This window comes from Siphateles boraxobius, unplaced genomic scaffold (genome assembly GCF_051911475.1).
Source record: "Siphateles boraxobius isolate OS27281-9 unplaced genomic scaffold, OSU_SipBor_1 16, whole genome shotgun sequence".
Taxonomy (NCBI): Eukaryota; Metazoa; Chordata; class Actinopteri; order Cypriniformes; family Leuciscidae; genus Siphateles; species Siphateles boraxobius.
Window position 1 is genome coordinate 4117097 of NW_027508766.1, and position 288358 is coordinate 4405454.

Consider the following 288358-nt stretch of genomic DNA (forward strand, 5'->3'; position numbering starts at 1 on the left):
TAATCACCCAACAGTCATATTTTTATGAATTAGAATTTATTAAAAATAAACATAAAATATAAACATTAAATACAAAACAGGTTGAAAACTGTCAAAGAAACAGTGTCCAGTGTTCACTTGCAAAAAAGCAGTTCCTTTCCTCTAAAAAGCAGAGACGGAGAGTGCACTTCCCGCAGAGCGTATTCGAATATCCTAGTGTCTGCAGCGTCCTCTCATTCTGAAATTAAATTAATAGTTGTAAGAGTTAGAGTATGTCCAAGTATAAATAATTTAAATGTGAATGAATCCTATGTGATACATTCCACTGAAGTCACACAATTCTAAAAGGAATATTCAAACCCCTAAACCTCTTACATCCCCACATTCCAGAATATTAACACCTGTCCCTGAACAATGAACCATGCAGCCCCCTATATGTCTGAACATCCACACCTGTCCTTGAATAACTATCCTCCAAAGCATTCTACAAACAGTGTCCGTCTTGCAACAAGCAGATATTTGGGCAAACAAACAAACAAACAAAAGTTAACTATATTCTGCTAACATACAGGAACAATTTCAAATACTGCTACTGAAAGGACTTAAAACACTGCGACCAGAAATAATTTATTCATTTAAATGATTAAAATCTGATCTAAACTGAAAATTACAACCAATAACAGATTTAGATATTGTGAATCATCAAATACATTATATTTCTGTAACTATTTCTACTATATGTGAAAATTTGAGAAGTGCAATGCCTCCATGTAATGTGCAAGGTGCACATGCTATTTTACCATTCTCTCCCAACGTTGTAAAATTACAACAAAGACAAGCTAAAAATCTAATTTGATGCATTCCACAATAACCAAGTATTTACATGAACTAGACATTCTAACAATCAAGAAAAAAAAATTATTTCTGGGGTTTTACTTATACTTCAATGTTGAGATATCCAGTCCAATGAAACAAGGAAATGCGCTTCCAGGAAAGTTTGCAGGTTGTATGAGTTCATGACCTTATGGCAAGACCTATATAGACATTTACTATCCAATGGCATTGCGAGGCTAAACAATAGGACCCACTGGCTATGTAAATGTGGTCTTAAAAAAAAAAAATTGAAATGTGTTTTTGGAAGAGCTAAAAGTGATGTTGTAATTTTACAACCACGGGTCTAACAAGGTTAAAGTCCACATGAATTAAAAAATGGAAGTTTTTGGCTTGTAGTATGAATATGTTAGTCTTACTTTTATAAGTTTGTGTGCTCCAAAACAATGTCAAAATGCGCATTTAGAAGATAAAAGCATTTAACGCGTAGACTAGTGTCTATATGTAGACTAGACTAGACTACACATCTCTGTATTTATTGTCTACAGACTGTATTTATGTATTTATGTTTTATTTTTGATTATTCATACCCCCTGAATGTAATGGTCATTCTTTTAGAACAAAAAATCGCAAATGAGTGACAGGTTGTTTCGCCTAGTAACAGCATCATCAGAGATGTTGCTGTAAGAGAGGGGTTATTTTGATGAAAGATTACGAGCACACATGAATTTAAATAATAATGATATTATAAAATGATTTATAGCCTACTATTTATAAGCCTAAAGAAAAAAGTCACTTTACAATTTAGCCTATAACAAAATTATGATAGGCTATAGTATCAAGTGTTTATAATAATAGCCCTACTAATGTATGGTGTTTAAATAGCCTACTGAGGGGAAACAACTGTTGTTTTATTTAGAAGGGGAAATAAAATAAAAAAAGTGCAACTCCTTAAAACATCTTTTGTCTGTGATAACGTGATAAACATAACAATGGAGGGGGGATTCCTGCTGCTAGTTGCGTTGCAAAGCACCTTAGAAAGACCTGCCTACCAGGGGGGGATTTTAACATGATCCTGGATCACAATATTGACTGTTGGCTTCCTCGTGTTTCCACTGCAGTAAATGTTAATTTAACATTATTTATGCAAAAGTTTAACCTGGTAGATGTGTGGAGATTTAACAATCCTAACATAAATGCTTTTACTTGGAGTAATAGAAATGCCACCAGAGGTTCACGATTGGACTACTGGTTAGTTTCTGATCATTTGAATATTGTTAAAATGTCAGTTAATATAATCACAACCCCATTAACAGATCATAATGCAGTCTCCATCTTTATCCCTTTGCACTCCTGCCCCTCCACAAGATGTAGGAATGCTTACTAGAAACTAAACAGTTCGCTTCTAGAATGCGATGAGGTTAAATCAGACATAAAAAAATTAATATTGAAATTTTGGAATAAGGCGAAGTCCGAGGATGCTTTTTGATAGCAATTGGGAACTTCTGAAGTTTAAAACTGGTCAATATTTGAGGAATTATGGTAGTATCTTATCCAAAAGTCGTAAATAGGAGGAAGAAAGAGTGGTCTCTAAAATAATTCTCTTATACCAGAAGGACACTGCAGAAATATCAGAAGAGGAACGACTAACTTTGATTTCAGAACAACTTAAATTAAATGAGATTTACGCTAACAAAGCAAAAGGTGCCTTTATAAGGTCAAGGAAAAGGTGGATTGAAGAAGGGGAGCAGAACTCTGCCTATTTTTTCGGCTTAGAAAGATATCATGGGAAAGTTAATTTAATCCAGCAACTTAATATTAATGATACTGTAACTTATAATCCGAAGAGTATAGCTGTTTTCTGTGCGGACTTTTATAGAAATTTATATACAAATCCAAATATTGCCATCAATCAACCACTACATTCTTAAACTCTCTTAGCGTCACTCCAATCTCTCATGATGATAGGAAACTATGTGATGACCCTATAACCTTGCAGGAATTACATTTGCAATTGAACATTGTAAAACTAACAAATCTCCTGGAGTCGATGGCCTCTCTGCAGAATTTTATCAGGATTTAGCTCCCTTTCTGCTTGAAGTAATATTAGAAAGTGTTGAAAAAGGTTCTCTACCCCCTTCGCTGACCCAAGGCTTAATTACGTTAATCCCCAACCCTAAAAATAATCCACTGTTTATAGATAATTGGCGACCTATTTCATTACTTAACACTGACTACAAAATTTTCGCCTCAATTATTGCAAAACGTTTAAAAAATGTTTTAGACCCTATTATTGATGAAGGCCAGAAAAAGACACAACTCAAACAATATTCGGCTTGTATTAGATATAATTGATTATTCATTTTTATGTCCTGATGATAGTTTTATTTTTTTCTTGGACTTCTATAAAGCCTTTGACACAATAGAACATAATTTTATATTTCAAACTATTGAGAAATTTGGTTTTGGTGAGTTCTTATTTAAAGCTGTTAGAACAATGTATTGCAAAGGCAATAGCTCTATCAGACTAAACAATGGGACTTCGCCAAGATTTGAGCTGCAAAGAGGCATCCGATAGGGCTGCCTTGCCTCTCCTACCTATTTATTTTATGTACTCAACTTCTTTCCACCCTTATTAAAAATAGAGCTTTAAAAGGAATTTCAATTGCAGAAAGAGAAGTTATGCTCACCCAACTTGCTACATTATTTTAAAAAAATGCCAGTCAAGTGCCAATTGCTATCAAAACAATAGAATTATTTTCTGCAGCTTCTGGACTCTGGAGTACCTGTTAAGCTGCAACACAACTTTTGAAAAATCCCCAGAAATGGCATACCCAAACTAAAAAAGATACAGTTCATGAACCCTTTGTACTAAAAGCACAAGTATGATCTCATTTGAAAGCTGACACCTGGTAGTTTATTGTAAATGTAGAATTAATTATTGTCATAATGGAAAAAAAGTTATAAATAGCTTCAAAGTTTTGTAAAGTTATTAGAAAATTTGTTTTTTATGAAATATCTTCATAAAAATAATATTGAAGTTGGCATTGTATCAATCTATGAATGCACTGCAGCTGAAGCCACATGTCTGACCATGTTACAGGTCCTTCTAAAAAAATTTGCATATTGCACAGGCTAATTTTATGAGATAGGAATTTGGGGTTTTCATGAGCTGTATGCTAAAATCATCAGTATTAAAACAATAAAAGACCTGAAATATTTCAGTTGGTGTGCAATGAATCTAAAATATATGAAAGTTTAATTTTTATCATTACATTATGGAAAATAATTAACTTTATCACAATATGCTAATTTTTTTGGGAAGGACCTGTATATTTAAAATCTGAAGATGACAAGTCTAAAACTCTGTATTTAGTTAAATGTTTTTCAAGATCATGTCATTTGACTTTATTTTGATTAGACTCTAAAATGCAAACTGATGTTTATTGTCATGTTCTAAGCATATATTCAGTCTATTGTCTCTATTGTTTTGTGGTGCAAACGAGACCGATTCAGTCTCAGTCTCCCCTGCACACATTCACACCTCTCCGGCCTGTTAATGGCTCTAAATATGTTTTTCTTTTGTCTGCATTATAATTACTAACGACTGGCTACTCACACTGTTTCAATCCCTAATTTATTTTCTCAAAGTTCTTAGTTCACATTTGAAACTGTATGACCTTCTTGAAAAAAGAAACATTTCAGATAGCATTCCTATTTAGAAAAATTCATAAAAACAACAGCTAGGTGGCAGGTGCATCTGAGGGCTAGCTAGCATGTTAGCTTATCACACCATCAATACACGACAATTTATGAGATTAAAACCATGTTTGTTCTCCAAACTTACTTTATAGGGCAAGTCGAGTGTTTTAAATAACCTTCTGTGATCTGATTTGGCCTCAGATAAAAAAAAAAATCAGACAGTAAATATATTATTTTATAGTATTCTGCACAATGATAAAGTCTATATCGATTAGCATTCCATTATAAATATAATCTATTATTATGAAAATACCTGACATGGCTCGAAGAACACAGGTAAATCAAATACCATTGCAATCATGTTTATAGTCTTCAAAACGTCTTTATCTGCATGTTACAGCGATCTCTGGAAGCTTTGTATGTGTCAGAGGGAGTTGCTGGGATGTCACATGATTATGGCACTTCTTCATGTGTTCCATATGGACTGCATGTGCACACGGCGCCCTCAGGCTGCCAGTTGGATTGAAAACAGTACATCAGAGTATTCAGCGCTCACAATGATTACATCGGCCAATTTGGGTATAAATTCAATAAATATTATTCCTGTCTATATAAATCTGATGTAAAACTATGAGAATCTATCAATATTTCTCCAAATCTGCACATTTTTGAGCTAAAAGCCTCGAGAGATGTGGTTTTGTGAAGCGCTGTCATGACGACCTCACAGGAGTCTTTTTCTGAATGAGAGCGGCTGACGCGCATAATTCATATCAAAGGTATCGACTATTTTTTTGATTACATAACTCCTGACACAAATTAAGACATAACTGTCACTATATGTTTCTCAGAATACAATAGTGGTCATATACTGAAACTTAAGTCTTTTATATTTTTAATAATGTATCAAGGTAATAACCAGAGCCGATCCGCCCTATACGCTCACTACGCAAGCTGCGTAGGGCCCCGCAAATTACTCAAGGCCCCGCCTCCCCCTCGTGCCATAGCGCGTCAATTAATGTTTACAACATCCATGACAAAATTAAGTGAAACTATTCTTCTGGTCCCGAAAAGAGGGGGGGGAAACATGAGAGTGAATTGCGGGAAAAACAATCAGGTAAACTTGTGTTCTCTCCTCTCCAAGTTTGATGTCAGCAAAGTTAAGTTTATGTGCATTTCTACTGTGTTTTTTCGGTCTTGCTAACCTAGCTGGGCAGGCAGTCAGTGCATCTCTTGCATCACTTTGTGCCTGACAAAAGTGAGAGTAAAATACAATTATTTATTACGTTTGTTTTTGATGAACGACAAAGTGCAACGGTGTTTGTTTACTGCAGCTCGGAAAAGATAACCGCGTCGCGTGTGTTCCCTTTCGAACGGTCACTTCGTATTGCGTAGCTATACGCAGTGGGGGAAACTCCTTTTCCTCGATTTACTGAAGCCTTTATGTAAAGCGCATTTGCAGCTGCACAGCTAGAACATGAGCGTCTGGCTCGCTCATAGGCTGCGCTGCGGCAACTGCACATCCAATGGCGCGGGCGCCTCTGACGTGCAACCAATGAGATCACTCTGCGTCATACACGTCAGAGCCCGCCAAGGGGGCGTGACCTCAGTCTATAATAGTCCCCGAATTCGCCATTATAGCAGATTTTACTCCTTCAGCGACAAACTTCACGTCTCTGACCATTTATTGAGCCTTCGCCGTCGAACAAGCCTTCAGCCTGAGCGAGCTACAGTTCAGCAGACTACACATCTCAACCGTGTTTCTCCTGACGCCGTCTCTCCTGTGGCTATCCGGCGATATCCTTTTCAATATCTGTTTATTATGTGTTTATATCTGTATCAGCGTTGTTCCATATGCCTCGTGTTATGCGAGGTCTACGAACACGCGAGCTGCATTTCATGCCTGGGACTCTACCACGCAGAGAATGCACTCTCTGTCGGCGGATGTGCGGCCTGCGCGTGCATGCCTATCTCCGTGCTGCGAACTCGGCTAACGTTAGCTCTCTCTCGAGACGGCGGCGCCGCGTCACCCGCGCTCCCTTCTCCGGCCCTACTTCAGCCGAGGAAGAAGAAGCGCCGCAGCCAACGGCATCCAGAGAGCACGGACGTTTGTGAATGCACGCCGGCCACGTCCCCGCGTGCTTCACTCACTCCAGCTCAGTCATCTCCGGTCCCGTTCGAGGGAGATCAGCGCCCCCCCCACCACCACGTGGCGGGCCTCGTCTCTTTCGGCGGACCCAGCGAGGCAGGACTAACTCCGACGCTGAAATGCTTCGGATCCTAACACAGGCCGTCGCGGACCTCGAGCTCGAGTGGAACTAACCGTGCTAGCTGGCGCCGACCAGCAAAGCCGGCGAAACAGGCCTCTCAGCCCCGCCCTGCGGCTGATGCCGAACGCTTCCCGCCAAAGCCGTCCTAGCACGCAAAGGAAAGAGAGGGCACGTGTCCCGCGCTTGCCGGACCACCCTCAAAGAAGCCAGCAAAACTTCCCACAGCCCCCTGTACAGTTCAGGCGGCTGGGGATTTTATTATTGTAAACAGGCCCGCAGCAGTGAGCGCGTCTTTGCAAACAAACGCCGTTTTCACGGCGACCCAAATAAAGCACACGAGCACAACACATGGGTTCACGGTCCCCCTTCACTAGGCGGCCCCTCCCTTGTTGTAACACTGACTTCCCCACACGCAAATGCTTGTGCAGTCAGTCCAACATTCAATGTGTGCACAAATCACAATATATGGGTTCACGGTCCCCCTTCACTAGGCGGCCCCTCCCCTGTTTTAACACTGACTTCCCCACACGCAAATGCTTGTGCAGTCAGTCCAACATTCAATGTGTGCACAAATCACAATATATGGGTTCACGGTCCCCCTTCACTAGGCGGCCCCTCCCCTGTTTTAACACTGACTTCCCCACACGCAAATGCTTGTGCAGTCAGTCCAACATTCAATTTGTGCACAAATCACAATATATGGGTTCACGGTCCCCCTTCACTAGGCGGCCCCTCCCCTGTTGTAACACTGACTTCCCCACGCGCAAATGCTTGTACAGTCAGTCCAACACTCAATGTGTGCAAAAATCACAATATAAGGGCATCAGGTCCCCCTATGTTAGGCGGCCCGTCCCAATCAGTGTGTCAAGCCCTAGCCACACGGGTTATAGCCTGGCAAGCTATCCCCGATGTGTCGAGTTGAGTTATAAACGCTATAAAGCGAGGCAACTCGCTCCAATTCGCTCGCAGACCCCCAAAGTTTCAGGCGGTTCTCGAGACTTCGGTGAGAAGCAACGTGGGTCACATGCTTCGCACCGATGTACAGAATTCATTAGCAAAAGGGGTGATAGAATTAGTCCCCCCTGTGCTAAAACATACGGGTTTTTACAGCCGCTATTTTCTAATTCCGAAAAATGACGGCGGCCTCAGACCCACTCTAGATCTGAGACATTTGAACAAAGCTCTCATGAGACGGCCGTTCAAAATGTTAGCTATCAGTTTCACAAGCACAACACATGGGTTCACGGTTCCCCTTCACTAGGTGGTCCCTCCCCTGTTGTAACACTGACTTCCCCACACGCAAATGCTTGTGCAGTCAGTCCAACATTCAATGTGTGCACAAATCACAATATATGGGTTCACGGTCCCCCTTCACTAGGTGGCCCCTCCCCCGTTGTAACACTGACTTCCCCACACGCAAATGCTTGTACAGTCAGTCCAATACTCAATGTGTGCACAAATCACAATATAAGGGTATCAGGTCCCCCTACGTTAGGCGACCAGCCCCAATCAGTGTGTCAAGCCCTAGCCACACGGGTTCTAGCCTGGCAAGCTATCCCCGATGTGTCGAGTTGGGTCATAAACACTATAAAGCGAGGTTACTCGCTCCAATTCGCTCGCAGACCCCCGGAATTTCAGGCGGTTCTCGAGACTTCGGTGAGAAGCAACGTGGGTCACGTGCTTCGCACCGAAGTACAAAATCTATTAGCAAAAGGGGCGATAGAATTAGTCCCCCCCGCGCTAAAAAATATGGGTTTTTACAGCCGCTATTTTCTGATTCCGAAAAAAGACGGCGGTCTCAGACCCATTCTAGATTTAAGACATTTGAACAAAGCTCTCATGAGACGGCCGTTCAAATTGTTAACTATCAAACATATCCTCGCGCAAGTGCGCCCGGGGGATTGGTTTGTCACAATGGATCTGAAAGATGCTTACTTTCACATTCAAATAAATCCTCGTCACAGGCCATTCTTGAGATTCGCCTTCGAGGGCCGGGCTTATCAATACACCGTTCTGCCGATCGGTCTATCGTTGGCACCCCGTACATTCACGAAGTGTGTGGATGCAGCGCTTTCTCCTCTGAAATTTCAGGGAGTGCGCATGTTAAATTATCTCGACGACTGGCTGGTGCGGGCACAGTCGAGAATCGAGCTATTAGCTCACAGGGATTTGATTCTCGGCCATCTAAAATGCCTGGGTTTCACAATCAATGTTTCAAAAAGCAAACTAACCCCCAGCCAGAGCATGATCTTTCTGGGCACAGTTTTAGACTCGAGAGCTATGACAGCGTGACTCACACAGAGCGCGCGCTCTCGGTGCGAGCGCTTGCAGGCACTTTCAGATTGCGCGAGCGCGCGACACTGAAGAAATTTCAGAAACTGCTTGGTCTCATGGCAGCAGCATCGCCAGTACTCCGCATGGGATTACTGCGCATGCGCCCGATGCAGCATTGGCTGAAACGCTGTGGGCCAACTCATGCATGGCAGTCAGGCAGCTTGCGCGTTATGGTGAATCACGGTTGTTTAAGAACCCTGATTCCCTGGCGGGCTCAGAACTGGCACCACGAGGGGGTGACAATGGGAACAATTTCCAGGAGGAAAGTGGTTCTTACAGATGCGTCCAACCTGGGTTGGGGAGCGCTGCACGAGGGCATGCCTGCATCCGGCCTCTGGTCGAGCACGGAGCAGAGCTTACATATCAACTGTCTGGAGATGAAAGCAGTTGGGTTGGCCCTGAAGGCATTTCTGTCGAACCTCAGAGGTCACTACGTCTTAGTCCGCACAGACAATACGTCAGTGGTGGCCTACATGAATCGCCAGGGGGGCATCAGGTCAGGGAACCTGCATGCGATGGCGAGAGACCTCCTCTATATGGGCACAAACCAACCTGAGCTCTCTGAGAGCAGCGCATATCCCGGGCGTCCAGAATGTGGGCGCGAATATGCTTTCATGGGACAACACTCCCCTCGGCGAGTGGTCCCTGAACCCACAGACGGTCAGTCTAATATGGAAGGTGTTTGGCGAGGCCGAAATCGACCTTTTCGCCTCGAGAATCAACACCCACTGCAAATTGTTCTTCTCGAAGAACAGGGACGCGCTGGCCCATGTCTGGCCCAACCGTCCCTTTTATGCCTTTCCCCCCCCCGTCTCGATGATTCCACAAGTCATCAAACGGGTCAGAGAGAGCGGGTGCCCAGTCCTTCTGGTGGCCCCTCTCTGGAAAACCAGATCGTGGTTCCCGGAACTGGTTCAGTTATCGGACACAATCCCCGTCGACTCGGCGCCTGTATGCTTCAAAATGGTCAGGTTTTTCCAGCTGGTGCTCGAAAAATCAGGCTGACCCAGAGTCATATGTGATATCAGTGGTTCGCTCATTCTTACAGGAGCTGCTGGACGCGGGTTGCTCCCCGTCCACGCTCAAAGTGTATGTGGCAGCCATAGCAGCACATCATGTTCTGACGGCTGGCCAGTCACTGGGAAGAAACGACCTGGTCGTAAGATTCCTGAAAGGTGCGAGGAGAATGAACCCCTCCAGGCCTCCGTCTGTGCCGCCTCTGGACCTCTCCATGGTCCTGGGGGCTCTGAAAGGTCCGCCTTTCGAACCGCTCCAATCGGTTGATCTAAAAACCCTCTCGCTGAAGACCGCTCTCCTTATGGCGTTGGCATCTGTCAAGCGAGTGGGAGATCTGCAGGCGCTCTCTGTGAGCCCTGCATGTTTGGAGTTGGGTCCAGATGACTCCAGAGTCATCCTCAAGCCCAGACATGGTTACGTTCCTAAAGTGCTCTCAACACTGTTCAGAGCACAGGTGGTGACATTATCAGCCCTCCCTCCTTCTGCAGAGGATGGAGAGGTTAATCTTCTCTGCCCTGTCTGAGCACTGAGAATCTATCGGGAGCTTTCTGCGTCTTTTAGACAATCAGAACAGCTTTTTGTCTGCTTTGGTGGTAGATCCAAGGGGGATCCAGTCACTAAGCAAAGACTGTCTAGATGGATAGTGGATGCTATTTCTATGGCTTATACCGCAGCGGGTCAAGTTTGCCCTATAGGTATCAAGGCCCATACGACCAGAGGTATGTCTCGTCATGGGCTTGGTCATCTGGCATTCCCATTAGTGATATTTGTGATGCGGCCGGCTGGTCCTCGCCTTCCACATTTATGAGTTTCTATAATAGGGAAGTGCCTTCCCTGCAGGCGAAGGTGCTTTCGGTATGATTAAGACCCGTCGGTGGCTGGTCTTGTCATATATTACTGTGCACTATCACATTCACATATATATATAAAACCCGCTGCTGGCTGGTTGTATTCATGCATAAACCCGCTGTTGCCGGTTATATTTACATATATATAAAACCCGCTTTGGCCGGTTATATGACATATATAAAACCCGCTTTTGCCGGTTATATTCCATACATATATAAAACCTGCTTTGGCCGGTTATAATTTCATATATAAACCCACTTGACTGGTTATATGTTCATATACCAATAACCCCGACAGTGTCTGGGTTCATTGGTGTAGTATGTTGGGTTATTTCTAACTGATGTGTACTATTTTAGACCTGACGGTGTCTGGTCTATTTATACATAATTATGCGGTTATGGCTTGTTCTGTATGCTCAGGGGCCTGAGTTGCAGTGGCAGCCAGTTACTCAGTGCGGCGTTTTGCATGGCGTCCCCACTGCGTATAGCTACGCAATACGAAGTGACCGTTCGAAAGGGAACTACTCGGTTACTCACGTAACCTCAGTTCCCTGAGTTAGGGAACGAGTATTGCGTAGCCAGCCGCACTATAGTAACATGGCAAGTTGTCGCTTCAGTCGTTAAACCTGCTATAATGGCAAATTCGGGGACTCTTATAGACTGAGGTCACGCCCCCTTGGCGGGCTCTGACGTGTATGACGCAGAGTGATCTCATTGGTTGCACGTCAGAGGCGCCCGCGCCATTGGATGTGCAGTTGCCGCAGCGCAGCCTATGAGCGAGCCAGACGCTCATGTTCTAGCTGTGCAGCTGCAAATGCGTTTTACATAAAGGCTTCAGTAAATCGAGGAAAAGGAGTTTCCCCCACTGCGTATAGCTACGCAATACTCGTTCCCTAACTCAGGGAACTGAGGTTACGTGAGTAACCGAGTAGTTATCATGCGTTCATATGCGCGCGCACGAAATGAAACGCGCATTTTTCAAGCAGAAATATATGTGGAGACCACGACCAGACATACTGTAAAATATATGGGCGTGAATGATGGCACTCCTCATCAAAGTACACATTATACAGTAAATATACTTTTAAAACAAGACACTGATTATCTAGTCTCAGTCAATGTGTAGTTAAAAACTCTAAACAACTGCACTAATTATACAAGATGGAAAGCAATGTATTGACAATTTGACTACTGATTTATTGGCTATATTGAATTTTAAATGTTGAATAGCTAGCTGGACATACTGGTCAATATGGATGGACATCCCTCAGTAAATATTAATCATAAATCAAAAATTGCTTCAACATGCATAATAAAAAAAACCTTTAACATGCTATGGCAAGCCATTTTAGATTTTATTCATTTACAGTTCATGCATTTTTGATATCAAGAATTTTTTTTTTTACTATTTGCAATGTGAATTCTTGATTATTTTTACTATAGGGCCCCTTAGTTACATTTTTATTACCCAATGTCTATTTTTGATATCAGGAATTACATGTTCACTTGTACAAAAGTTAATTTTTTATATCAATGATGTCATCACTAACAGGGATTATTGATATCTGCATCACTAGTTCACTAGTTAAATATTACAAGAGCCAAGTCATAGTATTAATAGTATTTTATATTTGAAAATGAATAAAAGGAAATTGGGAGCCAGTTTGAATGGGTCTGATGCAGCTTATAAAATGAGTTATCTATAATTTGCAGGTGCTATGCTTAAGTTTGTCAGTAGAGGAGATGCTGGATCATCAGCCAATATTCTATAGAAATACTCTATTCAATAAATATTGTTTGTTTGAACCTCATTCTGTTCTATATTTTTGTACTTATTCTTTGACTGTTTTGTTTAAAGGAGGGAGGATTGTATTGGGAGCACTGAAGTGTCAGGTGTGACTGTGTGTAAATGGCAATCGGTTTACATAGCTTTTGCCAAGTAAGACATGGTCCTGGATCAACATATTTTGTTGATCCTGGATCAACATTCCTGTCCCAAAATGTAGTCCTTACCCAATCCCTACCCTTAAACATAACCCTACCCATAAGTTTTCCCTAAATCAGAGGGTAATGATCAGTGAATAACACTGATGTTTAAGGACTTCAAGTCAAGTCAAGTCAAGTCACCTTTATTTATATAGCATTTTTTACAATACAGATTGTATCAAAGCAGCTTCACAGTGATAACATGAAAATAATATAACAGAGTTTGTTTCTAAAAGAAAATTGAGTCAACGTCCACCTTAAGCAAGGCAGATCAATAATATTATTGAATATTAAATGTCCCCAACTAAGCAAGCCAAAAGCCAAGGCAACAGTGGCAAGGAACCAAAACTCCCATCAGGTGACAGAATGGAGAAAAAAACCTTGGGAGAAACCAGACTCAGTCGGAGGGCCAGTTCTCCTCTGGCCAACGGAGGAACAGTGCATGATTTATGATTCGGGCAGCATTAGCATTACTTCACCCTGATTCTAAGCCTAAACTTGACATAAACTGTAAACTTGTCCCTCAAATCTGATTGGTTGATTGGAAAGTTGATCCAGGATCAACAAAGATGTTGATCCAGGAACATGTGGTACTTGGTGAAATCACGTTCACCCACGGGGTCAGGTAGAGGGCCCCTTAGCAGAATTTTGCTTAGGGCCCCAGGGAGGTCAGGATCGGCACTGGTAATAACTTCTGATAGTAACTTTGGACTATTTAAACAAAAAAACGCTTCAGTGCGCCGGCGCTCTGCCAACGGTTAACAGGTTGTTAAAGAAGTGTGAACTTTTTTCCCTTAAAGAAAGCGACACCTCCCAGGTCTGTATACCAATCAAAGATAAGATCACTTATCAAGGGATTACTATAATGAAAAATGAGGAGGAAGATGCTCTGTAAACTTTAATTTAATTAATGATAAGACTAAGAAAAAGCTAAATCAATGGCTGCAGAGGGATTTATCTTTGAAAGGACGAGTTTTGTTGACAAAGGCAGAAGGTTTATCTGGTCTTACATATGCTGCTATCCCCTTATTTGTCAACAAAAAGCTCTGTAATTCCATTGATGTCACTTTTTAATTTTATTTGGAAAAACAAGATGCATTTTGTGAAAAAAAACTGTTATTATGAATACATTTGAACGTGGTGGTCTAAACTTTCTTGATTTTACAACCCTCAATAATTCTTTTAAAATAAATTGGATATTGGAAGAAATTGGAAGCATTTTCTAAAAAAAAATCCACATCTATATGGAATTTTATTCCTAACTACTTTATATTTTCTCCAAGGTTGGTTGTCTAGATTTTTTACTGTTATGTGATTATAAAATTGAAAAAAATCCTTTAATTTTATCTAAATTCCCTAAACCAATGCTCTTAGCATGGTCCTTAATCTACAAACATAATTTCTCCCCACATAGGTGCTTCATCTGGAATAATCGGGTTATTAAATTCAAGAATAAATCTGTATTTTATAAAACTTGGTTCAATAATAACATAATTCTGGTATCCCAACTATTATACGATAACGGTTTATTGATGAATTACTCTGAATTCCTTCACACTTTTGGCATTCCAATCACTCCATGAGAGTTTGCAATTGTTATGGATGCCATCCCATCTGGTATTTTACCTCTATTAAAAGGGACTGGAAAACCTGATTGCCTACCTGTTTTGGACCCTAGGTTGACCTCTATTGGTAATATATGTTTCACAACCATAACAAGGAATAATAATCGTAATATTCGCTAATTATTCCAGAGAGATGTCACCAGCATCCCTAATGTTGTTCCCTATTGGTCTAACTTTCTTGAAAACCCGAATTGGGGGAATATATGGAACCTTCCTTACAAATACGTTCTTACAAATAAAGTAAGAGAAGTCTCTTTCAAGATTATACAGAGGTATGATCCTGCTAAGCAATATCTCCTTAGGTTTAAACTTGACATATGTGTTAACTGTTCTTTATGTGGGGTATTTCCAGAAACTTTGGTACACCTGTTCTGGAAATACCATACCTTTATGTTCTGGAAAGATCTGTCCCAATACATTACTGTTAAACTTATTGCTGTTTTTTCTTTGTTATGGAAGGATGTGCTGTTTGGTCTCCACGTTAACAAGGGTAAAAAACAGGAAGTATACCTAATTAATTTGTTGATCATTTTAGGGAAATATCACATTCACAAAGCTAAATTTAGTAATTCTAAACCTTCCTTTATTGCTTTTGGTAAGGAGGTGGAACAGTAGGCCTACATCAAATCCATCTATGATTAAAAAAATAAGAAGGCTGCTAAAACCATTCAGTTATGCTCTATCTTTAATATATTTATTTGAACCTCCCCCCTGGCTCTGTTCTTGTCTGATATTTTGTTTTCTGTATTAATGACTTTTTTTCTATGTTCTAACTATTTGTATCCTTAAGATTTAATAAAGATTAAAAAAAAAAAAGAAAGAAAGAAAGACCTGCCTACCAGGATTAGACATTGCGCTATTTTTAGGGCTCTTGTCACATTGGTTGTCACTATTCAAAGCGCTGCTGTGCTGGGCTCCGGCTCTCTCTCAACCGATCGAGGATCGACACAAATAAACACAAGGAAAACGCCTTGAAACCGGGTTGATTTGAAAAGTTTCATAGTCCGTCTCGTCATTGGCGTTTCTGTGTTTTGGCATACGTTTGGAAGTTACCGAGTATAAATATTTTGGTGTTTTCGATCCGTCAGAAACACGGACACGCGACGCTTCTGAAACTTTTGCGTGCGCAACGACACACTGGAAGACGAAATGGGGGAGAATGAGTTACAGATGGAGAATACAGAGCAAACGCAGGAGTCTCACGCTTCAAGCTCGGACAAAATCGACTTGTCATTAGGTTAGTAGCTAATTGCGAGGCGAGACATTGTTTGTGATTTGGATGAGTTGGCAGCAGGATCCGTCGGTTTCACTTCTGTGTGGACGTGTTGTAGAGGAACAGTGGTCAGCTGTCGCATACATTCAACAGCTGTCAAACCAAAGTGCTCCTGCTCAAATAATTTGCATTGACTTCAGTATTATAATAAATGTCTGTAATGATATGTGAAGGACTAAAAAGAAGTAACATTTAAAGTAGGCTGTAAGTAAAATAAAACGTGCATCCAGCCACAGTAGCACAGACAGTAGCACCAGTCAGTCAACCATTTTAATACAGACCCTTATTGTTTACTCAACGAACCTAAAGAAATGATCCTTTTAAATCTTTTGTCGTTGCATTGGTAAGTGTAAAACCAGCGTTATTGAGTAGACTATTTTCTATTCAAGGGCTCTAGGTAAAACCAAATTCAGTTATCAAATTATAATACATTGATACCAAGGCAATATCTGCAAAACACCAAGGCACCTAATAGTGTATTATAATTAGTTGAAAGTAGTTGCTGTGCTGTTAGAAGATTTATCCTTCATATCGGCCATAGCGAAATTCACCCACTCATGAGATAAACAAGTAAATAAAAACATACGGTGCCTATATACATATATATTGCATGCTGCATTTACCTAATTCTTTTCATATTTATTTCAAACAAGAATTATAATCCAAATTGTATCTAATTTTATTTAATCATTCATCTTTATGTTTGCTTTTTTAGTAAACCAGATGCGAAACACTTTGTTCCTTTTGTTTTCACAGATGACATTATAAGGTTGAATAAGAAAGAGCTGAAGGCGAACAGAGCTAAAAGTAAGCGTGCTTCTAACAGGAACAACGTCTTGAAGAAACTCAACCAGGTTCCACAGCAGCAGCAGAGGGGACTCAGGCGAGGAGAGCAGCACTACCGAGGCAAGCATTTGATACTTGACTGTCTTACACGTCAATTAGTGACAGCTGACACATTTGGACAATTGGCATATGACTTCTGCCTGGCCAGATCTGTAAAAAATGCTTCAAATGAACTGTATAAATGTTTCTAATAGAGGTTTGTCCCACAGGTCCTGGCGGGTCGAGAGGTTTGAGGAGACAAAGGGGATCTGGCAGGGGAATGTCGAGAGGGGGTTCACTAAACACAGCCGCTGCCGCTACCACGGTCTGAACGGTCTTATTGTTTTTATGGCTAAAATAGATATTGAAACTAGTGGTTGAATAACCCTGTGTCCTATCTTGATAAGATTTATTTCAAAGATTATTACTGTGATTACTCTCTCTGTGCCATAGGCCGATGGACAGTTTGATCAGACCACATTCACATCGAGGGGGACATTCAGAGGGCGAGGAAGAGGTAGAGGAAGAGGAGGCGGACTGAGCAGGTTCTACACTCTATTCTCTGTTACAACTTTATCATCTTAAAGGCACAATATGTACGATTTTTGGATAAAATATCCAAAAACAACTAGAACAAAGTTATATATTTTGTTGACTTGTTTACTTTGACTACTCTGACTATGTTTAAATCCCTAGTGTAATGGCCTGTGTCATTGTGTGGGCTGTCAATGACGTCATATACACGTTAACCTCGATTTACGGTTTTACTTTCGTAGAAAACGTGAGAACACAAAAGAAGCTTCAATATATTATGTGTTTTATTAGACACGAAAGCAACTGGTTAGGCTTATTGTTTGAATCTCTTGTTTTCTTGATTTACCGAGAGTAACATGTTTGTACCCAAAAAGTAAATCAGACAACATTATTTTGTCAAGTGGCATAATCAGAAAGAGCTTTATTTGTAGTTACAGGAATACAGCATTTTATCTACCTCACAATGTTTTAAAATTAATTGCATGTAATTTAGCAACTCAAGTCATCCAGCTTTTATTAATATGATATTCTATTATCGATCTAGCTTACTGCAATGTGCAACAAGTGTCTCATAGCTGCCACTGAACGAACAGAGAGAGTAACATTATAACATAACTTTCAACTCACTCAAATGTATTTTTAGTATGATTGTTTTGACCAAGTAAAACAGCGCTGTATTACCTCACAATTTTAATTTGTCATATAAAGTAACCTGAATGAGTAGTAATTCAGCACTTAAGGATTGTTCATTAGAATGAAATAAGATAATGTGAATTTAAGTGATCAAGAATTACTGTTAGAAAGTTAAGGGAAGAAGGAGACGAACATTAAACATAAGTTTAATTGTAAAATATGCAAAAATAACTAAACGAAAGGAGTGGAAGTGGACAACTGCAGCATATAAGCATAATAAAAACAGCAACATAAATGTCCCTGGTTTGTTGGCGCCGATGGCCTCGTGGGCAGCCTGCCGACATGTACCGTACCACCGTTGCGACCTGAGTATGAGTCCTGGCTCGTGGACCTTTCCAGATCCCATCCCCCTCCGCATCTCCCACCTCGCTTCCTGTCCACTTTACTGTCCTATCATAGTAAAGAAAAAAATGTCCAGGTGCTTTCGGCCCTGCCTAGCTTCATACTATAGTAACGTTAATAAAACATTAAATACATTAGCCCACCCACAAACACCATTTCTGCCTGATTCCCGTCAGATTGCTTTGTTATTGTTTTGAATAAGCAATCTCTAGCAGTGAAACTTACATACTGTGCCTTTAAAATCTGAATTTAATATTTTTGCTTCATTATCAAAAGAAAATATCAATAATAGAGTTTCATTCCATAATAATAATACGGTATCATACATATTTACTAATGATGGGGCACTTAATGGGGTATATCCAAGCTTATTCATACCAATAAAATGCAAGAATCTCAGTCTGAGTAGTAATAAATATATGCACTGAAAGCCAGAGATGCTGAAGAGAGAAGTAATAGAAAATGTATTCCATGCAGCCTAGGCTGAAATGGTCAGTGTTGCTTCTCTGTCCTCAAAGAGAAGCTCAGATGATACAGCTGTAGCTAATCATCTCTAAAAAATTCAGACCTTGAAGAGGGTGTAGTAGAGACTTTCTATTCATCAGAGAATCCTGAAAAATATAGCACTCTTTCCACATAAATATTAAGCAGCACAACTGTTTTCAACATTGATAATAATATAATGTTTTTGAGCTCCAAATCAGCATATTAGAATGATTTCTGAATGATCATTTGACACTGAAGATTGGAGTAATGATGCTGAAAATTCAGATTTTCCATCACAGGAATAAGCATAAAATCTGCTGATCTGATAAACTACAGACAACAGACTCCCATTAACCCATTAAAGGGATAGTTCACCCAAAAATGAAAATTCTGTCAATATTTACTTACCCTCATGTCGTTCCAACCCCGTAAAAAATCTTCGGAACACGAATTAAGATATGTTTGATGAAATCTGAGAGCTGGATCACTTAAAAAATCATTAAAATAGTCCAAGTGACTACAGTGGCTCAATCTTAAGTTTATCAAGCGACGAGAATACTTTTTATGCGCAAAAACAAACAAAAATAACGACTTTATATCAACTATTCATTTACTTCTCAGAGGGCCTCGAGTCAGTTCACTTGTATAATAAGTTAACGTAAGCTTATGTTGTTGTACGTCACACGCATCACCCACAAGACCGGCGTCGGCCAATAGTGAGCCTACACGTGACGTAGCTCTATGCTATCACCCTACATGAACTGACTAGAGGCCAACAGAGAAGGAAATGAATAGTTGAAATAAAGTCGTTATCTTTGTTTGTTTTTGCACACAAAAAGTATTCTCATCACTTGATAAACTTAAGATTGAGCCACTGTATCAGAATCAGAAAGAGCTTTATTGCCAAGTGTGCTTCCACACACAAGGAATTTTCCTTGGTACTGAAGCTTCCAGTGCACATATACAAATACAGATACAACAAGAAACATAGTAATACAAATTCTACAAATAAAATTCTAAAAAAAAAACAATGACAAAACTATAAAAATATATGGTCACAGTTGGGTTTTGTCAGAATAAACAGAAAAAACTGTAGGCACTATTTTAACGATGTCTTTAATAACTTTTCGGGGCTGGCAGTGATCCAGCTCTCAGATTTAATCAAAAATATCTTAATTCGTGTTCCGAAGATGAACGAAGGTCTTATGGGGTTGGAACAACATGAGGGTGAGTAAATACTGACAGAATTTTCATTTTTGGGTGAACAATCCCTTTAAGTTATGCATTGCGAGTGACACAAAATATTGAAATCATCTTATAAATAACATCAAACTTATAGAAACAGAGCTGTACACTTACAATAGCAGAGATAGTAGTTTAATGTAATTGTTAAATAGTTTTTGTCATAGTCATGTTTTTGTTGTTCTAGGGGTGCAATGTCAGCTAGAGGACAAAGGGGTGGAAGACCATTTGTATTAGACAGAGGGGTAAGAAGGGCAATCTTTACTTACAAAAAAATACATTATACACGACATACACATGGATTGACCTTCCTGTTACAATGTTTTAAACCGCATCCCTTTTGAGAGCGGTAACTCTACATTGCGCTGCTACGCTCCATGAACTCCTCCCTTCTCCACTTTTGTTGAAATCCTATGGGCTAACACCAGCTTGGAACAGCTGGCCAATTGTCATGAAGTATGCAAATACTGACAGGCTCGCGGGCAGTATAAAATGCATGGGCACGAAAATTGCCTCAGAATCTCTTTCTTCACGCTGTCATTGTTGAAGTTGCACCTGAGGACTAGTTGCCTTTTCTTCCTCGCATCCGATGGCTAACCTTTGCAGGATTTGTGCGGGCCCCATTGACCCGCCCCACACCGCGGACGCACTGGACTCGACGTGAAATGCGCCAGTGAAAAGGAAGAAAGTCTGGTATCTCCAGTCGAGCCGCCGCCAGGCTGCTTCGAGGAGGAGGACTCCGTTTTTCCACGACGTCCACAAGCACATGGTAAAGTTGTGGTCTACACCACATCTGTGCCCGCCCGTTCGTCTCTGGGTGCTTATCCCAGCTTGCAGTCTAAGCCGTGCAAGTTCACGGCTCATCTGACTGAAAAAAGAAAGGCTCCAATCACTCCCTCCGGCCTCCTTGCTGACGCTGTGGAGTCAGTTACTGAGATTTCTCTGAGGCGCCGAAGTGCGAAGGCTATGAGTCACAAATATTGCCCCGTCGCTCGTTCCAGCCCTCTTCGAGGTCTCTCTCTTCGTCAGCACCTCGTCCCCCCTAAGATCAGCTGCGGGACTGGGAATGTAGCGTCACGGACCACGGAAAGCGCAGTCCTCGGCTGCCAAGCCTTCGTCCTACGGACCATCCGAAAGGAGGAGAGAGTTCTTTGGAGGCCCCGCCCCCAAGCGCCGTGTTCTGCATCATGTCCCCTCTGTTCCTGTAGGCAACATTTGAAATGTTTGTGTGCTGTTTGTGTGAACTCCACAATAAGAGCACATACCCCTTCACACAAAGGGCCGTTTCCTCCTCATACACTCAACACTGTGTCACTCGCCCTGCGCCGAGCAGCACAGAGTCACAGTCCATGCCTATATTGACCTCCAGATGGAAAAACGCTAGAGTACCAATGTTCCCCCGCCGTGCACAACACCGATCGTGCCCGATCAGCAGCCAGCCTGGCTGGGGCAGGGCTCCAATCTACAAACTGGCAACAGCGGCCATAGAACTAATATGGCCGGTGTCATTTTCTAGACGCGTGGACGGTTATTTCAGGCGTTTCACCTTGGCTACTGGGGATAATTCAAAACAGGTATTCTCTTCAGTCCAGACGCAGACCACCCCACGTCAGACATGGGTCCGTCACTCACTTTGCCTCAAAATGTTTGAGCGCTTCCTGCAGCATAGACCGTAAAATAATGTGAGTGCAGCCACTCTGAAGGAATACGTGGCCGCTACTGCTTCGTTTCATTCCCCGGTTACTGGCAATCGATCAGAAGGCATGGTCTGGTGGTCAGATTCTCTGGGGAGCTAGGAGATTATGTCCTTCACGATCACCTTCAGTGTCGCCGTGGGATCTAGCTCTAGTTTTGAGGGCTAATTTTCTACCGCCTTTCGAGCTCTTGGTTTCGGTTGCTATTAAGGAGCTTCAGCTTAGCGCATTGGAGACTTAAAAGTGTTCTCGTGGATGGTGATATTATCTGTTTCAAACCCGGTGACTGCAGTGTTACTCTCTGGCCGAAACAGGGCTACGTGCCTAAAGCACAGGATGTTTCTCTGCCCGTTTCTCTGCTGAACTGTGATCCTCGCATGACGTTGACGCTCAGAGTGCTATTTGCCCTATCAGGGTTTTGCGGATGTATGTGAATCGTGCAGCCACCTTCCTTCAGTTGGGCCAGCTTTTCGCATCCTTTAGTTGCTGTACTAAGGGAAAGACGTCAACTGTCAGAAAACAGAGACTTTCTCACTGGATTCCCGAAGCGTAGCTACGCAATGTAGAGTTACCGCTCTTGAAAGGGAACGTCTCCGGTTACTATTGTAACCTCGGTTCCCTGAGAGGTGGCAACGAGACATTACATTAGCTGCCATGTTTGCTGTTCGATCAGCTGTGCAGCGTTCAGTCATGATTCTGATGCAATTGTCGCGTCCATGCATACTATACTGCCCGCGAGCCTGTCAGTATTTGCATACTTCGCGACAATTGGCCAGCTGTTCCAAGCTGGCGTTAGCCCATAAGATTTCAACAAAAGTGGAGAAGGGAGGAGTTCCCACAGCATAGCTATGCAATGTCTTTTTCCCGCCTCTTCTTCCCGGAACCAAGTGCTTTGTCTTTGTTTTTTCAGTTTTCTGCCACAAAAATGGCTGAGAAATTGCAAAAGTATCAGAAAATAAGAAGGTGAGTTTCTTTACGTGTAAATATGACATATTCTAAAAAGTACTTTCAAGGTATGTCAACAAATTGTCCTTTTCTCTGTGTGTCTGTCACATCCACATTCAAACACACACTAAAGTCAAAGAACAGCACCATCTGGCTCAACGCTGACAGTTTCCCTGCCAAATGCTAAATCTGCACCTGTCGCTGTGTGAGTGATTGAACTTTCTAGCTGGCTTCTAATTCACTGGTTGTATGACATTCTTTGTTTAGCTATTCTTTTTGCCTCTCTTGCTTTTTTCACTCCTTCAGGAATACACCTATTCAGGCTAGGAGAGGTGGGGTAGTGTTAAGGGGCAGATCTTCTAGAGGAGCCGGTACTTCTTTACCTAAAGGGATTCCTCTGCAATTCAACTACAAAGCAACGACTAACCAGGTGAGTTGAGCCATCCAGCAAACCCTGTACACCCGGTAAAGTGGGAGAGTCAGAGATGTATTACATTTTATTGGCATTGTGTGTGTAGAGACAGTTAAGTTTTATTCTTTTTGTATAAACTTACACAATTAAATTGTTCATCAGTTTTTAGGGCCTCTGTTTTTACTTTGTTTCGCAGACTGCAGTATCCCTCAATGACCGATTCACTGGCCTGAGTTTCAGTGGGCGAGGATGGGGAAGGGGCGGTGGAAGAGGAAGAGGAAGAGGAGCTGTTGGAGGAGGCGGAGGAAGAGGAAACATTATAGTTGCTGAAAGAGGCAGAGGAAACATTGTGGGGGGTGGAAGAGGCAGAGGAAAAGGAAACATTATAGGTGCTGGAAGAGGCAGAGGAAGAGGAAACATTATAGGTGCTGGAAGAGGCAGAGGAAGAGGAAACATTATAGGTGCTGGAAGAGGCAGAGGAAGAGGAAACATTGTGGGGGGTGGAAGAGGCAGAGGAAGAGGAAACATTGTGGGGGGTGGAAGAGGAAGAGGAAACATTGTGGGGGTTGGAAGAGGCAGAGGAAGAGGAGGGGTTGGTGTGACAAGAGGAGGACGAGGCTTGACAAGAGGGAGGGGAGAATCAAGAGGAGCTGGTCGAACAGTAATTCTTCAGTGATTCGAATAACAATCGGTCATTTTAATGAATTAGTGGTGTTTACTGTTAGTGATGCATTTTTCGGAAACCAAAATTATTTTAAAATTATTTGAATTTGAAACAGCCCAAACATTAAAAAACAAAATCAGTTTTGACCAGAATAGTATTGGAGAGCTTTGCTATCACAGGGCTAAATTAGAGTTTAAAATATATTAAAATAGAAAAAATATTACAATTAAAAAATAACAATTTACTGTATTTTTCATTAAATAAATGCAGCCTTGGTGGGCATGAGAGAATTCTTTTAAAAACATGAAAAAATCTTACAGACCCCAAACTTTTAAACAATAGTGTATATCATAGAGAAAAATATAAAATATATTTGAATACATCAGGTATAATCATAAGCTGAAACAGTGAATTTTAATTGCGTTTCTTCAACGATGCGTTTGACTGTGTCAGTGTCTACTTCCTACGAGCAACATCGATAAGCTACAACAGCTACAACACTGCTGCAAAAGGGCTTGCTCTCATCATGAACAAAAATAATGCTAGCGTAACAACATGTAAAAATTTTAGACTGATATATCAATAGTTGGCGACAAAGAAAAGAGAAGTTTATGACGAATGGTTTAATTTATCGCCTAACCATGACACCATGAGCAGCATAAGGAATTTACCAATATTTAATTAAACAAAACTTTATTTTCGATTTCAGTTTTGGTTTTCAGCTAAATTAAAACTTTAATTACAGTTTTGGTAATAAACACAGAAGTAGCAGAGCAGAGTAAAACTAAACACTTCATTCAAAACTTTACAATAATTTAACAGAACCCAATTTTTACAGCGTAAGGCACACTCATTATTCATACAATCTGATTTTATTTTAACCACTTACACACTGCTGTGCTAAATTTTAAACACTTGTGACATTTAGATTTTTAGAGATATTGTTAAGGAACATGAATATATTGACCTAACACAACACCAATACTGCACATATAGTACATAAAGAACAAAAACATTTGTGGAGACAAAAAGAAAGCGTGAATTAAAAAAAAAAAACCTAAGCATCATCTCTTTGCCTAGCTGGATCTGGCCATAGCACTTTGTTCACATTACAGGCTACAGTATGTCCTCTCTCGCAAGACTTGAAGACTTGTTGAATGATGTTGCATCCCTGCATCAATGCATCAATTTGGTCAATGGTGTTAAGGAAGGGAGAGAATGGTGGGAGGTCTTGGAGTAAAAATTGTGGATGCTCATGAAACCAGTTTTGGACCAAAGCAGATCGGTGGAAAAATGAATTGTCTGAAATGAAAATGTATCTCACCTGCAATTCATTCATTTGGTCTTCTGCTGTGACAATGTTGTGTAGTCTGTCTAAAAATGTGAGTATGTGGGCTGTGTTGTAAGGACCTAAAGTTGGCATGCAGTTGGAGGATCCCTTATGATGTTACCACCACATTGGCCCGGGACATTCAAAATTGCTCTGTGGTCAATGATGTTTCTCTCTTCTTACTTTTGTCAGGTTAAACCAAGCCTAATTTATTAAGATCAATTCATGTGGGATTTGATTAGCGTCAATTAACAAAACTCTGAAAAAAAGACAACATTGTGTAGTTCAATATAGGCCTACTGTAACTTTACATGTAAAAAGCTTCTATGTGCAGTGAACTATACTGAGGTGTACATTACTTACCTCCACATATTCATGCCGCAAGTCTTTTACCCTTTCAGAATTTCTTTCAAATGCCATTAGGTACAGTTTTTACAGATAAAACGTTGTCGGGATAATTCCTTTTCACGTGGCTACGCGGAAGCACTAAGAAATTCTGTATTATAAATTTTTCAAGGCTTGTACCTGGAACCTATTTCATGGTTTGCGTTCTCGAGCCACCATGTTTTGTGCAAATGAGCGGCAGGATCGCATTAAGGGTTTTCTGTTAGAACGGTGTCGTGTTAGCGGCCCCTAAGTTAAAAACTAATGATCGTTGCGACGGAAGTGAATCAATCAAAACTAACTTTAGCTAGACAATAACTTTATTCTAGAGCTGCTGTAAAGCCAAAACAATCTTTGTTACTTTAATTTCCTATTATCTCTGTAAAGCTGCTCTGAAACAATCTATACTGTTAAAAGCGCTATATAAATGAAGATGACTTGACTTGTGTCCTCTGTATGTTATGTTTTTTTAAGAATTCACCCCAGGTTTGATAGAGACCTGATGGACATTATTGAAAACTGTGTGGACAATGAAGATGTTTGTTTTATTTTCTCTGAGCCATATTGCATTATTGTCCAAAACAATTCTCTTTTTCCTCTGAATATGGGGCCCCTTCCTCCTTCACGTTCTCGACCCTCAATTCTATGTAGACCAATCAAAATAGATTTAAAATTGTCACAGGACAGAGCACAAATATGGAATACAGTGAATGGGTGATAGAAAGTACTGATGAAGGTCATAAAGTAGGCTACATTGTACTGATTGGACTGTAGACAGTAGAGAAAAGTTGTTGTTGTTTTTAACCTGGCTCTTGTCAAAATATTAGATTTATTGTTGCAACATTGTATCTACTGAGGTTGGACTGAACTCTCTGTCCAGCCTCTCTTAGTGTCAACCAATGGTTTACCACATGCTCAACCAAGGTTGCTTGAATTGCATCTGGTAAATGTAATCCTCGTCTTTTTTGTCCACATCCTCCTCCAGGTGACCAGGTTTATCTCTTCCTCTCATCCTCCCTCTCTTTCTTCCTCTTACTGCAACGTTGACACTTCCATTTTGTTGAAGACAGTTAAACTCACCTTTTTATAATGCTTACCTGATGGTTGAATTTACAATTAAGCACCTAAGTGTCTGCACATTTGATGGCCGTGTTTGAACAATTGGTTCTTAAGTATGTTATTTTGGAAATTTTGAAAAAGTGACATCATGTTGGAGTTCTGTCTGATGTAGAGAAGTGTGTGTGTATTAATTTGCAAAACGTGTGAGGCTTGTGCAGATCTGGGCTGAGGATTTGCTCCTTGAATGTCAGGTTTCATTAACTGTTATTTTTAATTTTAGTGTGTAATTAATCGTAATAAATATATATTTTAAAGATTTCTTATAGTAGGATAAGGAGGTTTTATTGCAGTGTACAAACAAAAGACTGTCCTTTTTTAAAAGAAAATGTAAATTTTTATATGATGAAGACTTTTACATTTTTAAGAAGGGGAAATACACTTTTGAAGGTAGGCTACCTCAGAAGATAATGAAGTGCCACTTTTTATACCGTGTAAATACGGTTTTGCGTTCTGACACTAGAGTTCATCTCAGTAATACAAATGTAAATATGAAAATAAGTTGTTTACATTTGATATAATCATAACCCCAAACAATGGAATTTTTTTTTTTCAAAGTATTATTTCATGTTTTCTGTGTGGTCGGTCTTTCAGTTTATTTGTACATGTTACTTAAAGGGAAAGTTCACAAATTAAAATCCTGTCATAATTTACTGTTGTTTCATGTTCTTCCAAACCTGCACGACTTTCTTCTTCTTTCTTTTCTTCTGTGGAACACAAAATAATATATTTTGAACACTGGAAACATTCATCACATCAGTTAATAATAAATATCAGTTCGAGTTTTGGTCTTTCAGGAGGGCCTACTTAATTATTGCGCAATTTTTATGCTATGGTCCATTGCTTTTTGTAAACTAAATTTGAACATATAAACTGACAATTTACTAAGACAGATGTTTCTTATTGTTTTCCTTCTCTAATTATTTTTCATCCACCCTATTTTGTTGGGAAAACAATAAGAACAAGTGTTAACAATGGATGCATTATGATGTTCTGTCATATTAGATCTCACTAGATGTTATCAAAATTAACTTGAGGCTGACAGTCTCATACTCTGTTTGTCCTTCACTGAGCAATGATGACTAACCTCAGGTCATTACTTCAGCCTGTTCATGTTCTTGCCATCTATAAATCACATTTCAATTAATAAGAACGTATTTGTAACGTTATTATAGTACAGCCTTGCATAGAAATTATTTCTTATATTACATGGGCATATTGGTTTTTTAAACTTTCAGAAGTGACAGGACATCCACTGCAGTCGCAGAATGAGGCGTTTTGAGCTCTGATTGGTGCTTGTACGCGACGTCACTTTTCCGCTATTTCCATTTCTAGTAGAATTCAAAATGGCGGATTAACAACAAACGAACGGTTTCGTTTTTGCAACGCAAGAGCTGTGTAAGTCGCTATATAGACTGTTTACAGATGTGTACCTGGTTGCAGCATCAGCAACATTTTCATTACATCCTCCAGCAGCGTTAAAGCAGTTGACAGCAAAAGGTTGTCTGAGGTTTAAAGGAGGCCCGGAGGACTAGAGGTGTTAGCCATAACGCTAACTTACACAAACAGGCTGTCTACTCCAACCTGGTGAGCTTTCCACCCAGACAGCTTTTTGGGAGACTGCCGGCGTCTGTGATGCCCATAAATCCTGTCTAGGTAAGCAGCTCGCTAGGTTAGGAAACAGTCGCAGATTGAGTTCTGGAGATAACGTTACCACCAACAGCAGGTCTATGACTATTGAAAGATAATGTAATAACTTATAGAACTAAATAATTCCATTATGAATCATACACAAACAATGTGTTTTAGTGTGTCTTAGTGTGCAGTGATATTGTCTTATAAAAAGGCAGGGTTTATAATCCAGCATCTTTTAAAGCTGCATTGCATCTTCACCAGTTCTACATCCTGCTGTCCTCAGTTCAGATCAAGAGGACATATTGATGGAGTAAAAACAATTTCATTCATATTTTCATTAATCTTGTCATTGGGTCACATACTTTGTGATATTTGTCAGGTATGCAGGGTCTTCACCACCAACATTCAGACTAGTATAACCACTAGAATAGTTTTTTTCTTGTTATATGTGGTCCCCCAATCCTGAATAAATGGTTGCATGATACACCTTTACAGTGATCTGAGTTACAGTACATTTCTGTTGTGTTTTAGAGAGTTGACATGGCAGACAAAAAAGGGAAATCAGTGGGGGTGAAGAGGACACTAACAAAAAGAGAACAAGAGGAAATGAAGAAAAAGGTAAGTTTTTGTCAGCAAAATGTGTTTGATTGAGTCAATAAAACACTCAGCACTTGGATGGTCAGTGCGGACTGTGGAGCCCTGCACATGACATGCAGAAGGAAAAATGGATATCAAATTAGTGGCAATGTTTTATTAATTAGTTCCCTTGCTTTGGTTTAATTGTGACTGGGATTTACAGTGCAGTAAGCCATTTCTGAGAAACACGGTTGATATTTGAAATCAACCCCAACAAACACACTCCTCCCTTCATTGCTCCGCCCCCAAAATGCACGAACACACAATGCAAGAGTGGACGTCTCTTTATCATAGCTGAAGTGAAGCAAAATAATGTTTTGTGAAAAAAAAGCAAAGATGACGAACAGCAAGGAAGAACAAAAAATGAACATACAGTACACAAGAGTGGGCTTTACAAGCTAGAATTCATTGTTAGTCACCAGTAGCACACCAGCTCCAGACCAACACTGTCCTGTTACTATAGCTAACATTACAACAACAGCATATCTTAGTTCTGTACTCACCAATGTTACTCATTTATGGAGCAGAAAAAAACGCAGCCTCTGCGTCCGTTTACAGACCTTCCTGAACGTCTCTCCAGCGCTGTAAAGCTTTGCTAATATTAACATGGGTCCTAAAGCGCTTACCTACATTTAAATTTTTATTCATTTAGCTGACGCTTTTTTCCAAAGCGACTTACAATTGCTATATTTCAGAGGTTTCAACCCTCTGGAGCAACTAGGGGTTAAGTGTCTTGCTCAGGGACACATAGGTGTCTCACAGTGGATTCGAACCCGGGTCTCTCACACCAAAGGCATGTGTCTTATCCACTGTTTACTTGATCATAACCCTTCATTTTCTAGTGATATTCCTCTGACCTTTTCTCTTTTGTAATGTCTCTCAGCCATCTCCCTTTTTACAGTCTTCATATCTCCCTCTTGCTCTTTCTCTCTACTCCACCGTCATGAGTGTATACGTCCTACTGCTGATTAGTATTGTGGTGCTCGGTCCGATCCGCGTTCAACAGCGTTTCCAGGAAATCAATAACTATACCTTTAACTAAATTAAAACAAGGAAATTGATTAGTACAACGTGACCATGATTTAACCAAAACAAGGGAGCAAATGTGGGAATTAATTCTTAATTTTGGGCAACATTATCTTGTCCCCCCAAAAACACTGCATGTCATGTGCGGCTCTGTAGACCAGGTTAGTAGAGCTTAGTTAAAAAAAAAAAAAAGATTATTGATAGGAAATACGGTATTTTTATTTAATAATATACCCTGCATCTGTTTTTCTCACTGTTTCCAGGAGGAGGAGAAAGCTGCTGAAGTCTTTGAGGAATTTTTGGCTTCTTTTGACACTAATGACAAAAGTGGAGTGAAGACATTTGTACGAGGAGGCATTGTCAATGCAACTAAAGGTGAGCTGTTGTGCATTTCTGCCAGTGTCTGATCCGTATTCATTATTATACTAGTATCTATTAATATTTTGTATTAGCCTTTATTATATTCAGTTTTCATTTCATTTTAACTTTAAGTAATTGTAAGTGCTTTTGCCATATTTGTTACATTTATTTTTAGCTTTAATTTATTTTTATTTCAGTTTTTAGTAATTTTAGTACTTTAACTTCAGCTTATTTTGATTCAGTTAGGCAACAAATCTAAATTTCATTTAAGTTCTTTTACTCTTTAAGTTTTTATCTAATACTTATGTTAGGTTAAAGGGATAGTTCACCCAAAAATGAAAATTCTGTCAGTATTTACTCACCCTCATGTTGTTCCAACCCCATAAGACCTTCGTTCATCTTCGAATTAAGATATTTTGGATGAAATCTGAGAGCTGGATCACTCCTCCATACTAGTCCATAGGCTTCTTGAGGGATTGAACTTGCCGACCTCGAAAACTTATTAAAGACATCGTTAAAATAGTCCAAGTGACTACAGTGGCTCAATCTTAAGTTTATCAAACGACGAGAAGACTTTTTGTACGCAAAAAAACCCAGAAATAACGACTTTATTTCAACTATTCATTTTCTTCTCTCTGGGCCTCGAGTCAGGTTACTAGTTTAACAGCGTATGATCTGTTGTTGTACGTCACACGCATCACACACATGACCAGCGTCGGCCAATAGTGAGCCTACGTGTGACGTAGCTCTACGCTATAACACTAAGTTAACTGACTAGAGGCCCACAGAGAAGGAAATGAATAGTTGAAATAAAGTCGTTATTTATTTTGTTTTTGCGCACAAAAAGTATTCTTGTCGCTTGAACTTAAGATTGAGCCACTGTAGTCACTTGGACTATTTTAACGATGTCTTTAATAAGTTTTCGAGGCCGGCAAGTTCAAACCCTCAATAAGCCTATGGACTAGTATGGAGGAGTGATCCAGCTCTCAGATTTCATCAAAAATATCTTAATTCGTGTTCCGAAGATGAACGAAGGTCTTAGGGGGTTGGAACAACATGAGGGTGAGTAAATACTGACAGAATTTTCATTTTTGGGGGACTATCCCTTTAATTTCAATTACCGGAAGATATTTTTAATAGTTTTAGTTGTAGGTTTAGTTAACAATAGCAACACTGCTCAGATTTCTGAAATATAAAATATGTCCTCTACTATTACTGTAAGTCTCTTCATTTGGTGTTCTAGCATGTGTTTCTCTAGATATCAGTAGTTTGAAACGGTAAACCAGTGTAACCATAGTTACTGACTCCTTAGACATTTAAACGGTTAGTTCACTCAAAAATTAAAATTCTGTCAGTATTTACTCACCCTCATGTTGTTTCAACCCCGTAAGACTTTCGTTCATCTTCGGAACACAAATCAAGATATTTTTTATGAAATCTGACAGCTGGCTCACTCCTAGCCTAGAAAAGTTAGTAAAGACATCATTAAAATAGTCCAAGTGACTACAGTGGCTCAACCTTAAGTTTAACATTAAACTTATAAGTTTATTGGGTTGGAACAACATGAGGGTGAGTACTGACAGAATTTTCATAATTGGGTGAACTAACCCTTTAAAGCTGACTTTGTGTTTTAGTATGATGCTTATATGTTGCTTGCAGTAAAAAGCTAAGAGTTGTGGGCAAAAAATATAGATCCGAGCTGTTAGTTAAAATGGAAGAAGGAGAGAGTTACTATTGTATGTGTTTGTTGCTCACCTCTCAGAGGAAGAAGCCGCAGAGGTGAAGAAGAGCAAACTCTACAGACCTGCCTCTAAATTCAATTCTCCACCTCAGAATGCCTCACCTGTTCAACCTTCAGAAGTTAAAAAAGCTGTAAGTGAGCTTCTGTCTACTGTAATCAGATGAGCTTAATATCCTCCGTATTGAGAGGTAAGATTTAGTCAGAGGGAACAAGATGAGAAGATCATCATAATCAGTATAGATTACAAGATCCATTTTGCTGTAAATTACAAAAATACAATACATAGCATGACATTGTTGTTTCTCCATTCTAGGCAGCTAAAAAGAAAACAGAGGAGAAGAAGAAGAGTAATCTGGAGCTTTTTAAAGAGGAATTAAAACAGTCAGTGTTTCTTTCATGGTTTTACTTCCTTTTTTCTGTCTTGGTCATCTCAAACAAAAAGCCAATGAAATGTATATCTGTCTCCATTAACTAAAATTTCACTTTATCTGTTTTCTAAATGCATGATCTTATTGTGAACAATTAATCTATGTTTCATTCATTACTGGAACATTGGTGAAAACGACTTCTCTCTGGTGACAGACTTCAATCATTTAGTCCACTTAAACCCTGCCCCTCCACTAGCTCACATTAATTTTTTTAGCTCAACGCCCATATCTCAAAATCCAATCAACAACTGATGCATACAACCAAGTCCCCACCCTACTTTTTTTCTTTTTTCAATAATCCGTGTCACTCGAATGCGTCACAATCCATTAGAAAAGATCTGTCGCTACTTCCATTCCATTGTGACTTTAAAGAGTGTTATAAAATTGTAGCTAAAAAGCGTTCTGTCTTTATTCAATCTGCCATTCAGAATACAGGAGGAAAGAGAGGAGCGATACAAAAGAAAGAAAGGGGACTCTGGAGGAGTGTACCCAGATCTGGATTTACCTCTGACACGAAGATCAAGTAATTCTGACAAACTTATACCACATTTTTCACTTTAAAAACCAAGTGGAAGCTTAAAACCTTTTTATGTATTGTATTTGCAGTATTTGATGATGATCCTGCAGTGCCAAACACAACAAACCTGTACATCGGCTGCATCAACCCCAAGGTGAGAAGAGCACAGCATTTTGTCTGCTGACTGGTCACATGCTTTTGCTTTAACAGACTGCATAACAGTGATCATATGGCACTCTTGTAATTACACAGGTGTGTTATACTTATGTACTAAGATTTGACTCTCATTAGATGACAGAGGAGATGCTCTGTAAGGAGTTTGGAAAATATGGTCCTCTGGCCAGTGTAAAGATCATGTGGCCTCGCACTGATGAGGAGAGAACGAGAGTCACAAACCGTGGTTTTGTTGCTTTCATGACACGGAAAGATGCAGAGCGTGCTCTGGCTGCGCTGGACGGTGAGACATCTTCAATCCTCAAACCAGTGTAAATGAAACATCAGGCTGCCACCTGCAAAAGAGGTACTTGGACCGTTTTGAGCTCTGGTGTCTGTGTATTGCAGGTAAAACAGTAATGGGTTTTGAAATGAAACTGGGTTGGGGGAAGGCAGTACGTATTCCTCCGCAACCTCTTTACACCCCAATCGGGGTGCTGAAGACCACTGCCCCCCCGCCACCCTCTGGACTGCCATTCAACGCCCAACCCAGAGACCGCTTCAGAAATGACTTCACCAAACCACGCAGTCGCTCACAGGAAGACTTTTACAAGGTAACCATGCACACTGTCTCCTGGTGTAGTAGAGTTTGGTATGCTGAAGTCAAGTTCTTTATTAAAGGTTTTTTTCTGCTGGTAAAGTATTCTGGGAGCATGAATCATTACTGAGTAAACAAAAGTTTTATCATTAAATGATAAAAAGTAGACAAAGATAAATTAGATTCCTGTCCAGTGGTTTTAGGTTGATACAAAAGATCATGGCTGAGTATTAAGATAGATAGATAGATAGATAGATAGATAGATAGATAGATTGATAGATAGATTGATAGATTGATAGATTGATAGATTGATAGATAGATAGATAGATAGATAGATAGATAGATTGATAGATAGATGGATAAAGAGACTAGTCACATTTTGGAATCTAAATGGAATCAAAGCGTTTAATTTTAATCAAATATTTTGGGTTATTTTTCTTAAAACATCATACAATTACACTGCCGTTCAAAAGTTTGCGTGTGGTACAATTTAAAAAAAAAAGTATCTTATGTTTATTAAGGCTGCATTCATTTGGTCAAAAATACAGTAAAAAAACTAATATTTTAAAATATTATTACACTTTGAAATGACGGATTTCTATTTTGATATATTTTGAAATGTAATTTATATCTGTGATGGCAAAGCTGAATTTTCAGCATCATTACTGTCACATGATACTCCAGAAATCATTCTAATATGCTGACTTGCAGCTCAAACATTTCTTATTATTATCCATGTTGAAAACAGTTGTGCTGCTTAATATTTTTGTGCAAACCATCATACAATATTTTTCAGCATTTATTTGAAATAGAGACCTTGTATAATATTATAAACCACTTTACTGTCACTTTAGATAAAAAAAATTAAAATTTGTGGCCTTGCTGAATAAAATAATTTCTAAAAAGAATTGAAGTGACCGCAAACTTTTGAACGACAGTATATATTATATATACAGAAATGTGATGGAATCATCATTTAGCTGCACTGTCAGAGAAACTTATTTTTTTGTTTGAGGAAAGTTACAAAATCAACTCACAGTGTCAATTCACACTGTTGGTGGGAACAATTTAGACTAATTTAAGTTGCTTGATTTGACTCGTATACATTACTGTGCAAAAGTCTTAGGCATGTTAGTATTTTCACCAGAAAAAAAAGGTTTTAAGACAGTTATTTATATCTTTTGGTGTAATGTGTTAGTGGGAAATATCAGTTTACATTTCCAGACATTCCTTTTGCAAAAACATCTCACTGGATTATTACAGTTAATGGCAAAAGGAATGTCTGGAAATGTGAACTGATATTTCCTACTGACACACTACAGCAAAAGATATAAATAACTGGCTTAAAATACTAATGTGTCTAAGACTTTTGCACAGTAATGTATGTTTATTGTACCAGACAAAAAATCACAAGAAGATTTAACCAGGAATCTGTAGAGAAATAATGTTGGTCAGTTGTAAATTCATTGATGTTCATTAGCCTGTGGGACATCCTGTGTAACAAGAGACACTTCATTCCTACCAACCTGTCTGGCTTCTTAGACTTACAGATTCTGTTGAAGCTGATTGGCTGGTCTCTACAGGTCACATTTCTATTGGTATGTCAGAGATGAGTCATCAATTATGTAAAATCCAAACCCTCCAAGTCTTGTATAGCATCATTGGCGGCAACATGGCAAAAAAAAAATTTAACAAAAATTTAAGTTTGGGGAACAATATTCAAATCTCTTAAGTTCATTTAGGTTTAGATAATTTGCAATAGTATCTTTGTGATGGCTATTTTTTTTATTAATTTTTCTGTGGGGATTTTAAATCTATAAGCTTTAAACTGGAATAATAATAAAAAGCCAATAACCTTAGTGAAGCCATACAGGTTGGAGGAAGCAAAGTGTAAAATACACAGAATGTCCCCCAGACAGAGCCAGAAACAGCGGTGAGATGAACTCGTCTGTTTGCGGAGCATGTTTCCAGAGGTTTAGCTGCTGCTGCTGATATTAATCATGAATATTCTGCAGTTTGTTTAAATATAAACTCACTGTATTTTTGTATCTTCATCATTTGGTTTGACGTCATGAACAGACTCTGTCCGAGGCCGTAGTGACAGTGGTAATCCCCCCAGAAAGGTACACATTCTCTGTCAATTTATTAAAACACCATTGCCACTAAAGCACACACAAAGACACTCACCTGTAGACTGACGCCTACATCACAGTGGTTAGATCATCGGATAGATACTGTTATACATCACTGATCTTAGATCGTAACCAAGGCAATCACTCATACGCTTCCAGATACATATACATGCTTAGAGGTTACCCATCTTAAGCAACATCAGGAACTTCACCATGCTGTTAACACAGTTGCGGTTTCAACAGCATAAATAATTGTATACCCAGTAATTGCTACAGTGGAAATGTGTAGAATGTCACAAAGTGGCCTTTCTGTGAACCTCAGGAGCTAACATTATACCAAAACACACTCCCTAAACGGTCTCATAGGGCCATGCTAACATCAGAAAGCAATCTGATTTGGAGTGGACAGAAAATTCAGAGCAAAATACAAGTTTCAAACTGCCAGACAGTGAAAATGAAAGAAGAAAAAGATAGAACTGACATGGTAAGGCTGTAAGGACTATATGGAGTGATTGAGAAAGGTGGGGAAGGGAAGAGAGTGCCCTTGTTCATTCTCTCATCCATCTCTTTTGTGGCTGATAGGAACCTGCTGGGCTTGATACACAGAATGATTGAGTTTGTGGTAAGAGAGGGTCCCATGTTTGAAGCCATCATCATGAACCGGGAAAAGAACAACCCTGAATTCAGGTACATGAGGAGCATTCTGCTTGTTATAGAATATTTGATATTTTATATACTTGGATAGCTTGACTTGTTTTGTATCCGTTTATCATCTTCACCTTTCACACAAAGTCATTTACTCGCCCTCATTTCTTCTGAACAAGTATGACTTTCTTTTTACCCTAAATCACAAAAACAGGCATTAGGCAGGATGTTCATGCTTCTCTTTTTCATTCAGTGTGAATGGTAACAGGATGACACGAAGCAGTCTAAATGACTGTGCTTTATTCAAGTCTTCCAAAGCCACATGATATTGAAGTTCAGAAGTGTTTACTGTCTCATTAGTGCAGTTTGAATATGCACATATTTCAATTTTATGTGAACCATTTGGCATTATTGGTGTCACCCACCATTCACCTTTTTTGGAAAAGAGCAGCATTGACATTATGCTAAATATCTCTTTTTGTGCTCCATGGATGAAAGACAGTTATTCAGGTTTAGAACATGAGGGTGAGTAAATGATGACAGAACTTTTAGAAATTTTATTTTATTCTAATTTTTGGTAAAATAGTTTCTAAAGTCCTCTGAATGCCATATCCAACCAAGGTCTGGTTAATGTTGCAGGTTTTTGTTTGATAATAAGACTCAGGAGCATGTGTACTACAGATGGAAGCTCTACTCCATTCTACAGGTAAATGAGCTACTGCCTTTCATGACCAGACACAGTTTTACTCTCAAAGATAAATTATTCCATGTTTGCATATCTATATGAAAACTGTTATACACTGTTTCCCTGTGTCTCTGTCCTTCTCTAAGGGAGAAAACCCAAATAAATGGAGAACGTCCCCTTTCAGAATGTTTAGGGGCGGCTCTCTTTGGAAGCCCCCTCTCCTTAACCCATATCTCCATGGCGATGAGGAAATAGAAGAGATCTCCTTCCCTGCTCAAGAGGAAGAGCCAAAGAAAGGGCAACTGAAGGCAGAGTAAGGATGTGTTCCAAAAATAGATGTAGTTGGCCGTCTCTCTTTTCTTTTGCACTTTGAAATAATTTTCCTTTGAAATAAAATGCACATAGGCCTGTGGCCTCATTCTTTTGGCCCTGTAATGCATGTACATGTTGAATGTGTGTGTTATGTCTCAGGCACAGAGAGCGGTTGGAAGTCCTGCTGAGAGGACTGACTCCTCGCAGAGATGAAATCGGTGATGCAATGCTGTTCTGCCTAGAGAGAGCGGAGGCTGCTGAGGAGGTCGTCTCCTGCATCACTGAATCTCTGTCTATAGTGCACACACCACTGCAGAAGAAGGTACACACACATTTAAAGTAGTACACAGTTGGAGTTCACAGATCACAACTGAAGTTTGTGGCATAGCTAGGGCTGGGTATTGAGTTCGATACATTTTTGGCACCGACCAAATTGCCTCGAGACCATCGAGCATCAAAAAAAAATCTCTTGTCGTTCGGTACCAAATTTTGATACCTAAGGGGTTAATCTCGTCAATGTCAGTGAGCCAATAAGCATGCAGCATAATTGGCTGTGGCGAGGCATCAAGGAAAAACACTAGTTTAAGCCAGTTACGCCCAGAGAAGTGGCTCAAACGTGAGGCTGTAGTGTGTAAGCGTCCCAACCCCCATAGATGTAAAAGATGTGGAAATGATGTGTGGCAACATTTCACCAAACTCAATGCTAATGCTGCGTTCCGGGCAGGTTTTTGAGCGCGTAAATCACGACTTCAAACCATGACTCACGACTTTGTAGCTTTCTAGGCCAGTCACGCCAAACTACCTGAGCGCAATATATACTTATTGTTTCAGAGACACATAAAATTGTAATACATAATCGTGTGTGTATTATTATCATTATTATATTATTATTAATTTGACTGAAACGTTATATTGTCCTAAAGTGTATTCTCACTGTGTGGGGGGGGGGGCTGCCATTGTTGTCTTGTATGGTTTCGCGGGCTATGTGACGTCAGAGGTCGTAACTGGGAGTACATCGATCTAGTACGATCTAGTACGAGTTCACGGGTGGAAAGTCACGGGTTTGACTGCCGTTCCAGTGCACTTTCACGGGTATAAGGTTGGAAAAACACGGGTTACAGGTTGCCTGGAACGCGGCATTACAACGCGCAATTCAATATTTGCATTAAAATAATTTCTGCCAAGACCAGCAACATGACAAATCTGATGAAGCACTTGACAGTGCACAGAATAAACTTAAGAGCAGAAAGTTGCTCTGTCTTCGACTGCAAGAAAGACCTGGAGCATTTCACAAATTAAACGAAACTCGGGGGAAGTTTTCGGAAGTCAAACCAAAATGTCTACTTTTAAATGAACCAATTCGAATCGAAAAAAATTTTTTTCTTTGATTATGTAACCCAAATGAAAGGTGCATTTCTCTCTATAGGCGCGCGCATTCACTATACTGCAGAGATGACATACATATATACTGGAGTCAGCAACATCAACTTCATCTTTGCAGCCAACACTCAGAAAACACTAGTTTATTAATAAACAATTAAAATGTCTCCATGCTATTTTTTCCTGACACATTTATAATCATTAGGTTACTTTTGACAGTGCTTTGCGGCAAGCTTTATGCGTGCGTACGCTTGAGCGCGAAGCATATATTCCACCTCGCAGTGGCCTATGTGAGTCTTTGAGTCTGTAAAAAAAGTCAACAAACTGAAATAATAAACCAATTTTTTTATTAGGCAATATGTAATTTCTTAAAATTGGTATCGAAAAAAGTATCGTTCAGGAACCGGTATCGAAGTCAAGGTATCGGTATTGATATAGAAAAAATTTGAACGATACCCAGGCCTAGGCATAGCCCTTGTTCACATTTTTGAACATTTTGTCTGATGTCTTGTGTATTGCAGATTGCCAGACTTTACCTGATATCCGACATCCTCTACAACTCCTGTGCCAAAGTGGCCAATGCATCATATTACCGCAAATTGTGAGTCAGTGGTGGAAAATGATTGATCTGTTTTGTTTTCTTGATTGTTTTTGTGCTTTTTTTGCGTGTTTGAAGTTGCTTTGGACCTACAACATTGACACGATTATGTTTTTTTGTGTCCTAAAGTTGGCATTAAATGGAAAATCAAACTATTTTTTGAATGCATGTAATTGATCTTATTGCGAACCATTCATCCATGCATGATTCTTTTTTTTTACCATGTAATTTTTAATCAAAATATCATATTTTCCGGTGAAACAACAAACTTCTCTCTAATCACATCTAACGAACTTCTCCAATCATTTAGTCAACTTAGGCTGCCTCTTTCTTGTGATAAACAGCAAACTTGCATTCAGATCTCCCTCCATCCAATCATCATTTCACTTGAATGTACGTCACAATATGGATAAAAGGTCTGTCGCTACTTCAGTTACATCGCAACTCGAATGTTGTCTCTAATGAAAAGCGTTTTCTTTTTACTGTGTAACAGTTTTGAGACAAACCTGCCTCAGATATTTGGAGACATCAGTGAAGCGTATCGTAACATCCAGGCTCGACTCCAGGCAGAGCAGTTTAAGGTGGGAACAGTCTGTTCTTGCACATCATCTGTCTTGAGCTCTTCCCCTGCAGAGATCTGTGATCCTACTCCCCAACTATAATTTTCTCTTACATCTCTCTCTTTCTGCAGCAAAGGATCATGGGATGTTTTCGTGCGTGGGAGGACTGGGCAGTTTATCCAGACTCCTTCCTGATCCAACTGCAGAATATATTCCTGGGGCTCATTAAACCTGGAGAGGAAGTCATTGAAAGAGCAGAGGTGATCTATGGCGAATAGATTAAAAAAATCTATAATTAAACCGTATATGATCTGTATAGTGAACTATGTGTGATATGTTCTGTTCACTAGCCCGAATCTCCTGATCTGGATGGAGCGCCGTTGGATGGTATTCCTCTAGACAAAGTTGAAATTGATGGTACTCCCCTTGATGACCTCGATGGGTCACCTATGACTTGGGATCCATCCTCTATAGATGGTGTACCAGTTGATGACATTGACGGTGTTCCCCTAGGAAACTCAATAGATGATATTGATGGTGTGCCATGTAGGTAGTCAGGCGCTGTGGTCTTTAGATGTTTATCTTGTTCATTACAATATTGTGAGTGTGTATAACTATTTTATTATTATAATTTATGTTATTGATGGCCTACTTCCTCATCTAAACATTCGTATTGCTTTTATTGTATCATTGATTTTTATTTAAAATACCTACATTTTCTTAGTGCTTGTTTTTTGTGTGTCTGATCCAGTTGATGAGGGCTCAGATAAGACTTTACCCACTGTCGCACTATCCAAATGGGAGAAGGTGGATTCAGAATCCTCAGGTAGACTCACAACACGAAGAGTAATACATGATAATTTTCCTCCCTTTATATTAACTGCTTTTCCCAGACTATCCAGGCTAATATATTGGTTCATATCAACTGCTGCACCCTTTTAAACTGTTCTTATCATTCTTTCAGCCAAGAATGACTCAGACACTGAGATGAATTCAAGGTAAGAGCCTGTCGGAGGATATTTCTTTTACTTATTCTCTGTGATTTGTGGATGAATCTTTTTTTTTTTCACATGATTGATCATTTTGAACAGTCTCATGCTTTTTTTATTACCTTATTTGTGTGAACTATCCATTAAACATTTCCTAAATTGTTTACTTATGGATGTACGTTTGCAAAGTTGTTTAGTAAATCTAGGCTATATACATTGATTTATGAAGAGGAAATATTTGAAAATACGCCACTCTTTTCAGTTTTGGTGACCTCATTGTTTCCTGCCCTCTCTTTCCCATGTAGTGGCCTAAAGGAGAAAAATGGTGAATCTGATATCAGCAGTGATGAAGCTGACAGCCCCAGCAGGTACGAGGGGGCAGAGTTTAAGAGTTCTCTGAAAAACTTTGAACTGTCTGAAAGCAAAAGGACACGTCTCCGAGAACTGGAGGTTAGTCAGTCACTCACTCAGTATTTCATGTCTCGCTCTCTCCCTCCCACACACTCACAGACGGACGTAGCTCTAAAGCCAACTGTGTTTGCAGACACTATAAAAGTGTGTGTGTGCATATTGCAGGTGAAGGTGATGAATTTCCAGGATGAGTTGGAGTCGGGTAAGCGACAGAGGAAGTCCAGTATTAATCTCCAACAGCAAGTTCAACACTACAGAAACAGACTGCTACAGAAGGTACACATAACTTTCAAACATAATCAACTGCAACAAAGGAATATAGGGTTTAAAAAAACAGATAATTGACCCTTCGCTAAGCCACGCCTGAAAACCGCAACTGGCCAATCGTGTCGTAGCAACCGTAACTAGGCGCGGGAGGTCTGGCAAGCTTTCGAGCGAGTGAAACATGCCGAAGCGTTGTGCGTATGGATTGTGCTAATCTGATACCCGGTATCTTAAAAGTTTGGACGGGGGAGTGGAATTTTTTTCCTTCCCGAAAATCTAAAAGCCAAGAGGAGAAATGATGTGCATGGATCAGCAGTGTGGGAGACCACATTCACAACTACATGTCCACAGGATTAACAAAAACACATATTGCTTGGAAGTTGGAAATAATGACTGTTCTTTGTTCATAATGCATATATTTTAACGTAAAATAAGACGATTAAAGACAAGACGGAGGCTCACTGACATACTTTAAAATATATTTCAGCATTTCGTTAATCGACGGCCTACTAACCTTACCCCTGACTGAGTAACTTTAACCCAATCTGATCGCGGCTCACCCGGTGTTAGTGTTATTCCACAAAATGTATGGATAAACTGTTTGATATATAATTATTAGATTATTTTCACATTTCACTTACCCTGCTGTGCATGAAAATAGCTGTGTGTTTCCCATTTGAATGGTCAGCGTATGAGGCGGCGGCTGCTTGCGCTGGGACTATAGGCTTTAGCTTCAATTTGAATGAAATTATTTGCTAATCGGTTGCATATTATTTCGTGGATATATCGCTCGAATGCATACTGCAGTCCCCTTTGTCTTGCTCTCTCAGATATTTCAAATGTTCGCCAAAAATTACTAATTATCTCATTGGGAATGTCTGACACCGGTGCATACACACTGTAATAGACGTGCCAGACACGAAAGCTTGACAGGCGTAGCAACAGTAACTAGGGAGGGCGGGGTTTAGCGAAGGGTCAATTGTGGTGCTGATGCTGATTTTTTAATACAGTGTTCCAGTTGTACTATAATGATACAAAACATGGAATTGGAATACACTACTTGTTTTTTTACAATTAGAACAAATTATCATTAACAAATAAAAACAATGTGTGTTCTAAAAGTGGCTCAAAATATATCAAGCATGTTTGTGTGATATCATCTAACTGGATGTATTCCGAACTCTGAAGCGAAGTCTGTGCCCATCATACACTATACAGTTTTTTGCTAAATCTGTTAAGTCAAATGTGAAGACTGGCTCTGGCATTCAGAAACTAGTGTCAGTTCCTCCAGACCTCCAGAATAGGGGCACAAATCTGGGCAAATGTCGTTTAGTGCATTCCCGCCTTGAGACATTTTTTGATGGTAAATTTTCTCATCTGACCTTGGTTTCAGCCAGGTTTACATGTATTATAGATGCCAAAGCTCAGAATTCTGGTACGATGATTGAACTTAAAGCAACCGTATGTAGTTTTGTGTATTTTTGTGACTAACCCTCGCCCCATACAGTTAAGTGGAATTCACTATCGTAAATATATCACTGTCTGAATAACAATGGATAGAAGTGCATGTGCATTTGTTTAATAGCTAAATAATTTGAAAAGCCAAGAACCATGCTGACTGATAAAATGAGCAATATTACAACCGTAACAAAAGGAATAACATAGGAATGACAGAATTGTTTCGTTTTTCTGAAATACTACTCACATTTTCACATATACATAGTGAGCTAAGCGTTTGAATGTGTATGTGGATTTAAATGTTGGCGACACAATAGGCCACATTGCACATAATATACATTTGAAATTGACAGTATGGACTATTACAATCCAACAGAGATAGGTTTGCAAAGTTGCAAAATTTCAAAGCTTGCATGTTATCCTATTAGATGACTACACAAAACTTTGGGATAAAGACGACACTGATAAAGTTATAGCTTATGTCCTTCATTAGTGTTAATTTTTGTCAGCTATTTTTTAATATAGTCTAAGTCTTAGTCCTTTGAAATGTACTTTTTCATTTTTTATCTTATTTGGTCAACCTTGTCCTGTTATGGTTTAAGTTTTAGTCTAAATGTCTGGACATTTCAGTCTAGTTTTAGTCAATGAAAATGTGGTCACATTTTCGTCATGCTGTATAATGGTTAAATTGAAAATCATGATTTTATTCAAATAATATAATTATAATTATAACATTGTTGTACTTTTACATATTAGAATGATTGCACTTTCACATATAAGCACGAATCAAGTTATTATAGGCTATTTATCATATAAATCACCACACTCTCTACATTATGAAAACTGGTAAAACAAGAAACTTCTCACAACATGAAAACAGTGAAATTCCTTAGTAATTTCAATAATTACAAATTACATTCATGTCTTTCAATTAAAACAACAGCAAAGAAGACTGCCACACAGAGGTTGTGTAAGTGCATTTATTCCGCAACCACAATCGCAATCCATGTTTGGATTTATTACAGTTCATCACTGAGGAGGTTTTGATAGCAGATTTAGTCGCTACAAACAGCGCACGCGGCTCGTGACAACACAGACTGACTCAATGACACTTTTAAGCAGAATATCTTAAGTAGAGATCACTTAACTCCAGCTTACATGTTTATCTGTGTTTTCAGTTCATCTGTGCTGCTTCTGCAGTGTAGAGAGAGTGTGTGTACATGGTTTCCAGATTGCAAAGATTAAGTAAAACACCGGGCACATTTTTTTTCTTTTTTAAGAGAAGAGCTCTGATTGAAAGCATGAAAGCTTGTTAAAAACAGTCTGTAACATTTTGTATCCTCTTTTTTTGGTAAAGTTTTTTTTTTAACTACATTTTTGTCTTGTCTTGTCTTTTTTTTGTCAACCATATAGTCACAGTTATTGTTTAATAACGTCCATATTATCTTGTCATTATCTCGTCTCAGTTATGGAAAAAAGATAGTCAAACATTTTTCGTTCATGAAATTAACACTATCTTTCATAAATAAAACTGGCGGTGAAATCTACTCTGCTGTCAGATTTACGTTGTTTTTTCTCCTGTCAGTCATAAGACAGACAATTACAACTTATTTTACTACGTCAGGACAGTATAAACCCTGAATAAGCTCAACATTGAAAATGGTGAATGAGTTTAAGATGTCTATACTGTTTTGCTAAAGCTATGTTGATGTGGTGTATTGTGTGATGTACTGCTCTAAAGCAATCTGCCCGTTTCGTGGAATTTTGTACCCGCTGATCAAACTGGCATACTCCCAGAACAGACATTTGGAGAGCGTGGTAAACAAGTCATTTGCTTTATTAGAAGTCAGTGTACCATCAGAATGATTTTGAAACTGATATTTCAAGCCAAGGTAAAAAACTTGAAACTCTTTTGCTTTAACAGATAAATCGGTAAACTCAATATTTCTTTCCTTTTTTTTGTCCCTCCTTCTTTAGGAGTTTGACAAGGACGACCAGGAAAAAAAAGACAAATATTCACAGAAACAGAAAGATCGGTCCAAAAAAGATGAGCGGAGAGATAAAGAAGACAGAAGTAAACCACGGGATAAAGAGAAAAGTAGAAAGAGTGAGGACAGAGAAAGGAGTAGAGGAAGGAGTCGAGACAAAGAAGAGAGAAGAGAGAGGTATGCATTCATTTTACACACACACACACTTAGTGTCTAATTGTTAATTATGATTATCGAAGTCCCCTTATTATTTAAAAAAACAAGCATGATGCATCAAGTTTCCAACTACAAGTAATTTGTCTGTCCACTCTAAGATCGAGTGTTTTTCACTCTAAGAAAAAACATATACTGCCAATCAGAACATACACTACCATTCAAAAGTTTGGGGTTGGTATGATGTTTTTAAATGTTTTTGAAAGACGTTGTAAAGACTCATGCTCACCAAGGCTGCATTTATTTAATCAAAGATATATTAAAAACAGTAATATTGTTGTGAAATATTATTACATTTTAAAACAACTGTTTACTATTTATCGCTATGATGCCAAAGCTGTATTTTCAGCATCAGTGTCACATGATCATTCTTAAATCATTCTAATATGCAGATTTGGTGCTCAAAACATTATCAACGTTGAAAACAGTTGTGCTCAATGTTGTTTTGTTGAAACTGTGATACTTTTTCAGGATTATTTGATGAAAATGCTGAATAAAAGTATTTATTTCTTTAGAACCCCAAACTTTGAACAGTAGTGCATTTCATTTCTGTGAAGTGGGATTTTGAAGCAGAAATGTCCTGATTCTCACAGCTAGTGAGAATACAAACAATAATTTAATTGTTTGTCACTTTGTGTCGTGCATTTAACTTAGCACTTGCCCCTTAATTTATCCTCACTCTTTGTCTTTCACGAAGAACAAAATCACGATCACCACGGAAGTCGAAACGCTCTCAATCACCATCACCACAGCACAAATCCTGGAGGTCTTCGTCCCGATCACCACATCGCTCGCACAAAAAGACCAAGAAGAGCAAACACTGAACTCTGATCCTTTGAACCCTGTGACCTCTGCAGTCATCTCTTAACACAGCCTGACGGAGCCTATGAATGGACTGCTCTCGTCACGCACATCAACGTGTTTCTATTCCACAATGCTTTGATTACAGACTGGCTGATTTACAGCTGTTCATTTGTTTCCAGAACGGTCCTCTGTGTGCCTGCTGCAATCACAACCCTGGGCTTGGCTGAATTTTTCTAAGATGAAGTGTGAACTTGTACAGATCTTATTTTTGTTTTGTAAACTGTTTTATTTGTGTTTTGTTTTAAATCCAGTGTTTAGAAAATGCTGCAAGATGGACCCCTCCGCCTCTAATCTTTACAATAAAAACAATTGTGGAAGGACAGATGTTGGTGTGAACATTATATAAGAAGTTTTCATAAAGCAATTGTTTATAAACATTGTTAAATATATTTAAATGCTTTATTGTAATTCTATAAATGGTGATAGTAGGAAGCTCAGAATATAAAACTAGCTGCCAGAACAATATTTCTAAAATTCGTAAAATCTAAAAGAGTGTGTATCATTGGCGAAATAAATTATTATGAGAGCCTTGGTCAGACCCAAATAGTTTTGAGATCTAAAAAATAAATAAATAAATGTGTTAATGATCTGCAAAAAGAACAGAAACTGTCAATGTCCTTGTGCTTATAAACAAGAGAATTTAGAATACAACTCGTACTTGTGTTACGTTGAAATTGAATGCGCAACAAATTCAAACTTGTGTAGTTGATAACTTTGGTGTTCACATAGTTGAATAGAGCAGGGTTTCTAAATGTTATACCAAAGAGCAGCAAATATATTCTTAAAATATAAAGGAGGCTTGAAATATTTATAAAGATCTAATAATACTGTGTGAGAAAAATAGTAAGAGAAATATTAACATCCAATGTACACACACACCTATATAATATATGTATATAAATATAATAATATATATACACACCCATATTTTATATAAACAAAACCTTTGTTAGAGTAATCTCGATTAATCTATTTGACAGAACTTATATACACACAATGTTGGGGTAAAGCATGACAAGTAACTGGTTACGTAATCAGAAAACTTTTTTCAAGTAACTAGTAACGTATCGCATTACTTTTAAATTTAAAATAAAATATGAGTTAATCTTTTTCAAAAGTAGTTTGTTTTGCCATTTGACTGACAGGTCTCTTGTCCCGATGTTGAGAGAAATCGTGAGTAAGTGCAGAGGCGTTGTGTGCGCTGGGTAAACGTAGTTCTAGACTAAATGTGAGCATGCATTTACTCATTTCACTGGCACTAAAACAGATTCAATATTCCTCAAAATCAATAAAATCAGTAAAATGTAAAAATTCTACGCAAACCTCCAATAATTAAATGTTAAATAAAACAAATATTTTTATGCATTTAATCTCACTTTATTGACCAATGTACTTGCGGCTGACCTTTGATGAATCAGTTAAACCATAAGCAAATATGTCTTTAGATTTTTTTTTTGGGAAGCAAATGTCAAACTTTCTTTTCTTGCACCATAATCTTCTGCAATCCAGAATGAAAGCACAGCTCAAAGGTTTGAGCTGCGCCCTCTACTGTACACGCGTGAATATGCATTTCCAAAAATTGAATATGCATTTCAATTTTATTGTGAAAGGGCTTTTACATTTGCAAAAAAATAGAACTTTTTTGTTTAAAAAACTCAAAATAATCAAGCCCAGCCCAGGTGAGTAAACGTAACGTAAATGTAATATAACGCTTTACGTTTATTAAAAAGTAACTAAGTAACAGTTACTTTTTAAGGGAGTAACAATATTGTTATGCATTATTTTTCAAAGTAACTTTCCCCAACACTGCACGCACGCATGCGCACACACACGCGCACACACACACAATTGGCTTATTGGCTTTGCTCTAAACATGTGACCAAAATAAATATTTTACAGGGTTTGTTGTGTATCTCAGTGAAAAACCTTTTTACTGCATAGAGAGATTAAAACACAAGGGAATATCTTCATACATATTTTTTTATTTATTTCTGGAGTCATACATAAAAAAAAAATCAAGTTCAATTATTTTTACAACAAAATAACACTGACCAAGATTTTTAATTTGAAACGAGTTTAGTTAGTGCTCATGATGTTTTCCAGAAACCTTGAGTTTGGGGTTAAAGTGTGGAGGAGGAAATTAGTTTGTGTGTGTGTGTGTGTGTGTGTGTGTGTGTGTGTGTGTGTGTGTGTGTGTGTGTGTGTGTGTGTGTGTGTGTGTGTGTGTGTGAGAAGGGCTGACCACCTGTGTCTCTCATATCCATTCAGTCTCCATACAGGCTTGCAGTTTCACTCATCCATTAAAAATGGCATCACTGATCTGTGCAATTTAAAGCCCTTTTGTGCATGTACAGTAACAATACAACAATATCTCTCCAAACAAAAATCAAATTAAAAAGAAAGGAAGGTAAAGAAAGATGCGTTGAGCTGTAACGTCTGTCCCTGCTCCTCAACTGTCCCCACCTTCCAACTTCCTGGGTCCCTGTTCTCTGTGAATAAGGCGGGGCTTATAATCTCCGCCTCTCAGAGCACTCTCCAGCAGCTGATTGGTCAATGAAGGGGTCTCAGTTAGATGTAAAGTGGTACTGATTTTGCTTTAGCTCTGTCCGACAGCTGAGAGGAGCTTTTAAATTATTACATATACTTGTTGGGTGTCATATTCAGCACAAGCACTCAGTATTTCTTAACATTGACAAAAACTTTAATGGCTCCGGTGAAATCAGCAGAGAGCAAAACTTCAGTGTGATCTGTTTTCAATGCCCCTGAGGACAAGAAAAGAAAGAGTGGGTTACTTTTGTTCAATACTACCACATACAGTGTACTGCTGTGATTTCACAATGCTAGTTGCCATAGTTACAGTCAGTACCTGAAGGGATGGTCTCAGAGTCATCTGTGCTGTCACTCTTACAGTCGGAGTCTGCCTTCTCTGTCCCTGCCTCCTGAGGCACGATGAGATCCGGATGCGGAGCAAAAATGGCCGAAGTCACCACGGCATTATGAGCTACAAATCATAAGGCAGAAGTAAATTTAAAAAAAATGACAGACAATAATGCTTGTTATGGGTGCACATTTGGGGGGAAAATCCCGCAAGGTTTGATGTGCTTGTTTTTAGGGCTGCACAATTTGGCCAAAATATTTGTGATGATATATCAATACGATAATAATAATAATAATAATTATTATTATTATTATTATTATTACTACTACTACTACTACTAAATTAAAATAATAAATTAAGAAATATTACTTATTTCACTGTAAAAAAAAAGAAAAAAGTTACATTTACATTTATTCATTTAGCTGACGCTTTTATCCAAAGCGACTTACAATTGCTATATTTCAGAGGACGCATGCCTCTGGAGCAACTAGGGGTTAAGTGTCTTGCTCAGGGACACATTGGTGTCTCACAGTGGATTCGAACCCGGGTCTCTCACACCAGAGGCATGTGTTTTATCCACTGCGCCACCACCACCAAAATGTAAAATGTAAATGTAATAATTATTTTATTTTACATTACAAATGTAAAATTATAATACTAACATTTATGACGGTCTTAATTTCTTCATTTTTAAACGTTGAGTCCGTGCCGACGACTTTACTTCAGTATTGTGAAATGGAATATATATACGTCATCAGACAAGGACCACCATTTCAGAGTGTCAGCAAATGTTCTAATTTTGACTAAACAGATCGTGCGCTAACACAGTAAATGTGGTCAAATTTAATTTCATACAGACGGCGGAAAACCACATGGAGCCCTTAAAGGGATAGTTCACCTCGAAATAAAAATTCTGTCATCCTTTACTCGCCCTCAAGTTGTTGAATTTCTGTTGATGATCCCCATTGACTTCAATCGGGGGTTGTTTTCATTTCATATTATGGCAGTCAATTCTTCAAAATAGCTTCTTTTGTGTTCAGCAGAAGAAAGAAATTCATACAGGTTTGGAACAACTTGAGGGTAAGTAAATGATGACAGCATTTTCATTTTTGGCTGAACTATCCCTTTAAAGCTTCTCTTTTGTTGACAACAGCTGGTTTATAGGTGTTTATTTTAAGTTTGGGAATATGGTTGGAATGCGTTGCATTCTCAAATGCACGTTATAAGAGACCAACACTGAGCAAATGCAGAGATGAGTTCAGGTGGAGCAGCATTTACTGCAAACTGAGTCGCAAAGAGACTGAAAACACTGGATCATGAGCTGCTCGCGTGTAAAAGACGTGCTTTGCTCTGAAACTCAGTGCGCATATATTTATTGGATTGAATCGCAATCTTTTCGATTTGATAATCACACTGATCCATATCACATTTTTTGGTTGTATTTCCATTAATCATGCAGCCCTAACTATCATTCTTAATAGTTCTGAACGCGGCGGCTGTGTAACCTTCAGTCAGTCAAGCATTCCAGATATTAACTATTATTTGACAGATTACCAAATATCTGTGTAACTGCTGCTCTCAGTACGTGATTCATAATATGATTCCATCATATTACCTTTGATCCCTTCCCAGAAGTCATTGCGGTCTCTCCGCACAGAAGTGAACTTGCTTAGGTCGTGGTATGTGCTCCAGATGTACACATACTTGTCCTCTGAGCCGCTCACAATGAAAGAGTAGTCGTGACTACAAGAACAAGAGCACATTCTTGAGATTTGAGAACTTTCAGGAGAAGTGTAAGATCAGAGATGGACATATAGTCTAACAGGGTTGCTACTCTCACCTGAAGCTGGCTTTGATCTGACTGCTGCTGTTCACATAGCCTTTGTACTTCATAGACAGAGACAAATCTCTGAGGTCATACAGGCGAATGCGAGAGTCGTTTGACGTCACCAAGATCTGCAGACGAGAAAAGGAGATTGGCATTAACTGAGACTGAATGATGGAACGTTACCTTGAATGACAAATGTTTTAGTGAAGTAAAGAAGTAAAGTTTCAGATCTAACTGCAGCCTTTTTGTATTTTCAGTCTTTCCTCTTTCATGAACAACTCTGTGTCTTGCCTTGTTCTCTCCTGGCAGCGGCTCAATACCGGTGATTTTGCGGCCCACGCGATTCCTGCCTCTCGTGGAGCGAACATGGATTTGGGTGTGATACTTAAGACGCTGAGCCGAACATGATGAAAGAAGAAATTAGTGATTTATAATCCACTAGTTATAGTTTGATTTATAAATCAATGCAGTGTGCATGGTGTTCCTCCATTTTAAGTGAAAATCGTTGTTCCCATCTTAAAGCTCACAAGAACAAACACTCACCTCTGTGTCATAGAAAATGCAGCGCCCATCGTAGGTGCCGATAACCGCATATTTTCCATTCTGGCAGAAGTTAGCTGCTGTTATCAGACGCGTCTGTCCGTCTACCTCATTCCACAGTGCCACTTTCTTATCTGGAATATTCCATAACCGCAACTTTCCATCCAAAGAACCGCTCAAAAAATACCTGTCATCCTGAGAGAAAAATACAGGCATTAAAACCAGTGGTATTTTAGTATCACATAAAAAAACATTTTCTTCATTTTGGTCTTTTTAAAATGTCTATATAGTTTTTATTGAGCTTTAGTTTTTAATTTTAGTTTATTTGGTTTTAGTATTTTACTTAAAGGGCTAGTTCACCCCAAAATAAAATTTCAACATGAGGGTGAGTAATTAATGAATTGTTGACTTAATGAAGCTTCAGTTTTTTTTATTCAGCTAATATTCATTTTATTTCGAAAAATAAAGTTTGGCATTAGTTTGGGGTCAGTAAGTTTTTTTTATTAATAGTCTTGTTCAAAAAATTGCCAGTTTACTATTTCAAATAAATGCTGTTCTTTTGAACTTCATATTCATGAAAGAATCCTGAAAAAATGTATCACATTTTACAGATATATATTAAGCAGCACAACTGTTTTCAACATTGATAATAATTAGAATTATTATAATGATTTCTGAAGAATCATGTGACACTGAAGACTAACAATATTGAAAATGCAGCATTGCATCACAGGAATAAATTACCACATTTTAAAATTAAATAAAACCTTTTGTAATAATATTTCACAATATTTCTAATTTTGATCTAATAAATGCAGTCGGGTGGGCGTAAGAAATTTCTTTCAAAAACATCTTACCAACCCAAAATTTAAAAAGTAGTGTATACCAGAGTACACAAGCAGCACACTCACCCTGGGATGAAATGCAATGGCTGTAACAAAGTCTATATGCTGAAAACAGCAGAGACACTCTCTCCTGGAGATGTGCCACAAACGAACCGTCTTATCCATTGATGATGACAGCAGGAAGTAGTTCTATTCAGAAAAGAACACCATTACAGTATGTCAGATTGCGATTCATTAAATTGAGAATTTCAAAACGTTTTCCACACTCAATTCTTTATTAGTGTTTTCGTTCAGTGGAGCACTGATGACCATAACCTCTCACCTTCGACCAGGACAGATCCAGCAGGTCAGCCGTATGACCCTTGTACTTGCAGAACGGAACCTGCCGGAATGGTAGATTTCTGTCCTCAGTGTCTGCATCTTCCACTGCAGCACCAAACTGAGCAACAGAAAGCAAGAGACACATTTTAGTGTTTTAAATAGTCATTAATCAGTATGAACTCCAAAACCTGAAAAAATACCTTACCCCTCCTTCAGTGTCTGATTTAGAGGAACACAGACTCTCCTGAGAGGGAGACGGCGACACACGTCCTGAGAGAGAAAGAGAGAAATCAGAGACTCTTTTAAAAAAAGGAAACCACAAAAAATAGTAAAAAAAAATTTTATTTAATTAAAGTAGTTCACTTTTTAAAAAAACTTTTGCTGATAATTTACTCACCCCCATGTCATCCATGATGTCCGTGTCTTTCTTTCTTCAGTCGAAAAGAAATGAAGGTTTTTGATGAAAGCATTCTAGGATTTTTCTCCATATAATGGACTTCATTGGGTACCAAACGGTCCAAGGTCCAAATGACAGTTTCAGTGCAGCTTCAAATGGCTTTAAACGACACCAGACGATGCATAAGGGTCTTATCTTGCGAAACAATCTGTCATTTCAAAAATAAATAATAAAAGTTTAAGTTTTATAAGCACAAAAGCTTGCCTTGCTCTGTTCTGTGATGCACGTTCGTGACTCTCCTGTTCGAACTCGTTCATCAAAATGAACGAATCTTTTTTTGATTCATTTTGTTCATTTAACAAACAAAATGACTCGAAAAAGATTCACGAAGGAGAGTCACGAACGTGATTACAGAACAGAGCAAGGCGAGCATTTGTGCTTATAAAACTTAAACTTTTTTTATTTATTTTTGAAATGGCCGATCGTTTCGTAAAATAAGACCCTTATGCATCGTCTGGTGTCGTTTAAAGCCATTTGAAGCTGCACTGAAACTGTCATTTGGACCTTGGACATTTGGTACCAATTGAAGTCCATTATATGGAGAAAAATCCTAGAATGTTTTCATCAAAAACCTTAATTTCTTTTCGACTGAAGAAAGAAAGACACGGACATCTTGGATGACATGGGGGTGAGTAAATAATCAGCAAAAGTTTTTTAAAAAGTGAACTACTCCTTTAAAGTTATTTGACACAATAATTGTGTGTGCCATGTATATGTATGATTATTAGAGAATTGTGCCATTAGCTTAGCAACATGCCAAAACCAAACTCTTCTGAAATTTCTTGTGAGAGTCGCCTCCCATGCAGAATGCTACTTCTGCGGCAAGTTGCATGCCTACGTAGAGCAAACCAAATCAGTCACTTGAGAGGTTTCAAGAGGGTTAAGATGCTTTAGAAGGCAGTAAACAGCTCACAAAGTTTTGCATACGCTCTACAAAAGCAGCAACACAATAGTGCTGTGATTTAAAAGCCAGCTGCTTTCATTGATTTTCAGATGAAGCGTTTACTTCCTAGACAAAGATTAAGTTTAACCTTGGGCTAAACTACACAGAGGCGATTCATCTTTTAAATGTAATTTTAGCTCTAGTTACGTTTCATACTTTTTCTCTCTCTTTAACGCCATTCCAGCTTCTATGGATATGTTCATGGCGAGAGCATGGCGGGTTTAGTTATTCAAAAATAAAACTAAATAAGATGTTTAATAATATACATATTTTTATATACAAGTCTAAATTTGGAATTACTGCTTCAAAAAACTTTTCAAAAGTATCAACAGAATAAACAAGTTTCTCAAAAGGGGTAGAAGTATTACAGTCCAGCAAAATATGTTTAATGGACAGTGGATTCTGATAAGATGAACACTTTGGTGAATTTTCTCCTGATAGTAAAAAATTATGTGCGAGTCTTGAGTGTCCCATGTGGCATTGTGTGTAAATGACTTGATCCCAGCGATTAATAAACTGGAATATATGTTTTTTCCCAACATCAAGATTAATTTCATGTAGTTTGTTGTTTAAGCACTGATAATACATTTCATTTGAAACAGGTCATTTCAACACATCTGACGACCAGAATGTGTCTAAATACGTTTTTGGGGCCACAGTATATACTGTAAATTAAAGGGAAGGTACAGCATGTTTTGAATACAATAAAAAATCTTTACATAGGAGTCTTCATATACAATATTGTGCACGTGTGCATGTTTACCATCTGTGTTGTATTTTATTCTCATGTTGTTGAAATAGTCATAGGCATTTTTTAGGACCCATATCCGAACCACATTATCCTGCCCTGCTGTAGCCAACAGCCGCCCGCAATGAGAGAATTTCATTGTCCAGACGGCACCCTGAGAGAGGAAGAGAGGGGACGAGGGAGTGGTCAAATCACTAAATAATTAACTAACTACATCACAAATCACAAAATAGGTCAAAGTTCACATGAAAGGTCGCACACGCTCTCCTCACCATGTGTTCTCCACTCAGGTCCTGCACTACTTTGATTTGGTCAAAGTCAAAGGGCCCTTTGAAGCTGTGAGCCGCTTTAAACTTGACCGGTCGGGTGTACGGCATCCCCTCGTCATCACTGGATGATGGGTCGTCCTGGTCCGTGTGGAATACTTCATCTCGAACACTCTTGACTTTATTCACGGCTTTCTCTCCATATTCCTCCGCCAAGTGCTTCGCTCTCTTCACCGATTTGCCTAGAAACTTCTTAAGCTGTGTACTGAGTGAAGGACGAAGAACAAACAGGTGTCTAAAATCATTATCACTGGACCCTCTAGCTATATACAGTATATTTGAATGGTAATGTAATTATAATCAGATAAAAAGTTTGGGGTCAGTAATTTATAGGGCTGGACCCGAATATTCGAATATTCGTTCGGTGGGTTGGTATTCGATTTGAAAATGTGACATTCGAATATTCGTTTTTTGTGCACACCTGGTATCCCCCTTTGAAACGGTTCTCATTCGCTCTTGATTATTTTTTACACTATAAAATCTGGTGAAATATAATACTTAATATAACTTTGTTATAGGTACTTAATAAATATAAATTTTTTTTCTTCTTGGACTACTAAAAGTGTTCCTACAACGGGAGTATTATCTGGCTAAAGCACAGAAAAGCGGAGTTTGTATGGACAGGACAGAAGTGCATGCCTGAGCTTGTATTTTGGGTTAAGCTGCGTTGATTTGACATTGTGGAAAATAGAATAATAGAAACAAAATGTTTTATCCTTTTTACCCGTTATTATCAATCTTAATTAATCTACTGCGAAATATAGGAGATATATTTAGTTTTTCTATATTTAAATTTCGGTTTTACTTATCTAAACCTACCCTACTTTGTCAGTGAGAAAAATATTATAAGACTACCTTATTAAAAATATTGCTTAAGTTAACAGACCTGTCCTGTCTGTATGTGTGTGTGTGTGTGTGTGTGTGTGTGTGTGTGTGTGTGTGTGTGTGTGTGTGTGTGTGATTCTCTATTATTCTCACTAGTGCAGTGTCCGTTCTCGGAGCATATAAGCTCTGCTCTCGTGAGACGCGCTGCTTCCTGCTCGCGCTGTTCTGTAGTTTATTAAAAGTTTATTAATTCTGAACGTGTCGCGTCACGCCAGTCTATCTATATTGCACCAAGTACGACACTGCACTCCCTTGTGAAGTCGTTTGGATGAACGGTTCTCGAAATAATCAAAATGCAAACGGACAGACAGACATCAGACATCCCAACTTGCAAGAAGACTGTTCGGTTTTGTTGACGGGGGGGGGGGGGGGGGGGGGGTTGATCGTTCGGTTTTGTCTGTCTTACATGCGCTTCAAGAGGCACACACGCACATTTGCACACACACGCAAGGTCTCTCGCTCTCTCCCTCTCTGTCGTGCGGGCGCTACACGGTTTGGAGCTCGCAAGCTCTAGATTCCGGGAGATTGGAACTGATTTGCGGGCATCAGGGAGCCGCTATCATTATGCGGGAGACTCCGGGAACTTCCGAGAGACTTGAGATGTCTGAGACGTATAGAGATTCCGAAACTTTGAATATTCGATGTTCATTACTACCGAAGCTTCGAAGCTCAAAAAATGGTTTTCGGACCAGCCCTAGTAATTTATAAAGAAAATACTGCATTTATTCAGGAAGAATGCATTAAATTGATCAAAATTTACAGTAAAGACAATTATAAAGGTATAAAAGATTCCAATCTCAAATAAATGCTGTTCATTTGAACTTTCTATATTTATAAAAAGTGCATCCCGGTTTCCACAGAAATATTAAGCAGCACAACTGTTTCAACAAAACCAAATCAGCATTGAATGATTTAGATGATTTAGCAGTAGAGTACATTTTTATTTCAAACAAATGCAAATGTTGTTCTTTTGAACTTTCGATTTATCTAAGAATCCTAAAGAAATAATGTATCACTGTTTCAAAAAAATTAGTAGAAAATCAGCATATTAGATTGATTTCTGAAGGATCATGTGACACTGAAGACTGCAGTAATTTACTCCAGTCTTCAGTGTCACATGATCCTTCAGAAATAATGATGCTGAAAATACAGCTTTCACAGGGATAAATTAAATTTAAAATATATTAAAATAGAAAAACATTATTTTAAATTGTAATAATATTTCACTATAATAATAATTTACTGTATTTTAATCAAATAAATACAGCTTTGATGAGCACTTTCAAGCACTTAGAAAAATCTACAAAAAAAATCTACCAACCCCAAACTTTTGAGCAGTTGAGCACCATTTATTTTCTCAAACTATAATTTTTTTTACAGTTATAAATAAACATCTCTCTTACGTTCTCTGTTTCAGTTTCCCTCCATCTGTGTCTGTGAGGGCAGGCTGGGACTTATCATCATCATCCGACTGTGCTGCATCATTTCTGCCAAGAAAAAAGAACGTGTGAGATCCCACCCTAAAGCGTACAGAGCTGCTGACTTTAAAACAGGAGTTCTCTTTAAACCCCTTTTAAAATTAGGTTGCATTTAATCCTGATGTAAAATGAGAAATACTGATCCAGGACCAGATCCAGCAACCCAACTGTTTCAGAATAACCACACTATCAGAAACTACAAAACTGTTATCAGCTCAGCATTATGAAGCACTTCCTGCCAAAATGTTCGACTCATGTTTGAGGGGTTTCAAATCAGAAGAGAGCGGGAGTGGAGAAGAGATTACATGCCTTCTTCCTTCAAAAGAGGAAAAACAGTCTGTAGGTTTCATTCTGACTGATAAAACGAGGGCAGATGAAAGTGTGGCGAATCGGATTACTGGTAGGATTCAATCCTGTTGCCTAAGGGCCCCATCGCATCAGCACAAGCAGAGTGTCATATAAGGAAAATGATCCTTGATATCACACATAAAATGTAAAATCAGCTCAGAAGAGTTCCACAACTCTGTGATGGATTGTGGATTATATGGTACAGCAGGACATCTCAGGCCTCATGACATCTTGGATTCATCATATTTTTCAAAGTCCCCAATCAGATAACTTGTGTTTCTATGTTTCAGGTTGAAGTGAAGAAATGCTGGTGCATAATGGAAAAAGCAGTTCTCTTACGAGATATACTCCTTGGTTCTCCTCATGATGTGCAGTGTGAGTGGGTTGATTCCAGTGGGGAGTTTCTCTTCTGCCTGGATCAAAGGGATCTCCTCACCAGTATCCAGATTCTTGATCATCACACTTGCAAGAATCTCCTGCACAACAAAAACACACGGATTACTGCCTTGAGTAATAACCATTATACTATAAGTGCATAGCAGCACAAAGAAAACTGCAGGAGGCCATATAAAACAACCAGTCAAAAGCCTGTTGAATGAAAAGCCTGAATGAATGAACTATCGGTCATCCTCCTAATATTATTTATCAACTTAACTACTTTTCAGATAATCAGTAACAAGTGCTGGCACTAGAGACGTTTAAAAACAGCCGATGATCCGTGCCGATTATATCGGTAAAACATGACCGACAGCAACTCACACTGGCCCTCATTTATCATTCTTGCGTAGAAACGGGCGTATATGTAGGCGTAAGATTATGCTTACACTCCTCTCACCGCCTGATTTATGAAGCTGTGCGTACCTTTGAAATCCAGGTGTACGCAATACCTGCCCTTGATAAATGCCGCGGCTGAAAACGATCGTCATTAGAATAACACGCCCCTATATATTCAAGTATCCGCTTCCCCCACACCCTCATTTTACGCCATGGACACACGAAAGACGGCAAAGAGGAGACACTTCTCTAGAGATCGATACCATCACCATCATGAAAAATTATTATTAAATCAAACAACAAGAGAACATGCAACATATAATCAGGGACTCATACTATAAATTAATATAAATTAAATAAGTGCAACTGCATGAAATAAATAAAAGCCAAACAAAATAAATAGTACAATAAATTAAATAGTAAAAATAAAATAAATATTTCCAATGTCACGTTCCAATATTGTCCACCACATAAAACAAATAATTTAAAAATAACACACAAATACAGTCCTTAAATACAACAATGTTAAAAATACATTCAAATCATTTAGTAACACAATTAGGCCAATAGTAATTCGTGCCGAACTTGAAAAAAGTAATGATAAAAATATTCAGGCCTACTATTAGGCGTGTTGTAGCCATTAACTAAGTGCATTTAGTTTCATATTTGTTAAAAAATAATAATGTTATTTTTTCCCCATCTATGTTGATTATGAAAAGTGAACATAGGCTAAGATAGGATGCGCAATATATTGGGAGACATGCTCAGACATGATTTTGGCCACTTAATTAAGTTTTGTTTTGTAGAAAGCCTTTCTTTAAAGTGAATTTCGTTTTGTATAAATTGTATCTTAATTTTAATATTTTTTTCATCAACCAATTGCCTGGATTTAATAAATAAGAAGCAAATAGCAGACAATATAATCATGAGTTATGACATGGAGGCGCGGGCGCGGTCCCTTGCACTGCACGTGAACTGGAGCGCATCTCATCACAAATCAACCGAAACTCAGTATATGCCTCACAGACATGAGAAATATATCTATAAAGAAAGCTTGAAATGTCTTTAAACGAAACAATTATAAACGAAAAGAAATAGGTTACTCTCTCTATAGGCGCGTTCACTACGGAGATGGTGATCATCAATTTCATCTTTGCAGACACAACACTAGTTTATTAATAGAAATAAAATACAAATTTATTTTTAAAAATGGTGTTGATCGCGTTTTGGAAAAGAGCTTCTCATATCTTTTAGTTTGTCAGTGCGTTTTGTGGTGTTAGGAATTGTTTTTCTGCGCATTTCCGCACTAACTCAAAACGTGCGTACATGTACACCACCTCCTGACCTGGCGTAGGATTTGAGCGTGCCGTACGCCAACGTCCATATTGATAAATATCAAAGTCACCGTGGTTTTGGGTGTACGCTGGAAATTTGGTGTACGCACTTTTGATAAATGAGGGCCACTGTGTGTGAAGAAAATCTCTTGTGTTGAGTTAGTTAGGGCAAGTTAATGCGACAATAAAGCATTAACAGCTAAAAACAGCTACACAAAAGCAGGCTCTATTTGACCCTATGAATCACCCGTAGTTCAAACCAGGGTTGCCAGATCTCTAGATTTTCCCTATACTAAACATTATTTGTAGCATGCCACTCATCCAATAATCGAAAATAGCTCTGTGCTTTGTTACTTCTAAAAAGAAACAAAGTGTCATCTTTCAAATTCTGTCCATTTCATCACGAAAAGCAGCAGCACGGAGCTCGAGTCTATTCTTCCACTTTAATACAAATTATAACTAGAAAAACATGCATGAATATCAGAAGGTAAGTTGAAAGATACAGTACAACTTACCGAAACCCATATCAAATCTCATGTAATCACTCAATCAGTGTTTCATTTAGCTCAGTAAAGTCATCTGTCTGTTAGTTAGCTTTTTTTTTAAACTAGAGGTTTACTGTTAATGTTACTGTTAATTATATATGCATGTTTGAATAAATTTGCCACGAAGACAAGTGCTTATGAAAACTAACTTACATGTGTAACTGAGTTGAATACAAACATTTCAGCTTTTATTTGAGTGTAAATATTATATCTGGAAATAAATAGCAGTTGAATATAATAGCTCTGTAGTTAATTTCAACCTCTATTATAGTGTACCAAATGAGAGGGTTCTCTTTATAGTTTGCAGCATTATTTGGCAGAGATTTTTTTTCCATAAGAAAAACCAAACTATCGGTATCATACTATCATTCTGAATAATCGGCTATCGGTATGGGCTGAGAAATTTCATTGTGGTGTATCTCTAGCTGGCATCATATTAATATTCATAAGCCATGGTAATAAAGTTTAGAATGTGTCCCTCCCACTTTCCAGATTATAGAATGTTACAAGAATAAGTCCTAAAACCAGGAAATCAGTTCCGGTTCCATCATCCCCAAGTCAGTGAGTTTTTTGACAGGTTTTCTGGTTAAATGCCTGAAAAATGTCTGTGATATATATATATATATGACATTACCTCATCCGTAAGCTCTCTGCCTGAGTTAGATCTTGGTCTTTGAGGTCCAACGGTCTCGTTGCCATTAGAATTTGATGCCTGCTCGTCGTTTTCCTATTCATACAAAATTACAGACAACTGTATGGTTTAAAATATTCAGTGTGAAATCTACATATTTATATTATCTGAAATCTCTATATTTAAATTCAAACCTGTGCAGTGACTACTTTATCGCCACTAGTGGCGCTAGCAAGGTCCAGGGAGTGCTGGAATTCTTTAGTAATACACCGTACTGTGGCATTTGGACTGACCAATCCACACAGCTCGTCCGCTGGCTCTACAGAGACTGAAATTAAAGAGCACGATATTGCTTTAGTCATTATATAAAATTTCACATTTCATTTTATAACAAAAAGAAGTGGTAATCACTATAGGACGGCACAAAAATATGGTCATCAAAAAAAGTAACAGAGCAACATTTTTACTTGTTAAACCAGTGACATCATTGAAGAAACTTCAAAACTCTAACTATATACCTTCTAGCCCTGTTGGTCGCATCACTTCCTGGGATTTTTTACTAGCTGAAAAGCTGGGCCGTGAGGGGGGAGGCGGCCTAGGAGGTGGAGCCCCGGTGGGTGGAGGTGGCCTTGAGGGCGGTTGCTTCTTGGTGCTAGCTACAATGTCTGGCTCCACTGTAAACTGTCTGGGAGGTTTGGAAGGTCCAGGGTCATCTGCATCAGACATAGGGACTAGCTCTAGAATATCAGCAGTTTCCGCACAAGGCAGGGAGGCGGGTTGCGACGGTTGACCCAAAGCACTTGTAATGTCAGGAGGGGGTGGCATAGCCTGGTCCTGACTCGCTTGGGCGGGACCAGCCACATCTGGTGCTCTGTCCTCAATGCCCTGTGACCTCACTTCCTTTGGTCTTACATCAGGCAGCTGCCCAGTGCGACCAGAGTCATGTGGTGTCACATCAGGATTTTCTGGAGGCACTTCGGCTACCTCGGGAACCAGGTTTTCTTCAACACTGTAGCCTTCTGCTTCTGCCTTCAACCCTTCAGCGGCTGCACAGGTCTCCTCTCCTCTCAACAACTGATCTTCCACTCCACTCTTCTGACTCTCCTCTATAATACTGTCAATGATCTGGAAAGAGGGCCAGTCAGAAAATTGTGTTTTAGCATTCATGTAGAACGCATCTGTACATCAAAACAAAAGCTTTGTTTACACTGGGCATCTAATCTTATAGTGTTTCCCTACTACATCAATAATGATGTATGCTTACAGAGGTCACAGGGTCCACGTTTATTGATCAAGAAGAGTTTGGCATCCAGCCAACTTGCAATACAATATACAATACTCAGGAGCAGCAAATTATCAGGAGCTTTCGAACAAATATATGCATTTTAGTTTACTGGCACAAAACACCGAGTTTGTTTTGATGTGCAGCCTTTAACCTTGTCAACAGAACATACATTTTCTCTTTACATTTATTTAACATGCTATTTATTTTGCTATGCAGCAAGTTGTGTTTTAATATTTGCATTAAGCATTTTTCCTGCTGGGTTGTTACTGACCTATTGACATGGACCACTTAAGAGAAATGGCAATTTTTTTGGGCAGACATCCAACAGCAAACATACACTAGAGAGCACAGCATGCTTCTTTTATAAATTGCCAATAAGTGAAACAGAGAGGCACTGGAAAGAGAGAGAGTAGATAAAGAATAAAAAGGGACAAGTAAGATCTGTACAGCTTTATCATGGCCAAACCCACCTGAAGAGAATCGTCATGGCGGGGTTCTGGCTGAGCCAATCCAGCAGTGACTTCCTCTACCACATTCTCTCCAGGACCCTACAGCCAATCAAAAGCAACAGATGAAAAACCAACCAATTCTCAAATTCAAACCCTTTATGTAGCTCATTTATAGGCCTAGAAATCTAGACGCACCTTAGCGGCAGCAAAATTTATTTTGCAGCCAGTGTAGTTTAGCAACTCTCCGGTAGCTATCGAGCTGGAAAAACTAAACTCTAGTCAGGCCAATCACATCGTGTATAGAGTTTGTGGGCAGGCTTAACATAATGACTGCAGATTTGTGACGTTTGCGCGTGAATTCCCTGCTACTTGAAAACAAAGAAGATGACCGCTGCTGCTGGTGAACTGCGGTTTTTAGAATAGGCTTTGGCTGCGAGTCTGGAGGACTTGGAGTTAAGCTTTTCTTTGAGAAAAGAACAAAGAAAGGCACTTAGGTCATTCTTAAAAAAGGAAGATGTGTTCGGAGTTTTGCCGACCGGATACGGCAAAAGTTTAATATATCAACTAGCTCCGCTGGTGGGAAAACGCATGGGACTCACTCAGCCACAACCGTTCGTTGCTCTGGTTGGTTGTAGCGCTATCCTATTGCGTGCAGAGGGAATTTGAAAGACAACCGTTTATCCCGCTCCTCGGATTGGGGCATGCCAATGGTGAGTTCCCAGACCAAAAATCTTGATGTGGGTCTGGCTTGCCAGGCTAGCTCATTTACAGATTTTAAACACACACGAAAAATGTCAATTCAAATAAGAAAACATTTTTTTCGCCCATTTCAAATATTATTTAAATGTATATTTATTATTATTTAAATGCATCATTTCAAAGGTTTTGCGGCAGTAAGCGTTTTTTTTTATTTTAAAATACTTTTTTATTTTGTATTCAGCAACTAAATTAAATTGATCAAAATATATTTTGATAAATCTTGATAAAGAATTTAAATAAAAATTACAAAAGTATTTCACAAAAATATTAAGCAGTAAAAACTGTTTTCAACATTGATAATAATAGGAAATGTTTCTTGAGCACCAAATCAGCATATTAGTATGATTTCTGAGGATCATGTCAAGACTAATGATGCTGAAAATAAAGCTGACATCACTACAATAATAAACATTTTAAAATAGACAATTTTATATTGAAATAATATTTCACAATATTATTGTTTATTCTGTATTTGAGATCAAATAAATGCAGCCTTCCTGAGCATGAAAACTTTTGTTCACCCCAAAGTTTTGAACAGTAGTGCATTGTATATTATATTTTAAATGCATAATAATAATTAAAAAAAATTTAACCATGTATTGTTTATATTTATTCTGTTTTCCTAAAGAAGTCCTTCCCCAAACAACATTATTTGGTAACATTTTAGAGATTATTCATGTGATTCATGTCCTCACAAAGGCTAACAGAGTTCCAGAATTTTCAAAAAGGTAATTGAAAATACTATAACCGCAGTTGAGCTCTGGTTTGTTGGCCAGGATCAGTTTTCTTTAAATGATTAAACAGAGCTAGAGCAGAACCTCAGACCTTTGGTATCAACCTCAGATCATCTTTCCATTCTGCACTCATGTGACTGAAGCACTTCACCAAAAGGTTATAACCATCACCCTACTAAGACTTATGACTCAAACAAGACCAATGCACTGGCCAACACAGAATCTGATTCTACGAATCACCTGCACTTTGCGTGTTCATTTATTACATAATTTGCTCATGTTATTATTCTTTCAGCTACTAAAGGGTGGTGCATTCAATTCTGCTTACGTTCACCCAAAAAGTTTTGTTTTTCACCCAAAAATGAAATGTCTGTCATTAATCACCCTCATGTTCTAAACCCGTAAGACGTTTGTTCATCTTCGGAACACAAATAAGGATATTTTTGATGCAATTCAAGAGGTTTCTGACCCCCCTTAATGTTATTAAGCGACAGGAATACTTTTTGTGCACAAAAAAAAACAAAAATAACAACTTTATTCAACAGTTTCTTCCAGGGCTCTCAAGTGTCACGCATTGAGTATGACAGTCACTCATTTCGGTCTTTTCTCACGCTCTCCCGCCACACATTGTATTACTCACGCTGATAAACTATTTGTAATATATTCAATATGCCGCAGCACCCAAAACTCTGGCCGCACCGCTCTCACTGTGGAACCGGCAGGAATCAAGCGCATCTCCTCTGGTGTTGTTCGTGGAGCTACACAATAGCCAATCAGAAAATAGCACTATTGTATCTGGGTAAGATTTAACACAACAACCAATGAAAAAAAATTATCGGCCAATAAGTGCGGCAAATACTGAGCCGGCTTTCTGGCGTAGAACCTGGAAGCCCTGCATTGTGTTTACAATGTGAACTGCGTCAAAGACTGACACAGAAGAGAGAAATTGTTTAATAAAGTCGTTTCTTTTTGGGGGTGGGTGGGGTGGGGGGTCAATGGAATGTTTGCCCACAAATTTTTTTCCTTTCGCTTCATAATATTAAGGTTGAACCACTGTAGTCATATGGACTAGTATTTAACAATGACTTTACTACCTTTCTGGGCCTTGAAAGTGGTAATAACGTCACAGTCTAAGAAAGCTCTCAGATTTCATAAAAATATCTTCATTTGTGTTCCAAAGATGAACAAAGGTCATACGGGTTTGGAACGACATGATGAGGGTGAGTAATTAATGACAGAAATTTATTTTTTGGGTGAACAAACCCTTTAACACAATTTACCAATGCAATCAAATTGGCAGACTCTGTCTGGACCTACACATGGGCAAATGTTGCTAAATTACTCACAGTACATTCTCACAAAATTCTCTTTAATAATGTTTCCACTAAAAAAAAAGACATTGTACACAGGTAGATTCAAGTGTAAGTGAAAACAGGAAACTCTTACCCCTGGCTGAGGAAGTTCAAACTTTGCAGGTGACCTACAAGGAATATACAAACAAAGAATCAAGAACACTGGTCACCAGGGTCAAGATTCATACTCATACCACTCATATCATACATAACACAGAGCTCCATTTTGACATATATGCTCACATACTTCACTTGTGCAAAACATATGGAATTTCAGTCATCATTATGCTTAAGCACTGTATGAAGTCTAGTTTAGACTAATTAGTGAACATCAATAAAGTTGTGTAGAAAAAACACAGTCAGTGGAAGTGAGGGAGGACTCCTCCCAGCACTGAGTTAGCCTGATGCAGCATTCATGAACAGACAAGCCCCTCAATCACATTCATAACACACTCTTTAACCAGTAACCCTAAACATAAGCACTCTGTGACCCAACATACATTTTTTAAACCAGCCCTCAGCCACCACGGAAGACACTGTCAAAACACTCCTCCAACACTGTCACTGCTCTTCTCACACACACCTTAACCCACCCATGCTATGATAACAAGAGTAGGCGGATTTTCCTAAACTTGATAAAATGGAGACTCCTTCACAAAAGAGCATTTATTTTTGAACCTTCAGTCTTCAAATCTTTGTTCACATTGAGTCACTGGGTTTCTGAGTCATTCAGGCTCTTTTTTTTCTGAAAAGAGCTGTCATGTTTGTGACTAAAAATAAAACTGCCTATCAAACTAGCCTGAGTCTAAATACATGTAAGACTGCCACTTAAGAAATGGCTAAATTATTAGAAATATTAAGTTTAGTACAGTGGGAAAAATGCAAACTGGACGACATTTCTTGAAGGGATAGTCACAGTTCCCACAAAGTGCAGTTGTCATTATGTGAATATCCTCATGTTGTTTCAAACCTGTATGACTTCATTTCCGCATAGGAACACAATAGGAAAGGTTAGGGAGTGTGAACTATTCTTTAAAGCATTTAAAACCTTTTGGTAGAAGTGACAACACCAAAACAACATGACAGCAACATCCTCTGAAAGCTACGTGTCACAACGATATCGTGGATGTGTTTCAAAACTCTTAGCTGACTCGACTGTTCACTTGTGTAAGTCATATGACTTTATATATCCACATAATAAACGTTACGTTGAAGCAGTAAATCTATAAACAAGCAATGGGGCAACTGTTGACAGTTTTGACAACTTCATTCTTAATCGCGTAACAGACATCAGACATTTAACTAACGTAATATAACTAATAGTTTATAAAATGAATATAAGACTCACGCATGAGGTGAGGGAGTGAAGTTGACATCCTCCGCCGCATCGTAAAACTCCTCCGTGTCGCTGGTGTCCGACGCCATCGAGCCCGGGCTGCATACAGAGGCCGCCGCCACTGTTGCGATTGTAGCAAAAGGGGGGAAACTCCCAGAGCTTGTGAAGCAGGAGGCGAGAAAACAGACGTCTGATAAGTTACTGGATTTGAACCAGGCGTGCGTCTATGGCATGAGTGCTGGGAGAGGCCGCTCCGCTCACCTGAATGCACGATAACGCAAGCAGACACACGGCCTAGATTACAGGATCTCAGACGGCGGGGTTGAGTATAAGCAAAATCAGCCGCTTATGTCGATCTGATCAGAGGTAATGCAATGTTAAGGTCCGGCCAAGGCTGTCCATGCGCACTGTCAGTGATCCTGGCATATCAGGAAGATCCCCTAGCAGGATTTACGATCGAAAACAAACCGAGAGGAGAAACGGCGACAGGTCTTCTCGCGTCCACCGAAATCACGCAGGAACATCTCGCGGGGTTTGGACTCGGGGGCATGTTTCTGTTGAACAGCTGATCTGTTCTGCACTTTAGTCTTTGTTATTGTGAAGCATCAAGGACTGAGTTTGCTCCGACAGACAGACAGACAGACAGACAGCTAGCTTTTGTGATTGCTCTTTTTATCCACTGGAGAGTGCAGTAGGCTTGGGTCAGTAAAATTCTGTCTCACAGATCCGTGTTACTGTTTGTTGGTTGTTTAAAGACACAACATGTTAATATATATACAAATTTAAAACGAACAGTAAAGTATATTCAACAGATATTGTGGACCTCATTCCTCTTTAATGCTTATGGCGTTGATAATTCATTAACATTCAATACATAATTCAATACATTAACTGAAAACAGTTTTATATATATTGAGGAATGAGGTTTATGAGCATTAAAGACGAATATATATATATATATATATATATATATATATATATTACAGTTGACGAATTTGATATAGAGGTGCCATGTTACATAATATTATCTTGAATTGCTAGTATGATAAACAATACAGTGATGTCATGACTCATGCTGAACAGTTCTCATTTATATTTATACTGCACCGTCCAATTACATCCCAAATGTGGACGAATCGACCAATCGCTACGCGTATCCCTGCGCCATGAACTTCTTTTGGTAACGGAAGTTTTTAGTGTCAAGACTTGATTGACATGGATATAGACCAATCAGCTACGAGTACGGCACGTATTCCCTTGAGTCTTCAGCCAATGAAAAACAGGAGAGGATGGGCTTTGTGAGGTCCATGAGTAGAGTGGATTTGGGGGTTTAAGAAGAAAACAAGGGTAAATTCCAGAGGTTGTGGTAAGTCGAAATGGCTTTTAAAAGTTTATTTGTTTAGTATTCTATTTGGCAAGCTGTCATATCAGTGGCATATGCGTAAAGATACACAACATTCAATACGAAAAGTAGCTTGTTGTCAGCTGAAGCTAAATGTAGCTGAGGCAGAGCCTCGAATAGGGAGCCATGCTTCAGGTTTGGTCCTTTCTTCAAAAGAATTGAGCTATGCTTTCAAGAACGGACAAAACCAGAGGCACGGCTACAGTCACAGCTCCGGTTCTGCCGCTGTACTGGTGTCAGCACGGAAATATGGCTTGTTCTGTGTGCGGTCGGTGTGTTGGTTAGTTCCCACATAAACGTGAGCCGACATGTCGCCAAGACTCTCTTCCACAACCCCAAACTCTGTGTCTGAACTAACAAACAAGTACTAAAAACACAACGCACTGACTAAACGAAGTGTTTCTAACAAATAGTTGTCTACTTTCTGTTCATTTATTGCCACTACGATGATCTAGTTGCTGCTTTGGCAGAACCCCTGCTGTTCTGTCGGAGACGGACAGAGACTGAGAGCTGTTTTCCTTTTGTTTGTGTTGGGCTTCACTTTCTAACACACATTTCCATTTTCTTTGTGCTGTTGCTTTAAACCGACTCACTAAAAGAAAAAGCCCTCTTTGGAAGTTCAGAAATATCAATTAATATCAATTAAAGAGTGTGTATATGATTCAGTATATTATAGCTCAAGTTTATTTTTTATTTTTTTGGTTGTCTACACCAGACCCGAGTCAATATAGCAAACAAACTGAGAAAATAAGGACAATCTAACCAGCAGCTTTTGACTAATTTTAAGAGCTCTAGATACTCAGTCCGGCTGTCAGAGTGTGACTAAAGTTGAGCTCAATTATTAAGAGTGTGATTCAGAGCAGCTGGGGGCTGAAAGGGCCACCATGTGCTCATATGCCATGACAACAGTAACATAATACTAATGGCTAAAAACAAGCCCTTCTACCAGGGGCCTCGGCTGAAACCTTATTTTAGCACATGTCCTGTTGTGTATTGTCCTGGCAGTGTCATTTGTTGCTTTATTTTTTTATTTTTTGCTGTGAGGAAGCACATGGTTTGACATGACTAAAGGACTTAGGTTGTTTTTTTTAACTAAAGCTGTTCAATAGTGTGTATTGTTTATATTTGCCTCCGATGCAAACATATAGCCAGTAATAGAACTATGAATACACATTTATGGGTCCTGTGACTACAGTTCCACTCTGCTTGATGGAGGGAGAGGCACGCTTGTTTTTAAGATCTAGTTACAACCCAAATTCCTTAATGTACTTCCCCTTTTTAAATTTTTTTTTTCTAAATTTAACCTCAATTTCAGCTTTTGAGTCACGCTATCTTTTGTTTCTGAAATAATATGTGGACAGCTATTTTCATCAAGAAGATTATATTATAATCAAGCCTGTGGCTTTTATAAACAGTACTTTACCTATTTAAACACTTCATCGTGTGTTTGTGGAAATGGGCAGCTTCTCTTGTTGGGATCCCAAAAGATAAGAGGGATCATTTAGATTAGAAAGGTGGTGAAAAGACAATGTGAGATGAAGCGTGGAGTTCAACCTGAAATCTCTCTTCTTTCTTAAGATGAGGCTGATGGTGGGTTGTGGTTGTGGGCTGTGATTTAGCACATAGTGTAGTACTGTGTCAGAAACACACATTTTGGTGAGACACACTCTTATAGTGCTTTACATGATTTAGTGCACGTTTTAATAGTTGTATGACCTATTTAAGGATGTATGCTTCATTTATGAAGATAGATCGGCCATGGAAAAGTTTAAAATGGCAGCTTGCTATGCACCAGTATTGATTTTTCATATTGAATTTGACAAGGGTTATAAGGGGTCTGAATCCATGTTTAATCCAGCATTGATTTCCAACCTTACGTTCAATTCTGAATAATGTAACAAACAACACCGTATGAAATAACGTCTAATCAGAGAGAACAGGAGTTGGTCTGGGTGATAATATGCAATGCATAGTTTTTTTCATTTTCCAAGCCGTCAAAAGAGTCATAAATAATCTTATGCCTTTTCCTTTTGACAGTCTAGACAGATTGTTTCAGAGATCAGATGACCTGCAGATTTTAATATTTTAGAAAAGGGTGATTTGATTAATTAAATACTAGTGACTGTGTACTCAATTTACACCAGAGGTTATTTTATCCAGCTTCGAAAGCCTGACACAGTTTTAAATAGCATATTAAAGTGAATGTGACAGAGTCAAACTGTTCTTTCGGGAGCAGTTTCCCGGACAAAGATTAAGCCTAGTCCGACCTAGACTAAAATGACCCTTTAAACCAGATTAACAGAAATCTGCTTTCTCTCTTTTCTGTCATGGTTTTAAATAGTCCTAGACTTAATCTACTCCAGAGTTTAATAAGATGATTTCCTAGAGGAAGACTAGAAGCTCCAGGAGCTTTCCTGGTCCATTCCATGTTTTATACATAAATATCAGATGATGTCACCAACGTCTCCTCACTGACGTCACTCAATTCTAAAACTTAAGGCTTGTTCGACTTGAACCGGCGCTGCACAGACCGATCGGTTGATGACATCAAAGTACCGCGAGAGCGATTAGAGAGCAGACGGCTCCTTATGCTTTTGAATAGCTCTCGCGGTACTTTGATGTCATCAACCGATCGGTCTGTGCAGCGCCGGTTCAAGTCGAACAAGCCTCTTGTCTTCCGCCATCTTGAGTACCTGATTCGGCAAGATCGATACGTCAGTCGCAAAGGAAGTAGAGCTTATTCTGTGGCCGAGCCCGAACTTGTGGGCCGATATTTCCCGTCACTATCCTCGGGCCGGGCCCTTGATCTAGAGATGTGCTCTCCCAATGCAAAAGAGTGCGGCGCGGGACTAGATTTGATGGCGCGGGACTAGATTTGATGGCGAGTGCGAGTGGCAATGCACTCTCTGTGTGTGTGCGCGTTGCAGGGAGAATAAAACGATTCGCGGGACTCCCGCAAACTAGAAATATCTATGAATAAAACATTTAAAAACTAATACATTTTTGCAGGGAAGCAACAAGAACTAAAACAAAATAGAAACGATTTACAGGCCAGAGTTTCCTTTTAAAACACGTTTGCAGCGTTGAGCAATGTAGCCCAAAACAGACATACGTGTTGATTTCTTCAACGCAAAGGCAGTGGCGGATCTTGAAAATTTTACATGGGGGGGCAAAGGGGTGGCAAGAGGTCTTGGCAGGGTGGCAGGGGCAGACGGTGGGAATCCCTATGTGAATTGCTTTAACAAAACAAACACAAAGTATTATTGTTTAATCATGCCCTTACACACTACAAAGGTTTTTAATTCACAACAGGAATAAGCCCAGTGCAGTGTTCAAACAAAACAGAACCGTGCATCTTTTAAAAAGTAAAATTATAACAAGCAAAATGAAAATATAAAAAAACAAAGTACAATAATTGTGTCCAATGACTTTTAGCCTTAATGGTTAGGCTCCAGCTACTTTCTTCAACTACTCTTGCCTGCAAAAGTCAATATGTGAAAACCTCTGGTTATCCTTGTATTAGGGGTGGAACGGTACACAGAAGTCACGGTTCGGTTCATACCTCGGTTCAGACATCACGGTTCGGTACGATTTCGGTACAATGGAGTGAAAAGCAAAACAAAAATGCAGAAGGCATTTTTATAAATGTCTTAAGCCTTGTATTTTTTAAATAAGTTTTATTAATAAAGGCATAGAACCAGTTTATTTGTAGTGCACTGACAATAGTTTTATATAATTTAATTAGTTTATTAATTAAATTAATAAAAAGACAAAGACCTTGCGATATGTTTGGTATATTTGAATGAATTTAAAATTACTTTGCCATATTTCAGATCAATATATTTGTTTTTCTTAATTTTAATTAACCCTAACTTTATTCTCATCTGAATTATAAATAATTGATTTCCGTATAAAATAATACTAGGCTACCATTTGAGTTTCTTTTTTTAATCAATGCAGAATTTGTAATTTAAAAGTACAAGTGTGTGTGTGTGTGTGTGTGTGTGTGTGTGTGTGTGTGTGTGTGTCTGTTCGTCCGTGCGTGCGATTTTGGTTGGGTGATAGTTGTAGGTTAGTTTGACAAGAGAGTGTGACAAAAGCACAATGTTGTGTTTTATTGCGAGTGTACACAAATGTAAACACTTTGCAGTTTGAATTATATGTTTACGGAGTATGTTTTTGTTTCCACTGTTCGATCTCGCTCGCGCCTCTCTCTCTCTCTCTCTCTCTCTCTCACTCACACACACACACACACACACACAATTCGATCGCGCCCGCGCCTCTCCCTCTCTCGCGCACGTACACACAGCATTGTGTTCAGCATTGCAATATTGACATCGCAGTCTGTTCAATATGCTGCGTTCAGACCAAACACGAATTGAGCGAATTTTATCGCTATTTAGAGTTTTATTTATTTTTATACCGTGTATTCTACGTGTAAATTCGAGCACCGAACAATTGGATTTGCTTAGCTAATCAAATGATCGATCTCCTCCTAACTGCACTGTATTGTGTGTTGTAACGTAGGCTAACGGCGACCATCAGTAAACGTTATTGATACAAACAATTTATATTTTTTATTAAGCTGTTCTTGTCTTTACAAAAATCAAAATTAGGCTAATCAAAGGGAAGAGTGCTCTTAGGGAGCGATTTGACCGCTGATTTTGGCTAACGTAAATAATAGACTCGCCTGTTTTTGCTGATGCTGGATCGTCTTTAGCATACACTGCATTCATTAAAAATGAAACTAAGTTAAACGTGTGTTTGACTACACCTGGGAAACTCACTTCACCTTCAGAGGCTCTGGGGCAGCTCAGTCTCTCCAGTCGGGTTGCAGGGCCACCGCACCGCAGCAGACTCGCTGTGTGTGTGTGTGAGTGTGAGAGCCAGACTGAGCGAACGCCGCTCTGCACGTTTGAATCAGGGACATACTAAGTATTTGAGGGATAGGGGGAGGGGCTTTAATAAAAATTAAATTGTTCAATTTTGGTAAATTTATGTTTAGTTCACTGTTTTGAGAAGCTTGCGAGTTGTTTTTACAAGTACATTTTTTGGATCATCAAAGTTAGGGGGGCAGCTGGGGGGGGCAAGGCTCTAGAGTGGGGGGGCACCTGCCCCCCCTTGCCCCCCTGTAGATCCGCCCCTGCGCAAAGGCCAATCAGAAGCATTTAAGATAAACTCCCCTCACTGCTCAAAACCTCTATGCTCAAAACTGACTTTTTGTTTAAAGCTCTGTATGCTGACAAATCCTCTAATTGTAACAAACAAAGTGTATATATTATGAAAGATTCATTTTGCCGTCAGCTTAATTGATATTAACAGAGATGTGAGATCGCGATTAACTGATGTCAGGTTTTTAGGAATTATTAAGGGAGCGCACTATGCGCGCATTCAGTCAAAATCCTGGATTAAAATATATCCACCATCTGCTTTTGAAGAAATGTCGTATCGTGCATTCTATCAGTTGCAGTTCTGGCGCCTCCGTCTCAGCATAGGCTACAACGCGACGTATATTCACATCAAATGTTAACGCAAAGGAACGGGACAATGCAGTTCAAATAAGTTCATTATTTGCATGTGCTAACAAGTCATTCACGTGTTGATGCGCGGTTCTAACGAGCGCTTTTCTGAGCGCGTACACCCGAAGCGCACGCGCACTAAGCCTGTCTAACAACAGCGACAGGTTACTGAACGAAGTTATTTTTCTAGTCTTATTGCGCGAATACTGTCAAATACACACAGGGTTTACATAAACAAAGTTGGTTATGTATAAAGTGAAACAAACAGAGAAAATCTGCTTCCTAGCTAATGCCGTCAGTATTGTAGACAGTACCCGGCAGGTACTCAAGATGGCGGCAGTCAACTGGAAAAAGAGCGGATGACGTAAGAGATCATGTGACTGATATCCATGTATAGGCATCCTCTGTCATTCCAAATTAATACAGTTGGTTATAAATGAATCTTGTTTATTTTAGTTCAGGACTCCATAGTCCAGGGGCCTGTACCATGATGGTAGTTGAACAAACTCAGGGTTACAGGATTAGTTAGAGTTGACAAAACCAAACCAATCCAACCAGGCTTTGTTGGTACCATGATGCTGATCATCAACTTTGTCTGTCAACTCAGGCTTTGATCCTGAGTTTAGGAGTTTAAGTGTGACATCAGTAGCGAACAGCCAATCACATGTTGAGAAAAAGTGAAACTGAGATTAATTTCTCGCGAGAGAAGCAGCGCAATTCACTTATTAAATAAAAGTATGAAAATAGTAAGAATTTAAACAAATTTACACAGCAAGAAGAAAACAGCTGTCTATGAAAGAGGACAACTAAAAGAAAAAGTCTTGCTACTGTATATCAGTGCAAGTAAAAGTTGTGAAGTTATTTTATACAGCTGATAAAGGTATAGAGAGAATGGAACATTTAAGCTCACATGTAGTCATTTTATAGCTTCATCTATTGATGCTAAAGCGTATTTATATTACCTTTTATATATTTATTAATTTAAACTGCCTAATAATAATTGATGAACTAAAATTGTACCTGTGTGATTGATAAAGGGTATAATAATTACATAAATAATATCTAAATCATACACATTTATTATTCTAAATAATCATCACTAAAAACCAGACGATTTTGTCTTTAAAAATCATTTGCTAAGTAGTGACCTTTAATTTGGATTAGAAACAGGTGGAGTCACTTTATCGCATCAGACATGTGTCACTTTGCTCACAGCTGATTGGTCAAAGTTCAGTTTGCAACCTCTTACCTAGAACACAACCTGCCCCGGACCAGGTTAGCCGTGGAGCGTAAGTTACTATGGCGATGAACACTGCTAAAAGCCAAACCACTTTCATGGTCCCTAAAACCCAGGGTTGACGCAAACTGAACTGAAACATAGCTGGCTAGCCACCTAAACCGGCTTCATGGTATAGGCCCCAGGTTTTAGTAATCTGTACTTAATCGGTGTTTCAGAAATACTTTTTTTTAAACAATGATTATCTATTCTAAAGCCTACTCCTGTTTTACTTTAAACCCTGTCCTGGGGGAACCGTCCAGTCTATAAGGAGACATACTAAACTCAAACATCTCGTAGTGTAGTAAGGTGCAGATTGTTTGGCACAGCTTTTCCTTGTTCTTCTTTGACCTGTGTCTGTTGCTAAGACACAGTGGTTGCCACGGCAATGAACAGAACTGAAGTGCTGAAATTCTTTCCATGGTGCGGTGCCTTCAAAAGTGTTCATCCTTGTGGCCCGGACAGGGTGACTTATTTACTCTAACATGCTTCAGGGAATCTGGAACACCAAATGTGAATTGAACAGATGCCACTAGTGTTCAGTGATAGAAGGAAGATGGTGTTTTGCTGCTTTTTTTCATGTATAAGTGTCTATTTTGCAAGCTCATAAATCATTGAGGTTTCTAGAGCAGGTCTGACATGTGGAAAATGTTCAGTTCCTTTACACACCTTTGAGTTGTGTAGTACAGATTCCAGGTAGGCTACAGGTTGCCGTAGATTTTTCAACTTGAATAGCGTTCCTTGTTAAAAAAATGTTTGTGATTTGGTTTGACTCAACTGCTATTGATGGATCTCAGTGACGGACATGCACAAACACAGCAAGGAACTAATTTAGCAGGGTTTTATGAGCCCACAAAAGATCCTCTTCTGCTGCCTTTAGTCTGACCACACATGTTTTCTTACAGCGGTTTGCTTCTTGGCCCTTGAGCTTCACCTTCTCGTTGAGTAAAGCTGTTAAACAACACTCCAGCTGGTCACTGATGGTGTCGGAGGATGAGATGCTCACAGCTGTAGTGAGTGTGTCTGCACAGAGGTTGCATTCAGCATCTGCTGCTCAGCTTTGTTTCTTTATCTGTGAGTTGAGAGAGGACTGTGTGAAGTGGCTGATGTTGATGATGATGTTATTATGTGATGATTTTCTTTTCTTTCTCCTGATCAGATGGGAGGGGGGAGACAACGCCCCAAAATATGAGCAGCTTAATATTAATAGAAATGCCATTTGCTGTTCTGCCATAAATACTCACAGAGACAGAGGCAATAATGGGAATGGGGAATGGCTAAAATGGAAAAATGGATTATTCATTTTAAAATTGGCTAAGGATTGCATTTAATAGTGTTTAATTATTAGGGCTGCCCCTGACTGAAGATTTTTCTAGTCCACTAGTAGTTGTTCATTTAAGCCATTAGTCGACTAGTCGCACATTTAGGCCTACATAAATTTAATTTATATACATTTTCAGTATTACTTAAATATATACTGAGGAGAATACTAAACCATAATGAGCGTTTAATAGACTATATATAGGCGTAATGCTCAAGCACACGCATATAAAGCTTGCCGCAAAGCATTGGCAAAAGTAATGATTATGAATGTGTTGGAAAAAATTGCATGGAGACATTTTAATTATTTATTAATAAGCTACTGTTTTCTGAGTTGGTGTCGGCTGCAAAGTTGATGATGTGGATTCGCCGATAAGCAGAGAGTATTTCTTTTCGATTTGAATTGGTTAATTTAAAATACATTTCAAGCTTTCTATAGATATATTTCTCATGTCTGAGGCAAGTAGCCTGTATGCTGAGTTTCGGTTAATTTGTCTATTACAAATTCTATTAAACTAGATTTTGTCCTTGTCTTGGTTATTTCCATAACTCATGATGTTCTTGTCATTCTGCTGATGTTTCAAAGGTGTTCCGGGGTTTTGTGCCTGGGCATGGACCACCCTGTGCATAGAGGAGACACCATGTCCATCGGACTACACGACAGGTACTGTGCAATGTATGTCATTTTTTTTTCTTCTACACACACACACACACACACACACACACACACACACACACACACACACACACACACACACACACACACACACACACACACACACACACACACACACACACACACTCCCTCCCTCAGTCTCCCCTGTACAGAGACACATGAGTTCTCTCCTGCCTGGAGAGAGAGTAAATCTGTAGATCTGTTTCTGTTATGAACACATTATACACACGTTCTGAAGTGTCTCAATTCTCTCTCGCTCTCACACACACCTCCACCAGTCTAATGTGAGCTGTCATCATGGAGGACATTGCTAAAACTGTGACATCCGTCCTGCTGTGTGTGTGTGTTATACAGTCGTCTCAGGGGGTTCAGACTGAACTTTTTCTTTTTGTTTAAGATTCTATAATATAGACTAGTTCTGTGTTGTTGACGTCACGTTCCGGTACTAAGCTACCTGATTCCTCACCTTAACTGTGCCCTTCAGTCAGCTTTAAATGCTGTGTGTTCACGCACTAGGGGTGCAGTGGTTCAAGTTTGTCTTTGTATCTCTATTCTGTCGTGACAGTTTCAGTTCACACTATTAGGGAGGCACGATTTGGAATCAGTTGAAGCCAATACCAACAACTGTTATTTTAATATGATCTGGTTACTGACATACATTTTCAAAAAGACGTCGCTTTTTTCCAGAGTGGTTCAAGTGTTTTTTTCTTCTAAATCCAATCAGTGTGGAAGCCCATTTTTCCTTAGTAAATACAAATAAAATGTAATTGTGATTTATATATTTGACTATTGCAATTTTCTAATTATTTTCTAATTTCTAATAATTGCAACTTTATTATATCTTGCATTATGACTTTACTCGCAATGTGATTTTATTTCTTAGTATAAAGTTTCTATTTCAATATTTTAATGTTGAGGCTGCCTAAAACGGGCTTCCATAAATCAGAAATACTCTCTGCCCGTTAATCATTTTGCACGGTCACGTTTGATGACATCCAATAGAGTGCTGCAGCAATGAGTCCTAAAACCTGGAAATGAGTTTGCATTTTTCACTTCCACTTCCATTGTCCCGAAGTCAATGAGTTTTTTGAATGGATATTTGGTTAAATCCCTGAAATAAGGTCTGTGGTTAACACAAGCTCAAGATATTTTTAGTTTTATTCTATAATATAAAATAAATAATTCACTACTCATGAGTCGTGGTTCTTTTACATGTCTTTAAAAAGAAGGTAGCTAAATGAGGCTGTAGTTGCTGTCGGGAACATTAAATGTCATCACACCAAACAGAAAAACTCTCTCACTAGTCAGCTTTTACAGCCTTGTTGTGTTTATATTTGCATTCTTGCAACTCAAATTTTCAAAATTTTCTGCTCTAATCCAAAAACGATTGGAAAAATCCTATTTTTATCAAAGGAACAAGGGTGATGCTTACTTCCGAGTTGACTTATAAACAAACTCTATTTTCTGACGTGCATTTGAAATTTTGAAGCTGTAAGAGCTGTCTGTAAGCAATATGCTCTTGTTTTTGGATTTATCTTTAGAGTGTGTGATGCTGCACCTCCAAAACTGCTATTTATTCTGTTATTAATCTTATCGTGAGTGACAAATATATCAAATAGGTTTGTCACAGACTAGTGCTGAGAAAGGGCATATGTGCACAATTGTTTCTATCACACTCTTCTGTTACATTAAGGAGACTATTTAGATTTGTATTTGTATCTTTGTTGTTTAATTCATTCTTACATCCATTTACAATCTAGTTGGCTCAGCTATACTAGGGGTGGGTGATATGACCAACATCTAATATCATGATATGAGTAGTTTTATTTCAAGATAACAATATATATATCATGACACGATATAGATATAATGAAATAGACCTACCTGAAAAACTTAAAGGTGGGTTTTCAAAGTAATGCCATAGAAGAACCATTTCTTAATACCCTTAGAACCTTTCAATGAACAGTTCTTAAAAGATTCGTGTTTTTGTAATGTGAAAAACATTTATAATAATCTAAAGAACCTTTTTTCATTATTAAGAACCTTTTGTTCAATGGAATACGGGCAATTTAAACCCATGGCACCCAAAAGAATTTAGTTCAAAGAACTCCATACTCACACTCTTTATAAGCAGCGGCTTTATGTGCGTGCGTTTTGAAACCATCTCTTAGTGTGCACCGCACATATACTGAAATGAGTTTGCTTTCGCTGCTTATTGCTCTTGAGCTGTTTAAAATCACTTTTTTTTTTTAAAACAGCAAGGCTTAATAATGCATTCAAATGATAAGCTTTCGTGATGGCGCAGCACGGCCTCAAAATCTCTTCCGGTTTATCGTGACTACTGGTATATCGCCTACCCATAAGCTTTACAGATAAATGCTTTTGAAAATAGGCATTTTAGGACATGAGGTCAATTCAGGTATAAAAGCATATCAGTCGAGGGTTTTTTTTCACTCCAGATATACACAAATGACATTTTTAAACTCTCACTAACTAACTATGTGGTGAGTGTGTTATACTAACTCACTGGCTAGTTCTCACTCACAGAGATGATTGTGTGTCAAGGCGGCAGATGACTGAGATTTGTGTTCTCTACAGTCATGCCTGATTGTTTGCTGTCTGTGATGTGTAAATCACAGCAGAATTACACCATGAGTTCAGATCACTATAAACACTAAACACTCAATTAAACAGCACAGCTCCTGAAGTGAGCGCAGCATGTTGGCTGGATTCTTCTATATTGTACAGGACAACAAAGGCAACTGTGAATTTCATCAATCTGAGCCGACCTGCCGCCTGCTGAAATGTTACACGCACTGGCTTCGTTTTGTGTCTTTAGATGTCTAGTTGGCACTTAAGGGCCGAGCGTGTGGGCATAGGATTTGTGATGACTCAGACCCTTGAGATCATCGGACTAAGATTCAGTCAGCTGGTGTGTAGGACAGTATTGACAGGGCTATTTCTGTGTCTGTTGGAGGGATGATTTATTTTTTTAAGACATGTACAGTGGCCCCAAAACGATTTGGTTGCTTAAGCTACATTTTAACGCATGTCTTTGCATTCTATAACAAAATAGTATTGACGTTTATTGTAAAGAATTTTTAATTTTTTTTATTCAGCTAGGACACATTAAATTGATCAAAATTAAATTTTCAACATTGCTGATAATAAATGTTTCTTAACCCCTTAAGCCCTGAGGGCATTTTTAGAGTTGTTTTTTTCTGAGTGACACTAAAAACTAAAGACGCATAACTCCAAAACTATAGCAAGGAGAGTCAAAGGGTGGGTATCATTTGATAGAACACTTTTTAAAGTTTTAGAAAATATACATTGCATTACATTTGGACATTGTAATGCTGAGAAACTGCTTATAAAAGACAATATATAAATTTATATATTTTTAATTTTGCATATTTTTTTCTTATTTGACATGGAATAACTCAGGAAGGAAATAAGGTATTTTTTGGTGTCCCTCTACACGTGAGCTGCATCTGGATCAAATTTTGTAGTGATTGCATAAAGTTATCAAAAGTTACAGCATTTCGAACCAATATTACCGTAACCTTTTTGTTCAATCCTTGACACCCCCTAATGGGCACTTTTAAAATTGTTCCCCCATGAGAAATATCTATTGTTCAACACAATAGATTTGTTCATTTTGGGCTCATTTAATTGTAATAATATGCTGTATAAAATGATGTGCCATTTTCAACGAATTGTGAATGTTTCATGATCTGTATGATGTTTTTCCCGGTGGCGGTACATTTCAGGTTGAAGGGGTTAAGCACCAAATCAGCATATCAGAATGATTTCTGAAGGACCATGTGACACTGAAGACTGGAGTATTGATGCTGAAAATACAGCTTTGCCAAAAATAGAAAACTAAATTAGCTCAATAATTAGAGTAGGTAAATTACTTGAGTAGGGTCGAACACAGCACAATATAGTGGTGCAGGTATGACTTTACTTTGTGACCAATCAGCAATTAGCATCACACTGGTTCCCTCACAAAGTAAAGTCATACCTGTACCACTATATTGTGCTGGGTTCGACCCTACTCTAAAGTAATTTAGCTACACTAATTATTGAGCTAATTTAGTTCCCCCAAAAGGCATTCCTAGAACTTAAATCGCTCACAGTTCCTCTGGTGCGAACACGCTAAAAAGCGGCTACTTGCGTGGCATGAACTCAAAATCATGAACATAGACGTGATTCTTACCAACCGTGGTTACAGTGAAACAAAACTTGACCAAGACACATGGCAAACATGAGGGCTTAAATACACACAAGACTAATGACAAGACAAGGGACACCTGTAAATAATGAACCAATGACAACATGACACATCAGACAAGGGAACACATGGCAGGATCACATGACTTGAACAGGGTATTACATGACAGACATGAAACAGGAACATGAAACATAACCAAATCGTGACACACCATCACTAAGCAATTTAAACAACTTTTTCAGTTTTTACCCAAAGACATTTTCCCAGAAAGATTAAGTTAAAATAGTTTGTAAGAGCACAATTATAAGCATAATGAGGCTTTAAAAGCGGACTGAGTTTACCTGTTCGGTTTGATGACGTTTAATCTCCTCGACAGCCTCTGGTGTCACATTTAGCCTTATTTGCAACTGCCTTTTTCAAGACGCATAACCGATTCAAAAAATCACGAGAGGGCTAATATTGATGTTTTTTATGTCATAAATTAAAACGTGAATGTGTCTTGAGCTTGTGTTCACCACAAACTTTATTTCAGCTATTTAACCAAAACCTATTAAAAAAAACCATTGACTTCGTGGCGATGGAACCGGAAGTGCTAAAATGGTAACTCACTTCTGCGTTTTGGCCTACAAATTGATGTCATACCTGCACCACTCTATAGGACCAACTAGTGGCGTAAACGTACGCTGATTGGCCGAACGCATGCTAAACACCAGCACCTGCCATTTAAAAATAAAAGCTGTGTACACACACAGATTATAGCCTTTATATTTACTCCACAAACTAACTCTACAAACATGGAAAAAAGTGATAGATGGACCTCTCAACCTAAGTGACTTTGACTTTGAAGGGACCTTGCCAAACATGATTATGCATTTCTGCTCAGCATGCGACACTGGACATCAACCACACGGCAAATCGCTTTTTTTCATATACTGTCTACTTTCCTTAACAGTACTATTTCTAATAACTTATTTGAGAGGACACAGATCATAAACTAATGGCGGTGCGGATGCAACCAGGAAAATCTAGGGGAACATTTAGTTATCTGGGAACCACCCTGGTGGCTAGTTCCTATAAGTTCCTAGAATTACCCGTTGCGAAAGGGGCTACTTTCCCCCTCTATAGCCATTGCCATCGCTTGCTGTGGCTCTTTTCATCCACTCACTTATTTCACTCATACTTAATTTCTTCCTAGCCTTTCATTTAATCTATAGTTGTCCCTTCCTGCCTTGTCATCTATTTTTTCTGCGCTTCCTTATGTGCTTAATCAAGTGAGTGTCTCTCTCTCTCTCCCTCTCTCTCTCTCTCACTCTCTCTCACTCTCTCTCACTCTCTCTCTCTCTCTCTCTCTCGCTCTCTCGCTCTCTCTGCTACTCTTACTGAAATGCTTTGAAAATTAAAAATTAAAAATGCGGATTATTTGTGGATTTCTTTAAGCTTTTCCAAAAATACTTTGCTAGATCATACAGCCTCCAAACGCTCTTCAGATCAAAACCTTCATGACGTGCTGATCGTCTAGTGGCCATTATTCCCGCTTCTCTCCCTTCATCCCTTTTTGTACATAAAGACCAGGCTTGTTTCAGATGTAAGTCTTGTTATATGAGGTTTTGTGTAATTTCTGCATATCATAACTAAATGTATGAAGTCAGTAAGATTCAACAATTTCCATTTAAAAAAATGACAGTTATCATGGTAAATACACAATACTAACAAGAACTGTTAATGAAACAGCTCCTGGTGAATAGAATGAAAATCATACCTGCATGTAAATCCTTCTCAGCTAACACGTGATTTATTGGTATTTTACTTTTATTTCGTGACTTATTAATTTACATTGTAACGACGTTGCATGCTCGTAGTTTCTTTTGCATTTTATACAGTGAAGCGATACACAGCGCGCGCCCGCGCATTTGCGCGTGCAATTGAAGAGTGCGCGCTACGAGCACAGTATTACGGCTGACAGGACAGTAAAGTCCGTTTCCCTTTCGAGAGGTCTCTCCTATTGCGTAAGTAGCTTACGCTTTGGGAAAACTCCTTTTCTCGAGAATATTGAAGTCTTTATGTAAAACGCATTGCAGCTGCACAGCAGACAGCAATGAGCGAAGGAGCTCGGTCATTGGCTGTGCTGCGGCAACTTTCTCCAACCAATGACGGGGCGACTCTGAATGCGCGACCAATGAGCGCGCCTCGCGCCCGCGCGCGTCAGAGCACGCCAAGGCAGGCGTGGCCAAGAGCTATATATTGGGCGCCCCGTCATGAGAGTTCTTTAGATTTAATCTCCTTCAGCGAACACCTTCTTCGCTGAATCCTCCGGATTATTGAAAGCCTTCGCCGCCGTGGAAAAGCATACCAGCGGGATTGCTACGAGGACGTCGGCATCTTCAGCCGCCTTCGAACGCCATCCTACTGAGCCATCCGACACGCTACACGCAAGTATTTACATCTGTTCGCCCCGCGACATTTGTAAAAGAGCAAATTTCTGAGGCGTTGTTTCAAATGCTTTCCTGCGCGTCGTGCAGAGACCTTCTTCCGGACGGGGATCGTCACATCATCTGCGCTCGCTGCCTGGGCCGGGACCACGCAGAAGCTGCTTTGACCAAGGGCGGATGCCCGGAATGTGACGACCTGGGTCTCTCTGCACTGCGGGCTCGCTTCGCCACTTTCGCCGCGAGCTAGCCCATCGCCGACACCCCTCTGTTTGAGCAGCGTGTTAAGAAAAAGCGCCGCTCACAGAGGCTTCCTGAACCTCAGCTCAGTGACGTCACGCCGAGCCAGTCTCCGCGTGCTTCACCGCCGCTCTTGTCTTCCCCACCGCCGGTTCAGTTCACTCAGCCCGCCCCTCGAGGAGGACGTGGCCAATCATCTCTGCCCGCCCTCCACCACAGGGTGGAAAGCCAAGGCTTCCCACCCCTCGAAGCCCTGCCCAACTACTTCGGCTCTCGCTGGTCCCGCCACGCCGCCGCCGGCCAAGCTGCGTCAGTGCTTCACTCAATGGCGGTACTTCAAGTGTTCCAAGCCAAGCTTCTCCGCTCCCTGGACGAGTCTGGCCCCGAACCCGGAGCCTTCAAGGACCTACGCAGCGCGACTGACATAGCCCTGCGAGCCACGAAGGCCACCGCCGAGTCTATTGGCCGCGCCATGGCTAATTTGACTGTTCTCGAAGCGCCATTTGTGGCTGACTCTGACGGAGATGAAGGACGCGGATAAGGCCCCGTTTCTCGACGCGCCTATCTCCACCAGCGGGCTGTTTGGACCGGCAGTTAAAGGTTTCGCCGAACGCTTCACTGAGGCCCAGAATGCTTCACAAGCTATGCGCCATTTCCTGCCTAAACGCTCCAGCTCATCACAGAGCAGACAGAGGCCGCCACCGCCGCAGCGGGCTAGAGCAGCCCCCACCGCCTCTCAGCCGCGCCTCAGACTGACGCTCGACGCCGCTCGCGCTCCCACAACCGCAAGCCGCCTCCTGAGCGACGGGGTCCTCGGCCCAAGATTGTGCTGAACCCTGAGCCTCGAAAGCCTTTCTAGCCACAGGAATGAGAAGAGAGAGTGCGTGTCTCGCAAAAGCCGGACCACTCTCTCTGCAAAATCTCAAACATTACCCAGTCCCCGTACAGGCGGCTGGAAATGTCTATACAGCAGTCAATGGGCCAGTCACAGAGCTCGCTCGCCTGCAAACAAACGCCGTTTTTACGGCGACACACAGAAAACACAAAAAGGATCTTTTTTTGTGACTCTTTTTGTGACTCTTTTTTTTTTTTCTCCGCCCCATCCTAGATCTCAGACACCTGAACAAAGCACTAATGATTCGCTTGTTCAGAATGTTAACAACCAAACATATCCTTGCGCAAATACGCCCAGGAGATTGGTTTCTCTCAGTGGATCTGAAAGATGCTTACTTTCACATTCCAATAGCGCCTCATCACAGGCCTTTTCTGAGATTCGCTTTCGAGGGACAGTCTTACCAGTACACAGTACTTCCGTTCGGCCTGTCCCTGGCTCCCCGTACATTCACGAAATGTATGGATGCAGCACTTTCCCCCTTGAGACGAAGGGGAGTGCGAATACTGAATTATCTCGACGATTGGCTGGTCCTAGCACAATCAGAGAGTCAGTTAATAACACACAGATCTTGGATTATCAGCCATCTAGAATGCCTGGGTCTAAGAATCAATTTTACAAAAAGTATACTATCTCCCAGCCAGAAGATTTCTTTCCTGGGAATAGTTCTAGACTAGATGTAAATGACAGCTCGTCTCTCATCAGAGCGCGCGCTCACCATCCGGCGCCTTGCAACATCATTCAGGGCGGGCGCGCGCGCCCCCGTCAAGCGGTTTCAGAGGATGCTGGGTCTCATGGCCTCAGCATCGGCCGTACTCCAGCTAGGATTGTTGCATATGCGTCCTCTCCAACGCTGGCTCAAGAGCCGCGTCCCTGCTCACGCGTGGCGTTCGGGCCACCTTTTAATCAGAGCGAACCACGGCTGTATAAAAGCCCTGACGCACTGGAAAGCCGCCGACTGGTACCAGTCAGTGTTAATTTTGTCAGCAAATTTTGATTTAGTTTTAGTCTTAGTCTTTTGACTAAAATGCCATTTAGTTTTAGTCATATTTTAGTCATCTGAATTGTTTTAGTTTTAGTCTAGTTTTAGTCGACGAAATACAATAACATTTTAGTCGACTAAATCTACAGTAGATTTAGTCGACTAAAATATAATGGGTTTAGTTCAATTGTAATGCATTAATTTAGAATTTCTCTAAAATTTCCAAACCCATATACTCCCGGAGAAAACATCTATTAACCTATTAATATGAATGATTTTTAAGTTTGAACATGCAATACAGATACAGATTTAACTGCTGTTACTTAAAAAATATCTTAAAATGAAATAAAACCACTTTTCCTAAAGTACAACACAGTCTTCTTTACAATGAATGATATATTCATTCCTTATAACTACTTACACATCATTCTTTATTCTTTCAAGCAGACATATTTATTTGTATGAATTAAATATAATTAATCCTTATTAAAGCTATTAACAAACAGTGAATGCTTTTCTCTTTTTCTTTTGTTGCTTGATCAAAATTAAGGACACGGACCGCATTAGGTTTATTGCCACTGTCACTTTAAGACGTCGGATCATGTCCAATGACATGCGGATACAATTTGCACTGATGCACATCCGACACACTCACAGTTTAAGACATAACCAGCATAGTTTACATGAATACTCTCCAAAAAGGACATTTAGACATACTGTTGTGTATTCTACTCATTCTCCCAGACGTTCACATTTTTTAACGTTTTATGACCGCGGGGTAGATCACGTTACAGTAGCCTACAAATGTGCGCATCTACCACACACGCAGGACATCAGTTCTGACGGATCGCTTCCCAAATCGTCACTATCTAACATTTTCGTCTAGTTTTTATTCGTTGACGAAAATGTCAATAGATTTTCGTCATAGTCTTTGTCATTCAAAACTAGGTTTTATTTAGTTATCGTCTCGTTTTCGTCTGTGAAAAAATGTCGTTGACGAATAATTTTCGTCGTTATTTTCGTCAACGAAATTAACACTGGTACCAGTCAGGCGTGAGTCTGGGTGTGAACACAAGGAGAAAGATGATCACAACAGATGCCTCCAAAATAGGTTTGGGGGGCCCTTTACGAGGGCAGGCCTGTCTCCGGCTTTTGGTCAAACCCGGAGAAGCGCCTACACATAAACTGTCTGGAGATGAAAGCGGTCGCTTTGGCTCTCAGAGCCCTGCTTCCACATCTAAAAAACGAACACGTCCTGGTCCGAACGGACAACATGACGGTAGTGTCGTACATAAATCGCCAGGGTGGACTCAGGTCGAGCTCCATGCATTCAATGGCCAGGAGACTCATCTTATAGTCCCAGCACAACTTGCGCTCGCTGAGAGCAGCGCATGTGCCAGGCGCGCTGAACCAAGGGGCAGACATGCTATCCAGAGACAAGATTCTCCCAGGAGAATGGGCTCTCAACCCGCTGACGATTCAGTGGTTATGGAAAATCTTTGGCGAGGCGGAGGTCGACCTCTTCGCCTCCAAGGAGAATGCACACTGCTCTCTTTTCTTCACGAAAAGCACGGACGCGCTCGCCCAGAGCTGGCCGAGCCGCCCCTTATATGCTTTTCCCCCGATCGAGATGCTGCCACAGGTCATCAGTCGGGTCAGAGAGGAGAAAAACGCAGTGCTCCTGATAGCCCCACTCTGGAAGAACCAAACATGGTTTCCAGAATTGATGCAAATGCAATCTGCACCACGGCCGATTCCACTGAGGCCAGACCTCCTCAGTCAGGCCAGCGGGATGATATTTCATCCCCGCCCCGATCTGTGGGCCCTTCATGCATGGCCCCTCAACGGGTTCCCAGGAACCTCACGAGTGGAGCGCTAAGAACCATCGCTGAGGCGCGGGCGCCCTCCACGAGACGCTTATATGCCCAGAAATGGAAAGTGTTCAGTGACTGGTGTAACGCCTAGGGCCTGAACCCTGAAACATGCGAGATTACGAACGTACTCGCTTTTCTACAAGGGCTTCTGGAGGCGGGCCGCTCCCCCTCCACGCTCAAAGTATATGTGGCGGCCATCACAGCGTCACACGACCCTGTGATGGAACGTCCATTGGGACGAAACGACCTAATTACTCGGTTACTAACGTAACCTCGGTTCCCTGAGAGGAGGGAACGAGTATTGCGTAAGCTGCCGTGCTTGTGCTTGGTTAGTTCGCTTCAGTCGTTTTAACCTAAAGAACTCTCATGACAGGGTGCCCAATATATAGCTCTTGGCCACGCCCGTCTTGGCGGGCTCTGACACGCGCGGGCGCGAGGCGCGCTCATTGGTCGCGCATTCAGAGTCGCCCCGTCATTGGTTCGAGCAAGTTGCCGCAGCACAGCCAATGACCGAGCTCCTTCGCTCATTGCTGTCTGCTGTGCAGCTGCAATGCGTTTTACATAAAGACTTCAGTATTCTCAAGAAAAGGAGTTTTCCCATAGCGTAAGCTACTTACGCAATACTCGTTCCCTCCTCTCAGTGAACCTAGGTTACGTTAGTAACCGAGTCGTTTTCTGAGGTGAAAGACTTTTTATTTCAGCATACACCTACGTCACTGCCTGGTATGTCATATTGTGCTGGGTTTTCTGAAGTAGTCGTGATTCGCCTCTCATAACATAAATGCTCTAAACACACACGCAGAGTGGATTTTCTTTTGTAATCGCGGCATTGAACGATTACGTAATCGTGGCATCCGTAATCGTAATCGCAATTAGAAATTCAATTAATTTTGCAGCCCTAATATAATGAATCTTTTCTAAACCAGTTTGAAACTTTTCAAGAAAAACCTTTTACGTAGGATATGAAATGCTTCATAAAATTAGTATATGTACACTACAGTATTGTGGACGGGGAGACTGTTCTGTGCCTCTTAAAAAGAAAATGTTTTTTTTGTTATTTTGGCAAGTTGTAGTTTGGTTTTGATCCAATAAATTTCTTGTCTTTATTTGTCTTCATTCTGGTTTTGAGGACGGTTGTTTTCAGTGTCTTGCTCATTAATTTATAGTACCTTCTCAGAGGGGAACAGAATATGACGCAGTTTACACATATGACTGTATTAGCTCTGAACCAACGTGTTTGATAACAAAAATGATTACATAAACACATCACCATCTTAAATGCTATTCTTTTGGATTTTGAATATTGAAAGAAACACATCACCATCTTAAATGCTATTCCTTGTGGATTTTGAATATTGAAATAAGTCTATCATGGTTTCAACATAAATATTAAGCAGCACAACTGTTTTCAACATTGATAATAATGAGATTAAATGTTTCTTGAGCATCAAATCAGCATATTAGAATGATTTCTGAAGGATCATGTTGTTGTTGTATGTTTAAGTTAATATTTTAAATTGTAATATTTCACATTATTACTGTTATGCTGTATTTTTGAAAACTTCAGTAGAGATGTTTCTCTTGTTTTTATTCCGCCTTTTGTTCTCGCTGAGCAGCGTGTTCTTTGAAATGTTCTCCGCTTGAGCCCACACAGTTATTGAAACTCACTGTTTGAGTATGTAGCACAGATGCTTTCACTGTGATGAGTGATTTTACATTTAAAAGCATTTTTATGCCAATTATCTCTGCTGTGCCATTTATTATTTCTATTTTTCAGTCAAGGAAACCCTGCTCTTTTTTTCTAGGAAATATGTTTGTATGAGACAAGTCTCTAGTTAAGGAAACTCTAGCTAGTCAAAAAAATAAAATTATATGAATATATGGGATTTTACATTTGCCAGTAAATATATATTACTTTTTTATTATTGTTGTTGTCCTTATAATAATAATTAGTAGTAGTTATTTCCATCACAGTTGCCCGAATTAGTTGTACCTTTAACTTTCCTACATAGTGGAAAAGATTCCTCTATCAGTATCCAAGCCAGAGTCCTGCACGTGGTCATGGGTGAACCGCTAATATTTGATGAAATGGGTGGAATAACATTTACGCTGTCATTTGCGGTGCGGGTCGAGAATCAATAGGCACGGGGGGACTTGCGGGTCCAATAGCCAAGACTATTTCGACTCAGTTCGGTATCCACTGATAGGCAGCTGCTTTCAATGGGTCAGTGCTTATTTGTGTTCACCCTCTGTAGTCTGAAGACTGTCAAAGGTTTGCAGCATTGAGCACAGCGTTTGTGCACTGCAACTGAAGTGATTGACAGCTTCAGTCATTAAAGAAGCTCACTTTCTGTATATAATTTCTGTAAAATATATTTCTATTTGCAAATTGAATAGAAGTGAAATTTGTCATGCTGCTAAGAGGACCTCGTATAACCTACACTGCAGAGTTGCAGGAGAGACAACCGCATTTAAAGGGTAACTAAACACTAAAACAACTTTTTTTAGTTAATTATCTGTAAGAATAGAGCTTCATAAATGCTGTTCATTGATTCGAGTACATTTTTTGACATTTGGGTATGAAGTGTTTTAATTTTCAAATATATGGTGTAAAAACGTCTGAGTGCTGCCCTCTTCAGGTTAAACGGAAAGCTCCTGCAGTAGGGTTTTTTTTTTTTTTTTTTATCAACAAAAAGTTTGTACAAACATTTGTGTATACATTGACATACAACATATATATAACAAGGATTTTCATACTAGGGGGCTATTGTTGATTTACATGAAGATATTAAAGCAATTACAAATTTTCAATGTTTTAATTGCTTTTTGCTTCATAGAAAATCGGAGTGAATCAATATAAAGCTCAATTTCTTTTCTGAATGAAATACAATAAGGTCTTTTACAGGAGAATTTACATTTATGAACATAAAATTTTGCCATTAAAAGAATAAAATTAATTATATAAATCTGATTATGCTTGATTCTACTGTTCTCCCAAATACCAAATAGAATATGTTTCCAAAACAACATAAATTGGTCATCAATGTTTCTTGTTGTAAAATCACAGACATTTTGCCAAAATGGTCTTACATATGGGCAATGCCAAAACAAATGAACCACAGTTTCAGGGCAACTGTCACAAAAGGTGCAATTAACATCAATATCACTTTTAAATTTTATAAAGTAATGTTTTACACGGTATATTCTATGTATCAATTTGAATGATACCTCCTTAACTTTGTTTGTAATTAAATATTGATTAGGTATAAGCCAAACCTTTTTCCAAACAATATCTTCTGTAAAACGATTCCGATATGAGTAAATATAAGGCAAAGACACATCATTTCTTTGAAATAACTCTCTTATAGATCTGTTCTTTGCGTTGAAGGAAAAACAGATATTACCTACATAAGTACTTACTATAGTTGGGGACAATTGTTGAGTATTAATTCTTTTTTGATGTCTAAACAGCATGCAGATTTCAGGAGAAATTGCTCCAAAAACTTTTGCATATTCCCCTGGTGTTACAGGAATCTTATATTGCGCCAAAAATTCATTACAAGTGAAAAGAAAACCCCTTGAATTAAATAACTGATCCACCAATATGATGCCATTATCAAACCAATGTTTCAAGAACAATGATTTGCGCTTATATAATATATCCCTATTGTTCCATATATAATATTTATGTGGTGAAAAATTATGCTTGAAAATCAATGACCATGATAAAAAGGCCTGGCGATGAAATTCTGAGAGTTTCACTGGTACTTTATCAATATTATAATTACAACTAAGAAGAAAATGTATATTACCAAGGTTAGAAAGAATATGGGAGGGTATAAAGTTCCAGATTGAGTAAGGATTTCTGACAATCTGACGAAGCCAATTAACTTTAAATGTATTATTTAACATTTCAAAATCCAAAACATTTAGGCCACCATTTTCATATGAATTAGTTATAACTGTTTTCTTTATGTAATGTATTTTGTTTTTCCAGATAAAGTCAAACAGTATTTTATCTATTTCTTTGCATATTTTCTTATTAAGATGTAAAGCCATTGCTGCATAAGTCTGTCTAGAAATTCCCTCTGCCTTTGTAAGTAAAACTCTGCCCCTTAAAGAAAGATCTCTCATAAGCCAATGATTTAATTTCCTTTTAGTTTTTTCAACAATTGGATTAAAATTTAATAAACACCTTCTGTGCTGATCTTTAGTAATGCTTATTCCCAAATACTGAACCTCAGATTTTAAGGGAATACCATTATAAGATGCTTCAGAGCATTCCTTGATGGCCATAAGCTCACATTTAGCCAAATTTAAGTGAACACCAGATGCCCTTGAAAATTCACAGATTAATTCAGTAGCCATTTAACTCTCTATCAAAGATAGGTGCCTTTCATTGGACTTGATTTAATATGAGAAGAAAGAAGTTGACTCACTAATAGAAAGAGGTATGGAGAGACAGGGCACCCTTGCCTAATTCCTCTAGTAATATCGAATCTAGGGGAAGTACCATTTAATAATTTGATAGAACAGTTGCCTTTTCTATAAAGGGTTTTAATTGCTGCAGAAAAAAAAACCCAAAATCAAATTTTTTAAGCGTATCAAAGATGAACTGATGCTCTACCGAGTCGAATGCTTTATAAAAATCTAAGAATAATATAAACCCATTATCCTCAATCAATTCTGAATAGTCCAGGACATCCAACACTAATCTTATATTATTCGTTATATGTCGATTTTTCATGAATCCGGATTGTGAGTCATCAATTACTGAATCCATAACTTTTTTCAATCTTCTAGCTAAAATTAGGGCCAACAATTTATAATCATTGTTTAATAAACAGAACCTGCAGTATGGGTACTCTTTGAAGTAGAATACTCTCTGACGTCACTCGGTCACGCCCTTGGTGCGAGCTCGCCACGCCCTTGGCAGCCCCTGGTATAAAAGCATCTGGTTCCGTCAAAACTACTGTAGCGAGTCAGGAGTTGGAATTACAAGTATTGAAAACGATCAGGATAGATGCTGTATACAGGTCCTTCTCAAAAAATTAGCATATTGTGATAAAGTTCATTATTTTCCATAATGTAATGATAAAAATTAAACTTTCATATATTTTAGATTCATTGCACACCAACTGAAATATTTCAGGTCTTTTATTGTTTTAATACTGATGATTTTGGCATACAGCTCATGAAAACCCCAAATTCCTGTCTCAAAAAATTATCATATCATGAAAAGGGTCTCTAAACAAGCTATTAACCTTATCATCTGAATCAACTAATTAACTCTAAATACCTGCAAAAGATTCTTGAGGCTTTTAAAAACTCCCAGCCTGTTTCATTACTCAAAACCGCAATCATGGGTAAGACAGCCGACCTGACTGCTGTCCAGAAGGCCATCATTGACACCCTCAAGCAAGAGGGTAAGACACAGAAAGAAATTTCTGAACAAATAGGCTGTTCCCAGAGTGCTGTATCAAGGCACCTCAGTGGGAAGTCTGTGGGAAGGAAAAAGTGTGGCAAAAAAACGCTGCCCAACGAGAAGAGGTGACCGGACCCTGAGGAAGATTGTGGAGAAGGACCGATTCCAGACCTTGGGGGACCTGCGGAAACAGTGGACTGAGTCTGGAGTAGAAACATCCAGAGCCACAGTGCACAGGCGTGTGCAGGAAATGTGCTACAGGTGCCGCATTCCCCAGATCAAGCCACTTTTGAACCAGAAACAGCGGCAGAAGCGCCTGACCTGGGCTACAGAGAAGCAGCACTGGACTGTTGCTCAGTGGTCCAAAGTACTTTTTTCAGATGAAAGCAAATCTTGCATGTCATTCGGAAATCAAGGTGCCAGAGTCTGGAGGAAGACTGGGGAGAAGGAAATGCCAAAATGCCTGAAGTCCAGTGTCAAGTACCCACAATCAGTGATGGTCTGGGGTGCCATGTCAGCTGCTGGTGTTGGTCCACTGTGTTTTATCAAGGGCAGGGTCAATGCAGCTAGCCAGCAGGAGATTTTGGAGCACTTCATGCTTCCATCTGCTGAAAAGCTTTATGGAGATGAAGATTTCATTTTTCAGCACCACCTGCCACCTGCTCACAGTGCCAAAACCATTGGTAAATGGTTTACTGACCATGGTATTACTGTGCTCAATTGGCCTGCCAACTCTCCTGACCTGAACCCCATAGAGAATCTGTGGGATATTGTAAAGAGAAAGTTGAGAGACGCAAGACCCAACACTCTGGATGAGTTTAAGGCCGCTATCGAAGCATCCTGGGCCTCCATAACACCTCAGCAGTGCCACAGGCTGATTGCCTCCATGCCAAGCCGCATTGAAGCAGTCATTTCTGCAAAAGGATTCCCGACCAAGTATTGACTATTGAGTGCATAACTGAACATAATTATTTGAAGGTTGACTTTTTTTTGTATTAAAAACACTTCTTTTATTGGTCGGATGAAATATGCTAATTTTTTGAGACAGGAGTTTTGGGTTTTCATGAGCTGTATGCCAAAATCATCAGTATTAAAACAATAAAAGACCTGAAATATTTCAGTTGGTGTGCAATGAATCTAAAATATATGAAATTTTAATTTTTATCATTACATTATGGAAAATAATGAACTTTATCACAATATGCTAATTTTTTGAGAAGGACCTGTATATTAGCATCTAGTTAGCATAGCATTTATATAGTTATTTAGATTATTTCGTGTAGCCTAGGTAGTTAATCTCGCCTATCGCTCCAGTGTGCAACCTGCATTTTACGTGGGATTGCTTCTCCAACGCAATGGAGGTGGAAAAGGGCTTCTCCACACAGCTCGCGCTGCCAAACGCTGCTCTTCATACCTCTTCCTGCATGAACTCCACCACCGCAGCGGCGATGTGCCGCTGATGATGTGAGTGAGCATATATTTTTAATCACAATTTATGTTCCTTCTTATTAGGCTAAAGTTAATCCTCTGGTGTCGACAAACGCGCCGGCGCGATTTGCTGATTATTTTTTTCACATAGCAGCAAAATATAATGAACGTAATAGTAATAATAATCCTGGAAAAATTACCTCAAAATGACTGAATATAAGAATAATCGGATGCCGATCGCGATGCGGGAGTCAAGACCGCAGTTTGAGCTGGTGTCCACAGACAATTCACCCTCCTACACTTCAGGTGAAGGAGGGGGAGAAAAGTTCTCGACTTCAAATGACCGCTCTGTTGCAAAGCTACTTGCGTCACTCCATTTCAGCTAGTTTGACAGCAGCTGTCACTGCGGGTCTCAGGTGCACGCCCCCCATCCCCCCCCCCCCCCCCGCCCCGCTCAGCCCCGCCCTCGGTTCGTCGCCTATATCTCCGCTGGGCTCTGCCCACTTTTCCAGCATTTTTCAAATATTGCCAGTGGGTGGAGTCAGGCTTTGACCAGGGGTTTAGTTACCCTTTAAATCGGCTGAAATATCCCTGATATTATGACAGTAAAGGCTCATTTTTGGCTATATGTTGTTTTTATTCACCTCTAAGCATCCGTATAGCCTATAGTTTGATTTGAACAAATGTGCATACTTATGAACATTTGTTCAAAATAGCCTTTATGGGCAGATTGTTCACATGATGTACGCCAACGTTTTGTATTGTTTACACGACGGGTGCATGTTTTCACCTTTTTTTCTTTTAATTTTTGCCATGTTGGGCTACGTGTCTATTTTCTTAAATGCATCAACTCAGAATGTTGGTTTGATTGCTCGTGTTAAATTATGAGAAAATAAATAAATTGTGTCTTTCTGATATAGTAGATTTTATGCTGGTGTGGTTTGGGTCGTGGTCTTTGTGTCAAGCAATACAGAATTAAATCAGTGCTGCTGTGGATGGCGGGCCGGGTGTTCTGTTAAGTACTGCGGTGCGATGCAGGACACGGATCCAAGCAAACATACAGCCTTTTTCATAGATCATGAACTGATTCTGGGAAAGTAGAGCAAAGGTTGGTTTCACTTTCCTACCGACCTGCCTAAATTGTTTGAATGATTCATCTTTTATTTCCATGTGACATTACATATTCCACACGTGACATCAGATGTATTGTGTGAGGTATTAGCTGAAGTCATTGCAATGTTTGGCTTCAGGCTGTACAGGTGTGTGAGCTATGAGAGCTGTGGAACAGGAACTGCTTTAGACAACAGTGAGGGTGTGTTGCATTAGTGCCACGTTTACCACTGTGCGTAATAACACAGGAGCGACACGATGGCAGACACAGCAAGGTTTATAGTAGCATTGCTCTCTGTCTCTCTTAAATACACACACCCCTCTGTCCTCACCCACTTAATTAAGTGCTAAATGTGTGGCGAGGGTGAGCCGTGGCTATTCATAGAAATGTATTAATAGAGTGATTAAGGGGTAAGGAGGGCAGTGAGAGTATAGGATGTAATAGGATGAAGAACATTTGCTCTCTCACGTGAGAAAACGATGAGTGAGGCACGAGGAAAAGCAGAAACGCAGGTAGTGTGAGGAGTGTGACTATAACAGTCTCATCTGATTGCTCAGGTCATCGGAGCACCAACTGTGCCCGGTAGAGTTTACTATTGGTGCATGTGTGTCTGAAACTCTCAGTACTTTTTCTTGCTCTCTGTAAGTACACAACTATTTCTCACACACTCATACACATGACTGATTAAGCACACACAGATAGGCTTATAACATGCTCTACTAGTGGAGTGCTGTAAAGCCACAGACTTGTCTAGTTGTTGGCCCTGTTATAGGATGATATTTGCTTAACTAATGGAATTAGCTGGGATTTGTGCCGGTAATGGACCTTGCTAGTTTTTTTTGCCAACCAATTACTTTTGTGTATGTGTGTGAAAGAGAGAAAAAGAGAGCTGATATGCAGGGGTGGACTGGCCATCTGGCAGTCCGGTGGGACATCTCATATTGTTTTTTATCCTAACGGCCCATAAAACTTGTACATCGGTGGCCCATTTGTTTTGTTTTGCTTAATTGGTGGGACTGGGATCTTTGTGTAGATCAGTGTTATCATTGGTTATTTTCTTTATTGACACTGGGCTGAACCAATCACATCTTTAAACACCTCCCCCTTTGGGCTCAGTGTGTCATGTGTATCTGTCAAAATAGTCAGAGAGATGGAGAAGAAACGCAAGGAATGTGCTGAGAAATAGCCTGGAAAAAAACAAACAGGCCCTTCAAGCAGACTCGTGTCAAAATAACAGATATGTTTTCAGCAGCAGCAGAACCTTCATCAGCTCCAGTGGCTGAGGATGATAGTGAGGAGGATAAGGAGAGAGATGAGAAAGTGTAGAGCCTACAGTAAGCAGAACTACTTTCAAAACACATACGTCATCATAAGTGTAGGAACCCATTATCCAGTCACGCATTATTTCCACATCTGCATAGTTGACGACTACCGCATTTTACTAGAAATTAATGATGATTGGTGAGACACGTTTGTAAACCATTGTTTTCCGCCAAAGTAAAAGCTTAATGCAGTTTCTGTCAAAATAAAAGATTACATCCTCTTTCTGTTTATCTCTTTCAAGTATAGAAATTAGTAAAAATGATTTCCATTACACAAGAGTAGATGTTAAAAGTTCATGCTGATTTGTACTCGGCTTTCGCCAAGATAAGCACCAACTAAGACGTAGCTTTACAGTAACCTATGCTTCTCCATCCATTTACGCTTCTTTCCAAATGGTGATGTAAATCTCCTTCTGTCTGGTGTTAATAGCTGCAGTGTATTTGCACACACAACGGCTGCAACCAAAACTAATTATGAAATTTCCTTTATTTCTCAGTCCATTTTTTTTACAATATATGGCTATTACTGTAATGTGATTAATATTATAACTATTATTATGTAGTAGTGTAATGTAAACAGACACTATAACTAAAAGAGGTTTGAGTTTTTCTTTGTTCAATTTGCACACTGAATATGGTTTGGAGCTTTTAATTTTGAACTCTCAAAGTGATTGACCAGATTGATGAATTTAACATTAAAATGTACACAATTTCTCCCCGGGGGGCCTGCCTCCCGAACCCTCCTAGAGGACCCGAGGTCCATCCACCACAGTTTTACTAAAAATCCTGTGAAAAACCCTGCTATGCCAATATGTTCAATAGTTTTAATAAATGAATTTTTTTTATTTCATTGGTTAATTTTCACTCGATCCTACTCGCTCATTACATGGCATTAGTGGTTTTAAGTAATAGGAGTTGGTATACATATTCAAGGACGTGCAAAGATAGGTGGTGTTTATGATCATATGTAGTGGGTGGGTCAGCCAGGGCTGATTTTTTTTTTTTGTCCCAGCCCTGCTGATATGTATGCTGTATTGTGATTTACTTTTTAAAGGCACTGTAATTTTTAAATTAGTTTTATTAAATTAAAAAATAACTCCTTAAAGGAGTAGTTTATACAAAAAAAAAAATCCAGTCTGTTTCTCACACAAAGCTATCATATGGTTTCAGAAGACTTGCAATGGAGCACACAAATTGGAGCTGTCAACTTTTTATGAACTTGTGTCCTTTTGGAAGCTTGACTTTTGTTGTCGCCATTCAATGTAAATGCATGGAAAACACCATTCCAGGTCTTCAAAATATCATCTTTTATGTTCCACAGAAGAAACTCATACAGGTTTAGAACGACATGTTTAGAACAATGGTAGGGATGCAGCGATTACCGGATTTCACAATTAACCGCGCTTTAAAACGTCACGGTTAATTAATCGTAAAGACTATGCCAGGGGCGGAGCGGGGGGGTGGCTAATTGGGCTTAAGCCCCGAATGGTTTGTCAAAAGCCCCGAATCTTTTAGGTTTTTTAAAATAACTTCAACTTTGTTTAATTTCCTCTCAGAATTTCTGATGGAGCGGCAAAAAGTTAAACAATGTGCGTGGTGGCGGACGGTAATGCATCGCGCATCACTCAGCTTGTTTGCCAACTGCCAATAAAAACTAACGAAGAAGAATATAAATTAATCTTCTTCGCCGTTGTCATCAGGGGTTGGCCGCTTGCGGGCTGTTGTATGTTTAAACCGGCGTCGTAGCGAGCTTACTGGCTAACCGGCTGAAGTTATTATGGACATCATAAAGTTTTTTTATACGGAACACTAACAGTAAACCTCACCGGCCGGAGAGAGATTCAGAAGCAGCGTCAGACGAACCGCGGACAAGTGTTACATGTGAATCTGCTGTTGTAGGCCTAACACTTGAGTTAAGTGATGACAACAATTCCAAGTACAGATGCATCAATATCGTCAATAAGTTATTTTTCCCCCCATACTTTAATTTAAAAAGTAAATCTTTAATATATTCTAGATTCATTACATAAAAAGTTAAATATTTCAAGCCTTTTATTGTTTTAATCATGATGATGGGCTTACAGCTCATGGAAATCAAAACTCCAGTACGCCCATCTCAAAATGTATTAGAATTTTAGAACAAAGAATTTTTTATACGACCTGACAAGATCTCTAATCAGCTAATCAACTCAAAACACCTGCAAAGGGAATTCAGAATTCAATCTGTCAGTTTTGTTCTGGTGGTGCAGCACAATGACCTTTTCCACAATATTAAATTTTTTTGAGATGCGCCTGTAATAATGTAATAAACATATTAGTATTTACATAATTAAAGGAATTGTTATGGTGAACAGTGATAATGAATAAATGGTAGCAGCAGAGTATTGCTAATTAAATGAATATCACTGTCCACAATTTTATATGTAAGCTTTTTGGGCAACGCATCATTAATTTACTGTAACATATTGCACAATATCATCAATATTTAATGCAGCAATTCTGAACAAAAAGTATACATATTTAATAATAAGACACAGGTCTTTGGAACTTTTATTGCAAACATGAGACTTAAATTATTCTCAGTGAGTTATGGTGGCGTTTTGGCCCCAGTCTAAAAGGGCTGCTATATAAGTTTTACACGCCACCAGATACCACTGTGTTTTACCTATTTAGGCAAACTTAAAAATAGTCAGATAATGGTTGCCTCTTTTTAGTTGCCAGGGGTGAAAATGAGTCATCCTTAACATTTTTGGTGTTTTGGATTCACTACAGCTGGAGAACAATTACATACCAAATAGGTTGTAGGCTCTACTCTGTGATTTTTTTTTTTTTTTACTGAGTAGGCCTAACTATCATAATTTTCCCAGGTAGTGTATAGATTTTTAGGCTTTCTAATATCTCAAACAGCCTGAAAAATAGTGCATTTAGCTGACGTAAATGGGGAAAAATCTCCAAGGGAGTATGCCCCTGCCTGGACCGCCCCTAGGTTTGGGCTAAGCCCCGAATGTTTACATCGATTGGCTCCGCCCCTGGACTATGCTACACCGAGTGTTCTGCACGGAACGGAACTTTTGCCCCAAACGAAAACAAGGTTACACCAGCGGTGCACCAGCTTAATGCCGTGCTCGCACTAGCGTAGCCAGAAAAGCGTCTCTGGGTGTGCATAAGAAAAATTGGGTGTGCCACATTTATTGTCAAATTAATGTGCAAAAAAAACTTGGACCCGGCTTATCACTAACTTTACAGAATAGACTGGGCTGATGTGTAAAACTTGCTTGCCACATAAACATAGGCCTAATACTAGGCCTACAGTATATAAAATATAACTCAGGGTTCAACATTAAGGCTTTACTTGTGCTTTTCCTTCGAACAAGTAAATCAGCCATTCTCTTGTCCAAGTAAAAATGCAGAAATCGGTTTAAACGTATGCTTCATCTTTCATTTTAAATTCTTAGATTTGATCAATACATTCAATTGAAAAAAATAGACACTATGCTGTTACCAATCAAATTAATTAATTTACACTGAAAAATTACAACTGCATTAAATAATGTTACGAGATTGTTTTAAATATTTTTTGAAGATACAAAAAAGATATTGGAAAGAATTATAGCCTACTTTTAAACACGAAACTAAACCACCAGTAGGGGGCGGCAGGTGACTGTCTTAATGAGTGAGTTATTCGGTCATTTATTCAAATGATTCGTTCAAACGGCTGAATCGTTAAGGAATGAGGTAGTTGTTTAATGGGTCATTGAATCTTTGACTCAATCGATTCATTCAAAGCGCGGAATCATTCAGTAATGCAGTTATGTGTTCCGGTGAGCTGCGCTGTGGTTCTTGGGATGTTTGTTTGGAACTATTTTCGCTGCTCAAATAGAAAAACAGTCAATATTGTGTCTAAAATGTAAGTGACTTGATATTGATTACTTGTTTATTGAACTGTCATATGAAATCAGTGTCATATTTTCAATCGTGATGGTATTCAGCAGTCGTGGTGCTTAACTGTATCATATCATATATTATAAATATGAAAACTCCACATTAATTTTTTAACCGCTCTATGTTCATTAAGTTTCTTTGTGTGAACTGCGCTCATTGTTTCTATTTCTCCTCATGAGGCGCGAGACTCAACAGCACAACCGTATTACCAGTCTGCGGCTGTTTGCGGATTGGTTGGCAGTGCGAATGTCGGCAGATATTTTTTTAACGATAATAATTAAAAAATTAAAATACATTTTAAATGTACAAACATTTTAGGTAAACAACAATAGTCCAAGTTTAGGAAACGTTTTTATTAAAACTTTAAAAGAGAATTCTGCATCTATTTTAGGTGTGCCAGCTGCTACTGTGGGTGGCACCGGCACACCCTGGCACACCCGTGGCTACGCCAGTGCGTGCTCGTCAACCACTATGGCAGGGGGACTAGCAGCGACGCTCTATTTCCACCGAAAAAACGCATTAAGGGCCTGTTCACAGATCGCGTCTTTTGCGCGCTCAAGTTCGTTATTTCAAATGTAAGCGTGCCGCATGCGCGCTCATAAGGGAAGCGGCGCGCTCGTTTTTTCCAAGCGCGTGCGCGCCGCATCGAGATAAAAACATCTCTACTTTTCAAAATGCCGCAAGCGCACCTTAGGTCAAGTGACAAGAACCAACACAGCAACGACAGACGCCTCCGGAGCGCAACCGCCCTACGCTTTGAAAAAAGGAGAACGTGGCGTGCAACTTTCAGCTTTCAGTGCAACGTAAAAAAACAACAACCAAAAAACAGCGGAATGTTTTGGTTACCCAAGTCTGTGGAAAACAGAATGTGACGTGCTCTCAAGAGTTTCAGTCAGTGAACATTTAACTTAATATCCTATTGCTTTCTCCTGTAAATGTTAGGCTTTGTAGTTTTAATATGCCCGGTGTAAAACACTAACATAAGATCAGGGCCGTGTAGACTTCTAGGACTACCAATTAACTGCATTTCAGTTATTAATAACACTACATGAGAGATGTTCTCAGTTTCTTTCTATAATTTTTACTTAAACTTCAAACAAACAAACCAAAATAATGAGATTATAATAGATGATTTTCTAAAGGCACATGTAAAATTTGGATTAATAATTTAAAAAAGAGTATTAAAATAAGTACAATAATATTGGAGTGGATAACATGTGGACTATATTTGTTTTCTTTTAAAAGAAATACATAGTTAATATTTAGCTTACATTTAATTCAATAGAGCCAAATACTATGTTTATTCTTATTTTCATTGGGATTTATTATCCCTTTATTTGTTTTTAAGTCAAATACCAACAAGATATTGTTTTCATGTTATCAAGTTTTCTACCTCAGGTTGAAAATAAATTTAGAACAAACTAAACACTTAATCATTTTGTGATCTATTTCAATCAAAGAGCCCTGCAGCCATTGACTTAATTTGTTATTTTAAAAGAAAAATACTGGATGTTTACAAAGCACTTCTCTATAATTCCAAAGGAAGAGATTGATTATCGTTTGTCATTTTATAATTTTGTACTGTGTTGTGGCAAATAACACATGAAAATATAGTGTTGAGTGTTCATGTGATATTATACATATAGTGTTGTGAAATTAATTGACGCATAATAATCTTGATAATCGTTAAATCGTGATTATTTCTCAGACAATAATCGTACTTACAAAATCTTTAATCGTTGCATCCCTAGTGAGTAAATTATTTTTTTAGGGTTTAGGCTGGGTTAAAATAGATCTTCTTTTTTATTACTTTTGATTGGTTCTTGAAGTCCCAAGATCTTTGACTCTGTGTTTTCAGCAGTCATGTTCTCCACTACTGAATCTATGCTGCAGCCCTATGGGCAGCCATACCTGCAAAAGGGTCTCCAACACGTCGCTTGAGAGCTATTAGTAGCTCGTGGCCTGATTGGAGGAAGCTTACCAAGACATTCTTTTCATTCAATCAGAGTGAGCTAATATAGACAGTATTAGCTAGAAACTCTTGTTTGCATCAGGGTGAGTAAAGACTGCATTCAAGCCAAGAAAAGAGAAACATTATTTTCATGAGGAATGAGAGAGTGAGTTTTTCTTTACAAATCTAGGTGAAAGATGTGTGTGTCTAATTTGCGGCGCTAGCAACAGTAAAAGCTTGTTATAACTGGAGCCTCTTGACTTTTCCCCTACCAGGTTGCTCTTTTAAAATTCAGAACAAATACAGTTTCATATTTTATTTATCATTAAAATCATATTTGATTATCGCAGTCTGAAAAACACTGTCCAGCATTAAGCAAGGTTAGCAACAGTGTCACGCAGAGAAATTATATGAGAGAATGGATGAATGAATTGTGCAAATGTATCTCTAAAGGGGAACCGACTTTGTTTACAGAGGTCACCTACTATCAGAGAGTGGATTTATATTTTATTTTAGCCTGTCTGCAGTTTTTCTTCAGACCAATGCGAAAATTGGACCACATTTTTGTCCATTTTAACCTTTTGATGGAAAATAAGCTAATGTGCATTCTAAAAATCTCAACACTTTCAGATAAGAAGGTAGCCTGTGTATAACTTTTTGTTTATGAATTGTTAATGGAGCAGATAAAATGCCTATAATTTATCATTTTGACTCATCCTTTTCATAAAAATGATTTTAAGGCTGAAATCTGAGGGTTATCATTTTATAAAACTTCAAATTTTAAATGCAACGACTTTGCAGGTAGGAACTTGAGCTCCTTCAGGAACCGTCATCTTGTTTTTGGCCCTTTCACCGAAGATGTTCACAGAGTTTGTGTGTCTGTGCATATTTGTCTTCTTGGATGTACCTGAGCTGCTTGCTTGACTGAAATTAAATTTGACAATGGGTTGTTTCACATGCTCCTCTCCGAGCTCATGAGGATCTGTGCTTGTAGTGGCCAATGCAAGCTACTTTCACTCTCATCTATAATGCACATTCTGTCCCTGGGTTCAGTAAAGCCCTCTCTGCCCCTTTCAGATACTGCCGTCCCACCTGTCTACTCCAAACACTCTTCTCAACAAGATTAGAAGCATGGAAAATTGCACTGTCATGGTTTGAAATGCAAATCAAGTTTCTTTCATGTCAGCTTCATATGGATGAGGGTGGCTTTTGATGGGGTCACAACCCAGATTCCATGTTTTCTAGAAACTGATTTAAATCAGAAGAGCAAAATGAATGATGGCTTTGCATCCGCTAATCGGCCGCTATTATCTGTAATACCTTAATGGAGAATCCATAGCTCGAGATGATTTGGGGGTTGTGTCAGAAGTAAGCTAGCCTACAGAAAAGCATTCATTTTTATTTTTGTGAGTGGTTAATTTGCTGTTGTGTCCGTTAGTGCTCCTACTCTGATTAACTTCTAATGAAGGATTGTGTTAACAGATTCACTGTCCAGTTTATCACTTCAGACAGTGACGCATCTGTTCTGAGCCTTACAGGCTTACAGTTAGAAGCACCATGTGTCCTTTTAAAATGCTGTTTTCCAAACACTGTTTTAGCTAAAGATCAGTAAATGTGAGTTGCAAAGGTATCTCCTTGTGATTTTTGCAGATTTTGAGGTTTTACTGTGCACTAATCTCTTGCTGTTTGATCATAATGGTGTGTTCACTGAACATTTCTCCCCTGCGGTCTGGGTATACGCATATGAAGCCTGTGTGCTGTTTTACCTGACCTGTGCTTTTGAGATACTGGTAGAATCAACCCGCTGATGGCCTCTGATGATCTCTGGATGATCTCTGAACAGGATCCACAGTAGGCCATGTAAACTGTTTGTTGTCGATGTTTGAGCACATAGAAGTTAAGAGAGGCTGCCAAAAACCTCTGCCTTAGGTATTGTAATCTGGTACCAAACGACAAGAGATGTTTTTGATACTCAATGGTATCAAGGCAATTCGGTCGGTGCCTAAAAAGTATTGAACTCGATACTCCGCCCTAATGATGGGAGAGTGAAAGCGAGTGAGCAAGAGAGAGATTTGAAGAAAGTCTTAAAAAGAGATAGCTTAGAGACATTAAAAAAGAAAAAAATATATATAAAATATATATATATAAATATCAGAGGAATATTACTGAAAAAAGAAGGGTTTTGATCAGGCAAGAACTTTAGGACCCTCGTTAATATTAGAAAATCTTTCCAGCGCTGCACGTTAGAGAGCGGGAAGGCCTGAGAGGTTGCATTGTTTCTGCTCCATGCGTGTAACATTGGTTTTGCTATCTTTCATGCTGTTGTTGTAATGTTAGCTATAGTAACAGCCTGGACAGTTTTGAGTGTCATTATTTGTCTGGAGCTGGTGTGCTGCTGGTGACTAACAATGAATTCTTGCTAGTAAAGCCCACTCTTGTGTACTGTATGTTCATTTTTTGTTCCTCCTTGTGACCTTGTCGTTTGTTTGTCAACTTTTCTTCTTCTTTTTTTTCACGAATAATTATTTTGTTTAGCTTCAACTTGTTTGGGCTGATTTCAAATATGAAGTGTTTCTTCAAAAAAATCGCATACTGCACCTTTTAAAATATTCATTTATTTTTATAAATCTTACTGCTCCCAAACTTTTCAATAGTATTATAATATTTCTTGCTTGTTGATAGTGTAAGCTGTAAGGTAAGCGTGTTCCATTAACCTATAAACTGTGTAAATGTCATATTTAAATGGAAAATGAATTTAAATTGGACTCAAAAGAAAGCAAAAACACAGTGAGGTGAAGGGCCACCACATGCCACTCAGACAGAGAGAAAGGCAGAGATACATGGTGGATGGCACAAAAGAACAGAGAGAGTGACATGTACTTGGTCATGTTTTCAAATGTTGTAGCACATCCAGAAAGTGATTTAATAAGTGAAAGTACATCTATTCTGATTTGTTGTCAGCACTTTTAACGAAGATGGACATAATCGCAGAAACGAATGTGGTAGCTCTTTCTTTTCCTCTCTGTCTCTTCTTTGACATGTGCTGTCACGGCAGTGGGTAAAGTGCCCCGCGGTGGAGTTTGTGCCCTGCTTGCGCCGCCTAGCTAGCTATATTTTGAAAAGACCTGTCTCTTATAATGGACATCAATGAGAAATGCTTCACTATTATACAACACTGAGGAACAGGAGGGATGTTCATTAATGTTCAAGACAATTGTACTTGGGTTTTAGATTTCTTGTGTCTGCAGTCGTGTTGTATTTGATGCCAGGTCATTAAACTCTTATCTCTCTCTCACTCACTAGCTCTCTGCAGTCAGCAATGGCAAGCCAATTTAACTTTTTTTTCTGTCCTTAAATCTAACTAGCAAATTTTTTTGTTAAAATTACTTTTTTTATTATTATTAATAGTAAGTAGTCAGATAGTGACTAGTGTCATTTTCAATTGCACTATTTAGTATATATTCAATAATAGTACTTATTCTATAAGTAAGGAATAATTGACGACGGGCCTTTACACCGCGGGTGTGCGCATTATTTTTCAATAATTCAATGGCCTGGAGTCAAATAATCCACTTGAAATACATAATCTGAACTATGTTTTGAGGTGTGGAAACCGTAGTTTAAGACATTTGTCATGTTTTTGTCTTTTATAATGCCCTTGTGTGTAGGATTAATTTCTTGCGCATCTAATATCAAACCTCTGTTGCTAATTCCAAAACATCATTTTGTAACATCTAGGCCTCGTAACGGAGACTTGAGCCACTGATAGCAGTCAATGCCGTTATTATAGAGAGAGCGAGAATTAAGCGTGTGTGAATTACCTGAGTCTCTCTACAGTGTTCGGCAGCAGCGTTTCCGTATAATAAATGTAATTTTGTGGGGAAAAACAGGGACATAATTTGTTGTTTTTATCCTATTGTTTACTATATTTATTTGCTTGGTCGGTGTCAGTGGCGTCATGCCCATTCAAAGTGAGGGGGCACGTGCCCCCTCAGATTTTTCCTCCCTGATAATTTTTTGTCACAACTTTATTCCTATTATGCTCCATAATTACCAGAGCCTTTAACGACTCAAATGTATTCTTCTGGATGTGTAATAAATCAGTCAGCCTCAGCCCGCCCCTTTTTACTAATATGGTGTCTGTGTAGGGTTGGGCGGTATTTCGGTAATATCGTATACCGCGGGGTCTTAAAATAGCAACGGTATCAGTTTCAATACCGTCATTACCGGCACTTATATATAATAAATAAATATAATTTATTCAATGCCTAAAAATGCTTATGTAGTTGTCATCAAGTGACAGTGTGGAGGAGAAAGAGAGAGAGAGGGAAGGGAGAGGCGGTAAATACTGACGAGGCAATTTGTAAATGTTGCAATAAAAAAGGTGAGAGATGGAAACACCTCTAACCTATCTCCGAAACAACCACCAACTCACTGCTGCGAGGATGCATTTTGCCCCGAGTTCATTAAATAAGCGCATTCGTTTATATTTGTTAAAATATTATAATGTTTTTTTTTTACGTTGATAATGAAAACTGAAGAGCACTAGTAAGATGGGATGCATCGGGAGTCAGACATTGACCACTTAATTAAGTTTCATTTTGTAAAAGGCCTTTCTTTAAAGTGAATTTCGTTTTGTATAAATTGTATCCTAATTTTAATTTTTTTTTTATCAACCAATAATAAATAAGAATCAAATATAGCAGACAACATAATCATGACATGATCGTGCGCTGGCGCGCCACGGTCACTTGCATTGAAATCTCATCATAGATTAACCGAAACTCAGTGTATGTCTCACAGACATGACAGATATCTAAATAAAGCTTGAAATTTCATTAAACGAAACAATTCAAAACGAAAAGAAATAGGCCCCTCGCTGATTATTTAATCCATGATGTGCATTTCTCTCTATGCGCGTTCATACGGAAATGGCGATCATCAAATTAAACGAAACTATTCCAAACGAAAAGAAATCGGCTAGCCTACTCTCTGATTATTTAATCCATGATGTGCATTTCTCTCTATCGTTCACTATGGAGATGGCGATTCATCAATTTCTTTAAACGAAACAATTCAAAAGGAAAAGAAATATAGGCAGCATACTCTCGGATTTATCCATGATGTGCATTTCTCTCTGTAGGCGCGTTCACTACGGAGATATCAATCGTCAACTTCTTTAAACGAAACAATTCAAAACGAAAAGAAAAAGGCTAGCCTATACCTTCTGATTATGCAATCCATGATTTGCATTTCTCTCTATATGCGCGTTCACTAGGAGATGGCGATCGTCAACTTAATCTTTGCAGCACTGACAGAAAAGTTGTATTAATAAAAATCAATGGACGCGTGTCACCGGATTTACAAATGCACTTCTTTCTTGTTGCTTGTTAATTTAATTTAAATGAATTAATAAAATGAATACAATTGTCATGATTAAAATAATTAAATATTATTAATTGTCCCATTTTTGCTCATTTATAAATAGTCTTTATATCTACCACCCCTTCAGCACCTGGGTTAAACAATTATTTGGCGCCACTATATTATAACCGCCCACGTATTAAAAATAGTCTAGTCTAAATAGGGCTCCGGCTCATATTACATTTAATGCCGTCAGCCAGGATCAGACACAACGTGCACGGGTTGGCCTTGATTTTTTTTGTGTGTTTTTTATGCCCGATCTGGTATTCAGTTTCTGAACGGTGTAGACACAAGCCAACAGTTTGGTGACGCTGTCTGAGCCTTATGTCATAATTTTTAATTAGTCACGGTAATACCGTATACCCCGGTAAAATAGGGAGGAGGTTTGACGGTATCAATATTTGGATACCGCCCAAGCCTATGTCTGTGTATATCAAATCTAGTCTAGTAATTATATCAAATTGCTTGAACATACACAGCAAAGATTCTAGAGCGCTACGCGCATAGCGCTCTAGAAATTTTTGCTGTGTATGTTCAAGCAACTCACTTGTCTCGCACGTTGAGCTGGCAATGTTTTACAGATGGTCTTGAAGTGGTAAGTGGGCAAAGCAACAAATCGGCATTTAATTAGTTATCGGATGATATTAAAAGGTAGTGGGATTATTTGTGGTTAACCTGGAAATTTTAACTTGATCAAAAAGTTATGGATTTGATATTAGTTGCGAATTCAGAGCATTAATTTAAATTGTGTCAGTGTAACGTTATCGATAGCTAGCCTAGTCTAACCGTAAACTAGTTGGCTAACGTTACTGCCTGCCATTTAAAGCCAATAAGCTATAGTAGGTTAAATGTACAAGTTACAAGTTACTAGCTTTTCTGTTAGCTCATAAATTACTCTTTACAAGTTCCTTATTTAAAATATAATAATGAGCAGTGTAACTACAGTATTTCAATGATTTTACTAAAGTAATGTTACATATTACATTTGTTTGATAACTTTTTTACATTTCTGTCAAATATTAACCATTTTCAAATAAACGGGGTAGTGTTAACCTTATTCAGCACTGAAATCTGTCAAACTTCTTTCAAAGTCCTTCATCACATATTATTATTAAAATAACTTAATTTCAGAGTACCACAAAGTCAGACCTCAGCACCTTTATGTACCTTTAATGTAAGATCGTTCTTAGGTCACATACCAATACAATTTAAAATCATAACATAAAAACTGCAATGGTACTGTTTTTAAAATAATGTGTAGTAGGCCTAAGTGTACAGTAAGTGTGTGTGTAAACATGCTTTAATGAAGTAGACTTCAAAAGCTTTTGATTTTGAGCTTACAGTTCTTTCATCAACCTGTCTTTTACATAAACTTACAAAATAGATACTTTAACTTAGTCCTCAGATAGAGGAGTGTTGCTGCTAGCTCCGTGAATGTATTTCTGTCCCTCCCAAACTGCATTGAAATGGTATGTTTAGCAGCCAGAATTTAAAAATTTTCAGGGGGAGAAACCCCCTGACCCCTCCTAACATGATCCATATCACCCGTCAGAAAACAATTGCAACGTCTCAGATTGTGCCTTTGTAATCTTTCATTTATTTTTGTTTTGATGATAAATGGAGCCAGCCTCCAAAAGTGATTAATCTGTCCTGTGATTTCTCTCTCTCTCTCGAACAACACTGTCCAGACACGAACTTATGCATTATGTTGGTTGTCTTTACATTATAATAATATTTCATATATATAGATATGGAATAAATAGCATTCAATACAAAATGAATATGTCTCATATATTGAAATCAAGTTTTATGTGATAAAATATTTGCTTTGTTGTGCATTAGAACCAGTCATATTACAAAATAATTTATTGAAGCATCCAGATACTTCACCACGTGACAGCAGCATGCAGCTAGGCTCCTGATTGGTTAACGCGGCGTGAATTGACGCAGAAGTTCAGATTTTTCAACTCGGGCGGCAGGCGCGAATTCGCGTCAAACGCGTGAATGCACAAATAGCACTAAATCATTCGCGCTTAACGCGCCATACGCTCAATTCGCGCCATTCGCGCGAACTTGACGTGCGAATGAGGCGTATTCGCGTCTACCGCGCCGCGCCCTACGCCTCATTCGCGCCGCAGTAATTTTTTACGCGCGTAACGCGTCTTTGCATTGACTTAACATTGAAATCACTCGCGCCTGACGCGCTATTCGCGTCTGGTGTGAACGCACCATTAGAACATTCAATCAATCAGATTCAAGTATTCAACAGCCCTGTAACCAGAAGTAAATGGTTGATATCTAAGCACAGATGTAACGAATACTAGAGTAGTAGTACAATTACTGAATAGCCTGCATATTATAGAGCTTATTGGGTTAGCCTATTATTGTTATTTATTTATTTTTAAAGTACTATTAACATACAATCGACGGTAGTTAATTGAATTAATGTTAATACGGCTTGCCATAGTCCGCCTGCATTCAAACAAGGTGGCACTAGCTGAACATCCAGTGCACCGACCGCGCATGCCTGTTCCCTGCGCTGACCGGACGAGACGGTGCCTATTTTTTCCTCCCTCCATCATCATCCCCCCTCTGTCTTTCTCAGGAGATGATGCTCGGCTCAGGCACACCTGCTTTTCACCTCTCGGCTCAGGCTTAAGTGTCATTCCTCCCGGTTTTCCGCCAACCTTCGCTGCGGTATTCATACAGAGCTGCCTGTGTCGGCGGCTGATCCTCCTCTTTATATTTTGCTCTTCCTCCTCCCTGCTCTCGGTGAGGGCTGACGGGTATGGAAGCCCGCGCTGGTCGCCTCTTCATGGACTCGCTCTTGACGACTATTTACATTCGCGCTGTATCTCAGAGGTGCTGACTGGAAAAACATGCCGTTGAAATGGAAAAGCGGTTCGCCCGTCAGCTGGAAATTTCCCGTGCCCGTCCTTAAAACGTCCAGGTCCTCCCCACTCTCGCCTGCATATATGTAAGTAACGTTAACGTTAGCAGTAATATTATCGCGTCGAAGTGCGTGAGTGTGTGTGTGTGTTTTAAAATTATTGTTTATCTTCCGTCAGACATTCATTAAGGATGCTGCTGCTGTGCTTGTTTCGAGGTCGGTGTCGCCTCACCTCGTTTCTCTGTAACCTATTTGTGAAGGTTTAGAGATACCCATTTTATAACGTTTAGCGTGTTTCCTCTCGCCGCTTAGTTCTCTACATCCACGGAGGATTTTCATGTGCTTTCTCTCTTTCTCTATTTTCTCCGTATCTTCTCCGCGGCTGTTTTGAGCTCTAGTACGCACCGAGCCGAGATAACAGCCGGTGAAGAATCTTTTGTCCTGGCGTGTCGTGCGCCCTGGTTTGATCGCTTGTGTTGTGGTGGGTGGGGGACCGGTGGGGGCCGGGCCGGGGCCCGGTGGGCTGCTGATGCTGGATGATAGACGGAACATGACCGCTAGCGCTTCCGCTCCTCTTAATCCTTGCTCAGGCATGTTTAATACACCAATGCACGACTAACTTCAAATGTGTACTAGAAAAGCCGCAGTTGTCTTTAACATGAGACTGTTTCTCTTTTGAGAAAAACTCCTCTTTTGTGGACCAGTGCGCAATAGAGCGTTGTTCATCGGTACCCATTTAAAACAAACCCCCTCTGTTACAATTGCAAAGCCTTTTTATTATTGTAAAGGTTTTCTTAACTCGTGTAGGTATTGTTGCCAACACGGCTTCTTGCCAATGCAGCATCAAGCCAATAATCTTTGTAAGACACATTAAAAAATGACATTTTATTTTTGTCAGTAGACATTTACATTTTATTGGATTAATTGGATATTTCTGTACATGTTCATGTTCAAGATATGTGAAACATATTCTTATATATTCTATCATGAATTAATGAAATGAAAAAAATTAATATTATTCGGTGCATGTTGAATTGTGTTAGCGCTTTTCAAAATGCATGGTTTTCAAAGCAGCTTTGCAGAAAATGCGTTTCAATGTTACAATCAAGAATCCAGAGGTGACTGAGTCGAGGGAACAATCTGGGATGAGGGTCCGGATCATCAGAGGGAGCCCTGTAATCTCCATATGAAAATAATATACTACTCGATGATAATACAAGTAATGTGGATGGTTAAAGTCATGTATTAGTTAAACGGGCAAAATAGTGCTATCCTTCTACACGTTATTACAGCTTGTGATCATGATTGCAATAAAAGTATATTTGAAAGTTTTGAATGTCTATCCAATCTTAATATCATTATACATTTCATCTGACTCCTATATCATTATCTAATAAGATCATACTACTAGTTATCTCTTTTTATTCATTTTAGATCTTAATTTTCCTCTGGCACAAAGTTGAAACCATGACCATTGACCAGAGAGAGGTTAAGGGCGCTGGTCTCTCTTACTAATCATAGGCTATATCAGTCTTCGTCTGAAAGTTGATTTGCTAGTTCAGTTCAGTTACAGGCTAGATCCAAGGTTCATTGTCTTTTTTTGTTTTGTTAATAGTTTCTCCTGTCTTTCGTTGTGCCTCTCTAGCCATAGATCCGTTGTGCAGTCTTCATAAACATAGTTTATTGATTCTCCAGGTGAAATTTATGTGTCTTCTGTATCTTCTCAAATTTAGGGCTTGGGGTTGTGTATTACAGTGTTGGGTTCCCTACTCTGCTGTCGCCCCTCCCAAAACCTTGCAAAAACAAAGTCTATTTTTACTGCTTTGGCTGTGTGTTGTGTGTGATTACAGGGTGAGCTGTGGTCTGTATTTCTCAATAAGAGGAGAAATGCCTCTTGGACACATGAATCATTCTCTCTTTTTGTGTGTTTTGAGAAAAATATTGAATGGCAGGATGTCATTGTCAGCTGTTAAAATATTGTAGAGAACTAGTGAGAGTTTGCATGTTCACACCAAGGATAATAACTATAACAATAAAGTTTTACTATTTTTCCAGCTGATGAATGATAAAACCATTGCCAGCCAATCAGAATCCACTCAGTTATTGAGCTACAAAATTTATATAGTTGCAGAAATCGCAATATGATTTTGATTTATTAAATTGCAAAGGCTGCATTTTAAAAATGTCAAAGTTTGATGGTTAAGGCTTGAAAATCATGAAATTAAGACATCCATAATTATTAGTATATTTTACCATTGCAATGTAAAATAAAAATGTATATTATTTTTCTTAAACACATTTATTTTACAGTGGTATATTACAATAGGAAGATTTTTTATTTTGGTATAATAGTAATTTTGATATTTTATAAATAATATATATATATATATATATATATATATATATATATATATATATATATTATATTTCATTGTTTCATTTTTTAAATCACAACTTCTGGCCAAATTGTGCTGTCCTGACGCTTGAATGGGACTTTCATTCAAGATGTGATTCTTCTGGTGCAAATGTCATGTGTGCATGTTGTCTCAGTGTACTATAATGAAATGAATGTGTATGCGGTGTAAGGAAGGTGAGGATTCATTTAGTTGCATGTACTTCTAAAGTGTTATCTCACCTCTAAATATACCCGCTGCCTGTTGTGAGGATTTCACGCTCGGTAGGGCAAAGGAGAGGTGTCCATACTCGCTAAAATACTCTTTATTTTTTTTTATTTCATGAGTGGACAGAGTGAGAGCAAACATGCACCAAGCACACAGTCCTAAGGACAAATTCAAGAAAAAATTATCTTTATTTGTGACTTTAAGGATTCCTGGGCTTCAGCTTAAAAAGAGTGATGAAGAGTGACAGCCGGAGAGCTTCTGTCGCAGGGGGGAAGAGAATGACGCACACATGGGTGTGTGTTTGTGTTTCCACAAGACGGTGGCAGATCTAAAGTCCTGCTCATCTACTGCTAGAAGGACCATGGCCTTGACCTTGTTTCACATTTATAACGATGAAAACTTTGGATTTACAGTTGTCCAGGAATTTTAGGCTGTGCTTGCTTTGCTGCCAGCACTTTTCTGATGTAGTCTCCTGTGAAGACAAGGTCAATCCCACAGAAATGTCGGCAAGAACTGACAGCAGTTCGTCCTTTTCACATTCACCTTTCACGTTGGATTTTTCGGTTTCAGCTTTTCTTCTCTACCTTGTGATCTCAGATGAAAGGCTGATATGTGGCAGACTTCTTGCTGCTGCAGATATAAAGAGGCCTGCTTTATTAATTTTTATGTTCTCTGAATTTTGTACACTAACTTTCAGTCAAAATTCTGTTTGGAAAATACCACACGCTATTTTATCTAGAATGCTTTGCATCTGTCCATCATTGCTTTGGTCTCTCTTTTTTTTCATATTACCAAGATTAAATCTATTTTGAGACATAATTTTTTAAAAATGACCAGCTTCTCCACACTGAACTGAGAGAAAGGACAATGCCATAAAAATATCAAACATTTAAACACTTTGGTATAGTTTTATATCTTTTCCCCAAATGTATTTTCGAAATTTGTTTTTCCTTAATGCAAATGTCCTTACCTTTTAAGTAAAAGTTTGTTTTCTGAGAAGTGTTGTGGTCTGTTTTGAGTAATAATATGGTTACGGAGTATATTTATTACAAACAGCCTGTAGCTAGCTATTTTGATCATGTGACCTCGTCAGCTCCCCCATGTGCCACACAGAATGACATGTGAGCAGGGTCCAAAATTAACTTTTTGCAGCACCAGTCAATGGAAAGTGAATTTAGAAAATGTACTGTTCAAATATTTTTCCTGGATTTTTATTTTTAATCAATATATTTGTTCAGTAAGGAATCCATTAAATTAGTCAAGTGACCATAAAGATATTCATAATGTTACCAAAGATTTCTGTTTCTAATAATTGCTGGATCCTAAAACAATTTTCACTGTTTCCACAAAGCTATTAAGCAGCACAACTGTTTTCATCATTGATATTATTAAGAAATGTTTCTTGATTTACTAAATCACATATATGATTTCTGAAGGATCATGTGACACTGAAGACAGGAGTAATGATGCTGAAAATTTAGCTTTTAAAATCTATTAAAATAGAAAACTTGTTTTAAATTGTAATATTTCACAATATGAATTTTTACTGTATTTTTGATCAAATAAATTCAAAAACATTTAAAACTTGAATGGTAGTGTAGCTCCTTGCATGTTTGTGACAAACAGTGCAGGTCAGTCAAACTGCACCAGTCATAATCTGCAGATTGTCGTCACATAATATTTGTACATTGTCATAGTAGGAAAATAAATTCATAAAAATATTTCATAGCTGTAAGAAATATTTATGGTGCACAATATTCCTGCCATTGCGGGTGAGCTAAAGTTCATTTTGGGCCCTGCAGTTCTTAATAAAGCTACCAGCCCAACTGGTAAGTAGCTCCCATCCCAAAGCCAATTTTATTTTCATTTTCATTTGGTAAGTGTTAATTTTATGTGCTGCATGTGAGCGTGTGTGATTTTATTAATGGGATTATATTAAATACGTTAGTGCTGCAGTAGCTTGTCGTTTGCTGTAAGTCACTTGTGCTCTTGTCAGTCAGAATTGTAAAGTTTATTTCTTTGTGATATCTGATGTTAGTTAGCCTATACTCCCACACCTTAATTCAAAACCACATTCATCATCTAATGAGTGAAACACTTCCTCCAACATTAACCTGGCAGAAGTGAGGAAAGGCAGCTGATTTTTCTCGATTTCTCTTTTTGAATCTTTTTGTATTTATCCATCTTTATTTATTCACATCTGTTTAATCTTGTTGTATCTGAGTGAAAATGCAGGAATCCAATTTTCACCTCAAGATCACCTCAGATGGGGGAAAGGAGTGATGAAGAAGGTTGGAGAGAGGTGGAGAGATGGGATAGAAAAAGAAAGATGAGGTGAAAACGAAAGGGAATGAGATTGGAGAAGGAAATAGGAATAGGAGTTGTTGAGGATGTTTGGACAGAAGAAAATAGGATGGTGAAGTGGCGAAATGGAAGAAATGTAGTGCAAGAGGAGGGTAAAATATGAAGAGACGAAGAAGAAAAAATGAAAGTGGAAAAGGGCTGTTTTTTTAAAGCTTTATTTTACTGTGTGATCAACTCGTATACAGGAGCTTTAAAGTTCAATTAGTATTACTTTTCTTAATATTTGTTTTTAAGTGTTGTGTAAATGCAGCAATTCTGAAATATTTTGTCATACCTTCTCAGTCTATTTCATAAAGCTGTAACATTTTATAAATCCATTGATTATAACCTTGAGTCACTCACTCCTTCATATAAACACACACAAACTGAAGAGAATAGATGATCATTTTTGATTCTGATTGTAAAACAGATGCAGAACTTCTGCAGCAGATGGCTTGTTTTCATCTCCCTGCATGTATAATAAAAATAAAAGTTTTGAACCCAGGTTAAGGCCGGAACAATTCATAATTGCAGCAGCTGGACGTCCCTGAGTGGGTATGTGATAGCATATAAAAACAGCACCACATGTGCTCCACTTAGTCGGACATGATCCTCATGTTTACTAAAGCCATGCTGCAAATCTGACTCGTTTTGCAATTAAGCATTTTGTTTCATTAAAAAGTGATTGAAGTGGTACAGACACAGATTTAGGTCATGTTTATATGTGAATCTCTTTGATGAAGAAATGGTGTGCACTGTGCAGCGCTGGGTCAAGTACAGAGCGAATACTCTGAATTTTGACCATAGTTGGCAATTGGCATCATATAACCGTTTGTTTGAATCAATCAAAGATGTGCCACCACAGTTGGATAACAGACCCTTTGATTTCATGCGAACTGCAAAGAAGAGGCAGAGAGATGGATGTTGCTTGTTTCTATCAATAACTAATGGAAACGGAACACATTATTTGACTAAATGAAGGTCTGTTCAACATTATGGAAGTAGAAACTCTTCAGCAGTACACAAGCACAAACAAACACACCGGACGCGCTTCAGCGCACACTTGTCCGTAAGGGGCCTTTATGCACAATGTAAAATGGCAGCTGTGAGATGCTTTTTTTTATAGTTTGGGGAAATTAAGTGAAAAATGTCAAGCTGCGGGATCATAGTTTTTCCCACTTTAAGTTTTTAGGTGGTTTTGGTTTATTGGGTGACATTTATGCTGTATGGTACTATTTAGTGACTGTGACTTTAGTTGTGTTTACACTGATCTGAAATCAGCCTCATGTAAACTAAGCTCACTCTCATTTGGTCATCAGTCATTTTGCCATCATTCATAAGTGTCTGGGTTTTTTTCATAAAGGGGTAATATTTAGCTGTTATTTATTTATTTACCTTTTTTGTTGAGGCGTGTATTCTATCTATATAATAACATTCATATTATATGGGAAAAAATATCAGTGCACTTCCAGTTTATTGACACATTTCTCCTGGGCTGCTCCAGACTAAAGATTTTCCAAGTTGACAGTTAGTCGTTCATTTGATCCATTAGTCATTTAATCGGGGAGAAATAATAAACTCATAAGCGTATACATTATAAATCAAGCAGGCACAAAGCTTGCCACAGCAACACTGGCAAACATCATATGAACTTTGAGATCAGAACGCATACAAACAATTTATCCTATAATATAAATATCCTTATCTTAGAAATACATTTATTTAATAAAAATACATTTGAAATGTTGGAAATACAGTATAAATGAATAAATAATTATACAGCAAACTGAAACACGTAAAAGAGAAGTATCAGTGCAAACATAATCAGGTCGATAGACAAGTTGGTTTAACACTGAATGAAAACTCCTAAAACAATCAAAATAAAAAAACATAAAATGGAATAAATAAAAAATATTGCAGCAAACTAACACTACAATAATATGGACAATTAGGCTATAACTGACTTGCCGTCACTATATTTTTTGCCCTCTGATCTCTGTCGTCTTATATTATGAGAAGGGAACAACAGTTTGTCCACATTGCGGAGAAGTGAGCTCCTTGTCTTGCTAATAATGAAGCCGTAACACCAGCCTTTGAGAAGATAGATACTCAATGGTGTGGAAGTTAGCTTTCACACTCCACACAAACACGTGCATTTGAGCCCTAATATCTCACGTTTAAGGCCATGTAAAATGGCTAACGTTAGGCTACATGTTTGAGGTCTCATTTTACCTTTTTTCGTGGTCCTCCTTTACCTTCTCGAAATGTTCCCAGACACTGGTTTTTCTGCCGGACATATTACCGCATGTGCCAGCTGAGCACGTGAACGCAATGACCAACCAGAGGCGTTTAAGAATATCCGTTTAACAGCGCTCACAATGCTAGAGGGAAATGCTGGTTCTTCACATTTTTTAAATTGTTACCGAAGTCGGTACTTTTGACAACACTAGCCTATAATAGAATATCAGGAAAATAAATCTGATATATTTCTAAAAAACAGGGGGCTTTATAATGGGCTTCAGTTATTTGTGTACTTTCGATGGGAATTTTGTCTTAGACCCTTGTTCAGTTCTTCTCATCCTGACACTGTTTTGATAGCGCCTCCAGTGGAGAGCAATTTATGAATGTGACTACAGCGGTGTAGCAAGCAAATGATTATTGGAAGTATTGTAATTGTATCCCTATAAGAACACCAAATTAATTAGTCCTTTAAAATGTATGCATTTTGCAGCAGAACCATTCTCTTCATGTGCATCATTTGGTATTACCCCCCTTGTACAGAAATGTCTGTCATGCCATCTGAGGTGCTTGAAAGATCTTGTTGCTTCATGTTAATCTGTCAGTATCTGCGCTCTTCATCAGAGTCAGCTGTCTCTGTATCATCACTCTTTCAATCAACACTCCGATCTCATTAAATGGGGGATAAATCTGTTTCTGTGCATCACCAAGCAGATCTGAGTCGCCTTGTGAGTCACACACAACATGGCATGAACTCGTGCAGATTTTTCTGGAAATACATTTTAAACAACAACAAAAAAAATAACCCCACATTTCTGCCCACAAATTACACACACTTTGACACCAGAAGTTTGGAACCACACACACGCTCAACCTACACCCATATTAGATAATAAAATGAGTGGCACATTAGTCACATTTCTGCAAGGATACATTAAATTGATCAAAAGTGACAGTAAAAACTTTTTATTTATATTATATTATATTTTAAATTTAATATATGTGACCCTGGATCACAAAACTAGTCTTAAGTAGCACGGGTATATTTGTGGGAATAGCCAACAATAACATTGTATGGGTCAAAATTATAAATTTTTCTTTTATGCCAAAAATCATTAGGATATTAAGTAAAGATCATGTTCCATGAAGATATTTTGTAAATGTCCTACCGTAAATGTATAAAACATTTTTTTTGTGAGTGAATGCAGCACAACCGCGAACATAAATGGACAACTTTAAAGGCGATTTTCTCATTGTTTCGATTTTTTTGCACCCTCAGATTCCAGATTTTCAAATAGTTGTATCTCGGCCAAATATTGTCCTATCCTAACAAACCATACATCAATGGAAAGCTTATTTATTCAGATTTCATGTGATGTATACATCCGAATTTCAGAAGAATGACCCATATGACTGGTTTTGTCATCCAGGGTCACATATTATGGTTTCCACAAAAAAATTTAGGCAGCACAGCTGTTTTCAACATTTGATGATAAGAAAAAATGTTTCTTCGGCATCAAATCAGCATATTAGAGTGATTCCTAAAGGATCATGTGACACTGAAGACTGCAGTAATGATGCTGTAAAATTACATTTGAAAATGTATTCAAATAAAAAAAAATTGGATTTTATTTTACATAGAAATATGTAAATATTATAATAATGTGGAATATTATTAGTTTTACTGTATTTTTAAATAAATGAATGCAACCTTGGTGAGTATAAGAGAAATTCTTTCAAAAACATTAAAAAGCTTAATGACCCAAACTTTTGAATGGTATTCAAAGTGCCTTGACAAAAATATGAGCTTCACATTTTTGTTCTTATAACCTGTGAAGAGAATTGACATGATTTCCTGAGGTAATTGACAACTGTGGCGAGCAGGACGAGGTCGAGGGCCGCGGGAGAACGGCGCGAGGCCGCTGCCATGATTACTGACGAGCGACACCTGCGCAACGCACCGGTCTCGTATCTCTCACGGAGGAGCGGAAGCATAAAAGGAGAAGCGATGACTGTGGAGATCAAGAGAGGCCAGGCCTGGATTTTATTTGATGTTTTGTTTTATTATGTGTGGCGGACCGTGAGGGACTGCCGTCTTTTACTTAGTTTTTGTATTTGTTTTATTTTGTTATTAAATTGATTTGATTGTTCGCCGGTTCCCGCCTCCGCCTTCCCATAACATCTGAACTGCGTTACAACAACATCATGGATACAGTCGAAAGAGATCTTAAACTATTCCTGAAAAAAATCGTGTAACCCTTGTGTTTACTCGATAAATCGACACCTTGATCTCACATTGCACTAGTTTGACCATCAAAACTCAAAGTCTTGAGTCTGCAGTTCCTCTAACAGCAGGTATATGTTCCCTCCCTCAAGCCTTTTGTCCTAGATTTGAAGTCGTCCTTCACTATAATGTCTTTTTAGGAAGAACAGCCTAGAGAGAGGGCACAACAGAATGCCAGTTATATTTAGGAGCAACACATTTTATAATATCAGACCATTCATCTCTCTCTCTCTCTCTCTCTCTCTCTCTCTCTCTCTCTCTCTCTCTCTCTCTTTTTTTTCTTTCTCTCGCTCTTTTTCTTTCTCTCTTTCTCTCTCTCTCCTTTTGCCAATGTTTGGTGTGTCATTATCAGACCTCAGGTTGGTTTCTAATTCTCTCTGAGGAGTGAATGCTCAGGGTAACTGAACTGATTCGAAGATGTATGATCTGAATCAGGAGAAATTTCTCAAATCCTAATTAACAAGCAGGGATCTGGTCCTGGAGAGTTGAAAAGGATGTTGGTTAATCAAAGCAGTATATGTCGAGGTGTGTTGTGTGAGGGGGCGTTGTGATGGCCAGCTGTTCTCCTGTCCTGTTCAGCTCTGTTCTTCCTGTTCTCCGTAATACAGAATTATTAAAGAATGCTGTTAAGCTAATGCTCTTTTGCTTACCCTGCTTCTCTCACTCTCTCTCTCTGTCTCTTTCTCTCTCTCTCTCTCTCTCTCTCTCTCTCTCTCTCCCTCCATCTGTATCTCTTTCATTTTTTCTGCACCATTTTTTTTTATTCTAAATCTCTCCCCTCATCACTAAATATATCTCATTGTCCTACTGCACCATATTTTCTGGATGGTTAGTGCATAGTGTGAGTTTTTACCGATTTTACTTGTCGTCTGTTATCCTGTCTTTAAAGGTTTGTGTGTGCTTTGTCATGTCTCATCTTGATCCCATCAGCACAGTCTGTTGTGTGCGTGTTATGCTTTGCCATTTCATGTCAAATTGTCTTCATCAAACCGAGTTGTATCACTACAATCATCATCATCTAATTTATCAGTAATTTAGAGGCTCAGATCAATCTAAACTGCATAATTGAATGAATACCCCTGTGATTACTCGCACTGTCAGATTGACACTTGTGATGTGTCTGTGCGTACACTTTTTCTTTGTGTCGCGAGTGTTTGCATGTTTTCTGGGAATGTGCGTGTGTTTAGTGATGCTATATCTCTCGTTGTTTTTGGCAGCCACCAGCACTCGTTTGTGGTGTGGACCACCCACTCTCTGCTTGCTGCATCTCCAACCTATCACCTGACAGGGTAATGCACCAATCAGCTGCCTGTGCTTTTGTGTCATGTGACTGTGCCTGCCATTTTCGTATTATTATTTTTTTAAACCATAGAATCTTCTCATTGTCTGGTAGTTACTCCCTGACCTACCTGACCCTTCCTCCGGAGCTCAGTTGCACTGGAAATCATCCATTTTCCTTCGCGTTGAAACTTGGGTCACGATACAGAACATATTATCATTTTTTGTTACAGTAGAGTGCATTAGTGCCCACCCCCGTTTTCAGCGGCCTTGGTTCTGGACAAATTTTCTCTATTAGTTTTTCAGAAAGTCTTTGTTAATGAATTATAAACCATGAACCAAGCCAACCAGCTTCAAGGTTATAAACTTTGATTTGAAGCAAAAAATATATTAGAAAATTAGACAAAAAGACGGTGGTACAAGACTGTGTATATAACGGCTTTAATTGGGGAAAGAACTACAATCCCAAGAAGCAATGCAAATGCGTCAAATTAAAAACAATAGAAAACCAATTGCTTTAAAGATGTTGACTGTGTATACATTGACTGTGTATGAATTGAAATATGTTATGTTTATTGCAAAATATGCATATATGTTTTTAAATGTATATTATGCATATATACATTTTTGATTTGTTTTTCGCAATTCTCTGGTGAAGATTTATTTGCAGAATCATGGGTAATGTTGTTTTTCACCAGGAATTCCACTGTTAAACATGATTTAAAAAAATGATTAGGGCTGCCTTTGACTAAAGATTTTAGTCAACCAGTAGCCTAGTCGTTAATTTAAGCGATTTGTCGAGTAATCGTGCGTTTATATTTACAAGCCATAAATCACAATAATGAGCCTTTAATGGCCTATATATAATACATAGCCTAATCAGTGCTCAAACGCACACGTCAAGCTTGCCACAGCGCACTGGCAAACGTAATGATTATGAGTGTGTTGTGAAAAACCAGAAGGAGACTGTCTATAATAGACATTTGAATAATTTATTTCGGCTGCAGAGATTAAGTCAACGATGCTGACTCGTCCTCTTTACAGTAGTGGCCTCGCCTATATGCACGTTTCATACGGATTAGCCTACATAATCTGAGAATATTTATTTTCCATTTGAATTGGTTAATTTAGAAATTATAATCATTTCAAGCTTTCTATAGATATATTTCTCATGTCTGTGAGGAGTCGGACGCTGAGTTTTGGTTCATTTTTGTGACGTGCTCAAGTTCACTAAGACCGAGACGACACAAAGCACATCCAGAAAATGTTTTGTTGTTATTACAACAAAAAATTTACACAAATAAAAGTATACCCTTCACAGCTTGCATTACTCTTATCTGTATGACCAAAAATGACGGAGTATTTTAAGTTAAATGCAAGTGATGGCGCCTTTATGTCATGCAGTAAGTGCGCTCTCCACACAAACATTCGGGCATGTGCATAATAGCGAATATTTATCTAAGTTACCATTTGAGCGAGCAGACTTGTAAAGTTGCTACTACTTGCATGTTTCAAGTGATAAGCCATATTTGAGGTTGATGAATGATGGACGAATGTTCCTGCCGTTAACGATCTGTCCTTCACAGCCTGCGTGATTTCGCCACTTCCTTTTTTCTGCGACTAACAGACTAAAAATTTGGTCGACCAAGTCTCTTCTAGTTGACTAATAGTTAGTCGACTATTAGGGGATATATATATATATATATATATATATATATATATATATATATATATATATATATATATATATATATATATATATATATATATATATATATATATTATTTTTTTTTTTTTTTTTTTTTTTTTTTTTTTTTTTTAAATGTATCAAGTTATTTACAAAATCATCAATTCCTTGAAATGGAAAATAAGGGCTACCAGTGTATTGATTCTGTATCGGGACACGAGTATCACAATAATGTACTGTTTTGTTGTTGTTGTTGTTGTTGTTGTTTTTTTGTTCACCCATACCTCCAGCGTTTGTTCTACAGCACTGAGTGATTGCTCCCAAGACCCCTGACCTTCATCCAAGACAGTGGGTCACTTTGTGAATCCAGATAGGGTTGTTTTTCTTTATTTGTTCCTGGTTGGATATCTTTGTTAAAAGCATTAAGCTTGAAGCTGTGAGCAGAAGGACTGTGAAATAGGCTAGATGCTATTGTGTTGTAGCTTGAGGCCTCATTCATAAAAATTGTAACACAATTGCACTGTAACACAATGTACAGTGCACACAATTCTTTAGCTGTCTGAAAATACACACGCTTTAAGAGCCATCCTGGCTTAGCCTCAGTGAAACCATAACTGCTTATTATGAGGCCTTTTTAATTATTCATCATTTTATATGCTCACAAGGTCCAATATTATTACTTGCCAAGCGCCAATTGTGAAAACAAATTGGCTTTAGTAAGTAAATAAAACAAAGTCAGTTGGCCGGCAACTTTATTAGGAACTGCAGCTCTAAAAGGTTTAAATCAAATCATAAGATTGATAGTCTGACGGATCACTGATTAAAGTGAGCAATTCACATACTGTCGTCGTCTTTTTTTTCTTTTTTTTTTTTCTCGCCACTCCAGGACATTGACGTTGGTGTATTTAGGCTGTTCCTGATTACCTTTGGCTTTAGGTTGAGGTCAGTATTTTGCTGGAGAATAAATCCTCCATCACAGGCATCTTGCAGACTCTTGTCAGGTTTTTTTATTTTATTTTTAGGATTACTATGTGTTTTGCTGTGATCATTTTACCCGCGGCATTTTATGCCAAACATGGCGTTTAATATTATTGGCAAAAAAAATTTTTTGCCACTTTTCCACTGCATGGCTCGGCTCAGCTTGCTTTGCTTTTCCACTGCGTGGTACGATTCGGCTCGGCACAGCTCACTTTGTCTCAGTTTGCTTTTCCCATTGCAGTTTATTACCGTTTCAAAGTGGATGGTATTATAGACTGCTCATTATAGTTGCTGAAAAACTTTTTAATTCCTGGTCGCAATATCCAGCTGGATCCGCTCCTCGTCCTCAGCTACCAACGAGAGGAACGTCGACTGCACCTCATCTACTGACTAGTCCCCACGATTCAGCCATTTCTTTTTTCAATTTTCTTGCAAGTCTAGCCAGTCTTTTAATAAAAATTCTGCGAACAAATAATACTGCGGTGGCTGTTGATGACTATTTAAATCTAGCGGGTTTGGTGTCTCGTGTTGCAAATCCAATGAGGCTGGTAGTGATGATTCTCTCTGACCAATCAGTGATCTGTAGTGTTTTCACGACAAACTTTGGTATTGGTACGGTACGCTTGGAACCTCAACAGAGGTGGTACCATTGAAAGTGAGCCGGGCCATACCAAACCGTACCATGCAGTGGAAAAGCGCCAAAGTGCTTTTAAAGGGAAAAGCTGCCCATAACTGCTTGTCTAGGCTCAGTTTTCTCCGTAATAATAGCATATTGGCGATTTGGCAAACGATCCTGTGCAAATCCGTGTTTGCGCTCTGGAGAGTGTCAAAGGATTCTATTTACAATGTGTTTTAGGGCTGGGATGATACACCTATCTCCCGATTCGATAGCCTACTATCACAATACTTGGGTGCCAATAAGATATGTGGTGCGATTTTTTTTTAAATTTTTTTATTTAATTTATTTTTTTAAGAATTGCGATTCTACAAGTATTGCGATTCGATATTGCAATTTTTTTTAACACTAGACCATCGGGAAAAGTTAAATCATACACTTATACAGACTGTACATGATGTATAAGATGAGTCATATTTACAAAAAAAATCATCTTTCTGACTTTTATTTCAGAAGCATCATACAATAATACATTCTCTTGAATAAATGAATGTATAACAAATAAATTTTTTAACAGTCACTTGTCGCCAACGCTGAGCAGTGTAGCCAATCACAAACATATTTGTTGATTTCTTGAACGCAATGGCCAATCAGAGGGGTTTAAGTTAGAATCCACTAACCGCTGAAAACACTGCAGTTTTTGTTCGGTGCTGATTTGTGTATGCTCGAGAATCCTCTCATTAACAAAGCATAGACATGATGTAAACGAGATTCATTATACAGTGTAGACCACTTCATTGATTATAACGGAACTTGGTGAGATGAGTGACTGCTTTTTAGTGATTAAAGCGACTTTCTAGGTGATATATAATCAGTTCAGAATTTAAATAAAACTTTTGTTATTTCATGCTTGACCAGCGGCCACATACATGCTGCAAAGTTTCGGGAGAGACATCCGCTTAATTAATGTATTTGAGTTGTTATAATTGTCATGTAGCCTATGCAACAAAAAAAAATCCTCCTCTCCCACAAAAAAATTGTCTACTGATTGAGAGAGGAAATACTGCAGTAGATTGACTTAGAATGCTCTATATTACTGTCATGAGTGAATATTGTAGAGAAATTCCACACTAGTATACCGGTAGAATTAATAGAGGTTTGCAAGCCCCCACAAAAGGATGCTGTTTACAAAGAGGTGCCAGCAGGAGGCGTGTTAGGAGCGGCAGAAAAAGCAGTTTCACCGGCAACGGCTGTACACAAAGCAGCATCGCTCATTAACGCTGCTTTATCAGGAAAGATAAAGAAAGATTAAATGAAAATAACATCAAAACTTTTTTAAAGACAGTCAGTTCCCTTCAAAGATACATTCATACAAAAATATTTTGACTTTGAAACGTGCAGTGGTCATATTTATTCAACGATGTCAAAGCTTTTTGGAAAATCTATTTGTGGCGGGCAGTGTTGATATTGTAAACCAATTTATGGGAACAACTGTAATATAATTTGACAGCTATCAATTATATTTGAACCTATATATCTTCACCATCACGCTTAGTAACACCTCTATTTGGTATGAACTGGTATACAGTCCAGCACTACATGTGCTCTAAAAAGTAATGTTAAAGGTAGGGAAGACAATTTTGGAAAATAGCATAGCATGCTAGCTTTGAAAGCATTAGATCCCACCCTCCCTTCAGAGTGCTCTCTCCAAAGCCACGCCTCCTTCAAAACACTTGAACTCTGCAAAGCCTCATGAAACGCGTTGATGACGTGTGATGTCTGCGCGAGCAGGGTGCGCGGAGGTATGATATACATATGTTGACAGGCGGGTAGGTCATTGTATCACCTGGACGGAAAAATGTTTTGGTCCTGAGACTTCCACAGAAGATATATGTACATGTTTCAATATTTAGACCACTTCTATTATTGATTGCTATAAGGATGTGAGAGAGTTTCAGCCCGTATAAAAGAAGTGTTTATAAAAAAATGCCTACCCTGCCTTTAACATGGCCAAAAACAAACAAAACAAAAAAAACATTTTGCTTGTCTTATTAGTCAGCTGATAGAACAAGATTTATCATAAATATTACTATTAGGTTCATTCCTATCTTTGACCTTATGTCAGTTGTCACATTGTGTTAAACCTCTGTGTGATGGTGGGAAACTAACATTCTACATGTTGTGTATATGTGTGTGTTTGTCATTTGAGGTGAGTTTCTGTGCTGTACTCGTGTTAAATAAAGAATCAGGAAGCACCACATCTGTTTCACATATAATGAATCAAACATATTTGCAGTCAAACATGTTTGATCTTTTCGCACAGCATTATCTCTTTACCACTCTCACACTTAATGGGTTATTCCTTTATATTAACCCCCCCACTTATCTCTCTGATGGGCAGATCACTGGTGGAGGATGATGATGCTCAGATGATGAAGGTGTCGCTGGGATGCAGTGAAATGGGGCTGTCCTCCCACTTGCAGGCCTCGAAAACAGGAAACACACGTTTCTTTACCAGCAACACACACAGCTCGGTGGTTTTACAGGTGAGTGTGTGTGATTATGTCTCTTACTAAACGGGGTGGGTCACCATCTGCCACTCTGCCATCATGTCACACATGACAGTTTGTGTGTTTGGAAGAGTCTGTGAAGGTCATCTCTGCTGTTATTGGCAGTTCTAGCTTTATATCACACATAAAGATGATATTATTATTATTATTATCATCAACGTCGTCATCATCGGTGGTGGGCAGAGTTCTGCCTGAGGTCAACGAGAACATTCATTAGCACCTTTCTGCTGGTCACCTGGCTGGTTTCAGCATGTGCTTGTTTGGGAACAAAGGTGAGAATTTAATTTGAATTTGCCAGTTAGTCATTGCAGACAGATCAATAAGTGAAGGTCTGTTTGTGTGCATATGTTCATATTTATTTAACCCTCTGATGCGTGTTCTCATTAATGGACTGCTTTTATGTAACGATATGTACGTTTAGAAGTGAGTCATTGTAGTAATAGCCTTATTTCCAATATTAATTATAATTCTATAAAAAAATATTACTAGTGTACAAACTATGGCTCTATGGCATAATGGCACTATCAAAACATTGATGTTTGTTTGAGAGCCAGCACTTTTTTACCTGACCAATGGCAGACAGGGAAAAGTTTCTGGGAAACCACACATTTCTCTTCGCTTAGAACCAGCTTAGACTGGTTTTTGAAGAAGAAAAAAAACTATAACCTTCTGACATGCAAATACACTATCTTTCAAAAGTTTGAGCAACATATCAGCATTTTAGAATGATTTCTGAAGGATCACGTGACACTGAAGACTGGAGTAATTGCTTTGCCACCACATTTAAAATATATTCAAATTTTAAACAATTATTTTGAATTGTAAAAACAGTAATATTGTGAAATATTATTACAGTCTTTTTGATCAAATAAATGCAGCTTTGGTGATCATAAGAGACTTCTTTCAAAAACATTAAAAAATCAGTAACACTTCACAATAAGGTTAATTGGTTAACATAAGTTAACTACCTTAGTTGACATGAGCTAAGAATGAACAATACTTCAGCATTTAATAATCTTAGTTAATATTAATTTCAACATTTACTAATACATAATTAAAATCAAAGGTTGTATTTGTTAACATTAGTTAATGCGCTGTGAAATAACATGAACAATCAATGAACAACTGTATTATTAACTAACACTAAACAAAGAATTATAAACACTGTAACAAATGTATTGATCATTGTTAGTTCATGTAAGGTAATACATTAATTAATGTGTACTAATTAACCTTATTGTAAAGTGTTTTTAAATGGTAGTGTAGGTTCACTATTTGTTTACATGGGATAAGAGTGTATATACACGCACACAGACATATTCACGCGTTGCGTGATCTCTTGATTGCATCAGCACTGACATTAATGTGTTGGGGTCACTCTATTGATTCCCATCACAATGTCATTGACAGCTGTCATTGATCACCAACAAGCTACTGCTGTGAGAGGAAGCAGATTTTGTGTATATTAACTTAAATTGCAGTTTATTAAGATTTGAATCAGTTTGTCAAATCGAGATAGAATGGATAAACAATATTTGAACTTATCAGTCTTGACACATGCTGGGGTTCATAGCGTTATTTATTCACAACTTTTTTTATTTCATAGCACACATGGTTAAGAACATCCAAACATTACACACTCTCAGTGGGCGTAAAATATAGCGTAGTCACGAGCACACTTGCCCTGGTGCAGGGGATGAAAGGAAAACTATTACTATGACAGCCGTTTATCATATCTGGGATGATGACTTTTTTTTCAGTTTAAATCTGTCATGAGTCACGACACATGTGTCCTAAATCACAGCAGCCTTCATTCCCCTACAATATCACTAACCCCTGGAAAAATTCTCAAATGAATTAATCAAATGAAAAATGTGATTCCTGTGATTTGTTGGGAAACAGCACTCAGTTAATTTGATTCAATGTTTATCCGCAAGCGCTGTATGTCCTCATTCTGAACACACACAGAATGAGAGTTTTAGCTGAGTATGCAGGTGTAGTGTTTTTAGCATATGTTTTTTATTTATTTATTTTTTTACATCCATTTCCTAATAAAAAAGCTATGTAAATGTGCTTGCAAAACTAGGACAATTAATATTGTAGTTTGGAGTTTCTTTTATATATTTCTATTCTATTTATGTTTTGTTTAAAATTATATTTATATATATAGATATATATATATATATAAATATATGTATGTATGTATGTATGTATATATATATACATGTATATTATTAAAACAATAATAATAATAATGCTCATTATTTGTAATAGTAGTGGCTGCAGAAAAAGTCTTAAGTCTTTGTTTTTTTCTTTTTAGTTTAATTTACTAATAATAATTGTTGTTGTTGTTGTTGTTATTATACATCTATATAATTGTTGGCTATGTGTTATTACTATACATATAGCCAGCACACGCAGTGTTTTTATTTGTAGATGTCTCAACACAAAATGCTTTTACTGTCACATTAGATGCAGCAAAAGCTTTTTTTATATTTAGTCATTTAGCAGGTGCTTTTATGCAAAGTGACTTACGAATGAGGCACATTACAAGCAAAGCTTTTAGTTTTAGATTTTGAGTCAGACGCTGATGTTATGAGGCCGGTAAAGACAGCCAGCTGGCATTTCCATGTCATGATTTGTGGCATGTTTGTTAAACTCCAGTCCACAGGGTGTAGTACAAAGGTTTGTGCTTAAAAAGCTTATGTGTAATTTCAGTAAGTGTATCACTGATTGGATTGTGCCTTATTTCATGTGCTTTTGCACATGCTGGTGGATTGAGCCTGACACGGCACTCTGAGAGTGTGTTTGAGTGGACGATTGCTCGGTCCTGTTAATTATGGCTTGTCTCCGCCGTGGGAGTCCATCTCTGCTGCAGTCCCCTCATGCATCTGACCTCCTGTTCATTAATTAACCCCACAATCTTTTATTCAGAAATGACGCTCAAGGGACGCATAGTAATGATACAACTCCTTAACATTCACTGTTTTCAAGGGTGTTTTTTTCCTCTTTTTGTTCATTCTCTTTGCTCCTCCGTAAATTCATTAAGTGCGTTACAGGAAAGCTTGTCAGTTCTCTAACTTCCTCTGTGTTTTATTTTATTCTCTCCATCTCTCAGGGTTTTGACCAGTTGAGGATAGAGGGCCTGCTGTGTGATGTCACATTGGTGGCAGGGGACGGGGATGAAGTGTTTCCTGTTCACCGAGCCATGATGGCCTCTTCCAGCGACTACTTTAAAGCCATGTTTACAGGTGAGTGAGAGAACAAGACATAGGATAACAAAGGATTAGGTGAGGTGAAGCCAAGTTTTCAGGTGAGGAAGGGATAAAGGGAGGAACAAGGTTTTTTTTGGACTGAGAGGTCAAAGTTTGACAGAAGAGAAAGCTAATATGAAAAATAGAAAAATGTTTCCTCAATGTTATGTACTATACTGTACTACCAGCTCTGGATTGTTTTTGTTTGTGCTTTGTATTGTCTCTTTAAATTGTCTCTTTAATTTTTTCAGTCTGATATCATAAATATCAGTAGCATGCCAGCCTCGTTTAGTCACACCAGAGACTTTCCTTCAGAGCTCAGAATGTTCTTGATTCTCCATTCACCCCCTCCCTCACCCGCCCACAACTCCCCCTCTCTCTATCTATCTCTCAGAAGTACACTCTGTTTCTTGGGAAGAAAAAACAAAGCAAGAGACGTGAAAAAGATAAGAAAGCAAGAGATTCGCTCTGGGTTATTTGAGAAAGCTTGTTCAGAGATAATGTGTTCAATGGAAAGAACTTCATTTCATTATTTGAATTGAGTTCAGCTATTCCCTAAATAATTATACCATTTAATACTGCATACTACCATACCCTGAATGAGTTTTTAACACAAAACTATTTTGAGAGAGCACTAAAACAATTACGAAGGAGCAGCGTGTCGAGGGAATACTCTCATTTCCTAACTAGAGCTGGGGAAAAATGTATTAATTGATGCAAGACTCTGAATCAAGAGAAATTGTTTTTAAACAACGGTGATATGAACACTAAGTAGGTCGCTGAGCCATTCAGTATGTTACCGTTAAAAAGTTTGGGGTCAGTAAGATTGCTGGTGATTGGGTCAGTAAGGATGCTGAATAAAAAGGGAGACAAAGGCATTTATAATGTTACAAAGAATGATGTTAAAAATACATTCCTATTAAATAAGAAATGTTTCTTGAGCAGCAAATCAGTAATTCATTATGACTACTGCCCCACATAGGACCAGTAACTGCACCTGGTAAATACACCAGTTTTGTCTGTAACACTACATATAATAACCTGAGAGACCTTAATTTTTTCCTAACTCTATTCTGATCAAATAAACAGGTTAGCCCTTGTATTGTAGAATCATAACTCAGGAAAGCTCTTCCTAAGCTGTCGTTTTCCGGACATTTGTTTGATCGCAGAGTTTCTATTTCTACTTCATTGGGGCAGGTAGCCACAGCGATTAAATCTAATTGACCCAAAAGCCAGGTTCTTAAGATGTCACAATAAATGCATTAAATATCTTCTGATTAGCTGTGATTGTGTCAGGTCCTGTGTGCAGCATTCTAAGAGAACAGACAAAAGTGCCGTCAGGTTAAGACACAGCGTTACTGTTTGACTGTGCATGTAGCTGAGAAAAGTGCTGTCTCTGTTCATCTTATAATAGGCCCGTAGTATTCTGAAAACCCATTAAAGCCCTGCTACCACGTGTGTCATGAGCGTTTCAGCACTTCAAGACTCCCATAATTGATGTCTGTTACACTTTCTTTCATTCTCCTCTTGTGTTCTACTTATCCTTTTTGCTCGCTCGCTCGCTCTCTCTCTCTCTCTCTCTCTCTCTCTCTCTCTCTCTCTCTCTCTCTCTCTCTCTCTCTCTCTCTCCATATCTCCACATAGTTGAGAAATCATATCTGAATTAATGAAAGTGGTTTGATTTATTTCAAACATGGCTCTTGAATAAGTGGCTCATTATCATGGTAAAGAGAATTGGTGACAGCTTGCAGTAAGACTCACTTTACTTCTCTCTCTTTTTTTCCCCTTTTTCTCTCATTCTCCTTATTGTTTCTGTCACTCTCCCCTCTTTGCCTTTGATCCGCTCGTTTGCAACATTTTTTTTACTGATCCTTCCTCCATTCTTCTCTTCCTTGTTCTTCCTTCCTCTTCATCTGCCTTTTCCCCTCTTTTATATCCGTTTTACTTGAATATTTCTTTGCACTGATTTTTCTCTCGCTTTCATCTCCTCCCTCTGTCATCTCTTCCCCTATTTCTCTCTCTTTTTTTCCTCAGGTGGAATGAAAGAGCAGGATTTGATGTGTATAAAGCTGCATGGTGTGAATCGAATAGGGCTAAAGAAGATTATAGACTTCATTTACACCGCCAAACTCTCTCTCAACATGGAGAATCTACAGGACACCCTAGAGGCTGCTAGCTTTCTCCAGATCCTGCCTGTCCTTGATTTCTGCAAAGTCTTTCTCATTTCTGGGGTAGGACACAAATAAGAGCACTTTTATTCTGCTGTGTGTTTTTTTTATTTTTTTTAGTACTAACACGCAGTTCCTCCTTCCTCCTTAGGTGTCGTTGGACAACTGTGTAGAAGTGGGGCGCATCGCCAACACCTACAACCTCACGGAGGTAGACAAATATGTCAACAACTTCATCCTAAAGAATTTTCCCTCGCTGCTCGGCACTGGCGAGTTTGTCAAACTTCCTTTCGAACGTCTAGCGTTTGTGCTCTCCTCCAACAGTCTAAAACACTGCAGCGAACTGGACCTGTTCAAAGCTGCGTGCCGCTGGTTACGCTATGAAGAAAGCCGCATGGAATATGCTGCCAAACTAATGCGCAATATCCGATTCCCCCTCATGAGCCCAACAGAACTCATAAACCACGTACAAACTGTCGACTTCATGCGTACGGACAATACCTGTGTTAATCTTTTATTAGAAGCCAGCAACTACCAGATGATGCCATACATGCAGCCGGTGATGCAGTCGGAAAGAACTGCGATCCGTTCAGACAATACCCATTTAGTGACGCTAGGGGGTGTGCTACGGCAACAACTGGTTGTAAGTAAAGAGTTACGACTTTTTGACGAAAAAGCACACGAATGGAAAGCACTGGCACCCATGGACGCCCCCCGATACCAACACGGGATCGCGGTAATCGGGAACTTTTTGTATGTGGTCGGGGGACAAAGTAACTATGACACGAAAGGTAAAACAGCTGTGGATACTGTGTTTCGATACGATCCGAGGTATAACAAGTGGATTCAGGTGGCTTGTCTGAATGAGAAGAGGACCTTCTTTCATCTGAGCGCCCTCAAAGGACATCTATATGCTGTGGGTGGGAGAAACGCCGCAGGAGAGCTGGGTGAGTCAGGAAGGGATTTTAGTGTCACAGCAGGGGACAGATTTCCAAGGGACACACTGTGCTTCAGTTGTTGACATGTTTTGTAAATATAACATTAAGATGAGTGTCTTTGCGGTACTAATTAGGTGTGGACACCAAAAAAATCTGTGAAACGTTTTGTGTGCACACATCCGAAGCACGCACATGGAAAATCGCCTCTCAGAGAGTGCATAAATACTAAATTGAGTTCGCTTTCAAGTTTTATTGCGCTTGAACGGACAAATTCACTCATAAAAACCATGCTCGTCTTGGCGAGTATCCAAGCAAACATAGTAGGCTAGGCTATGTCTTAAGTGAACGTAAGCAGTCGAGAAAGACAACGCTTTGTTACAGCATCAGTATACTGGATCCGTGCATTGTCTTAAAGTGGCAGCAGCCTAATATTCCTACTTTCTGTGTTTGTAATGTTATTCAAACAACAAAAGACAAGGAAATCACTCACTGCTCTTGACTGAATAAGTTTTGTAACTTTAAATAAGGAATAATCTTTATTTAATTTATACAGTGAAGATTATATGTAGTGTTGTTTTACATTTGATATTTTATACAATTTCTGTACCTGAAATTACTACTTAGACCTACCCGAAAAGCACGGTTTATTTTATTGGTATATTTGCTCTATTGTGTTTATTTGTGCTATTCCTTTGTAGTTTGATTATTTTTTCTTATTTTCATTTGACAGTAGTCATTTTTCTTCACATACATTCTTTCACGTACCGAAACGGTGACACAAACCGAACCGTGAGTCATTTGAACCGTTACACCCCTAACATGCAGGCGGATAACCATGGTTTGTGCTGACCCCGATGTGTTTTGAGCTGTGAATTGAGTGCTAAGAGCATGACACCATCAAAATTTATTATAAAGTCGGAATTATGGAAGTATTGGAAGCTCATTTTTAAGTTTGGTGACCTACATCTAAGTAAAACCCGAAAAAAATGTAGGGCGGCAACTTGTTTCATCGGATGTTGATTAGAGGATGGCAGATCTGATTTACCCCCTTTTTACCGGCACGGTTCCGGTGCGGGATCCCGGCCTGTGTCCAGTCTCGAACCGTTCTGCACATTTCCACTGCAGAAAAGATGGTTCCAGGTCAGAAATTTGACTGTCTATGGTGGTCTCGTTGAGCAATGTGATGGCGCTGCGCTACATTACTCTTTATATCTAAATATATAAAACTATGCGCACGAGAGAGAGAGAGAGACCCTGCATGCGAGGGAGGGAGTGAGTGAATCAACGATTTCAGTTTCAATATTATCTCCAAAAAGGAGAGATGAGAGTAACAGAGGTTTTAGCGAGCTGCCAGTACGTTAGAATCACTTTGTAAACAGCAAAATAGAAGTGCTGCACTGCATGCACAAACACCGGGACTTGCTCTATTTGATTTTAGACAACACATAACAGCATTATGTAACTCAAGCCCCTTACGTTCCTCAAGTCCGTGAAAACACTCGGCCGGTTCGCAACGGGCTCCAGAACAGGCTCTGGCTCCAGAAGCAAACCACTCTGGTGTAAAAGGGGTAAATGTGAGTTTGCAGTCTATTATAAGAAAGGGGCAGGCTAAATTATTGGAGACGTCTGGCATACATCACCAGAGAGATCCTTGAAATTTGGATGAAAATTATGAGTTGAAATAAAAAAAATATTGAACATATGCAAGCATGGACGAATTGTTGAGAATAAGATTTTTAAAAAGATGCATTTAGAAAACCGGTTGAATTTATTTCCATATCATGCCAACTTTCAAGGACTTTTACTAATAATTTTTTTTATGTTGAGCCCGCAACTGCATATTGTTGTGCATATCTGGTTAAAGGTAGTATTAATCTATTTTATAGTTTGTTTTAAAAGTTAGTTTGTTTTTAAGGGTGTTGTTGTTTACTTTTGTACTATAAGCAATTTTGGTAATTTTTGGGTCACTACTCTGATTTAAAATCCTAAAGCAAAACCAGAAAAGAAAAACTCTGCACTATATGATATGTGATGGTTCCACCCACACATTTTTATCTTGTTCATTTTTAGCATGGTCAAATAAATACTTTTATTTCAGAGTGCAGTTTTGCAGGGTTTTGAAAAGACTCTCAATCTTAAAATTAAAGATGATTTCACAGGAACATAATTGTGGTGGAGAAAAACATAAAACAAACTTATTGAGTGAAGTAACTGGTGCATTGTTTTGTCATTTTAACTTTATTTGTTAATTATACTTGGGGGGTGATTACACTTTTTAATATGCATGATTTCAATATGCGTTCAAGACAGATAGCAACGATCTTTCCCTATGGTTTTTAGTTCCTCAGATTGTTCGGGCACATATATAAATCAAAAAGAGCTTACAACAGAAAATGGTAATAGTAGACAGGATTTGTATACATTTTGTGGAAACGCGTTTATGCAACCCTCTTTTGAAAAAGTATCTTGCCTTTGGGACAATTTGCTTTGTAGTCATTATTCCAGTGGCTACGGTTGTATAACCGCATCAGGCGAAGATGGAGCTTAACCAGAGTTGAAGGTTCTCACAGCAAAAATGCCCCAATGAAATGTAGGTAATTAAAATGCAGGGGCAAATCCACATAGCAGAACAGAACGGCAGGACATAGTGATGCATGTGTCCACATAAACCAAAATAACCTTCCCATCATCCTCAGCAATGCTCCTCTTAGCTATAAACACAACCTGTCTCTTGTACACAGGTCCATGATCAGATATGTAAAGCAGCCCACAACTGACAGGAAAAAGACAAACACGCACAGATACAGGTGTCACACTACAGAGGTTTGATAATGAACTCTGACATGCTCACTTCCATAGCGAGAGTGAGAAAAAGCACCAAAAAAACTTACTTGCAGCCCTCTGGATACACTCTCTATTTACATTGAGTCTAACACACCCTTGCACTCAGTCACCCATGTTTCTATAGTGACTACCGTCATGGCGGTCAAGTGGAATTTATTATTTTGATTTGAGTTTAATCTTTTTTTAACCCCCATACTGTTTGAGGACTCTGACTTCTGTCTAATATTACTGTCCCAGTGTGCTGGAACTCGCCATTACTGCAGTATGCAGTTAGATACAGATTACAAGTGATTGATTTTAAAAGCTACAGTACCCAGACAACTGGGCATAGGATCTCAAGGGGAAAAATTATTACATTCAACATCTGATTATTAGGAATTGTTACATAGATGCAAAATGATCAGTAATGCAGTGATTTATTTCCCATTTAACTTGTTTTAGAAATTTAGTCATCTGTTTTAGAAATGTGGCCTGACTTTTGAATGTGTCTGTGTGAGGTCATGAAGATCGAGTAAATGTTGTGCGAGTGATATTTATGATCATAGACAGTGCCTCTGAGAAGTCTGTCCTCAATCGGTCTCATTCATTTACTGATACAATGCTGATATTGGAAGCTCTGAGAGTTGTATGTTTGATACAGAACAGACACAGACTCTCCTTTTGTCGTCATTAGTGGAAAACAGGCTGTCTGTATTTAATTGTGTGCTGTATATTTTTGTTCACTGTAATGAACATTAATCTAGACCTCGCTGGCTGCTTTTGGACAATTCCATGGGGAAGTTAACCACACCATGGACAGATCAGTTTCAGAAAACTTTTTTTTAATTTTTTTTTAAGTATTAACTTACTGTGCACGGTGAAATTATGGTAAGTACAATGAAGAAATTGTCTCCCAGAAAAGTCTAATTTAGTACTAATCTAAAAAGTACTTATTTAATGTTGTCCAAGTTTTTTTTGCCCTTGTATCTTTTTTAACCAGAAGCCAGAATTTGATCTGTGTCGGGTTTTCTATATCTCTAGTTTACATGAGATAAAGAGCACCAGATATTATTAATGTATCTGGCTGTATCAGATCTTCTCAGAGTGATCTGATCTGTGTGGACAAATCCTTTTATAAAACTTAAGAAAAACGTTGCTTTTGATTTAGAGAGATTAGATAAGAGCAGCCAGCAGTCTTCTGTGAATATTTAACAAGGTGAAGTAGAGGTTTCTGTGTACAGAAGTCGTCAGTGGTCATTTTACCATTTTTTTGGTTCATGTTGTGTAAATTCCTCAATAATGGTTAATATTTCATCATCTCTGTGGCAGAGTGCCAATGAACCGCAATATTAATGGGCATCAGTGTCTAAACGTACATCTGTTCTAATGCAAGAACATTAGTTTGGTTGAGTATAATTGATCACTAAAGCTTCCCTATTCTCTTTGTTTGTGAGAGCATGACTAATGTAGAAGAACTCTTTTTCTGTCCCCTTTAGACCTTTTCCTGGATCCACATTATTAACTCCGGTGTTAGTCTAGTGATTTTCTTAGCATTCAAGACCTTGTTTCCAGCTCTAATTCTCACTCTCTCTTGTTTTTCTTTAGCAACTGTGGAGTGTTATAACCCTAGGACAAACGAATGGTCGTATGTGGCCAAAATGAACGAGCCCCATTATGGACACGCAGGCACGGTTTACGGAGGATACATGTATATTTCAGGTACCTGTCACACATCTTTGTTTTTTATTTATTTGTGTACACTGCTGTTCAAAAGTTTCGGGTCAGTAAAGCCTGGAACACCTCAAGCTGACGGTCGCCCGTCGGGCAGTTTTCGTGCGTCGGCCAACTAAGTTTTCTCAGTGTGTTCCGCTTCCACACCATCGGCTGAAATTTGTCCTCGTCGGCTTTGTTCCTGCCAATTCGACATGTTGAATCGGTGTCGGGCCATCGGTGAAAGAGGGAACTCTGACTGGCTTTTCAGCTTAGTGAACGAGTCAGTGCACGAGAATAATAGAGGGAATGCACGTGACGTCACCGTTGGCCGGAGTGACTGCGGTTACGCCCACAAGTGGCAAAAAGACTGAGCGGCAGCATTGGTTTTCAGCGTGAATTTGCGGAAAAACGCATCTAAAACGGGAAAGAGCTTTGAGACTGACTGTACAACTTGATATGACAAGAAATATGAGGTATATTTTTACAGACTACCGAAAGCAACAGAACAGAGAAGCAAATAGATCGCTGCAATTCATAGAAACAACTGGACTCCAGGCAGCGAAAGGTGGATTTGCAGTTATTATTTTTGTGTCAATATGCTGAATTTAGTGGTAAAATCATTCTCTATATATTGTATTGTTATATATTGCAGTGACAACTCATCAATCAAATATTTACCACTGTATATTCTGTATAATTTGACATTTTTAAATAAACACTGACAAAAAACTATACAAGTTTTAAGTCTAGACGATATGATGATATAAATAACATTGATATAAGTGATCACCTGGATTTAGACCTGCCTATATTGTATTTATATAAAGCGTTCACAGGCAAATTAGCTGTTTGTATTTCCCTGGTGTCGAAATCAGGCACATATAAATGTCAGGAAACACGATTCCTGGCTTCATGTTAGTATCCATGGATAACTGGTTCTTTAGTAAGTTGTAAGGAACACTATATTGAGTCCAATCTTTAGTTTAAACTGATAATCGTTTGTTTTACTTGCGTTTTCGCAGTTTCCCCTATTAAATCCAGTCACGCAGCTGCTCTTCTGCCACTCAGTCCGGCTGAGGGGGCGTGTTCCGGTGGGAAAGTGACGTTAATGCATTCCCTCTATAGCTAAACGGCGAGCAAAGGAGTCAAAATGCTACAGATAGAAGGCAGTTCTTATGTTACGTCATCTTACCTAAGTGTTCCTTAGCGAATACTTCAATATTAACATGAGCGGAGTGGAATAAAGAAAGTGTTTAGCAGGATTGATATTCAAAAATGTTAGCACTAACTGCTTTGTTTACGGTATGTGTATCTGCAGCCTGCAGCGTCGGTTTCCCTTTTTGAATGACGAATATAGACGCATATATCTGCAGAAATAGACCGTTGTCTCATTCACACGCAGGTGCAGAACGCGCATTCTAGCTAACAGTCGGCAGTAGTTCTCTCGGTGTGTTCAAGTGCAACTTTTTACCCCAACGCGAGGCGACAACACAGTCGGCTTTCATCAGCGCTAGTTTGTCGGCGTTCGGTTTGGTGTGTTCCAGGCTTAAGACTTTTTAAATGATTTGTCGTAAGTTTATTATGCTTCTGCAGTAACTGCATTTATTTTCACAAAATATAGTAAAAACTAATATTGTGAAATGTTACAATTTAAAATACATTTTAAAATAGATTAAAGGAGAACTCCGGCGCTAAATGAACCTGGGGTGTAATAATACATGGGTAACGAGTGGACTGTTCTCCTGGATTTGTTTTCATGATAATCGAGTGTAAAGAGTTTAATCTCTAAAAACTGTTTAGCTTATAACGCTAGTATATGAGGCATATAATACGTAAAAAGAGATCGCTAGTTAATACCACTGACAAGGCTCAAAATAGCCCCACACTAACACGGTAGCTTAATGAGGGTCTATACATACAAACAGAAGCACTGAGCAACTTTGGTTCGACTGGTCGAGACTGTTTTCCAAAGATGGCTCCTGCCTGTATACGCAATGGTACTGTCTTTATAAAGTATTAATTATTAAAATGATTAAACTGTCTGTACACTTACAAAGTTCTCAGTGCTTCTGTTTGTATGTACGATTATCATGAAAACAAATCCCAGAGAACAGTCGACTCGTTACCCATGTGTTATTACAGCCCAGGTTCATTGTGCACTGGAGTTCTCCTTTGAAACTGAAAAGAGTTGTTTCATCTCTGTTATGGCAAAGCTGAATTTTCAGCATCATTACTCCAGTCTTCAGTGTCACATGATCCTTGAGACATTCCTTCTTACAAAATGTTAAAGACAATAAACCTGATCGGATGGAAAAATATTATGTTTTTTTCAGAGTTGTGTATAATTTTTACACAACTACAAAAAATCACAAAAACTCAATCAGGGCCGCGTTTCCCAAAAGCATCGCTGGCCAAATATGATTGCAATTTCTTTTGAACTCTATTGGTAACGACGGAACTTGTGACCATAGTTGGCTTTGGGAAACGCACCCCAGATCTTGATTTGAATAAGATCTGTTGTACCATATTTCAGTTACAGTATAGAAAGAAAAGCACAAATCCACACACTTCAGCTGTTACATGTGCACAAGTTTGAGAAAAAGTAAAATGTACTCATTGTCGAACACATTCTCGTCCTCATTATCAAACACATTTTCACAGATCAGGTAGTTGGTAAGGTGTCGCTGACAGGAAGAGGAATATCTAGAGGGTGAGAATGAGATGTTCTCACCACACACACAAACTGATCCTCCATAGATCAGCGCGTGTTCCCTCTATCGCATAAAAACATTTTCAGATGGCAAGAAATTAACTTCTCTAAAAAGAGGAACACAGACACTCTCACAGGGTGTTAACCTGCCTTGTGCAGGATTGTTCCCATCACATGCTCATTTTACAGGATTGCAGCTCAAATCCTGCTTTGTGAAGATGAGTCCTACTTTCACTGAGAATGATAAACGGGGGGAGAGAGAGAGAGAGGGAGAGATGGTTGGTTAGATAGGGTGGCGAGAGGAGGAGATGTAGTGATGACATGAATCAGAGGAGTGTGTTTCTGTGTGATAATGAACATTGAGGTATGTAGGAGGGTGATCTCACACACACACAGAGCTGTGATAATGCTGCTTAAGGCTTTGTCTTCTGCTCCCACACATTTACCTTTCCATACATTAGCATTCACCCTTACACAAGCATGAGCCTGATGACTGTCATTCAACCCTCCAGCAACCTCTAAATAACATTCTGAACGCAATGTGGTGTGCGAGCGCCGTATATGAATTGGTGTGACTGTAGGCACTAGGCAGGAATATTCTGTGCATGTCTCTGAACACATGCAGGCACCATTAGCCATCAGTGTAACTGAAAAAACGGTGTATAAACCATTGATATTTATATTTAATATTTTGATTGATATTTATACTCCTGTATCAAAGCCAGCAGCAAAGCCAACTCTTTTTTTTCTTCTAAATGCATGTTATTGATCTTCTGAACTATTCATGCATGCATGTTTAATTAAAGAAAATTCACATTTTTTAATCAACATGTAAGATCTTAATCTTCTGGTGAAACAACATCAGACTTCTATCTGGTGATTTGTTGGATTTCTCCAATCATTTCGTCCACTTAAACACCATCCCTTTCTTAAAATCAACATTCAGATCTGCCTTCATCCAGTCAACAACAAATAAACTGAATCAAGTCTGAATCAAACCCACCCCCCCCCCCCACCCCCCCCACACACACACACACACACACACACAATATTCGCAATAAGTGCAATGATACAAACAATTGTATCATTGCACAATATTTATTATTTTAAAGGTTAAAACATTTTGTATGTGTGTGTTATATAATATATAATATTTATTTATCTTCTTCTAAAACAGTTTTCTATTGACAGAGTCGATGTACCCAAGGCCGCGTATATAGGAAAATAAATATTAACTCTAAATCACAATCTTATTCTCCACGCTAAATATTCTTTCTCTCAGAAATGTTACATTATACAGGTTAAATGCTTTCTGAATGGTTGTCTGAGGTATGATATTAATTTTAGTCAATGTGACATTTTTGGAGTTTTTTAATTGCTGTTTAAAACCGCACATGTAATTACAGAAAATATAAAACCCCTCCTCTCTGTCTTAATCGGTTCTGCCTGGAGCAAATTTATTTATGCATGAGAGTCTTTTGCTGGTGATATACGTACACACATTTACATTGATTCTCTCTCTTCTCTCCTCCTACCTCTCCTCCACCCATCCTCTTTCTCTGGAATATTTTTGGAACTGCTGATCCTTTTGTTTTTGCTCTGGTGACTGTGTCCTTACTCCTGCATGCCCCCTCTCTCTCTCTCTCTCTCTCTCTCTCTCTCTCTCTCTCTCTCTCTCATATATAGGTCATGAAGTATTGGAGTATTAAGCTCTGCACTCACATGAGTGCTAGTGTGCATGCATGAAACAGTCTTGTTATGTGCTGCCTCATGCTATGTTCTCTGTCATTATCTCTCCTTTTCCATACACTAATATCTTTTCTTCCTGTCTCCTTTGCCTATTTCCTCGCCATTTCACTTCAGACTTTCTCCTCTTTCTGCTTTATTTGTGTTTCGATTCACACAAATGCACTGAAAGAGGAGAATTACAGTCAGAAAGCATGTGTGTGTTTGTCAGTGAACCATTCTCTTCTCTTAGTAAAGGAAAAGATGGATGGATGGCATAGATTGATGGATGGATGGATAGAGTTAGAGGGCAAAAACAAGAGGGATGTAGAGAGGAAGAAGAGGGAGGGTCTGGTTGGCTGATGCCCAGGTGCCTGATGGGATGGTTCTCTTTATTTTCATCCCTCCCTGTAGACATGTCCTGTTTCTTTTTCCTCTTGTCTTTTTTCCTCTGCTTCCCTCTCTAGTTCCTTTCAGTGAGAATGAAGACCTGGTTGTGTGTGTTTGTGTTTCGGAGATGCATTATTCAATTTTAACTCTTTCTTCAGCAGACCTTGAGATAGTTTCTGTGCACACATTATGCATTATTCATTTCTTGTTGTGTATATCTAATGCTTTCAGAAACGTGCGCACACAAGGTGTCCGTTTATCAGCGAAAGTGATTTGAACTCTTCTTGCGGTTTGTTGTACAGGTGGAATAACCCATGACACCTTCCAGAAGGAGCTCATGTGCTTTGACCCGGATGCTGATAAGTGGACTCAGAAGGCTCCCATGACGACGGTCCGCGGCCTTCACTGCATGTGCACAGTGGGCGATCGTCTCTATGTCATCGGCGGAAACCATTTCCGGGGCACCAGCGACTACGACGACGTGCTGAGCTGCGAGTACTACAGTCCTGCCCTGGACCTGTGGACACCGATCGCGGCAATGCTCCGCGGGCAGAGTGACGTGGGTGTGGCCGTGTTTGAGAACAAGATCTACGTTGTGGGCGGCTACTCGTGGAACAACCGCTGCATGGTGGAGATCGTCCAGAAGTACGACCCAGAGAAGGACGAATGGCACAAAGTGTTCGACCTGCCCGAGTCCCTGGGCGGCATCAGGGCCTGCACACTGACAGTGTTTCCACCTGAGGACCTCTCGCTCACCGGCTCGCCTAACCGCGAGTCTCCTCTCTCGGCTCCTTGAGAATGGATGGAGGGAGAGTGAGAGAGACAGAGGAATAAAACGGACGGGCTGATTGATTGACAGACATGTACAGATGGATGAGTAGAAACAAATCCATCGCCGTATAGACATGCACCCCTGTCTCTCTTGTTCTCTCTCTCTCTCTCTCTCTCTCTCTCTCTCTCTCTCTCTCTCTCTCTCTCTCTCTCTCTCTCTCTCTCTCTCTTTCTCTCCCCACAGGAAAAAGACAATGTTTGCACTCCCCACTGATATACGTTTCAATGGTGTCTGTGGTGAAACCCCGTCCCTTCCCTCAAACGATTCCACTTCTCTTCCTCATCACTCTGCTCCTCTCCTCCTGAGAGTGAATACTGAAAAGTCCTTCCACCCCCCCTCGATGAGAAAGAAAAATGGAAGCACTCCCAGGGTTGGGCGTGACTACGTTAGCATTGCATTAGGGGGTTTGTTTCGTCTCTTTTGGCAGGTATAACCTTGACTTGAACAACAAATGACTTTGCAATTCAACTTTTCTACCTGAGTCTCCAGAGTTTTGCTATGAAGACTACGTTTCCCTGATCCCTCCTATTCTGAGGTCACCTACCCCCTAACTGCTCTTTCTTACCTTTATGCCTGCTCATTTTTCCCATCTCTGTCCACTCTCAGCCTTTGCCCAGTTTTTTACCCTCATTCTTTTGTCCTCACTCAGGGGGTTAGTTGACCTTCGACCACAGGATAAGGAAACTGTTTTAAACTCAGGGGTTGGCCTGCCCCCATCGCTCCTTGCCTAACTGATATTTCATTTCTCTACTCCTGCTGTTGTTATGAACCATTAACAGAATTGTGTTTTTCTAAATTTAATAAACAAGATTTTGAGGAAAAAAGTAATTGTGTTGGTTTGATATTCATTATGTTCTCGGTTTTCTTAAAAGCTTCTGCTCTACCCTGGCCATCAAAATCAAATTTTGTGAATACTATCATCAGCCCCTTTAGCTATGAATGTATTCAATATACAGAATGGCCTTGAGTATCTTATTGCTTTTATTCCAAGATTACTACACAATTGTGTATTTGATCACAGCCAAATTGACCAGAAAAATCCATTTTATAATCAAGAATTCACTACAGCAGTTATTATAAGAGCTTATCTAGTCTTGACCATCATGGACAGAGATACCAAGACTTTCTGAAGCATTAGATTCAGTCCACAGCACCTATGTTAACAGAAGTAAGTGTGTGGACATATATGTATGTGTGCGGCAAGATATTATTGCTGTGTCCAAATTCAGTGGCTACATCCTTCGTAGGGCGCATTCGAAGGCCGACTGCGTCACTTCAGCGCGATGAAGGCTGTCCCAATTCGAAGGCTCCTTCAAATGCGGCCACCAAATGTGTCCTTCGTTTCCAGTGGAATGAAGGATGCAACAGATGGATCATTCGCGGCCTTGCCTACCCCAGAATTCATTGTGCACCAGTGATAACAGGTTTTTTTGAGAGAAATTGGCGAATTACACTTTCAAACGCAAGTATTGGGTTTCAACTTGCTCGAATACATATCTAATGATTCAAATGTAAAAAATAAAAACTTTAAAGCGATTAAAATGTTGACATATCTTACTAAGATGCGATTATATATAGTTTATACTCTTTAATATATACAGAAATGGACCATGGTAAACATATTCAGACAGTTTGTGAACCCTGTTTTGTTTTCAGACAGTTTAATGTAACTTTCAAAAAGTCCAGTACAAACATTATTGTCACTCATCAACAGCAGCTGTGACAGTTGCTAGGCGACCAGAACAGTCCTCCGTAGACCTGACCATCCCATTTAATAACGCTCAGTCCAACCTTTGAAGGAGTGGCCTTTAAAGTCAGTGTCCTTCGAAGGATGTTGCCTTTGAATTGTGATGGCCTATGTTGACTGCAAGACAAGTTAATAGCCATAAATGGTGTTTGTTGCATTCTGGTGTATTTTAATGATTTGTGGTTTAATTTCATCAGGAAGTGATATCATCATTTTAGGGGCCCAAGTGCTGAAGGTGCAACACCCATGATATCTGCAATATCTGTTTACAGGATATTTCTTCAGGCTGAGATGGTAAATTGAATGTGGGGTCTTGTATATTTATCTCAGTATATCAAAATGGTTAAAATTATTATAACTTAAGTAATCTGGTCTCATATCACAAGCCTCGTCTCTATAGATACCCATCGATCCACTGTGCAGCATATTTCATGTCCACCATTTTAAAATTTGTCAAACATACTTTCATGAACTCCGATTTTGAGCCAGGCTATTCAGATCTTGCTGCTAAAAGGCTACAGAGTGCTGCAGGAATGAGTCCTAAAACCAAGAAATTAATTTGCGTTTTCACACTTCAGATTCCATCATCCCAAAGTCAATGTTTCAATCAGCTCCCTAGCTTCAAAGGTCATGAATCAGTATATTGTGTACATCAATTCCGGCACTGGTAAGGACCCTGGCTCACAATACATTGGGACACTGATGACTCTATTTCTGGCGACATGGCCACGCCCTCCTTCTACAACATCACTTCTGGTATTTATTAACAACTGCAGAGCTAAAATCTATCTGACATATTTTTTTTATGTTATTTAAAGTACATTATGATAAATACTTTGCTTGTTACATATACATGCAACATTTCAGCCGTAAATAAATTATAAATGTTTGTAGATTGTTTACCTGTCTAGAGATGTGTTTATGCTGAAATATAATGAATTAATGGTTTGTATCTTACAACCCCAATTCCAGAAAAGTTGGGACATTTTGTAAAATGTAATAGAATAAAAAATCGGATTTGTTAATTTTCTTAAACCCTTTATTTGACTGACAAAAGTAATAAAAATAAAAGTTTTCACTAACAAAATTAATTGTATTTTGTAAATATAAACTAATTTTGATGGTTGCAGCACACGCCAAAAAAGTTGGGACAGAGTCAAAATGAAAGTGAAAAAACTATAGATTACTAAAGTTAAACTATTTTAAACGAGTCCACAGTTTGCAGGTGAACTGGTAAAAGGGGAGGCTATTGTGTTTGGGTATAAAAGGAGCATCCATCAAAGATATTGTCTTTGCAAGCAAAGATGGGTTATAGCTCACCACTTTGTGCCAAATTTCATGAGAGAATTTCCAAACAATTAAAAAATCACATTTCTAAATGCAAGATTGCAAAGTGTTTAGGACTTTCACCATCTACCATACAGAATTTTGTAAAAAAAAATTGAGGTAATCCTGAGAAATCCCTGTAGGGCAAGGCAGGAAACCTCCGTTTAATGTGCGTCGCATTTGAGCCCTCAATAAAAGTCAATAGTGTCCCACCAATTGTTTGGTTGTCAACATTCTAGAAACATTAATCAAAAAATCTTTTGTGTTCAGCAGAAGAAATAAATTAATATATGTTTGAAATAAATTGAGGGGGAGTAAATTATTACAAAATTTTCATTTTTGGGTGAACCATCCCTTTAAACGTCATCTACTCACAAGTCTGTGTTTACAGCCTCATAGTTTATACTCGCGCTCTTGCAGACTATTCTAACTTAAACTTGTCAACTTGAAGATCAGTGGTGTAGTTAATTTATAGCCTAATTTTAGCTTTTTACCTCTGCCGATTCGTATTTAGGCTTCAAAATTCATAAAAGTTGTTCACATGTAAAGATTATCTTGATGAACGAAATGTGTAAAAAAAATCATATTATTTTGTTGGTCACATTTCCTACAATAATCCAAGAGCAAATTGTGTGAGGGTGCGTGCGTGCGGTCTCCCGATGAGACATATGGTCAATAATCTATTACAACTTAATCAGGCACAGGGCTCGACCCACACTCACGCTATGCCCATGTGGGGCAGAATCAAATGCATATTTTATATTGGTTCATAACTGTGAAAAGCAACAGACCACTGTGCGCTAGTTAGTCAAATATAATTGACACCTTTGAATAGTGAGTTTTGTCAGTGTGTGTCACAGGCATTCGTTTTTAATTTGACTGCAAACTGCAGTGAGTGTATCTCAGCATGGGGACTTTCATGGCCTGGTTGGTGTTTTGGCCCTTGGCTGCATCAGTTGTTCTAAATTGCATTAAAGCATCATGGGAAACCAGTACCAGTACTAAGTGCAGGGTCAAGGGTGGTCACGAGAGCCTCGGGACTGTGTGTGGACAATAATACTGAATAAGAGGAGTTTTTGAAGTGCATTTCTCCGATAAATGAAGCTCCACTGGTGGCACCCTTAGGGCAGTGTAATCCCAGCTGCCTTCCATAAGAATGGGATTAGTATGAAAGTGAGGGATGCGTGATGTCCTATTTAGTTTTTTGTTCCCCACCCCATTTAACCAGCCTACTAGAGGATCTCTAAATGGCCTACAATGAAAAGTATGATTTTGCAGTCCAACTTGCAATAAGATGTTTTTTTCCCCCTCTACACCTCACACAACTGTCTGGTCTCTGCAATGACGTGTACCACCTTTTTCTTTCATCCGGCATCCTGCTGTAGAGTCATGTTTCTGGGTGTCTGTTATCTTGTCCTGCTCAGACTGCAGCATTATAGAATCAGCTGAGTTCAGTCTGCCTGCCTACATCTGTGTCTGGATTTAAAAAACATACGTCACAGTTGTCTGGCACTGCTAGAGAAGCAACGGCAAACAGAACATTTTACTGCTAAAAATCGCTCCCAGATATTGCCTAAAAGGAAAGATGCAGCCAGAAAGCATGCATCTCTGTCATGTCACTTGAAACCTGTACGTTTTTCATTTTTTCTAGATTTCAAATCATGTTTGAACATGGACACAATAGTACTATGTAAGGCAGAAATTTTTTAGTGAATAATGACATAATTGCAACTAACTAACAGGTCTTTAGGATTACTAACTTCCAAGTAGCATCTCAAATAATATTCTACACTATACACTGAGGACTTTAGTGTATAAATTGTACTACACAGAAGCAATAGCTTTTTTCCATTTGTAGGAAATGATTCAATAATGTTTTTATTTCCACTGTAAAATTAGTGTTCACTTCAGTATTCAGTCGAGTGGTCATGGACTTGACTACCTTAAAATCAGTTACAAACAATGAGCATACTGATCAACCTATACTGAGCATAAGCCATTGTTTAATCATTAAAAATGAATGATATGATAAATAATTTATTTATTAATTTAAAAAGAATGGTGTATTTTGTTGATGGTGTCAGACCAAGGACCTGAAATCTTGAGGCATTCACATAGATTTGTGAAGCACTGTTATGAAGCAGGGATGCTGTAAATCATGATGATATAATATATGAAGCATGAAATTGATTGTAGCTTGACCTTTTATTGCAATCTGAATCAGATATGGGTGCTGTGACCTCAGAACTGTGCCATTCAAATCAGCCAAGGTCACCGGATGGAATGATAAATGAGATGTAAGATGTGCCGTCAGTCCTCATGAATGAATATTACGGTGATGTGAGTCATTAGGATATGCTGGATGGAGCTCATGATTGTACACTCAAAAAAAAAAGGGTACAAAAGCTTTCACTGGTGGTGGTACCTTTTCAAAAGATACACCTTTGTACCTAAAGAGTGGAGTCCATGTTAGTCCCTCAAAGGTACCAAAAGTGTACATATTAGTATACCTATAGTACATACAGTGCTTAGCATAAGTGAACACACCCATGCTCAAGTTGACTAAAAAGAGGAGTTTAAAATCATCTTTTGGAAATTGATCTTAATGCATTAATCAAACAAATGTTGGAAGTTCCAACCTTTAAGGACACCAATTTTCTTTGGGAATGAATAATGTATCGTAAATAAATAAATGTTCTTCCTTAAAATACAGGGTGCATAAGTCAGGACACCCCTATGTTAAATTCCAATAGAGTCAGGCAGATTTTTATTTTTAAAGGCCAGTTATTTCATGGATCCAGGATATTATGCATCCTGATAAAGTTCCCTTGGCCTTTGGAATTAAAATATCCCCATATCTTCACACACCCTTCACCATACTTAGAGATTGGCATGGTTTCATTTCAGTTAGCCTAATAGCTTAATAGAAAGTACCCCATGCCAATCTCTAGGTATGGTGAAGAGTGTGTGAAGATGTGGGGAGATTTTAATTCCAAATAGTCCAGTCATTTTATGAAAAAAGGTTGAACAAATTGCAACAGAAGCAAACTCAACTGATTTTGTATCCTCAATATGTCCTGAGTACGGAAAAAAAAGCCCCGAAGAATCCCATTAGGGGAAAGTTTCGAAAAAGACCCAAATATATCCCATTCATACGCCTATTCATTCTTTTTCTCACGTGAAAAAAAGAAATCATCATGAAAATCACTGAGTTGATTACTTACATCAAACCAAACAAAAAATGTATTACAAGTTTTTTGAAATTGTTTGTTAACATGGATAAACGGTGCATAATATAATTACGTATTAGCTAATTTGCATAATTACCCAAACAGTTCTAAACATTGGGTATAGCAGGTGAAAATGTTTTTTTGAATCTTGTTGACATATAACAGTAAACTAATATTAAGGTCTGAATGGAACCCATTTATGCTACCCATGAACATTAGTACAGGAAGAAGTACTTTAGAAACCAGCCTTTATTAATTATTATTGCAGAGATACTATAGTATCCTGGATCCATGAAATAACTGGCCTTTAAAAATGAAAATCTGCCTGTCTCTATTGGAATTTAACATAGGGGTGTCCTGACTTATGCACCCTGTATTTTAAGGAAGAACATTTATTTATTTACGATACATTATTCATTCCTAAAGAAAATTGGTGTCCTTAAAGGTTGGATTTTTCCTCATTTTTTTAATTAAAGCATTAAGATCAATTTCCAAAAGATGATTTTTTATTCCTCTTTTTAGTCAGCTTTAGCATGGGTGTGTTCACTTATGCTCCATTGTATACCGTCCTAGAGTGACTGCATTTACCGTTTTTTCTGAGAGTGTAGTTTGTCCTGATGATGTGGTAATGTGGCATCTGAGTGTGTCTCACAACATTAGCAGTATGCTAATATTGGATTGTTTTTCATTTTATTCATTGGAGTGGGGGAGATTGATTGCTAAATGTTTATAGTTTGATGTTTGCTTGATTGCTTCTTACTTAAAGCTGTTAAACATTTAGCATTCATATTGCCATAATAAACCGGCAATTAGAATGCATTCAATGCCTTATTAGTAAAATGAACTATGAATATGCAAATATATGTGACTGTTTAATTAACGCTTCTGAATGTAATAATTTTGTGTGAAAGGGCACGGTTACATTTTACAATATGCATAATCGAGTCGAATTTGGCTTAAGTTATGCTTTTCCTCTCACTCTCTGTTATGTCATATGAATGCTAAAATTCTGTTTTATGACCAGTATGCATTTATAAATTAATTCAAGGATACATTAAATTGTTTAAAAGTGACACTAAAACATTTTCGGTACATTGTAAAGCATAACCAAAAATAGTTTTGTTTCAATAGTTAACTACTTAAGTTAACATGAACTATAGAATGTACAGTATTTCCACAGCAATTATTAATCTTAGTTGATGTTAATTTCAACATTTACTAATACATTATTAAAATCAAAAGTTTTTGTAAGGTTAGTTAATGCAGCTTGATCTAACATGAATGACTGTATTTTAATTAACTATACATTAACAGATTAATAAATACTGTTACAAAATGTATTGCTCATTGTTAGTTTGTTACATAATACATTAACTAATGTTAACAAATGAGACCTTATTGTGAAGTGTTACCCATTTTTGAAAGTATATTTTTGATCTTGTGCATCCTTTTTAGGCATGATGATATCATATTGTATTGTATTGTATGATGATATCACACTTAATGTTCATGTTTTCTATCTGAAAATTCTGTCTTCTCTTGCTCAGAAGCCTCAAAGCAACGTTTTCAAACCTTTCATAAAAACTCTTTGTCATTGTAACAGCTAATGAATTCTATGAATTAGACAAAAATTAAAGTGCTGTCTTCTGCTTCCAGGATGAACAATGCTACTGTCTCAGGTTTTTTGCTTAAAGAGCAAAATAAGCCAGACAACACATTTGAGTGTTTTTAATGAGTTGCTTTGTGTCCAAAAATACAGCAATCCAGAGAGAGAGTGAGTTAGAGAGACTATAAAATTGTGAGTTTCCGGAACATATAGGACTCTGTATACAGTCTCCTTCTCTCGCTTATTCTTTTTCAATCTGACATTCTTACATCACCTAGTGATTTAGAGCGATTTTCAACAGAAACATTGTGTTATATTTGATGTCTAGTGATGCTTTGATGTGACTGTATAAGGCTATTCATTTACATGACATCCAAAAAAGTGCACATCCTTCTTTAATCATCACCCAGATTCTGATTTCACACATTGTGTTGTTGTTGACAGGCTTCATCTGGGTCAATTTATTTGTTATGTCTGAAAGCCAAATTGTAGTAATAAGAAGAACTTCAGTAACAGAAACAAGACATTTGCACTGTGCTTATTTGTTATATTCTTGTTTGTAATCTTTAAATTTTCAGACACCAATGAAAATCTTGACCACAGTAATTTATAACATCCATTCAGTTACATGAAACAGTCTCAGCTTCACCATTTCTGTCTTCACACTCTTTTGAACACCATCCTCTCTCAGTTATTTTCTCACTCTTGGTTTCCATCTTTGCGTGACCTGTGTGGGATGTTTTGGATGCCCCTGCGGTGACAGTGGGCTGGTTTGCTGAGCTTCCCATGGTAATGCATCCCAAAGCCTCTAGGCAGAGACTGACAGCACTCAGGGTCGCGCTCTCACACTCAGATGATGTGTGGAGCAACTCAAGAGTAACAGGACGTCTTAAACCACGTCCTGTTTCAGATATTTCGCTCATAATCTTGTAAATCGGAACTGTCAGCACTGATTGACATTCTTACGGTCAAATTATTCAATACACTCTTAAAAATAAAGGTCCTCTATAGGTATTGATGATTCCATGAAGAACCTTTAACATCCATTGAACATTTCCATTAGTAATGTTTATTTGAGGAACCAAAAATGGTTCTTCTATTGCATCATATAAAAACCTTCTTTTGGAACCTTAAGAGTAGGGATGCACAATATATCGGCCACCATATTTGTATCGGCCGATATGCTAATTTTTAATTTTTAAATAATGGATTATTTCCTTTACCTGAGACACTTTAGATGCGCACTGTTCGCCATGATGGTTTTGAATTGCTTGAAATTTGATTGGAATCACTTCAAAAAGGAAAATACAGTTAAGTGCAACATGCAATTCTGTCATTGTCATTTTGGTTGAAGCAGAGGAGGAAGCAGGATCCACGTGCAGCAGTCTTTTATTAAAGGGTAACTAAACCCCTGGTCAGAGTCTGACTCCACCCACTGGCAATATTTGAAAAATGCTGGAAATGTGTGTAGAGCCCAGCGGAGGGGGGGCGTGCACCTGCAGGGGCTTGGTTAGCTTGTACCCTCTGACGTCAGAGGGTACCACAACTTCCAATAGGAAAATTCAACTGCAGTAGCCACCGTTCAGCCTGAAGAGGGCAGCACTCAGACGTTTTTACACCATATAGTCTATTGTAGAATTAAAACACTTTTAACCCAAATGTCAAAAAATGTCCTCGAATCAATGAACAGCATTTATGAACCTCCATTCTTACAGATCATTAACTAAAAAAAGTTGTTTTAATGTTTAGTCACCCTTTAAATAAACTCAAAACTTCACAAATACAGACTCAAGAACAAGACTCAGGAACGTTAAGAACTGAAAGACAGAATAAAGACTGAAGAAGCAGTCGAACAACAGGAGAGAACATAAGTCTTCAAGTGTTTACTTTTCTCATTAGATTTTAGCGCGGTTATTCATTGCTAGGAAACTTTGTTTTGTTTACTGTGTTTACTAGTCCTATTAAAATCCATTTTGTAGTTGTATATCGTCCCCCAGGTCAGCTTCGCAGTTTCTTGGAGGAGCTTGATGTGCTACTCTCATCCTTCCCTGAGGATGGTACTCCTCTCATAGTTCTTAGAGACTTCAACATCCACCTAGAAATACTTCAGGCTGCTGATTTCCACACTACTACGAGTATCTACTGTGGCTACTCACAAATCAGGTAACCAATTGGACCTTATTTACATGCGCTACTGCTCCACTGACCATTCACTGGTCACTCTGCTGCACACCTCAGATCACTCAGTCTCAACCTGCCTCAGAACACAACACACACTCCTCCACAGGTCACCTTTCGGCGGAACCTACGCCGATCAACTTGTCACTCTCACCCTCTCGCCTATCCTCTTTCGTCTCATCCACACTTCCTCCACCTGATCAGCTCTCAACACTAGATACTAACAGTGTAACTGATACTCTTTTCTCCACTTTAACATCCTGCTTGGACAACTTCTACCCCCTTTCCTCCAGGCCAGCTCGCGCCACACCCTCTGCCACCTGGTTATCTGATATTCTCCGTGAACATCGTTCTAAACTCGGGGGAGCAGAGAGGAAGTGGCGCAAATCGAAAGATCCTACTGACCTTGGTCTTTATCAATCCCTCCTCTCTTCCTTCTCTGCTAATATCTCTACTGCTAAAATGACTTACTATCACAACGAAATTAACAATTCTGCTGACTCTCGCATGCTTTTCAAAACCTTCTCCTCTCTTCTCAAGCCTCCTCTATCAACCTTAACAGCTGACGATTTTGCCACATTCTTCATAAATAAAACAACCACCATCAGCGACCAATTTACCAATCCACAAACTGACACACACGTTTTACCAGCTAACACACACATTCTACCCTCCTTCTCTCTACTTTCAGAGGCAGAATTCTCCAAACTCCTCCTTTCCAATCGCCCTACCACCTGTCCGCTTGATCCTATTCCCACTAACCTACTTCAAGCCATTTCTTCCTCTGTTGTACCCACACTCACGCACATCATAAACACCTCTCTTTACACTGGTACCTTTCCCACAGCTTTTAAGCAGGCTTGGGTAACCCCACTGGTTAAGAAACCCACTCTAAATCCAGCACATCTGGAAAATTACAGACCGGTATCCCTTCCATTCGTCGCAAAAACACTTGAACGAGTTGTTTTCTACCAGATCTCTTCCTTTTTTACAAAGAACAAACTCTTGGACAACAATCAGTCTGGTTTCAAAAGCGGACACTCAACTGAGAGTGCCCTGCTCTCAGTAATTGAAGCTCTGAGACTGGCAAGAGCAGCTTCCAGATCCTCAGTTCTCATCCTGCTGGATCTGTCTGCTGCCTTTGACACAGTTAACCACCAGATCCTCCTGTCAATCCTAAAGATGAAGGGCATCTCGGGAAGCACACTCCAATGGTTCAAGCCTTACCTCTCAGGTAGGTCCTTTAGGGTGTTGTGGAGGGGTGTGGTGTCTAAGACCCAACATCCAGCTACTGGAGTGCCTCAGGGCTCAGTGCTTGGACCACTCCTCTTCTCCATCTACATGACAACACTAGGATCTGTGATTCAGAAACATGGCTTTTCATATCACTGCTACGTTGATGACACACAAGTCTACCTCTCATTCCAGCCTGACAATCCGACAGTAGATGCTCGTATCTCAGCCTGCCTGACAGACATTTCTGGCTGGATGAAGGACCACCACCTTCAACTAAACCTAATGAAGACAGAGCTGCTTGTGGTCCAGGCCAACCCAACACTTCATCACAACTTCACTATTCAGCTAGGCTCATCATCCATAACTCCATCAAGGTCAGCCAGGAACCTTGGAGTTGTAATTAACGATCAATTGAACTTCATAGACCACATTGCTAGAACTGCCCGGTCATGTAGATTTGCCTTGCACAACATTAGGAGGATCAGGCTCTTCCTATCAGAGCATGCTACACAACTCCTTGTCCAAGCGCTTATTCTATCCAGACTGGACTATTGTAATGCTCTCCTGGCTGGTCTTCCAGCTTGCACTGTCAAACCTCTGCAACTGATCCAGAATGCTGCAGCCAGAGTGGTCTTTAACTCGCTGAAGAGAGCACGCGTCACTCCTCTCCTCACAAAATTTCACTGCTTTCCAGTTGCCGCTCGCATTAAATTCAAGTCACTGACGTTTGTCTACAGAACAACCACTGGCTCTGCTCCCTTTTACTTAAACTCATTACTTCAGACTTATGTGCCATCAACTTGCGCTCTGCAAGCGAACGTCGTCTTTTGGTATCATCTGAAAGAGGCACAAAATCTCTTTCTCTGACCTTTACCATGACTGTTCCCTGTTGGTGTAATGATCTGCCTAACTCAACCAGAGCTTCTGAGTCCGTAGCCACTTTCAAGAAACGGCAGCATTTGATCCAGTAATACTAACACTTTCTCTTCTATTCTATTTAAAAAAAAAAAAAACTTAAAAGAACAAATACAGCGTTAGATTAAACTGAGAAGGGTCATAGCACTTGCATATTGTTGTCTGACAGTTAGTTTAACTGCTTCTATTGTTCTCATTTGTAAGTCACTTTGGATAAAAAGTCTGCTAAATGAATAAATGTAATAAATGAACTAGACACAGGGCTTAAATACACAAACAAACCGGAGAGCTAACAAGATAAGACAAAACACACCTGAAGAGAACTAACTAATCAATATGTAACCATAGAAACAAATAGGCAGGGGCGGAGGAAGACTAAACTGAACTAATAAACAGATAACCAGACATCGACAAAAACAGAAATGAAAACAGACTGCCAATGTTACAGTCATATAGGCTACAGTGCTTAGCATAAGTGAACACACATCATCACATACCCTTCACCATACCTAGAGATTGGCATGGTTTTATTTCAGTTAGCCTTATAGCTGGTAATCAGGCTCTCAAAAATTATATACAAATTTTAATTTAGATTTATCGGCCAAGATATCGGTTATCAGCTTTCAAATATAAATAATTATTGGTTATCGTTATCTGCCAAAATGTTCATATCAGTGAATGATATGTACTATTACTTAAAACAAATGGTGAAAAATTAAAAAAATGTTTTCGTTTCTAAATGTTGTTGATGCTTTTAAAAGATACTGTACAGATAATGTACCAGTAATATTATTGTAATCATTAACATTTGGACATGCTGAAACTAGAAACATTTTGATGATATATCTGTCTATTTGTGCAAAAAAATGATTATAACCAATATCAAATTACCTTGTTTTTAAATCAAATTATTTATACAAAAAAACAGTCCAGAGGAAATTACATTGACCCTCTGTTATTATTCGTTTGGGAGTCACTTGTTCACGGTCAAAAGTGACAGAACACCTGAAATGTAACTCTTTTATTTTTTTAGTAAAATTTAATATATTTTTCTTGAATACATTTTTTTTATTTTGTATTTTGAGAGAATTTTATGGTACTAATTAATATTTATGCAATAATTATGATTTTTTTCCCCATTGAAAATAAATATATTTTTAATTACTTTATTAATTACTTTTTTTAAAGTGTATTTCGTGTTAAAATGGAGGCAATGCCTTTTAAAACCTTTTAAAATTTCAGATTTTTTTTCTATAAGTGCCATCTGGAGGGAGTAAAAAAAAAATATATATACATCTGTAATGCATGGTGTAACCAATAGATGCCTGTATAGCTCTATATAAAAAGGGTTATACAATCTCTAGTTGTTTTTAGACATAAATACTTGTCAAGGTCAAAGTTTATTTATATAGCACCTTTTAACAACATGAATGTTGACCTAAGTGCTTCACAAGTAAAGCAAAAATACACACATAGTAAAACAGAACATGTCAAAAAATTCAAACCAAAAACCTAAAAAATGAAAACAGAAAATTTATAAGCAAAAGATAGTCATAACCTGGAACATCACAAAAACTGCAACCCCATAGCATTTTAAAGCAACACTGTCATTTTTCAACTTTCATTAAATATTTCCAGGACCCTTGAGATGGTACATCGACTTACAATAGGTTGAATGACACGTCTGCCGTAGCCTGACAGTGTCTGTATCGTTTTTACTGGCACTATGTAACTTCGGGTTTCGGGTAGTAACCCGAGCACAAAAAACACTACAAAATTCGACTGCTTTACGGCATACGTCACTTCCCCCCACTTCCCTCCCAACTTCCTCAAATTCTGACGTGAGAGCCCAACTAGCGTTTGATACCCATCTGTATGTTGTTGTCATGACCGAAACAACAACTAAAAGGAAGAAGGCATGACCGAAGCAACAACTAAAAGGAAGAAGGCAAAGGTTTTTGTCAGAGACTAAAAGAAGAAAAAGGGAAAGTGTCAAATCAAAAGACCAGACGAGGATCACTATTGGAGGGAGAGCAAGACAGTTTGAAGACGGTAAGAGTGTGCGCGCGCGCGACCGGCTCTCTCTCTCTCTCTCTATCCTCGTTCTTTCAGTAACATGCACCCTGTCACAAGTGCAGCAGTCAGTCATCTATAAAGTGTTTATAAATTTATAAATAAATTAGGGAGTCAGGGAGCTGACTACCGCGCGAAATGTAAAAGGCTGCATAACATGGCCTGGCCATGTTACGGAATCTATCTGGTCCTCCATTTATCTTCATGAATCAAGTAATGCTAGTAGAGTAGCGAATTATCAATCTGCTAGCTACACTAACATGCTAGTTTACGATGGTTATAATAAATAATCTTTCAGGATAACTATCCTAATGTCTGCAGGCTGATAATCATGTTTGTTTATTTATTTTTCCGGTGAAAGTGTCTTTCCTCAGGCTATAATGAAAATCGATTTTTCAAATTTCCAGATTCATCTATGGTAGCTTGATATTATTATATTGACGATATATGGCTATTACCTACCACACAAACATTGAATTGAATTAGCATATCCGTTATGTAAAACAGTAGACAATAGGCTACTATAATGACGCTGGCTCGTAAACGTGAGCTACGCGATCTTTTGACGTTTGAAAAAAATAAAACCCATGAAATTATATTCATATGACATGCTGAAATATATGCCAATGTACCTGGGATGAACGCAACACTGGCAATCTGCCCGCGAGAACTCCAGGGAATATCGGCTTGTAAACAAATGCACACGTATATCGCCTGGTGTAACCATGACAGATTTTACGACAGTAAAATCTTGGGGGACCCCGAGAGAAAAAACCGCAAAAACGACATAGTGTTGCTTTAAAAATGCATTAAAAAAAAACCGAGTTACTAGTAAGCCAAAGAAAAAATTGTAGGTTTTAATTGATGCGGGTTGTACGGACACGGTGCACTGGAACTGCCTGTCTCTAGCCTAACCGAAGAATTTAAGTGCACCAAAGTGAGGCTGAGCATGAACCTTGCAGAGTCTCAAGATGCAGCCATAAGAACAGCTCCTCCCAGACTGGCAACTGGGGGGAAGTGGACCCCAGCTGAGGCTGTAGAGCAAGCACAATCTGCTCTCAGACATGGAGACATAGTGGGATAGGTGCAGCAAGGAAGAGGTGGGTTTGGACTCGGGACAAGGCGGCCTACATGGCACAAGGCAACACCTGGAGAGAGGAGAAAGCTGGTAGTTGCTGATGTCCGACACCAACAGCAAGCAGAGAGACGCGCAAAGGCAGTGTCACAAGCCAAGCAGGGCCAGTGGACTACCTGGGAAAACCTGGAGCCCCATAAGCTCACTTGGAGAGATCTGTGGGAAATGGAAGGGAGCCAAATGAGCTTCATCATCAGGGCCACGATGTTCTTCCTACACCCAAGAACCTTAATCAGTGGGTTGGAAATGATCCAGCATGCCCTCTCTGCCAAACCCCAGCAACTCTCAGGCACATCCTCACCGGCTGCAAAACCAGTCTGTTCCAAGGCCATTACACCTGGAGGCATAACCAAGACCTACGCCAACTGGCAATCATTCTGGAAGGAAGGCGGTCCTCCATCAATGCCCTCCCTCACCCAACATCCGGACACTCATCCACTACCCCCTTCGTGAGAGCAGGACAGGGCCTTGTGAAACCAGCTGCAAGAATGGATAGCACCCTCTTGGACGCCGCACGGGACTGGAAAATGCAAGAGGATCTAGATCAGCAACTCAAGTTTCCACCTGAGATTTTAAACACCAATCTCAGGCCGGATCTTATTTTGTGGTCAACTTCACAGAAGTCCCTGTTCATTGTGGAACTAACTGTACCATGGGAGGCCAGAGTAGGAGAAGCGTATGAACGGAAATAGCTGAAGTACAGTAGTATAGCTTTTGAGGCAAAACAACAAGTCTGGCGTACTGTAACGCAAAGTTGAAATGTTGCCCAGAGAGAGAAACAATAGGTGTCGGAGGAAAAGATGCACAGGAGACGAGAGATGGCGTATTTTCCCCGTGTTTAATAAAACTACTTAAACGTCACACTCGTCCGCATACATGGGGATCGAGTGAGAAAAACTATACAAACAAACATCCAACTCACTTGGGATGGCAGGTGTTGCCGTTGAGCCTTCTAGAGGTGTCGTGGGCCTATCAACGAAACACAGGTGAAGGAGGGTGCCCACCTGAATACCCTGATGACGTTCTTACCCCTCTCCCCACTTAAAACAAGGAAGTGCTGATTACTAGGGATATTAACATCAAGTCCTATGAGCTGAACTGAACAACCTGAAATCAACCTAATATTTGAGTCTTTGAAACAGGGAGTTTTTTGTTACTTCCTCTAAAACATTTGATGATATATAATGTAAAGTTCTTGAAAATACTTCTTTACTTACCAGTGATGGTGACTCATATTTTTTTGTGGGTGATTACAGACAGAAAAGACAGAAATAGGGTGAGAGAGAAGGAGAAAGTCCATAGAAACCGATCAGGAGAGTAAGAGAATGAGAGGGAAGAGACCATGTTGTCGTTGTTATGGATGCCTGTAATTTTATGCTTCTTGTCATATGCTGTCACTGAAGGAGCAAAGCAAACTGAAGTGAAAACGGAAATTCTGCCCCGGGTGTGTTGACTACACCAGTGTGATACAAACATGTTATGACATGTGACATGAAAGTTTATATCAGCTGACACCAAGATAAAATCTGACATATAATATAGTTCAGAAGTGAAGTTGATGTATCTGTTCTCCTGAATGCTGATACACCGCAGGTTATTGCATCTTTTAACTTGATTCACATTTAACAGATGCGCTGTTAAGGCCTTCAGGTGATCCTACAAATCTTGTCTTTTTTCAGCATGAAGCCAAATCTTATTAAAAGTGTAACTGTAAAACTCTTAATGAAACTGTATTCAATGATATGCTAATTAACTGTATGATTTATGTCCTGACCTGAACACGTCTGACACAGAACTGCATGCGAGTGTGTGATGTAGCAGCTGCACATTTTTGTTTATAAGGTAATGAGTGATTTATGATTGAAATGATTAAATGATTTGAGGTATGACTGAAAATATGATTGAATAAAAGATAACAAAAAATAATTAAATTAAATCAGTATACAGTTTAATGAATTATTTACATAAAAGCAGTTGTCACTAATTTTAATGTCATTGGTATTTTTGCAATTTTAAGAAATTTTGCCTTATATGGTCAGTGTCCTTTTTTGGTGATGAAATTATTATTATTTTTTTTATTAAAAATTATTTTTGTTACCCTATTATAAACTATAACAGGACTATTAAAAATAAAATATTAATTGTAAAATCAAATATACTATTCCAAGTTTCAGATAAAAGGCGTTTTAAAACCTGTATTGTTTTCTACAGGAAATTAATAGCATTTTGACTTTTTGCCCTCTAAAAATCTATAACTGCAATCCATGACTCGTAAACATGAACGAAAATATCTGTCGTTGGGATTATTTAAGGATTGTTTCATGTTGTTAAATTAATTTTTCTGGGTGTTGACTGCTTAAAGGGATAATTCACCCAAAATTTAGCGTTTTGTTTGCATTTTCTACATCATGTCATCACTTTGATGCTTCTTTTGATAACTAAATATCCAGCTTTGCATTCTTCTTCCTCTCCGTTTACCCCTATCCAAGCATAGTGTGGGAACTCTGGATCTGGGGCAGCTCTGTTTCCATCTCTGATTGGCTGAGGGGGGCTATTGTCATGGTGCTGGCAGCTCAAACTGCCCTGGCCTAGCTGAGCTGGCAGCCATCCTGTCCCTGACAAAATTATTTGAAACTGGCTGTGAGGCGAGGTAATGTTTGTGACAGGGGCATTCCAGCCATCTGATTAACCCTTTAATTCAGAGGACTAGCCAGATTGATAGATGACAGATAAGGATTAGACTATGATCAGTTATTCTTACTGAAGGAGTTTTAAAAAACAATTACTACCAAACAACAACTTGTAAACTCCAAAGTGTGTGTGTGTGTGTGTGTATATATATATATATATTGTAAGCCCGGCTCAATCGGCCCAATGGAGGTTTTCCGATCAGCGGGTGAAGGTCTTTTGGCGTTACTGTCTTTCTGCGTGGCAATTTGATTAAATTAAATACATTTTTTCATATGTAATTACCTCGTTATTTCAACTGACTCCATAAATAAAAAAGGTTTTAATGATATCTGTGCATCATTAAATGTGAGCGAATGTTTGATTATTCTTTTTAACTCTTTACTGAAAACAATGTGAGAGCCAGTTAGAATAAAATCCAATGTTTACAATTTATTATGTCAGGTAAATGTATCATGCCAATGCATAATCAGTTCAAAGATAATAGATACAAACATCAAATGCTCTGGAATAAAGAGAGAAGATGCAATATCTTGACATTATAAAATACATGAATCGCGCCGAGCCTCCTGGTGCATTTCATTATATAGACAGACCTTCTTTTCACATGAAAACATTTCCTAACAATGGGAATTTGTATTCAGAGGTTACACCTTTGAGAGCAGGAGGCAATTTGCCTGGAAGACACACCGTCCTCTGTGTGTGAATTATCTCTAAACTCTTAAATACCTTATTACCTTTTGGTTTACTTCTTCGGGAATGAGGCCTTTGTACCACACTGAGACATTTCAAATGATATCAAACATGTGTAATGCTGTATAATAATTATTCACATTAAACTATATAGATTTCTATACTTATATAATTTTGTATAGAAATTATATAAGAAATCTTATAGAAATCTGGTCTTTCTGTTTGACCACAACTTAAAATTTGATAAACAGATCAGTGCCGTCGTAAAGTCATGCTTTTTTCACCTCCGCCAACTCTCTAAAGTGAAACGTTTTCTAACTCAGAGTAATCTCCAAACAGTGATTCATGCATTCGTAACATCTCGACTAGACTATTGTAATTCTCTTTATTTTGGTCTATCTCAGTCTTCTCTCTCTCGTCTCGTCTACAGCTAGTGCAAAACGCAGCAGCTAGACTCCTTACTGGGACACGCAAGTATGAATCAATCACCGCTATCTTATTCAATCTCCATTGGTTACCCGTCAAATTTAGAATTGATTTTAACATTTTCCTTTTTGTGTATAAAGCTCTTAACAATTTGGCCCCTCAGTACCTGACCGATCTGCTTTGTCTGTACTATTTGGTCTGTACAAACCAAATATGATAACATTTGTCCAAAGAAATCCCACTCATACAATAGGATCAGGGGGAAAGGCAGGAAGAACGATTAATCGGATAACTGGACGGATAAATTGTTTTCCAATTATGACGATCTCAGCAACTCTAATACAGCCATCAGAACTGGGCAGGACCTTAGAGACTGTCCCTATAGGCCAGGAACTACGAGGGAGCTGGGAATCCATCACCATGACCACACCAGAAGGCGAGAAAGGAACCACCCGTTTTCCACTTCTGATGGGACTGAAGGCTTGGGAGGTAATACCTGATGAAGCTAACCCAAAACCTGTCAGCAAGGATTTGACTGAGTTCTTGACCCATGGGAAGTGGAGACAGAGAGTCAGCATACATTCCTTGTGGAAGGGACACGTCTCGCCGCCCCATCAGATGAATATTTGGCGTTATGGCATCCGTGTCCAAGATGTACGATGACACGTAGCCAAGTGGTTCTAAATTCATTATCTCTTCAACTTCTATAATTACAGTGTCGAGACTAGACAGGAGCTCAAGATGGACACATCGGGTAGTCTGACAAAAAGGAATGCCCCATCTCTTCTCATGCCTTTGGCCTATCTCGATGGTGAAAGGGCCAAAACAGTCCATACCAGTTGACCAGAAGGGGGGCTTATGGAGACGGTGTTTAGAGGCAGGCAAGTCAGCCATGCGAGGAACAGAAGAAGAGCTATTCCATTTGATACAATCTACACATGTTTGCTGAACCATCTTAGCAGCTTGACGGCCACGTAAGACTCAGTATTTCCGCCTAAGATGGGATAACACTCATTGCTGCCCAGGGTGGTGCAAGAAGGAATCAATTTCCGAGATGATCAGTGAGGTAATATGATTCTTAGGGTCCAAAATAGTTGGGTGGAAAATATCAGGCTCAAGATCCTCACTCTGACGGAGTCGGCCGCCCACCGATTCTGATGCTCCTGAGGCAACCTGATGCTCTCGGAAACGGATGAGGACTCCCAAGCAAGGAAGGGCATAACATTGGACCTGGCAACAGGTAAGCATTAAGGGTTTCACTCTGGTACTGGTAAGAACAATTGAACACAAGGCAATGTTTGCCATTATGCTCCACTAAATGATGGGGTATATACCAGGACTCATGACTTTCTCCCACTTCCCATGAATTAAATTTCTTAACGTATCCAGCATTAATGAGTTTTTGGATCACCTGCTCATAGATGACTGCACGCTCTGGATTCTTGGACAACTGTCGCTCAATGTAACATGAAGTTGGCAGGGCTACTTCAGGAGGCGCCTGCAATAAGGGGGCATTTTTGACTGAGCAAAGGAGTGGCATATCTCTGTATTCCATTAATCGCATGGCGCTCTATTTGTTGTTCATGGCACTCAAAGGCTTGCTGACCCTGCTTGGAACTGGTAACAGCTTTAGGATTCTTAGAATATGGAAATATATCGATCTGCCGCAATCGTTCCACATCCCTCTGTAACTGGTCTTTGTCAAGTGAAGTGAGAAAAAAACACTGGGTATCAGAGCTGGATTCCTGCACTAGAGAGGTCGGACCGTGCAACGTCCATCCTAAGCAAGTATGCAGGTCAACTGGACTTCCAGGGGGGCCAAATCTCACACATTCCATAGAGAACAAGAGATGAGAATGGTCTGCACCCACCAACAGCAATGGTCTGATCTTATGGAACTCCTGCAACGGCAGGCCTTGGAGGTGCTGATAAATGTCTCTGCAGAGTGGTGATAGGGTAGGTCTACTCAGGTAGATCTAGTTGCTTAGCAGTGAAAGCATCTTTGATTTCATATTTCCTCTGCTGTTGGGAAGCTGATGAGATTGAAAATGAAACTGTAGCACCCCACAATTTTCTCTGCATCTTGCCTGATTGTGCGCAAGATTAAGGTCTCATCCGCCCCATTGAGGCCTAAACTCTCCGCAGCAGATGACAGGAGCATGGTTCTTTCTGAACCATCATCCAGAATAGCATAAGTCTCCAGAGATTTCCCGTTATGAGTCAAGACAACTATTACCACCTTCAGGAGTACAGAATTAAATCCACTGGACCTACTCAGATAGAGAATTTGTTGCTCACTTTTACGGGTATTCACTTCATGCAGTAATCCCTAAATGCCGAAATTTGCATTGGGGGCAGCCTTTTTTTAAATTGCAGTTAGATGAACAATGAGAACGTCCACATCTCCAGCAGCGGCTGTTGTCCATAATCCGCTTTTCCTTGGCTGCTGCATCAAATTCCTGAAATTCAGGACACCGATTAAGATGGTGAGCTTGACTGTTACAGAAAGCACAGGATGGGAATGCAGATTCACTGGAGGATTTCACACGAGGATTAGTGCTTTGATTCTGGATGTGATGTCTAGCACTCTCTTCCTGACTTACACCCTGAAGAAAGTGGCGGTAGAATGATCTCTGGCCAGTGGTCCTGTGACCCCCCCCCCCCGTAATGACTCACTCACTTGAACAGCTACACTTTGACATTCTGCTTCCTCCTCTAGCCAGTTGACAAAGTCTATCAGATTATACGGCACATCTGGTCTTAATAGTCGGGTTTGTCTGGCAAAACTGGCAACCTGGTCAGCGGGGAGCTTACTAAGCAGCTGATGGACATGGGACGCACAGGCCAGCTCCTTTGCACCTTCGTCATGGCCCCATGACTGATGCATGCCTACCAAAGCTCTAATACGTACGGCAAACTGACTGAATCCTCGAGAATCTCCAGAGCGAATAGTTGGAAGGCTCTGGACAGAAGTAATTTCTCTTAACACCAGATGGTGTGGTTAGCCGTACCTCTTCTGAAGAGCATTTAAAGAAGTAGTGTAAGGCTGTGGATGATGAGCATAAGCAAGGGCAAGATGACGGGCTGAATCCAATTTCAAGTGATCAAGAAGAATATGATATTTATACTGCTCATTTTCCTCAAGTGGCAATAAGTTTTCCAAAGCCATATTTAACATTGCAAACTCATGAGGGTCTTCTCTCCTAAAAAACGGAAATGAAGGCCTCTCGTATGCTGACCTTTCGAGCTGAGCATGGGGCACTGACGTTTAAGACACAGGAACTGATGACTGGGCTGGAAGACAGGAGTGAGCAGCTGTCGTAGAATAAACCCTACGGGAAGAATGCACCCGATCAGTAGGTGCTTCATGAAACTGGGACGCAGAGACTGTGAGAATCATATCAGCAACAGAATGGCACTGAACATTTCTAGGATGCTCATACTCTTCTAGGTGCCTATCAGGATAAACTAGTGCTGGGCCCAGAGGCAAATGGTGAGAACTACAAGCATGCATGACTATCGGGTTGGAAGCAGGAGCTGTCACTCTAATCGGTGAGGCTGGTACAGGCCAGGGGGGAGCCCGAGGAGATTGATGTGCGGCAGCTATTGGAGCTCCATACTCTGGATGGACAGGTAGATCAGGGAAAAGATAAGGGAAATACGGAGGCCTGAACACCGTTTTGGACATAAGCTGGGTAAATTGACATTGGCGGCGGCATCCATGGAAGGCATAAAGGGCCTGGAAAGTAGAAAGCATTCCCTGGCATTTGACTATATTGGAGGGCATCACTCCTCGCTAACTGAGGGTTACTAGGATGAATTCCTGGATGACCAAAATCGTAGATTTGAGATAAGTCTTAATTAACACCTCGTGGCTGATTCAGGTAATATGGAATCGGATTCACATTCATTGGGTGTCTTAAAGTTGAGTTCCTCTGACAAGGAACTAGTGGCTCAGGACGTGCATGAATGTTTAGACCTGCATGCATGTCCGGTGGTTCTCTACTAGATCGGGCAGAGGGTGTGGGAATCATAGAGGCCGGTGGAGATGGAAGAGTGCTTTGTCTACTCAACCTTGAAAGTGAGGGGGGAGGCAGGCTTTGTCTCTTTCCCGAATGTTGACGCAGACATTCTCCTAGCTCCTGCACAAGGGATGTCCTAAAGTCCCCTGATGGATCTCTCTCTACTGCCCATCTCTGTTTGACCTCCTCGGTCATAAACTTCACATCAGTGTTTCCAGGTGGTAGCAGGGTTTCTGGATTTACTCCTCCTTGTAATTGACCTCGAACATTTGTAACAGAAGAGTGGGGATGTACCATTTCATAATCCTGATGCCACACAGGAGGCCTCACATGCCCAGTTGAACCCTTCAGCTTCACAGGGTTATCTTCTGACTCCATTCCAGCAGCCTCTCCGGCTCGAAAGGCCATGTATATAATTCGATATGTGGCTGGTTAAGGATGAGTGCTACCAGAATGGTGTGTCGATTAGAACACAGGAATGAGTCCAGGAGTTAATTCTCAATTGATTTATTGCCATTTGCTTTCTTTCTTCATTATCCCATTTCCTTTATATAGCTTTACAATTGCTGCATATTGCTGATGTCTACAATCAAACAAAGTTAACTTTACTGATACAAATCATAATAATAATTATACATTCACATAACCATAAAGAAAATCTTTAACCAAACTAAAATCAACAGTTATCAAATTAATATCAATACAAAGGATTTAAATAAACGTACAAAGTCATAGACGCAGCAAACACATGCAGCAAGCAGAGGAGCAAACAGTCAGCACAAAGAGAGACACACTAGTGAGGTTGATTGGTAATTATCCTCAGGTGAAGAGAGTTCCCAGAGGTGGGCGTGTCTCCCAATAGAGTGACTAATTGGGATTTTTAACAATGAGGGTAAGGCGCAGAACCAATGCATGTGTCCATTGATAAGAGAGCATCAATGAACTCTCACTGACTTTCCTGCACAATCTTTCAACTCATGCGTTACCATGACTACAATACAGAAAGGAAAGTATCAACAACAAAAAAAAGAAGCTGCTTTTGTCTCTTTCCTCTTGCAAATGCATTTCACAAATTTAGTGGAGAATGAGTTCAAAGAGAAAGAGGCAGATTTTTGGGAAAACCTGAAAGAGATCAATTCAATTTACATTTATTTGTATAGCGGTTTTCACAATACATATTGTTTCAAAGCAGCTTTACAGAAAATGCATGTCTAGATTACAATTTAGAGTGATCTGTTTTATAAATGTCTATCTCATCTCGAGGTTTTAGAAAATTTGTAGGGAAGGCGTATATTTTGATCGGACTACTTTTTATTTTATAGATTCATAACCTGCTGGTAAACTGACTGCTTCATATTGCTGTTGTTAATTCTCTAGTTGCTTCCATCCCTCTCTGCTGTGCTGTAATGAGAAGGCCTTCCCTGGGACATCCTGCATACAGTACAGTAAGTGTGCACTCTCATCAAGGTCACATAGTTAGAATTTTTTTTTTTTATTGACTCAGGCCCATGGTTTTGCTGACTCCATCTTGACTGAATTTAATATCACTGTTCATTTTCTTTGCCCAATATGAATATATGAGTGATTCTATAATAGGAGACACATTTTGCAATTCAAAAAGTTAAGGAAAAAAACTAACAGAAATTCTTTTCAATATCTTATTGAAAACGTATTAAATTTTAATAATTAAGTTACTTCCTTTTTTTCTTTTTTTTTCTTTTGATGAAAAAACATCTCTTTCTTGTTTGTCATCTCTGTTACTGCCAATTCTGTTTCATTCTGTCAGCATTGTTACTCTACCTTGGTAACTGAGTTTGATGGTAACAGAATTGACAATTTTAAACTTGCTAGCATAAATGCTAAGAGCACATGAAATGATGATTAGGAGACTTTAAAACAATCTACTGTGATCAGAGATAAATTATGTTTTGCTTTTGATATTGGTGTAACAATTTTGACGTTTTACAAAATAACTATTGGTGTAAGAACTTTTTAGATAAAAATATTTTCTCAGAGAGAGCACACAAACCTTTACGTGCTTCAGATCTTATGAGTGAGGGAAAGTGACATAATTTCCTGTATCTTACATAGTTGTGGGAGATAATTCCACCAATTTAAAGGCAAAGTATAGGCTAGTAGTAGAATTGACGCAAGATTCATGGACATAAATTTTTTGAAGATCTTTTTTTTTTAACAATTGAATGTTGTAGAATTAGGGAAACGACTATTTAGGGCTTTTATAAATAAAATAAATGAAACATTACCAAAAGAAAGTAAAATAAAATATTTTGATGACACAAATACATCTTGGACAAGAAATCATAATTTTCAGCTATATACGACACAACAGAAAATGTTATATTGTTATGTCCTGTAACATCTTGTGATCCATGACAATGAGTAACAAATTATAACCATTTGAAAAAAAGCCACCAAATGTTTCTGCAATTATAGAAGCCATATGTCAAGCGACTTCCGCCTTTAATGTAGGCCTAGGGTGCTGCTCATATAGCCTACATGGTCTGAGACGCTTCCAGACGAAACTGGAGAAGTGTAAATGCATCTGGTTGTTGAAAACACATATTTCAATTTATTTTACAAAAAAAATTCTCCCAAAATGTTAAAGGACAAGTTCTGTATTTTACACTTAAAGCCCTGTTTTAAGATCGTTTCTGATGAAATAGAATGGTTAAGATTGAAATTTGGACACATGCTGCTGGCCCGAGAATTTTCGGTTTCTGGGGTAGCAGCACCATAACCCCCCACCCCGTTTGGGCGTTGGGGGGGTGCTAACACAAAAACCGAAAATTATCGGGACACCAGCATTTGTCCAAATTTCAATCTTAACCGTTGTATTTCATCAGAAATAATCTTAAAACAAAGTGTAAAATACCGAACTTGTCCTTTAAATAATAAACGTGTGAGAGAATGCTATATATAGGCTATATTATAGCCAGATATGACGGCGCTAAAGCAACGCATTGTATCTCTTTACAGACGCTCAAAACACATTCATCTTCATTAAAAGTAATGTCAACGTCGCTGACGTCAACTCATTACAATTTGGATATAGCGCGGGAATTGAAGATCGGATTTATACCCGTTTTGCGGAGACACATTTATGTGGGCAAGTGTAAATGGAACTTTTTTAACAAATCAGATAGCTATCCGATCAGTAAAAAAACGAATGAAATGGCCAGGTGTAAACAGCCCAGGCCTAATGAATCTCGACATTGTCATCCTGTTTGTTTAAGACATGAAAAGCTACACACTCCATATACTCTATATATACTTCCCCTACCCTATAAACCTGTAAAGCGTCCTTGGGATTTGGAAAGGCACTATAAAAATATGATTAATAAAATATGAATGCTTGAGAAATCTGGCATTAGATGTGTGCATTAGTCCTATTTTCCCAGAAGTCCTGTCTTTCCCCTGGGTATCGGTCTTTAATGTGTTTGCAAGTGGGATGATGATATTTAGCAGTGCTAATATCTAATTAAGCAGAGAGCATAATAACCAACCTCCTCACCTAATAACTAAACGCCATCAGGTGACCAAACATGGAACTACGTGTTGGTAGTCAGAAGGACAGCAGGAGGCACAAGAAAGCAACTCTGGAAACTGTCTTGGCATTAAAATTGGTGTGTTAAAATTAATGTCCACACCGCATAATGAGATGAGTTCCCAATCTAAAGCAAGAGACCACACGTTAAGTTAATTATTTCCAAGCTTAATGTCTTAATTAGTAAGTTTAATTATTTGACATGCATCCAGCAGCAAACTAGCGTATTTCTGGCGAAGGGAAGCTGTTTCCCCTGTCAACGGAACCTGCGGCACCTTCACAGACCTCTAGGGGTTTTAATATGGAGGTAGTTTTGTTTCTTTATTATTCAATAAAAAAAATATATTTTCAATTAAAAAACCTTCACTTTAATAAAAGAAAAACTTTTCAATCAAAGAAAAAAAGTATTTGAATCCAAAAATATATTTGAGACTCAAAAAAATACATTTGAACACTGCTTTTCTTTGATTGAAAATGTTTTCTTTGATAGAAGTCCGTTTTGTTTTGTTTAAAGCAACCTTTTTAATTGAAGTAACATTGTTTTTTGATTGGACCATATAATAGGTAGGACATTTGTGTCTTTATTATTCAATCAAAAAAGAAGTTGCTTCAAACAAACAAACAACAGAATCAATAAAAAAGTCACTTCAATGAAAAGATAAACATTTTCAAATATAGAAAATCGTTTTTGAATGCAAATAAAATATTTGGGACTCCAAAAATTGCATTTGAACACTTTTTTTTTATTGAAAATATTCTCTTTGATTGAAGTAATCTTTTTTTGTGTTTGGGCCATACATGGGTAGGACATTTGTGTCTTAATCATTCAATTCCAAAAAAGTTGTTTCAATCAAAAAAAATATTTTCAATCAAAGAAAAAACTGTTCAAATGCAACAAAAAAAAATTACCCCAAAAAAAGTATTGAAGAGAATGTGTTTTTTCGTTGTTGTTTTTTTTTTTTTTTTTGAAGTGAAAAAAATTAGAAGTTCAAATTGTTTTGATTGAATCTTTTTTTTTTTTTAAGTGAAAAAAGTTTTGAACTTCAGATTCTTTCGTTTGAATCACTTTTTTTTTTTAAATGCAAAAAGTTTTGAAGTTAAATTTTTTTTGATTGAATCATTTTGACACAAACGTTCCGCAGTGGGTGGGTGCTTCTCTATTGTTCAGACATGTTTGATTGACAAGTGTCTACACCAACGACATCTTTCTGACAAAGAAGTCATGTTCGCCACTCGCCAGCAAGCTTTTTGCCAGCAAGTGGAGGGAGTGGAACTTCACGTTGAGGAATTTTTGTGATGGTGTTAGGTTAGATATCTAAATATATTCAGACAGGATAGCAAAGTGCGCGAACGGCTAGTTGATAACGTTCGCCGATGCAGCTTGCTATGTGCTAGTGCTGTGTTATGTTCTACTAAGTAACGTCATTAGTGCTCAAAGAACAGACAAATGCCCACAGCGCTGTCTGTTTAGTAGATGCTTTTATTTTGAGAGCGGGATATAGACTGCTATCTATGCTGTTGTTACGTCAAGCTGCATGCTCCCACCCTGCGTCCCCGTTGTCACTCAAGTGGCAAATATTGCACGTGCATGTTGCTAACTAGCAACAGCTGCGCTCTCATTACAGGGGAACTACGGCAACCGTGGAAAGTCGATCTACTCTTTTTGAGCTAATGTGTGCAGTGTGCACTCATTAGACAAACTGATATCAGTTTATGGATACGTATTTATGGATGGATAGATAGATTGATAGATAGAATTAATGCACACACATAGATAAAGAAATAAATAACAGATTGTTTAACTTGATGTATGATTGTGTATTTATTGTCATTTTCAGCAATAGACAGCTAAATACAAAATATGGAACAGATTATTCAATTCTGAAAATAATCCCCTGTACTTGGCCGCTGCAAGGCTCACAGAGATAGACCTGTAGCTTCAGGAAAATGAACTTCACGGCTGCTTCCTCCACTTGCTGGCAAAAAGCTTGCTGGCGAGTGGCGAACATGACTTCTTTGTCAGAAAGATGTCGTTGGTGTAGTAGACACATGTCTTACCAATAGAGAAGCACCCACCCACTGCGGAACGTTTGTGTCAAAATGATTCAATCAAAAAAATGTGAACTTCAAAACTTTTTGCACTTCAAAAAAAAAGTGATTCAAACGAAAAAATCTGAAGTTCAAAACTTTTTTCACTTAAAAAAAAATGATTCAATCAAAACAATTTGAACTTCTAATTTTTTTTCACTTCAAATAAAAAATAAAAAAAAAAACGAAAAAACACATTCTCTTCAATACTTTTTTTATTCACGGGGTAATTTCTTTGGTGCATTTGAACAGTTTTTTCTTTGATTGAAAATATTTTTTTTGATTGAAACAACTTTTTGGGAATTGAATGATTAAGACACAAATTTCCTACCCATGTATGGCCCAAACACAAAAAAGATTACTTCAATCAAAGAGAATATTTTCAATAAAAAAAAAAGTGTTCAAATGCAATTTTGGAGTCTCAAATATTTTATTTGCATTCAAAAACGATTTTCTATATTTGAAAATGTTTATCTTTTCATTGAAGTGACTTTTTTATTGATTCTGTTGTATGTTTGTTTGAAGCAACTTCTTTTTTGATTGAATAATAAAGACACAAATGTCCTACCTATTATATGGTCCAATCAAAAAACAATGTTACTTCAATTAAAAAGGTTGCTTTAAACAAAGCAAAACGGACTTCTATCAAAGAAAACATTTTCAATCAAAGAAAAGCAGTGTTCAAATGTATTTTTTTGAGTCTCAAAAATATTTTTGGATTCAAATACTTTTTTTTCTTTGATTTAAAAGTTTTTCTTTTATTGAAGTGAAGGTTTTTTTAATTGAAAATATATTTTTTGATTGAATAATAAAGAAACAAAACTACCTCCATATTATAACCCCTGAAACATGTGTGCTGAGTTCAGTTGCATACTACTCAAATTATTTTGTGCCGTCCTGCTTAAAAGGAGCCATCCATAATTGCTCTAGCTATAACTATAACATTGAATAGGCACCTCTTCCTTCAGGTCTATTTTTTTCTTACTCTGTCGGTGAATAAAGTGAACCGATTCAGATTGACAGAACTCGTTCTGTGAGCTGTGTGTGTGTCTGTGCCAGCATATGTTTGCATACGCTAACAGACTGAAATAACTTGACTCTGATTATCACTCCAGTCAAACCACTGCGCTTGTCTATTTTTTATAATTAGCCTCTCCTGGCCCATATTCCCTTAAGACTCCGTGCAGTGATAAGAACATTAGATCATTTCTGTTCAGTACAGCTTGTGTTTGGTGGTGTGTAAGGAAACCTGTTTCAGTCAAACAGCAGCTGTTAGAATGCATAGATTTGGGTTGTCTTATCTAGTATTCTGTATAATCTTCAGTGGTTTCCTTTCACTCACTGTCTCTGCATTTGTCTCCTTTGACTATAATTTGATCAGAAAAGACTGTGAATGAGACTCTTGAGACTTCTTGTTGACAATGTAATGTGTGTTCCTCCAAAAACAACTGTGCTGTGAACCTTTGTTTCTATATCGAATTCTTTTTTTTTTTTTTGCATTAAAAATGATTTGATTCAGACAGATTTTTGCCTGTAAACAGCCACTGTTATGATAATGGAGTATAACATCATTGCAACAACATATCAACGCCCACTCGTTATTGCACGTGAGTGTTTTGAAAACATTTTCCATATAGAACTGCCATTTACAGACAAAGCATTATACAATAATTTACTTACGGTTTTGATGCAGCTGCTGTCAAATCCTATACAGTTGGCTGCATCCTCATTTAACAAAAGTTTATTTGCAAACTCTCCATGCACTGTGCCTCTTTTAGAAAACAAAATGCTCCGAACAAACATATAATCATCAGACGTGATCCGGAACACTGTTAAAATAAGCCATTCACTTGTTTCTGATGCTGGGTTGAGGTTGGTAGAGAGTCACAAACAAGCTGTTTAAACTGGACGCATAAAAGCGAATATTATTTCACTTTTCCATTTGTCAGAATCTGAATAGGCATCGGTATAATGTATCCAGTTGACGGCGTCAGTGATTATAATGAGTTCTATCTGCTTTTGACGTGACACAGCTCTCACATCTAGTATAGGAAAAAGTCAGCCGTTTAAAGGATAGTTCACCCAAAAATTAAAATTCTGTCTCTCATGTTGTTTCAAACCTGCAAGACTTTCGTTCATTTTAGAAACACAAATGAAGATATTTCTAAATGAATTCTGAGCGATTTGTGTGCCCCCATTGACAGCTACGCAACTACCACTTTGACTCCGCAAAAAGTTCACAAAGAGATCATCAAAATTATCCATGAATTAAGCAATTTAGTTCAAATTTTTAAAGAGACTCGATCATTTTATATGAAGAACAGATTTAATTTAGGCTTTTATTTACATATAAACATTGATCAGATAACATAAACAAAAGCTCAACTGTACTTGCATGATGCGTGAAAACAAACCTCATTGGTTCTTGCAGGAAGCTCAAATGTGCTGCGTAACACGAGAATGAACCTCATTGGTTCTTGCATGCCAAGCGAACATGCTTTAGCTTCCGTTTACCACAACTGATGTGTAAGTTGATGAATGTTTATGGGCAGGGTTTGAAATTAACAATCAACTGTGAGATTAAAGATCAACTGTAGCGGGCAACGCTGTCAAATCACTAGCCAATTTGGCGTGTTACTTATGTTTACTCATTTTGCTGGGGAAGTTCGTGTAAGCCATATCTGCGCAGATTAAGCGCAAATACTCAATTTATGAGTCGTCATGAGATATTAAATACAGCGTATTGCGCAGAATCTGCACAACTCTGGCTTACTTGAACATGCACGTCACTACGCAACAAAATACGTCACACTTGTTCAACAAGTATCCATTACTTTAATTGGCTCATTGTTTCTGCCTTAAATTATTACATTGTTTAAATTTATACATTTTTAGCTGTGATTTGTATATGTCCATTTCTGAAATGCAGACAGTGACCTCTGATAACAGATCACTCTAAATTATGTGGTCTCATGCATTTTCTTTAAAGCTGCTTTGAAATGATGTGTATTGTGAAAAGCACTATACAAATAAATTTGAATTGTTATTTTCCATCATCCAAAATTTTTTCATGTTCTTTGTACTGTATTGATCTTTCCACCTAAATATATTTTTGATGATAAGGATTAAACAGGAATTTATATATATATATACAAGCTGTGATGTAATTAATCTGGTTTCTTTCTTTCTTTTTGGCTAGAAGGGCTAGTAGAAGTTCTGAATGGTCAGTAACTTAAACATTTTGTAGCCAAATTGACCAGTGAGTGAAAAAGTTAATTTCAAACCCTATTGCCTAAATTAAATCTGCTCAGTGTATGAAACGATCGTGTCTTTTCAGAGAATTTGGACCAAGCCATTTGATTCATGTGGATTCATTTTACGATCTCTTTATAAACTTTTTGAAGCGTCAAAGTGCTAGTTGCATAGCTGTCAATGGAGGGACAGAAATCTCTCAGATTTCATTAAAATATCTTCATATGTGTTCAGGAGATGAACTAAAGTCTTACGGGTCTGGATCGAAATTAGGGTGAGTAATTATTGATAGAATTTACATTTTTGGATGAACGAACCCTTTAAGTGACTGATTGTAAGTGGGCTAGGCCTCTGGTGTTATGTATAACTAATCGCCGATGTCTTGCTCTAGAGGCAGGCATGTGCAAATTTATTTGCCTGTGTGATGTCACATATCCTTCAATATGAAAATGAGCCATTTCTGGAGCTTGATTAAATAAATGCTTTGTTTATAATGAGAAGGGTGTTTTAAAGTGATGGTTAACCCAAAAATGAAAATTAGCCCATGATTTACTCAAGCCACAATTGGAGCTATATTAAAAAAATATCCTGGCTCTTCCAAGCTAAATAATGAGAGTCCACACAAGTTAATCATGTTCATCATAAAAGTGTCCCAAACGGCTCCGAGGGGTTAATAAAGGCCATTAGAAGCGAAGTGATGCGTTGGTGTAAGAAAAATATCCATATTTAAAACTTTATAGACTAAAATAACTAGCTTCGGCAGACGGCCGTACGCAAGTTGACTTACGCCAAAAGAGTAACACTGGACGATGTATGAGGTACACTGTAAAAAGAAAAGGTGCCTGGAGGAACCTTTTGGGGTTCTTCACTTTGCCACACCGGCGGAACCGTCTGTAGATCCTCTAGGAACCCTTTTAAAAGGGGCGGTTCTCTGAGGAACCACCCAGGTTTCCTGAGGAACTCCTATATTAGGCACTGTGTAGAACCGTTTTGGGTGCCTCCAGGAACCAATTTGTATTTATTCATTATTATTTAATGTTGTTACTATGGTTACCATTCATTTTTATACCATTCTATTATTATAATATACAAACTGAACCAAATACAAAATAAGAATTGTTTATTACATATTTTAGATCCATTTTAATACATACACTTCCATACACTTGGGAAAAGAAGCTAGTAATAGATGAATATCAATGAATAGAATACACAAACAAATAGTATAATACATAAGCAACATGAATAATCAACCGTGTATATACAATAGGCTATACAAGAAAAGACATCTCAACAAAATGCATGGAAACACATATGTTGCATGTAGAAAAAATATTAAAAAAGTGCATCTTTACTAAAGTTAAGTTGTGTTAAGCTTGTTAAGTCTGATGTCACTGTTTCCAAATCCAAAAGCTCTATCAGATGCCAAAAACAAACATCAAACGGTGCTAATATACACTCATTGTGCTGTAAAATTCCTGAAAATTATAATCCTAACTTTTATCTCTATACCGAAATCTCAGATGGTTAGTTATTAAGCTATTTTGAATCGTAAAATATTGAAGTCTGTGATGCCGTGAGACTGGAGACTGTAATGAAAAGCCATAGGGCTTTTGAAAAGCTTAAATGTGTGACTTGAATCAACAGGACTCATAAATGGTTGTTGAGTATTCTCACTAGAAACAAGATAGATAGTTAAGGTGCAGTATAATTATCTGTTGTTCATTGAATTTTCACTGGTGAATTCCAGTCATTTCAATAAGAATCCACACAATCAGCAATTTTATGTGTGGTCAAAAATGTCACTATGGGACCAAGTTGGTCACTGGAATTGGCTGGATTAGACCAACAGAAAGCTGCTGGAAAGTGACTCCTGTGTGAGCTGTGCTTCATACATTACGTCGCTACACTGCTGACAATGGTCAATGGACTTTTTTGCCCGTGTAATTTCACGAATTTCACAAATGTGACCGCACCTTTACTCGCTGCAACATAAAATGCAATCAATAATAAAATCTTCACAAGGGACATGTGAGGTACTTCACGACTAAAAAAAAGTCAAAAAGGTGCAGCAGCTTAATTTTCCATTTGTTTTTCCTCTTTTCTGGTGGATGGTCCAGGCACTTCAATGATTTTCAGGTCTACAGGAGGATTTTTTATTCTTGTTCAAACTTGTATTTCAGCTTACAGAGGTCCCTGCAAAGAACCAAAATTACTATTAGCAAAGTTATTAAAGTGATAGTTGTGAACTTAAAATAATTTCCTTAGCCTTGTGACATTACTAACCTGTTTGACTTTCTGTCTGTGGAACCCAAACGCAGATCTCGGGCATAATGATCCCAGTCATCATTCAATTTCACTGCATGAGACAAGCAGAACAAAATTGTGTAAATCATTAATGAAAACATTCTTATGTACACTTGTCTAGTTCAATTCAATGCAACAATTTATGTAAAAATGGTTAAATGTTCTGTTAAGCTCCAAAAATGTCCCAGAAAAGTTTTCTGAGTAACATGAATGAGATTTGAGAGCATCAAGGAATATTTTCAGAGAATAACTGATTAAAATACACAAGTACACTGTCAAACAAAACAAATTCACACAGAAGAGTTCATAGTAATAAAGTACTTGCATGTGGTACAGGTAACTTACTGTAATTCAATGTTGCCTCTGAAATGTTCAGATGATTTTAGAAATGCAGTGGTTGTTCTGGGGAAACAAAAGAACAAAGCTTATTATATCCATTCACAACATAATATTTATTAGTCAATAAAGGTCTTGAAAATGGTATTTTAAAGAATCAGGGTAAATTACCTGTAGTAAATAAACAAAAACAGACCAAACTAACGTTAACTATAGCTAGGCCTATCCACTTGTGTTATTCATAACAAAAGCCAATGACAGCAGGAATCAGCTATCAATTAGTTATATCAGCAATTTGAAGACACATTTGTACATAATACATTGAAGTGAATGACTAAAACAATCTAAGACAATAAGTCAATGATTTCCATTTGATCTTTAAAGTCCCCATGAATTCAAAATTGACCATACTTACTTTGTTTGCCTAAATTGATCGTTTTGTGGTGAACAATTCATCCATGCAAGTCAATCCACACAAAAACATTTTTTGGCTTCGTAATCTTTAATCAAAATCTGAAATTTCCCCTCCCCTCTGCATTGGAGGACCTTCCCTGATGACGTAGGTTTGACGGTTTGGGTGTCTGCTTAACATCCGTAACCACGCCCCTCCAACTGACAGTACACAGGCTGCCTGTGTGTTTGAAAGAAACACCTACTTTTCTAGATCCAATCAGGTGCTAGTTGGAAAAAAAGCCACGCACACTATTTTGCCTCATTTAGTATTCCGTTTCTCTCGGAAATACGTCACAACACTGGAGAAAAGTCGTTTGCAACTTCCGGTTCACGGGGACTTTAACGTTAGCTAGTTCATTAGATTAGTTAGCATCGCGAGATTCGCGACTAAAAACCTTCATACCACATACTGTGCAATAAACGAGTGGTAAACACTGTAAAAACGATAAAGAAAAATAAAATAAAATTAGTTTGTATGTGTTTGAATATATAGTGAGTAGACTCTGTATTTATATTTCTTTGGCGAGTTTACAAACCTTGTAACGGAGAGCCGAACAAACAGCTGAAGCTTTGGTGAAAGGAGCCGTTACTTTCAAATCCGATGACGATCAGCTGAGCTGTGTTGCGCGCGAGGGTCACTGATGACAGCAGAGGCAGTTTCGAGACAGAATAAAACTGTTCTCCTGCGGCTTCTCCTCTTGCTTCTTGTTTTTCTTCTTCTCCACCTGCTTCTTCTTATTCTTCGTCTCCTCCTGCTTCTTCTTCATATCATTATTATTATTATTAGGCTACTTACTATTTATGGTAGTTAAGTTTTAAATTAATCAATAAAATAGGTCTATACTAAATAAATGTAAGTATACTGAATCAGAAGTATAAATTATGAAATATATTATTATTATTATTATTTTAAACTTAAGTAGACTATAACAATAATAGGATAATAATCTTATTCTGGCCTCACAGAACCATTGGGTTCCTCCAGATGCTGGCTTTAACATAAGAGATCTTCCAGGAACCACTTAAATGTTAAAAGATCTTACAATAACCCTTTTATAGCATTCAAGTTCCTCTAGTTTCCCCCAAAGCACTTCGAGGTCTCATGGTAGTGAAAAGGTGACTCCAGAACCTCTGAACTGAATACAAAGTGCTTAAAGGATCCCATCAGTTCCAGCAAGAACCTCAAAGATTGTCAGTGATCCTCCAGGAACCCTACTATAGGAGAAAGAGCTTTGAGGCACTTCAATTACATTTTTAAGTTCCTTGAGTATCCGACAGGATATTTGAGGCACCTTTAGTTTTTACAGTGTAGGATGTAGGTGACACCTCTTGCGGTTCAAACAAACAGGGCTGGGTAACTGCGTTCGTCATTACGTTATGCGTCAAGTTCAAGGGTTACTCTTGTGGCGTAAATCAATGTGTACAGCCGTCTGCCGGAAGCTACTTATTTTAGTCAATAAAGTTTTAAATATGGATATTTTTCTCACACCAACGCACCAGCTTTGCTTCAGGAGGCCTTTATTAACCCCTCGGATCAGTTTGGGACACCTTTATGATGCACTTGTATGGACTTATAGTGCCCATTCACTCCCATCATAAAGCTTGGAAGAGCCAGGCCATTTTTTATATAACTTCGATTGTATTAGTATAAAAAGAAGAATGTCATATACACCTAGGATGGCTTCTTCAGGGTAAGTAAATCATGGGCTAATTTTCTTTTTTGGGTGAGCTATCTCTTTAAGCAATGAAACTTGCAGGATATTTTAAAGGTACAAAATGTCTACTAAGAGCAGAAAATCGCAGTAACTTTATGGACACACGCTCCATGACTGTCTGCCAGGCCCTTTAATAGAGTCTGGACATGCTTGCAATTTGATCAGATTACAGCTCCTATGCTGATAAATTTCAGGAATTTTATTGCTCAATTCACTGAACTACCAATGCAGTGTGTTTCACAACCACATCCTCTGAGTTAAAACAAATATGTAGTGTAATGAACAAAATATCCGGCAATTTGGTTGGGCCATGTATAGGAATGTATAGACAGTTAGCCAATCATTGTCTCGAAATTAACCACAAACACGGTGATCAGGACTCTGACGTGAAGCTGCATTACAAAACAGCGATCAGCCTAGCAACAAGAAGAACATTGCAACATTAAAAAAAGTAATATTAAGCCTGAAGTTTTCTGAGGTCTTTGCACTGCAATCGATAACAGAGAAGTAAAATGGCGGCAGTTGCATTTGAAACGAGAGCAGAAGTCCATGGTTACAAGAGACATGAAAGTTGCTTCAGGTTCAGAGCCGCCCACTCTCCCAGACAAGCCACGGAGGTCGTCACTGAGATGCCCGTCCCTGTGAATCCTTGGCTCCCTGACCTGTTGGTACTGCCCAGGAGACATCTTGTCCCATCTAAGCCACCTTGCCACCCACTCCTCCAGCCCCTCGTCCACCTCCTGAGCGGCAACCCTCCCTATGGACTTATTACAGCGTGAGGACTCGCCTTCCGGGAGGGGGGTGTTCTGTCATGTGTATGTTCTGTTTTTTATTCAGTTTTCATTGTGTTTATTACAGTCACCGACCCGTGACATATAAACAGTTTATATATATATATATATATATATAGTGTGTGTGTGTGTGTGTGTGTATATATATTGTAACAATATATTTTACATTTATTGCAAAATATGCACATGTATAAATATTTAAATATTTTGAGAGTTTAGGGCAGTGCTTGAAGTGGGAAAAGAAAGGTGCCGGTTCTCTCTTGCATTGGCAAATCATGAGATTTGAGATTTCTGCAGTGAAAAACAAAACTTATAACAAAACTTATTGTTATTTATTAACAACATAAATGTATTAAAACAAGTCATGCGTGTGTGCACATGCGTGCGAAAACGGAACTCCTCCAAGCCTGCAAGTCCAAAAATACATTTAGATTACTACATTTTATTTAATTAAATGCATTTATGTGAGATTATTATATTTTCATGTCAATCTGTGTTTTGACCTCGAACCATGAGCTGTCACTTTAATTCACCGCGTGCAGCACAGCAAAAATAGACTCGGAACGATCTCTGCACTGCTGTATACGCACAGCACCAGGAGCGCATTGACGGACCGCATGCGCGTGCAGTGTGAAAGCTCGAACCTGTTAACATGGGTGCGGAAAAAATACGCACTGCATACGCACTGCAAACGAAGTATATCAACGGGCGTGACACTGGCGCTTTTTCTGTCAGTGGTCGAGTACCGGCTACATGCGAGAAGTAGCGGTACGCAAGAAAAAGTGCAGATACAAATGTAGAAGTGCCGGTACTGCGTACCGGTGAGTACCGCCCCACTTCGAGCACTGGTTTAGGGAGACTATTACGTCATTCGAAGTGCTTCATGGGAGTGGCTGGGAACTACTGATTTCTTTTGGTGATAGTTTAGATATAATCAGCAACTTTAAATGATAGTTTTATATTTCACCCTTGTTTTTTAATTTAATTTTCATTCGCAATGATTAATGGGATTGTAATTCTTTTCATCACTAAAGCTGTTAGGTATACAGTTTTGTATAACAAATAAAAGTTTGTAATTTCACCTTGTAGCTGATTGGCTTAGTTCATGGTTTATAACTCTTCAACAAAGTTTTTTTTAACAAAACCTATGGGAAACATTTATGGAAAAAAATCTTCTGGAACCAACACGGCTGGAAAAGTTGGCAGGCCTTAATGCACTCTATTCTCTGAATGGTGAAGATTTCTTTGCAGAATCATAGATTATGTAGTTTTCCACCAGGATTCCTGATTTTAAAGTCAGCCTGAAACTGAAGTTGCTGTAGACTTTTCTTCCCTATTGTGACATAAATCCAATTGAAACGGCTTCTCAAACAAGAAAAAAATATAGGTGATGATTTTGTCCATCGGGAATTGGTTGGATGGTTGGATCGTTGTGGTTTGCTATTGCTGTGATCTCATGTGAGTGGCAGGTTGTCCCGCCCTCATGCCAATAAACCTGTCATCAGAGAAAAGATGACGCTGTAAGAGGAAAGAGAAGTTGATTTGAGTAAAGATTTTGAGGGCATATGATGCTACATAATGCTATATTTCAGTTTATTGCTGATGGCTTCAGCCAAAGCATATAGGCTTTAAAGGATTATTGCCTTATAAAGAAAATGAATGGGATTTTAACTTTTGGAACACAACTGCTGTGTTCTATACAGGAAGTAAAGTATGCTGTAGAAGTGAAGAATAGAATGTAGTGGGTAGAATGTGCAATTAAATCGTTTCAGACCCCTGATGACACAGCTCCGTTCCAGTTTAATACTATTAACTGCTGCGTAATGGGGACAGGATGTACTTTATAAACCAAACAAGACAAACCATAAACTGTTAAACAACAGTGCATTTAATAAACACGCCCAAACTAAACCCGCTGCCCCAAGTTACATCCATTTTGATGAATCAGACATAATAAAGTTCAAATACACAAACTCTGATAAAACACACACTCACACAAATGCACACAACAACTACACCCTGAAATACATGCTTATTTCATTTCCCCACTAAACACACCCTAGGTCTGATGTATGCATGACATGCGCGCTTGTTTTTCTTTGCAGCTGCTCCCTTCTGCAGCTGCTTTCAGCACACCAGTTAATCACCACCAGATGTGATGGAGAGAAACAGACACAGAGAGAGAGAGAGAGAGGTTGAGGAACATGACAGATTTGTGTGACACATTGGATATAGAGAAAATGGAGAGAAATATAAAGACAGGAGAATGACAATGGGGGGAAGGAAGTAAAATGGGACGGTAAAAACGTGTTGTTCTTCTAAAAGTTCCCTAACGTGAAAAGGTAGAAGGATTGCAAAGAATAAAACTAGAAATGGTATGTTTTCATATACTTAAAATGTGTCTGAAGTCAGACTGAATCTATCATTTGTTCTTTAAAATGTGATTTTAAACGCTTTATTTCGATTGGAATCGTACCTGTGGGTGCATCTGCATTATAACTTGTCTTCATCCAGACTGCAGCATTTAAGCATTATTAGAATTGGCCTCGCTTGTTGTGCGCAATATTCATTTATGCATGTCGACATATAGCCTGCTTGAACAGACCACACAAAAAACGACAATTATTATAACTGCGCAATTAAATGTACTCATGAGTCATTCAAAAATAAGCCATTTAAAAAAAAAACACAGGCCTTGAAATTGAAAATAAAAAGACTTGCACTTTTGTGCATAACATCTTTAGTTATGCATGAACAAATAAAAGTATTAGAGTATTTTTACATGTTTTCCCCCCTCTGTTTACTCCCTCCGTCCCTAGATGCCCGTATGTTCAGCTTTCCCACAGAAAAATATTCCCATATGATCGATTCTCTCTGAAGAAACATGTATCAGTATAAGTATTTATAAAGACTGATCTGTGAATGCATTTCACAGCACTTTCATGTACAAAAATCGAATGACATTTTGTATTTTATATTGGTATATATGAGCTTCATAATGTGCAATGTGCCAGCTAGAGATCAGAAAAGGATATGCTGTAGTTGCTTGGCTGTGTCTTGTTGTGCATGTGTGAGTCTCGATTTTCAGAGAGTACAGAGAAGAAAAGGACATGTTACAGTTCTGGGGGAGCTTCACCTTAACATGTTGAGGTTGAAATTAGAGCTTGAGTTGAGCCCTCCTGATTCCCGTACGTAAGTAGGCTTTGTAAACAAACTGTTGCACCATCAGATGTTTTTAAAAGTACTTCATACTGGTACGAGGCTTAGAGTCATGACAGAAAAGATCTCTCAGTTTCCTAACTCTAGCTTGACCCTTGAAAAAGAGGAAAATTCTCCCTAAAAGAATACAAAATGGATATGTCACATCTAATACCTTAAAACTCTAGTGGGGATTGTGTGTCAGTATATCATCCATCCGGTGTTTCAGAACACACTTCCTCTAGAACTGCAAATAATCCTGACAGCAGACGATCTGTTGATATTCTGTTAAATCGTACATTCAACAATAAAGTGCTCTATTTAAATGTAAATGTTGTAGAAATGCTTTTGTCTCGCTCACAGCATATGGGCATTTCTTCAAATTAAAAAAAATAGCTAATTAAAACTAGCATGTTAACTATTCACTAACATGTAACCTTTTCTTTTTGTTATAAGGGTCATTTTAAAACGGTCTTGGAAACTTAATATTTGCTACTTTTCAAAAGTCTTTTGTTTATTTATTTTATTCATGTACTCTTGTCCGACCTACACCCTGAATTTCACTCTTAAAGTATTAAAATATATAATTCAAATCCAAAATGTTCTTTTTTGTTATTATAAATATCAACTGGGTAACACATATTATTCATTGATAGTTCATGTTAACTAATGTAGTTTATAGTGTTAACAAATGGAACTTTATTGTAAAGTGTTACCAGTAAAAGAGTAGAAAAAAACCCATAAATCATTTCATTATTGTGTGAAAATTTTTAAAAAGATTTAAGGTTAAAACATCTTGGGTGGATGTTATTTCAACAACAACAAACAAAATTTGAAAAAAGTTAAAACTCTAAAAAATCTTTTATTGACAGGAGATAAAATTGACAAATGTTTCGGCTCTTTGCCTTCGTCAGTGTCAACAACAACAAAACATTTTTTTTCAAAAAAATTTTTTTGCAAACAGCTGTAACATGACATTATAAATTAAACGTAGTATTTATTGACGGTGAACCTGTGAATCATTAATGTTTTTAGGACTGCCTGTCTGAAGTCAGTCTGTCCACTGAACCTTTTATTCAATTGAGACAATGACTCAAAGCAAAAAAGTATATTATGACAAAATAACCTTGACCACAGTGCCATATGACAGTGTTTCTAAGTGTGCATATGCGTGTAAGTGGTAAGGCGGGTGTACGGAAGTGTGTGACTCTGCGTAAGTTTATAAATGACGTGAACTCTGACTCTTACTGTCATTAAGTATGAAAAAACAGACTTCCTTCTCTACACACACACACACACACACACAAAGACGCAGACACACCTGCCTCCAGGATGCAGTAAATCTTTTTAGTGGAACACCAAATCCACATTTCTGGTTAATACAAACTGAGATTTTCATTTGAATTAGTATTCCACTGAAGCTTGAAGCACACGCTGTCTCCAAATCTCTGAAATAAAGAGCCTCTTGTTCACCATCATACCAGCATGCCACAGAGGGGCTACGACTGAGCTGTGTTCAATGTAAGTAGTTGTTTACCATAAAAACATGATTTCTGCTGCTAGGATAGTAATAACCTGTTTCAGCATAATTTGAAGTACAGTTGTGTATGAAATATTATCTCTTTTTATTAATGGAATGTCAATCAGTTCAGGTATAGCAATTGCTCAACAAGATTCAGATTAATTCTGATGCTCTGAATGAGTGTGCGGATGTGTGTGTCATGTCAGGTTTCTGACCTGCACATGTAGCTGTAATCGCTGTGATTCATTAGAGGTATGTGCTCATATTCCACACACATTCACTCTGCCAGAAAGCCTAATAACTGAGAAAAGGTGGAGCGATGAGGGAGAGAGGGGGATGGGGTTAGAAAGAAAAAGGAGGTGATTGTAGGGGGGAGAGAGAGAGAGAGAGTTGCTGTAGCAAGCGATTAAGAGCAAAGGAAAGAGGATACCAAAAAGTTTAAGATTGTAAGACCGTACTTTTTGGACTCCCTTATTAAATAGGTAAGAAATTAATGTTCATATCTTTGTTTGAACTCTTTTTTTTCAATACTTTTACCTTGCGACTTCAGTTTTGATACAAAAGTAACTGAGAGACAGCAATCAACATACAGGCGCAATACAAAAGCCTTTTACTTATCAAAATACCTTGAAGCTCTGAATTCCTTTATCACATGGCTGTCTGGTATTCTTCTCTCTAAAACTCGTCAGAGTTTTTTTAATATGATCTCTGTCTGGTTTAGTTAGGTTTACCCATGCAAAAGAATGTTAATCGATATCTTAACCAAGGGCAGATGACACTACATGGTACACACACTCACACACTGTTGTGTGTGCAACAGTTTGCTAACTGGTTTGTTTTGCAATAGAGTGATCTGGATGGCTGGATTGTTTGTATTCACTCTGCTAAATGTAAACCGTTTTCAAGAGATAATCTGCCCTGGAGATGTAAAGTGTCACATGAGAAATATGAAGCAGGTTCTGAAGTGCCATTGGTTGTTTACTTCGTATTCATTCCTCAGCCAGTATTGTAGTGATTCTTCTTTCTTAAGAAGATCACTCTTGGAAATAATGGGAGTTACAAAAGAGTCAAAAGTAATCGACAGCCAGGTTTGATGCATGATTGAAAAAAATGTATAGCTTAAATGCATTTTAAGTTACTTTTGATTAAAGTGTCTGCTAAGGGCATAAATGTTAATATGATGGGAAATTAGCAATTGGCTAATCATTTTGAAATACAACTGAATGACAAATGAGAAGTGTTTCTTTATTTAATCTTTAATAGGCTATCGTAATATAGTAATATTTTATGAAACAACAAAACTTATAACATTAAATCTGACACAATCTGATATTTTATACTAAACTCTTAAGTCAAGAGTGGTTAATGTAATCAGTTAAAGATAATTGAAACATTCACCCAAAGAAATTAGTCATGTAAGTTGACCACTGATCTGGAGCTACGTTTTATTCAGTAACAAACTTTTATTACATTCCAAAAAACTAATGCAATCTGAAAATATATTACTGCACATTCCAGAACTGTAGTTCTTAAGGTCATACTAAAGGTCAATAATTGTTAATGAAATCAGTTCAAGATAATCGATTGATGATCATTCACCCAAGGAATCAGTTGGCTCCATTCATAACTCATTTTTTTTTCCCACCAGATATCATGTTGGTGTGTCTACATCCTGTCATTCTTCTCCTCATCAACTTTCTCGACCTGTCGTCATCATCGTCATCTCAGAATGACACTCGACCCCGTTCCCCCCTGAATGATTACAGTGATTACGAAGAAAATACCACTGAGCCTACCAGCTCGTCTACCTCCGAAGTCCCAGAATTCCATCCATGCGACTATGACATGTGTGTGGAGCAGCAGCAAACCTGCAAGGAGCTTGCAGCAGTCACACCATGCCTCTGCCCGGGGTTGAGCCCTCGAGACAATCCCCCTAGTCCACCGCGCCTCTCACATCTAACTCAACAGGATGACAAAGGGGTCCTGGTGCACTGGTGTGCTCCGACCTCCATTATCACCCACTACATTGTCTTGGTGAAAGGCAAGGATAAAGTTATCGATAAGGAGATAAAGGTGCAGGAGAGGAAAAGGGCAGTAGTATTGCGGGATGTGGCAGCTGGTGCGCTCGTGTGTGTAAAAGCGGTGAATATAGCCGGCATCAGCACAGAGAACGGGCAATCGTGTGCCACATTTGAACCCCAACATTCAGACTCTGGACTTGCGCTGAAGCTGGGCATTATTGGAGGTGTGGTGGGACTCGTAGTTCTTCTGATTCTGGCTCTACTGCTGTGGAGACACAAAACATTGCGGAAGTCTACTGCACGAAACGAAACAGGGGGAGTTCTGTAACAGATAGAAAGAAGCGTGTATCTGTTTCTGTGTATGTGTGTGGCCATAAATATGCGCTTCATATTGGTATGAATGATGGGAGTAAATGAATGACTGTGGACTGATGGCCTACTGTGAGCATGCTGGATTGAGGTGAGGGAGTGTAATGACTCAATGAAAGAGGGATGCAGAGAAGGTGGACGAATGACTCAGCACATTCTTCTCATTTGGTCGTCAGTGTCTAACAATGTGATTTTGGACGGACACAAATTGCCGACTGCTACTGTGCTGACTCTAATCATGGGCACCTTTTCAAGACCATTTCCCAAATCACCAACACACTTTTACACTTGTGTATGTTTGTTTATTCATTCTTCATGTTTTTTTTGTTTTTTGTTTTTTTAATGCAGAATTACAATTTCTCATTTAAATTTAGGACTGGGTCAGATCAACAGCACATTTTAGGTTACTTTTTCAAGTGTACGTTTTTGCTAATATGAATCTTACAAAATAATAAACTATATTTTGTATTTTGAATTTTTTGGGGCAGTTTATTTTCTGATTAAATCAAATCAATACCGATTTTTTTGGGACAGTCGCCTGAGCCATAAATGGCATGTGACTTAGCACTCTAAAGCTGCAGGAAAATGACATCATGATGATAACATGATGATAACTGTTGACTGCACAAGTACAGTTACACACACGCAGTCCCAAACCCTTTACCAGCAATCCTGAGCCTAGATTTCAGAGGCTGACAGGTTAAAATATGTATCTCACAATTAAGAGCCATGTAAAAAGATTCAGGCATTGGTAAAGCATCTAGTGTAATATAATGAAATATTATTAACATACATACATTAACATACATTCCTTGCAATTGTTAGGCCGTCCCAATCGGTCCAACGACAGTTTCCGATAAGCGGGTGAAGGTTTACTGCGAGTTAGGCCTACTGTCTTTTCAACGTGGCAAAGTAATTTAATTCCAAATTAAACTTTTATCTGACTAATTTTATCACAACCTCGAATTTAGGTTAGAATGCCAATTGGTTATTGCTCATTTTTATAATAGTTTCTCGACACATTTGATTATTCTATTTAACTCTTTACTTATTATCCTCGTTCATTCGGGTGCCAAAGTCGCACAGTGTCCTCACACAGACTGTTATTTTTATGCGGGCCCACGATCACAAATTCAACAGTTTTTGGTCACTAAACAGAGGTAATTGGCTAAATATCTTAGACAGTCCCACTCACGCTTACTCAATTTAAGATATTTTTGTATACCCCCCCCCCCATCCCCCTTTGAATTAAAGTAACGTTTTCTTCAGTCAGATGTCATGGCCACTAGGCTACTATAGATATAAGCTGACCAATATTAGCCTATAGTTAGCAGTAGGGGAGACCAGGTACAGTTGTAACACGGGGCTAGTTGTAACACTACCAATTCCACCAATCAGGGATAAGATAGGAGTGTAACTGTTACTGTCTTTATATATCTTCTTATTAAACTGTCTGTACACTTACAAAGTTCTCAATGCTTCATTATGCTTCCGTGTTAGTGTGGGGCTATTTTGAGCCTTGTTAGTGGTATTAACTAGCGATTTTTATTTGTACTTATTCGATGCCCCATACACTAGCGTTATAAGCTAATCTGTGGTTAAACTAAAAATAATATTAAAACTGGGTACATTTGATTATTATGAAAACGCATCCCATAGAACGGTCGACTCGGTACCCATGAGTTAATTAGCCCTAGGTTCATTTTTGGCCGGAATTGTCCGTTTAAAGGGATACTCCACCCAAAAAAATTAATTATCTCATAATGTACTCTCATCATCCTCATATCGTCCGAGATGTATATGACTTTCTCCAAATATATTTTTTTTAAGAAATAAGTTTATTGGACAATGTAGATCAAGAACTTTACATCTGAATTTCTAGTTTTGAGCTCCTGGAGCCCAATGTTACGCAACTATATTGTAAACCACTAATGGTGTAAAATGTTACATCTGTTCAAAGACATTTTTATTGGGAAAAGTATTACAAAAGGAGAGGACTAATAGTGTATTACATCCAGCTCTCACTGTTGGGGGCCTTTCTATCAGGGAGAAAAAAATTATAATATTTTTATAAGAAAAATCTTAACTAAAGAAAAAAGTCTTTCACCTAGGGCATTGGTGAAATGCAGTCAGGATTTTGAACCCTTTTTCACAGAATCTGTGGTCAGACAGTAATAAATATGTAATTCCTAATAAAGTCAACGAAACTCGTTTTAAAATAATAAACAGATACCCATGTAATGATTTTATCAGTATTTATCATATTTTTCTCTAATATGCTGTTTTTGTAAAGAGGAAACTTTAGTTGTAATCATACCAAATTATTTTGGTCCAAACTTTCTGCTTATTTTTGAGGTGTTTTACAAAGTTATCACAATAACTGATATAATGGTCTTGTTTATGGATTGTGATATCGGTTTAAATGGATAATAAAACCCAAAAATGTATTTTATTTTGGAAATATCATATACATAAAGCAAAATGTATGTTAACTGCACCAAATGGTAGACTATTTTCCACTGACAGGTTTTTTATGACTCTCTGACTTCAATACCCAACAATCGTAAAGCTGTTAAGACATCTCAGCCGTTGAAAAGGATAACTGATGTATTAGATGTATGATTTGTTTTTTTGATACAAAATGCAGAATTGTGATCTTAATTTTTTATAGATTCAAGTGTTTTGTATGACTCAGTATTCCCCTATTGTTTTTGTTATTGCAATAAAAAAAGAGGACTTATGGAACTAAAAAAAAAATGTAGTACATCACTGTGTGTCAGGATTAGATTTAAAAGTATTGAAAATAATGATTTTATTTTTTGCTGTCCATGTGACAGTGCAGTTACAGCTTCTGTTTAAAATCAGTTAGGCCTACTTAAAATGAGGGGGTGGTTTGGTAAGTCCAGATTCTTCACAGGGCCAAGAAAAAAGTTTGGAATTCCTGGGATTTTTCACATTTTTCATTTACCGCAGAAATTATATCAAACAGCAGAACCTATCCACCAACTCAAATATTTTAATTTAAGAGTGTAAATCTACCATCAACTCAAGAGGGGCAGAAAAAAAACATTTTAGAAACAAAAAACATTTCTCTTTAGACAAAACACCTCCATCATTCTAGAAGAATAAACAGATTCAGTCAGCCCTTTTAATACTATTGCTTCTCGTTATCTGCAGTCTATGTAATCCTCTGTATTTTAGAAAGCTGGAAAATAACTATAATTTATGACAGAATTACCATAACAGGCAGAAATAAATAGTGTCTAGTGTGACGTATTCAGTTCTCTGCCACTGGAAAGTTCCGCTCTTTATTGTGGAAAACCACATACATCTCTGAATAGTTCAGTTATTTTGCATAAAGTGAGGGGGAAAAAACATGTTGGGTAAAATAACATTAGTTTTTCACAATTGCGAGGACACTAAACCCCATTCTCTGAACTAAATTCTCACTAGCCTAACCAATTTGTTAAATAAATCACTCTTTCTGCAAAACATTAAACACGTTTAGGCAGTTAGACTCTATTTGCAAATATCATGCAGTCTTTTTGCAAAACTCTAAACACATTCTCACTCATTAAAACACATCGCACTGTGATTAATTTGTGTCGCAAAACACTAAACACAACCGGCAAAAGTTCAACACAACTAAAACACAGTTGTCATTGTTAACACACAACACCTCAAAATTGTTCACACTTGTTTCTAATGATGTGATCAAACCAACTGTACAAAATATAAGCCGATTTTCGGTGCACAGGTGACACAGGTGCACTGAATGTTGATTCCAACTATAGATGGAAACAGTCTGAGAGGAAGAGCAGAGAAGAGGAAGAGTACTAGTGGGCGAGGAGACATAGGATGAGGATTTGTTTCCTACTAAGATTTTTTTTATTTTATTTTGTCCTCTGTACATAGCAATCTGTGATCCATTCATTTAAAATTATAACCAGCTAATATGATTCAGCTGAACTAATTCTTATACGGTAACTATTGTTTGATGCCCTTTAAAAGAGATAGAGTTGGGCCTAAAAATACACTGTAAATATACTGCATTTCTTAAATTTTCATCATCACACCTTCCCCCGTAAGCTAAATTAGCTATCCTTGTCCAATCAATGCATATTTTTCCAACTAAATAATTTTATAAATAAATATAAAAATAATAAGTGTCTAGGCTGAGAGCACCGCTTGAGAGAGAGAGAGCGAGCTGTAACTAAAGCCAGATGTTCTACAGCAGAGCCTGATTTAACCAATGTTAAAAAATTCCTAAAAACAAAACTGCCACTTCACTTCATTGTGACTTGTAATTTTTCTCTAGTATCAGTCACACATTTTTATACATCCTTCTAAGCTAAGCACAGCTGAGTCAGACAGTGCTGGGCCACACATAAGCACAAAGAAAAGGATTTCTGAGCACTGAATGACGCATGTAGCCCCTGATGCATTACCACAGACCCTGCTTTTAACACTGAAGTTCAAAACAGCCCCTGTAAATGCAAATCAGAACCAGAATTATTCATTGGGTGCTTTGTAAAATGGGTTTCCATGGGTGTGTGCTGCAGCCACCGATAGGCAATGCCAAGTATGTGCTGGTTGGTGAAAAGCTCACTGTCACTGAACTCTGGAATGACGAATCATGGTTTACCATCATACTCTCACATGGATGAGTTTGGGGGGAATGGCAGTATAACGCTACTTGACCAAATTTATATAACAAGTTAGTCAAGGAAGAAAAATGGTCTGTGGCTGTTTTCCCTACTTTAGTTCCACTGAAGGGACACACTTTGTGAAAACACTTGTCTATTTGTGTATGGCAAAACAACCTTGACATGCACTACTAAAAGCAGACTGCAGTTTATTTGTAGTTAATTATTGGTTGGTGTCCAGTGGTAAGTATAAAATGAAACTTAGACATTTGTCATGTGTTTGGCTGTTTCATGTGCTTAAATTGGCACACACACGACACTGTGGTATATGCTTTGTACAATACAAATGTGATCGTTATTATTTCTAATTCTTCTTCATGTTACAAGCTCTCCCGGTCTAGGGTTGGGAGAGGGTAACAGGATTACATTAAATCAAAAAGAAAATATTAAACGTGGAGGATTCCCTTCAGTCCTCTGCCCCAGAAATGAGTCAACCACTTGATGATGCAAAATAAAGTTATTTTATTTAAACAAAAGAAAATAGAAGCCATCAATCTTAAGGAGAGGGTATAGCCAAAACAACAAACAAAACGGTTAACTATTGGAAGGAGAACTAAACGACCTGTACAAGAAAGAAAATAAACACACTTCCTTCCACTCCCTGACTAACCAAAAAGAGGGATAAATGTATTACAAAAGAAAAAGTGACACAGCTTCCTATAACATAAAAAGAGTATATGTATGATAGATAGCTACAATAGCCTACCTTTAATAATGTTATGAAGAAGGAAAAAAAAACCACTACCTGATAGCAAAAAGACTTCAACGCTGTTTTGAAACCAGAGCACACACAAATCACAAGGTGTGCAGATTAACTGCAATACAAAAAAATCTACACACCAGTTTAACAGCAGGAACACAAATCTAGTGCAGACGAGATGTGAACCTCTCTCAAGCAGTGTTAGCTCTGCAGCACAGTCTTTACAAGCATCAGGTGTGGCTAATTAACTGCAATACAAGCAGAGTGAGGGAGAGAGACAGAGCACGTAACAATAATACTCCACACAGAGCAAAATACATATCCAAAAACCTTTCTACAGATAATATATGTAAACGGTCTTTACACAGCTCCAACAGTATTTACACATTAACTCTATTTCGGATATTTTTCAATCCGGTTTTAAACCCCTTCACAGCTCTGAGTCTGCCCTTTTAAAAGTTCTAAATGACATTTTTATAACGACAGATGCTGGTGATACCATGGCCTTAGTACTCTTAGATCTAAGTTCAGCTTTTGACTTTGTAGACCATAAGATTCTCCTATCTCGGTTAGAATGTTTGATCGGTATCTCAGGTATAGTACTTAAATGGTTTCAATCTTTCCTTTCAAACAGAAGTTTTTCTGTTAGATTAGGTAGTCATCTATCCTCTGCGACTCACCTCAACTATGGTGTACCCCAGGGTTCAATTCTGGCACCCCTACTTTTCTCACTGTACATGCTTCCTCTGGGGTCAATTATGAGTAGACTTGGCGTGTCATACCACTGTTATGCGGATGACACCCAACTTTACATACCCATAACACATAACGATAACACTGCATGTAAGAGACTACAAGACTGTCTCCATGAACTCAAGATGTGGCTCACTAACAACTTTATGCTGCTGAAGAGAAAACACAAATCATCCAATTTGGCCCCAGTGAGCTCTCCGAGAGATATTGCACTGACCTCGGTACCCTCACACCACACCTTACTTCCGAAGTTAAAAACTTAGGATTTTATCTAGATAGTAGTCTTAAGCTAAACAAGCAAATTAATGCCACAGTCAGAGCCAGTTTTTATAATTTACGCCGGTTGACCAAAGTCAAGCCATTTTTAAATAGGAATAGTTTTGAAACGATTATTCACGCTTTTATTTCAACACGTATCGACTACTGCAATTCATTATATGTTGGGTTACCCCTCGCTTCTATTTCACGTCTTCAGATGGTCCAAAACGCGGCTGCCCGTCTGCTCACTGGCAGCCGAAAACGAGATCATATCACTCCAATTCTTCGTTCTTTGCACTGGCTACCATTTCGATTTAGAATCGATTTCAAAATTTTATTATTTGTCTATAAATCGCTTTGCAACCAGGCCCCCAAATACCTCTCGGATTTAATTACTACTCATAATCCATCCAGATCACTCAGATCAAGAGACCAACATCTCTTGGCTGTCCCACGATCCCGTTTAAAACGTAGAGGTGATCGTGCTTTTGCAGTAGCCGGCCCCAAGCTGTGGAACACCCTACCATTATATATAAAATCAGCTTCCACAGTAGCTGAATTCAAATCGCTACTGAAAACTCATCTTTTCTCCAGTGCGTTCAGTGTACCATAACTTGTATGCTTCTTAATTAATTACTTTTATTTATTTTGTTTATTTGTATTTGTTACTTTATCTTGTCTAGTTCCTACTCTACTGTACAGCACTTTGGCCAACCAAGGTTGATTTTATATGTGCTTTATAAATAAAAATGATTTGATTTGATTTGATTTGATAATACGTCCTCGTTGTCTATATACTGACATCTGCCAGCAGATGGCGCTGCAGCACAACCTGCCCAAAGAACACAACAGAACACAAAATACCTTATTCACATCAGCGCCATCTTTAGAATTAAAGTGAGGCTGTGGGTGCTTCTCAATATCCGTCCTCGTTTCCTCTCTCGTCTGTCCTCCATCCTAAGACTCGGAAACCGATCGAGCTCAGCCATCTTGAAATACATCTCAATTCTCTAATTGCACCGCGAGGAGTAAGGAGGCTTCTAGTCAAGAGCAGGATACACAGGTGTATCCTTTGCGGAAGTGTTTTTATCGACCAAACTTGACGCGCGTATACATTCTCGTCCCCCTTAACATATGTCACAATCCCTTAATTTATACTTTACCTTTGCAGTTTAAATAAACCAAACATCTCACATATTTCAACAGGGTATTATTATTTATAATGAATTTCTCAAATAAACAAACTTCAACAACAAAAGGGCAGATCCTGATGACGCTGTGAAGTGACGCTCGAGTGATCAACTATTCGAATGTATAAAAAAGCTTTCATTCGATTCCTCCGTCCTCCTTTTCTTTCCTTTGCGTCCTTCCCTCGCGTCCTACAGGGGGTGGAGCTGAGACGCGAGGAAAGAAAACGAGGATGCACAAATAAGAAATGAAGAACCCTGTGAGGGATAGACATGCATCTCTTCAGGGCGCTGCTCTGAATAAGGTCTATAGCACAGTGAATCTCAACCAGGGGGGCAGGGCCCACTGGGGGGCCTCAAGATGACTTATATAAAATAAGACAAAACAAGCATTCAAATAGAAAAGGTAGAACATGTCGCCTTTGAATATTTTGGATAATGGGGGACATTCCGGTCAAGAAGGTTGAAATCCACTGCAATAACAGCACTGTTTAATCGTAGGAAGTGTAAATGTTACACCAAAATGATGGAGAAAATAGGTTTTTGATCTCTGTGTAAGTAATATGCAGTATTGTGGAATACATGTCTGAATCGGGTTACCTTTTCAAACAATTAAGAAACTGAAGGGTTAATGTAACGCGCACACTCAGTCATGTTTTTTCCTTCCACATGATTGTGTGGGCCTACATTACAAGACAGATTTTATTTTACCCTGAAACTGCAATATCCAAACGCTGAATCAAAAAAGCTTTATTCTTGTAATTCCCTCTTTTGTATAATCAACTCCATTCTCACCTCAAGAGTGTTCCATAAAGCCGGCAAACAAAGAGAAATAACTAAGTTAAGTATGGCTTGGCACAGACAGCTTAATTATGATTATTTGCACAATCTTTCATAATGAACCAGACATTGCTGCATGAACTTCATTCACTATAGACAGACATTCTATTTAAAAGACTTATGAAAAAATACGATGTCAGTGTATGAAGTATAAATTTACATTTTAGTATTTTAATTAAGATTATGTACCAGAACAGAACTATATTTAAATAATTGTGAGATTTATTAGTGGCCCCCAAAAAGGCCCCCTGGTTGAGAACCACTTGAGTATAGCCTAAGTCTTTCTGTTAAAGTCTTTCTGTTAAATTTACACATTGACTGATAGAGACAGACAGAGTATACATATAGTGACACATTAATAGATGCATAGATAGAAATATATATAGACAGATAGATTAATAGATAGATGCATATATAGTCGAGTCAAGTCATCTTCATTTATATAGCGCTTTTAACAATGTAGATTGTTCCCAGGCCCATCATCAACATCAACACCAGTAAAAACACAGGACAGTTTATACGAACTTTTTGATAATCATATCCGTGTAACCCAGATGATACACAATGGTACAGCTGATGCCACAGTGGAAGTGAAAAAATACCTCAACGATGCGTGTTTGCCCTGAACTCATGATCCCCTAACTTACTGGAAAGAGAGAGCAGTAATCTTTCCTCATTTGTATGTCCTTGCTAAAAAATATCTTTGCATGCCAGCAACAAGTGTCCCTTGTGAGAGGATTTTTTCAGAAATTATCTGTAAAAAAAGAAGTAGGCTAAGTCCTTCAACATCAGTGAGAAATTAATATTTTTGAATAAAAATCTGTAAAAAAAAAATTGTGGCTTGATTTCTTTTGTTAATATTCATTTTTCATGACCAAAATAACATTATGCACAGTGAGGAGCCTACAGGTTACAAGCTTCACATATTAGAAAAATTCAATAATAAAAAAACAACACATTTTTTAATGGCTCGTTGTCAAGGTTGTTTCAGATCAACACTTGCAAGTGACCACTAGGTGTCACCGTTGAGAAGGGTGACGGATTGTTTCGAAGCCTCGACACAATATGGCCCATTTGCTTCAACTGTTTAATTGTTTCACGAAGCCTCGATCTGCCTACCACTAGTGTAAACTACAGTTTTGTGTACGTCGTGATTCGCAAACACTAATCAATCTTTCGCTCTGGAAAATCGTCATTTTCATGCGCTTTGCTCACGCGAGAGTATGTCATTAAGCCGCGACCACATCTTTGACCAATCAAAAGTCAGGATTGATCTCCGCGTTTGTACAGTGGAAAGAAGGCTCTGGCTCGTAGCTACAAAACGAATGCCACATTCATGCAGATTAAAAATAGTATTGTCGTGAGCTTTCAGTGTGGTTATTTATTGAGCTTTCAACAAAACCCAGGCAGTGAAAGGCTGTATCTTCAGTATCTATTTGCGAGAGGAATGTGTGGGCTAGTTTGCTAATGGCAATGCTATAACGTTAGTAGCTTGTCAGGCTCGTCGTCTTTAGTTTCTCATTTCTGAGTGATTAGAAATATTGTCACAGCGAGACTCCAAAGAATGGGCGTTTCATCTTATAAAGCATCAAACGATTACAACAATAACTGATCAAATAGGTTTCTTTTTTGTTTGGTTGTACAGCAGAAGAATTCGCAATGAACTCAAAGCGCAACAACGGTGAAAACGGGGCGGGCAGAATCAATCCAGTGTCGGTACCAACAGCAACAAACAGCTCATCAGCGAGCGCTTCTCACCGTAAACAAACTATAATCAACTCATCTCATAAGGGGGAGAAGGATGAGTGCATGCAAAACACGATCCGGGACAAAAACTTCTCCATCTCCACACTCAGGACTCGCCTCGGACCGACCATCCGGTCCACTTTGTCCGCCGCAGTGGACACCCTTCTGGGCGAGATCGTGGCGGTGCTGTCCGAGACCCAGCGGGAGCTGCTGACCAAAGAGCAAGAAAACGAGAAGCTGAAGGTTCGGCTCGAAGTCTCGGAGAGAGAGCTCAAGACGTTGCAGGAGTGTCTGTGTAGCGCTCAGAAATTAATCGACCAGCTTCAGGGCCCCTTTGGAAACCCATCCATGCCGGGACATCACGTCTACGCCACCTCTGGACCCTTAAACTCGAACCGCTTAACCCATCGGAGTGCGCCCGAGCCGGATCCGCGCTGCTTTACTGGAGCTGAACCCGAATTGAGTGGCGCTTTGGGTGATGCCATACACGGCTTTGACTCCAGAGAAGATTTCAAGAGCTGCCACCTCTCCATTCAGGCGGATGGGACGGTGACGAACAGTTTTTATGACCCTATATCCGTCCATTCGTCTAATATCTGTTCAGACATGAACCGACCTGGTAAGACAACTATTACTTTTACACATGCAGGTACTGTTGCTCTTATGAATTGTTGATGTGTCAACTGCCAACACAGGACCATACAGGCATTAGACATTTCACTGGTGTGCATGTACAGTACACGTGCTCAGTGTGGCAACAACAGGGTTAAGGGATGCACAAAATATTGGTACCATATCGGTTATCTATCGACATTAGATATAGGCTATTGTTATCTGCCGATATTGGATATTTAATTGTGCATATTTTCTATTTTTATATACATTTAAATGACCATATCACTTACTTATTTCCATATTATTGACCATTCTATAATTATTAGACTCAAACAATAAAATTAATGAATATTTTAAAATTGTTGTTACTTTTAAAATATTCACATATTTTATGCATTTGCAGTAAATGCATAAAATGTGTGAAAATTAGGGAAATTTGAGATTTTAGAAAGAACAGCTCTCTTTTAGTTGACTCAGTTTAACAGTTTCATAATTAGTAGTTTATGAGATTATGAAATTGCCATGTCAAAGTTTTGAATGCCATTTCTCATATGCCATTTCTAGGGCCCTATAAATTCCGTTTTATCTGTTTTCATTTTTGCAAATTCCTTTTTTTACGTTTTAATTTGGGAGTTCAGTTTTTTTACACTTTACTGTTATTTTAGTCATAAAAAGAGTGTGCTTTTAATCTTAATGATTAAAATGTACACAAATAAAATAGGAATGACCTTAAATTTATTGAGGTAACAAACATCACATTTACTCAGTACTTTTCAGGACAACTACTGCATGATGCATCATAACACTGCACTCTAAGTACTTCAGTAACAACAAAATATTAATGGTTATGAGCTTTAAAGTTGCTCTAAGCGATGTTGGGTGACTCGCTTCTTGTTGACGTTCGAAGTATTGTCAAACAAAACGGAAGCTAGCTAGACGCTCCCTCCTCCTCTTCCGCGCGCTAACCTCCCAAATCCTTCTAGTCGGTTATTGGCTGGAAAAGTTTGTTATGTTTCGTGGTGAGGGTTAGCCCTTTTTTTTCCCCCCGTTTTTGGAGCCTGAGGTGTCTGCAGAGACGGCGTTTTTTAACAGTGTGTAAAGGGGACAGGCAGCTAGCGGATAGGAGATGTTTGCTGTTTGTGACACAAAATGTTTTGGCCTAAAAAACGCGTGACATCACTTAGAGCACCTTTAAACTTTATTAAAAGTTACTTAAACAAGTTTTCAAGTTGTAGGAGTTAATCCTTGTGAGCTAACTTTCTTCATTTAAGCTTCCCACCTATCAGAGACATCACCATTGAAATACATGATTGCCAGCCTCTTTGTGTTGAGTTCAGTGAGTGTCTCTCTCCTGCCTGTGAGAAGAGTTTTGTATTTGCTGAAGCTCCGCTCACAGTCAACTGACGTGGGAACTGCTTGGATCGGTACTGAGGGCTTAGCGTCGAGTTTCTTAACTTTTTCGCCGACGAAAGCAGAGCCGTTGAGAGCCGCTTCGCCATGCTTTCATTGTTTTGAAGGGGGAGGGGGAGCTGAAATGACGGGAGGGGTTGTATCGCCCAGATTTGCTTCCCTCGGTCTGCATTTTCCCCAGACATACGTTCTTCTCCCACACAAAAACAGAATATCATTCCAAATATGTAAAATGACGTGAAATTACGCGTTAACAGTAGATTCCGTGTTAATTTGCCAATTCCGCGATTCCATCCGCGCTTCCGTGTTTGCGGAAATTATAGGGCCCTACATTTCGCTTTCCTACCAGTGTGTAAATGTGTGATCTGTGTTACAGGTGAGATGGTGGATGACAGCAGAAGACTCTCGCACACCAGACCCCCCAACCCTCCCTCACACACTAGCTTCTCTGTTAAAGAGGAGCAGGTTCCTGCCTCTGGACAGGTGTGTGTGCGGGGAAGAGAGGCGCCTACAGAAGCCGAGCATTCAGCTCAGAGCGTGTGTGATCTGGCATACGTCCACGTGGTCGAGGAGGAAGGAGGCTCCCGTTCACACCATCACCCCTCTAAAACTACACCACCGCCCCCCTCCAGGCCTCACAATGGACCCTCTTCCAGTAGTTCGCCTACACAGGGGACCTCCGGACTTAGATCAGCCCAGAGAGATGCTCCTGGTTTGGGAATGACACCCAGGAGGAGCCCAGGTGTGGACGCCTCATCGCCAGAAGAGCCTATGCGGCGCTCCATCTCGGAGTTGATGGGGGAGGCACCTGGGGAACGTCCTCACTTGTGTTTGGAGTGCGGCAAGACCTTCCGCCTGATCTCTAGCCTGAAAAAGCACCTAAGGATCCATACAGGAGAGAAACCGTACCCGTGCACCGTCTGCGGCCGCCGTTTCCGTGAGTCTGGGGCTCTTAAAACTCACCTCCGCATCCACACGGGTGAGAAACCGTATTCCTGCTCCGATTGCGGAACGCAGTTTCGCCATCTCGACGGCCTGCGGAAGCACCGCCGCACACACACTGGTGAAAAACCGTATGTGTGCAGCGTCTGTGGGAAACGCCTCAGTCGCCTGCAGCACCTGAAGCACCACCAGCGCATACACACAGGAGAACGGCCGTGTTGCTGCCCACTCTGCCATCGAGGCTTTAAAGATCCGGCCAGTCTGAGGAAACACCTCCGTGCCCATCAGGGGGAGCCTGGAGCGGATGAAGCAATAGGCATGGCCGGTTTGGGAGAGGGGGACGGGGGATCCATGGATGATGAGGATATGAGATTCGGGATGTGGGGGGAAGAAGAAGGAAACGAAGGCGAGCCTGTGGTGGACTGTGTGTAGTCAAGCAAACAAATAAGCAAAAAAATGAACATTTTGGTCTTATAGTGAATTTAACCTCAGACTCAGAAAATGTTTTTTCTTTTTTTTGACCAAAATGTTATGTTAACTCTACGATCGAGGTTACATCTTGTCCTGCATTAAAAAAAACACTTCAGTGTTTTAGTGGCAACATAAAAACAAGCTCATTATTTGACAATATGGTTATGTAACACTAACATGATGACTTTTCCTAAATATTCACATATTATATCCGATGATGTCACATTATTTAGACCAGGACAAAACCACTGCAGGTCTTGTAGGCTTTTCCTTCTATGTGTTTTAGTGTTGATGCTCCCGTGGGACTAACAGGGTATTGTATGATCTGTTACTCACAATTATGGGTGTTGTCATTGGTGTAATAATCATTTTAATGCCCTCTTCAGTGAAAGAGCTGTTGCGTAGGCGTTCTGAGATGAACGAATTAAAGCCTTAACTGTGGTTGTATTGCACACTCCGATGTGCATCAAAAGCTGTAGTATTGTTTTAAATGAAGGTAACAGTTCAGCTGACTCATCTGTTAAAATGTGTTGTGCAGATCCACAGCTAACACAGAAATCAAGGAAACTTTAAAAGTGGTGCCCTCTAATGGATGTAAGAGGGAAAGACTGTTACTGCCAATTGTTTTTTTGGTTGGTTCTCCTCCAAAAATGGAGACGCTGTTTCGGTCATGGCCATGGCCTCCAATCTGTGTGGTTTTGTGAATACATTTTTTTTCCCCCACCTATTTTTGTTTGTTTTATATCTAAAAAAAATGAAATTTTGTTCATTCAACGTGTATATTCTGTACATAGAACTGAAATGGGTTTAGTCTTTAAAATTTCATGCCAGAAACTGGAGCTTTAAAAGATCCATGACAAGTGTTTTATTAACTTTGGACTATTTAAACTGTTCACTTTGTTATGATATTGCATTTTTTTCTGACTGTGCCCACATGTGATGTTGAATTTAGAGCTGTTGTTGCAGATGTTTGAAGATTGTGGTCCATCTGTAGTTGGTTCAACAAGTTCAACAAAAATGATTGCAGTTAACACCTAAAATGTAAAATTTTAAAATGTAAAAACACCCAATGCCCTCATGCTCAGTAAATATGTGGAACCGAATGTTTGAAATCATGTAAAAATCAAACATTCTGATTTATTTTATTTTTTTGGTAGTATTAAACCAGTATTTTGGGCTGGTCTGCAACACTTTATATGTAATACTGTAATAAAAATTGAGAGAGAGCAACATTTTTAACAAAATGGAGGGGAAGATTCAAAGTAGTTGTTCGTAATGTTTAAAATTCAATATATGGTATGATCAATGTAAACTTTCATTCTTCAGCATTAAACTTAATTGTAAGATATCTAAAAACAGGCCAATTTTAATAAGAAAACATTAACATCTGCGGAGAATTCCTTTGCTATAACAAAACATCTCTACTTGCATATCCTTCAGTATGTATTTACAGTCATTATATTCTTTTATAAAAAAGGGCACAGTCGTCAGCTCCCTAATATCTATAACCTTCAAGTTCACTCATATTCAGAATGATGTACCAACAGTATTATAATCATTGATCATTAAATCTTTCAAATGTATCAATTATTGAATCTGAATATAAAATGTCAGTTTGGTCGAAAAGAGTTTTCTGGCTTAGATGGGGACTGAATTTATCAATGTGTATATATATAAAAAACACACATGCAGGACTCATGAACTTGGTCAAATGAATCAATGAATCAACAGTGTTATAGGTGGCACTATTCATGAGGGAGTTCAGAACTAAGATGAAATTAGACATCTTTTCCTCTCTCTGTCTTTATTATATATAGTCTTTGTATATAGTTGTGTGAGTCTTTCTTTTCGTGTTGACTGGTTACACTGGGATGAGATGTCTTACTCAGGATACAACATAAAATAAACTACATGTATTTTGAATTTGAACATATTCATGGAAAAATTCATAGATTTTCACTCTTGGAAGAATGAAAACATCTATAATTTTCAAAAGGGCAACATTAGTTATCATCAATGCATTTGTTATGCTTAATTGGTTCATTTAAGGATCAATACTGGAAGTTAACCTGTACTCATGTTTAGATTTATTGCAGCAAAAGTCATTTGGGTATTTATAGATATCGTTTAAAAGTATGGATCAGTAAGATTTTTTACATGCTTTTGAAAGAAGTCTCACACTCACCAATGCTGTATTTTATTTGATCAAAACATACAGTAAAAATAGTAATATTACTATTAGTATTATAATTAAAATAACTTCTGTTTTAATATATTTTACGATGAGATTAATATCTTTGGCAAAGCTAAATTCACAGCATCATTACTCTAGTCTTCAGTGTCACATGATCCTCCAGAAATCATGCTGATTTGCTGCTTAAGAAACAATCCTTATCAATGTTGTGCTGCTCAATTTTTGTGGGAACCATTATACTTTTTTTCAGAATTCTTTGAATAGAAAGTTCAGAAGAACAGCGTTTATTTGAAATTGATACCTTTTGTAATGTTATTGTCACATTTAAGTCAAGAAATAAAACATTACTGATCTTAAATAGTCTAGAAAGTTTAAACTAGTCTAGAATTATACCTTTTACAGAATCTGATTTAACTATCTGTTTTGTTCCCCATTTAGCAGTTTCCCATCAGTCAATTCAACCCCCAAAGACTTTCATTGTAGTGCCACTGTGCTCTTTTGCCCCAGACGATGAGACATCGGGCAGCCAAAGTCTGACCCACATTTAGTTGATGTTTGGTCAGAGCTGTCCTCCCTTCTTGATTCTGAAGTGACTCATGTATCCGCTCAGGCATGATTATAGTCTCTGTGACGTAAGTCAAGACCACTCTGCTCTTTGAGCCCACACCCTGCCTCCAGACCACATTGTCCCTGCTCTCCATGCTGCGGTAAGCAGGTTTTAATGTCACATTGAGGGTAACGTTTGTGGCTTGAACACTCATCCCAGTGCTCTGTGTCATCAGACAGTGTAGTACTGTCAGTATTATTCTGATGCGCAGAATATTTGTTTTCATTTACAGAATGTGGTGTTGAGGTTGCCTATGGTTGCTATTTAAAGAGGACCTATTATGCAAAATTCATTTACATGGTGTTTGAACATAAACGTGTGTCAGCAATGTGTACAAAACCACCTCATAAAAGTAAAAATACACCCAATCCAATTTTAAAGTAACACTATGTAGTTTTTCAACCATTATAATATATATCCAAGACCCCTTGTGATGGTACATCGACTTACAATAGGTTAAATTACATGTCTGCCATAGCCTGACGTGGTCTGTATCGCTTTTACTGGCATTATGTAACTTCGGGTTTCGGGTAGTAACCTGAGCACAAAAAGAACTACAAAATTCAACTGCTTTACGGCATACATTTTTCTTCGTTTGTGATGTCTTTCATAAAATCATGCATCATACTCTACCTTGTCTGTGGCCATTGTTGATTCCAAAGCCGGTGCTGGATAAACAGCGAGCGTGCGCGTGCGACAGTAGGCTGCGGTAGGCTAAATTATTTACGACAGCGGTAATGGACAATTCCGCTTCCAACCTGTAGGGCGACCGCAGAGGAAAAGTTCCTTGGTGTTGCTTTAACCCCCATAAGTCATAAGCAGTGTCTCCGAAACAAGCCGTTTGCAGATTCCAGCATAGGCTATGTGTCACATTGCACAGTCCCTGCCCACGACTGTTGACGGACTCTGTTGTATTAGCATAGATCTCACCCTGAATGAGCTGTAGCCTACACAGTCTGCCATGTTTATCTCCTCGCTAGGACATTTAACAGCAGCATTCAAGTAAGAAATGTTATCTTGTTAAAGCTATATGTTACTGAATCAAGAGCAGTGAGGGGTTTATGTTTTGATTTTGTTGTTTGATTCATATTATTCTACAGGGCTGTTGAATGCTTGATTCTGATTGGTTGACGAACGTTCTAAGGTGTGCAATTATTTTCAGGGAAATGCACGGCTAGTAGTCCCAGGCAGGTCTTGACCACATTTCAGTTCCATTTCAATTTGCCAAATGATTTCAGTTATTTCAAAGGTCTTAAGAGTCTACAAAACCAAAACCCAGAATGACACTGACAAACCAAATAAATATAGTAAACAATAGCAGTGGCGGAGCCAGAGGGGGGTCCGGGGTGGCACTTGACACCCCTGACATGCGATTGGCCACCCCGGGTGGCGATATTTTTTTTCACAGGATGGTAGGGGAAGACTCATGAATATTCATTAGGGAACTCATGCCTGATTGGTCTTAACCCCAGTGACTGGTAGGTTTAGGGGCGGGGTTAGGGGTAGGTCATCAGACCCCCAGTGACGGGTAGGTTTAGGGGCGGGGTTAGGGGGTAGGTCATCAGACCAATCAGACATGAGTTCCCTAATGAATATTCATGAGTCTTCCCCTACCATCCTGTGAAAAAAAATATCGCCCCCGGGTGCCACCCCAAAATGTTATTTGCTACTGGCAGTTGCTGATGCTGATTTTTATTTATTTATTACGTTAGCCGGCAGCGCTGCGCGCGCAGTTTTCAAACGGACGAGCAGAGGACGAGAGATGGTTGCAAGATACCGAACTTCACCGAATAAGAAAACATCATATTTGAAGTAAGCTTTTAATGTTTAGCATCAGGGTGGTTTGCTCCCAATAGCCTACATTAGGCCTAATACACGCATATACAGTACCTTGCCGTGTGTACGTTACAGAATACAAATGTTCTAGCTAATGTGAGGATAGGAGATCAAAACGCAGGCAAAGAAGAGCAGAAACAAGCGATATCATAATGCGATCACTATAGGACTATGTTATGGGTGTAGGTTGTTGATGGACTCGATCTACTGTGTTTTGATCATCATTATGAATCTTATCTAGATGTAGTCTTTGATAAAAATGCGATTTTCTCAGCTTTTTGCTCATGTTGCTTTTTATGAAACTTGCCAACATTCAAGTGTTGATTAAAAAGAAAGATGCACGAAGCTAGAATAACATTATTTTTTTGTTTTTGTTTTAAAAGCACAGGGTTTGTTATTTCTTTTGGTATGTTCAGATATTCATACAACAAAATATTCTGGGGTGCCATGAAATTGTGAAAATTACCAAAACCACATTTTTTTTTTATACTGGCGAGAAAGAGTTAAATGTTGGTAATCGGATGATGATTAGAATGTGAATATGATTGGAATCATATTTTAAATTTGTCATATTTTTGAACAGGGTCAATTAAACATGAAAAGAAAGGGAGAGATATCAGAGTTATTTTAAAATAGTCCAGTCATTTTATGAAAAAAAGGTTGAACAAATTGCAACAGTAGCAAACTCAAATAATTTTGTATCCTCATTATGTCCTGAGTAAGGAAACAAAGTCCCTAAGAATCCCATTAGGGGAAAGTTTCGAAATCTGTTTCTGGGGATTCACTTTTTATTTTACTTACCTTTTGTCTTCTGCATTCTCCTTACCCTTGTCTCCTGTTCTTCCCTTAGACTCGTCCCCCAGAAACAGTCGCACAGACCCAGCCCCAAACCCCATCTCTTAATAATTAAAAAAGGCTGGTTTCTAAAGTACTTCTTCCTGCCTTTATGTATTAATGCTCATGGGTAGCCTAAATGGGTTCCATTCAGACCTTAACATTAAGTATTTTACTGTTATGTGTCAACAAGATTCAACAAGACATTTTCACCTCCCTAGACCCAATGTTTAGATCTGTTGTGGTATTTATGCAAATTAGCACATACGTAATTAGATTATGCACCTTTTGTCCATCTTAACAAACAATTTTAAAAAAACTTGGAATACATTTTTTGTTTGTCTTGATGTAAGTAATCAACTCAGTAATTTTCATGGTGATATCTAAAGGTTAAACTTTTTACCCTGTTCTCGTAAGAAAAAGAATGAATAGGCGTATGAATAGGCTATATTTGTGTTTTTTTCTAAACTTTCCCTAATGGGATTCTTTGGGACTTTTTTTCCTTACTCAGGACATATTGAGGTTGACCCCCATTTTGGCTTAAAATGACTGGACTAACAGGCAGATCAGGTGCAAACAGACCCCCCAGCCCTTGCATCACCAATGGCTAGTCAGAGTCAGTGTGGTCAGACTTCAGAACCAGCAACAGGTCAGAGCATCTACCAGACACAAGCAGTCAATCACATACCCAATTCAGGAATTTAAGTTGAGATGATTTTGCCAGATTAAAAGGATAGTTCACCCAAAAATGAACACACAAAAAATTATTATAAATTAAATAATTAGAATTAGAATTATTATAAATTATTATAAAGAAAGAATTATGTTGTATTTAATCTTCCCAGGATAAGATTTTATATTGATGGGCAATAAAATTGTTTAACTTTTATGTGAGTTTTTTTGTAAATAAATGCAGCAGCTCATAACAGACACATGCGGTATCTTATCTCCTTGGTGCTTCAGCTTTGTTTTCTGCAAATATTTTGGATGTTCAACACTTATAGACACAAACAGAGTGACCCAATTCCTTCCACAAGCTTTTCCTTCCACAAGCTTTTCCACTGTGTGTGTGTGTGTGTGTGTGTGTGTGTGTGTGTGTGTGTGTGTGTGTGTGTGTGTGTGTGTGTGTGTGTGTGTGTGTGTGTACCCGAAAGTACCAGTGGCCACCCCATGTATAAAACTCTAGTTCCGCCACTGACAATAGGGTAAAAACAGAAAATTATTTCCAAATTCTTTTGCCACAAAATTACATTTTACTATGTAAAGTTAAGTCACCCTCATTTATATAGCGCTTTTAACAATATGGACTGTTTCAAAGCAGCTTTACAGTGATATTAGGAAATTAAAGTAATACAGATTGTTTTGGCTTTACAGCAGCTCTAGAATAAAGTTATTTGTCCAGCTAAAGTTAGTTTTGATTGATTCACTTCCGTTGCAATGATCATTAGTTATTAACTTAGGGGCCGCTAACACGACACCGTTCTAACAGAAAATTCTTTAATGCGATCCGGCCGCTCATTTACATTAAACAGTGCCTGGTGGCTCTGAGAATTTTTTATTATTATAATTTTTTTTTATTATTATCGATTCCGCGTAGCCACATGAATCGTAAACATCCCGACAACGTTTTATCAGTACAGAGGTGAAGGGAAGGAGGCCTTCACTAGGTAGAGACTAGTTGACATTTTCAGGATTGCGTTGTCGTGTCGAGGCGCAGGTCCTTCATCAGATCCAGATACGGCCTGGATCCGGCGGACTGCGGTAAACCTCGGGATAAACAGAGAGAGACAAATATTAGCATTATTGTTTTTTTATTTAATTTATCAATCTAGTATTACTAATAAATGCATGTATTATGAGTTTATTAGGAATTATGGAAAAGCACATATCTCCCTCTCTCTCTTCCACTCAAACACACACACATACAGCACGGACACACACTCGCGTGTTGTAAGTGCTGCTCTGATGATTTTATCAGTAAAATAGTTTTGCAAAAGCTACATGAAGTTTCTCACTAGCGAGCGTAGTTTCGCTATTAGTGGACGCTGGTGCCGAACACTGTTGAGAGACGCACAGACTGAGGTAAATCACAGACACATGCTTAATCTCTCTCTCTCTCTTTCCCCTTCTCTAATAACTGCAATAATAAGACTGCTATCAGTGGCTCAAGTTTCCTTTACTGGCTCTAAAATTATGTTTTGGAATTGGCAACTGAGGCTTGGGATGAGATGCATATAGAAATGTTTTGAGGTGTGGTAAAAGCGAATAATCAATTATTCCTTACATATAGGTACTGTACATTATGCTGCTTTCACTTCACAGATCTAGTACACACATGCAATTTATTTACTTGCTTCAACAGCTTGCTTTTTCTGGTCATGTGATTGCTCTCTGTGTGCATGTGTATTTTAGCATAAAAATTCCTATGTGTGTTTGAGCAACTGCGCATGCCTGTTGTGGGTTTTGGTGCTGCATGCCTCTCTGTAGCCAAAAATGTAAGATCTGCATGTGAACTCTCCATGTGTATGTGTGTGAGAGAGTGAGCTCTCATACAGTCATTTCCTCAGTGACTGAAAGCAAACATTCTCACTTTACTTAAAGGAAGTGACTCAACTCACTTTCTCTATAACTTCCCCTCTCTATCATCCTATTCTACTCCATCTTACTTTCTTTAATTCTCACTCTCTCCCTTTTTGTTTACACACGTCCTCTATAAAATCACATTCGCTGCAGTTTTCTTTTTTGGGGGTCAAATTTATTTAAAAAACTATTATATTGTTATCTTTAGTATTTATTTGGCCACATGAACACATTTGTGTGAATATTCTTATCTTTCTTTTGCTTGGAAAATAAACAGTTTTTAATTATTTTTTTTTACTGTGTGCAGCTCATCCAGTCGGGCAACCGAGACCATGAATGAAATTGTAATGTATCATCAGCTCGATTCAGCTGCTATTACACTAACATAATTTCTAATTTAGGAAACAAAGTGCTTCATTTTTCCTCCTTTATATATATATTAAAAAAAAATACATGGCAATGCGTTTGTGCTGCATAACTAGGCCTACTGTAAAATCAATATGATTTTTGTTAGGGATTTTTGTCATTTTTTATGCAATTGGTGTCAAATATATAGCACCAAATGTAGTTTCACAATGTTGTTATAGAACAATCAGTGTAGCCTACTGATAGTACTGTCACTGTACAAACAATTGTATGGTTGGCTATTTTTAAGTGTCTTCATATGCTAAACAATTCCAAAATGCATGCTTACATAATAATACTTCAAAGATACCACCATTGGAGCGAATAGGTCATTTGGGTCTTCCAAGGTAAGATTTGGAAATCGCTTGTAGTGTGGTAAATTGCGTTTTTGCTCCCCTCAGATACTAAACACTAGAAATAAGTCTGGCACATACAAATGTTTGACCCAGGGCACCGCAACTGTCCTTGCCACTGTCGTTTCTTTTGTGTTAACTGACCGGAACCGTAGCGGAAGATCGCGCGCAACACATTTATCTAGCACTTATAAAGTGCGAAATAAGGGAAAAGGAAGGTGACGACGAAGAAAAACACCGACAACAAAACCACTTTGAGTCCCGACCCGCTCTTATACTGCTCTGGCTATGCGCCAGCTCGACTGCCCGTGGATTGGCTCTTGCTTTGCCTCTCCTCCTCCTAAACTTTCCCAAACTGCGATACGCACACACACGCCATCCACGCAGCGACTGAAAGTAAGGAGGACCTCGTTTTAAGGAATGAGGAGTTTTCACCTTATTCCACTACCAGGCTGTCATTTAAAACATGTAAGAATTTTAAAAAAGCTTTTAAAAATGTCCCAAATCCACTCGATGGGGATAATCTGTATTTCTTATCCAACGAACCGGATGTAATTTTTCACTTTTTTACTTTAAACGGGACAGGAAGGCATCAGGAAAACTTTCTGCGCGAGAACTTTCATAGCCAGCGCTGCCTGGTAAAAGAGCGCGTGCTTGCGTACATTTTCCAAACTGGGCTCCAGCAAAACGTCTTCTGCGGCCGTGCCCGGAGGGACTGCCTGGTCCGCTCAGGCTTTACGTGGGTATTCTGTTGGTGGTAGCGTGAATGCCCTGTGTTGGCATTGAGGGATGCCAGCATGCCCTCGCTGATTCTCTCCCATCTGCTCCTCATCTGGCTCGCGCTCCAGCGGCTGGCTCTATGCGCCGAACGCGCGTCCACTCGCGAGCGCTTCAAAGTGGTCATCGCGCCACTCATCTGCAAACGGACATGCCTGAAGGGCCAGTGTCAGGACACCTGCGAACAGGGCAACAACACGACGCTTATCGGTGAAAACGGACAGTCAGCTGACACACTGACCGGGCCTGGCTTCAGAGTCGGTAAGACAATTCAAACACGTTTTTTAAACGGTTGTTATTCGGTTCAATTTGATGACAGGAATGCTCACGAGCTCTTAAAGTTTTCCACACTTGAATACTTCAGAAGAAAAAAGAAAGGGCATTAAGTTAAAGGTATAGTTCACCAAAAATAAACAGTTCAGCTTAGATTACTTGAAATAATTTATTCATCTTCATGCTGTTCCAAACCTGTATGACTTTATTTATTAAGTATAATACAAAAGGAGACTTTAGACAGATTTTTGGTGATAGTCTCCATTTACTTTCATTGCATTTTTTCCCCTCAATACAGTCCCAATACTTTCATAGTGAATGGTGACAAAGGCTGTCATTCTGCCTAACGTCTCTTTTTGTGTTCCACTTAAGAAATTAATACAGGTTTGGAATGACAAGTGTCAAATTATAACAGAATTTATATTTTTGATTGAAATATCCCTTTAATGAACAAACTTAATGGTCGAATATCTGGCACTAGCACGCACATGAGATTGTAAGTGGAAATGCAATAATAACCCCCTCTCTTTTTCTCCCTGTATTTTTCTCTCCCTCTTCTTAATGGTTTCTGCATATTGTCTGGTTGGCAGGGTAGCTCTCGCTCTGAGCTGTATCAGATTGGATGTGGTAAGGCATGGTGCCATAAAGTCTACGCAGGCATTTTCTCGTCTCTTAAACGCACGCATACTGTACATTTACATTCTCTTTGTCCATGTAAACACACTTGCAATCGACACACCACTAAAATATTTTGTGTGTGTGTTTTGTGACAACCCTCGTCCTCAAGGGCTGGTGTACCAGTTTGTTATTTCAAGTAAAGAATGCCAAAAGCTGATATACTTAGATGGTGTATCTTTAAGTGTGTGTGGGTATGTTTAGCTTGACATGTTTGTCTGGGTTTTGCATCAGTGATGTGATGAAAGTGATTGTTATTTTAGCACTCTCATCAGGTTCATTTAGTGTGTGTTGTCTTTTTTCTCTCTCCCTCCTGCTCTCTGGTGTTCTCCCATTTTGTCTGCTGGATGCCCATGTGCTTTTGAATGAGTCCAGTCCAAAAATAAATAAATGGGGTAAAAATAAAGGCGGAAGCTGAGTCACTGCTGAGTGAAAGCTACATTTATGGAAGTCCAAAGAACTCCATGCACATCAAGCTCAAAGACTTTTACTTAGAGCATCTGTGGTTCGTGGTGCATGAGAGTGTATTAGGATGTGGGATGACTTGCTTTCTAAATAGCAAACATCATACAATCTGCCACATATTCTCTGACTCATATATATGATTTTGTTAGAATCTGGTTCTAAAACAAGCACAGCTTTATAATTAGAGTTAGACAAATCTTTACTATTATTATTATTATTATTATTATTATTATTTTTTACAGATATTCATACTTTTCAATTGTATAATTTATTTTTTAATTACTATTTGGTCTATAAACAAATTACACTATTAGTTGGTCTCAAAAGAAAAACACAGGTAGCTTATTTGATGTATTGTTTGGATCATTTTTCAATTATTTTAGCCTAACAATTAGAATAAATGTGTGAACTTTGCATAAATATATAATGGCTTAAATAACAACAAAAATAATACTAATAAGTTATTATTGTACACTACCATTCAAAAGTTTGGGGTCGGTAAGATTATTTCATGCTTTTTAAAAGTTTCTTATGCTCACCAAAGCTGCATTTATTTCATAGAAATCTTTTGTATCTAGCGTTTGTTGTTATGTTCCTATGTTTCCTTTCAGTTCAGTTCTCATTTCTATAGTTATACCACCATATACGCAAGGGCGAAAATTTCATCAAAATGTTGGGGGGGGACAATAAACATAACAATTCTCAAGAGGAATTTTTGAAGGGGACACCAAAAAATTGTACTTGCAAGGATACGTGTACACCGAGGAAATCCTTACTACTATTATTAGTGTAGCATGGAGACCGTTCCATTATCCTTCTTCTCAGAGTTTCTTTCTGGTTTAATGAAAAAGCTGAGTAATTTGACCAAAAAATTCTTCAAAACCATCATTTTTTTTGTAAATAAGTTGTTTTGTGTAAAAAACTTATTTACAAAAAATGTATGGTTTTGAAGAATTTTTTGGTCAATTTAGTCAGCTTTTTCATTCATCAAGCCACCAAAATACAATGGAATTTTTTTTTACATACCTTTAGAACAACCGAATCAAGCCCAGTGTATAGTGTATATTGCGTGTATAGATAGATAATGTAGAAAAGTGACACAATTTTATGCAACTGAGATGACGGGAACCATGTTTTATTTACTACGGAAAAGTCGATTGGGGTCATGGACCCAACAGATAAATGAGGGTTAACGTAGCATTTAGATGTTTTTACACAGACATAAATAATATTATGACGTTTTAAAAATAAAATGAAAAATATTTATATTTGAAATGATTTAAAACATGGTAAGATACTTTAAATTTGAAATTTGGAAATTTCGCCAGTAGGAGGCAGTAAGTCACTGTTAATGAGTGAATCATTGAGATTCATTCAACTGATTGTTCAAAAAGCTGATTCATTCAGTAAGGAAACACCTCGGTGTGTTTCTCAGTGCTGTGGCTTAGTTTTCAACTATTTTCGTTGGTAATATGGTGTCAAAAATGTACATCACTTAATATTCACTTCTTGTTTATTAAACTTGTATAAAATCAAAATCACATTTGTTATCATGCTGATATCTGGAGAAAAACTGCACTCTTCGTGTGATATTATATTATATTAACTATATTAAATGATATAAACCGTCTAAATCACAGTGAAAGCGTTAAAATCTAAATGCGCACCCGGTCTAGTCTAATCTACAAGACTATTGTTACATCACGTAGTGTATGCGTACACTCTATGGGTGTGGGTGTGTGTGTGTGGGGATATACTGTATTAAACAAGCTAGGTAAACGTAGACTGTATTAAACAAGGGTAACGTTAAACATTATAATCGCTAACATAGAGACCAGAGTCCTGCACGGGTCCATTTTTGGAGACCCCCCCAACCCCCCCCCGCGATTTCCGCCTATGCATATACGTGACAGACCCAGAACAACGAGTATTTTATGGACTGCTTTTCACAGAACGGCCAGTCGCTAGAGGATTATGTGGAGGAGTACCTGGTTCACTATCACAAGGCGCACTGGGATGATAAAACTTTGAAACAGCGGATCTCTGGCAGGATGGACGATATCCTCGACCAAATGCTAATGTTGGAGGAAGTCTTTCATCGATTACGCCTTATGGATGTGCAGATTGTTGAGGACAACGACACCATTTACTCTGACTCCTCAGGACGATCAACACCTTCAGCAGCTATCTCTCTGCCCACTCCAGAGAAAACACTTCGTCCCAGCCCGGAATGTCCCAGAAACAGAGAGATCTCCCACAAAGGATCCAGAGATGACTTCCATGCCCGCCACGGAGCCAGAGCCTGAACCAGTGCCCACCGCGGAAAATAAACTTGAGTTCTCTCCATTCCCGGAGATAAAGCCGGTCATCGTGTCTGTCCCGAGACTGGAGTCGATTGCCAGGTACATCGTGGAGTTAGTGCCGGTAAGACAGTCCACGATAGAGCCAGTAGAGGAGGGCTTGCTCATCAATATCACATTAGAGCCAGCTGCCATCCTTGTCCTTGCCCCTGAGCACACTCCTCGTCATTCTGCTGTATACATAATTGATGACCTAGTCCCAATATTCTGCCCACCCTATGGTTACCATCACCGCTGGTACGCCAAATTCTCAAGACTCACCAGCCTCGCTGAGTGTCTCATAGCTCCTTGGCTCTGCCCATGCTGCGGACTTTCACCAGTTCATCCACTCCGTCTCGGACCCACTCACCACCAGTGCGAACTGGGGAAACTGAATCCATGGCTTCATCTTAGGCCTCCAGGCCCTTTTCTCCACCTTGGCGTGTTGCCCGTCGGCTCTGCCTTTGCTGTACTCTATCACAGCTCCGCCATGGTCCGTAATCACTCAGGCTCCACCGGGCTCCCTCGTCCCTCCGGCTCCACCTTGTTCCATCGTTACCCTGGTTTTGATGTGGACTTCCAGCCCTTCAGCTCCTATTGGCTCCTCTTTCCCTCCGGTTTCACCTTGGTCCTCACTCACTCTGGTGTTACCCCGTTCTGTCGGGCCCCGTCTTCACCTCGTCCACTCAAACCAGTGACATTGCCCAAGACTTTCTGGCCTCCAAAGACTTCCAAGACTCCGCCCAAGAGGTCCATCAGGGATCCAGGTCTTCCTCGTCCTCCTCCAAAGCCCCCTTCCTCTCCACCATTGTACTGTCCATTACACCCCTACTCGACCCAGAAGCACGGCAGCGATCTCTCCGGCCCACCTGCTGTTCAATCGCTCCAGCATCACCGCCTCGGGCAGCCCTTGGCGGTTTCTGCTCCTTTGTTGCCCAACCTCCTCAGCACTGTGATCCCCCTCAGCAGCGAGGGCTCTCCGACAGCGTGTCCCTCCTTCCTCCCAAGTTTCGGCACCCGTGTAACACAGTTTATTGTTGTGGGAAGAAGGATGCGGGAACCGGCGAACGTTGAAAGACTTACATAAACATAAAATGAATAAACACAAAATTAAAGTAAAGACGACAGCCCCTCACTGACAACTGGCGCCACACATAATAAAACAACACATCAAATTAAACAGTCAAGGCCTGGTCCTCTCTCGGCCATCACGTTCGTTGTTCCATCTTTTTATGCTTCCGCTCCTCCATGAGAGATACAAGACCGGTGCGTCGCGCAGATGTTGCTCATCATCAATCACGCCACCGGCCTCGCACCATTCTCTCACTCTCTCACTGCCTTCAGCCTCGTCCTGCTCGTCAAGTTATGTTTCATTGTGTTTGTGTTCCTGTTCCTATGTTTTCGTTTATATAGTTACTAAATTCTCCTATTTTGTATCTCCCTAATTCCACATGTATCTAGTTAAGTTCTCTGTGTTTAATTTCTCCATGTTTTGTTCATTCCTTTGTCGGTTCTCGTCGTTATCTAGAGTGGTATGAGTTTCTTCCCCTGTGTATTCTCCGTGATTATTATTATTAAAGGGTTTATCTTGGATTACCTGTGTCATGCAACTTCTTAATACCACCATATACGTGTCATTAACATTATAATAGTTCCCGTATTTATTATAAAGGAAGCTGTGATTTTATTTGACTCGAGTTAACTAAAAGTCATTTGTACATCATAATTGAATGATGAATCCTGCCATCTAACCCTAAACTATCACAGACACTTTTGGAATTTTTAGAATTCAAAACCCCGACCCTTCTTACCACAACCCTACACCAATATGATCTTAATGTTAATAATGTGTTAATTATGTAATGTCTTTAATGTGGACATACTTATTTTCTCACGCAAGTTATTTTGTTTGCATGACAGAGTATTTGTCTCTCTGAGATTATGAAAAAAGACAGGAAGCTCCCATAATCCATAATCACCAGACCTGAATTTTTTCTACAACTTCTTGTTCTAAGGGTCCATTAGGGAAAAATACTCCTCTCAGAAGGTATTTTTGTTACATTTATGTTTAGTTCTGTCATTTTATTTTGGTTTTCCCTTTGACCGTTTGCCTTTGTTTCCATGGCTGTTAATTGACCCTTCACAAGGAGTTTGATTGACAGGCGATCTGACCAATCATAATCCGCCATCCGCCATTTTTGTCCGACAAGGAAGTCAGGAGAGTTAGTAGATTAACGTTGGAGGATTTTAACTTGAAAAACTAAGTGTACTGACGTCTTTCCGCAGTTCAAATAACATTCTTTCTTGTTCATTCATGTTTATTTGATGCTATAAATTAACCAGAAGGAAGAGATGATCAGTTCACGAGCAGCTTTAACTGAGGCTCTACAGCGATCTGTCAGACACATTAAAGTGCCACAAAACGGTATTTGTTGTTTAAATTTCTTTAAAAAATGAACAAATTTGAAAGTTTTTTTTTGTTTCATATCAAAAGTAATCTGGTCTGTCGTGTCTGTCAGCGCGTTGTCAGTGTCCTCTGCTCCGCGTTGAATTTTTCACTGTGTGAGAACGTGGTGTGGGGCGTGAGAGCGGCGTGGCTTGTCGGACATAGCAACAGTAACTAAAGGGGGCGGGTCTTTGCGAATGGTCAATTAGTTCTACACCTGTTCTGCTTTCCATTGATTGCTCCCTTGTGTATTTTAGCCTTTAGTTTAGTCTGTTCTATGTTGTGCCATGTTTATGTGAATTTGTTATTGCTATATGTATTTCCTAGAGTTTTCTCTTTAAAAAAAAGTATTTTTTATACATCTTTGTCTGTGCGTGTCTAATGCGTTACAGAATACCATACCTAGATATGATTTGCTGCTGCGTTTTTTCCCTTTTTTATGGACTTGCTGGCCGTCCAACTGCTCTTCCTAGAGCAGAAGGAGCAAAATCTAGAGTACCACAACAAAGACTTCTTAGATCTGTCATGCCTCACACACTATCCAGATCGCTCTCTTTGTGTGTGTTTTCTACTTTACCAGCCTCAATGAGCAATCCAAAGCACGCTTGCCCAGTGTCAGTCCTCGGGGAGATTTTGGCACCTATATGGAGTGGGTGCTGGTGAGTAACGGATCTTCGTTCACCATCTGCCCCGCAGAGGAGGACATCACTACCCCCACTTTGGACCCAGAGCCCAGCCAGCCACCTCCCACACACTGCACTGAATGTATGCCAGAGCCCGCCACAGACACAGAGCTCGAGCCTGTCGCGATGTCAGCGCCAGATGGAACAAAGACTGAGCCAATCATATTCCCTGGATCCGGAGCCCGAGCACAACGGATTGTCTGACCAGGTGTGCAAACCGGCTAAACAATCCGCCACTTTGGGTGTCCTCTTGGAGTTTGAGGGTATGGGTGAGCTGCAGTTGGCTTCTGTTATCTATTATGAGGAAGTGGAAGAGTATATTGCCCTGTATCTTCCGTCCCCGCTGGTCCCGCCCAGCTCCAATTTTCCTGTGTTTCTTCTGGTCCCACCTAGCTCCTGTGTCTCCAAGGATCCCACCTAACCTCCCTCTCCCACCTCCTCTGCCCATAACAGCCAGTTCCTTGGTTCCGCCTCCGCTGGTTCCCTTCAGTATCTTGGCTCCTCCTCTGACTCCTCTCTGCTGTGTGGATCCACCTTGGGACTTCTGGTCTCCAGCTCCGCCTTTTCAAGTCCCCTTGCTTTGCCTCCAGCTGCTGAGCCTGTCATTCCAGCTCGGCTCGTCGACTTGTCGGCTCCACTTGTCTCCCCCCTCTCTCGGCTCCACCTGGGACCATCGTCCCTCCGGCTTCACCTTGGTCAGACGTCACTCTGCCTGCGCCATGGACTTCTGGGCCGCCAGCTGCGATTCAACCCCCTCCACCCCTTTGGCTCTGGTGGGCCCTGCCTTGGTCCTCATTCCCGCTCCTACAGTTAGGTTTACTTATGTCAGTTCATTGAGTTTTTTGGTTTTCCCTTTGCATGTTTACCTGCGTTCTAGTTTAATGTTTGCTTCCACAGTTGTTTGCTAGATCGCTTCCTTGTGTTTTTAAGCCTTTAGTTCAGTCTTTTCCATGTTCAGTATTGTTTATGTGAATGTGTTATATCTATCTCCTAGTGTTTTCTCTTTGTTTAATAAATTTGTATTTTTCATTTATTTTTGTTCATGCATGTCTAATATGTAACACTTTCCTTGTCCAGAGTCCATAGTTCGTGCTGTTAAGTGGAAATAAGCACTGCAGCTATGCTGAAATGGTATTAAAGCTATAATCATCATCATTACGATAATCCTTTATTCTAATGCCAACAATGAATTTGCCATAAAGTATTTTTCCTTTTACTTAAACCCTGAATCAGTTGTCAAGATGATGCATATTAAATTTTTCTCTGACTTAGTCTTATGGTTTCAGTCATGGAATGCATCAGACAGCCTGGAAGATCAGGCTGCTAAAGAAATGCTCACATGTGGACCCATCTTATTTGACAAAGAGTCTCTACTCTTTATTTTTTATTTATAAAGATTAGATTATATACTGACAGACAGTTTGATAAGAAGTTTAAGTACAGAGAAGCAGCCTCTCTCTCTCTCTCTGTCTTTGTATCCGTCTGTCTGTCAATGCCAGCCTCTGGGTTCTGTGGTGAGAGGTCTATAAACCCCAAACCATCCTCCACCTCGGCAAAGTGCCACAGAGTGCCCATAATGATGCCATCATGCAACAGCAGTACTTTCCCATGCCTATTTCAGTCCTCATTCACATGCACACATACACACTCTGCCTCTCTTTCACATGCAAATGCAACATATTTTCTCGTATTTGTGACTTCTGTTCATTTCTTTATTTAACTGGGTTCTACTTACAGCACAGTCTGATCCCTCTTTATTCGACTACTGTGGTGTGCGATGCTCAGTGTATTTAGAGCGGTCACAACAGTAAGAGCCAGATTTATTACATAACTAGATACATGAAGTCTTAGGGGCTAATCAGGCTTTATTCCTTCACTGTGCATGGAAAATCCTTGCAGCAAGCCACAAAGGAGCAGTTTCAGAGTGGAAAATGTTTCAGAAATCCAGTCTAACATTCCATAAGCAAGCCAATCCTTGCGTGTTTGTGAGTGTATGAGTCAGTGGCCATCTACCATTTGTTTTATATGATGTGCAGTAGTTATTAATGTCTGTGTCATCAACATTCTCAGTCCTTTCCCTTCGCCATATTTTTATCTAAGTTTTGCTTTTGTTTGTAGATCGTATTTCCCATTCTTCCGTAAAGTCAGCATGAAACGAAAGTTGCAATAGTCTTTTCGTCCCTATTGTGATGTATAGCCGAGTTTAACGCCTTCTCAAATATAACTTCAAGCCGATAAACACGTCATCAGAGGAGAAGAGATTATGAGGGAGGGGAAGTTATTTTGATTAAAGATTATGAGGGGGACTTCTGGTTATGGCGCAGTGCTGAGTTAGACGTGAATCGGAGCTCCGCTACTGAATCTGAAATATACCAGAAAATTACCCCTGATCTTCTTTTGGAATTGCACAAATTGAAAATGAAATATCATGAACTTTCATTAGATCACGCCAAAAAATGAGACTGAGACTTTTGATTAGACTTAAACAGACCTATAATGAAGGTGGGGAGAAGGCGGGTAAGTTACTAGCCTGGCGCATTAAGCGGTTACAAGTTGAAAGAGCCATTAATTTTATTCAGATAAAGGAGGGTGAGGTAACATTTGATCAGACTGAGGTAAATGTGGTCTTTAGGAACTACTAACAGGCTCTTTACAGCTCTGAATATTTAGAGAGTGCTGTAGAGAGACAAAATATTTTCCTGGATGCTTTGGACTTTGGGTCAACTGATTTGGGCTTCATAGTACAGGGCTCGCAAAATTTAGAAATCGCTGGTAGCCCTTCGGGCAGGCACTCTTCAGATATTGGTAGCCCGAAATTAATTTTACTAGGCCAAATAATAAGACAATTTCTAATGTAGAAAATTGGTTAGGAGTGAAAACATCAATCAAAAACTTTTTCAAAACACAAATATCAACAATTGGAAATAAAATAATCAAATTAGAGTCATCAATACAAATATGCATCTGATTCGAACTGAACTGAAATTTGTGTGACCAGTGTGGAACATGAATCAGTTTGTGCCTCAGCCCCCAATGAGGGTATGATTAAAAAAGTTAACACTTTAGTTTAGGGTCTAATGCTTACTATTAACTAGTTTCATTAACATGCAGATGGCAGGGTTTTATAATTACTGAGGTCCCGGATGTGAGGTAGGCTAGTTAGGGGGGTTCGAGAGAATTTTTATTTCTCTGATCTACATATCCCAAAGAATTGGATAACAATAACTCTAAAAACATGTCATGCAGCTGATTATTTTTCTCTCCTTATGCCAGTGAAGAAAGTAAACATAGGGTCAACTGATAGGTTGATGTATGAATCATTTTCTCAGACGCGTTAATTTACTAAAAGCTACTAGGAAAGCTAGGTAGCCTAACTAAGTTTATTTAATTCATTCACAATATATACACATTCATTATTGATCTTATTCCTAACACAGGGCCGTCGACAGGGCTTTATAATCAAAGAGGTCCTAAATTTAAGGTTGTCAGGGGGTTCAAATTTTTTATTTCTCTGATATGTGCATTTCAAGACATTTGAAGGACAAAAAGGATAAGAAATAGCTTTAAAACCATGTCAGTGGCAGTAGATTATTTTTCAATACCTGCTCTCTCATCTCCAGCACTCTTTTCTTTTTCTCTGTCTCCTCATTTTGCCCTGGTCTATTCCCCTCCTAAAAATTAACTTTTTTAATTTACTGAAGGCTACAAATTGTATTATATTAATTCTCAACATGTACACATTCATTATTAATCTTGTGCCTAACATGAAGCAAACGGCTCCAATACTTCTTGTCACCTCACAATGACAGTAAACTAATTATTACATTAGGCCTACATGAATCACGTTACATAAACCTATTTTCAGTATATTAGTTTGCCTGATTATTTTTTTCATTCGTTTAACATTTATGACCTAAAAAAACTGTCAAATATGAAATGTTTAGTTTAGCTACTTACATCTTATCTCGCACTTGACAACCATAAACTGAAGCGTCAGTTACTCTGGTAAAATTCGCGCTCAGCAGATTATGTGAACATATGGCCTGCCTATTTGATTGGTCATCTCAAATAATCTGACATTGACGAGCAGTGACAGACCAATGAGGCTAATATGAAAACACACACACACACACACACACACACCCTGTCCTCTTTTTCTGACGTGCTCTCTGCTCGGCGCCGCTGCGGATTGAAGATGAAGAACGCGCTGAATCTGTGTTTAGGGGAATTTGATTACACTATTTCAGATAGCCCGTCGGGCAGGCCGGTTATGCATTTTGGTAGCCCGACTTGAAAACACAATAGCCCCGGGACGTCGGGCTAGCGATTTTGCGAGCCCTGTAGTATCTCTTGAAGATGACCTAAAGTCTGAGGAGCTGTCTGAGGCCATTATCAGTATGAAAGGAGGGAAGACCCCAGGGCCAGATGGCATATCAATAGAGTTATATAAAAATTTTCATCATAAATTAATTCATCCTCTCTTGGAAATGGACCAGGAGTCACTAGAACATGGGGCTTTAACCCCCCTTCTTGAATACTGCGGTGATCCTTCTGTTGTTAAAACCTGGCAAGTCACCAACTGATTGTGGTTCATACAGACCAAGGCAGGGGTTCCATAACATTCGTAGAGTACTTAATATATTACATGGGAAATGTTATACTCGCGATAATACACTTCTGTCATTAGACGCTGAAAAAGCATTTGACAGAATTGAGTGGCAGTACCTGTTCAGAACTATGGAAAGGATGGGGTTTGGGGATAAGTTTATGAAATGGGTCCGGATCCGATATGCTAACCCTTTTGCTGAGATATTAACAAATGTAATAACATCTGTCCCTTTCAGACTCTACAGGGGTACAAGCCAGGGCTGCCCGCTCTCTCCCCTGCTTTTCACTATAGAAATTGAACCACTGGCTATGGAAATTCATAATCATACACATATTTCTGGTTTCTCAATTGGATCCTCAGAACGTCGTATTTCATTATACGGGAATTATATAATTATATTCTCTTCCAATCTAAAACAGTCTATCCCAGCATTGCTAAATTTGATTGAAACATTTGGAGAATCCTCGGGGTATAAAATTAATAATTCAAAATCTGTATTGCTGTTCCTCCACAAAGCAGAAAGACATCTTCCCCCAGTTCAGTCAAACTTTACAATCTCACAAGAAGGTTTAACCTATTTTGGGATTAAAATTACACCAACTGTTAAGGAAATTGTATAAGCTAATTATTAGCCCCTATCAGATTCAACAATTGGCCTGTTGAATAGATGGACAAAACTTATTTTTTTTCATAAATTTCATTGATTGGCCGTGTTAATATAATACCATTAAATATATTAATATATATAAAAATGTCAATTTTACCCAAATTGTTATATTTCTTCCAATCCATCCCCCTCCCTCCACATTCTTCTTTTTTGTCACAAACTTCATTTGGAACAACAAGCGCCCTCGTCTCAGATTTTCCTTGCTTTACTTGCCTTATGATAGAGGGGGGTTAAACCTACCAAACCTAAAGTGGTACTACTGGGCTGCTCAAATTAGAACAGCAATGTTTTATTTTGAGAAGGATTATCCTCCGACCTGGGTATCCATAAAGGCTCAGTCTATCTGAATTCCTTTGAATTTATATTTGTATTCAACAGATGCTAAAAAGTTAAGTAAATGTACTAAAAACCCGTATACTAGAAATACTATAGCAGTTTGGTTTGAGTCTCTTGCTCACCTAGGGGAATTACCACAACTCTCCCCCTTTTCACCAGTTTTTGGTAATGAAAATGTTCATCCTGGCAGAGCTGATCCAGGCTTTAAAATCTAGTCAATTCAAGGTATGAGTAAGGTGTCTGTTCTTTATAACGAGGGAAGATTTATGTCCGCAAAAAAAAAATGTGCACGAATTCCGCAAAAACACCTTTTTTAAATATTTGCAATTACGTAGCTTCATTTTATCGAGACAAGGCCAAAGTCTGGTTGAGCCAACTCTTTCTACTCTGGAGAATATCACACTTAACTGCTTGAAAGGTAGAGGTCAGATTTCTGTGCTATATAAACTGTTTGTAGCCAAATCTAAAGAATCATGTAATGATAGACAAGCATGGCGGTCTGACCTGCAGACTGACATAACCGAGGAAGAGTGGCAAATAGCATGCTTGAAAGCCCAAACTCAGACAATGAACACCCATTTGAGACTACTTCAGTATAAATGGTTGAGTAGACAATATATCACTCCAGTTAAGTTACATCACTTCAACCCCAATATTCCTGATATATGTTACAAATGTAAACAAGAAAAGGGAAGTTTATTCCACAGTGGGAATGAACTAAAGTTAATTGCTTTTGGGTTAAAATACTGAATATTATACAAATCATTAGTAAAGCAATTCCTCTTGATCCAAAGCTGTGTATATTACATGTTTGTCCTCTGAATTTTAAAATCAACAAACATGAAAGATTATTGTTAATTATCTGTTTTCTAGAGGCTAAACGTGTAATATCATGTACTTGGAAAAAAGAAGAAAGTCCCGGCGTGTCTCAATGGATAAAGGGGATGACCTCACACCTTGCCTTAGAAAAGATTAGGCCTACATACTTTCTGAAAAACAAATCTCATACCTTTTGGTCCATCTGTAAAGGTTTTTTTTTGACTTTTTGGAGAGTCTAGATGGTGTCTCCTTCGAGGAATTGATGGACATTGAGAGTATATAGACAAGTAGCCTATGTTAGTGCTGAATGTTTTTTTTTTTTAAATCTACTTATTTTTTATAGCTAATGAAAAATGTAAATGCTATTTAAACTTGTGTAACAATTTTTGATAAATAAAATTGTTGTAAAACAAAAGATTATGACGGCAAAAAAATGATGTACACGGAACAGATAAATAATTTATGATTAATACTGCTATAATTATATTCCTTAACAAAACATGAATTTTCCATTTTGATTTCATTCATTGTGACTTAAAAGATTCCATGCACCTTCTACACAGAAGATAGCAAAGAGGAGTGCGACGCAGTTAGGATAATTGGTCTTGCTGCCAGTCAGAGACTTTAAAACTCAAATTAGAGGTTGTGTTGGAAAGTGATAAGAGAACACTTGTGTATAAGTGAGTGTCTGTGTTTGGGGGAGAGGTGGCAGCTGTGGGCTTTTTTTAAAAGGGCAATATTGAAACTCAGGCCCTTAAACAAGCATTCTGGTTTACTCAGAGTAAACTCACTGCTTTTCACTGTGGGAACGAGGCCAGTTATTTAAAGCAGAGCAGAACAGAGGAATGTGTAAATATATATATATATATATATATATATATATATATATATATGTGTGTGTGTGTGTGTGTGTGTGTATTTGTTATTGGCTGCTTACCCTGTAGTTATTCCAAAGTGAAAACATCCAATGGTTAATGGTAGACAGGGTTTTTGATGGGAGTCATTTAATTATTTTGCAAGCTCCATTGACAACTTTAGCACTTTATTTTTATTTACAGTGGTTACCTACTCTATTTAGGTACTAGATCATACTAGGATTTTTTCAAAGCTCACTTTCAATACTTTCAAAACTGTTTTATGGAGTTTTTGTCTATTGAAAATTTATTTGGAAAGATATTTTGTGAGTTAAACAATTAAACAAAGAATATTGTTAATTTACTTTACAAATCCAGTATTCTATCCCTTACAGCCTCGTTTTGCTTCCTGTCAAAAAATTAGACTAAGGTCTATCCCTTTAAGAAAGGCAAATATATTTAAATATTACTGGTGGTTGATAACATCAATGTTCCACAGACTAATCATAGATCAGCCGGAGGCAGTGATGTCAATCGTTATGTTTGGACCCCTGTTTTTATTTAATCTGCAATTGCAGGGACTCTCTATTCCAGGGCCTGGGACAACACTTCTGGTTTTCTCTTTCATTGGTGCCCATGCAAACAGAGACACCTAAACGTCAGTATTTTCCCAGTCAGAGAAAACCTTACAGCTCCAGTTAAACACTGACAGATAAAGCACCTCGTCAAAACTCTTTTGATCATTCTGGATTCACAGTAGCACGCTCCAAGAAAATATGAGGTACAAATAGCTTCCAAAAATTTTTTTCAACAACTTTCAAAAAAGGAATTTCCAATGAGTAATTTAATCATAGGCATAGTGTATAGTATTAAAAGTTAGTGTTTGGCATGTCTGGCCTATTTCCCCTTCTGTAGACGAAATTTTCGTAATATTCCATCCTTAATGTCTCCTTTCCTATTCCTTCCTCTCCATAAATACACAAATACCTGTCAAGCGCTGATGATGACATCACAGTCACAGTCTCTTGCTGGCATTCCATCCATCCAGAGCCATATAGAGAGAGAGTTGCGACAACGGAAGTTCTAAATGCTTGGTTGTCACGTGATTCGCGTAGACCTCAGATAGTTCCAGGAAGTGCTTTGGCACCAATTCAAATCGATGGAGTTAGAGAGCAGAACTGTGATTTCTTGGTAGTTTGTAGTCAATAAATGCGTTGGTTTGCAATATGTATATAATACATTGACATTTGGATGTAGTATGTGTATGTAGTTACAGCAATATTGTTTTTAAAAGATAAAATTCGGCTAATATTTAATGTTTATTGTGGTCAACCAGCGTTCCTGCCTTTGTTAACATATTTTCTGGCTAACTTTACCTTGGTTACAGACCGTTTTGTTGTTTGGAGGTATTTTTGTGTTCTTAAACTTGTATGTTATTTAAGGGTTATCATGTAATGTTCACTTGCAGGAAACATGTGATTGTCTTAAAAAGCCATTGCAAACAAGTAAAATGTAAAATTGCATTCATCTTAATGTTTACAATGCTTACTTATTACTATATAAATGAATACATAATATATTTAATTTTAAAACAAAATATGATTATACACACACACATACATTATTTCCTAAGTGTCCAAGTACATTATTTTCTTAACATAATTTGTTAAATTCATGACATGCATCACTTTAATCTATAAAACCTATTTAGTTTAAATTAATTTTTAGTACATTTAGATAATACATATTTAATGTTTTGTTATCTTAAACCCCCCAAAATGTCAGGTTGTGCAACTGTCCGCACAAATGAACAGACTAAAATACTAATTTAAATGGTGTTTTAAGAATAAAAAAATAAAAATGAAATTCTATGGCATCATTTTAGCCTTTCATATAAACAAATTTAATACATTTCAGTAGATTTATAGCAATATTGAAAATTGAAAACCTTTTTTCTAGCAATTTGCATGTCAGGGTGGCACAACTGCAAACATGGCTCTCTTATTATGGTAATTGCAGTGTGCATGATAATGCATTGTCCAGAGGAGCCTTAATGATCCTTGTAGATCTCTATCAAATGCTGGTAAAAACTGCTTTCAAGTATGGATAGGTTGGTATACTTTCAGGTGAATTTAAACACTTAGAAATGTTCACAACTGAAACTTGTTTAAATACATTGTTCATGACACAAATATACATCAGTTTTGAAAAGATTTAAAAAAAAAAACATTTATTTGTTTATTTGTCAATGACCTATATATATTTATATATAGACTTTTGCACTGATTTAGCACAATGGGATTTATAAATGTCTAATAAACTGCACGTCAAGCATGTTATCTGCCCTTTCCTCTTTGTTGTTCTTGTACTGTCCGTCACAGAGAGCAGAAAATATGCTCGAGTCAGGAGCAATTTGAATAGAACTAAACATTTTGTGCTAATCATACTTTGTGAAAAAGTGCAGATACACCTAAGACCAACACTGGGAAGTTTAATGTTTATTAGAAATAAGGAGCAAGTAAAGTCTTGCAAAATCCAAAGAGCTGAGACTGAAGGTGAAGGGTACAGCGTCAGTGCATGAGTCTTCAGGATCCACTGAATCCCCTTTGTGCTTCTTGTGTTGAAAGAGATAAAGGAAACAAAAACGGGATAAATTATATAGTAGTTAGTATATAATACAGTTATGGTATTTATAATACCCCATTTAGCCTAGTGTGATTTGATCTAGATCACGGCTTGCTGCCGTTTTAAGCATGGTTTTTAATCTTCCTTTATAAACTTCCATCTCCCTTTCCGATCAATACAAATCAGCTGCGCTGAAACATAATATAAACAGGTAATAGTCAACAGAAACACAATTAATAAAAAACTCCAACGTTTTTTCTTAACGTTACTTAAATATGAAATCTAAAATAAGTATTTTTTCCCGTTATTGCACATTTGGTTTCATTCCATATTAAATGTGCAATAACGGGATTATTGCTCTCTAACTTAGTAGTTTTAGGGGACTTTATCAGGTAAAATAAAGGTCATTGGATAAAGTTAGTACCGCATAACAAACCACGAACAGCCGTTTTATTAATGCATGTTTACGTTATCCTTTGTTGTGTAATAAGAGGGAAAGACTTCTAAACAACATTTATTTACATATTCAAGCATGAATATGGAACGAAACCATATTAAATGTGCAATAACGGGGAAAAAATCCTTATTTTAGATTTCATATTTGAGTAAGCAAAAACGTATGGTTGGAGTTTTTTTATTAATTGTGTTTCTGTTGACTCATTTTATCAATTACAACTATCACACTCCCCAATGTTATATTTAACCCCTGTTTAGAAGTCTTTCCGTCTTATTACACCACAAAGGATAAACATGCATTAATAAGACGGGTTTAAACATTAATAGGCTGTTCGTGGTTTGTTATGCGGTATTAACTTTATCCAATGACCTTTATTTTACCTGACAACGTCCCCTAAAACTACAAATTTAGAGAGCAATAATCAACTAGCATGCTTTAATACATGAGTTAATTTGATTCAGATGTACTGATAATATACAATCTTATTCTTTAAACGTCTTACCTTTTAAAAGTGCATCACAAACGGTCTGTTCTGCTGTAGCTCTACCGCGCTGCTGCTACTTCCGGGAACTATTAAGAGGCTCCGCGAGCCGCCATTGCAGTAAAAAAACGTTCCATTGGAGTCAATGGAGTTGTCGCAACTCTCACTCTATATGGCTCTGCATCCATCCGGCTGCCTGAATTCTCACATCTCTGTTTAGCTTTCAGAAACTGGAACCTCTGCTGTTGCCAAGGTTACGACATGTCCTGGTCCCCTATGCGATAGTAGGGAAAGTCTTGTTTAAGAAGCTTGCAAGATGCTGTCATAGCAGGAAAATGTAAACATTGAGATAAAAGAGTGGGATTGCCCCGTGTGCCGGTTTTATTTGCTGCGTTTGTTTATTTGTAAAGATCTGCGGGTGAAAGCTATTTTACAGTTAGTCAGACTCTTGACAAAAGTGAAGGTACTTTGAAGCAAGTTATTTCTGCGTTTTGGAACACTAACAACATTCCAGCAACTTTTAATGTTTCACTTTTTCCCTAGTTCTTAAGGAAACCAAAATGTTTGAAAGAAAATGTGTGTGTGTGTGTGTGTGTGTGTGTGTTAATGCATATTGAAATACATTACAGAACATGCACATGTCCTTTCAGTAAACACCCACACTTTTCTTTTCTAGATTTTGTCTAGAGGTAAGCGTTTTGTAAATCTCTGATGTTTTATGTTTTATAATGGGTGTGTGCTTGTTGTTTTTGTTATTTTTCTGCCTACAGAAATAAACACAGTCCAACTGAAGGCATGTGTCAAGAAACTGAATTAGGTTTAATATTCTTTTGCCCCACCTTCTGTTTTGACTCTAATGGCCACTTCTAGATTTTCGTTTGTTTGTGTTTAGAACAGCAAATTATAGTTGCTAACGCATAATTTAATGGGAGGGTGTGTTGGTGTGTTTGTTAGTAACGTTGTTAGCAGATAAGATAGTTGGTGTTGATGTGTTAGCGGGTGTTTTAAGTGGTATGTTTGTGGATGTTAGATTTTAGCTAATTGAAGAAATGTTACAGTGGGCATTGAATTATATATTAATTATATTAAATATTATAATTATTTATTATGATCAATATAATCTGATCAGTAAGACTTTTATGTACACAACTTTTATATATGCACATTACCATTCAAAACTTTGGGTCAATAAGATTTTCTTTTTAAAATGTATAGTTTTATTCAATAAGGACCCGTTTAATTGAATCTGTTTTCTTTTACAGTGCATGTTAAGGTAGTGCATTACTGATGGTTTTTGGATCAGCCTCATGACCATAATTGTCACGGAACGTGCAAGATAAAAAAGGTGTTAGGACTCAAATGCAGAGAATGGTAATTTATTACAAAAATAAACAAACACAAAGCAAAAACCCACGAGGGGGAAAAACACAATAAATAAGAATGAAACAACTGAACCTTAACATGAAGTGGGGAACGGGGAATCACGGGGAACAGGAGACATTAGACAACGATCCGACAAAGACTGCAAACAAGAGGAGACTTAAGAAGGGAACAAATCAAGAGGGGACAGGTGGAAGAACTCAAACAATAATCAGGTAACGAGGGGGAGGGATCAGACAACGACCAGAGCACATGGCCCAAAATAACAAAACACCCATGTGCAACACAAGACAGGACAGGCATGTGACACTACCCCCTCCCTACGGAGCGGCTACCAGACGCTCCATAAGACCAGGGCCGGACAGGAAGGAAACACCAGGGCGGGACGGAAGGAAACACCAGGGCGGGACGGGAGGGACAGACCAGGGCGGGACGGGAGGGACAGACCAGGGCGGGACGGGAGGGACAGACCAGGGCGGGACGGGAGGGACAGACCAGGGCGGGACGGGAGGGACAGACCAGGGCGGGACGGGAGGGACAGACCAGGGCGGGACGGGAGGGACAGACCAGGGCGGGACGGGAGGGACAGAACGCTTACTCCTGGGAGGCCAGGGCAAAGCAGAGAGTCCATCGGGCGGCCAGGGCGAAGAAGACAGTCCATCGGGCGGCCAGGGCGAAGCAGACAGTCCATCGGGCGGCCAGGGCGAAGCAGACAGTCCATCGGGCGACCAGGGCGAAGCAGACGACCCCTCGGGCGGCCAGGGCGAAGCAGACGACCCCTCGGGCGGCCAGGGCGAAGCAGACGACCCCTCGGGCGGCCAGGGCGAAGCAGACGACCCCTCGGGCGGCCAGGGCGGTGAAGACCCCTCGGGTGGCCACGACGGTGGCTCAGGAACAGCAGACACCGGCTCAGGTACAGCAGACACTGGCTCAGGTACAGCAGACACCGGCTCAGGAACAGCAGACACCGGCTCAGGAACAGCAGACACCGGCTCAGGAACAGCAGACACCGGCTCAGGAACAGCAGACACCGGCTCAGGAACAGCAGACACCGGCTCAGGAACAGACACAAGAACTGTAACAGTCACAAGAACAAACACAGAAACAAACACTGGCTCTGGCTCTGGAACGGGCACTGGCTCTGCCTCCGGCTCTGGAACGGGCACTGGTTCTGCCTCCGGCTCTGGAACGGGCACTGGCTCTGCCTCCGGCTCTGGAACGGGCACTGGCTCTGCCTCCGGCTCTGGAACGGGCACTGGCTCTGCCTCCGGCTCTGGAACGGGCACTGGCTCTGCCTCCGGCTCTGGAACGGGCACTGGCTCTGCCTCCGGCTCTGGAACGGGCACTGGCTCTGCCTCCGGCTCTGGAACGGGCACTGGCTCTGCCTCCGGCTCTGGAACGGGCACTGGCTCTGCCTCCGGCTCTGGAACGGGCACTGGCTCTGGAACGGGCACCGGCTCTGGAACGGGCACATGCTCTGCCTCCGGCTCTGCCTCCGGCTCTGGAACGGGCACCGGCTCTGCCTCCGGCTCTGGAACGGGCACCGGCTCTGGAACGGGCACCGGCTCTGGAACGGGCACCGGCTCTGGAACGGGCACCGGCTCTGCCTCCGGCTCTGCCTCCGGCTCTGCCTCCGGCTCTGGAACGGGCACCGGCTCTGCCTCCGGCTCTGGAACGGGCACCGGCTCTGCCTCCGGCTCTGCCTCCGGCTCTGGAACGGGCACCGGCTCTGCCTCCGGCTCTGCCTCCGGCTCTGGAACGGGCACCTCCGGCTCTGGAACGGGCACCTCCGGCTCTGGAACGGGCACCTCCTCTGCCTCCGGCTCTGGAACGGGCACCGGCTCTGCCTCCGGCTCTGGAACGGGCACCGGCTCTGCCTCCGGCTCTGGAACGGGCACCGGCTCTGCCTCCGGCTCTGGAACGGGCACCGGCTCTGCCTCCGGCTCTGGAACGGGCACCGGCTCTGCCTCCGGCTCTGGAACGGGCACCGGCTCTGCCTCCGGCTCTGGAACGGGCACCGGCTCTGCCTCCGGCTCTGGAACGGGCACCGGCTCTGCCTCCGGCTCTGGAACGGGCACCGGCTCTGCCTCCGGCTCTGGAACGGGCACCGGCTCTGCCTCCGGCTCTGGAACGGGCACCGGCTCTGCCTCCGGCTCTGGAACGGGCACCGGCTCTGCCTCCGGCTCTGGAACGGGCACCGGCTCTGCCTCCGGCTCTGGAACGGGCACCGGCTCTGCCTCCGGCTCTGGAACGGGCACCGGCTCTGCCTCCGGCTCTGGAACAGCAGACACTGGCTCCGGCTCTGAAACAGGAGACACGGGCATGTCCAGGATCCGAGCCAGACGCTCCAGATAGTCCGTGAGTGCCTTGGCGGCCACACAAATGGGCATTTCCGGATCTGTCTCAGACTGGGCAGACGGGACGTGAACAGTCTCTCGCTGGGCAGACGGGACGTGAACAGTCTCTCGCTGGGCAGACGGGACGTGAACAGTCTCTCGCTGGGCAGACGGGACGTGAACAGTCTCTCGCTGGGCAGACGGGACGTGAACAGTCTCTCGCTGGGCAGACGGGACGTGAACAGTCTCTCGCTGGGCAGACGGGACGTGAACAGTCTCTCGCTGGGCAGACGGGACGTGAACAGTCTCTCGCTGGGCAGACGGGACGTGAACAGTCTCTCGCTGGGCAGACGGGACGTGAACAGTCTCTCGCTGGGCAGACGGGACGTGAACAGTCTCTCGCTGGGCAGACGGGACGTGAACAGTCTCTCGCTGGGCAGACGGGACGTGAACAGTCTCTCGCTGGGCAGACGGGACGTGAACAGTCTCTCGCTGGGCAGACGGGACGTGAACAGTCTCTCGCTGGGCAGACGGGACGTGAACAGTCTCTCGCTGGGCAGACGGGACGTGAACAGTCTCTCGCTGGGCAGACGGGACGTGAACAGTCTCTCGCTGGGCAGACGGGACGTGAACAGTCTCTCGCTGGGCAGACGGGACGTGAACAGTCTCTCGCTGGGCAGACGGGACGTGAACAGTCTCTCGCTGGGCAGACGGGACGTGAACAGTCTCTCGCTGGGCAGACGTGACGTGAACAGTCTCTCGCTGGGCAGACGGGACGTGAACAGTCTCTCGCTGGGCAGACGGAACGTGAACAGTCTCTCGCTGGGCAGACGGAACGTGAACAGTCTCTCGCTGGGTAGACGGAACGTAAACAGTCTCTGGCATGGCCCCTCTTCTCCGCTGAGTCCTCATTTGGTCGGATCGTTATGTCACGGAACGTGCAAGATAAAAAAGGTGTGAGGACTCAAATGCAGAGAATGGTAATTTATTACAAAAATAAACAAACACAAAGCAAAAACCCACGAGGGGGAAAAACACAATAAATAAGAATGAAACAACTGAACCTTAACATGAAGTGGGGAACGGGGAATCACGGGGAACAGGAGACATTAGACAACGATCCGACAAAGACTGCAAACAAGAGGAGACTTAAGAAGGGAACAAATCAAGAGGGGACAGGTGGAAGAACTCAAACAATAATCAGGTAACGAGGGGGAGGGATCAGACAACGACCAGAGCACATGGCCCAAAATAACAAAACACCCATGTGCAACACAAGACAGGACAGGCATGTGACAATAATCAGTTTGTTTGGAGCACCAACCACCAATTACATGTCTGAACATTTCTGCTTAATTGAGCTTTGACTTTATATGTTCATATATTTTTAAGCGTGATCTTTTTTCTTAATTACTCAATCCAAGGGTGAAGTACTGATCTGAAAAGTGTTGGCTCATCAATATTAATTAGATGATGTTATGTAACATCAGTCATCCAGTTGCAGGTCAGTGGTTGCTCAGCCATATTAGGATTACTGCTCGTGTGTTTATTCAATCCAGTGCCAAAGTAACCAGTTGACAGAGGTGTCTACCTGGTCTTAAATTTGTTGTTTTGCATGCTCAGTTAAATTTTTTCTTTAATATTTTAAAAATGTATTTGATGACATTACATTGTAAGAATTTGGCAAAAATTTAAGTATTGGTTGTGTTTGTTCCACATCTGATCAATCCACTTCCCTTTTTTATGTTTCGATGGGTCTCTCATTAACCACACTCGCTAATCTGAACTGAATAACCCTGCGGCTGAAGCATTCGTGACTAATGTTGACTGGTGCTAAAGTGATTCATCTGTGTGAGGAGCTGGATGGGTGTGAAAGCACTGCTGCTTTATTAATGAAAGAGCTCCCGTCTCCTCTCTCTCTCTCTCTCTCTCTCTCTCTCTCCCTCTCTCTCCCTCTCTCTCTCTCTCTCTCTCTCTCCCCCTCTCTCCTCTCTTTCTCTCTCTCTCTCTCTCTCTCTCTCTCTCCCCCTCTCTCCTCTCTTCTCTCTCTCTCTCTCTCTCTCTCTCTCTCTCTCTCTCTCTATCTCTCTCTCTCCCTCTCTCTCTCTCTCTCTCTCTCTCCCTCTCTTTCTCTCTCTCTCTCATATACATAGATTAATAAATACAATTAATTAAAACATCAGTGGTTCATGGTTATGTCATGTGTCTTTCTGCCACATAGAGCCCTTGCTCTGTATGTATGTGTCTGAGCTTGCTGGCCTTTAAGTCAGGGTATCTGAGGAATGTGAACATTTCTTTGCTTCTTCACCACTTTAGCAATGGCAGTGTACCACTGCACTCATGTCTCTCTCTCTCTCTCTCTCTCTCTCTCTCTCTCTCTCTCTCTCTCTCTCTCTCTCTCTCTCTCTCTCTCTCTCACACACACACACACACACACACACACACGCACCCAATGGTCTATTTCCTGCTCAGCATTTAGGAAAACGGCTCACACTTGGCACCTTAAACACATGTGTGAATTTTTTACACAGTCTAATTTTTTCCTTTTGTACTATGTCATTTACTCATTTCGCTATTCATTTATTTTTTTCATTCTCTCTGTCCTTCCAAACCTCTGTCTGAAAAATGATGATATTCCTAGTTGTTTCCTTTGTTTTGGAAAAAAGTTTATGGCCAATATTTTAAAACTAATTTAAATGCTGTGTGTGTTCTAAGAAATTATTAACTGTGTGTGTTTCTCTTTGAGTGAACTGTGTGTGTGTTTGTGTGTCCCCACAAAGATGACAGTCCATAATCCTTGTTCGTGTGGGTATATGTTTTGGTCCCCATGAGTAATACAGCTCATAAATCATACTAAGTGATGTTTTTTGAAAATGAAACAAGCAGGTTTTTATAATGGGTATGTTAAGGGGATATAATATACAGTTTGTACAGTATAAAAACAATTATGCCTATGGAAGGTCCCCATAAAACATTAAAACACAATGTGTGTGTGTGTGTGTGTGCGTGTGTGCGTGTGCGTGTGCGTGTGCGTGTGTGCGTGTGTGTGTGTGTGTGTGTGTGTGTGTGTGTGTGTGTGTGGTTTCAGAGAAAAGTCAGAGCACATAGATTTCTTCAAAGCTCTGCTTGTGAAAGGTACATTTTTAGGGTTAAATACATTTATTGAGCATAAGATGAAATAAACAGTAACAGACAGAATGAGAGTCTACACTGGGGAACAGAAATGACTGACAACAACATTGCGCTAACAGTTTTGAAGTGTTTGATACTTGTCTCTGAATTTAATAAAAAAAGTTAACAACGACCTAGAAATCAGAAAAATGTTTCTTTGTCTTACAAAAACTCATTGTCTAACACCACGGGATGGTGTTTAATATGTAGTTTTGTAAACACTGACTATTTAATTATTTCTTTAATAATTATTAAATTAATACTAACTTTACAAATTTAATTATTATATAATCTATCTAATTATTTATCTGATTATAATTTGATGAATATTAAATATTAATGAGCTAAAGTTTGGCTTCTTTGGGTTGACTTGCACACATACATACCATTCATAAGGGTTTTTTTTAATGAAAAATATGCTTTTATTTAGAGCACAAATTGATCAAACATTGTTTTTACATTGTTAAAAAAATCATATATATTTCAAATATTTGTTGTTCTTTATAAACAAAAAATATTAACCAGAACAATTTTTTTCAACATTGATAATATAAAAATAAAATGTTACCTAGGCACTAAATCATCATATAAGAATGATATCTGATGGATCTTGAGACACTGAAGACACTTGAGTTAATGACAGTTATTTGACACTGTAAGAATAATACAGTTTTTTGCTGCATTTTTTGATAAAATAAATGCAGCTGTTTTGATCATAAGAAACTTTAAAAACATTAACCAAATCTTAACAGCCTCAAACTTTTGAATGGTCTAGAGATTCCACCAGAAGTTGATCTCAAGAGACTCTTATTGACATACAATAAGAATAAGGGGCAATACAAGTACTGTATTGCATACCTCTGATAAGAGATGTTTTTGTTCATAATGAAACCTCTGACTTTTGATTGAAGACTTTGGTATCTTGACAAATCTGAGCACAGTCTGAGACATTGTTAAGATAGTTCGATACTTTTTTGTGTTTTACCTAGATGACAGATTGAGAGCAAAAGTCTTAATTTGCTCTCTAATCATATTGTGGTCTGGGAGAATTTACAGATGAAAGACATCTCATATAATTTTGATTCGGCACAGGATGCTTTTTTAAATGATCTTTTACCTAGTTGACTAAGGCTGAAGTAACCCACTGTCATGTGATGTACACTACTTTTATTGAGTAGTTTGACTTACACCCACAATATATGTATTACATCAAACCAAGAGTTTACTAGTAGTGTGATGACCAGAACAGAAATTAAATTGATGTTCAAAAATCTTTTAAGAATCATTTAATCTAAGGTTATTTTTCCTGCATGTCTCAGATTAAAGCATTTACAGGCTCGGGTGTGTGAAGATGATTTATTCACTGATGTGGCAGGTTTATGGATTCAGCTGCCTGCTCTTTATACCGAGGTGTGAGGAAGCTGGAATGAAGCTTTCAGCTTCTTTCTGTAAATACATAGTGATTTTCAGACTGGCAGTGGATTAGACGAGCAAAGCAGACACACCCCTGATGAAAATCATCACACATTATATACGCCCCACCCATCTACACACACACACACACACACACACACACGCACTCATACGCACTCATATTGGGTCTGTTAAATCCATTACCATTCTCTTTGGCGCAGACAAAGAGTAAGAAAGTATTTGACATTCCTCAGAAATCATAAGCACACATTATGTTGTAAGATTTCTAGAGTTTTTGTAAGTGTTCTGGCCCTTCTGGGATTACAGTAAATATTTTATTAGGGGAAAAACCTACATTTTCGTTATAAGAGGACAAGATACTACAAGAGCATCGCATATGTCCTGAGAGCTAAAGGCTGCTGGGAAAAGTCACATGTATGTGTGTGAATTAGTGGTGTAGTGAAGTCTAAAGCTGTATTTTTGAAACCTCTGTCTGTCTGGAGTACTGCAATTAACTCAGCAAGCACAGACACACTCAAACATTCCCACACACACACAGACAGGTTCACACACACACAAGCCTACACAAACTTATGAATACATATGCACATCATGGGCAAAAACACAAGTTTCTACATAGAAAATCACAATATACACACCATATATATACATATGTATTCAATGCACACCCATTTAAGACATCAAAGCTTCACGGTACAGATGCAGACACAGACAGAATGGCACTTTACATTCAATATATGTCTCTGCTATGATTACTGGCAATTAGAAAGATAGAAAGTAATGAATCAAGGATGAAAGGAATAAAGAAAGTACGTTTTTAGTTTTAAGGTCATTTTTGTTTTATATAAACTGGTTGTTTGTTGATGTCTGTCAGATGTCTTGGTTTTTCTTTAATTGTTTCTCTACTAATCACATTCTCATAAAGTCATCCTATTTGAACGTAGAGTAAGAATGGCGGTGCTGTGGGAGCTTGAATCAGCGTGAGTGTGTGTGAGTGGTAATCATACGCACGCAGACAGACTCCCACCAGCTATAATTGTTTCCGTGTGTTGTCCTCATCAAGCTACAGGAGAAGCCACAGTCTGCTACTGCCAGCCTGATCATATGCCTTTATGCTCCTCTGCTTGTCTGGAATCAAGAATCTGATTTTGTTTTGTTTTTTAGATTTTTGCAGTCTACTGACTTCATGTTTGTTGGCTGTATCGTGGCTTGCGCATGGTTACTTCATGTTAGTAACTAATGTTAACAAACTGAGACCTTATTGTAAACAGATATAGTTGCAGATTTATTACTTGAATGGCTTGAGGGTGAATAAATCATGGGGTAATTTTCATTTTAAAGTGAACTACTTCTTTAAAATCATTGCTTGCATTAATGTAGTACTACACTCAGTTACAACTTGGATTTTCATTTTACACTTTTTCTTTTGTTGTAAATTTGAGAAATCCATAACTTTGGGTTATATTCCACTCTGTGCATTAAATATCAGTTCTTACTATGCTTGCTGTCATTACTGTCCCTTATGTTATGATTTTATAATGGAATGTTTTATTTGTCATTCTCTACCTTTTATTCAACTGACACCAAATGTACTGTTGATTAGAGTAGTTCTTCATAGAACAGAACAGAATAAGAAACAGACACTGGATTTTCCCCTCTGAAACCACCAAACTGGTATTAAATAATGATGTTACTTGTGCCAGTGTTCCAGAATAATCTGGTTAAGCCTGGCTTGATTTTTTAGACCACATAAGAGCGCTGTAACCAAACCACAGTCTGACGCACAACAATATAAAGCAGATATACAAATGTGGAAAAAAGTATCGTTAATTTATTTATCAACTATATGATATACAGTACAATAATATTTCAATTATATGATAGTTCATAATAATACTATATAAATATTGTCAAACCCTATGTGGCATGCCTAATCTGTAGTCTGTGTGTGTTTGCAGTGGTGTGTCCTCTCACCTGTATGAATGGAGGAGTGTGCAGTACCCGCACACACTGTCTCTGTCCACCAGGCTTCACCGGACGCCTCTGCCAATTCCCACTTCGGACTCAAGCTTCTCGAGGCAACAAGCAGCCTGTCTACACCCTGCAGGTGCCCATCTCCTTTACACCACTTGCTCCACTGACTTATCTGTAAATGCACCCTTAGACAAATCAAAAACTGTTTTTTCCAGTTGCCATCTTGATTCTTAACAAACAAACTGATGGGGCAGAGACAGTTGTGATAGAAATAATATTCTGAATGTGTCTCATGTCCTTTAAGAATTTTGTTAGATCCTGATGTTTTTAGAATAATAATTGACTGAGAATAAATGAATCTCCCAGAGTCTGTCAGAGCCAGGTGGCACAGGTGGGCGGCAGCAGATGACACAGACACACTCTGTGTTCACTCTGCAAGGCACTGGACATCACTCTTCTGAAGGTAATTGGTGCACAGGACATTTTCATTTTCCATTTGAACTGAACTGTGGTCTCATTCGCATTCATTCATGTCTGTGTGTGTAAATCTGGTGTGAGAATATTTTAATGCTGAAATAATGATTGGCTAAAGCTCTTTCTATAACGTTCTGTGCATCTGTAGCTCAATATGGGATGGATAGTCTTGCATGTGCACAGGGAAACATGATCACATGTCGTCTAGGTCTATGTTTAGTCTAGATGTTTAATGTGTTTTTTGCAGTGTTTGTTATTGTTAACTAAAACTAAAACTATTAATAAAAGTTTCTGTTCATTGAAATAAATCTAAAGTAAAATAAAATAGAAATTTTAGATGAAAGCAAACCAACATCACTCGTTTCCGTGTAGAATACAACTTTTTATTGTCTTGTTTGTAGAAATTTTCGAATGGTTTGGTGTCAACATACCTTGATGCCTTACTGAAACGACATACAGGTCTCTAAAGTCTTTTGATCAGTTGCTTTTAACTGTTCCCAGCTCTAGACTAAAACTTAGGGGTTGATCAGGAATTTTTGGTTGCTGGACCTAAACTGTGGAACTTGTTACCCTTGCACATTAGAATGGCTCAGACAATATCTAGTTTTTTAAAGTTAGTTAAAAACTCATTTATCATCTCAGGCTTTTAATTCATCTGGGTGCCGAGTCATGTTTTATGTGTTTTCTTTATGACATTTCTGTATCTTTTGTTTTTATGTTTTATTGGTATTACTCTTATTATCTCTGTACAGCACATTGGGCAACTATAGTTCTATTAAATTGTGCTATATAAATAAAACAAAGAAAGAAAGAACAAAAAATATTTGCTTAAAATTTAAATGTTTCTTTGGCAAATAACTAAATAAGATAAGTTGAAGTAACAAAATTACAAAATCTAAAAAAATAAATAAAGCTCAATAGAAACATAAAAAAACGTAATAAATGACAAAAGTACATAACAAAATTACTAAAAACTGAAAACTAAAAAGCTTAACATATTCAAAAGATTAATAAATACTCATCAATAGTATATAAATAATACTAAAATTACATTTTTGTACTAGAATTTGTGATATCAAATAATATATTCACTGATAAAAATGATTTTGTGGTGAAGTAAATACAACAGAAAAAACAATGTAATTTACACGAAAAGGTTAGTTCAAGCAAGAATAAAAAAACTAAGTAAATTATATATTAGTACTTAATTCAAGCGTGTAGAAATGGAAGTGTAAATATCAACGTTATGAAATTAAGTTCAATTACTCAACTTTTCTGATACTGGTGTTCCCATCATGCACTGGGCCTTGAATAAATAATGAGGTAGATTTTTCACTGTTTTCCAGCTGTATATACACTGTTTTATAATGCTTTTGTTGTTAGGATTAGTAACTTGCCATTTTGTGACATTTGGAATTAATTTTCTACTCAAAATGACACATTCAAACACAAAAACGATCCATCAAATGTTACCGTCATTGTGTATTGTCTACCAAGTATTGAGGAATCTGCGTTCACTTAATGTGTATTATCTGTTGTGAATGTGGTGATTCCCATAATATCTATTGTTTTCATTATTTAAATGTTTAGTTCAATGTTATATTGTTTGATTGAAATGTATTGCAAAGGAAACTTCAACTAAATAGATATTACTGAACCTTTTACTAGCTTTTTGTTACTTTCACTTAACTTAGTTAAGCAGAGTTTACTTAGAATCAGAGAATCAGAATCAGAAAGAGCTTTATTGCCAAGTGTGCTTGCGCACACAAGGAATTTTCCTTGGTACTGAATCTACCAGTGCACATATACAAATACAGATACAAGTAAGTAATACAAATATACTACAAATTCTACAAATAAAATTATAAAAAATATGAAAATACTATAAAAATATATGGTCACAGTTGGGTTTTGTCAGAATAAACATTTACAGATTATGAACATATTTACAGTATTTTTAGTATGAATAAATATAAATATAAATATCACCTGAAAAAATTCCATATGTAAAATTTACTTTAAAAATATGTGCAAAAACTTGCCAAAGAAAAATTAAGTTAAGTACTTATTGTTTTTTTCAGTGCATGCTTAATGATTTCTACACTTCATTATTATTAAGAATTTGTTTAAAAATAAATAACTGGATCTAAATCTTATTGTTTAATTTTTATTCATCTTTCCAGTGCAGGTCAATGTCCGTGTTGTTCACGCGCCAGACACTTCAGTTGTCATTCATCCTCTTGACCAATCGGAGAACAAGCCTCACGGTACTAAGACTGTGACCCGCCTCCCTCCACAGACATATAAGCCCAAGGGGAGGTGCTTCCAGGAAACCACACCCAAACAGGCTGTGAGTTACAGAAGTAGATGAGATGATACAGAAAATCTGATTTGCCCTTTAATTATTATTATTCTTTTTTTTTAATAATAAAAAGAACCACTTTAATTCTCATTCTTTCTCTTTTTGTAGTGTAGTAGTAACCCTCTCCCTGGTCTGACCAATCAGGAAGACTGCTGTGGCAGTGTGGGTAATTCCTGGGGCCAAAATAAATGTTTCAAATGCCCATTACTACCATGTAAGTTATTTTCTATTATATAACATTGCTTTCTTTGGGAGTTACATTTTACTGTCTCTGCCTAAGATCAAAGAGTGTTACAAGCCAAAAACAACCCGTTCCCATTTCCCATTCTTTAAAAAAAAAAAGTTAATCTCACCGTCCACTGCTTTCGTTTTTTTAATTCACCCAGTCATAGTTTCACGGGTGAGAATGAAACATTGCAGTCTTGGAGTTAGGTTTCAAAATAGGCTAGAAGAAAAATTCTTCACTCTACTTTCTCTTTGTAACCCATTTGATGTCTCAGAGCTCAGACGGTGATCCCGGCCTGGTGAACGCATCTGTGTGTCAGCGGATGTGTGTTAGTGTTTGCGTTGGAGTGTGTGTGTATGTCTGCGAGTGTCTTCGTGCCTCAGCAACATCACCATATTTTCCTATGACACACCCTTTGCAGTAAAAGGAGACAAAAGTGAAGGATGGAAAAAAGAATGAAAAAATGTTGGCTTTGGTAAAAGCCTTTCTGGAAAGCCACTCTGTCTCTGTTCTCACATGTTCTTATACAGAAGAGAAAATATCAGCTTCAGAGAAATGTTCCCACTGCAGCCCTTTTCTCTCTTTTTCACACACAGAAATGAACCACATCACACACTGCACACCATGCTACCAGTTTCTTCTCAAACTTTAAATTAAATCCCCTCACAGACACTGCTTTCATCAATTCTCTCAACACTTTCTGCCACATTCATTTATATTTAACTTTGTTTAAAATTCCCCATATTGGTTTGATGTTTCATTGTTATGCTCTGGCTTAATCAATCGAACAAAGCAGCTTGTACTGATGGTTTAGTAAATGATAGGTAATTCTCTGAATTTTTTTCATTCAGATGCAGGGAAACACCACACTATTGTAGAGGACTTTGGCTCCTCGTGCCCTCAGGGATACAAGAGACTCAACAGCACTCACTGCCAAGGTAATCTGTGTGTACTTGCTGATTTGTGTGTGTTGTATAGGTTTTACAAATTGTAGGTATGTTAGTTGTCATAATCAAATGTACACATCCATAAGCATTACATGAACTCAAACAAGACAGCTGCCAAACAGTCAGCCACGTGCAGTAAAATAGTTTATACTTCTATTTGCTGGATTGCCAGACCAATGGTTTTTATTTTGTGTGTTTGATATTTAATTTTAAGTCCAACTAGTTTAAGGTCACATGACAGAAGGGTTTTATTTTTATTTTAGACATAAGATTCAAATTAAAATGATCAAATTAACCTTAAAGCTAAGACTGTTCATAAATACATTCTTGGCGTAGAATAATTCTTGGCATCCACAATAAAAATCACTGAAATATCCGTCAGTTTAAATGTGAAAAAATTACAGAGGATGAAACCGATGTGAAGTAAGGTGAGTTTGTGATAACTACCATTTGGGCCATCAAAATCCATTGGGCCATAGAAACCTTAAAATCAATTCAAAATCATACTAGACAAAGCTTTGGAGCTATTTAGTCACATTATTGTCTTAATTATGATCTTAATATAATAATCATCTTAGTTATTTTCTTAATATAAATTGTAAAATATTATTAATAATAATTGTTATGATTTAAATAAATTCAGATCATGTATTTAAAGCCACATCAATGGAAGAGACGTCATATGTTAGAAGCTCCTAAGGCATAAAATAAAAAAGTTTGGTTCCGGTTGGTTGTCAGTTGAGGTCATGGGTCGGTAGGGACTTTTTTTTCTTCTTTTTTTTTCTTTTTTTCTCCAGTGGCAGCAAGGGATAGGAAGGAAAATTATTTTTTTTTTTAATTCTAATTTACAGTAGCGATGGATAAGCTACTCTATTTCTTCATAACATAGCCTACCTGTGCATGTACTCTACCACCTTGTGTCCCAGCATGTTACACACACACACGCTGATTTTAAATGTTAGCGCGGGGGCAAACGGGGTTACTTTATTGTAAAGTGTTACCGATTAGTTATACACAGATTCAAACGTCTCGTGAGTTCAGTGTTGTAAAGATCAGTTGTTTTAACCATTCATTAAAACGAATCGGTTCAAATGAGTCATTAGTTCGCGAATTAGACACGTCATTATCGGACGTGTGCGCGTTGTGTGATTATCCCGGCGGTTAGGACATCCCACAAGATTGGTGTCATCACAGAAAACATTTCATCACTGGATAGTTTTTTCGTTTATTTAAAGTGTGGTTTATATGTCAGAATAATGGCACAAAGAACATAAAATATCAGATAATTTAGTGAAAAGCTTAATTTATGATTTCATTGGTTGGGATGAGGCAAGCAAATCAATTGTACACCAGCAAAATGTCTAACAGCATTTATCAGGTTTTAGTGCAAGCAGATGCTTCAGATCTCTGATATATTGTATGTGCCCTTCTCAATGAAAACATTTCTCAGATTCAACCAAGGATGTCTATAGCTGTGGTTCTCAACTGGTTCGGCCACGGGACCCACATTTTACCATGGACATTAAGTCACGACTCAAATTTTTATCAATTTTAACCAAGCAAATGTATTACTCAAAAATGGTTTGAGTAACACACGCACAAGCACTTTACTTAAATTAACTTAACTTAACTTAACATACATATACTTATAAATTATAAGAATATCACTAACACTGATGAATAAACAGTATAATGTAATGCAGTCCCAAGCTATTTTTTGTTAATACAATAAAGTTAATTGTATTAGTAAATGGTATGAGCTACCACAGTCATCAAATAATATAGAAAATAACATAAACTGAAAACAAAGTGGTACTTTAGGATAAGTGGTTACATTTACATTCAACCAAATAATCTGTTAGTAATCGGATTGACGGCTCAATTAGACTGAAAAGCCTTCATGTAGGCTAAACACCTTAATCGTTCGAATGAAATTTCGATCCGATTGAAAGAGGTGGTTTATTCCTTTTCTAATCCGATCGAGAGGAAATGTAAACACTTGATCGGATTGAAAACCGAAACTGAAAGGACTGCACATGTGCAATGACGTTGAAATAGCGTAATGATGTATGACGCACGGAACAAGCTGTTCTTCCTGTTGAATAAAGTGTCATATAAATGAGTGTCCTGTCATTCTAAAATTCTGTCTGTGAAGTGGAGCAAGACAACATCCCACCAGTCCTTGTTTCGGATTTTCAGCCACAGACAACAGGTTTTGGGCGCAATAAACGGCACAACGGTTCATATGCTCATTTACTCCAAATTATGGCCAGAAATGGATAAATAGTAAGTCTGTTGTTTAAAACAAATAAAGAACCAATGTAGGAGAATGGTTATTATACGCAAACAGCGGGAAACTCAGTATATTTGTGCAGTGTGCGCATGTCAAAAAAATCTGTTTAGATTTGAAGCTTGACATATAAACGCGCATATCCCGATCACATGTTTAGCGTTCATAAACACTACATTCAGATTCATCAATTGGATTGAATTCAGTCCGATTGAAACAAAAGTTGTGCATGTAAACGTAGCCAGTTACAAAAACTACAGCTACCATGGTAAAAACACAATATAGTGTAGTGATTTAAACTCAAAACTGTATTGCGACCACTGATTTATGTAATGCCTGGATAGGTCATGATGTTCTAAACTGCCATCAGGCAGTAAAGCCACCGGAAGCGTTTGAGCGGCCATCTTACGATTCCCTACCAGCAGAGGGCCCCAACGGCCATTATACAGAGATTGGTAGCTCCGACGGCACTTTTAAGATGTTTTTACACTTTTAAGCCGTGTAAAACGACTTTCACAAAAGGATGTAGAAAAACTGCCCACAGGTTGTAATTCAAGCCCTATAAGTAGTAATTTATATACACAATTGTCGATATTCCCGTGTTGTTTTCTCCGAGGCAAGAGTAACATTAATGCTTCTTCTTCAAAAAAAAAAGATCAGTAGCCTCAGAGCAGCAATAATCACAATATAGCGATACCATTTGACAGCTTCAAAAGAGCTTCGTGCAGAGTCCGTTTACCGTTACTAACGCCTGTTTCACACATACTCCGTGTGCGGCGCAAGAGCAGCACCCGCTATTGTACTTTCACATATGCTGCGTTTGCAGTGCGCAACTGATCTACGGCTGTACCACAAACACAACATTTATTCTTTTTATATATTTATTCTTTATTTTATATCAGCGTATTTTATAAAATAATATAAAAAAAGTTTCAACGTTGCGATTATATTTGTACACAGTTATAGGTATACATTCTTTCACAGATGTATTTAAGTTTAAACTTCACTTAAACGTATTATTCAATGCATTACTTCTATATAGATTTAACGTTATTAAGTTGCTCAAGCAAGTGGCAAAACATTTAAACATGTAGGCCTTATGTTACCATCGCAAACATTTTAAATTAAAACATACAATTGACAAAAATCGCTCTATCATACATTTTCTTTTGCATTTAAATCTTTTTTTACAAGAAATATTGTGGGCCACAATTTAAGAACTTGTTTTTCCTCCTCCACGAAGAGACGAGTAGGCTGCATCCACTATGTCCCGTTGTTGAGGTACTGTGTAGTTCCCTTTCGAAGGGAACTCAACAATACGTCAACGACGCTATGGGGAACGCCTCAGGCGTGACAGGTGTCTGAAATCACTATCAAATCACGTCAATCATATTGACCGGCGACAGCCCGTGAATCATTAGCGTGAATGATTAACGTGCGACCTGGAAGTATAAAAGGGCGCCTTGCAAACATGACAAATCATCTCATCGTCTTCAGGGACTGTCTGTTTGAAAACGCTATTCAATGAAACGGTACGAAAATTAAATGTACAGCACATGAGTGTGCTTTTCTTGCCTGGGAGAAGAGCGCGCACGGGAGATTCTCGAGGGAATCCTCTGTGTGAACTGTGAGCGTTTTTCTCTTAAAACGCTCGCTCTCGTCTGGCCCTCTTCTCGAGTGAAGGGGGTTCAACGTCTGGTTCTCATGGTCCCGCTCGTGCCGAGGCAGAGTGGCGACTTGCATCATGGGCTTCCAGATAGAGCTCGTCGATCATCTTGAGAGTGCTGTAAACCTCTCAGATGATTCGACGGCTGACGAGGGCGAACTGCAGGTCGATGATGAGGATTTTTCACCGACGGTTTCCTGCAGTTGCTGCTCTTCAGGACGAGCAGGAGATGGCTGAGGAGGTTTATAATCAGGTAGATCCTGAACCCTCTCAGCCACCCTGCCCCGAGTATGCAGGTCTGGTGGATGTTGTGGAGCGCGCCGCCAACAGGCTGTAGCTGCCATGGCGACGCGCTAGAGGAGAGACTGCTCGCGGTAGGCTCGGCGATCGGTTTCTCCCCGGCCATACACCACCAGCTCAGGTGAGCCTTCCATTCCTTCCTGATCTTCACACGGAGATCGAGAGGGCATGGAAGAGCCCATGCTCTGCCCGTATTCACTGACATCAGCGGGTTAATTTCGCTGATGTTGATGGGATCGCAGAGCATGGGTATGTGTCGATGCCGCCCATTTGACGAGTCGTTTGCAAACTATCTCGTGTCTGGGCAGGCGTCGACACTGAGAGCTCCAACTCTGCCATCCAAACCGCTAAAGACAACAGCGCGTTTGAATGGCAGAGCATACACGGCAGCAGTTCAGGCTGGTGCTTCCCTGCACACCATGGCGGTGCTGCAGGCATACCGGGCCGACCTGCTGCAGGATCTCGACCAGGGGGCAGGGTTGTCCCCTAAGGCAGTTACTGAGCCGCGCCGAACCACGGCTCTTGCGCTCCGGGCCACCAAACAAACTGCTGCCACGATCAGTCGGTCGATGGCGGCGATGGTGGCCACGGAGAGACAGCTTTGGTTAAACCTGGCCGACGTTGAGGAGAAAGAGAAGGCCTTTCTCCTCGATTCGTCGGTTTCGCCCTCTGAACTCTTTGGCCCCGCCGGCACGCTCAGCTGCTTTTAGGAAAAAACCTACATACCGCTGAGATCCGGTTCCACGCCCAGGCAGGCGGGAGGGCCTGGCCCTTCACGATCTGAGGACCGTAGACAGGGCCAGAGAGCCAGTGTCGCCTCTCGTGCGCCCCCTCTGTGGAGGAACAGGGCGCAGGAAAGGCGTGACTCCCGCTAGAAGAGGGATCTGAGGGAGGTTATCCAGCACAAGCGCATACAGCGTCGCTGATGGATAATCTCCCCGGAGGGCTTCATTAAAAAGAGAATCCAGCCCTCTCCTCTCTTCTGACTCCCCAGACGTTCATTACATCAGGCCTGGCGCTGGGCCTATGATAAGAACGATGTTCCAATGGCCCGCCTAGGCTTGGTTAGTAGAAACGCCTCTTTCAGGCATGTAAAGTGGGGGACCCCAGGTTCATAAAGAACTATCTGGCGAGTCTTCACTCCGCACGCCGCAGGTGAGCTGTCTGGTCTTTTCAAGAGTAAATTTTTGTGAATAAAAATTCCGAAATGTATCTCTCTACAGACCTCGTTCCCTGTATAGAGTCATGGGGTCATGTCAAGGTAATAAGGTAAGAGAACTTTATTGGATTATCAGGGCCCTGAAGTTCCCCGTTAGGTGGCCAGAACGGTAACTGTGTTAGCCTTCGGGCTGCTAGCCACCTCAGGGTAGAGTGGTTGGTCTCTCTCTTTAAATTGTTTTACTTAGAGTGTTGACTGACGCTAGAGCTTCAGATAGATCTTATGTCCGGCCCACAGGTCCGTTTGACTTCTTCCTGAGTATGTCGCCCCTTGAGCTCTGTTTGGGTTTTCATTAGGCTGAGCGATTCTGCAGCCCTTTGTATGGAATAATACAGACTATATTCTTTAGTAAGGCTGTGGCTCCTCCGAGCCCTCAGATAGATCTATGCTTGCAGGCTGGCCCTTACCAGGGCCGCCTCTGTAGCTGGCCTAGGCTGTGCCAGGGATAATAGAGGCGCTCTCCTAAAAATTTTAGCATTTCTTCCTCTGACCCTTCACTGTGTGAATGTTGGTTTCTAGCATCCCTGTATAAACAGCCTCCTCCCGTGGGAGTCGTTAGGCCAAGGCCCGCCCCCTTCTCTGCATTCTGGGGTGACTAGAGTAATGCAGCGTGGTGCTGAGGATGGTTTGTAAGGACATGGTAGGCCTCAAACAGGCCTCCGTGGTATATATGTCTTTATTGAGCAGGGTTAGGCCGTCTTTCGCTTCACGAAGAAGACTGGGTTTCCTGCCCGACCCTGCCATGCAGAACTGGCCTACGGATTTAGGCCGCCAGTTTAGGCTTCACTCACCTCGCTGAGCTACTGCTCGAGCGCTAGGTTGTAGGTGGTTGGCTTTCATTCAAGCCCCACTCCCCTAGGTTGGGCACAGATACATTTCTGTCACCCCTAGAGCCGCTGGCAGGCCCGCACCCTGGTAACCTCAGGGTGAGGTGTGAGTATTCCCCTGTGATACAGGGTAGGTCTGAGCACTTCACTCCCAGTTCTGTTTTATCCCACCTCGCACCACTATGGCTCGGGTCGAGTATGAAGTAAGCTTCACTTCTTCTTTGGTCGAAGTACGCTCCCCTGAAGCCAGAGCATTGCCCTGAGCTGACGCCCATGCATAGATGGTAGGCCCCTGGCTAACTGGGGCCTCCGTTGAGGCAGAGTGGCGTATGTTGTACTCCCCTTGTTTTAAGGGTGCTAGCTTTCTTGCGGAGTACACTGCCATGGGCAATGTGATTAGGCACCAGGATGCTGTAGGCGCTGTGTAAACAGTTTTTCTGCCAACGAAGGCTGCGCCATTAGGTAGTAGGCCTCAGCAGGCCTCCTTGATTGGACAGCCCCCCAGAGGGCACTGTAGGCCAGCTCACTTTACGTGGTTGGCCTTGGTGGTTCGGGCAGTTGACTCACTGATGGGTAGTAGGCCTTAAACAGGCCTCCTCGGAGGTGAGTCCCAACATTGTGGGACATACCTTATAGCGCTACTGGAAGCCCATTAGTGAATTATGCTGTGTAGTATGGTTTCCAACAGTGTACTTTATGGCAGAATATGACTTGCTATTAGCTAGTAGGCCCGACCAGGCCTCCCTGATAGGCGAGTCCCCAGCTGGCTGGCCTTAGCAGGCCACCTTATACTTTCACCCGGACTCAGGGCTCAAAGCTACCAGTGGTTATCAGGTAGTAGGCCACTCAGGCCTCCCTGAAGGTGAATTCCCACTTAAGATGGTTATCGGGTAGTAGGCCTCACCCGGCCGCCCTGAAGGCGAATTCCCACTTACGTTGGCTAATGAAAATCAGGTAGTAGGCCTCTCTGGGCCTCCCTGAATGTGAGCTCCCAAATATTGTGGCTGTCAGGTAGCAGGCCGCTCTGGGCCTCCCTGGATGTGGGCTCCCAAATATTTTGGCTGTCAGGTAGTAGGCCTCACCAGGCCTCCCTGAAGGTGAGTTCCCCACATGCTGTGATTATCAGGTAGTAGGCTCCTCCAGGCCTCCTTGAATGAGAACGGTCAGGTAGTAGGCCTCACCAGGCCTCCCTGAAGGTGAGTTCCCACAGATAGTGGTGACCAGGTAGTAGGCCTCACCAGGCCTCCCTGAAGGTGAGCTCCCCACATACTGTGGTTGTAAGGTAGCAGGCCTCACCGGGCCTCCCTGAAGGAGGAGTTCCCACGTACTGTGGTTATCAGGTAGTAGGCCTCTCTTGGCCTCTCTGAAGGTGAGCATCTCACATACTGGGGTTATCAGGTAGTAGGCTCCTCCAGGCCTCCTTGATTGAGAACAGTCAGGTAGTAGGCCTCACCAGGCCTCCCTGAAGGTGAGTTCCCACAGTTTGTGGTTACCAGGTAGTAGGCCTCTCCAGGCCTCCCTGAAGGTGAGCTCCCCACATACTGTGGTCGTAGGGTAGCAGGCCTCACCGGGCCTCCCTGAAGGTGAGTTCCCACGTACTGTGGTTATCAGGTAGTAGGCCTCACGTGCCTCCCTAAAGGATCAGGTAGTAGGCCTCTCCGGGCCTCCCTGTAACGCTCCCTAGTGGTGCTGGGTTTATGAAGCTAGTGGTCTCTTGCTATCAGTTTCAGCTAGCCTTAATAGGCAGCTGCTGAAGGCGAGCTTGCGCCCTGGCTCGCTAAAGTGTTCATTCTCTGCTAAAGGTTCCCTCCCGGAACCTTTTCTGCCTACAGCCTGGTTTGCCTACCAGGCAGACCTTGTGCTCCCCTCACGAGGGTCTCTATGAGCATGCGGCTTCCTGAGTCTGGTCAGACGGTCGTAGGCCTCTCGTGAGGCCTCCCAGTTAGATCAGCCCTTAGGCCTTCACAGGCCTCCTCAGTGTTTTGAAACACAGACACTGGGTTGATCCGTGGATCGAGTAGAGAAACTCCCCTCGCTAGCAAGGGTCGGAAAGCACTATGCTGAGTCATACTCTCCGGGATATCCCGTCTCTGAGATCCGGGCCGAGTGGTTCACTGCCAGCTTCGCAGTCCCTCGGGTTGGATGCCTTACTTAAGGCATTTGTCCAGAGGCTCTGTCTTCAGACAGACAGGATTTGGCCTGACGAAGTGTCTATGTACTGGCGCCAGGTCAGGCCGTCCTGGTGGCATTTCGGGGTGAGTACGTTCCCCTGAATAGTGACTGGCTGGGGTTCCCTTGGGTTCCCTAGCCACATTCCCTAGAAGGGACCCCTTCTAATTGGAAGCTGAGGTTCCAGGCCCGGAGCCGGCCCAGGTAGACCTTTCATTTAACCATGTTTATGAAGGTTTTTCTGTGAGGCTGTAGCTTGGGCTATGACCGTAGGGAATGCTGTCACTGACAGCCCAGTGTGACCTGAGGGTGAGTGGTTCTAGCGTTTCATTTGAAGTTGCTGGTTCTGACAGTTGTCACTGCCACTTGGCATGCACTCCCCTTAGCATGGCGGCGTTGGTATATCGTTCCCCATAGCGTCGTTGACGTATTGTTGAGTTCCCTTCGAAAGGGAACGTCTCAGGTTACGACTGTAACCTATGTTCCCTGAGAACAGGGAACGAGACAATACGTCTCCCTGCCATGCCGCGGTGCTTGCCTACCGTACAGTCCCTTCAGACGATAAGGTGATTTGTCATGTTTGCAAGGCGCCCTTTTATACTTCCAGGTCGCACGTTAATCATTCACGCTAATGATTCACGGGCTGTCGCCGGTCAATATGATTGACGTGATTTGATAGTGATTTCAGACACCTGTCACGCCTGAGGCGTTCCCCATAGCGTCGTTGACGTATTGTCTCGTTCCCTGTTCTCAGGGAACATAGGTTACAGTCGTAACCTGAGACGTTTTCCTTGCTTTAATTACCCAGGGCTTAAAAGTTAAAAAGAAAATGACTGTGAAAAATATAAGTATACTTTAATTAAATGCATTTACTTAATATTTTTTCATGTCAATCTGTGTTCAGTTTGACCACGAACCATGCGCTGTCACTTTATTTCAGCAGCAGAAATGCATTCGGTTCGGAAACGATTTCTGCACTGTTGAATAGCCTACGCGACGCACCTGGAACGCATCCAGTGTGAACTCTCTAGCCTGTTAACATGGGTACGGAAAAAAATATGCACTGCAAACGGAGTGTGTGTGAAACAGGCGTTAGCGAAGCGGCTGGTCTAAACACATGCATTCATGACTAGAGTTAGCCGTGTTGCAGACGTGTGCAGTGTAAATCAGGAGTTACATTAACCCATACAATTTGTATCATGCATTTCCTGAACATTTTCTTGCTAACTAATCAAAACACTTTATATGAACAAACTACTGATCTATAAAACAAAATAAGAAAGAGCTATATTTTAAGTACACATATAAGGAATTTTTCTTCAGTGATAAATCTTTCATGGTTTTATTTACACTTAAAAATAAATAGGCTATTATATTTTAAAAGTATTTTAACGAGGAGGTAACTTGCTTCTTCTTCTTTCAAAAGGCAAATCACAAAATAAAACATTTAATTACTGCCAAGCAATTTTTAATAAGCAGTTAAAATTTCCGACTTTAATAAACAAATACCTATTTAAATGCTTAGGATGTTTGCGTTGTAAGAATGTTCATTTAGACTTTAGATTTAAAAACGGTGTCTCGTTAGGCAATGTTTTCTCATTCAAATCATAAAATGTCCTATTAATTCAATAGAACGCGTGAGCTCACTGGGGAATACCAATATGGCGGCGCGGTGGCTTCACTGTTTATGACGTCATGAGCTATCCAGTCATTATATAGATCAGTGATTGCTATACACTTTTGGGTCACGACCCAATGGTTGAGAAACATTGGTAGATAGAAAAGCATCCTTCCTTCAGTTCATCATCACAGATATTGCTTCCTATAGAACGTATTTTATCTGAAAAGCTACTTTGCTATCATAGTTGAGGTATGTTAATAGATCTGTGAGCAGAAAAGACCATAAAGCAAAAAATCTGAAAAAGAGTCCCACAATTTATCAGGAGAAATGAAAGGTAAACAATGTGATCAGAGAAAATTGAACAATATATAGAATTTAAGATTAAGTTGAACAGTAGTTAAATTGCACCACTTCTGCAGACGATGAACAAACTGCATACTGTTTAGGTATTATCAGATAAAACAAGCATTTGCTTGAATGTTACAGATGAGTATGAAAATACCCGTAGATATTATTCAGCTTCACTGTAATCCAGATAAACAGCGAGCTACACACTTTAGCTACCAGACTGAATGCAAGAGAACAATATATGTAAAGTTCTGGTCCAAAGAAAAATCAAATAGATTTTTTACATCATTGGCAGTATAAATTCTTTTATAGAAAAGTCAGTGTATAACATTACATGATTTACAAGAAAAAGAGACTTGAGTGCTTTCTCTTTTACATGAAATGTCTCGGTTGGTTTACCTGAATTGAATTGAATTGAATTTGAACTCTTTGAAGGAGAGTCTTTTTACAAATTTATTACAAATCCTAATGATTTGTTTGTTGTTCTCTTGTGGTCTCTTCCTTTCTCTGTCTTAGACATAAATGAATGTATGATGCAGGGGCTGTGTCAGAATGGAGAATGTTTAAACACACAGGGAAGTTTCCGGTGCACCTGCAAACCTGGTTATGTACTGACAGAAAGGACACGCTGCATAGGTAAGACATTAATACATGTGCTAACTCGCACATAACTCATATACTGTATGGCCAAAAAGCACTTTTTACTCTTTTACCATCAACAGCAACAGTTGAGCAGGCGCTCTGTTATCGTATGGTTACGGAAGCAGGGAAATGTGAGCACGCTCTTCCAACACGCCTTTCCCAGGAGATATGCTGTTGCACTGTGGGTAAAGCATGGGGAAGCAACTGTGAGAGGTGCCCACAGGATGGGACAGGTGAGTGTGCCTTGAGAGGGGATGTGCACGTTATTCAGAATTTAATAGTAGAAAACAGGATGCAGAATTGCAATTCAAATTTGCATAAAAGTATTTGTATTTGTTAACTCAAAAAAACTTTTTAAAAGTTTGTTTGAAAGTTTTGGGGAAAGTTTTTAAGGCCCCGTTTACACGAGAGCGCCCGCGGGTGAAAACGTGAAAATATTTTATCAGATGCGCCTTTCGTTTACACGGCGACAGCGTTTTTGGGGCTTAAAAACGCTAAAAAGTGAAACCACCCTCCAGAGTGGAAATCTTAAAAATGCCCCACCGTCGCATTCCCGTCTAAAGGGTAAAAACGCAAATCTGCTCACGGTGGCTCTCGCCGCGTACGCGTTTACATCACAGACATGGAGGAACACTTTATATCTCAGAATGCATGACCTGTGTTGAATTTCTTAGAATTTTAGTTCAGTAAATTCCTCTTCTTTTCATTCTAATTCAACTTCCTTATGTGGCAGTTGAATTCAACTCATTGCTAATTTATTAAGAATTTTGGTCGATCCTTTTGTGTAAATATTTTTGTATATTTAAAGAAGGTTTGACATATTAATGTTTGGTCTTTCTCTCTCTCTAATGCTTCCTTCTCACTCGCTCTGTCTCTCTAGCTTCCTTTAATAAGATCTGTCCAGCAGGGAAGGGGATGTCTTTCCTGACCTATCATGGCACTCTGTCCATTCAGCCCTTCCTGACCAGTATTGACATTAATCATGACACCGGTATAGGCGTTTGAATCAATTCTGAGATAAAGCTATAAACTTGATTGCTGTGATTTTATTTACAGATTATTTATTGTATCTTTGTTTGTGTTCCAGAGGTCAAGCCTCCGGTAAGATTCTGGTTTTCTGTCAAAAGGGTTGAAATTAAAACTCATCTTTGATAGAAATATTAAAAAGTCAGATCAACTATAGACACTTCACTCAATTGATTTTGCCCTCATGTCAACAGGAAGTCCCCATTCAGACGACCACGCCCATGCAGCTCTCACCAATCAGCACGCGTGGACATCCAGGTACCCTTTAGAAAGCATGTTTCTCTGTTGCTCGACTGGTAAAGCATGAAAAATAGCAACACAAAATGTGTAGTTTAAATTCAGTTGCTTTGCGTCAATATGGTATCCACAATTACCTCTATTTCTCCTTCCATCTCTTCAGTCATTGTGGCCAAGCCGACAACTCCTCCCATAGTCCTGGTGCCTCCTGAGAGTGACTCACTAGAGGTGGCCCAGACACAGGTCTCACGTGAGTTCCATGACAACTTGTCAGTTAACAGGCTTGTTTGAGATGCGCCTTGCCTCGCCTGTAATGTATGCGAGAGTAAGCGGCTGCAGTGAGGGGAGAAGTGAGAAAAAGTGCAGACAAGCCGAACAGATCTCTCTTCTCTCAGTGGATCTGACACCTGTGAGATCAAAGGCGGATATTGCGGGATTCACAGGATTCACGCTCGTGCACAGTGTTTATAATAAACTGGATGTAATTTAAGTACTGTTGCTTTTATATGAAAATAAATATAATGAACAAGACACCCAAAGTACTTGTTATTTAATTACATACCAAATACATGTTTATCAAAATTTTTTACTTTAATTATAATATTATATTATAATTATAATTAATTATGATATATAATTAATATATGTTTTATATATATTTTTTATAAATATGACAACAATCAAATAACCCATATAGAGATCACACTGTCAGAGAGTTTGGGAATACTCACATATAATTTATACACATAAAAACATGAGATCAGAGTTTTTAAAATCAAACAGTTTAAAAGAGAACAATACATCACGGTTGTTTAAACCAATGAGCATTAAGCTGTGTCGTCAGCAAGTCGTTTCACATCATGCTTTCTGATCAGCGCAGCCGGTGGAGAGCAACTGCGCTCCACTGCAGAATCCGAAACGTCTGCCTTGCGATCGCAAGGGTTTTTTGACATACATCAGCATGACATCAGAGCAAGGCGGACCGCACTCGGACACATTTCTAACCGGTGATCGGTTCTGCTCAGATTTTGCTCATCTCAAACAAGCCTATAGACACAATATTGGTTCATGCAAAGTTCGTTTTGGTAATATGGGGTCATGAACTGAATAAAATTTTCCCTGAGGGTTTGATATATAAGAGGTCATCATATTATAAGAATATACTTAAAGTTTCAAAACGTCTCGGTTACATATGTAACTCTCGCTCCCTGAGTAGGGAACGGAGACGTTACGTCAAGTTACGTTTTGCTTAGAAGCCTATCACCTTTCGAGTATTAAAAAATGAGCCAATGGCAAAGAAAGGCCATGGGTCTGTGGAATTTGCATAGCGTAGCTCCGCCCCATCTCGTGGGTATATAAGGAGGGACGCTGGCAACATGCAGATTTGTTTCCTGCTGAGGAGCCAAGACTGAACTTGGCGTTCCAACGGAACAGCGGAAGTGGCAGGAAGACGTAACATCTCCGTTCCCTACTCAGGGAACGAGGGTTACATACATAACCGAGACATTCCCTTTCGTAGTCACCACGATGTACATCGAGTGACAACGAAATGGGGGTACCAGTCTAATCACGCCACCTCTCGGCTGTCTTCCAGTGCCCTGCGTAAGTGTGAGCTCCCTGTCGTTAGACTGGCACGGACGAAGGACTTTAATACAGGAATGTCAAGGTACACTGGGGAGCATATCTCAGCGGAAATATGCAAACCATGCCCGCCCGAAGGGAGGTCTTAAGAATACACATATGACCCGCGAGTGGGTTGCATACGGAAGAACACTGGAGTGTCCAGCCCGTAGGGTGGAATCTTTCAACTCCAGGGGAGGCAAGGTGGCTTGCCAAGTGAAAGACACATGCTCATGGAGGCTTACAGTGGAAATACACATGTGGGGGTCACCCAGCGGGGGAACCATGCACATGGAGACACCTAGCTAACTGCGAAGCTGCCGGAGGCATAACCTTGGCGTTGACGTCAATAGTGCTGGAGGAACACAGGGCTTCTTAGGGAAACTCACCTGAGGAGAATATCGCACGTATCCAGTCCATGGAGCTGAATGGCGAGCAAGCAAAGACACCTGAGCGGATCCTAGTTACCGGCTAGTTGAAGCGAGTATACGAGAGGACACTGGCTCCACTCTGAGATTATAGAATCTCGAATGTGTTAGGTCTCGCCCAGCCTGCAGCTCTGCAGATGTCTGTTAGCAAGGCGCCATGCGCTAGAGCCCAAGAGGAGGCCAGACTCCGAGTGGAATGGGCTTTCACACCAAGGGGGCACGGTCGACCTTGCTGCTGGTATGCCAAAGCAATGGCGTCCACTATCCAGTGAGACAACCTTTGCTTGGAGAGAGCCTTTCCCTTCAGCTTCCCACCATGACAGACAAAGAGCTGGTCTGAGGTCCTGAAACACTGTGTCCTGTCTACGTAGGCACGGAGAGCGCATACTGGACAGAGCAGTGCCAAGGCTGGGTCTACCTCCTCCTAGGGCAGCGCTTGCAGGTTCACCGCCTGGTTTCGAAAGGTGGTGGTAGGAACCTTGGGCACATATCCAGGCCGGGGTCTCAGGATCACGTGAGAGTTAGCCGGCCCGAATTCCAGGCATGCTTCGTCAATGGAAGATACCTGCAGGTCCCCTACCCTTGATGGAGGCCAATGCAATCAGAAGCACTGTCTTCATCGACAGGAACTTAAGCTCCACTGATTGCAAAGGTTCGAAGGGAGCACTCCGCAGTGCAGTTAAAACCTCTGAGAGGTCCCAAGAGGGTACGAGAGGAGGGCGAGGAGGATTCAGTCTCCTCACTCCTCTCAGGAACCTGATGATCAGGTCGTGCTTCCCAATAGACTTACCCTCAACTGCATCATGATATGCGGCGATAGCGGCAACATATACTTTCAGGGTGGAGGGAGATAGTCTTCGCTCCAACCCATCTTGCAGGAAGGAAAGCACAACACTGATCGGGCATATCCTGGGGTCTTCTCGGTGAGAAGATGGTAGATGGTGGTAGGGTACTCAAACCTACCTGGTCTTGTCCAGGAGCCACACGTGGAGGTTCCAAAAATCGCGACGAGGGTGCCATAGGGTGCCCCGTCCCTGAGAAAGAAGGTCCTTCCTCAGGGGAATTGGCCAGGGAGGTGCTGTCGCGAGGAGTACAAGTTTCGGAGAACCAGGTCTGGGTGGGCCAAAGAGGCGCAACCAAAATGACCTGCTCCTCGTCCTCCCTGATATTGCACAGGGTCTGTGCGAGAAGGCTCATTGTGGGAAACGCATACTTGCGGAGGCCCCGCGGCCAGCTGTGCACCAGTGCATCCGTGCCGAGCGTGCCCTCGGTCAGGGAATAAAACAGGCTGCAATGGGAAGAGTCGTGGGAGGCAAACAGATCTACCTGAGTGTCCCCAAACTGATCCCAAATCAGCTGAACCGACTGGGGATGGAGTCGAGAGAGAGGCTGAATCCGTGAGAGCTCGTCGGCTGCACAGTTCAGGTCTCCTGTAATGTACTGTATATTGCACGAAGCGACCTCAGATGCTTCTGACTCCATAAGAAGAGGTGGTGGGCGAGTTGCGACATACGGCGGGAGCGAAGACCACCTGGTCGGATGATGTACACAACTGTCGCGACAATGTCTGATCGGACTAGAATGTGCTCGTCTTTGAGCAACGCATGGAAGAGGTGCAGAGCCAATCATGCTGCCAGCAACTCGAGGCAGTTGACATGCAGAAGGCGCTGGGGTCCTGTCCAGGAGCCCGCGGCAGCATGTCCATTGCACATGGCGCCCCAACCCGTGGTGGAGGCATCTGTTGAGACAACAACATGCCTGGAAACTCGAACTAGGGGCACGTCAGCCCGTAGGAAGCTGAGGTTCGACCACGGGGTGAAGGTTTGACGGCAGGTCGGAGTAACTGGTACTCAGAGCGTGCCCTGTTGCCATGCCCACCTAGGGACTCGATCATGGAGCCAGTGCTGAAGCGGTCTCATATGAAGGAACCCGAACTGTGTGGCTGTCGCTGCAGATGCCATATGCCCCCCAGGAGCCTCTGAAATTGTTTCAGTGGAACCGCACTCCTGCTCTGGATTTGACGCTGGTAAGTCAGCAGTGACTGCGCACGCTCTGTCGTAAGCTGCGCGGACAAGGCGACCGAGTCGATTTCCATACCGAGAAAAGAGATCCTCTGCACGGGGCAAAGTTTGCTCTTCTCCCAGTTGACCTGAAGGCCCAGACGAGCTAGGTGCCAGAGCACTAAGTCCTTGTGTTCGCGAACCTGGTCTCAAGAGTGATCTAGGATCAGCCAGTCGTCGAAATAGTTCAGGACGCGAGGGGACAGGGCCAGCCCGAAGGGGAGAGCCACGTACTGCTATGCCTCCCCCTCGAAAGCAAACCGAAGAAACGGTCTGTGTCGAGGAAGAATGGAGACATGAAAGTAGGCGTCCTTCAGGTCGATCGCATTCGAAAATGTGTTTGGCCGTGAGCATCTTGAATGGAAGCCTGTGAAGGGATCGGTTCAAAATGCGCAGGTCCAGGATTGGCCGTAAGCCACCGGATTTCTTTGGTACAATGAAGTAGGGGCTGTAGAACATTTCGGCTGGAGGGACAATCTCGATCGCACCTTTCACCAGCAAGGTTGCGACTTTCGCACACATGACAGGGGTATTGCCACCGACCACAGAGTAGCGGACTCCCCGGAAGCGGGGAGGAGATTGTGCGAACTGAATCACGAGCCGAGCCTGATGGTCCTGGCGACCCAGTGGGACAGGTATGGATGCTGAAGCAAGGTTCCCAAAAAACGATACCAGTGGAGTCATGGAGAACAAGGTCGGTGGTGGCGCACAGCTCATCAAACAGTCCTTGGTCAGCTCTGCCCTCGTGCATGTCCTTGAGCATTCTGGCCTGGTAGACCCGGAGGATAGCCATCGCATTCAGTGAGGCGGCGGCCTGCGCCGCCGCTCTGTAGGAATTCGCCACCAGGGTAGAAGAAAACCTACAGGCTTTGGAGGGGTGCTTTGGGTCACCACGCCACATTGAAGCGCTCTTCTATCTCTCACTGGATCCAGTTTACCAAAAAAATGAGAAAGAAATCATGGGGGAAGTATGAATCAACATCAACCTATATCGAGTCTTCACTAGAAAAACTCAAAAACATCTTTTCCCTCTCTCATTATCTACAATTGCTATAATTAGCTTCCCAGTAGCCGACAATACCATTATAACACAAATGCTAGTGCATTAACATGTTTGGAAAAAGAGCAGAAGTGCAAAACAAATTTTTATGGCTTTGTTCAATTTGGTTATAGAAAAAGCACAATTATTGTGGTACAAAACAGGCCAAACTGACTGCAACATCCAACCTTCTTTTAGAGACCACCTCAAACCTAGATTCGCCTTACATTCATGAACACCTTCAACACTTTCAACACTTTACTAAAGCCAGAAGCCTTTCTAAATTATCAAAAATGTGTTTTCATTCTAAGACAAGCTTTTCAGCTAGAATCCTACAAGACCTTCAAATATCACTGACTGGAGTAGCTACACTGCAGGATTTTTGGCACAGTTTAGATGACACAATTTCTAACACAGTTGCATCGCAACAGAGTGTTTGACAGGGGGAACCCCAGTGTACCCTTTCACCACGGCCTCATCATGGTCAGAGAAGGCCTAGGAGGTCGCCGAGCGATCTCGGGAAGACAACAGGGCCTTCCAGGAGCTCGTGACCTCCTCATGCACTTCCTGGAACTGGGGGGGTGCGCTGACAAGAATCAGCGCGTGCAGCCCCAAAGAACCAATCATCCAACTGCGACTGTTCAGGAGAGGGTGGAGGGTACCACGCTAACCCGACACCCGCGGCGGCACGGGAAAGCATAGCTGTTAGTTCCGGCTCGGACTCAGACAATGCTGCGACCCCGGGGGCGGCAGCACATCCGAATCCTCATTCACATAAAATTCCAGCTTGCCTTGTGATGCGGCGATCGGCATCCCCTCATCATCTGGAGCACCGAATGAGACACGAGGCACATCCGAAGACGGCCCCGCGGCTGCACTCGAGGTGCTCATGGGTTGCTGCGCTGGTGAGGGGTGTGTGGCCCGAAGACGCATTGTCGGGGCAGTGTTCCACACCGTAACCCTCAGATCACCCTGGCCAGCAGCCAAAGTGTCGCCTCTCTTGGAGGGGACAGATTGGGGTGTGGCAAATCTACCTTTAATAAGGTCAAGGTATCTCAATCTCAGCGCAGCGTTGGTCATGTTCCCGCAGTGAGTACATGACTTGAGTACATGAAAGCTGCCTTTGCGTGTTCTAAGCACAAACAACGATCATGCCCATCAGATACCGAAACAGAACGACCGCACCCAGAAATACACTTGAAATATCTTGAAAAAGACGTGCCCATGCAAGCTCTTTTGTGAAAGGACGCTCAGCAGCCTGTGTTGAAGCGGCCAGGGAGAAACACACACGCTGGATGCAGACCACTGCACAGATCAGCTGGCAGGAATGTGAAACTTGCTGGAAATCACCTTTGCATCAACACAGACTGGAGAGCTGCTCGTCTCAAAGGATTCTCGATGACACTCAGAGAGAATTCAGGCTGTAGGAGTGAAGAGGACCTCTTTGCTCCGAAGCAAAAACATATCTGCATGTTGCCAGCGTCGTTCCTTATATACCCACGAGGTGGGGCAGAGCTACGCTATGCAAATTCCGCAGACCCATGGCATTTCTTTGCCATTGGCTCTTTGGGTGAGACTCGATCCATACTCTAAGGTGATAGGCTTCTAAGCGAAACCCCCATTTCGTTGTATTTGACGTAAATTGTAGTGACTACGAAAGGGAACTGAAAGCTTCCTTGTTAGTCCAAAATCAGCTTTTATTGTTACCAGGCCCAGCGAACGACTCGTCCTGGACCATGCCTCTTTATGACGTAATAAGGTAGTGAAGGACCGCCTCTGCAGAAGAAAATCAACACTGGTATTAGTGAGATGAGGAAGAGAGAAGAGGACAGGGTCACTCACTGGAATAAAAATAACATTACCTTCCAATGGATCCTAATGCTAGGATTGTGGTTATTTATTTTCAACAATGTGAATGTCTCAATTGAACATAATCTGTGACCAGTGATTTCTGATGTAATGATTCATGTAGCTACAGTCGGATGTTCTTTGTCCTGGCTGTCAGTAAATCCAACCAGAGACTAAACTTTCAACTTCACATTGTTTCTCTTAGTAGGGTGTAAATAATCTGTTATTTAAAATGATAGAAAGTGATCAAAGAACGTGTTGGGATGGTTGTTGTTGCAGCATGGACTGTATTCAGTGTAACACCTGTTGTCTTTCGTTGTTTACATCTGAGAGTACAGGCCGGGTTGGTTGTGTTCAATAAAGCAAGTGTACGCAACTATATTGGCGTTAACCGTCCATTCTATTTTTAGTGAAGGATAGAATGAAATATGGTGGCAGCGGTGCTTTGTAAAGAGTAAAAGCACGGAGATTTAACATAACGAGTGACGCCGGCTGAGAAAGTATGGTCGAGAGAGCAGAGGGCTCAGGGGCAGCGAGGATGGAGAATTCCCTGAGACTGAAACCACCATCATCCCTTTGCCTGGACTCAGCTAATCTGGCGAAATCATGGAAAATGTGGAAAGAAGAGTTCATGCTGTATATGGATCTCAGTCTGGCGGACGCTGGCGAAGCCGTGAAACTAAAAGTGTTCAGCTACCTCATTGGGGAGACGGGAAGAGAATTGTGCGAGACCCTGGTTTCCGCCTCGTCTCTGGATCGGACAGTAAGCAGCTTAATACGTGCCTTGGATAATCATTGCAATCCAAAAGTGAACGAGACAGTTGAAAGGTACCGTTTTTTTGTCAGGAATCAGGCCTCTGATGAGAACATTGACAGATATGTAACGGACTTAAGAATGCTTGCTAGTACATGTAATTTCGGCCAGATAAAGACTCTCTAATCCGCGATAGAATTGTTTGCGGCATATCCAGTTCTGTTTTGAGAGAGAGACTTCTGCGGGAGCAAGATTTGACACTGGAAAAATGTGTGCAAATGTGCAGGGCAACATAGTTGTCGCGGGAAAATAACAGAACGATTGAAGGACGAGTAACAGAGGAAGTGCACGCGGTTTAAACAGGTTGTGCGAAAAGAGACAGGTAAGAGCACGGTAAACGGCAAATTTTGCGTGAAAATACACAAAAGAAATAAACAAAAATCTCCTGCATATGGTAAAAAGTGCAGAATCGGTGGAAAAGATAATAATTTTGCCACAATGTGCAGAACAAAATTACAGACAGGAAAGACAGTGCATAACATTACAGAGTCAGATGATGGAAGTTATGAGGACATCTTGTGTGTAACAGTGGAGACGGTGAATGCAGTGACGAAGGAGATACAGCGGCCGCCCTCAAAATTGTTTGCTGCCATGCTCCTGGGGAAAGAACAGGTGAAGTTTCAGTTAGATCGTGGAGCCAGCTGTAATATAATACCCGTCAACCTGTTAAACCCAGCCACACAAATTGAAAAGACTGAGCAAGTGCTGGTGATGTACAATAAAAGCACACTGCAGTCATTGGGGAAATGTATAGCTAAATTAAGGAATCCAAGAAACAAGAAACTGTACCGGTTATAATTCATGGTCATAGATGAGGGATCCGCAGTGAAAACATCATGGCTGTGGATAGCATCGTCACTGAGGAGACGAAAGATGATATGTGGAGCATGGATAATATCAAAAAAGACTATGGATGTCTGGAGGGCGTGTACAAGATAGAAGCAGACCCTACAGTAACTCCAGTAAAACTACCAAAGAGAAGGGTCCTTGTTGCGATGATGGCACCACTCAATGCAGAGCTGAGTGATCTTCAACGAAGAGGAATCATCACACCAGTGGACTGCAGCACAGAGTTGATTAGCAGTCTTGTCATTGTCAAAAAGCCATCAGGAAACCTCAGGATATGCATCCTGTGATTTTCTGTCGTGTTCACTCTCAGTTTCAAGAGAGCGCCGCAGACACTGAGAGTGATGCTGTGGAGCGAGCGGGAAAACCTGGAGCGGATCGGCGGAATGCTTTGGAGCGGAGCGGTGGGGGTGGGGAAGAAGGGCACCTCAGTCGATGAGGGCAGAGGGGCAGTGGCTCTAGCCACTGGGCCACCCCCCTGTGCACGGCCCTGATTCTATTTATAGTAAAGGATAGAATGAAACGGAACACTCCGTTTACAATAGCTGCAGCTGTCAATCAAACAAAGCGTGCTGGATCTGTCAATCAAAGACTGTTAATCAGTAAATGAGTTCTGGACTCGCGCCAAAACTCCTGTAATAATCAACGAATCTCTTATTTACATTGTGTTTGCACTGTCAGTTATGATGAAAGCATTCGTTAGTGTGCAGAAATCGAGTTGCAATGACCAGATTGCTGCGTATGTCTGTGACATAGACTGTAAATAAGATGGACAATGCTCTTTCACTCTCTTCCATTGGTGAAAAGTGAAGCCGCCAAAGTCCTAATAGGGCGCTGACATCTTGAGCAGATTTGGGACCTGCTTCTGCGCAGTTGTGAGCGCGGGACCCGAGTCTGCGCAGTAGTGAGCAGGAAGTAAAGCCGCGATATCAAGGGTCCGCCCTCACTCCTGCAGAAATGGTTAATACAAAATTTACTGTGTGAAATAAACAGTTATGGACATGTAGAAATTAAAGTTTAAGCTCCAATCTCCTCCCGAAAATCCCCCAAAAAAGTTTGTTGGTGCCTTGGTGACTACTTCAATCTGTCAATCATGACATCACATTCCCGTTTTTATAGCATCAAATAACTAACTAAGACCAAACTTATTTTAAAAAACCTAACACTTAAACGTAAATCAGCGTGATAAAAACTACCTAAAATGACAGAAAACATATTTGAAAAAAATATATTTGATGTGTAATTTGTGTCCAGTAGACTTCATAGGGAGGCGGGGTTTGTGAGCTATACTGGGACCAGCCACCGAGGGGCGATCGAGGCACTTTGGTTATACTTTTCAGCACTTGTGCAGCACGCTTGGTCTCTGATCGGCTATGCTCATCACTGCAACTTTTCATGCCACGATCTAAATATAATGCCATAGATCTAATTGTAATGCTATAATTATCACTTTTCACAAGTAGTTAACATTGAGAGCTGTAATAGTAAAAACGTGCTAAAAGTTTTCGTTAGAGTTCCACATGTATTACTATTTTAAGCTGTCAGCCAATCACTGCAGTGGGCGTTTACATTGAAGTCTCTCACACAGACACGCCCCTTCAAACAGAGTGTTCTAAAACAGGCTAGGAAAATGCCTTTCATTTCTAAATTATGACAATTTTTGCAGTAAAAATCATACTAACATTATAAGTGCACCCCAGGAAACATGAAACAATAAAACAATGCAGTTCATGACCCCTTTAATGGGAAAAGTGTTGTTGTTTTTTCTCCCACGATTATGGTTGTGTTTTGTGTTTGGGTATCACAGCAATGGATGAATGCAAGCTGAACAGGAATATATGTGGTCATGGAGAGTGTGTGAACACTCAGAATGGTTTCATATGCCACTGTTACCCTGGATACCGACGACATGCACAGAGAAAGAGTTGTGTTGGTGAGTACATACTTGTAAATACACATACTATACAACCAATGAAATCACAGATGATGTACTCTGAATTCAATGCATGCATTTGTTGTTCATAAAAATATTACACACTACCGTTCAAAAGTTTAGAGTTGGTAAGATTTGTTAATATTTTTTTAAGAAATCTCGCCAAAGGCTGTATTTCTTTGACCAAAAATACAGTAAAAACAGTCATATTAATACAATTTAAAATAACTGTTTTCTATTTTAATTTTAATAATTAAAATAATAATAATTTATTCCTATGATGACAAAGCTGTATTTTCAGCATCATTACTCCAGTCTTCAGTGTCACATGATCCTTCAGAAATCATTCTAATATACTGATTTGATGCTCAAGAAACATTATCAATGTCTAAAACAGTTGTGCTGCTTAATATTTTTGTGGAAACCGCGAAACATTTTTACAAGATTGTTTGATGAATAGAAAGTTCAAAAGAAGTTGAAATCTTTTGAATAATTGTGTAATATATTTTTATCAGTATTACATACAATTTATATATTTAAAAAAAAAATGTACAATGGTTTCTCTCTCTGTAGATGAAAATGAATGTGACTCGAAGCCATGTGGTAGAGGCACCTGCATTAACTCCGTGGGTTCCTACAGATGCAACTGTCAGCATGGCTATGAACTTGTGATGCATAATGGGAAACGCAAATGTATTGGTGAGTGACCAGCATCGGCTATTCAAAGACAGTGGACAGCTTCTACATATGACCATATGAATACATATGGTGGCCAACACTTGTTTGCATATATCTTTTCAGATATAAATGAGTGCTCTGAGCCTGATATCTGTGGCGTTGGAGGGTATTGCACTAATTCACCAGGTTCCTATAAGTGTGGGTGCATGCAAGGCTTCCGGAGCAAATCCCGCAGACAGCCTCTTTGTGAAGGTGAGGACACCAACATTTACTGTGCATAGATACAAATCACATGTTAATTGTAGATGCCTGTAAACAGTTCATGTTCATCCAATATGGTTTATTCTATTTTTTTATTAAATAGCTGTGAATGTTTGTAACTTATTTTCTATGGTTTTGCTGTCTCTCTAATGCAGACATTAATGAATGTTCAGACCCGGGTATCTGTCCTAATGAACAGTGTGAGAATACTGTTGGATCCTATGAATGTATACCCTGCCAACCTGGATTCCAAGCACAGGGAGGAGTCTGTTATGGTCAGAATACATACACACATAAACACACATGCAACCATGCATGAACAGTTTAGCTCACATGCATTCCCAGAAACATATGGCTAAGGACATTCTGACTACCATCAGCTCCTCACACAGGCTCCAGGCATTTCACGACTATCCAAAACAACTCTCTTTGCACTCCCCTGTGTGTGTCCTCAATAGAACAAAAAAGTATTTGTCAATGGATTATAAACATTTGTTTTATTGAATTTGGAATAAACATTATGTAAAATGTGTTACTTTCAGCATTTGTGTGTATGCAATTTAATATCATTAAACTTCTAGCATTATTTTTATCAGAATTATTTCTGCAATTAGCCACAATCCTCTCTAGATATTAGCCTTTGAAAAACCATGTACGCTACCATTTAGTAAGATTTTTTTGTTCCGCAATAGTGCTGCACGATTAATCATATCGCAATCACGATTATATGACGCAAAATTAATTTTTGACATCCTTTGGCTAGTGTTACATCATATTATCCAGGTCTTATTCATGCAAATGCTTTTAAACCATTCATGCACGACAAGACAAAAGAGAGCGCGCTGCCTGTGAATGTCCTGACTGTGACTCACAGAAAGACACGCGCCAGTATCATGTGTGTGCACAGACAGCACGCCAGAATACAGTTCTCTTTCGCACTTGAACGAACAATAACCAAAATGCTAAATTAAGCCAAAATGTATGTTTTGTCAAGTATCTTCATAACATAAGAGCAGTCTTATGATGAACGTAAAGAGATGTGAGAGAATGAGGCGCGTGTGAGATCCGAGTCTCTGTCAGCAGCGGCTGGTTTTAAAGGGACAGCTCCAATAAAGTTAATCAAAGAACAAAGGGAACAGATAAAATTACTCACTGCTCTTGACTAAAGAACTTTTGTACCTTTAATAAGGATTAATCTATATTTAATTTATAATTTATGCAGTGTAGACTGTTTGATATTCAATTTCTGTATTGTCCTAAACAGGAATGAAGGGCAAATATGACATCTATTATGGGTTTATGTGAGGATTGTTTGAAGTTCATTTAAATTAAAAGTTGTTATATATATATATATATTTTTTTTTAATTATATAAAAAGATTGATAGCTTTCAATTGTAATGACTGAATCACTGTAATGATGGGGGGGGGGGGGTCTGTATTTTATATACAGTCACAGTAAAAATGACTTTTTTATCCAGACATTTTTATCATTTTTATCCAGACATCAATAATGGCTGTATTACTGACCTTCATTCATAAAAAAGATGCCAAGTATATAAACAAGTATTTAAAATATACTGTAAAATATACTTTAAAATATACAACTTTATGTTGTATCTACATTCATTTGGAGATTATCTGTGAAATTATTACATTATAAAATATATAAACTAATATAAACCTATAAAAATGTAAGTGAAGTCATATGAAGTCTTCACAGAGATATAAAGAAATCACCGACTCCATAATGCACTGCTTGGCAGGAGACATCATGCCCATATAACCCGTTAGCAAAGGGGGATTTCAGAAAATGATCCACAGCCTGAGTTTATACAAAGCATATCACATCCTGCTTAAATGTCCCTGTTTGTCTGGACTGAATGTTCAAAATATCTTATTTTCATGAACATACAAATGTTCTTATTTATTGTTCTATTTATTTTATACTATTGTACTATTGAGACAATAACAAGTTTGCAGTAATGCAAAGATGTCATTATTTAATTTCATATAAAACATTATTTTAATTTGAAAATACTGTGCACTGAAAACACTGAAGTTGTTGTTGCTAGTTTGAGTTGAGAAATACAAATTTCAGCATTATCAATAATCTGTCTGTGCATTTTCCTTGAGAACCAAGCAAGTTGACTCATGAAACCATTTGTTTATCATATCGCTATCGCAATCGCAATATCGACCTCAATAATCGCAATAAGATATTTTCCCCAAATCGTGCAGCCCTATTCCGCAAGGACACATTAAATGTATTAAAAGTGACATTAAAAGTATGATACAAAAGATTTATATTTCAAATAAATGCTGTTCTTTTCTATTCATCAAAGAATCCTGAAAAATATCCCATGAAAGATTAAGCAGCAAAAATGTTTTCAACATTCAGAATTATAAATGTTTTTTGAGCATCAAATCAGCATATTAGAATGATTTCTGAAGGATGATGTGACACTAATGACTGTAATGTAATGATGCTGAAAATTCAGCTTTACTATAACAGGAATAAATTACGATTTTAAATATATTCAAATAGAAAAGAATCATTTGAAATTTTAATAATATTTCACTATATTACTGTTTTTTACTGTATTTTTGAGCAAACAAATGCAGCCTTGGTCAGCACAATATTACGTTTGAACAGCAGTGCAAGTCAATAGACATGTTTATCTACCAGATGCATGTAGTAAAGGTGATAAGGTGGGGTGTTTTTGACAAAAACATTTGACAATAGCGTAATCTTACAAGAGATGTCTGTCTTTCTCTCTGTCAGATGTCGATGAGTGTCAAAAGCGTGGTGTGTGTCTGAACGGCCGTTGTGAGAACTTGGCAGGATCGTATCGATGTCTGTGTAATGAGGGCTTTCTGCCTGAGGCTGACAGCAAAGGCTGCAGAGGTCAGTGGCACAAAGCCAACCAAACTAAACTGCATGCTGTTAAATGGAAACTTAATCTGCCCATTTTAAGGCCCAGTTCACACAGAACGCGTTTTTGCTGTTAAAAAAAGCGCAATGTCTATAAACACTTTTTAAAAAAGTTTAACTTATTTTAACTTGAGCGCCACGTTTTGCCGTGTCATGCGCGAGAACTAGTGTGTGTTTACATAGAAAAACAATGAAAAAGTAGCGTAGTGGAATGGAAAGACGCTTTCTGTGTGAATGGCCCCTAATTTAAATATTAGATTTTATTACTTCCTGCACAAGTTCATTCTAAAGTGAAAAAATATACTGTGCAAAACTTTTTAGTTAATACATAAAGAGAGATTTAAGCATGTGTTTATGTGTAATTGGAGGTTATGCATCTGTTTGTCTTTCCACAGACATCAATGAGTGTCAGGATAACCGTCTGTGTGCTAATGGTCACTGCATTAACACTGAGGGATCATTCCGCTGCCAGTGTTACTCTGGTTACCAGCCTACACAAGAAGGAAGCCACTGCGAAGGTCAGCACTTAATGACTAATCCAACACCTCAAGACACAAACTCAATACTGCACATAACACTGCAATATCTGTACACTTAAACAGAAAAGTAAAGATTGTGTTAAGGGTGGAATACACTACATGACTTTTGTCCTGATTTTTACCCCTGTTTGCACTCCGGACGATTTGACGCTAGTCTGCAGATTTTTGGTAAAGTTTACAGATTTCACAGAAAATTGCATAGATGGGCACAGACTCCGATGTGATTCTATCCAGTCAGAGGATTTGAAACATGTTGGATATTTTGAGCCGACTGTCGAACACACATTGTTTGTTCTGTTCAGAACGACTGACAGTCGTTTGGTGCTTGATGTTAAGTGCATTCTCTGAAACAATTTACAAAGTTGGCAATTGTATGATGCCAAGAGTTTTAAAATCTGTCCAGATTTTAAAAGTCATGTAGTGTATTCCAGCCTTTAGCGTGACTGACACAAAGTACTGATCAAACGTTTAAGTTGCAGTCTGTAACTTTTGATGCTCTAGCAGATAATAAACAGAACTGCATGTGTCTTGCGGAAGAACATTGTAGCCACAGCTACTTCTCTCTGTTAATGTCTATGACGAGTCACGCAGGTACTGGGCTACTCTGCAGCGGAGTGGAGCCAGGCCGACCCCGGTCTAAAATAGTCAGAATATAAACACTTATTATAGGTGTACCGTAGCGATTCAGGATAAGACAAAAACACAGTTAGGAAAATGGAATCATGTACTCGTTTATTATATACATTTTGTAAATTTTTTACACAAACAAAGTTACGGACTGCAGCTTATAATAATTATTACCCAATTTCACAGTCTTAAGACTAGTCCCAGACTAAAATGAATTATTGAGCTGTTTTAAGAAACTTAAGGAACTTGCACTGATATATCTTAAAATATGCCAGTGTAATTGTTTTGTCTCAAGATGCACACCAGTAATGTTTTTTTTCAAGGCACGTTAATAAAAGCTATAAATGCCTTAATTGTACTAAGCCATAATCCTGGCTTAATTTAAGCCCTGTCTGTGAAACCATGCCTATGTGGTCTAACATGTTCAATAAAGCTAATAGTCCCCTAATCTAAAAAGTTTGGGTGGGTAAGATTTATTTAGGTTTTTGAAAAAAATCACCAAAGGCTGAATTTATTTGATGAAAAATACAGTAAAAATAGTAATATTGTGAAATATTATTACAATTTAGAATAACTGTTTTCTATTTTAATATATTTTAAAATATAATTTATTCCTGTGATAGCAAAACTGAATTTTCAGCATCATTACTCCAGTCTTCAGCAGTGTTGGGCAAAGTCACTTTTAAAAGTAATGCATTACAATATTGTTATCCCCTAAAAAAGTAACTGTGTTACTTAATTACTTTTTACAAAGTAATGCGTTACATTACTTTTGTGTTACTTTCTCACCTGGGCTGGGCTTGTTGTTTTAATAACAAAAATCTTCAATATGATGTTTATATAAAAGTCATTTTTGCTTATTTTATGGTTCAATTGGATCATCGAAGGTCAGCAGCAAAGACAATGGTTAAATAAGTGAGATTAAATACATAAAGTATTTATGTGTAATTTAACATTGCATAATCTTCTGAGTTCGCATTTCACTGTTTATCAATTTTTATTCCTTTTGAGGAATATTGAATCTGTTTTAGTGCCAGTGAGATGAGTAAATGCATGCTCACATTTAGTTTAGAACTACATGTTACATGTTTACTACATGAACTACACACAACGCCTCTGCTCTTACTCACGATTTCTCTCAACATCGGGACAAGAGACCTGTCAGTCAATAAATGGCAAAACAAACTTGCCTTTGAAAAAGTAACTCAGATAGTTTGGTGTATACATATTTTTTGTGTAAACCATGATACATTTTTTTTATTATTCTTTCGTAACATTATAAATGTCTGTACTGTCACTTTTGATCAATGTAATGCAGCTTTGCTAAATAATCAAATTAATTTTGTTAAAAAAATTGACTGAACTTTTGAATGATAGTGTGCATCTTTTGTAAACCTTATATAGCTTAAACAATTCACTAATGCGCACGATATGTGAATCAGTAATATTGTTTTTGATCTGTTTAGATATTAATGAGTGTGAGCGAGCCTCCAATTGTCAGCGAGGACGTTGTATCAACTCGATGGGCTCCTACCATTGTGAGTGCCAGAAAGGATACATGCTTGTCAGTGGCCGAAGGTGCCAGGGTATGGGATTTCACACATTTTACATTTCTCAATTCTCCGTCCTGGGCCCAGCCTTGGTCCTCTTGTTCACCCTTTCACTCTTTCTCTCTCAGACATAGATGAGTGCGCTGTGGAAAGGAGTCTGTGTCAGCCTCACGGCGTATGTGAAAACAGACAGGGTGGATATGTGTGTGTGTGCAACGATGGTTTCATACTGTCTGAAGACAAACACAGCTGTGAGGGTAAGAGTTGGTCTAGTTAATGAGTGTGTTTGGTGATCACATGAAATTGCGTTTGTCTTTTTTTTAACATTTGTTTTTTCCCCACATAGAGGTTGAGATGTATCTGAATGATAAGAAGGAGTGCTATCTAAATCTGGATGACACCGTGTTCTGTGACAGTGTCCTGGCAACCAACGTTACTAAGCAGGAGTGCTGCTGCTCTATCGGTGTGGGATGGGGAGATCACTGTGAGATCTACCCATGTCCCGTCTACCACTCAGGTGAGATTACAGACAAAGTCAGGGATTTATTGATGGATAAAAGAGGTATTGGTCCATCAATGGGTGTATAGGTGTTTGATTGATGTTGTCTGTTGTTTTCAGCGGAGTATCACTCTCTATGTCCAGTTGGCAGAGGATTTTACCATGAGGAAGGAAAGATAGATTATGGATTAGCCGTGCACAGAGGTATATGCGCACACACGTGTATTCACGCACACAAACACACACTCCCTCAAATAATTACTGAATTTCTCTCTTTCTCGCTCTCTTCGTAGATATTGATGAGTGTGTATTGTTCTCTAATGAGATCTGTAAGGAAGGACGCTGTATGAACACACAGCCAGGCTTTGAATGCTACTGCCAACAGGGATTTTACTATGACAGCAATCTACTGGAATGTATCGGTAAAATCACAAACACAAATACACGCACTTGACTGTCCAAATATACACTTGCATGGGTTAAATAGATTTTTTTAAATGAAATTAATACTTTTATTCAGCAAGGATTGACAGTACAAACATTTACATTATAACAAAAAAATATATATATTATGCAGCACAACTGTTTTCAAAATTGATAATAAATATTGTTTCTTGAGCAGCAAATCATCATATCAGTAGGATTTCTGAAGGATAATATGACACTGAAGTAATGATTCAGCTTTGCCATTACAAAGTCAATTGTAATGGCAATTAAAATTACAGTCAATTAAAACCTTTTTAATGTTTTAATGTATTTTTGAACTATATATATATAAAATAGTGGTTGTTATATTACATGATTTTATAAAACACTAAAAACTAGGCTAAAAGTCATTTCCATAAAACTAGTGTGAAAGCCAAGTTTTTCTTTGCTGCGGTACTACCCACTAGTGGTAGAATGAAGGATTTTTTGTCTGGAAGGATTTTTTTGTCTGCAACTAGACAGCAGTAGAATGGCACAGCACTTCTAACACACACAAAAACATCAATAAACCTTAAATCTCTCATACTTGTTGAACTCAAACACACTATCAAATTCCATAACAATATTCAGTTTCTCTCTTCCCCTCTGTAGATGTGGATGAATGTCATGATGAGTCCCTGTGTACCAATGGTCATTGTGTGAACACTCGAGGCTCATTCTACTGCATCTGCAACCCACCCTGGGTCCCTGATGCCGTCAACAAGAAGTGTGTCTTTCCCACAGTTACAGGTAAATCTTTCTAATGTGTCACATATAGTAGTAAAAGAAAAATATTCTGCCCCGTGTGAGGCTCGAACTCACGACCTTCAGATTATGAGACTGACGCGCTGCCTACTGCGCCAACGAGGCTGTGATTGACCATTGCACAGAAGGCTTTGTATAGTGTCAAAGAAAAACAATTTGATCGTAGACTTATAGACTAGATTTGAATCATTTACTTTTTTTCACCTTGGAAACATTCTTTTCAAGTAGTTTAAAAAAGTTTCAAAAGAAATGTACAAATTATTTATTTTATATATATTATATTAAATATAATATTTATACACTATCATTTAAAAGTTTACATTAAAAAATGTGTCACGGTTTTTAAAAAAGCAGCACAATTGTTTTCAATAATGATAATAATGAGAAATGTTTTGTGAGCCTCAAATCAGCATATTAGAATGATTTCTGAAGTATCATGTGACACTGAGTAATGTGAGAGTGGAGTAATGATGCTGAAAATTCAGCTTTACCATCTCAGGAATAAATTACATTTTAAAATTATATTCAAACAGAAAATAGTTATTTTATATTGTAATAATATTTTACAATTTTACTGTATTTTAAATCAAACAAATGCAGCCTTCTATCAAAAACAGAAAGAAAAATAAAATCTTACTGAACCCAAACATTTGAACGGTCATGTATTTTTGCTTTAATTATAAATTAAATACAAATGTAATATAAATGTTAACGATTATTTAATTATTCTATTTTATTTAGTAGACTCAAGTATTTGTCTGGTGGCGAGTGGTATGATGTAATCTTTTACTGGTCATATTTCACTGTTTCAAATCTTTTTTTGCTGTAGGTGTGGATGAATGTCAGGACTCTACTAATTGCAAAAATGGCCACTGCGTAAACACCCAAGATTCCTATTATTGCATCTGCACTCCTCCCTGGATTCTAGCCACCGACCGCAACAGCTGTGTCACACCTGAGGAACATGCGGGTGAGTATAGATTCACAAGATCATCACAGTCATAATAGCAGATGCCTCGACTTTTTACTTTAATGTGAAAATTTGGCAGAGAATTTGACTGTTCTCCCTGGAATAGTAAAGATGAAATAACTCCAAGCATTTATTGAAGTTCTCACCCAAGACTGTGTGCTTCTGATATCTCTCTCCTTGTCTTCCTCCCTCCTTCTTTTTTCTCTCTATCTGTCCTTCTCTCTGTATATATCTTTAGTAACGGGTGTGTCTGTGATGCACCTTTCAGATGTGAATGAGTGTGAGGATCCCTCCTACTGTAGGAACGGGAGATGTGTCAACACTCCCGGCTCCTTCCACTGCATTTGCGAGCAGCCACTCACCTTCAGTGCAGCCCTCAAGCAGTGCGTCTATGATGGTGGGTATCACAAGTAACCAGCTTGCAGACATGTGATGGGTGGAAAAAGTTCTTGTTCCTTGTTTAGCCTTCATGTGGCTTGGCAGTCCAGAAGCCATTGCTCTGAGCGTCGGTCGACCACATGACTGCTGAGCATTAAATATGTTTGAGCTGTGTTAGCCTTTGAGCTGGCTTTGTTTCCACCTACATTTCCAATTTCTTTCTCGTTTTGTGAACCCTGTGTATTTTATTTATATTTTGATGTCCTCCATCATCTCCTCATCTCTGTCTTTCTCAGACCGCACCGCAGCACATAAGGACATATGTTTCCAGGAGGTGGATGAGGATCTTATGTGCACGATGCCGTGGGATGCAGCTAATGAGCGAACGGTGACGTACTCCGAGTGCTGCTGTCACTACGGTCGAGGCTGGGGCCCAGAGTGCCGGACCTGTCCTAATAGAAATTCAGGTATTGCAAAGACGTCTCTTATGCTCATCAAGGCTGATTTTATTTGATCAACAATACAGTAAAAACAGTCATAGTGTGAAACATTATTGCAATTTAAAATAACTGTTTGAATATATTTTAAAATGTAAATGGCAAAGTTGAATTTTTAGCATCATTACTCCAGTCTGATATGCTGATTTGGTGCTCAAGAAACATTCCTCACTATTATCAATGTTAAAAAACTGCTTTTGTGGAAAATGGTAAAAACAAATCTTCAAGATTCTTTGATGAATAGATTGTTTTAAAATGGATCATTTGAAATAGAAATACTTTGTTAGATTAAGAAAGCTTTACAGTCACTTTTGATCAATTTTATGCATCCTTGCTGAATAAAGGTATTAATGTCTTTCTTTCTTTCTTACTTTCTTGAAACAAAAAAAACCCTAACTGACCCCAAAGTTTTGAATGGCAGTGTAAATATCATTAAAACATTTAGCAATGTTGAATTTTCTGTTTAATATTTACATGCATCCGTGTGTAATATTTTTTTAAAATTATATTTACACTACCATCCAAAAGTTTGGGGTCAGTTAGATCAATTAAAATTGATCAAAAGTGACTGTAAAGCTTTCTCAATCTAACGAAGGATTGACTCTATGTGGTCATTAAAAATCCCATGGCACATTCCCTCTATTGGCCTTTATCAGTCATGACCTCCTAATAATAACCTCCATGTTTTCAATTGGCTCTATCGCTCTCTCTCTCTCCTCTCCACCTATAGCTGGTGTGTGGTGAGCGCACTGACGCCGTAGTTCTGTGGCAGCTGTCGCATCATCCCAGTGTTAACTGTATAATTGGGTGTACAGTAGTGCTATATAAATGCCTTGTTCATTTATTCATTCATTCCACATTTGTGTTTGGTAAAGCAAGTAAAGAAGGCTGAAATTATTATGTGCAAGGTTGAATTTAGACTTTGGTGCAAAGAAAAAAGGTATAACAAAAATGCAGTTGTATTTGCATTGTACATTTGGGCACCTTTTTGATTAAATACAATAACATATAAAAACATGTTATGACTGTTATATTCAAGATTTTAAAAAAATAGCAAAAGTAATGTTCCTTTACTTAGTTTTGGTGTGTGTGCGCAGTGCTTTTTAACAGGTTATGTGAGATGCATTTGGAGACTGAGTCTGATGGAGAGGGGGACTTCCTGGCAGCTTTCTCCTACAACCCAGGTGACCTTGACAGTGTAATTCACCTTGAGATAAACAGATTGACTCAAAACCGGCACAGTGTCTCATGATCAGTTCTGTCACTCTCATGTGTTCAGAGGGAGACAGTTCAGAAGAAGACTCGGACGAGTGTAGCTGTGCTAATGGACGGTGTGTGCGGTCCTATCTGGGTACGATGTGTGAGTGCAATACTGGATTTGTACTGGACCACTCGCGAACACGCTGCACAGGCGAGTATTAATGCAGATGGTCAAGCACATACACTCTTTCCCTGAAACAAAGGTCATGCTCCTGAAATCGACATATTTAATCACTTGTAAATGTATGGACAGACATAATTTAAGGCTCCATCTCTCTCTCTCTTCCTCTAGATATTGATGAGTGTGCGGGCCGAGGGCCAAGGTCGAGCCCTTGCAAGAATGCACGCTGTATTAACACCCATGGTTCATTCAGATGTCACTGTAAACAGGGATTTGTTGCACGCCAACCTAACGTGTGTATACGCGCTAGGGCTCAACATTTCCGCAGCACACACACTTTGTCTCATGTACATACATAAATCTGATATGCCACCACTAATACACATCATCAAATGTAGTATAGCTGCAGAACATTATGAACATTTACCCACGTTTCACTTCCTCATGTCCTGTTTATCATTTTCTTATTTTGAAAATTAATCATTAACTTCTTAAATATTAATATGTTATGTTGCTTTTATTGTATACTTTTATTCATATCCCTCCTATTTGCACCCATTTGAAAATGTGTTTGTTGTTGTGTTGGATGAGGGATTGTCATTGGATGAAATGTCTTTTAACTTAAGTGGGCTCTTTTTTATTATCTTGCAGCTCAGCACGTTATGGCTAACTTTATTATAGCTCACCATTTTGTTAAATATTGTGATTTTTCTGTTTCTCTTTTTTTCTCTCTGTTTTTGTTCACCATTGATAGTGTTTAGTTCTATTCATTTGTGTTGTACATTGTGTTCTTTATTTGATAATGCAGCCATGGTTATATGAAGTTCATTGACAGATGGCAATGATGGTTTTGGTTTTCTAAACCATTTAATTTGTGCAAAAAAATGTTCTACTGAAGCGAAATGAAAAAAGTATGTTTTCAGTTTCTTAAATACTTTTTGCTTTCTTTATGAGACACAACTGTGAGAAGTTATTTTTCACACAAAAAAACAGACTATACAGAACCACAATACTATAGCAGTAAGAAAAGACGATATCTACCAAAGAAATGAAGATTAATTAATAATAATAATAAAAAAGAAGTCAAACCCTCAATGCTGAGTGCTAGCAGACTGATTCTCTCTCTATCTTTCATTGTTTTATTTCATTAATTACAGTTGGGATCCAGCAAGGTTCTTTGGTGAATTTCTAAACAATAAGGCTGAGAAAATGGGAGATAATTGTTGCACTATGAAAACACACGGGGAGGGAAGTCTTGCTTGTCAGCCTGGTTATTTTCCATAGATCTTATCCCAAAGAGAACACAGAATATTAGTCCCTCTCTTAATCATATCAACCACTTGATTTCAAAAGCTGGTCTAATTTTCCTTCGAGTAATTCATTTACGAACTACCAGCTGTAGTATCATCTGCTCAGAGTCAGACAAAGAGGGAAAAGTCAAGTACCAGCGTACCTGACAGACTCAGAGGAAGGCTGAAGGCCGAAATCTATCTGTGTGCAGTGTTTTAGCTATTTTTAATGTATCTATTGTGATTAGCCATGATGTGAATAAAGGCTTTTTAACCTTTTTTGGACCGGAAGAAGTGCCTTGTATTCTTTTCTAAAGTATATGTTTGAAACCCAATCAAAGAACGCCTTCTGAATCTGAGATTACTTCAAAGGTCCTTTCAGCAAGTAGCATTCCAAGATGCTATCTGATTTAGCAGAAATAGTAATAGAGTTGCTACAACACATAGTGCTACTACGATGAACAAAATGATCTGCTCTTAGATTTGTTAAATGATGTGCCTTGTTTGCAGGCTGTCATAACAACCTTGTACACAGAGATAGCTTTTCATAACAACGTGCCAAACTGAAATCTAAAATGTGTTTGTGTAACTTGTTTTAAAATAACATTCAAAGCACCTGTTAAAGCACGTCTGAGGCTAGTTTACAATTTTCCTGAAATTAAATTGAATTCTTCACCGAGTCAAATGTTAGTATAATCATACTAATAATTTCTAGTGTTCTTCCTCCGCCTAGTGGCAAAAACAAAAACAATCTCTTTTGTTTCTGGCACTAGGAGGCAATAGACTGTGGTCGATCTTTCATAAGCCTTAAACTTTTCACTTTTATAAAGCACTTACATTTTTTAGGGTTTTTTTTCATATAACATCAAGCTTTATAATATATTTCCAGTTAGTTTCTCTCTTTCTGCCTGTAGATGTAGATGAAGGTAATTAAGAGCGTGTAGTAGGCTACACTCGGACAAGGACCTGTGTGAGTTTATTGCATTCGCAACATACCCAATATATCTGACGCAGCAAAAAAGTGCGCCTTAACCACTGGTACGTGCACATGACTGTACACTCTCAGAGTGATGATAAAAATTCATGCCCCGTGTGAGGCTCGAACTCACGACCTTCAGATTATGAGACTGACGCGCTGCCTACTGCGCCAACGAGGCCATGTTAATAAGGCTTACAGGGGCACGTCATCAACTGACATCACATTCTGTTGAAGTTACGGGCTCACAACATCTGTTTACATTTCAAAAAATAATGCCATCCGTGAATCGTGAAAATTGTTTGATCAAGAACCAAATATAGCCCAACTTGCCTCTAAACTAACTCTACTGTCTAATGCAGGTGACCAATCAGGGGCTATGACCAATCCGTTAAGGCATTCCGCTGTTCTGACGATTTGTGCTGCCTTGTCGAAAAATGCTACCGTACCGCGAATATATAACGTTAGCAGAGTCTGTCGATTTGTGCTGCCTTCGCAAAAAAATGCTACCCGAGCGCGAATCGATCATAGAGAATGTTGATTCATGCTCGATTGTTTCCATAATTGTGTAAATTTCACAATATTATGACATCGTTATTTCATTTAAATCAGGGTAGGTGTATGGGGAGCATATTTTGATGTTTTAAATGAACTAGCAATTAGGCTATCACTTTTGATATAACAAGTAAAAATGACATTATTATATGAAATACAATTATAATAAAATTCGAAGTTAAGAGTACAGTATACTGTACTGTTTTTATTTTCAAAACGGTGTGAAAAGTAAAAATTATCATCAAATATTCATCTTTGACCTGTCAAAGTTTCCTACAAGTCTCCACAGCAAGGATGCATAGATTTATGGGCGTGGTAAGCAGAAGAAAAATGAGTCTGCACATGCGCATAACCAGTAAGTAGCACATCTCGATGGGTAGCATGAATCGTCAGAACATCTGTTATCAGTGGACATTTCGGGGGCGGAGAATCTTCGCAGTTAGATTTTGTGTATCAACCTATTTTTTACAGTCTGGTAAACACAACAGGTAATTCTTGCTTTGAGTGTGTGGCCTCAGACACACTTCCCCTCTTAATGTTACATCAAATGTAATAGCAAAGAATATAAGATCTTGTATCGTGGTGTATTCAGGTAACGTTAAGCAGAGAGGGGAAGCATATAGGGGCGAACTAGGATCTAGACAGAGTTGTGTCTTTAATCCTCTGCTTAACAAAACAAGCAATGGTCATTGTGGATAATAGATTATTACATCACGTTATCATGGTTGTATTTTTCTCTTGCTTAAACTGTTAATAGAGTCTGATCATGTTTAGATCAAAAGTAATTGTAGAAATATGCATACTACAAGCAAAAACGAACACAATTGGACCTAAACATTATGTCATTATTTACTCACCCTCATGCTGTTCAAAACTTTTCTGACTTTATTTATTTATTTTTGCAGCACATACACACATAAGATATTCTGAAGAATGTTGGTAACCGAACAGTTTTGATTACCATCTTTATTGTATGGACAAAACCAGTTGAGACATTCTTGAGAATATATTTTCTGTGTCCCACAGAAAAAGAAAAAATGTCATACATGTTTGAAATGAAATAAGGGTGAGTAAATGATAATAGAAATTTTCACTTTTGGATGTAGTGCCCTTTTAAGATCTTATGCTGGGGAAACAAAATCAACAATCATATTTTGAATTCATATTAATGACTTAGTTATTTATTCAATTAGTTGTTTATTTACATTCCAAAACAAATACTTCATTTGTATAGCCTGAGTATCTTAGTACTCAATAAAACCCTTTGATAAACACAAAAAGAGCTAACAGGGCACAAATAACTAGGATGCAACCCAGAGTGATGGCAGAATACAAAGTTTTATCATGGGACAGGGGTGTCTTCACCTGGCCATGTCTGCCTTTTATTGTTATCCCTGTACCTGCAGTACTTAATCGTTTTCCCACTGTTTTTTCTTTGGTTCCAGTAGCAGTTTTAATCATAGTTATAAGATGTATACCAGTAGCCTCATTTATTGTTGTTGGACCATTTAAAGTGTTTATAGCTTGAGCAGATTCTTGTGGTCTGACTGTAGTTGATTCAACTTTAGATGGCTCTTTTCCTGTTGTTTTTAGTCTTTTTATGCTTGGTCCCACTTTTGTTTCAGTTATAAATGCTGCTGTTTCGAATGTACCGGCTGGTCTAATTTTTGTTGTTGCTTTTGTTTCATATGTAATTTTTGAAGTTTTTAATTTAGTGGTAATGAAATTTGTTGCTCCGTCTGTCATTGGTTCAGGTATCGGAATTGCACTTTTGATATTAGCTGTAGTTTTAGCAAAACTGGTTGTCCCTGATTCTTGTTTTAGTACTGTGATGCCTACTTCTGTTTGTGTCCCAAATATCCCCACATCTGTTTCACTTTTATGTGTTTGTTTAAAATCCCTAACACGTATTCTCTCAGGTGTGGGTGTTTTTTGAGCTGTATTTGTCCTTGTTTCCTCTACGGTACTTTCTTGTATTTGTGTACATGCAGTGACTGTTTCACCTGGAGTTGATTCAGCTGTTTCTAGAGTTTCTGCCTTTTTTGTTACAGGTAAAATGGGTGTCTTAAATTTAGTCTCAGACGTGGTGATTGTTCCCCCAGCTGTAGTTTCCACTAACCCAGCTGCACTCACTGCTGCTGTCTCAGCTGTTGTTTGCCGAGAAAGTTCAGCAAAAGCAACGGCAGACGATGCTCTTGATACCACAGATGTTCCAGACATTTTATTCATCGAGGCAGTTCCAGGAAAGTTTGTGATTGTTTGTGCCTTCGGTGTGTTCGAGACACCTTCAGTCACAGCTAATGCACCCGCTAATGTTGTCGTCTCTGTTTGAGTGGCATTTGAGCTGATTGTGAATAGATTTATGGAAGACTTCATTTTAATCTCAGTTGGTTGAAACCTAGAAGAGAATAGAACACCTGTAAATATGAAGAATTCTTACAGGACTGTCAAATGTTTTTAAAGAACTATAAAATTCGCACCCCATCGTCCAAGATGCCAGCAGTCCAGTCACACTGATCACCCCTAAAGAACATTGTACTGAATAGATCAGTAAGAAGGAAAGGGGATTCATTTGAGTGATTTTGCTGTGATTATGAATTTACTGTGATGTGAAGCCACCAACCTGTGATGATCAGCGCACAGACATATCTGGAAGCCATCTTGTCTTTCTCTTTTTGTATGGCCTGTTTGGAACATGAAAATAACTCCCACAATTACTCTTTAAAGCATCCAAAATTAAAAAGTGTTAATTCATATTTGATTTGATACAAGACTTTATTAATAAATCAGGTTATTTCCCGGTAGTGACGTCAAAATGTAATAATTTGCTTATTTAATTTATGTCGGTTGTGATGCTAAAGCACTAAAAACCGAAGAGTAATTGCAACTAATCAGCGGGAAACTTACGGCTCATATATTATTCTCTCATGCAGTTACAGATGTAGCATTTTGACTGTAGGCTACTGCATCAGATTTCAAGAATAGAGTAAACAAGAAAGAGTAAGGCTGAATCCAAAAATCATCCCCTATACCCTATAGGGCATTATTCGAGAGGACATCCATTTGTAGTGTCCGAAACCATAGTGGACGTTATTGAGTGCACTCATTCAATCCCACATTGCACTGCAATAACAAGTGTACAGCCAATGTACACTCAACGACCGTCTGAATTCGCTCCCTCCTTTTTACTCAGTCCTTCAAGTGAACTGTATTAGTGGACTAATGTAGCTAGGGATGGAGAGTTTAGGGGGCGATTTCGGATTCAGCCAGAGTTTGCGATATATTACCTCCTCCTTTACTGCAAAACGCTCGCTCTTTTTCAGGATGTGCTTAAAGGGATATAGTTAACCCAAAAAAGAAATCAACAGTAAGGACGCATTCTTGTCACATATCACACATGCGCACTTCAATAAACCGGCAGCGTTTACATGCTGGGCGAAATCGGGGTTTACGCTTAAGCTTTTTATGACCTTACTCTGATAAAGGAAAAGGAGTAACACGTTTACATGATCACGTGCATTGTCGGATTATTAAACATAGTCGGGTTAAGAATGTGCATTAACGCAGAAGAACGTGTTACTATTTAGGACTTTGTATAAACTAAGCTTTCACTTTTAAATGTAAATTTTATCTCATATATACAGCTAAACATGCCAATAAAAGAAGTTGATTTTAATGTGAAGTTTGCTGGGCTTTTTAAAGAAATGTTTAGTGTTTCCTAACAGATTTGGATAAAAATTATAGTAGTATCTTTAAGTGATGTTGTAAATGTTGCAATCACATGGATACAGATGTTTATATGTTTGTAGATGTGTATTTATGAAGTTCCATTGAGTCATATTGAATAGAGTTTACTAAAACAACAGTCCACTGGTGTCTCAAGCTTTTTGTTTTGGCATATTAAGACATTTTTTCAACATAATTATATCAGACATTTTTACTAAGAATGGGCGTTCCGCTTAAATTCAATTATACTGATTAGAGCTAAACAAAGTAAGCCTTAAAAGTCTTAGAATATTTTTTAAAGTATTTACACATCATCAGAAATGACTATCATAATATAGGCTTTAGAAATATGTGACCAGTAAAGATCATGTTTCTTCAGATATATTCTAATATTTCAGATTGTAGGATTTCTGTAATAGTTCTTCGTTCATTGTACCATATGTACCATGTACCATATGTTAAATCCCCTCTGTCACCGAACAGCCTACAAACATTTTAACACCACTCATGTCACAAATGGCTAATTTTGTTTTAAAATCGCAGGTATAGTGGCATGTCCGAAACATAATAATTAATAAACGTATTTACCTGTTGGACTATGCAAGGAATACCGATGGCACTGTCTCCAAATGTCCTGTGACACTGAATGTTAGGACATGTGCATGTCATTCGATTTGCATGTTAAATAGAAAGACACCTTGTCCTCTAAGAACTGGGAATATGCATGTGTCTGTTATCGCTGCTCTTAGTCTATTATCATCCCTCGTATTTGTATTTAGATGTCAAATTGTAGCCAGATGATTTAAACATAAAGTGACTCAGTACACTAATTGAAGAGACAGTTTTGTGGGAATACCAGGGGTTTGGTGCTTTGCTCAAGGACACAGTGATGAAGCAAGATTCTGATATTTCATCAATTCACGATGTGTGAAGGGATATAAAATATCACAGAGCCTCAGCTACATAGCGGTGTTACAGTAACTTGACGAAAACTGACGAAAAGTTTTTAGACTCAGGCCAGGTTCAGTACACAATGTCATTATGTTAATCAACTGCTCTAAATCAGTTTAGCCGCTCGGGGGAGCCAGCAGCCATCGCCACGGCACATGGTGAACCCAACTGTCTAGGTGCTGCACTGGGATGCTATTGTTAGAGAAAAAGAAATAGGGAAAACTGAGATGATATTAGTATCAGTTTGACTGAAACAACATATTAAAATTTAAGTAAATAGTTTCCTTTTTTATTTATCCTTCCATTCATCAGCCTCCGCGTTGCACTTGTCACCTGTATCTTTCTCTTTTTGTCTTCCCTCAGTAGTAGCATGTGATTATGTCTATTGTTGTGAGTCATTCTCCAGCTCAGAAATACTTTCTCTTTGTCTCAGAGCAGTATGACTCACGGTTCTTAATCGGGTATAGAGAAGAGCCTTAGTTTGACAATCTGTTTATCTAACTATAGCGGTATTTCTTGTAGTTGGTAGTAGGTGTTTATTGTCATTCAGTGGGACTGCTGTCATTAGTTTTTGAATTATCCTGTGTGTCAGATTATTTTACTGGTAACTGTCAAGATCCAGACCACAACAGACATTATGCTATCAACGTGCTCAGATCTAAAAAGTTGTTAAACATTGTGTGAATGTGTTTGAATGAATTGTTAGAGTGAATGATTTAATGACTCACTTCATGCAATCACATACAAAGTATGTACTATAAAGAACTTACTTTGTGACCATTAAAAAAAGAATGTTCAAAAGAGTATGCATGTGCGTAGTATGAATGCACTTGGTCATAGTAGCCTATATGCCATGTTGGCTTTGTCATGTGATCATTTCACTTGTGCTGGGACAAGTTGGAGCTAAACTGTGCAGGACAATGTCACTCCAGGACAGAGTTTGGACACCCCTGATAATGTGACTATGTTATATATATATATATATATATATATATATATATATATATATATATATATATATATATATATATATATATATATATATATATATATATATACTGTATATATATAGGTTGTGTGTATATACATACACTCTATATATATACACTCACCTAAAGGATTATTAGGAACACCATACTAATACTGTGTTTGACCCCCTTTCGCCTTCAGAACTGCCTTAATTCTACGTGGCATTGATTCAACAAGGTGCTGAAAGCATTATTTAGAAATGTTGGCCCTTAATGATAGGATAGCATCTTGCAGTTGATGGAGATTTGTGGGATGCACATCCTGGGCACGAAGCTCCCATTCCACCACATCCCAAAGATGCTCTATTGGGTTGAGATCTGGTGACCTTGGGGGCGATTTTAGTACAGTGAACTCATTGTCATGTTCAAGAAACCAATTTGAAATGATTCAAGCTTTGTGACATGGTGCATTATCCTGCTGGAAGTAGCCATCAGAGGATGGGTTCATGGTGGCCATAAAGGGATGGACATGGTCAGAATCAATGCTCAGCTAGGCCGTGCGTTTAAATAATGCCCAATTGGCACTAAGGGGCCTAAAGTCTGCCAAGTAAACATCCCCCACACCATTACACCATCACCACCAGCCTGCACAGTGGTAACAAGGCATGATGGATCCATGTTCTCATTCTGTTTACGCCAAATTCTGACTCTACCATCTGAATGTCTCAACAGAAATCGAGACTCATCAGACCAGGCAACATTTTTCCAGTCTTCAACTTTCCAATTTTGGTGAGCTCTTGCAAATTGTAGCCTCTTTTTCCTATTTGTAGTGGAGATGAGTGGTACCCGGTGGGGTCT

At 39.2% G+C, this 288358-nt stretch overlaps 7 protein-coding genes, 1 long non-coding RNA gene and 2 other non-coding genes across 31 annotated transcripts; 6 read left to right on the plus strand and 4 right to left on the minus strand.

Moving 5' to 3' along the window:
- The first annotated feature begins 15465 nt into the window (after positions 1–15465).
- On the plus strand, positions 15466–27182 carry LOC143739072 (uncharacterized). Its single transcript, XM_077231186.1, has 9 exons — positions 15466–15826; positions 16619–16768; positions 16918–17012; positions 17141–17232; positions 20172–20229; positions 22589–22641; positions 22757–22828; positions 22930–23053; positions 23232–27182. The coding sequence occupies exons 1-9, from the start codon at positions 15739–15741 to the stop codon at positions 23709–23711; spliced, it is 1212 nt and encodes a 403-aa protein (XP_077087301.1). The 5' UTR covers positions 15466–15738; the 3' UTR covers positions 23712–27182.
- A 657-nt stretch (positions 27183–27839) lies between these two features.
- On the plus strand, positions 27840–46444 carry LOC143739086 (U2 snRNP-associated SURP motif-containing protein). Its single transcript, XM_077231222.1, has 24 exons — positions 27840–27927; positions 28696–28782; positions 30090–30201; positions 31949–32058; positions 32241–32308; positions 32784–32878; positions 32962–33026; positions 33164–33329; positions 33434–33639; positions 35703–35746; positions 36338–36442; positions 37040–37106; positions 37232–37398; positions 37557–37719; positions 39299–39378; positions 39869–39956; positions 40067–40195; positions 40286–40481; positions 40687–40761; positions 40900–40933; positions 41230–41374; positions 41501–41611; positions 45035–45222; positions 45956–46444. The coding sequence occupies exons 2-24, from the start codon at positions 28705–28707 to the stop codon at positions 46080–46082; spliced, it is 2619 nt and encodes an 872-aa protein (XP_077087337.1). The 5' UTR covers positions 27840–27927; positions 28696–28704; the 3' UTR covers positions 46083–46444.
- Positions 46445–48084: 1640 nt separating this feature from the next.
- wdr44 (WD repeat domain 44) lies at positions 48085–67583 on the minus strand. Of its 2 annotated transcripts, XM_077231220.1 has the most exons (20): positions 67180–67583; positions 66931–67077; positions 65677–65710; positions 62759–62836; positions 61522–62128; positions 61198–61331; positions 61007–61099; positions 58059–58195; positions 57297–57380; positions 54955–55213; positions 54698–54836; positions 52740–52804; positions 52536–52652; positions 52280–52402; positions 51372–51563; positions 51120–51221; positions 50841–50956; positions 50616–50743; positions 48989–49123; positions 48085–48884 (listed from the first exon to the last, which is right to left on the minus strand). In XM_077231220.1, exons 2-20 carry the CDS (start codon positions 67005–67007, stop codon positions 48796–48798), a joined length of 2709 nt encoding a protein of 902 aa, XP_077087335.1. In that variant the 5' UTR covers positions 67008–67077; positions 67180–67583; the 3' UTR covers positions 48085–48795. The 2 variants fall into 2 exon arrangements, with proteins under 2 accessions (XP_077087335.1, XP_077087336.1); XM_077231221.1 differs by having other exon boundaries at positions 62560–62836; positions 66931–67188.
- On the plus strand, positions 67535–145244 carry klhl13 (kelch-like family member 13). Of its 18 annotated transcripts, none has more exons than XM_077231228.1 (10): positions 68207–68284; positions 76021–76189; positions 77022–77111; positions 121956–122027; positions 127699–127843; positions 130986–131118; positions 133156–133352; positions 133441–134236; positions 138656–138769; positions 143891–145244. In XM_077231228.1, exons 3-10 carry the CDS (start codon positions 77047–77049, stop codon positions 144382–144384), a joined length of 2016 nt encoding a protein of 671 aa, XP_077087343.1. In that variant the 5' UTR covers positions 68207–68284; positions 76021–76189; positions 77022–77046; the 3' UTR covers positions 144385–145244. The 18 variants fall into 18 exon arrangements, with proteins under 18 accessions (XP_077087345.1, XP_077087353.1, XP_077087357.1 ...); XM_077231232.1 differs by having other exon boundaries at positions 68208–68284; positions 77022–77099; XM_077231233.1 differs by having other exon boundaries at positions 68208–68284; positions 76021–76128; positions 77022–77099.
- Positions 145245–177705: 32461 nt separating this feature from the next.
- Positions 177706–180310, minus strand: LOC143738929 (uncharacterized). Its single transcript, XR_013204087.1, has 4 exons — positions 180233–180310; positions 179253–179309; positions 178887–178959; positions 177706–178796 (listed from the first exon to the last, which is right to left on the minus strand). It is a non-coding gene; the product is annotated as an uncharacterized LOC143738929 (long non-coding RNA).
- Positions 180311–184312: 4002 nt separating this feature from the next.
- LOC143739073 (leucine-rich repeat neuronal protein 4) lies at positions 184313–192069 on the plus strand. Of its 3 annotated transcripts, none has more exons than XM_077231189.1 (4): positions 184313–184577; positions 185291–185394; positions 186860–186921; positions 188571–192069. In XM_077231189.1, the coding sequence occupies exons 1-4, from the start codon at positions 184575–184577 to the stop codon at positions 189269–189271; spliced, it is 870 nt and encodes a 289-aa protein (XP_077087304.1). In that variant the 5' UTR covers positions 184313–184574; the 3' UTR covers positions 189272–192069. The 3 variants fall into 3 exon arrangements, with proteins under 3 accessions (XP_077087304.1, XP_077087305.1, XP_077087302.1); XM_077231190.1 differs by having other exon boundaries at positions 184317–184501; XM_077231187.1 differs by having other exon boundaries at positions 184317–185394.
- A 6744-nt stretch (positions 192070–198813) lies between these two features.
- On the plus strand, positions 198814–204869 carry LOC143739074 (uncharacterized). Its single transcript, XM_077231191.1, has 2 exons — positions 198814–200121; positions 201904–204869. The coding sequence occupies exons 1-2, from the start codon at positions 199416–199418 to the stop codon at positions 202899–202901; spliced, it is 1704 nt and encodes a 567-aa protein (XP_077087306.1). The 5' UTR covers positions 198814–199415; the 3' UTR covers positions 202902–204869.
- A 7257-nt stretch (positions 204870–212126) lies between these two features.
- On the plus strand, positions 212127–280603 carry ltbp3 (latent transforming growth factor beta binding protein 3). 2 transcript variants are annotated; one of them, XM_077231218.1, is made up of 30 exons: positions 212127–212787; positions 240535–240683; positions 240917–241013; positions 243208–243374; positions 243495–243600; positions 244464–244550; positions 255516–255635; positions 255722–255874; positions 256522–256632; positions 256729–256742; positions 256862–256925; positions 257068–257154; positions 267367–267492; positions 268066–268191; positions 268294–268422; positions 268587–268706; positions 271215–271337; positions 271760–271882; positions 273997–274116; positions 274209–274337; positions 274427–274597; positions 274700–274783; positions 274873–275001; positions 275657–275794; positions 276639–276779; positions 277018–277176; positions 277454–277624; positions 278752–278838; positions 278934–279065; positions 279207–280603. In XM_077231218.1, the coding sequence occupies exons 1-30, from the start codon at positions 212547–212549 to the stop codon at positions 279392–279394; spliced, it is 3792 nt and encodes a 1263-aa protein (XP_077087333.1). In that variant the 5' UTR covers positions 212127–212546; the 3' UTR covers positions 279395–280603. The 2 variants fall into 2 exon arrangements, with proteins under 2 accessions (XP_077087333.1, XP_077087334.1); XM_077231219.1 differs by having other exon boundaries at positions 277048–277176.
- On the minus strand, positions 275842–275914 carry trnam-cau (transfer RNA methionine (anticodon CAU)). The gene has a single exon. It is a non-coding gene; the product is annotated as a tRNA-Met (tRNA).
- An 805-nt stretch (positions 280604–281408) lies between the features above and the next one.
- trnam-cau (transfer RNA methionine (anticodon CAU)) lies at positions 281409–281481 on the minus strand. The gene has a single exon. It is a non-coding gene; the product is annotated as a tRNA-Met (tRNA).
- Positions 281482–288358: the final 6877 nt, after the last annotated feature.

Excerpts from the sequence above, each read along its gene's own strand:
- klhl13 (XM_077231226.1), top strand. The coding sequence starts at position 111,242 with ATGCCGTTGAAATGGAAAAGCGGTTCGCCCGTCAGCTGGAAATTTCCC. Across the intron at positions 111,340-121,955 it reads CCACTCTCGCCTGCATATAT|CCACCAGCACTCGTTTGTGG; the intron begins GTAAGTAACGTT and ends TGTTTTTGGCAG. Across the intron at positions 122,028-127,698 it reads CCAACCTATCACCTGACAGG|ATCACTGGTGGAGGATGATG; the intron begins GTAATGCACCAA and ends TCTGATGGGCAG.
- wdr44 (XM_077231220.1), bottom strand. The coding sequence starts at position 67,007 with ATGGCGTCGGACACCAGCGACACGGAGGAGTTTTACGATGCGGCGGAG. Across the intron at positions 65,711-66,930 it reads TTCACTCCCTCACCTCATGC|GTCACCTGCAAAGTTTGAAC; the intron begins GTGAGTCTTATA and ends TATTCCTTGTAG. Across the intron at positions 62,837-65,676 it reads TTGAACTTCCTCAGCCAGGG|GGTCCTGGAGAGAATGTGGT; the intron begins GTAAGAGTTTCC and ends GATTGGCTGTAG.
- LOC143739073 (XM_077231187.1), top strand. The coding sequence starts at position 185,189 with ATGAGCTTCATAATGTGCAATGTGCCAGCTAGAGATCAGAAAAGGATA. Across the intron at positions 185,395-186,859 it reads AGCCCTCCTGATTCCCGTAC|AGCCTCTTGTTCACCATCAT; the intron begins GTAAGTAGGCTT and ends TCTGAAATAAAG. Across the intron at positions 186,922-188,570 it reads ACGACTGAGCTGTGTTCAAT|ATATCATGTTGGTGTGTCTA; the intron begins GTAAGTAGTTGT and ends TTTTCCCACCAG.
- LOC143739086 (XM_077231222.1), top strand. The coding sequence starts at position 28,705 with ATGGCAGACAAAAAAGGGAAATCAGTGGGGGTGAAGAGGACACTAACA. Across the intron at positions 32,879-32,961 it reads ACCTCTGACACGAAGATCAA|TATTTGATGATGATCCTGCA; the intron begins GTAATTCTGACA and ends TTGTATTTGCAG. Across the intron at positions 37,107-37,231 it reads AGCTCTACTCCATTCTACAG|GGAGAAAACCCAAATAAATG; the intron begins GTAAATGAGCTA and ends TCCTTCTCTAAG.
- LOC143739072 (XM_077231186.1), top strand. The coding sequence starts at position 15,739 with ATGGGGGAGAATGAGTTACAGATGGAGAATACAGAGCAAACGCAGGAG. Across the intron at positions 16,769-16,917 it reads AGGAGAGCAGCACTACCGAG|GTCCTGGCGGGTCGAGAGGT; the intron begins GCAAGCATTTGA and ends TTTGTCCCACAG. Across the intron at positions 22,642-22,756 it reads AAGTATCAGAAAATAAGAAG|TCAAAGAACAGCACCATCTG; the intron begins GTGAGTTTCTTT and ends CACACACTAAAG.
- ltbp3 (XM_077231218.1), top strand. The coding sequence starts at position 212,547 with ATGCCCTCGCTGATTCTCTCCCATCTGCTCCTCATCTGGCTCGCGCTC. Across the intron at positions 243,375-243,494 it reads AAACCACACCCAAACAGGCT|TGTAGTAGTAACCCTCTCCC; the intron begins GTGAGTTACAGA and ends CTCTTTTTGTAG. Across the intron at positions 271,338-271,759 it reads TGACAGCAAAGGCTGCAGAG|ACATCAATGAGTGTCAGGAT; the intron begins GTCAGTGGCACA and ends GTCTTTCCACAG.
- LOC143739074 (XM_077231191.1), top strand. The coding sequence starts at position 199,416 with ATGAACTCAAAGCGCAACAACGGTGAAAACGGGGCGGGCAGAATCAAT. Across the intron at positions 200,122-201,903 it reads TTCAGACATGAACCGACCTG|GTGAGATGGTGGATGACAGC; the intron begins GTAAGACAACTA and ends TCTGTGTTACAG.